Source organism: Sander lucioperca, chromosome 19 (genome assembly GCF_008315115.2).
Source record: "Sander lucioperca isolate FBNREF2018 chromosome 19, SLUC_FBN_1.2, whole genome shotgun sequence".
Classification (NCBI taxonomy): domain Eukaryota; kingdom Metazoa; phylum Chordata; class Actinopteri; order Perciformes; family Percidae; genus Sander; species Sander lucioperca.
In genome coordinates, this window is record NC_050191.1 from 178,002 (window position 1) to 432,500 (window position 254,499).

At 42.6% G+C, this 254,499-nt stretch overlaps 2 protein-coding genes, 5 long non-coding RNA genes and 18 other non-coding genes across 29 annotated transcripts; 19 read left to right on the top strand and 6 right to left on the bottom strand.

The window, feature by feature from the left end:
• The first annotated feature begins 20,642 nt into the window (after positions 1 to 20,642).
• On the top strand, positions 20,643 to 20,715 carry trnak-uuu. The gene has a single exon. It is a non-coding gene; the product is annotated as a tRNA-Lys (tRNA).
• A 674-nt stretch (positions 20,716 to 21,389) lies between these two features.
• Positions 21,390 to 21,462, top strand: trnak-uuu. The gene has a single exon. It is a non-coding gene; the product is annotated as a tRNA-Lys (tRNA).
• Positions 21,463 to 23,041: 1,579 nt separating this feature from the next.
• trnak-uuu lies at positions 23,042 to 23,114 on the top strand. Its single transcript has one exon. It is a non-coding gene; the product is annotated as a tRNA-Lys (tRNA).
• Positions 23,115 to 23,787: 673 nt separating this feature from the next.
• On the top strand, positions 23,788 to 23,860 carry trnak-uuu. Its single transcript has one exon. It is a non-coding gene; the product is annotated as a tRNA-Lys (tRNA).
• A 1,579-nt stretch (positions 23,861 to 25,439) lies between these two features.
• trnak-uuu lies at positions 25,440 to 25,512 on the top strand. Its single transcript has one exon. It is a non-coding gene; the product is annotated as a tRNA-Lys (tRNA).
• Positions 25,513 to 26,186: 674 nt separating this feature from the next.
• trnak-uuu lies at positions 26,187 to 26,259 on the top strand. The gene has a single exon. It is a non-coding gene; the product is annotated as a tRNA-Lys (tRNA).
• Positions 26,260 to 27,838: 1,579 nt separating this feature from the next.
• On the top strand, positions 27,839 to 27,911 carry trnak-uuu. The gene has a single exon. It is a non-coding gene; the product is annotated as a tRNA-Lys (tRNA).
• Positions 27,912 to 28,585: 674 nt separating this feature from the next.
• trnak-uuu lies at positions 28,586 to 28,658 on the top strand. The gene has a single exon. It is a non-coding gene; the product is annotated as a tRNA-Lys (tRNA).
• Positions 28,659 to 30,406: 1,748 nt separating this feature from the next.
• On the top strand, positions 30,407 to 30,479 carry trnak-uuu. The gene has a single exon. It is a non-coding gene; the product is annotated as a tRNA-Lys (tRNA).
• A 1,394-nt stretch (positions 30,480 to 31,873) lies between these two features.
• Positions 31,874 to 31,946, top strand: trnak-uuu. Its single transcript has one exon. It is a non-coding gene; the product is annotated as a tRNA-Lys (tRNA).
• A 1,587-nt stretch (positions 31,947 to 33,533) lies between these two features.
• Positions 33,534 to 33,606, top strand: trnak-uuu. Its single transcript has one exon. It is a non-coding gene; the product is annotated as a tRNA-Lys (tRNA).
• A 299-nt stretch (positions 33,607 to 33,905) lies between these two features.
• On the top strand, positions 33,906 to 33,978 carry trnak-uuu. The gene has a single exon. It is a non-coding gene; the product is annotated as a tRNA-Lys (tRNA).
• A 1,579-nt stretch (positions 33,979 to 35,557) lies between these two features.
• Positions 35,558 to 35,630, top strand: trnak-uuu. Its single transcript has one exon. It is a non-coding gene; the product is annotated as a tRNA-Lys (tRNA).
• A 1,608-nt stretch (positions 35,631 to 37,238) lies between these two features.
• On the top strand, positions 37,239 to 37,311 carry trnak-uuu. The gene has a single exon. It is a non-coding gene; the product is annotated as a tRNA-Lys (tRNA).
• Positions 37,312 to 38,702: 1,391 nt separating this feature from the next.
• Positions 38,703 to 38,775, top strand: trnak-uuu. Its single transcript has one exon. It is a non-coding gene; the product is annotated as a tRNA-Lys (tRNA).
• Positions 38,776 to 39,074: 299 nt separating this feature from the next.
• Positions 39,075 to 39,147, top strand: trnak-uuu. Its single transcript has one exon. It is a non-coding gene; the product is annotated as a tRNA-Lys (tRNA).
• Positions 39,148 to 39,454: 307 nt separating this feature from the next.
• trnak-uuu lies at positions 39,455 to 39,527 on the top strand. The gene has a single exon. It is a non-coding gene; the product is annotated as a tRNA-Lys (tRNA).
• A 296-nt stretch (positions 39,528 to 39,823) lies between these two features.
• On the top strand, positions 39,824 to 39,896 carry trnak-uuu. Its single transcript has one exon. It is a non-coding gene; the product is annotated as a tRNA-Lys (tRNA).
• Positions 39,897 to 43,188: 3,292 nt separating this feature from the next.
• LOC118493874 lies at positions 43,189 to 47,795 on the bottom strand. Its single transcript, XR_004895926.1, has 3 exons — positions 47,707 to 47,795; positions 47,297 to 47,573; positions 43,189 to 43,663 (listed from the first exon to the last, which is right to left on the bottom strand). It is a non-coding gene; the product is annotated as an uncharacterized LOC118493874 (long non-coding RNA).
• A 16,638-nt stretch (positions 47,796 to 64,433) lies between these two features.
• LOC116050167 lies at positions 64,434 to 65,593 on the bottom strand. The gene is made up of 2 exons (XR_004105043.1): positions 65,018 to 65,593; positions 64,434 to 64,984 (listed from the first exon to the last, which is right to left on the bottom strand). It is a non-coding gene; the product is annotated as an uncharacterized LOC116050167 (long non-coding RNA).
• Positions 65,594 to 66,646: 1,053 nt separating this feature from the next.
• Positions 66,647 to 170,169, bottom strand: kcnk10a (potassium channel, subfamily K, member 10a). Its single transcript, XM_031300187.2, has 7 exons — positions 169,726 to 170,169; positions 166,250 to 166,635; positions 133,014 to 133,131; positions 105,196 to 105,356; positions 99,938 to 100,130; positions 71,852 to 71,994; positions 66,647 to 68,194 (listed from the first exon to the last, which is right to left on the bottom strand). Exons 1-7 carry the CDS (start codon positions 169,778 to 169,780, stop codon positions 67,520 to 67,522), a joined length of 1,731 nt encoding a protein of 576 aa, XP_031156047.1. The 5' UTR covers positions 169,781 to 170,169; the 3' UTR covers positions 66,647 to 67,519.
• A 42,977-nt stretch (positions 170,170 to 213,146) lies between these two features.
• LOC116050172 lies at positions 213,147 to 217,706 on the bottom strand. Its single transcript, XR_004105047.1, has 2 exons — positions 217,561 to 217,706; positions 213,147 to 213,259 (listed from the first exon to the last, which is right to left on the bottom strand). It is a non-coding gene; the product is annotated as an uncharacterized LOC116050172 (long non-coding RNA).
• A 5,291-nt stretch (positions 217,707 to 222,997) lies between these two features.
• On the bottom strand, positions 222,998 to 241,189 carry LOC116050161. 5 transcript variants are annotated; one of them, XM_035995469.1, is made up of 7 exons: positions 240,027 to 241,189; positions 239,757 to 239,843; positions 239,318 to 239,602; positions 227,697 to 227,819; positions 225,693 to 225,806; positions 225,519 to 225,569; positions 222,998 to 223,429 (listed from the first exon to the last, which is right to left on the bottom strand). In XM_035995469.1, coding segments are annotated over exons 1-7 (765 nt in total). In that variant the 5' UTR covers positions 240,130 to 241,189; the 3' UTR covers positions 222,998 to 223,427. The 5 variants fall into 5 exon arrangements, 4 of the variants coding, with proteins under 4 accessions (XP_035851362.1, XP_035851361.1, XP_035851364.1 ...); XR_004105037.2 differs by lacking the exon at positions 240,027 to 241,189 and having other exon boundaries at positions 239,318 to 239,406; positions 239,512 to 239,838; XM_035995468.1 differs by lacking the exon at positions 222,998 to 223,429 and having other exon boundaries at positions 225,288 to 225,569.
• On the top strand, positions 224,712 to 225,648 carry LOC116050163. The gene is made up of 2 exons (XR_004105040.1): positions 224,712 to 224,808; positions 224,999 to 225,648. It is a non-coding gene; the product is annotated as an uncharacterized LOC116050163 (long non-coding RNA).
• Positions 241,190 to 247,897: 6,708 nt separating the features above from the next.
• On the bottom strand, positions 247,898 to 249,222 carry LOC118493877. Its single transcript, XR_004895929.1, has 3 exons — positions 249,191 to 249,222; positions 248,206 to 248,265; positions 247,898 to 248,112 (listed from the first exon to the last, which is right to left on the bottom strand). It is a non-coding gene; the product is annotated as an uncharacterized LOC118493877 (long non-coding RNA).
• Between the last annotated feature and the right edge of the window lie 5,277 nt (positions 249,223 to 254,499).

Below are 254,499 nucleotides of genomic sequence, written 5' to 3' on the forward strand. Positions count from 1 at the left end.
CTACAGACGTGTGGTTTTTTAGCCGTCCGGTATGTCATGTGACAGTCCTCACAATATTTGATTCGGTCGCAGGGTATGAGGCGGTGTTTCATATCGGGTTTTTTATGGTTTTCGAAGCACTGTTGAGATTTGCATATGCGCCTACAGTCTGGGCATTTAATAGTTTGATTAGGTATACAAGCAGAGTAACATACATTACAAAGCAAACTACACCTGTGCTCCAGGGCATTCTCGTAGGCCTTGTAACAACCATCGCAGACGTATGAAGCACCGAAAAAAGACGTTTTATTTACAATGAGATAATAATGCTCATCATGCAAATACAGCCAGGCTGTTTTCACATTTGGTTCGTCGTGCGTTTTGAAAATCTGTGGTTTCTTACAACCGGCACCATGATGGAATATTACAATTTTCATTTTCAAATGTTTCTGAAATCTGTCAACATCAGAGAACGAAACCTTATGTGTATTTTCAAATCCCAATTCCCCATGTAGCTGTTTTGCATAATTTATCTTTTCGCTTGGTGACAACCTGCTGTTTACATAATGTGCCAGACAGAGAGCAAAGCAGAGATTGTCATTGCCTTCGTTATTCTTGGGATTGTATAAAGCATTGCCTTTTACAGACAATATTTGATCGTAACCAACGCTTCCTAGTTTTCGACGGCGCCCAGGATTCCCACCCGACATATTACGAGCTATTGTCACAATTAATTCTAAAGCGTCATCGGTCAGTGAATTATCGTTACTTTGCATAGCTTGAGAGACCTGCTCCAGAAATGTATCTGTGTTATAGCCATCACTTGAGTTCAACATTGTTTGAATAGGGACGTCTACGGCCGGACCCCTTAACTCAACATTTAAAACACTATCCTGTGTTGCATTGTCCAAAGCCCTCTCTATTAAACCTGTTAGGGTGCTATACACCCTGTCAGGCACACTACCAATATCTGTCAAATCAATATTTCGAAGGTCGACATCTTGACGAAATTCAGCAGCATTAAAAAGGGGTATCTGTCTGGATGCTATTTCAGACGTTACCTTAGAAACACGGCCCTCCCCATGCTGTACACCCCCCTGAGGATTTTCTGAAGGTAACGACGGTGGTCGGTAAGTACTGGTGGACGGTTGAGGGCTGATATGAACATCTGCACAAGGACGATTTGATGGTTGGACACTCGCAAAACATTCTGACTGAGGATTTTCTGAAGGTAACGACGGTGGTCGACAAGTACTGGTGGACGGTTGAGGGCTGATATGAACATCTGCACAAGGACGATTTGATGGTTGGACACTCGCAAAACATTCTGACTGAGGATTTTCTGAAGGTAACGACGGTGGTCGACAAGTACTGGTGGACGGTTGAGGGCTGATATGAACATCTGCACACGGACGATTTGATGGTTGGACACTCGCAAAACATTCTGACGGCCTATTGTTGGGATATACATTTGAAGGACCATTATTTGACAACGCCGTAGCGACAAGCCTATCTGATTCTTGTGTTGTACCACTGTCGCTCTCACTATCGCTGTCGCTATCACTAGGCATAGACCGCACCCAGGCTTCGAATATTTTTGTCTGTTTCTCACGCAATCGTAAAAAATCCTGAGGATTGTGTGCTGCTCTTGTGTAATCGTCCTCACAAGGCCAGTCTAGCTCGTCATCACTACTACTAACGGCACACTCACCTATCGGTTCAGATTTTTTTTTTTTTTGGCCGGGGGAGCCATTTTGCAAATAATGTGTCGCTTTTTTTTTTTTTTTTTTTTTTAATTTATTTATTTTATATTGCACAACCTATAGACTGATTTAATGCTTTTTTCCCGTGGTCTTGTTGGCGCAATACTCAAAAAGTTCTTCACCCTGAAACAATGTGGTATGCCCAGAAACCCCTAGGGGAACACAGGGCTCCAAAAGATTGTTAGTAATATAGCTACGATCTGCTTGATTACCAAGGAATGGATCGTCACCCTCTAATATATTTACAGGAATAGTTACTGATGTGTTACCAATGGTACGATGATTATCTGACACAGTTACTGAGGGCTTGAATGAAACTATTTGTGTATGTAGGACTGGTGTGTCTGCTATATAGTCATTATCATCATCAGAACAATGTAAAGCACCTACATTATATTCAGGGACCTCCAGCAACGCTTCCTGATTGGGTTGGTGTGATGTAAGCGATGTCTCTGCTAGGCCAGGGGCTTCAGAGCGTTCTCCTACAGCTTCCTGATGGGGTTGGCAGGATGTAAGCGCTGTCTCTGGCAGGACAGGGGCTTCAGAGCCTTCTTGAGCTTCTACGGCAGTTTTTGTCTATGGGGAATAACAAACATTTTGGTTAAATAAAGACACACACACATACACACACACACTTCAAACAAAAAAAACACACACACACACACACACACACACACACACACACACACTTCAAACAAAACACAAACCTCAAACGATGTCCTTTGTAAAGGTGTAGCCCTTTGTCCACTCTCAATAGAGACACTCCGGGGGATGTATGACTCTTGGGCTCTATGTGTGAAATCCTCCTCGGGTGTCAAATGCAAAGACACCAAGTCTGAGACCGCCTTTAGTTGCTGAAACAAAAGGACAATCCTTTTTAACAATGTATACATTATATAAATATATTTTAAAATAGTAGATAAATATATTCTGTTGGATACAAGTAGGGGTTTTCTTACCTCGGCGTCAGTGGTAGAACCATTAGATACAGTGTTCAGGGAAGGCGAGGATTGAACAAAGGCAAGGCGGGGTCTTTTGGGTGGGAAGCCTTCTTGGTTTGTCTTTTCAGCCTGAAACATTACATTATCAGAAAAGCCTTTTTTTTTTAAAATACAACACACTATTTTACTGTTTTTCTTTTCAACTCACCTCAACAGCTCTCTTCTTAGCTCTCTTCTTTGGCTTACGTAGACATCCGTTTATGCTCCACGGTGGAAACTGCGTGAAATCCCCCTCCTCAGATGCCAAATGCAAAGACACCAGGTCTGAGACCGCCTTTAGTTGCTGAAACAAAGGACAATCTTTTTTAACAATGTATACATTATATAAAAATATTTTAAAATAGTAGATAAATATATTCTGTTGGATACAAGGGATTTTCTTACCTCGGCGTCAGTGGCAGAACCATTAGATACAGTGTTCAGGGAAGGCGAGGCTTGAACAAAGACAGAGAAGGGTCTTTTGGGCGGGAAGCCTTCTTGGGTTGTCTTTTCAGCCTGAAACATTGCATTACATTACATTACATTATCAGAAAAGCCTTTTTTTTTTAAAATACAACACACTATTTTACTGTTTTTCTTTTCAACTCACCGCAGCAGCTCTCTTCTTATGCTTAAGGCAGCGATCCTTCGTCCGAATCCTTTGTTCCACGGGGGGTTGTCTAGACACAGTACCTAATGATGCAAACTAGATAAAATATATGTCCCAAAATCGATTTAATTCATGAATGACTGAATGCATTAAATATCTTACAATATGCTTAAACAGAAGATAGAACAACACAGACTGGCTTTGTTAGGGAAAAAACGTGGTAACAAGCTAGCTAGCAGACCACGAGCTGTGTGCCCAGTCTCGACCGCAAAGAAATTGGTCAAGGTCTGACCGCGAGATGCGCTCCCAGAATCGGCCGTTAGAGACACACAAACAGCGCGAACGTAAGGACGCGCTAACGTCATTACGACCGCGAGATGCGCTCCCAGAATCGGCCGCTAGAGACACGTGTCGGTACACGATCCGTTCTGCCTGCACGATCCGTACTGAGCACAAGTAAAGTAGAACTGACGTAACAGCTGTTATATATGTTAGGTGTTTGTTATATATGTCAACATTTATTTTCAAGTTTTATTTTGAGGGTCTTTTAAAGTTATTACATGCTGTCTCAGCTAGCAGTTAGCCGAATTAGCTGTTAGCTAAACTAACGTTAGCTTGGCTGTCGACCGGAAGCGTGGAACAGATCGTGCAGTGTCGTAAATCCTCGTACAACCGCGCACGCGCGAACATTTTGCGCATGTGCAGAACGGATCGTGCAGGCAGAACGGATCGTGTACCGACAACACGGTCGCAGTGCGAACGTAAGGACGCGCTAACGTCATTACGTCCGCGAGATGCGCTCCCAGAATCGGCCGCTAGAGACATGGTCGCAGTGCGAACGTAAGGACGCGATAACGTCATTACGTCCGCAAGATGCGCTCCCAGAATCGGCCGCTAGAGACCCGGTCGCAGTGCGAACGTAAGGACGCGATAACGTCATTACGTCCGCGAGATGCGCTCCCAGAATCGGCCACTAGAGACACGGTAGCGCCGCGAATGTAAGGACGCGATGACGTCATTACGTCAGCGTGCACGCAAGACGTGCACGGAGGTTCGACCAATCAAAACGCTAGAAAGACATGCGCGTACCACTACACACACGTGCACGCGCATTACTGTGCAGTATATACTACTGACAAGTAGTACAAACAGGCAAATCAGCAACAATCCCATCTGAATCTGAATCCATACCACTCATTGTGCTCTGCCCCACCTCCTGCATCTTGGCCATCCTCCTCTGCTTGTCCTTCCTTAACCACCCACAGAGATGATAAGATTCAAGCCAATCTCAATTTCCCTTCTGGAGGATGGAGAGGCATATCACGTAAGAGAAAAAGGGAGGTACCCTGGACACATGTATTTGTGTGCCTCCCAGAGCCTCATGCTGTTGCTGTGCCAAATCCTGAGGCTCGTTTTTGCGAGCAGTGTGGTATAGGAAAGAAGATGATAACCTTTCTGAACAACATGGGTGATCACGCCTATCTCACAGAACATTTAAACAACACCTACCCACCACTCCGTGAAGCTGGTGGTTACACACTTGCAAAGAGTGGCAGAAGCAAGAGTCCCTATTCCGGCATCAGGATACAGTATAGAGCAGTGGTTCCCAACCTGGGGTCCGGGGACCCCTAAGGGGGGCAGCAAAGATCACAGGGGGGGCGCAAGTCTTTATCTGGTTTGAGGTTGAGGTAAAAAAAAAAATGTTAAAGAAATTATGATAATACACTAGAATATATAATGTATATAATGTATATAATGTAATGTATATTTTTGTGTGACCCTTGCTGTCATCAAGTCAGCTGCTAGCTGCTGTCATCCTCGTTTTTCCTGCCGCCACGGCATCACTATTTTATGAACGAAACATGGCGGAGATACGTAAAAGTGCTGATAACTCCTCTGTATCAAAAAAGAAAGTAAGGGAAAGTTACCTCACCTTCGGTTTTGGAGGGGGAGCTCAGCTTTTCTTAGACATAAGTAGGGGGGGCGCCAAGGAAAAAAGGTTGGGAACCACTTGTATAGAGTACCTAAGACGTTTTGTGGACATCAAGAGGGCACCTCTGTATATAATTCCATTATAGCGGGCACTTATTCTTTGTCTGCCTGTGGAGAAGGTAAGCCAATGTTGCATACATTATTTAGTAAGTTTTAAATATTATTAATTACTTGCTATATTCAATATATACAGTCTATGGTCCTTTGGTCCAAATCCTGTCGACGTGTCTTTATAGTGGAACTGACAGTCCCTTGGAAGGAAGCCATCGATGAGGCATTTGAAAGGAAATATGCAAACTTGGCTGCCGAAGCAGAGGACCGGGGCTGGTAGGTAAATGTGCGTCCAGTAGAAGTGGGCTGCAGGGGCTTTGTAGCTAGTTCCACCACAAGGCTACCAAAGGAGGTTGGAATCAGAGGACATGCTCAGCGGAAGATCTTGCAATTGGTGCCGAAAGAAGCAGTCACTGGCTGTGACTGAAGCGGAAGGAGACTGTATGGGCTGCCAAGTGACCTCATGGAGCCTCCGGTGTGACACACACCCAGGTCTGATCAGCCTCGGGTGAGGGTGTATTGTGATAAAAGACCGAAACACCCAATGAACTGACAACTGATGATGTGTCGTATTGGAGGCACCAGGCAGTCATCCCCCAATCCAACCCCACCCAAGAGGACATCTCCAACAACAGCGCTTGTGCTGAATATCAAGGGATTCTAACATCTAGTCCTAGTAAGCATACTAATGTCATAGCTTGAATTTCAGAAATCTGCTGTAATGGAGAGATGTTTGAGGTGTGAGAAGGACTTTCCCCTCTGTGACCTGGAAAGCCATCTCAGAATATGGTAATGTCCACTACGGCATATTTCACATTTTTACTAGCTAGCTACCTGTAAACTACGTCCTATTAACAAAATGTGTTCATTCTGCAAACTGAAATGTGCAGCTTCTTGTTGTGGTTTGGGACATTTCTGTTGCTGTTTCCTGTTTTTGTATATTTATTCTGTATGTTTCTGTTCCCTGTCTTGTAAATGTATCCTGTGTTGTGTATTGTGGTCTGTGTATATTTTGTTGTGTTATATTAAATCCTTAAGTTTAAACCATCTCCTGCCTGCCTGCCTCTACCTGCATGGGTGCATTGGGTCCTTTAATTCCCTACTCCGTAACAGAACGATCTAACCACCATGGACCCAGCAGAGAGGCAACTTTTTAAGGCGAAAGTGGCAGAGTTTGAGCGCACTGTAGAGAGCCTTCTGAACTCGAGATCCAGTCGGCGTGCCCCAGTTCTGGAGAGGATCTTCGAGCAACAGCAGTGGTTTAAGGAGAGACCCTGGGTGAGCCATTTTGTTCCACACCTGGACATTGTTAAGAAAAGGTTGGATAGCTTCCTCCATGGCTCACCCACTAGTGACCACTAACACCTTGGTCACAGGTGCACTGTTTGTTGCCCAGCCTGTCCCCCCGAGCCAAGCAGCTGCCCAACCTAGAGGACAGCCTAAGACTTATAGCTCCTTGTTTGAGTTTTTTGCTACGTGGCTTAAACAGACTGAGGAAGCCGAAAGAGCCAGCCTTCAAGTCGCTAGTCAGAGGCCCAGTACTCCCTCTAGCGACCCCCCGGATGCAGCCTGTTCAGCGTGCGCCCCCGTCTGCCAACAGTCCTATGAAGCAACCCGCCTGGCTGTATTCTCTGGGACCCGTGGAGGACCGGGAAAAGGACGCCAGGGCTCCCGTCGTCAGCTCCCGCTCCAACCGCTCAATGTCCCAGAGCGGCCCAGGCTGTCCAGTGTCCCCGGGCTCCCCGATGTCCCTGAGCTGCCCAGCATTCCCGAGCTGACGTGCAACCCTTCTGTTCCCGAGCTGACGTGCAACCCTTCTGTTCCCGAGCTGACGTGCAACCCTTCTGTTCCCGAGCTGACGTGCAGCTCTCCTGACCCTGGGCTGACGTGCAGCTCTCCTGACCCTGGGCTGATGTGCAGCTCTCCTGACCCTGGGCTGACGTGCAACTCTCCTGACACTGGGCTAGCTGGCAACCTCCCTGAATCCAGGCTAGCTAGCAGCCTCCCTGATCCCCGGCTGGCTTGCAGCCTCTCAAATTCCCCGCTGGCTAGCAGCCTCCCAGATTCCCCGCTAGCTAGCAGCCCCCCTGAATCCAGGCTAGCTAGCAGCCTTCCTGAGCCTCGGCTGGCCAGCAGCCTCCCTGAGTCCTGGCTAGCTAGCCGCCCCCCTGAGTCCCGGCTAGCTGGCAGCCTCCCTAGTGTCCCCGAGCTTCCTAGTGTCCCCGAATTTCCTAGCGTTCCCGCATTTCCTAGCGTTCCTGCGTTTCTTAGCGTTCCCGAGTTTTCTAGTGTTCCCAGGTTGTCCTGTGTCCCAGATCCCCGGCTGGCTAGCAGCCCTCTAGATCCCCGGCTGGCTAGCAGCCTTCCAGATCCCCGGCTGGCTAGCAGCTCTCCTGATCCTCGGCTGGCTAGTAGCCCTCCTGATTCCCGGCTGGCAAGCAGCCCTCCTTATCCCCGGCTGGCTAGCAGCCCTCCAGATCCTCGGCTGGCTAGCAGCCATCTTGATCCCCGGCTGGCTAGCAGCCCTTCAGATCCCCGGCTGGCTAGCAGCTCTCCTGATCCCCGGCTGACTAGCAGCTCTCCTGATCCCCAGCTGGCAAGCTGCCCCCCTGAATCCCGGCTGGGGTCCAGCCCCCCTGAACTGGCTATAATCGCCCCTGAGACTTTGGCGGTTTCCGGCGCCCCTGAGGCTGCCTGGGAGACTCCCCCAGTGACTTTGCTGGACTCAACCGCTTTTCTACTTCCTGCTTCTTACAGTGTAGACGCTTTGCTGCTTGCTCCTGCCTTTGCTTGCATATTTCTGCTGATAATCTTACTTTTCCTCTGAGAGAAACTATGAGCAGCGGCTCTTGGATACTTATAAATCACTGGACTATACATTTTTTGTAGACATAGTAGGCTTTTGCCATATTTCAACATTTTTCTGCATGAGCGTGGCCTACCAATAGCTCAAGCCTGTCCTAAAGTGATTGGAGCTAAAGCTAATAAGCAGCAAGATGCCTCCCTTCTCCATGGAGGACTACTACAAACTTCTTCAGAAGATTGTTATTCTGGAAACCAAAATTCAACGGTTAGAAGTAAACCTGGAAGTGAACGGATCATGTGGGAATGACACCACTTTACCATTGACCCAAAACAATGGACAGAAGCATGCCAACACACGGCTAACTAGCACCAGCAAGACTACGGACAAACAGGAGGGCTGTGGAATAAGTAACAAATCAACAAGTGGTAGTCCTCCCTGGAACTCTTTTGGTGCAAAGCCTAAGAGTAAATCCTTTTCCTGGGAAGGACGACTAACGGGCAGGGCACAGCGCCCTGAGATTTGTGATATGAACGGCTGGCCTGCATTACCATCCAGGCAGAGCGCCTCTTCTACCCCTGTACTCAGTAGGACACAGTCGTGGACAGCTGCAAAAGGGAGAATTAGCAACAAAATGCCTCCCCAACAACTGAGGGTGCAACTGGATAACAGATTTGCTCCTCTGCTGCAGGACCCTGGACATGACCTGGATTGCGTCTCATCGTCACACAGCAGGGTAAGGACTGAGAGCAATTCAAAAAGTAAAAAGTTACAGGGAAAGCTAACGACTGGGCACCAAACTCTGATTGTGGGTGACTCTGCTGTAAAAGACATAAAAAGCAGTAAAAACACCAAAATTCTCTGTTTTCCCAAAGACATGGTGTCTGACTTAGCCCAAAGAATCCCGGATATCATGGCAGCTCACCCAACTGTGAAAAACATTATACTGCATATAGGGTCACATGATGTTGTAAAGCAACAGTCTGAAGTGCTGAATCGTGACTTTATGAATCTGCTGAACACAGTCAGCTCTCTAAACGCGAAGGTGTTTATCAGTGGCCCTATACCGCCAGTCAGAATAGGAGCTGAGAGATTCAGCAGACTGTTGGCACTGAACAAATGGCTTTCAACTGCATGTACCGTCCACTCTCTGCGGTTCATTGACAATTTTAACATTTTTTGGGACCGCAGACATCTTTTTAAAGCAGATGGACTTTTCCTTAACAAGCCAGGAGTAAAGCTGTTCACCTCTAGCCTACTTTACTTTCTGCACCACACATCTGCTCCATCGGCCAAGGACACAGGACAAGATAAATCAACACAAACAAAACAAGAGGAAGACACAACAAAGTGCAGCAGTGATCCACCACAGCCCCCACCTGAGCAAAGATTTGACCATGGAGGACCTCAGAGCAGAGACGAGAAATCTCAACCCCCTTCACCCGTCCAACACTCCTCAAACCCCCTTACCAACACCGACGCCTTTGAGGATCCATCGCTCTCCCCATTCACCCTTTCCGCTGTTTCCCCCTGCCACATGTTGGGGTTCACTGACCGGATGGAGCAGCTGGTAGATGCTGGAACCAAGTTTACCCGACTACCTTCCCCCATCACTCGCCCCCAGCATCAAACTGACCCTGTTTGGACTCAACCACTGAAAGTAAAACGCCAGGCACCTCTGCCCCCTCAAGGACGGCAGCTAACTCCTTCTCAACAGACTGATAAGTATGCTTGTGTACAGAATGAAACAAGCTTTAACTGATATGTGCTGGGCCCAGGCTGCATGCCTAGTGGCACTCATGACTCTTTCCAGGACAAGCCTGGGCCCTGTGTATTCAATTCTTCGTCAATCTATGTTGTGATAGGTAATAGAAAAAGAATGGTGAATCCGCTAAGTAAGAAAAAGAAGCACTTAACTGCCAACTTAGCAAATTTAGCATCCATTCCTCGTCAGCCACAGCCTGTCCCAAAAAACGAGACAGATAATTATTTTAACACACTAACATTAGCCTTACTAAATGTCAGGTCTTTGCCGGGTAAATCATTTTTAATCAATGATTTTATTATTAAACACAATCTTGATTTTATGTTTTTAACTGAAACCTGGTTAGACCATAATAACAGTGATGCTGTTCTCATTGAGTCAGCTCCCCCTAACTTCAGTTTTATGAGTGAGAATAGAGCGAATAAGAAAGGAGGTGGAGTCGCCATTTTGTTTAATGACTCGTTCCAATGTACTCAAATAGCTTATGGAAACTTTGCTTCTTTTGAATATGTGGCTCTTCAGGTCCCCCTCTCGACCTATATTTCTAATTATTTACAGGCCACCTAAATACTGTGCATCCTTCTTTGACGACTTTAGTGGACTGCTGTCTTTAATCTGTATTAACTTTGACTGTGTAGTTATTGCTGGTGATTTCAACATTCATGTTGACAACCCCCAGGATAGAGGGACAAAAGAACTGTGTTGTATTTTTGAGAACTATGAACTGACTCAGCATGTGACGGAGCCCACACACAACAAGGGGCACACTCTGGACTTGATTATCTCGAAGGGTTTGAACATTTCCAAGGTTGTGGTGACTGATGCTGCTCTCTCTGATCATTCCCGTGTTTTCTTTAATGGCACTATCTCTGTGCAAAAAAGTGTCCAAACAAAGTTAATAAGACACTGACAACACCAGTGAAACATTCATTCAGCTTTTCTCGTCCACACCCACCCTCTCAGGGGTCTCAGTCACTGAGCTTGTAGACAATTTCAATTGTAAAATTACAAATGTTATTGATGCCATTGCTCGCATTAAGGTAAAAACGGTCTCTGATAAGAAAAGATCTCCATGGAGAAATGCCATACTGGTAAGAACAGAAAAAAGAGAGTGTCGAAAAGCAGAACGCAGGTGGCGAAAAACTAATCTCCAGGTCCACTACAACACCTTTAAAGAGAGACTTCGCATTTATAATTTGGAACTGAGGAATGCAAGGCGGTTCTTCTTCTCGGACATTATTGCCAAAAACAATAATAATTCACGTGCTTTGTTTGCTGCTGTCGATAGGTTAACAAACCCTCCAGTACCAGTAGCATCTGAACTTTTATCTACAAAGGCCTGCAATGATTTTGCCACCTTCTTCAATGACAAAATTCAGAAAATTAGACAAACAGTCAGTGCTTTCATATCGAGTACAGGGTATGTGTTGTCACAGTGTCCAGGCAAAACAGATTCCAATATGACCCAATTTCATATGATTAACCATAAAAACCTGGAGGACATTATACAACATCTGAAAACCTCCTCCTGCTGCCTTGATATTCTACCAACGGGCCTTTTCAAAAATGTTGCAAATTGTTTGGCTACAGATCTTCTACAGATTGTAAACACGTCTCTTCTCTCAGGTATCTTCCCACAGGCCCTGAAAACTGCAGTCATTAAGCCACTCTTAAAAAAGAACAATCTAGACATGTCACTAATGAGCAACTATAGGCCGATATCAAACCTTCCATTTTTAAGTAAAATCATTGAAAAAACGGTTTCTCAACAACTGAACCTTTTCTAGTCACTAAACAACAGTTTTGATGCCTTCCAGTCGGGTTTTCGACCACACCACAGCACTGAGACAGCTCTTGTTAAAGTCTTTGATGACTCCCCGTTACGACTCGCAGGACAAACGGGAACACTTTATCCGAAAGTAAGGATTCTTTCGGCCTCCCGACTGTCCCGGGACATTCGGGAAGGACGATCGGGAACACTTTCGGCCATTCGGGAAGGACAATCGCCAGGACCGTCGCCCCATTGAGTCGCGTGCCAAATGTCCGCAGAGCCCCGAGGGAGGCCAAAAACGTCCCAAACGGCAAAAGAGTTCCCAAAATCGCGCCGCCCGCCAGAGAGGGAGCCACAGGGCAGGGGTGCCGAAGTCTCCTTTCCCGGCGACTTCACCCCTGCCCCCTGGACTGCCGGCGAAGCATCGGGAGGTCTTTCCGCCCCTCGGGAACACGCGTAGAACCGCGTCGGTTTGGACGTGGCGGCACTTGGCGCGTCTGCTGAGGAAGCTAGGCCCTTGAATGTTCCCAGTGTGTCCCCTCCCCGAATGGCAATAGTGTTCCCAAATGTCCTCTGACCTTTGGGTCTTTTTAAATTTGGGACACTTGGGAACAAATCTTCCATTTGGGAAGGACAACTGGGAACACTTTGTCCATTTGGGAAGGACACTTGGGAACAGTCAACCCCCAATTAAAAACATGCCAAACGTCCTGGGTCGGGCTCGCTCCTACTTTACTTAAAAATTGGGACATTTGGGCCTCCCAGACCTCTCAGGTCGTCTGGGACAGGTCTGCTTGTTGTCCCCAGAGTCAGAACTAAACAGGGGGAAGCAGCGTTTAGTTTCTATGCTCCACATATCTGGAACAAACTCCCAGAAAACTGCAGGTCTGCCGCAACTCTCAGTTCTTTTAAATCAAGGCTGAAGACCTATCTATTTAATGTTGCCTTTCTTTAAATAACTGTTCATTTGTTATACTGAAGTTGCATTGTTGACACTGTATGACAATCTATATAAGCATATAAAGAGAAATTCCTATTTTATCTGCTTTTATATATTTAACTGTTTTAATTGCTCTTCAATGTTTCATTTCTTATACTGCACTGTAACTTTTATTCTTGTATTTTATCTGTTTTAAATTTTTTATTCTGTTTTCATGTAAAGCACTTTGAATTGCCCTGTTGCTGAAATGTGCTATACAAATAAAGCTGCCTTGCCTTGCCTTGCCTGAGACCGCCCCTGAGACCACCCCTGTGACTTTGCCGATCTTCAGTTCCTCTGAGACTCTGCCGGTCTCCGGCGCCCCTGAGACCGCCCCAAAGACTTTGCTTTTGTCCTGCCCCCCAGAGACTTTGCCTGTGTCGGTCAGACCGACTCCTGCCCCTCGTGCCCAGTCAGCGGTCAGACCGACTCCTGCCCCTCGTGCCCAGTCGGTGGTCAGGCTGACTCCTGCCCCTCGTGTTCTGTCGGCAGCCAGGCCGACTCCTGCCCCTCGTGAGTGTAATGCTCGGACAAAATATATTTTCTAAATCATTTCCCCCTAAATGCTTCTTCCTTGGTTTAGCTAGTAATTTCACTGAAATGCAAAGGTGAAGTACAACTTTTAGTGGTATAAACACTAACATATGTGAGCTTGAGAGAACTGGTACGCAAAACAATGTTGTCCGTTAATGCAATTTTAATAAATGAAATTCTTAACAGCAATTAATCGATAATTGATTAATCATAATCCTTAGGCATGGCAGCTCTTCCTGCTATGCTTCTGAGGCACTGTTGGACCATGGTTGCTGTTCTTGCTGGTGTCTGGAAAAGTGTAAGAATGGATCTGAGCTACTAAGATAAGACAAGGCATGAGTAACACAAAAAGGTAAATGGTTTATAATCAAGGGCTGCACAATCCACAGTCAAATGTTTAGCCAATGTTTGTTTTCAGGGAAAACATGAATATTTAACATAACAGTCAACTGCTTTGTCCAGGAAGATCATTGTTTTGGCGCTGTCCTCAACCAAGACCTTTCTAGCCTTGGATTATATGTATATTACATAATTTAACTTAAAATGTGTACAGTATATTTCAATTATTTGCAAACTACCATTGGTTAAGTTATGAAATCAATGTCATCACTGACAAACTGTGTGTAAGGGACTGTTAGTTTTTTTTATTTAGGGGCTACCGGAGGAGTTTTGGGATCTTTAGTCAAAATAGACTTGACCCTCCCTTCGCCAGCAATACATTTTTCTATGACCCTCCAAAATGATTGGGAAAAGAGGCATGACCCTCCCCAACAATTTATTGATGCCTTCTGTACTGGTTTGCACTTGGCAAAGATGTACAGCTAGCCACTGTTTTTTTTACAGTCATGACATACATGACTTAAAGTGATGGTTTGGAGTAATTTCACCCTAGGGTCCTTTGCACCATGACCTTGAGCCAAACAACCCCCCATAAGGTTTTTTCCCTTGTTATAACGTTGGTTGAGTTAGCGTTATCAGCTGGTTAGTTTAGTGCAGGCGCTAATGGATCCAGGTTTGTATCTCGTAAATTACCCCACTAATAATGCCCGAAATGATACCAAACTTTTACAGTAGTACGAATAGGTTATGTACTCATAAAACAATGGATTGTAAAGTTTGTAAGTACACCAGGAGTTTATTTAAATATCACTTGCCTGCTGGCTTCTGCTCTCTGCTGCTACTGCTACCGGGCAGTAAGAGTGCTTAGGGACGTCTACAAAATACAACAAAAATATGTATTAATTTAACTTATTTTTTAAAAGTAAGTGCTGTATTACAACTAGCAGGAGACAAGTTATAATTGAGGTAAGTTTGGAGACACTACCTTATTTAATCATTAAATTAATACATTTTTTTTTTGTATCTCTTTTCGGTGTTGTAATTTGTAGACGTCCCTAAGCACTCTTACTGCCCGGTAGCAGTAGCAGTAGAGAGCAGAAGCCAGCAGGCAAGTGTTATTTAAATAAACTCCTGGTGTACTTACACACTTTCCAATCCATTGTTTTGAGTACATAACCTATTTGTGTTACTGTAGAAGTTTGGTATCATTTCAGGCATTATTAGTGGGGTAATTTACAAGATACAAACCTGGATCCGTTAGCGCCTGCACTAAGCTAACCAGCTGATAACGCTAACTTGCCCAATGTTCGATCCAGGTGAAAAAAGCTTTTGGGGGGTTGTTTGGCTCGAGGTCAGTGTGCAAAGGACCGTAGGGTGAAATTACTCCAAACCATCACTTTAACCTCTGCTTTCTCATCTTACACATCACACTCCACCAAGATGGTGGCCACTTCAGTAGATTTTCTCACTATAAGTAAAAAATGAACTGCAGTTTTATTTGACAGTCAGTGTGTTCAATGAGTTTACAACACCTCAGCGGTTCTTCAGAGCTGTTCAAAACCTGTAAAAACATAACGGAAAACGGTTCTTGAATGACAGATGTGTTTGGAAAATTAAATCTGGTCAGGATAAACAATATGTATGTACTAATTCTCTTGTGTTTTAAAGTCTGGATATTTTCGGGCCTATAAAATCATTTTATTTCATCATATACTTACTGCTGTAATTTGGTAGTCGTGGCATCATGATACCGGCACGGATCCAGTGCTCCAGGGGCAGAGATGGCAGCTGCCTTTAGGTGCTCTGGGTAGGTCTGTGTTAGTTGTGTGAAACCGGTGTATGCAAATGCGGGGTGCTGTCCACCTAACACAGATAATGGGTAAATACGGGCATGATACATGCCGGGAATTGAAGCAAGACACCCGGACACCCGGTTTGTGGATTATTCCTTGAAGTTGTGTGGCCCATGGAGACAGGGTGGACAGGATAACGGGCTGCCTGCTGGGCTGTCGCTGCTCAGACCAGGGGGAGAGGTCTCGGCTCACACGGTTGGTCTCATCAGCAAGCAGGGCGTCAATTCGGAAGTTTTTCAATTTCTCCATGACGGCTTCACTCAGGAGGACTGTAGAGTCTCAAAAAGACAAACGTATTTTGCTTGGCAGATGCGCACCTGTGCCATGCGTCAGCGTGCAGACAGTGGAGCCAAACTCATATGTTCTCCTTAGCTTTTCATAAAAGGCTCAGGCTGGAAGGATCAGCACAAATTATATGTTTATGGTTCCTCACCCGACAGGTTCTGGAGTGAAACTCTTAGGTTTTTGTGCTTCCAGCTAGCGGTCCGTATTTTCGTCCTCAGCTCGTTGTGATCCATTTTGTGAATCTGTGTGCATTCACAAGAGCTTAAATAGCTCGTTGTTCACAATAGCTCTACCTGTAATCATGGGGGTAGGGTCAGGTGTGGTGCATCATGGGGATGGGGGATGGTGCGATTTTTGTTGGGTCAGACCCATCTGCTAGCGATGGGGGGCCGAGACTGAGAGCTACATGGAAAAATATGCACCAAACAAGCCACTTTGAAATGTTGTTGTTTTCATGAATAAAAATGCGGCTCTTTCTTTGGCCATCTATCAGTCACTACAGGTAGGTCTTGTTGTCTTAACCATGTAAACACAGACTGGAAGACCTATGAAAGGGATGTTAATGTAAAATGCAACATTTTAAGTAAATGTCTATAATGGCTAGAACATGTTGCATGGCTACTTTAGGAAGTGAGATCAGAATTCTAACCCCATTTGCTATCAAACAACAACAAACTTGCCTGTTGCATTATTTTGCATTATTCTTGTTCTTGTTATTAATAACAGTCCTGAGGGACTTGGAGAGATTAATGCCGTCTAGTCACAGGCAGATAAAAATTGATAGCAGACATCTCCATATCCACCATCCATTTTGCACTAACCTTCATCCTGGATTTAACATCTGCCCATTGCACATACTATATATTTCTTTGCATTCTGCACTAAACCCATTCAGCCTCCTTTCTCTTATACTAAACAGCTATTTTTAGGGCCCGAGCGCCGACAGCGGCGAAGGCCCTATTGAAACTGAAGGAATTATTAGGGCCCGAGCGCTAGAGTTTAGATTCTCGGCCCAAGCCCGAGTCCGACCCGAGCCCGACACGACCTTGTGTTGGGCTCGGGCCGTTATTTCCGCCACTATCCTCGGGCCGGGCCCGGGCCGGACCCTTGATCGAGCATTTTTTTTTTTCTTTTATCCATTACCTATTTAGTCTAATTGGGTGGGGAGAAAGCTATGCCATAATCAGAAATATTATAAATATGTATATATAAGCTATATAAAAGTAACAAATGTGTACAAAATTTAGGCTGCAGTTACAAAATGCAGTACTTCATGCGCGGAGTCTCCTCCTCTCGCACGCATCACACCAGGCCTGCTGTGCTGTATTGTGTATCTTAAGTGCAACATGGAGCTTGAAGATGTAAAGAAAAGAAAAACAGGAGAATTACCTTTGAGCAAGTGTGGAGGAAAGTCGGAGGTGTGGAAGCAGTTTAAACAAGTCGTGGGCAGTGACAACAATATGTTGGTCATCATTGTTTCTTTTTTTTACAATTCAATTCAATTAAATTTTATTTATAGTATCAAATCATAACAAGAGTTATCTCGAGACACTTTACAGACAGAGTAGGTCTAGACCACACTCTATAATTTACAAAGCCCCAACAATTCCAATAGTTCCCCCAAGAGCAAGCATTAGCAGTGGCTATTGCGACAGTGGCGAGGAAAAACGCCCTGTTAGGAAGAAACCTCGGCAGACCCAGACTCTTGGTGGGCGGTGTCTGACGGTTAGGGTTATGACGGTACGGGATGTAGCGTGGCACAGCAGAGCATGGGTGGACGCGGTGGACGCGGCAGGATGCAGCAGGACGTAGCCGGACATAGCAGGGAATCGCAGAGCATAGCAGGGTGTAGCAGGTCCATAGCGACAGCTGCACCCAAGACCCAGATCTTGGTGTCACCCTTGTCCGAGGCGATGTTCTGGGCGAAGAAGAAACATAAGGACTCCGTGGAGTAAACTCCCCAGAGCTAGGTTAGTAACAAGCACTTCTGGGACAGGATGTGCATAAAAGGAAACAAAAGAAAAGAAGAAGGAAGGAACTTCCTCAGCAGTCTAGAATTATAATAGCATAACTAGGAGAGGCACTATATTATTGATTATATGATAGGTAAATCTGATGACTGTAAAGAGAAGCAGAGAAAAGCAGGGGTGCTGTGTCTGCAGCAATACACCCTGCCCCGCTGGTCTAGGCGTTCACTGCAACTCCTCACTCCCTAACTATAAGCTTTATCAAAGAGGAGAGTTTTCAGTTTAGTCTTAAATGTAGCGACGGTGTCTGCCCCCCGAACCCAGACTGGGAGCTGGTTCCACAGGAGAGGAGCCTGGTAGCTGAAGGCTCTGCCTCCCATTCTACTTTTAGAGACTCTAGGAACCACAAGTAACTCTGCATTCTGGGAGCGTAGTGCTCTAGTGGGACAATAAGGTACTAAGAGGTCCTCAAGATATGAAGGACCATTTAGAGCTTTGTAGGTCAGAAGAAGGATTTTAAATTCAATCCTGGATTTTACAGGAAGCCAATGGAGAGAAGCTAATACAGGAGAAATATGATCTCTTTTCTTAGTTCTTGTCAGAACACGTGCTGCAGCATTCTGGATCAGCTGGAGAGTCCTAAGGGTTTTATTTGAGCATCCTGATAATAAGGAATTACAATAGTCCAGCCTGGAAGTAACGAATGCATGGACTAGTTTTTCAGCATCGTTTTGAGACAGGATGTTCCTAATTTTAGCAATGTTACGAAGGTGAAAAAAGGCTGTTCTAGAGGTTTGTTTTAGATGGGCATTGAAGGATATATCCTGATCAAAAATAACTCCTAGATTTCTGACAGTAGTACTGGAGGCCAGGGCAATACCATCCAGAGTAATTATATCTTCGGCTAATGAGGTTCGTAGGTGTTTCGGGCCCAGCACAACAACTTTGGTTTTGTTAGAGTTTAACATCAGGAAATTGTAGGCCATCCATGATTTTATATCTTTAATGCATGCTTGAAGTTTAGCTAACTGGCTGGTTTCGTCTGGCTTAATTGACAGATATAATTGGGTGTCATCCGCATAACAGTGAAAGTTAATTGAGTGTTTCCTAATAATATTGCCTAGAGGAAGCATATATAAGGTGAATAGAATTGGTCCAAGCACTGAGCCTTGAGGAACGCCATGGTTAATTTTAGCGTAATTGGAGGGTTTATTGTTAACATTAACAAATTGCGATCGATCAGAGAAGTAGAACTTAAACCAGCTTAGTGTGATTCCTTTAATGCCAACTAAATGTTCCAATCTCTGTAACAGGATGGTATGGTCAATAGTATCGAATGCAGCACTAAGATCTAATAAGACAAGTACGGAGACAAGTCCTTTGTCTGAAGCACTTAGAAGGTCGTTAGTAATTTTCACCAGTGCCGTCTCTGTGCTATGATGCTTTCTAAATCCTGACTGAAAGTCCTCAAATAAGCTATTGCTATGTAGAAAATCACATAACTGATTAGCGACTACTTTCTCAAGGATCTTGGAGAGAAAGGGAAGGTTAGATATAGGTCTGTAGTTGGCTAAGACCTCAGGATCAAGGGTGGGTTTTTTCAGTAGAGGTTTTATCACAACTACTTTAAATGACTGCGGTACATAACCTGTCAATAAAGACATATTTATCATATCTAGCAATGAAGTGTTAACCACGGGTAACGCTTCTTTAAGTAGCCTCGTTGGGATGGGGTCTAAGAGACAGGTAGATGGCTTTGCTGAAGAGACCTTTAGCATTAATTGTTGAGGGTTTATAGGATAAAAGCAATCTAAGTATATGTCAGGTCTATTCGTTCTTTCTAGCAGTCTGTCAGTTAAAGGTGACCCGTTAGAGGTTGAGGGCAAGAGGTGATGAATAGTATCTCTAATTGTTATAATTTTATCGTTAAAGAAACTCATGAAGTCGTCACTACTAAGAGCTATAGGAATAGATGGCTCAATAGAGCTGTGACTATCTGTCAGCCTGGCTACAGTGCTGAAAAGAAACCGTGGTTTGTTCTTATTTTCTTCTTTTAGTGATGAATAATAGTCTGATCTGGCCTTTCTTAGGGTCTTCCTATAGGTTTTCAGACTGTCTTGCCAATCTAAACGAGATTCTTCCAGTTTGGTGGAACGCCATTTACTTTCAAGTTTGCGCGAGATTTGTTTTAATTTGCGAGTTTGGGAGTTATACCAAGGTGCTAGTTTCCTTTGCTTCATCGTCTTCTTTTTAAGGGGAGCAACAGAGTCTAAAGTAGTCCGTAGGCAAGCCATAGCACCGTCTACGAAATTATCAATTTGAGAGGGACTAAAGTTTACATAAAGATCCTCTGTTATATTACGGCACGGTAATGAATTTACCTTTTTTTTATCTACCTCCATCTTGCCAGCACCCAAATCTCTGTGTTGATCTCCCTGCTTGGATGGCAAGACATCTGGTGGATTTTTGCTGGCGCGAGGGCTTTTGCTCAAACTACGGATTGTACTTCTGCATGAGGACACCAAGAGTATAGAAGCAACTCAAGAGGGAGTGCTACTTTATGGTACCCACCAGCAGGGAAGTTTATTGGTCTGGAGCAGTAAAAATGCATTACTGTTTTCTACGTTTTGAGCGAAAAAGAAGTCCCTGTTAAGGCGACAGCTTGATTGTGGGATATATCTGGAGTGCTCACTATCGTCATCCGTAATGCAGGTTTGCAGGACGTCCACAGTCTGCTTGTGGCCAAGATGAGTTGTGCATTTTGGCTTTTTGGCCGATTTTGGCCAATTTGGCCGATTTTCAACCAGTTTGTGCCATAACAATGGGCGTTCCCAGGCACTGTGCAAATCAGGGTTTACCCTCCTCCTATCCAGAAGACGGTGATCATGGCAAAAGCTTAATGGTCTTCACCGACTTACACTTCCATTTTGAGTCCAGGCGATTGTGTTGTCCGGAGCCCCAGCTAATTGCAGCCTGGATAGCTCAGTCGGTAGAGCATCAGACTTTTAATCTGAGGGTCCAGGGTTCAAGTCCCTGTACAGGCGAGAGGTTTGTTGTGTGATGTGTTTATTGTGATACTTATCATCTTGCATGTCTACAGGAGGTGAATATTCTGCTCATGGCTATGATGAGTTGTGCATTTGGGCAAGCCTCCGACTTTGCAGTAGCATTTGTGTTACATGCACAACTCTTTAAAAAAGATATGTTGCCCATTTTCAACCAGTTTTTTATCATAACAATGTGGGTGGTATATCTAAATGAACAATGGACAATTGTCTTCACCGACTTACTATTCCATTTGGAGTCCAGGCGATTGTTTCGTCCAGAGCCCCATCTTCTTGATTCCTGGATAGCTCAGTCGGTAGAGCATCAGACTTTTAATCTGAGGGTCCTGAGGGTCTGAGGGCCCTGTTCGGGCAACAGGTTTATTGCGTGATGTGTCTGTTGTGCTACTTATCATCATGCATGTTTACAGGAGGTGAATATTCTGCTCATGGCTATGATGAGTTGTGCATTTGGGCAAGCCTCCGACTTTGCAGTAGCATTTGTGTTACATGCACAACTCTTTAAAAAAGATATGTTGCCCATTTTCAACCAGTTTTGTATCATAACAATGTGGGTGGTATGTCTAAATGAAAAATGGACCATGGTCTTCACCGACTTACACTTGCATTTTGAGTCCAGGCGATTGTTTCGTCCAGAGCCCCAGCTTATTGAAGCCTGGATAACTCAGTTGGTAGAACATCAGCCTTTTAATCTGAGGGTCCAGGGTTCAAGTCCCTGTTGAGGCGAGAGGTTTGTTGTGTGATGTGTTTATTGTGGTACTTATCACCTTGCATGTCTACAGGAGGTGAATATTCTGCTCATGGCTATGATGAGTTGTGCATTTGGGCAAGCCTCCGACTTTGCAGTAGCATTTGTGTTACATGCACAACTCTTTAAAAAAGATATGTTGCCCATTTTCAACCAGTTTTTTATCATAACAATGTGGGTGGTATGTCTAAATGAAAAATGGACTATGGTCTTCACCGACTTACACTTCCATTTTGATTCCAGGCGATTGTTTCGTGCAGAGCCGCAGAGCCCCAGCTTATTGAAGCCTGGATAACTTAGTTGGTAGAGCAGCAGGCTTTTAATGTGAGGGTCCAGGGTTCAAGTATCTGTTGAGGCGAGAGGTTTGTTGTGTGATGTGTCTGTTGTGGTACTTACCACCTTGCATGTTTACAGGAGGTGAATATCCTGCTCATGGCTATGATGAGTTGTGCATTTGGGCAAGCCTTACACTTTCAGTCTTTGCAGTAGCATTTGTGTTACATGCTCAACTCTTTAAAAAAGATATGTTGCCCATTTTCAACCAGTTTTGTATCATAACAATGTGGGTGGTATATCTAAATGAACAATGGACAATTGTCTTCACCGACTTACTATTCCATTTGGAGTCCAGGCGATTGTTTCATCCAGAGCCCCATCTTCTTGAAGCCTGGATAGCTCAGTCGGTACAGCATCAGACTTTTAATCTGAGGGTCCTGAGGGTCTGAGGGCCCTGTTCGGGCAACAGGTTTATTGCGTGATGTGTCTGTTGTGCTACTTATCATCATGCATGTTTACAGGAGGTGCACATTCTGCTCATGGCTATGATGAGTTGTGCATTTGGGCAAGCCTTTCACTTTCAGACTTTGCAGTAGCATTTGTGTTACATGCACAACTCTTTAAAAAAGATATGTTGCCCATTTTCAACCAGGTTTGTATCATAACAATGTGGGTAGTATGTCTAAATGAACATTGGTCAATCTACCTCCATCTTGCCAGCACCCAAATCTCTGTGTTGATCTCCCTGCTTGGATGGCAAGACATCTGGTGGATTTTTGCTGGCGCGAGGGCTTTTGCTCAAACTACGGATTGTACTTCTGCATGAGGACACCAAGAGTATAGAAGCAACTCAAGAGGGAGTGCTACTTTATGGTACCCACCAGCAGGGAAGTTTATTGGTCTGGAGCAGTAAAAATGCATTACTGTTTTCTACGTTTTGAGCGAAAAAGAAGTCCCTGTTAAGGCGACAGCTTGATTGTGGGATATATCTGGAGTGCTCACTATCGTCATCCGTAATGCAGGTTTGCAGGACGTCCACAGTCTGCTTGTGGCCAAGATGAGTTGTGCATTTTGGCTTTTTGGCCGATTTTGGCCAATTTGGCCGATTTTCAACCAGTTTGTGCCATAACAATGGGCGTTCCCAGGCACTGTGCAAATCAGGGTTTACCCTCCTCCTATCCAGAAGACGGTGATCATGGCAAAAGCTTAATGGTCTTCACCGACTTACACTTCCATTTTGAGTCCAGGCGATTGTGTTGTCCGGAGCCCCAGCTAATTGCAGCCTGGATAGCTCAGTCGGTAGAGCATCAGACTTTTAATCTGAGGGTCCAGGGTTCAAGTCCCTGTACAGGCGAGAGGTTTGTTGTGTGATGTGTTTATTGTGATACTTATCATCTTGCATGTCTACAGGAGGTGAATATTCTGCTCATGGCTATGATGAGTTGTGCATTTGGGCAAGCCTCCGACTTTGCAGTAGCATTTGTGTTACATGCACAACTCTTTAAAAAAGATATGTTGCCCATTTTCAACCAGTTTTTATCATAACAATGTGGGTGGTATATCTAAATGAACAATGGACAATTGTCTTCACCGACTTACTATTCCATTTGGAATCCAGGCGATTGTTTCGTCCAGAGCCCCATCTTCTTGATTCCTGGATAGCTCAGTCGGTAGAGCATCAGACTTTTAATCTGAGGGTCCTGAGGGTCTGAGGGCCCTGTTCGGGCAACAGGTTTATTGCGTGATGTGTCTGTTGTGCTACTTATCATCATGCATGTTTACAGGAGGTGAATATTCTGCTCATGGCTATGATGAGTTGTGCATTTGGGCAAGCCTCCGACTTTGCAGTAGCATTTGTGTTACATGCACAACTCTTTAAAAAAGATATGTTGCCCATTTTCAACCAGTTTTGTATCATAACAATGTGGGTGGTATGTCTAAATGAAAAATGGACCATGGTCTTCACCGACTTACACTTGCATTTTGAGTCCAGGCGATTGTTTCGTCCAGAGCCCCAGCTTATTGAAGCCTGGATAACTCAGTTGGTAGAACATCAGCCTTTTAATCTGAGGGTCCAGGGTTCAAGTCCCTGTTGAGGCGAGAGGTTTGTTGTGTGATGTGTTTATTGTGGTACTTATCACCTTGCATGTCTACAGGAGGTGAATATTCTGCTCATGGCTATGATGAGTTGTGCATTTGGGCAAGCCTCCGACTTTGCAGTAGCATTTGTGTTACATGCACAACTCTTTAAAAAAGATATGTTGCCCATTTTCAACCAGTTTTTTATCATAACAATGTGGGTGGTATGTCTAAATGAAAAATGGACTATGGTCTTCACCGACTTACACTTCCATTTTGATTCCAGGCGATTGTTTCGTGCAGAGCCGCAGAGCCCCAGCTTATTGAAGCCTGGATAACTTAGTTGGTAGAGCAGCAGGCTTTTAATGTGAGGGTCCAGGGTTCAAGTATCTGTTGAGGCGAGAGGTTTGTTGTGTGATGTGTCTGTTGTGGTACTTACCACCTTGCATGTTTACAGGAGGTGAATATCCTGCTCATGGCTATGATGAGTTGTGCATTTGGGCAAGCCTTACACTTTCAGTCTTTGCAGTAGCATTTGTGTTACATGCTCAACTCTTTAAAAAAGATATGTTGCCCATTTTCAACCAGTTTTGTATCATAACAATGTGGGTGGTATATCTAAATGAACAATGGACAATTGTCTTCACCGACTTACTATTCCATTTGGAGTCCAGGCGATTGTTTCATCCAGAGCCCCATCTTCTTGAAGCCTGGATAGCTCAGTCGGTACAGCATCAGACTTTTAATCTGAGGGTCCTGAGGGTCTGAGGGCCCTGTTCGGGCAACAGGTTTATTGCGTGATGTGTCTGTTGTGCTACTTATCATCATGCATGTTTACAGGAGGTGCACATTCTGCTCATGGCTATGATGAGTTGTGCATTTGGGCAAGCCTTTCACTTTCAGACTTTGCAGTAGCATTTGTGTTACATGCACAACTCTTTAAAAAAGATATGTTGCCCATTTTCAACCAGGTTTGTATCATAACAATGTGGGTAGTATGTCTAAATGAACATTGGTCAATCTACCTCCATCTTGCCAGCACCCAAATCTCTGTGTTGATCTCCCTGCTTGGATGGCAAGACATCTGGTGGATTTTTGCTGGCGCGAGGGCTTTTGCTCAAACTACGGATTGTACTTCTGCATGAGGACACCAAGAGTATAGAAGCAACTCAAGAGGGAGTGCTACTTTATGGTACCCACCAGCAGGGAAGTTTATTGGTCTGGAGCAGTAAAAATGCATTACTGTTTTCTACGTTTTGAGCGAAAAAGAAGTCCCTGTTAAGGCGACAGCTTGATTGTGGGATATATCTGGAGTGCTCACTATCGTCATCCGTAATGCAGGTTTGCAGGACGTCCACAGTCTGCTTGTGGCCAAGATGAGTTGTGCATTTTGGCTTTTTGGCCGATTTTGGCCAATTTGGCCGATTTTCAACCAGTTTGTGCCATAACAATGGGCGTTCCCAGGCACTGTGCAAATCAGGGTTTACCCTCCTCCTATCCAGAAGACGGTGATCATGGCAAAAGCTTAATGGTCTTCACCGACTTACACTTCCATTTTGAGTCCAGGCGATTGTGTTGTCCGGAGCCCCAGCTAATTGCAGCCTGGATAGCTCAGTCGGTAGAGCATCAGACTTTTAATCTGAGGGTCCAGGGTTCAAGTCCCTGTACAGGCGAGAGGTTTGTTGTGTGATGTGTTTATTGTGATACTTATCATCTTGCATGTCTACAGGAGGTGAATATTCTGCTCATGGCTATGATGAGTTGTGCATTTGGGCAAGCCTCCGACTTTGCAGTAGCATTTGTGTTACATGCACAACTCTTTAAAAAAGATATGTTGCCCATTTTCAACCAGTTTTTTATCATAACAATGTGGGTGGTATATCTAAATGAACAATGGACAATTGTCTTCACCGACTTACTATTCCATTTGGAGTCCAGGCGATTGTTTCGTCCAGAGCCCCATCTTCTTGATTCCTGGATAGCTCAGTCGGTAGAGCATCAGACTTTTAATCTGAGGGTCCTGAGGGTCTGAGGGCCCTGTTCGGGCAACAGGTTTATTGCGTGATGTGTCTGTTGTGCTACTTATCATCATGCATGTTTACAGGAGGTGAATATTCTGCTCATGGCTATGATGAGTTGTGCATTTGGGCAAGCCTCCGACTTTGCAGTAGCATTTGTGTTACATGCACAACTCTTTAAAAAAGATATGTTGCCCATTTTCAACCAGTTTTGTATCATAACAATGTGGGTGGTATGTCTAAATGAAAAATGGACCATGGTCTTCACCGACTTACACTTGCATTTTGAGTCCAGGCGATTGTTTCGTCCAGAGCCCCAGCTTATTGAAGCCTGGATAACTCAGTTGGTAGAACATCAGCCTTTTAATCTGAGGGTCCAGGGTTCAAGTCCCTGTTGAGGCGACAGGTTTGTTGTGTGATGTGTTTATTGTGGTACTTATCACCTTGCATGTCTACAGGAGGTGAATATTCTGCTCATGGCTATGATGAGTTGTGCATTTGGGCAAGCCTCCGACTTTGCAGTAGCATTTGTGTTACATGCACAACTCTTTAAAAAAGATATGTTGCCCATTTTCAACCAGTTTTTTATCATAACAATGTGGGTGGTATGTCTAAATGAAAAATGGACTATGGTCTTCACCGACTTACACTTCCATTTTGATTCCAGGCGATTGTTTCGTGCAGAGCCGCAGAGCCCCAGCTTATTGAAGCCTGGATAACTTAGTTGGTAGAGCAGCAGGCTTTTAATGTGAGGGTCCAGGGTTCAAGTATCTGTTGAGGCGAGAGGTTTGTTGTGTGATGTGTCTGTTGTGGTACTTACCACCTTGCATGTTTACAGGAGGTGAATATCCTGCTCATGGCTATGATGAGTTGTGCATTTGGGCAAGCCTTACACTTTCAGTCTTTGCAGTAGCATTTGTGTTACATGCTCAACTCTTTAAAAAAGATATGTTGCCCATTTTCAACCAGTTTTGTATCATAACAATGTGGGTGGTATATCTAAATGAACAATGGACAATTGTCTTCACCGACTTACTATTCCATTTGGAGTCCAGGCGATTGTTTCATCCAGAGCCCCATCTTCTTGAAGCCTGGATAGCTCAGTCGGTACAGCATCAGACTTTTAATCTGAGGGTCCTGAGGGTCTGAGGGCCCTGTTCGGGCAACAGGTTTATTGCGTGATGTGTCTGTTGTGCTACTTATCATCATGCATGTTTACAGGAGGTGCACATTCTGCTCATGGCTATGATGAGTTGTGCATTTGGGCAAGCCTTTCACTTTCAGACTTTGCAGTAGCATTTGTGTTACATGCACAACTCTTTAAAAAAGATATGTTGCCCATTTTCAACCAGGTTTGTATCATAACAATGTGGGTAGTATGTCTAAATGAACATTGGTCAATCTACCTCCATCTTGCCAGCACCCAAATCTCTGTGTTGATCTCCCTGCTTGGATGGCAAGACATCTGGTGGATTTTTGCTGGCGCGAGGGCTTTTGCTCAAACTACGGATTGTACTTCTGCATGAGGACACCAAGAGTATAGAAGCAACTCAAGAGGGAGTGCTACTTTATGGTACCCACCAGCAGGGAAGTTTATTGGTCTGGAGCAGTAAAAATGCATTACTGTTTTCTACGTTTTGAGCGAAAAAGAAGTCCCTGTTAAGGCGACAGCTTGATTGTGGGATATATCTGGAGTGCTCACTATCGTCATCCGTAATGCAGGTTTGCAGGACGTCCACAGTCTGCTTGTGGCCAAGATGAGTTGTGCATTTTGGCTTTTTGGCCGATTTTGGCCAATTTGGCCGATTTTCAACCAGTTTGTGCCATAACAATGGGCGTTCCCAGGCACTGTGCAAATCAGGGTTTACCCTCCTCCTATCCAGAAGACGGTGATCATGGCAAAAGCTTAATGGTCTTCACCGACTTACACTTCCATTTTGAGTCCAGGCGATTGTGTTGTCCGGAGCCCCAGCTAATTGCAGCCTGGATAGCTCAGTCGGTAGAGCATCAGACTTTTAATCTGAGGGTCCAGGGTTCAAGTCCCTGTACAGGCGAGAGGTTTGTTGTGTGATGTGTTTATTGTGATACTTATCATCTTGCATGTCTACAGGAGGTGAATATTCTGCTCATGGCTATGATGAGTTGTGCATTTGGGCAAGCCTCCGACTTTGCAGTAGCATTTGTGTTACATGCACAACTCTTTAAAAAAGATATGTTGCCCATTTTCAACCAGTTTTTTATCATAACAATGTGGGTGGTATATCTAAATGAACAATGGACAATTGTCTTCACCGACTTACTATTCCATTTGGAGTCCAGGCGATTGTTTCGTCCAGAGCCCCATCTTCTTGATTCCTGGATAGCTCAGTCGGTAGAGCATCAGACTTTTAATCTGAGGGTCCTGAGGGTCTGAGGGCCCTGTTCGGGCAACAGGTTTATTGCGTGATGTGTCTGTTGTGCTACTTATCATCATGCATGTTTACAGGAGGTGAATATTCTGCTCATGGCTATGATGAGTTGTGCATTTGGGCAAGCCTCCGACTTTGCAGTAGCATTTGTGTTACATGCACAACTCTTTAAAAAAGATATGTTGCCCATTTTCAACCAGTTTTGTATCATAACAATGTGGGTGGTATGTCTAAATGAAAAATGGACCATGGTCTTCACCGACTTACACTTGCATTTTGAGTCCAGGCGATTGTTTCGTCCAGAGCCCCAGCTTATTGAAGCCTGGATAACTCAGTTGGTAGAACATCAGCCTTTTAATCTGAGGGTCCAGGGTTCAAGTCCCTGTTGAGGCGACAGGTTTGTTGTGTGATGTGTTTATTGTGGTACTTATCACCTTGCATGTCTACAGGAGGTGAATATTCTGCTCATGGCTATGATGAGTTGTGCATTTGGGCAAGCCTCCGACTTTGCAGTAGCATTTGTGTTACATGCACAACTCTTTAAAAAAGATATGTTGCCCATTTTCAACCAGTTTTTTATCATAACAATGTGGGTGGTATGTCTAAATGAAAAATGGACTATGGTCTTCACCGACTTACACTTCCATTTTGATTCCAGGCGATTGTTTCGTGCAGAGCCGCAGAGCCCCAGCTTATTGAAGCCTGGATAACTTAGTTGGTAGAGCAGCAGGCTTTTAATGTGAGGGTCCAGGGTTCAAGTATCTGTTGAGGCGAGAGGTTTGTTGTGTGATGTGTCTGTTGTGGTACTTACCACCTTGCATGTTTACAGGAGGTGAATATCCTGCTCATGGCTATGATGAGTTGTGCATTTGGGCAAGCCTTACACTTTCAGTCTTTGCAGTAGCATTTGTGTTACATGCTCAACTCTTTAAAAAAGATATGTTGCCCATTTTCAACCAGTTTTGTATCATAACAATGTGGGTGGTATATCTAAATGAACAATGGACAATTGTCTTCACCGACTTACTATTCCATTTGGAGTCCAGGCGATTGTTTCATCCAGAGCCCCATCTTCTTGAAGCCTGGATAGCTCAGTCGGTACAGCATCAGACTTTTAATCTGAGGGTCCTGAGGGTCTGAGGGCCCTGTTCGGGCAACAGGTTTATTGCGTGATGTGTCTGTTGTGCTACTTATCATCATGCATGTTTACAGGAGGTGCACATTCTGCTCATGGCTATGATGAGTTGTGCATTTGGGCAAGCCTTTCACTTTCAGACTTTGCAGTAGCATTTGTGTTACATGCACAACTCTTTAAAAAAGATATGTTGCCCATTTTCAACCAGGTTTGTATCATAACAATGTGGGTAGTATGTCTAAATGAACATTGGTCACTCTACCTCCATCTTGCCAGCACCCAAATCTCTGTGTTGATCTCCCTGCTTGGATGGCAAGACATCTGGTGGATTTTTGCTGGCGCGAGGGCTTTTGCTCAAACTACGGATTGTACTTCTGCATGAGGACACCAAGAGTATAGAAGCAACTCAAGAGGGAGTGCTGCTTTATGGTACCCACCAGCAGGGAAGTTTATTGGTCTGGAGCAGTAAAAATGCATTACTGTTTTCTACGTTTTGAGCGAAAAAGAAGTCCCTGTTAAGGCGACAGCTTGATTGTGGGATATGTCTGGAGTGCTCACTATCGTCATCCGTAATGCAGGTTTGCAGGACGTCCACAGTCTGCTTGTGGCCAAGATGAGTTGTGCATTTTGGCTTTTTGGCCGATTTTGGCCAATTTGGCCGATTTTCAACCAGTTTGTGCCATAACAATGGGCGTTCCCAGGCACTGTGCAAATCAGGGTGTACCCACCTCCTATCTAGAAGATGGTGATCATGGCAAAAGCTTAATGGTCTTCACCGACTTACACTATGATGAGTTGTGCATTTGGTCAAGCCTCCGACTTTGCAGTAGCATTTGTGTTACATGCACAACTCTTCAAAAAAGATATGTTGCCCATTTTCAACCAGTTTTGTATCATAACAATGTGGGTGGTATGTCTAAATGAAAAATGGACTATGGTCTTCACCGACTTACACTTGCATTTTGAGTCCAGGCGATTGTTTCGTCCAGAGCCCCAGCTTATTGAAGCCTGGATAGCTCAGTCGGTAGAGCATCAGACTTTTAATCTGAGGGTCCAGGGTTCAAGTCCCTGTTCAGGCGAGAGGTTTGTTGTGTGATGTGTCTCCTGTGGTACTTATCACCTTGCATGTCTACAGGAGGTGAATATTCTGCTCATGGCTATGATGAGTTGTGCATTTGGGCAAGCCTCCGACTTTGCAGTAGCATTTGTGTTACATGCACAACGCTTTAAAAAAGATATGTTGCCCATTTTCAACCAGTTTTTTATCATAACAATGTGGGTGGTATGTCTAAATGAAAAATGGACTATGGTCTTCACCGACTTACACTTCCATTTTGATTCCAGGCGATTGTTTCGTGCAGAGCCGCAGAGCCCCAGCCTATTGAAGCCTGGATAACTTAGTTGGTAGAGCAGCAGGCTTTTAATGTGAGGGTCCAGGGTTCAAGTATCTGTTGAGGCGAGAGGTTTGTTGTGTGATGTGTCTGTTGTGGTACTTACCACCTTGCATGTTTACAGGAGGTGAATATCCTGCTCATGGCTATGATGAGTTGTGCATTTGGGCAAGCCTTACACTTTCAGTCTTTGCAGTAGCATTTGTGTTACATGCTCAACTCTTTAAAAAAGATATGTTGCCCATTTTCAACCAGTTTTGTATCATAACAATGTGGGTGGTATATCTAAATGAACAATGGACAATTGTCTTCACCGACTTACTATTCCATTTGGAGTCCAGGCGATTGTTTCATCCAGAGCCCCATCTTCTTGAAGCCTGGATAGCTCAGTCGGTACAGCATCAGACTTTTAATCTGAGGGTCCTGAGGGTCTGAGGGCCCTGTTCGGGCAACAGGTTTATTGCGTGATGTGTCTGTTGTGCTACTTATCATCATGCATGTTTACAGGAGGTGCACATTCTGCTCATGGCTATGATGAGTTGTGCATTTGGGCAAGCCTTTCACTTTCAGACTTTGCAGTAGCATTTGTGTTACATGCACAACTCTTTAAAAAAGATATGTTGCCCATTTTCAACCAGGTTTGTATCATAACAATGTGGGTAGTATGTCTAAATGAACATTGGTCACTCTACCTCCATCTTGCCAGCACCCAAATCTCTGTGTTGATCTCCCTGCTTGGATGGCAAGACATCTGGTGGATTTTTGCTGGCGCGAGGGCTTTTGCTCAAACTACGGATTGTACTTCTGCATGAGGACACCAAGAGTATAGAAGCAACTCAAGAGGGAGCGCTGCTTTATGGTACCCACCAGCAGGAAAGGTGCTGCCGATTTTGGCCAATTTGGCCGATTTTCAACCAGTTTGTGCCATAACAATGGGCGTTCCCAGGCATTGTGCAAATCAGGGCCTACCCTCCTCCTATCCAGAAGACGGTGATCATGGCAAAAGCTTAATGGTCTTCACCGACTTACACTTCCATTTTGAGTCCAGGCGATTGTTTCGTCCAGAGCCCCAGCTTATTGAAGCCTGGGTAGCTCAGTCGGTAGAGCATCAGACTTTTAATCTGAGGGTCCAGGGTTCAAGTCCCTGTTCAGGCGAGAGGTTTGTTGTGTGATGTGTCTGTTTTGGTACTTATCACCTTGCATGTCTACAGGAGGTGAGTCTTCTGCTCATGGCTATGATGAGTTGTGCATTTGGGCAAGCCTTTCACTTATGGTACCCACCAGCAGGAAAGTGTATTGGTCTGGAGCAGTAAAAATGCATTACTGTTTTCTACGTTTTGAGCGAAAAAGAAGTCCCTGTTAAGGCGACAGCTTGATTGTTGGATATGTCTGGAGTGCTCTCTATCGTCATCCGTAATGCAGGTTTGCAGGACGTCCACAGTCTGCTTGTGGCCAAGATGAGTTGTGCATTTTGGCTTTTTGGCCGATTTTGGCCAATTTGGCCGATTTTCAACCAGTTTGTGCCATAACAATGGGCGTTCCCAGGCACTGTGCAAATCAGGGTCTACCCTCCTCCTATCCAGAAGACGGTGATCATGGCAAAAGGTTAATGGTCTTCACCGACTTACACTTCCATTTTGAGTCCAGGCGATTGTTTCGTCCAGAACCCCAGCTTATTGAATCCTGGATAGCTCAGTCGGTAGAGCATCAGACTTTTAATCTGAGGGTCCTGAGGGTCTGAGGGCCCTGTTCGGGCAACAGGTTTATTGCGTGATGTGTCTGTTGTGCTACTTATCATCATGCATGTTTACAGGAGGTGCACATTCTGCTCATGGCTATGATGAGTTGTGCATTTGGGCAAGCCTTACACTTTCAGACTTTGCAGTAGCATTTGTGTTACATGCACAACTCTTTAAAAAAGATATGTTGCCCATTTTCAACCAGGTTTGTATCATAACAATGTGGGTAGTATGTCTAAATGAACATTGGTCACTCTACCTCCATCTTGCCAGCAGCCAAATCTCTGTGTTGATCTCCCTGCTTGGATGGCAAGACATCTGGTGGATTTTTGCTGGCGCGAGGGCTTTTGCTCAAACTACGGATTGTACTTCTGCATGAGGACACCAAGAGTATAGAAGCAACTCAAGAGGGAGTGCTGCTTTATGGTACCCACCAGCAGGGAAGTTTATTGGTCTGGAGCAGTAAAAATGCATTACTGTTTTCTACGTTTTGAGCGAAAAAGAAGTCCCTGTTAAGGCGACAGCTTGATTGTTGGATATGTCTGGAGTGCTCACTATCGTCATCCGTAATGCAGGTTTGCAGGACGTCCACAGTCTGCTTGTGGCCAAGATGAGTTGTGCATTTTGGCTTTTTGGCCGATTTTGGCCAATTTGGCCGATTTTCAACCAGTTTGTGCCATAACAATGGGCGTTCCCAGGCACTGTGCAAATCAGGGTGTACCCACCTCCTATCTAGAAGATGGTGATCATGGCAAAAGCTTAATGGTCTTCACCGACTTACACTATGATGAGTTGTGCATTTGGTCAAGCCTCCGACTTTGCAGTAGCATTTGTGTTACATGCACAACTCTTCAAAAAAGATATGTTGCCCATTTTCAACCAGTTTTGTATCATAACAATGTGGGTGGTATGTCTAAATGAAAAATGGACTATGGTCTTCACCGACTTACACTTGCATTTTGAGTCCAGGCGATTGTTTAGTCCAGAGCCCCAGCTTATTGAAGCCTGGATAGCTCAGTCGGTAGAGCATCAGACTTTTAATCTGAGGGTCCAGGGTTCAAGTCCCTGTTCAGGCGAGAGGTTTGTTGTGTGATGTGTCTCCTGTGGTACTTATCACCTTGCATGTCTACAGGAGGTGAATATTCTGCTCATGGCTATGATGAGTTGTGCATTTGGTCAAGCCTCCGACTTTGCAGTAGCATTTGTGTTACATGCACAACTCTTCAAAAAAGATATGTTGCCCATTTTCAACCAGTTTTGTATCATAACAATGTGGGTGGTATGTCTAAATGAAAAATGGACTATGGTCTTCACCGACTTACACTTGCATTTTGAGTCCAGGCGATTGTTTCGTCCAGAGCCCCAGCTTATTGAAGCCTGGATAACTCAGTTGGTAGAGCATCAGGCTTTTAATCTGAGGGTCCAGGGTTCAAGTCCCTGTTGAGGCGAGAGGTTTGTTGTGTGATGTGTTTATTGTGGTACTTATCACCTTGCATGTCTACAGGAGGTGAATATTCTGCTCATGGCTATGATGAGTTGTGCATTTGGGCAAGCCTCCGACTTTGCAGTAGCATTTGTGTTACATGCACAACGCTTTAAAAAAGATATGTTGCCCATTTTCAACCAGTTTTTTATCATAACAATGTGGTTGGTATGTCTAAATGAAAAATGGACTATGGTCTTCACCGACTTACACTTCCATTTTGATTCCAGGCGATTGTTTCGTGCAGAGCCGCAGAGCCCCAGCTTATTGAAGCCTGGATAACTTAGTTGGTAGAGCAGCAGGCTTTTAATGTGAGGGTCCAGGGTTCAAGTATCTGTTGAGGCGAGAGGTTTGTTGTGTGATGTGTCTGTTGTGGTACTTACCACCTTGCATGTTTACAGGAGGTGAATATCCTGCTCATGGCTATGATGAGTTGTGCATTTGGGCAAGCCTTACACTTTCAGTCTTTGCAGTAGCATTTGTGTTACATGCTCAACTCTTTAAAAAAGATATGTTGCCCATTTTCAACCAGTTTTGTATCATAACAATGTGGGTGGTATATCTAAATGAACAATGGACAATTGTCTTCACCGACTTACTATTCCATTTGGAGTCCAGGCGATTGTTTCATCCAGAGCCCCATCTTCTTGAAGCCTGGATAGCTCAGTCGGTACATCATCAGACTTTTAATCTGAGGGTCCTGAGGGTCTGAGGGCCCTGTTCGGGCAACAGGTTTATTGCGTGATGTGTCTGTTGTGCTACTTATCATCATGCATGTTTACAGGAGGTGCACATTCTGCTCATGGCTATGATGAGTTGTGCATTTGGGCAAGCCTTTCACTTTCAGACTTTGCAGTAGCATTTGTGTTACATGCACAACTCTTTAAAAAAGATATGTTGCCCATTTTCAACCAGGTTTGTATCATAACAATGTGGGTAGTATGTCTAAATGAACATTGGTCAATCTACCTCCATCTTGCCAGCACCCAAATCTCTGTGTTGATCTCCCTGCTTGGATGGCAAGACATCTGGTGGATTTTTGCTGGCGCGAGGGCTTTTGCTCAAACTACGGATTGTACTTCTGCATGAGGACACCAAGAGTATAGAAGCAACTCAAGAGGGAGTGCTGCTTTATGGTACCCACCAGCAGGGAAGTTTATTGGTCTGGAGCAGTAAAAATGCATTACTGTTTTCTACGTTTTGAGCGAAAAAGAAGTCCCTGTTAAGGCGACAGCTTGATTGTGGGATATATCTGGAGTGCTCACTATCGTCATCCGTAATGCAGGTTTGCAGGACGTCCACAGTCTGCTTGTGGCCAAGATGAGTTGTGCATTTTGGCTTTTTGGCCGATTTTGGCCAATTTGGCCGATTTTCAACCAGTTTGTGCCATAACAATGGGCGTTCCCAGGCACTGTGCAAATCAGAGTTTACCCTCCTCCTATCCAGAAGACGGTGATCATGGCAAAAGCTTAATGGTCTTCACCGACTTACACTTCCATTTTGAGTCCAGGCGATTGTGTTGTCCGGAGCCCCAGCTAATTGCAGCCTGGATAGCTCAGTCGGTAGAGCATCAGACTTTTAATCTGAGGGTCCAGGGTTCAAGTCCCTGTACAGGCGAGAGGTTTGTTGTGTGATGTGTTTATTGTGATACTTATCACCTTGCATGTCTACAGCAGGTGAATATTCTGCTCATGGCTATGATGAGTTGTGCATTTGGGCAAGCCTCTGACTTTGCAGTAGCATTTGTGTTACATGCACAACTCTTTAAAAAAGATATGTTGCCCATTTTCAACCAGTTTTTTATCATAACAATGTGGGTGGTATATCTAAATGAACAATGGACAATTGTCTTCACCGACTTACTATTCCATTTGGAGTCCAGGCGATTGTTTCGTCCAGAGCCCCATCTTCTTGAAGCCTGGATAGCTCAGTCGGTAGAGCATCAGACTTTTAATCTGAGGGTCCTGAGGGTCTGAGGGCCCTGTTCGGGCAACAGGTTTATTGCGTGATGTGTCTGTTGTGCTACTTATCATCATGCATGTTTACAGGAGGTGCACATTCTGCTCATGGCTATGATGAGTTGTGCATTTGGGCAAGCCTTTCACTTATGGTACCCACCAGCAGGAAAGTGTATTGGTCTGGAGCAGTAAAAATGCATTACTGTTTTCTACGTTTTGAGCGAAAAAGAAGTCCCTGTTAAGGCGACAGCTTGATTGTTGGATATGTCTGGAGTGCTCACTATCGTCATCCGGAATGCAGGTTTGCAGGACGTCCACAGTCTGCTTGTGGCCAAGATGAGTTGTGCATTTTGGCTTTTTGGCCGATTTTGGCCAATTTGGCCGATTTTCAACCAGTTTGTGCCATAACAATGGGCGTTCCCAGGCACTGTGCAAATCAGGGTCTACCCTCCTCCTATCCAGAAGACGGTGATCATGGCAAAAGGTTAATGGTCTTCACCGACTTACACTTCCATTTTGAGTCCAGGCGATTGTTTCGTCCAGAACCCCAGCTTATTGAATCCTGGATAGCTCAGTCGGTAGAGCATCAGACTTTTAATCTGAGGGTCCTGAGGGTCTGAGGGCCCTGTTCGGGCAACAGGTTTATTGCGTGATGTGTCTGTTGTGCTACTTATCATCATGCATGTTTACAGGAGGTGCACATTCTGCTCATGGCTATGATGAGTTGTGCATTTGGGCAAGCCTTACACTTTCAGACTTTGCAGTAGCATTTGTGTTACATGCACAACTCTTTAAAAAAGATATGTTGCCCATTTTCAACCAGGTTTGTATCATAACAATGTGGGTAGTATGTCTAAATGAACATTGGTCACTCTACCTCCATCTTGCCAGCAGCCAAATCTCTGTGTTGATCTCCCTACTTGGATGTCAAGACATCTGGTGGATTTTTGCTGGCGCGAGGGCTTTTGCTCAAACTACGGATTGTACTTCTGCATGAGGACACCAAGAGTATAGAAGCAACTCAAGAGGGAGCGCTGCTTTATGGTACCCACCAGCAGGAAAGGTGCTGCCGATTTTGGCCAATTTGGCCGATTTTCAACCAGTTTGTGCCATAACAATGGGCGTTCCCAGGCATTGTGCAAATCAGGGCCTACCCTCCTCCTATCCAGAAGACGGTGATCATGGCAAAAGCTTAATGGTCTTCACCGACTTACACTTCCATTTTGAGTCCAGGCGATTGTTTCGTCCAGAGCCCCAGCTTATTGAAGCCTGGGTAGCTCAGTCGGTAGAGCATCAGACTTTTAATCTGAGGGTCCAGGGTTCAAGTCCCTGTTCAGGCGAGAGGTTTGTTGTGTGATGTGTCTGTTGTGGTACTTATCACCTTGCATGTCTACAGGAGGTGAATCTTCTGCTCATGGCTATGATGAGTTGTGCATTTGGGCAAGCCTTTCACTTATGTACCCACCAGCAGAAAGTGTATTGTCTGGAGCAGTAAAAATGCATTACTGTTTTCTACGTTTTGAGCGAAAAAGAAGTCCCTGTTAAGCGACAGCTTGATGTTGGATATGTCGGAGTGCTCACTATCGTCATCGAATGCAGGTTTGCAGACGTCCACAGTCTGCTTGGGCCAAGATGATTGTGATTTTGGCTTTTTGGCCGATTTTGGCCAATTTGGCCGATTTTCAACATTTGTGCATAACAATGGGCGTTCAGGCACTGTGCAAATCAGGGTCTACCCTCTCCTATCCAGAACGGTGATCATGGCAAAGGTAATGTCTCACGACTACATTCCATTTTGAGTCCAGGCGAGTGTTTCGTCCAGAGCCCCATCTTATTGAAGCCTGGATAGCTCAGTCGGTAGAGCATCAGACTTTTAATCTGAGGGTCCTGAGGGTCTGAGGGCCCTGTTCGGGCGACAGGTTTATTGCGTGATGTGTCTGTTGTGCTACTTATCATCATGCATGTTTACAGGAGGTGCACATTCTGCTCATGGCTATGATGAGTTGTGCATTTGGGCAAGCCTTACACTTTCAGACTTTGCAGTAGCATTTGTGTTACATGCACAACTCTTTAAAAAAGATATGTTGCCCATTTTCAACCAGGTTTGTATCATAACAATGTGGGTAGTATGTCTAAATGAACATTGGTCACTCTACCTCCATCTTGCCAGCAGCCAAATCTCTGTGTTGATCTCCCTGCTTGGATGGCAAGACATCTGGCGGATTTTTGCTGGCGCGAGGGCTTTTGCTCAAACTACGGATTGTACTTCTGCATGAGGACACCAAGAGTATAGAAGCAACTCAAGAGGGAGCGCTGCTTTATGGTACCCACCAGCAGGAAAGTGTATTGGTCTGGAGCAGTAAAAATGCATTACTGTTTTCTACGTTTTGAGCGAAAAAGAAGTCCCTGTTAAGGCGACAGCTTGATTGTGGGATATGTCTGGAGTGCTCACTATCGTCATCCGTAATGCAGGTTTGCAGGACGTCCACAGTCTGCTTGTGGCCAAGATGAGTTGTGCATTTTGGCTTTTTGGCCGATTTTGGCCAATTTGGCCGATTTTCAACCAGTTTGTGCCATAACAATGGGCGTTCCCAGGCACTGTGCAAATCAGGGTCTACCCTCCTCCTATCCAGAAGACGGTGATCATGGCAAAAGCTTAATGGTCTTCACCGACTTACACTTCCATTTTGAGTCCAGGCGATTGTTTCGTCCAGAGCCCCAGCTTATTGAAGCCTGGATAGCTCAGTCGGTAGAGCATCAGACTTTTAATCTGAGGGTCCAGGGTTCAAGTCCCTGTTCAGGCGAGAGGTTTGTTGTGTGATGTGTCTGTTGTGGTACTTATCACCTTGCATGTCTACAGGAGGTGAATCTTCTGCTCATGGCTATGATGAGTTGTGCATTTGGGCAAGCCTCCGACTTTGCAGTAGCATTTGTGTTACATGCACAACTCTTTAAAAAAGATATGTTGCCCATTTTCAACCAGTTTTGTATCATAACAATGTGGGTGGTATGTCTAAATGAAAAATGGACTATGGTCTTCACCGACTTACACTTGCATTTTGAGTCCAGGCGATTGTTTCGTCCAGAGCCCCAGCTTATTGAAACCTGGATAACTCAGTTGGTAGAGCATCAGGCTTTTAATCTGAGGGTCCAGGGTTCAAGTCCCTGTTCAAGCAAGAGGTTTGTTGTGTGATGTGTCTGTTGTGGTACTTATCACCTTCCATGTTTACAGGAGGTGAATATTCTGCTCATGGCTATGATGAGTTGTGCATTTGGGCAAGCTTTACACTTTCAGACTTTGCAGTAGCATTTGTGTTACATGCACAACTCTTTAAAAAAGATATGTTGCCCATTTTCAACCAGTTTTGTATCATAACAATGTGGCTGGTATATCTAAATGAACAACGGACAATGGTCTTCACCGACTTACACTTCCATTTGGAGTCCAGGCGATTGTTTCATCCAGAGCCCCATCTTATTGAATCCTGGATAGCTCAGTCGGTAGAGCATCAGACTTTTAATCTGAGAGTCCAGGGTTAAATTCCCTGTTCAGGTGACAGGATGATTATGGGATATGTCTGTAGTGTTCACTATCGTCATCCGTCATGCAGGTTTGCAGGATGTCCACAGTCTGCTCATGGCCATGATGAGTTGTGCATTTTGGGTATTTGGACGATTTTCAACCATTTTGTGCCATAACAATGGGTGTTCCCAGGCAATGTGCAAATCAGGGTTCTACCCTCCTCGTATCCAGAAGACGGTGGTAACGGCAAAAGCTTAATGGTCTTCACCGACTTACACTTCTATTCGGAGTCTAGGCGATTGTTTCGTCCAGAGCCCTATGTTATTAAACCCTGGGTAGCTCAGTCAGTAGAGCATCAGACTTTTAATCTGAGGGTCCAGGGTTCAAGTCCCTGTTCAAGGAACAAGTTTATTGTATGATGTGTCTGTAGCGCTCACTATCGTCATGCAGGTTTGCAGGAGTTCCACATTTTCAAAGTGATTTCTGATACAGTTCTATTTCCCTTTTGTATCAATTTCACCTTGCTCATCGAAAGTGTTCAAAGAATTCAAAGTGTTAAAATGAAGTGCTGACCTGCTTCGATGAATGAGGTTTTAAATGAGTCAGAGTCAGGAAGAGGCCTGAAGGTGATAAAGTTTTTTGAATCTTCTGTCAGGAGCATTCAAAAAATATACACAGGAAAGAACAGCTAAAATCATATGGTGTAAGAACACTTTCAAAAGATGTATGCACAACTTTAAGCATTCATATTCGTATTTTTAAACATTTGTGCGTAAATTAAGTTAGGCACGCAAAATTACGTTTTCATACACTTGAGTCAATAAAATTACAGTTGTGTTTTTATGTGAGTGTGACTCTAGTAGCTATGACTGTAAACATTCATGAGTACAACTCTGATTTCCATGACTACAAATTCTTCACTATGAACACAAATTCAAGTTTGTGGGTACGAGTAAAGAACAGTTGAAATGACGTCACTGCCGTCACAGGGCAGGTAATCGAACCTCGATTCCCTCTAACGCGCTTGCGTCAAAGGCGAAAGATGGCTAACAACAGACCTGAGGCTGCTAGCCTAGGCTCAGCATCACAGGTAAAGTAAATAACGTGTGTATTCAACATTTTTATACGATTCTGTATTTTTTTATTTTTTATTTTCCAGTTCTGAGGACATCTTGAATTGCATCCCTTGTCAAGTTGATGAGACGAACACATTTTCCATATGTGTGTCACGAACTGATGTCTACAACAGAGGCATGCAACAGTGGCAATGGCAGAAGAAGACCTCAGACTTATGGTCACATTCTTTGCCGAGGCAGGCATTGATACTGGTGCCCTTACGAAATAATTCCTCACAGGTACAGGTGTATGTCCATATTTGTTAAATCAAACACATATGTGTCAACAGGAGGCCTCTGGTGGTGCAACGAGCTCAAATGCTGATTGGATGAAAAAATTAACATTGAAGAGACCTTTTGAATTTCTTGTATTTGTTGTTTTCCAGAAATGCTGGTAGAAATAGAAAAAAGACTCTTTGTTGAAGGTCCAGATAAGAAAGGGAAGAATCCTGTTTGTCTTAACAATTTGGACTGTAACTACTTCAGGTGTGTAATTAAGTTATTTTTGCATGTTGTCTTTAAGCGTATTAATTACTTTAGTACTACTTTAGTTTATATGCTGTGTTTCAATTGTTTAATGCTTCCGTTTATTAGGATTGAAGGAGAAGTCATGGTAGCTAGTCTGGCACAAGGCGGACCTTGCCCTAACTTCATGCGTGAGTGGTGCTTCAGATATCTCTGCTCTGGTGACTCTGACAGCATTCAAGTGTCTGCCAGTGATGTCACAGATTTGGAACTGTCACAGCTAATTGTAAAGGTAAGTCCAATTTTATCAAGGTCAATAATAGTATTAACTTCATTATGACATGGATTGCACAAATCTAATGACTTGTGTGTTTGTTTGTTGACTGTAGAGCACAATGATGCAATGAGAACAACTTTCACTTAACACCATTCGACTTTCAGATAATAAACAGTGCCAGTGATGAGTGTTTGTGGATAAAAGAGACAGCATGATAAGGTATATTGTTAATATTTTTGGTTTTCATTATGGCAAGGGAGTATTGTACAACAATTTGTGACTTGATTTGGAATGTTTTCTTGTAAAGCTATGTTGTGAAACCACTTTTAAATGTCACCAAATTATAATTTAACAAAGTGCTGATGTCTAATTTTCTCTACAGTGAACGGTTTTACCACAAAAGTAGATCCTTCTGATGAAACACTTTTATATTGTCTATTAGAGCTGTTATACTTCACTCCACCATGAGACTCATCCCAATGCTCGACCAGCTCAGAAAAGGCCTGCAGGTCTATGAACTACCAAAGATCATGAAGACCCATCAATACCTTTGCCAACCACTGTTTGTTACAGGGGAAGATGATAAGGTACATTCTTGTCTCAACCACTCTTAGGCCAGACCTGATTTTGTGGTCAACTTACAGAAGTCCCTATAAATCTTGGGGCTTACAGTACCATGGGAGGTTGCCGTTGGGGAAGCATATGAATGGAAAAGCCAGAAATACACAGAGCTAGCAGCCAAAGCAGAACTGTACAGCTGGCGTACTCAGGTGCTCCCTGTTGAGGTTGGATGTGGAAGGTTTGTAGTCATTTTAACAACCAGGCTCCTCAAGGATGTGGGGATTTGTTCCAAAAAAGTGCCTGCTTTTAATTAAGCATTTATGTTTTCTGCAAGAATTACTATGTTGAATGCAGACTGAAATGTGTTTCTTTCTTCTTAAAGGTGGATGCAGTGTTCATTCTGGAGAACAGCTGCCCTGTCTTCAGTGAGATTGGTTCTGCCAAACACTGCATGGAAACAAACATCATGAACTTTTTCCAGAACTACCTTCAGGAAATTGAGGATTCTGGTGTGTTTTAGCCAATATTGAATAATATATATATAATATAATATATATATTCTTCTGCTGTCCTGCAGTAATTTTTATACAGCGCAGTGGAAATGCCTCGCTATCAATTTATATACTCCAATAAATTCACAAGGCTTAACGTTTCTTTTGCAGAATCTTGATGTAAAATGTGATATTTAATATTATGACCTCTAGAATAACACTGCTTCATGAAATTTGACAGCCATAAACTAGACAGCCGGGGCTTTTAACACCCCCTGCTCCCAACCCAAAAAGGGCCTATGCTTAACAGGTTAATCTGATTTAATTGAGGGATTGTATTAACTAATTGTATTAACTTGAAAACTAAACTAAAGGCAGCATATTTTTAATAGTTCTTTATCCAGACTCACATTTAATCTCTTTTCTTTTCTTTTATGGCCCGAGCAACAACAATATTGCTCCAGAAAGTTTGACTGTTGGACGAATCATGCGACGATCACTGGACAGGGACACAAGCCCGTTCTGGCAAGTGAAAAGAAGGACTTTGTCATAAATGTGAGATTCCACCATGACTGTGACACACATCACACTGTTTGTTTTCCTATTGTCAGCGCCTGCAGTTGTACAATCACATTTCCCTCAGCGCACCTGAAAACATTCAGTGAATTCAAAAACATTATGACACTAGCCATATGCCACGGCAAACCTTTGGCAGGGTGTAACAACTCACTCCAAGGGAAAACTACCAAGTAACTGCCATAAGTCAAAATATGCATTGCATTGTTTTATTGGCATTTTTATTTGACAACTTATTGTTTCTGTGAATAACTTTGTTATTCATTGTTACAAAACCATTGTTTTGCTGTTAGTGATGGTTCACTTCAAAACCAAAATGAATGATGAGTTAGTTTTTTACCTCACTGTTACTCCCATGTTAAAATGAACTAATGTCACAGCAAGCCTTTTGTAACTGGCAGTCTGCTTGCAAATGTTCAACTTCATTCCATTAAATCTTTTGCAAGGACTGATTATATCTTAGACGTTTCTTTGTGTCACACATAGACTTTCAATGCACTGAACCATTGATATATAAATGTCCCTGCCAAATGATTCTGACGATGCAGAGGGATTGATCATGGACTGTACAGTTTCCATAATAGCTGGAGTCAGTGGGTACTCAATTTCTGGGACTTCAACTCCATAAGGTTCTTCAGGCACAGCTTCAAACATCTCCCAGTCAGTTCCAAACAGCTCCATGTTCTGAAAATAATGTTATTTTGTATGAAATATTTAGAAATATTTGAAAACACTGCCAAGCACACATTGACCTACAAAGGCAGTGACTAAAGAAAATAAAGACTAAAAACCTAACATAAATTATGCTCAGTTGACTTGGTCTAATTGTGTGCTTACTTAAGTGAAGCAACACACTACTCCTCCGGGAACCATCACCTTATCGTGGTGGAGAGGTTTGTGTGTCCCTATGAACCTGAGGGCTGTGTTGTCTGGAGCTTTGTGCTCCTGGTAGGGTCTCCCAAGGCAAAGTGGTCTCAGGTGAGGGGCCAGACAAAGAATGGTTCAAAAAACCCTATAAAAAAACGAGGTAGAGATGGAGTGACCCTGCCCGGAGGAAGCGCGGGGCCCCTGTCTGGAGCCAGGCCCAGATGGAGGGCCCAGATGGAGGGCCCAGATGGAGGGCCCAGATGGAGGGCCCGTCAGCGAGCGCCTGGTGGCCGGGTTTGCCACAGAGCCCGGCCGGGCACAGCCCGAAAAAGCAACGTGGCACCTCTCTCTCCAACCCATGGGCCCACCCCCTGTGGGAGGAACCGCTGGGGTCGGGTGCGCTGCCACATGGGTGGCAGTGAAGGTCAGGGGCCTCGACGGGCAGCAGACGCTGGCTCTGGGGACGAGGAAACGTCACCTCTCTGTGGGGGAAGGAGCCGGAACTTGTGCGGGAGGTGGAGCGCTACCAGTTGGATCTGGTGGGGCTTACCACTAGGGGCGGGTGTGGGGATACTCACAAGCCCCCGGCTGAGCGCCGCTACGTTGGAGTATACCCCGGTGGACGAGAGGGTCGCCTCCCTATGCCTGCGGGTTGTGGGGGGGAAAACTCTGACTGTTGTTTGTGCATATGCACCAAACAAGAGTTCGGAGTATTCGGCCTTCTTGGAGACCTTGAGTGGAGTCCTGTATGGGGCTCCAGTGGGGGACTCCATAGTTCTGCTGGGGGACTTCAACGCGCACGTGGGCAATGATGGAGACACATGGAGAGGCGTGATTGGGAGGAACAGCCTCCCTGATCTAAACCAGAGTGGTTGTTTGTTGTTGGACTTCTGTGCTAGTCATGGATTATCTATAACGAACACCATGTTCGAACATAGGGATGCTCATAAGTGTACTTGGTACCAGAGCACCCTAGGCCAAAGGTCAATGATCGATTTTATAATCGTTTCATCTGATCTGAGGCCGTATGTTTTGGACACTTGGGTGAAGAGAGGGGCAGAGCTGTCAACCGATCACCATCTGGTGGAGAGTTGGGTCAGAGGGTGGGGGAAGACTCTGGACAGACCTGGTAAGCCCAAACGGGTAGTGCGGGTAAATTGGGAACGTCTGGAGGAGGCCCCTGTCCGACAGACTTTCAACTCACACCTCCGGCGGAGCTTTTCGTGCATCCCTGTGGAGGCTGGGGGCATTGAACCCGAGTGGACAATGTTCAAAGTTTCCATTGCTGAAGCTGCGGCGGGGAGCTGTGGTCTTAGGGTCTTAGGTGCCTCAAGGGGCGGTAACCCACGAACACCGTGGTGGACACCGGTGGTCAGGGAAGCCGTCCGACTGAAGAAGGAGTCTTTCCGGGATATGTTATCCCAGAGGACTCCGGAGGCAGTTGCAAGGTACCGAAGGGCCCGAAGGGCTGTAGCCTCTGCCGTGAAAGAGGCAAAGCAGCGGGTGTGGGAGAGGTTCGGAGAAGACATGGAGAAGGACTTTCGGTCGGCACCAAGGTGCTTCTGGAAAACCGTTCGCCACCTCAGGAGGGGGAAGCGGGGAACCATCCAAGCTGTGTACAGTAAGGATGGGACGCTGTTGACCTCAACTGAGGAGGTAATAGGGCGGTGGAAGGAGCACTTTGAGGAACTCCTAAATCCGACTAATACGCCCTCTATGGTAGAGGCAGAGCTGGAGGATGATGGGGGATTGTCGTCAATTTCCCTGGTGGAAGTTGCTGAGGTAGTTAAACAACTCCACAGTGGCAAAGCCCCAGGGGTTGATGAGATCCGTCCAGAAATGCTTAAAGTTCTGGGTGTGGAGGGGTTGTCTTGGTTGACACGCCTCTTCAACATTGCGTGGAAGTCGGGGACGGTGCCTAAGGAGTGGCAGACCGGGGTGGTGGTTCCCCTTTTCAAAAAGGGGGACCAGAGGGTGTGTGCTAATTATAGGGGTATGACACTTCTCAGCCTCCCCAGTAAAGTCTACTCCAAGGTGCTGGAAAGGAGGGTTCGGTCGATAGTCGAACCTCAGGTTGAAGAGGAACAATGCGGATTCCGTCCTGGTCGTGGAACAACAGACCAGATCTTTACTCTCGCAAGGATCCTGGAGGGAGCCTGGGAGTATGCTACATGTGCTTTGTGGATCTGGAGAAGGCGTATGACCGGGTCCCCCGGGAGATACTGTGGGAGGTGCTGCGGGAGTATGGGGTGAGGGGGTCCCTTCTCAGGGCCATCCAATCTCTGTACGACCAAAGCGAGAGCTGTGTCCGGGTTCTCGGCAGTAAGTCGGACTTGTTTCAGGTGAGGGTTGGCCTCCGCCAGGGCTGCGCTTTGTCACCAATCCTGTTTGTAGTATTTATGGACAGGATATCGAGGCGTAGTCGGGGTGGAGAGGGGTTGCAGTTTGGTGAGCTGGGGATCTCATCGCTGCTTTTTGCGGATGATGTCGTCCTGATGGCATCATCGGCCTGTGACCTTCAGCACTCACTGGATCGATTCGCAGCCGAGTGTGAAGCGGCTGGCATGAGGATCAGCACCTCTAAATCGGAGGCCATGGTTCTCAGCAGGAAACCGATGGAGTGCCTTCTCCAGGTAGGGAATGAGTCCTTACCCCAAGTGAAGGAGTTCAAGTACCTTGGGGTCTTGTTCGCAAGTGAGGGGACAATGGAGCGGGAGATTGGTCGGAGAATCAGCGCAGCGGGTGCGGTATTACATTCAATTTATCACACCGTTGTGACGAAAAGAGAGCTGAGCCAGAAGGCAAAGCTCTCAATCTACCGGTCAGTTTTCGTTCCTACCCTCACCTATGGTCATGAAGGCTGGGTCATGACCGAAAGAACAAGATCCAGGGTACAAGCGGCCGAAATGGGTTTCCTCAGGAGGGAGGCTGGCATCTCCCTTAGAGATAGGGTGAGAAGCTCAGTCATCCGTGAGGAGCTCGGAGTAGAGCCGCTGCTCCTTCGCGCCGAAAGGAGCCAGTTGAGTAAGGATGCCCCCTGGGCACCTCCCTAGGGAGGTGTTCCAGGCACGTCCAGCTGGGAGGAGGCCTCGGGGAAGACCCAGGACTAGGTGGAGGGATTATATCTCCAACCTGGCATGGGAACGCCTCGGGATCCCCCAGTCAGAGCTGGTTAATGTGGCTCAGGAAAGGGAAGTTTGGGGTCCCCTGCTGGAGCTGCTAGCCCCGCGACCCGATACCGGATAAGCGGACCAAGATGGATGGATGGATGAACACACTACTCTCTTACATACTTCTATATTATTATTCAATAACTTTCTTCTAGAGTTATTGACACCATTCAAAATTTCAGCTTCTTTTTATATAAATCTAAATCCACACCTTCAGGTTGAAAACTTTTTAACTGCACTTTGCCTTTAGAGATCACTTTGAGAGATAGCTTCAACAAACCTGCAAATCTTCATCTGGGTCACAAGGGTTCTGCATGTGACCCATAACCCAGAGTTGGTTAGGGGTGAGTCCACCTTCAGATTGTAAGGGATGGTTGTCCCAGCCTTCTGTGAAGGTGTGAAGGGCCTCTACCAGATGCGGAAGGAACACATAATGGGCACAAAACAGATGGATAGCATCTGTCAAATCCAACAGGCCATCTTCTTCTAGACTGTAAAGAACTTCATAGTACAGATGAGTGACACAGGTCCAGACATCTCGCCATAGGCGCTTAATCCTAGATAAGAAATAACAGGTCTTACTCAACTCAAAAGTAATCATGCATATAGTCTTACTTAAAATACTTTCCAACAATGATTTAACATTCTCACTATGAATATACTGTAGATTATGTAAATTAATATTTTAACCTTTGGTTGTGTACACTTCAGCCAGCAATGAAGCTCCCTCTTCCAGTGCCTTTAATACTGAACATGGTTTCAGCAATTGCAACATTTTCAACGCCTTCATGAAGGCGTTGAAAATGTTGCAATTGCTGAATGGGGGTAATGCTCATTTATAATTATCACAACAAAATATTCCATTGGACATTACTGAAATGATCAACAAGAGCATAGAAACAGTAGCACAAGATATCACTATTTACCTAGAAGGCCAGCCATAGTTTTCCACTGCTTTCAGGAAAAATGAAAGGGCAGTGTTTGAGCAGTTATTTGTTGCTAGTTCCAGATACAGTATCTATACAGACAAACAGAGTTTCATATAGTGAATCCTCAAATGTTTAAATATACTCACATTGTCTACTGCACACACAATAATGACTTAAGTTAAAGTATATTACCAAATGTAATGCACCAAAAATGTGCTCATTAAACGCGACTCTTGCTGTGCACTTGGATAAATGCACAATATTAAACTGCATGTAATCAACTATTGTTGCTAACATGCTCATTTGTTTATTTAATTTTTCTTCTGACGTTACCCTGGTATGACGTTAGTCCATGTATAATGTTATAGAATGGCCATCCCTGCTTGGCCTTTATTTTGATATATTTACTTTTACTTCCGGGTCATCTGACCCACCTGTCTTGTTTTTCTTAATGTCTTAATTCAAAGGAGAAATGAAAAAAGGAATTTGCAAAAACCAAAATCAGACAGTTATTTGAATTTGGTTTTCTCATTATATGTTTTGGATTAAAAAACGAAAAATGAAAAAAAAATACGGACGACCCATATGCAGTCTATCAACAGTGAATACATGAACACAAACATATACAGGAAGAATAAAGCACTATAATAAAAGTAGTAAAAAAAAGTGATGCACCTTTCTTGAGTAACCATCTATTGCTCCAAATATGACGATGATGATGAATATGAAATCAAAAGGATGAGATGGCAATGAGCAGTCTATGAAAAGAGCTGGATTAACTCAACACCATAATAATAGTAATAAGTAATAATAATAATAGGCATAAGTTAACGTTATCATTATTTTGCAAGCTAAAGCAATTACTTTGTCTGGCTCAGTTGTCATTACTGCTCTGGTTGACAGTGCTAAACATATGATAGCAGTGAAGTTTATTTCAGGTAACATTATTGCATATCTTGCAGTTCAGTGTCAATCGGCGAAACAGGTCAAGTTCTAACATCACTAACTATAACGTTACTTTCACACAGAGCACTTCTTTGGGATTATTTTTGTGTCTTTAATTCCAAGCAAAATTTCTCAAGTATCAAACAAGAAACACTAACTCAAGCAAAAAAATTGTCACCTCAAAGGTAAAACTTAAAACTTGCAAACAAAACATCTGTGCAGTCATAAACTATTGGTATTTTATTTGTTTGATTATGTCCTTTTGTTTACACTTCCCTCTGCCTCTTTCTCAATGATCAGTATTTTGCTCTCGTCAGCACGTTTGCAGTTTTGCTCCTAGCTTTCTCATTTGCGCTTCCAAAGTCTTTGTTTGCGGTTCGGACACAAAGCTCTCGTGTGGGCGGGTCTTACAGGGGTGCGTCCCCATTGGCTAATGAGTTTCAGAGTATTGTTGAGTGACAGCTCAGTGCCTGCCTGCCTGCGTGCACCTGACATTTCAGTACATCTTCTTTTATTGCACTGCTGCAAGATGGCAGATAACTGACATATTTTTGTATATTTTAACGCTGTAAATTTCAACAATATTTAGAATTAATGCATATTTTTACTATTGTCCAAACAATGTACTTTAACACACCAGGCCCTTGACAAATACTTTGCTTAGTGATCATTATTTTTTTTTAGTGATGTGCGTGGCTGATGAAGCACTGGTCCTGCTGGCTGCCCTGGACCACCTTGGCAGATTACCCAAGGGAAAAGCAGATGGATCATTTGAGTAAATTCAACATGAAGCCATATTGTACTTTACACATGTAGTGAACACTGAGGTAGGAATCTAGAAAGTGTGATCAATAATATTCCAGAAATAAGTGTTCCAGTAGTGCTTATGAAAGCCAAAAAAATGTGTGCCATGATGCCATCAGTGAGCTCAGGAGACCAGATGATCCCAGGCGTCCAGGAGTTGTGTGTGATATTCCTGCACCACCCTCAGAAGTGTTGTTGCAAACACAAGTCAGCAGAGAAATACAGCTTGCCTTAGGTGAAACTGAATATGTGAAATATATACATAACCCAATAACTCAGTATGTTTGTGTATTGTTGGTGATGAAAACTGATCCTGACCTGTGATGTACTGCAAATAATGACTGACACTGAGTTCCAGCTTCTTCTACCACCAGGGCCACAGCAAAATACGTTCAAGTATCCATTATGTATGTGAGGTTTTATATTGGACTAAAAGTAAAGCATTATAATAGTCTCAACCGTATTTCATGTATTATATACTGAACCAAACAGACAAGGGTGAATGTAAAAAAGTGTTTTAATACATTATGTGCATTTTAAAATATAATTACAGTAAAACAATGTAAACACAAATTAAATTACAGGACAGTATACTGTAGTAGGATATATCTCAGTAAAATATGATCAGTACATATTCTATCGGTCTATACCCTGGCTGTTAGAAGCCTTTGCACATGTATGTTTCCTCCACAGAGAGACTGAAGGCTCGTCTCCCTCTGCTGCGACCACGTCCTCCTGCTGCCTGATGTGAGCTGTGATAGAAAATGATAACAAAGTTCCTACCACAAATCAAATGGTAACAAATGTATTATTGATAACTGTGGCTTCTAAGCTTGGATGATTTACAATTAAAATAACTTGCTTTTAAGTAGCCATTAGCAAATGTGTAGGCTTTAAAAACATTTCCTTATGTTTGCTTATTTCCAAATGCAACAGAATAGATGTAATTAGAGTTAGGATAGCCAGTCTTTGTCATAACTAGGAAAGTACATATGAACATTCTGTCATTCTTGTTCTTGTCTTGTAATGTCATCCTCTTGGCTGTAAATGTAGCTATCATTACTGAGTTTGTTTTTATGCTATCTTTATAGTTATGTGCTTTATTATAATAAAGCACATAACTATAAAGATGAACCATGTAAATGTAGCCGTTTTTTGAATTTTATTTTGAAATTCGTACCTTTATTTTGAAAGGAGTAAAAAACCAGAAGTAGCGCCTGTTAGCTCCGTAAGCTAAACACTAAGGCACCTGTAGCGGTGATGTTACCTGCTAGTTGTTTCTTTATTTATTTATTTTTTTATTATTACTCCATTCTGCGTGGTGTTCGCTACAACTGTGTGTAAGTTGAAGAATCATATTTTTGACTATGAAGATTGCTTCTGGGGAATGACTCTGCCGTTGGTTGAGAAGCAGGCTAAAGTGGTCAGTAGTGCTCTGTATTCTTTATCAGCATTAGCTACAATTCTAAGCCATGCTATTCATGTAATATTGCAATATTTGATGTCTTTTATTTTGTTTACCTGAACTTTTAGTTCTACGGTGTTAATAAACATCTGTAAAAGGAACCGGAGTCTCGCATCCAATCAATGGGCGGCATAGTAGAACACTTCTGCATCGGTGAAGACTCCGAGCGGATGAAGACGGACTAGCTGCAGGCCACATGTGGTGAAGGAGAGGCCATCTTGTGAACTGTTCGTGTGAATCCAAGGGGCAAGCGGACAAGGCTACACAAGCAAGCACGTCGAGGAGAGTGTCTTGAAAGTAGCGCAAGTACTCGTTAGCTGCCATTAAGTTTCTAGCACACGGACATTTCATTTGTGTTTTTTCCTTAAAGCTGCAGTGGACATTTTCTCCTGCAATTGATTATCTAGTAAAACTCAAAGAAACTAAGTAGATAAGTAAATTGACCATTCTCCCAGTTGAATCTAAGATGTCTTAAGTTAATATCAAATACATACAAGTGAGTTTTCATATTTAGACTGTGCCAAGAGTTTTTACACTTTGTTAATTGCCTTTTTACTCATTTATTGAAGTGTGCTATTATGATAACGTAGTATTATGATGTGCATTATTCAAAGGTTAAGCTAAGGTAATCAAAGAGATTTATATTTACGTTTCATTTAATTTTCAACATATTTAAAACTCTCTACATTTAATATGTCACACACAAAAGAAACCACCTTTCTTCCAACTGAAGAGGTCACTCATGGAGACCTTCAAGAAGATACTGATGCAGAGCAGACTACCCTATCACAGCAAGCTGATGCTGATGAGCAAGTTGAAGATACAGTGCAGGACAAACAATCTCAGGTTGGTGCGGATGACACACAAGTGCCTCCTGGAAGTAGGAAAACTGGACGCACACAAAAGCTCACTGAAAAAGGAAAAGCTCTGTTAGATGACAAATTGAAGATCTAAATGTGAGTTTTGTAAAGATGTACAGAAGATGGAAGTATCACATTAATGGCTTAAAACGGTCCATTAAGAATAATGATGCTGATGATCTGATTGATGAGATTGTAAATGCAATCAATACCATCCAAGTTGACATTGACAGCACTTACCTCAAAATAAGAGCCATTTCAAGTCCTGAACCTGACATTCGGAGAATGAATGACACATGCCAGGCATTCACTAGGATTGCAAATACAAATGTTCAACATTTCCGCAGTGGTGATGATTCGAAAAACATATCTTGGCCTGACGCTAAGTCAGTGTTTGACAGCACAGTGTCTAGTGTTTCCTCAGCTCAAACCGCTAAGTCAAAGGCTTCTTCCAAAGTATCCAGACACTCTTCCATCCTGTCCCTGAATGCAAAACAAGCAGCAGCTGAAGTTGTGGCTACACAAGAGGTGATAAAGATAACAAATGCACAACATCAGCAGAAGGAAGAAATTCAAAGACTTGAGGTGGAAGATCAAATCTCGAAGGCTGAAAGAGAAGTTAAAGAAAGGGAAATTGAAGCAGAGAGTGCTAAAAAAAGAGCTCAGTTCATAGCAGAAAGTGCTGATAGAAAAATGAAGCTGGAAGGGAAAAGAAGAGAAGTAGAACGGCTAGAAGAACTTAAAGGGCATGTTGCAGCTCAAGCAAGACTGCAGGTTTATTCAGAATCTGTCGATTCACCACTTGCACTTAACCCTTTAATGGATCCATTTTTTTCCCTCCTATCAAGCACCAGTCTTCCAAGCTCTTCCTGCGCAACAAGCCAAGCCCAGTCAAGTCGATCACCCACATGAGGTCACAATCACCAAAAACCCTCTCCCACATCCCTCCATGTACACCTCATGTTCTGTTCCACAGCCAGCCACATTTTCTCAAGCCCCTGTAAGTCAAGTCATCACCCCAACTGCACTTCCACTCATGCAACAAGCCTCAACCACTCAAGCTCCGGCCACTCAAGCCTTTTTAACCTCTCATGAAGCTTCCAATGACCTTGTGAGAACTCTTGCTGAAGCAATCACAGCTAATCGAGTTCCAATCCCAGAACCTGAAGTTTTCAAAGGAGATCCTCTCAAGTACAATGATTGGAAGCTTTCCTTCTTTACTCTGATTGATCGCAAGAACCTGCTAACTCAAGAAAAGCTCTTCTTCCTACGCAAGTATGTTGGTGGCTCAGCCAAGAGAGCTATTGAAGGCCATTTCCTTGTAGGAACAGAAACAGCTTATCGTGCTGTCTGGGACATACTTGAAGACAGATTTGGTAATCCATTCATAGTTGCCAAGTCATACCGTGACAAGATACATACATGGCATAAAATTGGCCCCAAGGACAGTGAAAATCTTCGTGAGTTTGTTGATTTCCTGAGCAGTGTGGAATCAGCTATGCCATATGTTCAAGGTCTACAAACTCTCAACGACTGTGTGGAAAACCAAAAGATTATCGTCAAGCTCCCGGATTGGTTGAGCTCACGCTGGAATAGAGAAGCCACAATTTATCAAGATGGATACAAAATGTTCCCTGACTTTAGATACTTCGTGAGATTTCTCAGCATGGAAGCGCGAATTGAATGCAACCCCATCACATCATTATATGCAGTGAAGCCAACTGACCAAGAAAGATCAAAGCCAACAGAACGAGAACAGTCTAAGTATCAACGAAATCAAAACTTTAGTGCTAAGACTTTCACCACTAATACAAGTGAGAAGACAAGTATCACATGCATGTTTTGCAAGAAGAAAAGCCATACTCTCCATAGGTGTCGCAAGATTATGGAAAAACCAGTTGAAGAAAGAGTTAAGTTTGTACAACTGGAGAAATTATGTTTTGGCTGCCTTAGGATCGGCCATAACTCCAGAGCTTGTACATCCAGGAGTGTGTGTGACTTATGTGGAAAACGCCACCCCACTTGCCTACATCAAGATCGTGGGAAGAAAGACCAAGAACAAGGAGTAAGAATAAAACAAGAAAGGTCAAATGAAAACAAAGGAGACAAGAACCAACAGTCTGAATCGATTGAAATACAGCAAGCTACTTCTAACCGAGTTGTTCAAGAGAAGAGCAGCACTCATACTTCATCTATTGTTCCAGTCTATGTATCCAAGACAACGGAACCAGACAAGGAAGTTTTAGTGTATGCTTTACTTGATAGTCAGAGCGACACAACCTTCATCCTGAAGGATGCGGCTGTAACATTGGGTGCCAAGAAAGAGCCAGTAAAACTTAAAGTGTCCACAATAACATCAAAAACAAAAGTGGTGAATAGCCAAAGGGTGCAAGGACTACAGGTAAAAGGCATCAGCTCTGACACTAAAATCAAACTCCCAACAACCTATACCAGAGATTACATACCAGCAAACAGATCTCATATACCCACAAGCACAACTGCAAAGTCCTGGCCTCACTTAGAACATTTGGCAGATGAAATGTCTCCTGAGCTCGACTGTGAAGTGGGATTGTTAATCGGCTATAACTGTCCACAAGCCTTACTTCCCAGAGATGTCATCACGGGCAATGAAAACCAGCCATATGCGCAAAGGTCTGTGTTGGGTTGGAGCATTATCGGCTACAGCAGCACTAAAGTTGATTATGATCATGAGGATGAAATCGGTGTGAGCCACCGTATCATCATAAAGAACGTTCAGCCAGCTACCAAGCCCAATAAGCTCAAGTCTGAGGTCCATTTTGTTTGTAGAACTCAAGTCAAGGAAATTATCACTCCAGCAGATATACTCAAGGTCTTTGAGTCAGATTTTACTGAGAAGTTCAGTGAGGAAGTTCTAATATCTCAAGAAGATATTAAGTTCTTGGCGAAGCTGAAAGAAGGCATCAAGCAAAAGCCAAATGGGCATTATGAAATGCCATTGCCTTTCAAGGAAGAGAGGCCAAGTCTGCCAAACAACAAAGTGTGTGCAGAACATAGACTCAGATGTCTGGAAAAACGTCTTAAGAAAGATAATCAATATCACAAGGATTATGTGACTTTTATGGAGGACATAATAGCAAGAGGTGATGCTGAAAAGGTTCCAGAGCCAGAGGTAACCAATCAGACCACGTGGTATATCCCTCACCATGGGGTCTACCACCCCCATAAGCCAGGAAAGATTTGCGTGGTATTTGATTGCTCAGCTAAGTTTCAGAATACATCACTGAATGAGCATCTACTCACCGGACCAGACCTTACAAATACCCTTGTAGGGGTCTTGTGTCGTTTCCGCAAAGGACAAGTAGCCATCATGTGTGATGTGGAGCGGATGTTCCATCAATTTCATGTTGCACCAAGGGACCAAGACTACCTTCGATTTCTGTGGTGGGAAAGAGGCAATATGGAAGCTCCACCGTCAGTGTTCCGCATGAAGGTTCACTTGTTCGGTGCTGCATCGTCACCTGGATGCACGAACTTTGGGCTCAAACACCTGGCAGCAGAAGGAGAAGGCAAGTTTAGTGAAGCTACAGTGAGGTTTATACAGCGCAACTTTTATGTTGACGATGGATTAACAAGTTTGGACCGTGAAGAAGAAGCTATCACGCTTGTTAGAGAGGCAAGAGACCTCTGCAACACCGGTAAGCTCCACTTACACAAATTCATTACCAACAACAAGAAGGTTCTTGCCACAATCCCAAAGCAAGAACTTGCTGAAGTTGCAGCTGACCTGGACATGGCTTTGGGTGAACACAAGATGGAACGGGCTCTCGGGGTCCAATGGTGCATTAGCTCAGATAAGTTCCAGTTCAGAGTGAGGGTAAAAGAGCATCCTTTTACCAGAAGAGGAGTACTGTCAACAGTGGCCTCAATTTTTGATCCTCTTGGATTTGTGGCACCTATCATTTTGAAAGGTAAACAGATTCTACAAAGGATGTGCCAAAACAAGGTAGGATGGGATGAGCCACTTCCTGACGACATCAGGCCGCGTTGGGAAGCATGGCTCCAAGACCTCCATAATCTGTCTTCGGTAGAGATACCACGGCACTACATACCATTGAGAGCCAAGGAAGTTCAGCAGTGTGAACTTCACCATTTTTCCGATGCTAGTGTTTCTGGCTATGGAATGTGTTCTTACCTTAGGGTTGTTTCGAAGTCTGGAGAAGTCCATTGCGCTCTTGTTATGGGGAAGGCAAGGGTTGCACCGACGAAGGTAACAACAATCCCAAGGCTGGAACTCTCAGCTGCGGTCGTGGCCACAAGGACAAGTGATCTGCTAAAGAGAGAAATGGAGATCGAAGATCTACAGGAATACTTTTGGACCGATTCCAAGGTAGTCCTTGGTTACATTAATAATGATGAAAAGCGATTTCATGTATTCGTAGCCAACCGGATCCAGCAGATCAAATCGAGCACAGAACCAAGTCAGTGGCAATATGTTGCCTCAGAAAATAACCCGGCTGACCATGCCTCTCGCGGACTCATCACAAAGGAGCTTGTAAAGTCTAACTGGTTCACGGGACCTAGTTTCTTGTGGCAAAAGGACCTCCCTAAGGAAGAAGAGATTAAGGGGGGAGAACTCAATGAGGACGACCCAGAAATCAAAAGAGCACAAGTTCACACAACGAAAGCAAATGAGGAAAGGTCTCTATCAGACCGACTTCAGAAGTTTTCAGATTGGAAGAGAGTCGTAAGGGCCATAGCAAGACTTAAGCGTCTTGCAAAGGAGGTGAAAGGTCTTAAAACGAGATCCAACGAAGCTACGACACTTGAAGAAAGAATGAATGCTGAACAATTCATAATCCATGCAGTTCAAGAAGAAGCGTTCAGTGATGAAATCAAGGCTCTTATACAAAAGAAAGAGGTACAAAAGAGCAAGTCAACCGAACTGCACAAGTTGAACCCTTTCATGGATAGCCAAGATATCCTGAGGGTGGGACAAGCAACACTCCACCCCCATGTCAAAACACCCAGCTATCCTCCCCAAAGGACATCATGCGTCTCGATTGTTGATAAAGCACTACCATGAGAAGGTGAAGCATCAAGGTCGTGGAATGAACATCAATGAACTACGCTCCAGTGGGATTTGGATCCTGGGGTGTAGTAGTGAAGTGTCATCACTCATCTTCAAGTGCATTAAATGCAGAAAGCTCAGAAAGTGTAATCAAGAACAAAAAATGGCCGACCTTCCACCAGAGAGGATGGAAGCTACCCCTCCATTTACCTATAGTGGTATGGACTGCTTCGGACCATTTTATGTTAAAGATGGAAGGAAAGAACTGAAGAGATATGGGCTTCTATTCACCTGCATGTGTTCACGTGCCATCCACATTGAGGTATTGGATGACCTTTCCACTGATGCCTTCATAAATGCGTTGCGCTGTTTTATTGGCATAAGGGGCAATGTAAGTCAACTACAAAGTGATCAAGGCACAAACTTCGTGGGGGCACGCAATGAATTCCAAGAATTAATGAAAGGAATAGAGCAAGAACGTGTAAAAGAGCTAGGATGCAACTTTGTCATGAACCCACCTGCTTCCAGTCACATGGGCGGTGTCTGGGAGAGGCAGATTCGGACCGTGAGAAGTGTCTTCACATCCATCCTAGACCAGTCTGCTGGAAGATTAGACAGCTCTTCATTAAGAACATTCCTGTACGAAGTGATGGCTATAGTGAATAGTCGACCATTGACCACAGAACATCTTAATGATCCATTAGGACCTGAACCCCTAACTCCCAACCACATATTGACAATGAAATCGTCAATAATTGCACCACCACCTGGAGAGTTTGTAAGGGAATATCTCTATCTTCAGAAAAGATGGAAGAGAGTACAGTTCTTGTCCAATGAATTTTAGACCAGGTGGAGAAAGGAGTATTTGCTGAATCTGCAGCAGAGGAGCAAATGGAACAAGGACAGGAGAAATGCTAAAGTGAATGATATTGTCCTGTTGCAAGATGATGGCACACCAAGAAATCAGTGGAAGCTGGCGAAGGTAGTTGAAGTCTACCAAGGAGCTGACGGAAGAGTCAGGAAACTCAAACTGTTACTCAGTGACACAACACTAGACAGTAAAGGCACACGCTCAAATAAGCCAGTTTACTTAGAAAGGTCCATACACAAAACAGTACTATTGCTTGAGGCTGAATAAGTAGGTTAGCTCTTCAATGACATTGTTTTGTTTATATTGAAGGTGTATTTGTGTATTTACATCAATGTTTTACAGGGTTCTGTTAACAATGTTAATTTTTATTGTGAATCACACATTGTGTGATGGTGGGAGTGTAAATGTAGCCGTTTTTTGAATTTTATTTTGAAATTCGTACCTTTATTTTGAAAGGAGTAAAAAACCAGAAGTAGCGCCTGTTAGCTCCGTAAGCTACACACAGAGACTAAGGCACCTGTAGCGGTGATGTTACCTGCTAGTTGTTTCTTTATTTATTTATTTTTTATTATTACTCCATGCTGCGTGGTGTTCGCTACAACTGTGTGTAAGTTGAAGAATCATATTTTTGACTATGAAGATTGCTTCTGGGGAATGACTCTGCCGTTGGTTGAGAAGCAGGCTGAAGTGGTCAGTAGTGCTCTGTATTCTTTATCAGCATTAGCTACAATTCTAAGCCATGCTATTCATGTAATATTGCAATATTTGATGTCTTTTATTTTGTTTACCTGAACTTTTAGTTCTACGGTGTTAATAAACATCTGTAAAAGGAACCGGAGTCTCGCATCCAATCAATGGGCGGCATAAACCAGTTAAGCAGTGCTAACACTGCATATGTACTGTATGTGTCTAGATAGGAATACATTATATTCACAGCTTCTACATTGTACAACTTAACCAATATCCTAGCATTGTGTGTTATCAGAGCAATAGCAACCACAACAATTTGTAGTTAGCTGGATAATAATTTGTCATAATAGGCCATATAGTTACGTTAGTGACCTACCTGGGACAGCATCGTAGCTCTGCTCGGGTACTGCAGGTCCCACAATGTTTCATTGTTCTACAGAGAGAAGATTAATACAGCTCCATTGAGTAAGGCCTCACTAAGCCTACATTATTCCCATGGCAAATTAGCTCAGTAACATAACTACTATAAGCCAACATTACTTGGCTTGGCTAGCATTTGTTTTAGATAAGGTTAGCAGTTAGCTAAATGCTAACTTCACAGCTTTACTAGCTAGCTAGTATCTTAACACAACGAAACAACGAAACAACAAACGTCTAGTAACCATGCTTGCAACGTAGATCACAGACAATATATATGATCAATACTTACACTTTATTAATCTTATAGGAATCCGCTGTTTCTCCAAAATCTCTAACGTTGGCTGCACTGAAATGTCAGGTGCAGGCAGGCACTGAGCTGTCACTCAAAAATACTCCAAAACTCATTAGCCAATGGGGATGCACCCCTGTAAGACCCGCCCACGCGAGAGCTTTGTGTCAGAACCGCAAACAAAGACTTTACAACATTTAGCAAATGAGAAAGCTGGGAGCAAAACTGCAAACGTGCTGGAGAGAGCAAAAGACTGATCATTGAGAAAGAAGCAGAGGGAACTGTAAACAAAAGGACATAATATCAAACAAATAAAATATCAATAGTTTACGACTACACAGATGTTTTGTTTGCAAGTTTTAAGTTTTATCGTTGAGTTGACATTTTTTTGCTTGAGTTAGTGTTTTTTGTTTGATACTTGAGAAGTTTTGCTTGGAATTAAAGACACAAAAATAATCCCATACACTTCATCAATGCTAACGTCGTCTAGCACTAGAGTTAACGAGTAAATATCGTTAGGTTGCAAGCTAAAGCAATAACGTCTATGAGTTGCAGAAATGTATATCATTATAAAGTGCTATCAAAATAGTAAAATTGTATAAAAAATGTTGAATAAACACATTATTTACTTTACCTGTGATGTACAGCTAGCAGCCTCAGGTCTGTTGTTAGCCATCTTTCGCCTTTGACCCATGCGTGTTAGATGGAATCGAGGTTCGATTACCTGCCCTGTGACGGCAGTGATCATTTCAACTGTTCTTTACTCGTACCCACAAACTTGAATTTGTGTTCATAGTGAAGAATTTGTATTTGTAGAAATCAGAGTTGTACTCATGAATGTTTACAGTCATAGCTTCTAGAGTCACACTCACATAAAAACACAAATGTAATTTTATTGACTCACGTATATGAAAACGTAATTTTGCGTGCCTAAGTTAATTTACGCACAAATGTTTAAGAATACGAATATGAATGCTTAAAGTTTGCATACATCTTTTTGAAAGTGTTCTTACACCATAAAATCATGGAATATTTTTTGTGTGGGAGAGTTCACAGGTGGTGAATGTGAAACTGATCTGTCCTTTTTTCCATCCCAATAAAAGCCACTTATAGTAGATGTGAAATATAAGTACATAAGATTCAGAACCACCTCAAGGACTCAAAAATAGCGCTTCATTCCTGTGATCTTTATTTCCAAAATGCAATCACAGGCAGTAAGAAACAAAATTCCATGATAAGCATCATCCTCTGAAGCTATTGGTGGTATACAATCAACACCATAGACATTGTAATATAGTTTTGCAATGTAGCATGCGTTTTTTGTTCAATTCTTCTTGTTTTTTAAACTTTTAAATTTTTTGGTCCTTAAAAGCGCTTGTAGAACATGTAGTCCTTGCTTTTGCTCATTCATATTAGCTACAGCTAACATTGTGTGCATACAAACATAGTGAGCACTTTAACATAAGACTGGGAAGTGTACGTGGAAAAGACATTCTACTGTTTTTCGTATAGGCTTCGCCCTCTAAGAGCTGTTGCTATTGGATTTATCCCTCGCGCATGCGCAGTTGTGAAGATTTCTTTCGTGCCCTTGTGCCCCGCACAGGCCTCTCTTACATCCACAGTTACTATATATTACAGCTGTTAGAACAGAAATCTGCTCCCTATTTTTCTTCAGCGACAAACAGTTTAAGACTTCGAAGAATAGCGGTGTCCGCCTGTGTACCGATTGACGGGCCGGCTACATCCTGCCGCCAGATCTCCACCGTTCGCCGGGCTGGCACCCCGCCGGCCGCCAGCAGTTCTGCGCCCACTTACCGATGGAGAAACTGAAGTGGCAGACGATGGGAAGCGGGCGAACAGTCAGGTAAGGTAAGGATACCACCAGCGACGACACCCAGACATCCTGGAAGGGGATCTCTTTGGCGGGCAAGAGTCCGCTGACTTGGATCCCCCCAGAGATGGTTTTCTAGCCGGCACTGGCTCTCCCTCCTCCCTGTTGGGAGAACTGGAGCTCGAAACAGAAGAGGATTACGGAGCCCCGCCACTGTGGGCCAGAAGGGGAGCACCACATCAGCGGCTTTTTCCTCCGCATCAGACAGGCTCCCTGCCCACCGCTAAGGTTTTTGTTCTCAACATGTGTGAATGCTGAGTAAGCATTCTCCGAACCCGTGAAATGGACATCACCAATGTCTCGCTATGCACCGTTCACCAGGGTCCAAGGCGACATGGAAACAAAGTTCCCAGCGGTCCCGCCACTGTGGCCGAGCCTGGCCTCCATCCTGCTTCCGAAGGCAACTTTTTTCGGCTGACGGAAGCCCACACCGCCATCTCCCCGGGACCAGGTTCATTCCCGCTTCACTGACCACGGGCACCTGTGTGCCGCCTAGATGACCGCGGCACAGAACATCATCGCTCTGCTGTCTCCGCCATGGCCTTTGGCTGTCCCCCAGGGTTATATCGACATCTGCCTGCACAGGTCACAACTCCCAGCCAATAGCAGATGTGTGCTATTGGACGGTCCCATTGCCCCTGGGTTGTTTGGACCGCACCTTGGACAGCCACGAGCTACAGGTAGTGGAGGGGATGCAGAAACACACCTCCTGGAGAGCGGTGCCTTGGCCACAACAGCGGCACCAGCTGATTATGCGGATTGATGAGAGTCCTGAGTCCCCCCCCTTAACGTGCCTTGTTTTTGGTACTCTAATCCGAATACACATTTCAGTCGCTGACCCCGCCATACATCCCCAGCATATATCAGGCAGCAACCGCACTTTTGACTCTGCCTACCACGGCTTGTGAGAAACGAACAAATCAAGGTGGGGAGGGCACGATACTCAATGCTATGTAAACAGACAACACAAAGAAATGCTCGTGCCCGCTCTCGAAACGCTGTGCTGCGTGGAAAAACATGTTACCCATGATGAACACATGGATGTTAAAGCTAATCACGGCTTTACGCTTCAATTCTTACCGCCGTGGTAAAAACTATCATGCTATCTCAAGTTTAGATAACGGCTCTGACAACCTGATGTCGCAGGGGTCCCTCTCACAACGAGCGGAAATTAAATCCCACTCTTATTCAGATGCTGTGGAACAGGTTGGGAGGGCGAAAGTGGATCTGTTCGCCTCACAAGAGAATGCACAGTGCGCACTGTATTTCTCTATGAAGGCGCAAGACTGGTCTCGCTTTTCCCCTTGACTCCTCGTCTCCTGGCTCGCATTCAGGATGAGACCCTGATGGTCATTCTAGTGGCACTAGAACACACGTGCGCACCATGGTTCCCGATTCGGGGGACGTCATCATCATGACAGCTGCCATATGGCACAGGGAGCTGCTGGACTGTGCGATCTCCCACCCTGCAGTGATAAGCCAACGGCTGTTGCCATGCTCACTGTCAGTCTCACCATCCTGCTTTTCTATTAGAGAGGACGGGAGTGCGGCTACTTTACAGCCAAATCCTTCATTTATGCCGAGAGTCAAAACAAACTATTTTTGAACTATCTTACCTTGAGGGTTTCTTCCTTCCGCCTCATAACAGAGAAGCATCTCACAGAGTCTGCCCAGTGCGTGCGTTATCTCAGTATGTTTTACGCACAGCAGACATCAGGCGGAGCAGTTGTTCGTTCACTATATAATATTCACACGGCTCTTTCGAAACAGCAGCTGACTCACCGGCTGTGTGAGGTTATCACCCACGCTTTTAGTGTAAAGGGAGGGGCATCCGGGCACACTCCACGAGAGCGTTATCAGCACCCACGGCCCTCCTCAGAGGTATGACAGTGGCTGACAGTGGCTGACAGTGGCTGACATCGGCAACGGCGTCTTGGGCATCTCCATGCCTTTTTTCATCCGCTTTCATTGTGTGATGTGTCTCCATGATTCACTCTGTCTTATCCGCACGGCATGTGATATATCTATTAGATCTGGTATGCCATGTCTCCATCCTCCTGCACCAGCGTGCCTGTGAGGAATGTGCTTTGCATTAATTAATGATAATTTTAATCTTAATTATGGAGCACCTTCAGAATCCATGCGGCAGGGCCTCACAACGTGGAGATAGCAGGTTTTTAAGCAAACAATATTATTTTGTTACATTAAAAAACCTGGACAGAACAGGTTGGGAAGGCAAAAGTGGATCTGTTCGCCTCACGAGAGAATGCACAGTGTGCACTGTGGTTCTAGATGAAGGCGCGAGACTGGTCTCGCTTTTCCCCCTGTCTCCCTGACTCCTCGTCTCCTGGCTCACATTCAGGAAGAGAGCCTGATGGCCATTCTAGTGGCACTAGAACACACGAGCGCACCATGGTTCCCGACCTGGGGGGACGTCATCATCATGACAGCTGCCATATGGCAAAGGGAGCGGCTGGACTGTGCGATCTCCCACCCCGCTGTGACAAGCCAACGGCTGTTGCCCTGGTCGCTGAACGGGAGCGCTTGGAGAGGTTAGAAACCTGTACAGTCAAACTTCAAGCAGCTAGTCTATGCTATCTGCTTGGAGATTTTGATGTCACCGGTGGCATTGACTACATCAGCTCTTAACCCAATAGCAACAACTCTTAGAGGGAATAGAGAAATAGAATGATAGTTACGTATAGGCATAGCCCTCTAAGATCTAGGCCACCTGCTTCACTAACATTGGCTGAAGAAAAATGCTGATGTTGGGAGCAGATCTCTGGTCTCGCAGCTGTAATATACAGTAACTGCAGACGTAGGAGAGACCCATGCAGGGCACAAGAGCGCGAAAGAAATGTTCAAGACTGCGCAACGCGTGCGAGGGATAAACCCAATAGCAACATTTCGATGTGTTAGCTGTGGTGATTGATGCTTGCTTGTCCCAACTCAGCTCGATCTAGGCTCTAATTTCCCTTCATGACGCTACTGGTGATCCACACTTTTTGTTTTTATAGATAATTTTTGGGGCATTTTGCCTTTATTTGACAGGACAGCAGCGAGGGGTTGGTGACATGCAGCAAAGGGCCAGGTCGCTGCAGTAAGGACTGAGCCTTAGTACATGGGACACACCCTTGGTGAGTTACAAGGGTCTGTGGATATGCTTGGATCAAGTATGCCCAAAAGTACATAATACTCTCATAGTAACAGCAGTGTGCTTTATAATCTCAAACCCATCCATGACATTGGGGTTGCATGTACAGTCTGGAACAGTCCCTCCTTTTGCATTATGGCTTATCTTCTGTTCTGTTGTCATTCATTTTCATGGAGCACAGGTGCAGTCATTGTTCCCTCTCAAAGTGTGAATGCAGCACTTGTTAGACAATGTCAACAACAAACATTAGGACAACAAGCCCTGAGATAGTGTTTAAAGAGGTCATAACCTAGGTAGCATTTTTGGACATTGTACTGAGACAACAGCTTAGGTTGGGGACCATGCACATGTTCTGAATCATTTTCATTCACATTTAAATCCACATTTTTAGGAATAAAGTTTCAATAGGAAACATGAAAACCAACATGACAACAAACACATAATGAATGTGTTAAATTTAAGTCATGCTTTTGTCATGTTACTGTTCTACTCTTCCGCAACAGCTTTTTTTTGGGTGATTTGTTTTTGGTTGTTATGTTTTTTGTGTATTACTTAGTATGTTCTGATTTGAGCCAGAGTTGGAGATCAATGTGCACAGACCTCATTTAAAATACTTCCAGTCATCTCATTGACATCCATTGAATATGACACTTCATATTACAGAGTAGGAATTTGTTTTCACATCCAGCAGCGTTATATCTTCATTTTATAAAGATATTTTTTCTGCATTTCTGCTTTATTGGATAGTTATAGCTTGGAGAAAGACAGGATAGGTAGGGGAGAGAGATGGGATGACATGCAGAAAAGGTCCTGGACTCAATTGCTGCCAACATCACTACAACAAAGTCAGACAAGGCAAGAAACAATAAACACAGAGTGTCTTTAGTTAGACATTAGAGGGTAGGTATTCTGCCACACTTGCATCAGTCTTACCTCTTTAAAGGGTAATTTCAGGTTTTTTCAACATGGACCCTATTTTTCTATGTTTTTGTGTGTAAGTGACTTATAGGAACAACAATCTTTGAAATTGATCCAGTTTTAAGCATGAACGCTGTATCCCAGACCAGGCTGCAATGTAACCCTATTGAGCAAATGTGCATCGTTAATTTGGTCCACTTAAAGTGTTGTTTTTCCCGCTGACAGGCTCAGATTAGTATTCTAAGTGTCTGACAACATTATGGAAAGGATCCCTATAGAGCTAGGCCTTTTTAAAACCTCTTTAAGACCTTTCTGTTGAACCCGAAACAGCTCTGAGGTAGCTAGCGCCAAACCAGACTCCATTTAAATAAACAGTACTTTTAGCGTGTATAGAGCCAGCATATTTTTGGAAATCGGTAAACTGTGTTATGTGTTTATTTCAACCAAAACTAGAGTTGCGATGGTTGGAAAAGTAGAAGGACGACCTAAAACGGCTTTTCATAGTTTTATTTTGTTTCTGTCGACTTTGAATGAAGTGTATTTTATGATGCTAAAATTATTGTTTATTTACATGGTGGCTTTATAACGCAATTTCGTGGATGTTATGAAGTTTAAAAAAAGGATCTTACTCTTTAACAGAAAGGTCGACCTCCTTAGATATCCTTGCCATAATGTTGTCAGACACATAGAATATTAATCTGAGCCTGTCAATGGCAAAACAAATACAAGCTGCACAATTGCCCTATTAACTTATACTGTAGTCTATATCCACAACGTTACACTTACGGGATAGCTCCGTTGCCACCGGAAATTCCACGGGATGTCATTTTTTTCAGCCGGATGTCTGTTACCTTCTGCTTTCTTTGTGTTGGAATTTTGAACTCTGGTGGAATTATGAAGACTATGGTTAACTGCTCCTCATATCTCTGCAAGGTAAATCTAGACAGCTAGCTAGACTATATGTCCAATTTGAGTTTTCTGTTGCACGACTAAAACAACTTTTGAACGTACACGTTCCACCAAAATAAGTTCCTTCCCAAGGCTCTTTTGCAGCAGCAGCATGGCTCTGTCCGGTGCTTAGCGCCGTCCATGACAATTGTGATTGGTTTAACAAAATGCCAATAAACCACAGCACATTTTTCTCCCATCCCGGAATGCTGTGTGGACTAGCCAGACCTTCCGCGGCAGTGCTGTGGAGGAAGCTCTGGCAAAGCGAGACCATTTACATTGTAGCTTGTTTCGCTGCTGCCGACTGCAGCGATCTCGCTTAATACTGGACCAATGTCAAAGATTGTTGTTCCCATCAGTTTGACACAAAAACATAGGAAAAGTCCATGGGTCCATGTTGAAAAAAAACGTAGGTGCAGGTCCAGAGAGGATAACCAGTAGCTACATGTTGGTTTTACAGTAAAACACAAAATACACACTGAAAACAAAGCAATACGGTATGATAACTTAGAAAAATGTGCAGGACAGTGCACACAAGTTTTCAAAAGTGCTATCCACAAATGGGTCTGCGTTTCAACCAACAACAACACAGTGACAAAGCTTTGTGACAAATCAGCAATTTGTTTTAAAATGCAAGAGACTGAGGGAAACCCAGATCATCCACCAGCCTGTTACATGAAAGTCTTTTAGGGGCCAGATATACTCCAAAATGGATGTGAAGATGGACAATGGACAAGCAAACAGTTCTTTTGATACCACATTGGGTGTTTGCATAGGTGGATGTGTTCATACAGCATGTACAGTCTAAGAAAAGGCTATGCGGACGTAAAATGTACATTTTGTACACATTGTCTTCCTTGTGTAGTAGAGATTTGGGTGCAAGTTGAGGAGGAAGCAGAATGGACACAAAACTGTGGCAAGCATTTATGAGCTACATGCGGTTGTGTTCATTGTTGCTGTTGACATGTACGCTAACATTAAGTAGAAGATATTCAGTGAACACTATATATATGGTTTAGAATTGGTAACACGGAATATTGAGTGAACAAATACTGAGGGAACAAATTTGCTTTCCCCCATCCCTCCTCTTCTCCCTACCAGGGTCCTAACACAATGTGGGTCAATTTACTGGGCACATTGAATATGAAGACATTACAGTATATAGCACAAAGAGACGTGTTGTCCCTGCTTAAGCACACACAGGAATAAGAGATACCTAAGGCACTAATGGTGGTATCTAAAACCTCCTTTTGCATGAGTACACACTGTCTATGGGGCCATTTGAATATGCAGCTCTTTTGTTTCATGTGTTTTCTTACTTCTCTCTTTGGTTTGCTCTGGAATAAACCCATTCTGTGGCTTACAAGCATCCACAAACAGTGGGAAATCAGACAAACTAGTGTTGCACTCCTTGTCTTCATTCTCATCCTCTCTTTCATCCTTCCTTTTTCCTTCATCTGAAGTGGGTGGGCTGCAGTCAAAAGTGGGCATGCTGCAGCCGTAGGCCTCGCTGTGAGGCCGACGAGCCTCGTCTGGGATGTTCTTCTTCAGGTCCCGATTTCTGTTACGCTTGGCCAGCTTGGTGACTGAGCTCAGGCGGTTGAAAATGTTGTCCTCAGATGTGGTCTGGTGGTTAGAGCTCCGGTCACAATGCTCGGCCCCTCGCAGCCGAAGGTTGTTCAGCTTGGAGTCGATGCTCTCCTGGGAGGAAGTCTTATAGCTGTTTGTGTCTAGGCTGTTGAATATTGCACGGCGCTCTGGAGAAAGCATGTCCAGGGACACGGCACGCTGGTCCAAGCCCAGCTGCCGTCTCTCCATGCTCCGGATGGTGGCGGCTCGCTGCAACTTGTCGTGGACCTCGACACTCATACGCCGACGCGTCTCCTGGAACTCTGCTCGCACGTTTGCTTTCCATTCTGCTGCATGAGCCTTGATCCCACCAACCTTGGCCAAAGACAGTTAATAAAAATCAGTACATCAGTTTACAGTGAAAATAATAATAAAATAAGAACAATGCTGCACCACAATGATAATGTCCTTTATCAACCTTGAATCTAAATTTCATCCATAGCGGAAAAAAATTATATTACACATTATATTAGTGGTCCCCATCCTAAGGGGCCCTCCAATGAATCTTGAGATGATTGGCATGATAGGATTTCTGCAACACAAAATTATAATTTTTTTTTTCTTCTAATCTTTGCTTTTTTTCTTGCCGGATAATGTTGCCTAAATCATTCTAGTAAATTAATCTGAGACTGTTTACAGGCAGTATATATATATATATTGCTTTGTTTTAAGAAGACAGGATAAAAAAAGAGTTTCCATTAAATGACAAGCTAATTAGTCACCCTACAATATCAAATAGCATACTACAAATCCCTTTATGTTGTATTATATATGGAGGCTTTGGTTCAAAACTGGGAAAATGTAGTGTTGAAACTGTAATGATGTATTAGTATTTAAAATGTACAGTCTGTAAGCCCAACAGATCATTTAAAGCAGTATGCTTTGTAGTCAAGTACAGGCCATTCTTAAAATTCAGCTTCAGTTTCACTTATTGCATGTCCTACTGATATAGGTTGACCAGATTTCAGACACTTTGCGCGTGACCGTAGTGCTCATGAACGCACATGCTTTTTTTTAATGTGAACATGTGCCAGCCCAGGTCAGACATAGACAAAGACAGATTAGACACAATTTTGCCAACAGCATACTGCTCACAACATAATGGGGTATCTCAGTTAATATTCATGAATTGTCTTGGTATGTAGCCTACATATCTACAGTTGTGTTCAGAATAATAGCAGTGTGTTTAAAAAAGTGAATAATGCTCAAAATCCTTAGAATATCTTTTAATTCCATAATATCAATGCATTGGGAACACTGCACATTCAATTCCAAATCAAAACATGACCAAAATGTATCAAGTTTGTGTTATACCTTTACAGAAAGTGAAGAAAAAGGAATATTAGGCAGTTCAAAAAAATAGCAGTATTTGCATTTTTCTTCACAAACTCAAACATGTACTGTATGAACTGAAAAATGTCTCAAGGGTTTGCTTTACTTTGAATCACTGCACTAATATTTAGTTGCATAACCATTATTTCTGAAAACTGCTTCACATCTGTGTTGCATGGAGTCGACCAACTTCTGGCACCTGTGAACAGGTATTCCAGCCCAGGACGATTGAACTACATTCCACAATTCCTCTGCATTACTGGGTTTTGCCTCAGAAACAGCATTTTTGATGTCACCCCACAAGTTTTCTATGGGATTGAGGTCTGGGGATTGGACTAGCCACTCCATAACATCAATCTTTGCTCGCTACTGGTGTGTTTTGGGTCATTGTCTTGTTGAAAGACCTTTCTGATCCTAACAGTACTCACAGGTAACTTTAAGTCTTCTTTGATTTTCCTGGAGCTGATCATTGGTTGAGCCTTTGCCATTTTGGCTATTCTTCGATCCATTCGAATGGTAGTTGACCGTTTTTTCCCACGTCGTTCAGGCTTTGGATGCCATTTCAAGGCATTTGAAATCATTTTGGCTGAGCAGCCTATAACTTTCTGCATTTCTTTATATGTTTTCCCCTCTCCAATCAACTTTTTAATCAAAGTCCGCTGTTCCTCAGAGCAATGTCTGGAACGACCCATTTTGCTGAGTATTTCAGTGTGAAATGCACTATAACCAGCATGCACAACATTTGCTTCCTTCCTTCCTTAAATATAGGCCACAATTGACACCTAATTCTTCACAGAATCAATCACCTCACTAATTGAACACAACACTGCTATTATTTTGAACATGCCCCTTTCAATTACAGATTCAATTACACAGAATGAGTAGCATGCATGTCATGACAGGTCTGTTGGTTTTCTATGACTCTACAACACTTACTAGTAAATTATTTGCCATGTAGAAATATCACTTCTACCAAAAAATTTTATTTATGAGGTTAGTGATGTTGGACTGCTATTATTTTGAACACAACTATAAGAAATAATATTAAAAAACATTGAGTGAGTTTCGTGTGGGACCAACTTTATTTTTCAGAATTAAAGCATTCTTTTGGAAAATGCACCCACTGAACTTGAAAAGGTATTTTTCATTGCATGGCACTAAACAAATTATTTGGAACTGCTGCCACAGGCTTGAACTAAAGTTATGATAACACTTTTACAGTAAGGGTACATGAATTATGAATTCATGCATGAATTAATTCATGATTTGTGCATTACTTCATTTGTTTATATCTTATGAATCATCAGGAATTTACATGAGTTCATAGCCTCTCATTCATGACTTCATGTATGAACAACACATCAACTAAAGCATTAGGTAAGGTGGGTACATCATTATGCACAAGTTGTGTTTAAATCAGAATTTGCGCAGTGATGACCACATTTTTTTGCAGCAAAATAAATAATCATGATCATGCTTAATAAATCATAATTCATAATGGTGTGCCCACCTACCTAATGCTTTAGTTGTGTTGTTCACGTATGGTCACGAATGACAGACTATGAACACGTCAATTCCTGATGATTGATAGGATATTAAGGAATGCAGTAATACATAAATCAATAATGCATAATAATACATACATCAATTAATTCATGCATGAATTCATGATAACTCATGTAGGCTACCCTTACCGTAAAGTGTTACCAGTGTTATTCTAAACAACAACACACACACACACACACACACACACACACACAAATGTAATCTAGACCTGGCATCAGTAAGCATTGTCATTATCATGATCTCAATATGCAAATTCGGTAGGCAAGACTGGCAGACTTGTCAACAAACAGGGTTTTAGGTCTAGAGAAGTAATGTGCTGTAATCTCGAGAGACCACTGCAACATGCAAGGTGGGGGTCCTTTGACAGACAGTGACAGCTAAAGGCATCTGTAGGCTACTTTTGAGCAACCTTGTAAACTAGGCCACCATTACTTATACTGTAAGAATGGCTACACCTGTCAGTTATGTGACTCTTCTTGCGAATGGTAGCTGCCCCACAGAGTCTCCTGAAGTGATGCTGCTGTGTTGACTCTAGTAACTCTTCCTTTGCCTGTATCATTTAAATGGCAGCTTGAGACAGCAGGAAGAGGTGGAGTTAGTTACATGTAACCTTTCAACATGCTGACTTGATGTCGCATCTAGATTGCAATGCGTTCTGAAATTACAACTGCACTAACAGGTGTTTTTACGCCTCCAACATACCCAAATACAAATCAGATCGAATGTTAAGGCGTAGATAGGATTTTAATCTCAAGTGCATTCCCAGAATATTCCACCAACCAAAGATTTGCTCAGAACTGTGACTGACCTGACCATCTGTCACACGCTAGATGTCAGGCTTAATCCCAGCACTATACACCCGGTACGCCAGACTACACTGATTCTGACATTAACAGGCTAAAAGATCAATCAATTCATGAACAAAATAATTCATACATTATGTTTAATAAACATTATTTTTGGTTGTAGCCTTATTTGGTAACTGATAAATCAGTAGATCCCAAAGCTGGTCCTACCATGGCCAAGAATATAACATGAGTATCAACATCTTAATCATTCCTTATGAGAGCATACCTCTTCTTTTGTTTTTTTGGATAGCACCCTCAGCCAGTCACCAATCATGTTCAGCACTGCAGCAAAGTAGGCCAGACCACCCAGGATCCAAAACCACACTAGTGGTCTGTACCACTTCCGGTACTGAATCCTTCTGTCTCCTCCTAATTAGAAAAAAAAGACATGAATGACTGAAGAAATGTACATCACTTTGCTACTGCCAGCATGCATCTCAACCTGAACAAGGAATAAAGCTCAGACAATGAGAAATTCACAGTTGAGTTATGTTATGTTTGTTCTCACAGTCAGCGATTATATTTAAAGGTAAAGACACTGTCAACAAACACAGGCTCTATAAGTCCATTGAGGAATTCTGCTTTAAGGCGAGACACTTCAGCAAGAAAATTATTTTGTTCATATACTGGTCAATTGTTTGAGTTTGGGCTTTGAGTTTGTTTTTTAAATTCACCAAAATTTAGCATTATATGCCTAATTTGCATATTTAAACACAACATTGTCCTATGTAAGTGATCAACTGGGGAAGTTTCATGGTGATATCTAATAGATAACTTGTATTACTCTATTCACCTGTATTTATATAACATTTTATTCCCCAAACATGGCGGAAATATCCCAAATTCCCTCTGTTAAATCTTTGACTCTATCAACAAAATAGAATAAACATTTTGACAGATAGATAGATAGATAGATAGCACATTAAGTCATGTTCAGATAGACCCTATGACTTCTGGATGAACATATATAAATTTGCCATGTACTATACATTTAAGTTGTCACTCAGGTACAATTATCTGATCACTGCAGCCGAAAAAAGATTAGTTCAAATAGTTTTAATAGAAATCATCGCGTGCACACACACACACACACACACACACACACACACACACACACACACACACAAATATCATCCTAGATCCACCGGTAATGCAGAGAGAGAGAGAGAGAGAGAGAGAGAGAGAGAGTACAAAGCAGAAGACAGAGAAAAGCCACCTACTGATGTCTCTGTGTATTCAGACACTACAGTATCAACTTCAGCTGATTGGCCACTCGGCCAACAAGAGCAACAACCGCATTCCTGTGCCTAATTGGCTGTTCAAGTGTAGGGAAGGGCTCCCTTGTCCCACCCACCTTATTGGCCAGGAGCTGCACGTGGATACTCAGGCGCGCGCACGCTACTACAAACAAAGCGATAGTTGAAGAGTCGTCACCCAGCGGAGCATGGTGAGTTTAAGCTCACAGCGGAGAGTGAGAAAAAAAGGCTGAAAAGGCGACACCCAAATGCCAGATAGTAACACAAGCAACGATAACTAGTCGTTTTGGTGCCTATTCTTAACTGCCGTTGCTGCATGACGCTCACTTTTTGTTGTCTGAACTCCGTAGCTGTATCCCTTCTAGCCACTTCTAGTGGCACATCTGGGGAGTGTGTCCAGCGTCATTTCCACGCTTCCTATTCATTTCTATGGGAGCAGCTGTGCAATGCATTCTGGTAGCAACTTTGGAATAGCGCCTCTCAAAAGCTCCTGAAAATCTTTTAAACTGACCGTATTTCTCGCATAAAATGTTTTCAGAAACTATTGTTGAAAGGTGAACTATTTTCATAAAAAAAAGAGATTGTATTCAAAACTAGCCGCCATTATGGTCTGTTTTGGAAGAGGGTGTAGCCTGGTCAGTGGTCATTGAAGAGAAACTGATAACCAGTGTTGGGGAGTAATGGAATAAATGTACCGGTGTTACGTATTCAGAATACAAATTATGAGTAACTGTATTCCGTTACAGTTACAATTTAAATAGTTGGTATTTAGAATACAGTTACATTGTTGAAATCAATGGATTACATGATGATACTTCTCTGTTTCACAAGTTTATTCACTCTCTGAATAAATTAAGGCAACTCCATGCATTTCCCAGAAGCCCCAATATGAAAACAAAAAAATTAGCTATTTGCATGATCACTGATAGAGGTAGAGATGGAGCCGGAACCGGTACAACAGAGGCAGGGCAGGAATGCGTTTCTATTTTGGAAATTCAAACAGCATTTCACATTAAAGAAAGAACAGGGAGAACGAAATATAACTGTGCAGTGCAACCTCTGCTTGCCAGCAACGAACCTCCTTTCAGCGTCCAAATTACTCCACCTCCAACCTGAAGAAGCATCTTAAAGTTTTTTTTTTAGATTAGCCAAGGGTAGTCGTCTGCTGTAGTTTCACTGGTCACGTTGCTATGTTATAGTTGACGTGCGACTTTACATTCTCCTATGATTTACTAGCCCCAGAGCCGTTGAAAGACTGACTAGCCCCGTTTGACATGCTAGCTAATATTAGCTAAAATTAGCTCATGGTAGCTTAGACTGCAGTTAGATTTTTGTAGCATGCAGTTCGGGACTACAAATACAAAAATCTATCTGCTTATTCAGGTACACATTCAGCCGGTTGGAACAGAAGAACACTCCAGAATAGGCCTGTTTAGTAAGCTGTATGTGATGGGCGCATTCCTACACTTATAAAATGCAATTCAATGTGGAAGTAATACAAGTATTCAGAATACGTTACTCAGATTGAGTAACATAACGGAAAACGTTAAAAATTACATTTTTGGGCATGTATTCTGTATTCTGTAATGGAATACATTTTGAAAGTATCCTTCCCAACACTGCTGATCACTGCCGAGAGTGATGGTGACTGTGGCATGAGTGGTCAAAGCAGAGGAGAGTTTAACTTTAGCAGTGGCGATATCAAGTGAATATATAGCAGAGTTTGCAATTTTGTGCACTGCAAGCTGTAACAGAAAAAGTTAACACCCTGTCACCTGTCATGTTTTGTGTTGTGTGTTTTCTTTTGTGTGCCGCTCTCTCCAGGTGCGCATGTGGCATCCCGCAGCTGCAGCCGATCAGCGCCTATCAGGGGAGGCGTAAGTAGCTGTGGGTGCCAGTGACAGAGGGCGGGGGGCTTCCGTGGAAGCCAGCGAGAGACAGAGAGAGGAGCCAGTAGCGTACCAGAGCCAGTGGGCCGGTGGTGTTTCGATTTGTCTTTGTGTGGTAATTTTCGCCTTCCTTTTGAAGGTTGTGTTGTGTTTAGTTTGTGTAATAAATCCTTTTAGTTATCGTTGAAAGCATTTCCGTCTTTCCTTTTTTCTTCTCCCGGGTTTACTATTTAAATTGTTTGCGTCCTCCAACCCTAGACAAAGTAGGGACGTAAGTGTTTTGGGGGGCTCGTCCGGGGTCTTTTTTGGGTCAGGTTCGGTAGGTTCTGTTTTCAAGTTACGATACATTGTAATTGCACGTTTTCATTGTCTGTTATGGTAAGTTTTTCTGTTTGATATTTTCATATAGCCCTGTGTGCTGCCTCCGTGGTTTTGCTTGTGTGTGATGGTGAAACTGCTTCCTCAGTCTAGATAGGTGTTAGGAAAATAATGATTTACGTACTTGTCCTCTTATTATTATTAAACTGTTTGCATACAATAATATTATACTGATTACTCTTTGTCTCTCTGTTAAATTAAACTGTTGTGTGGATATTGTTAAGAAACCAAAACACTGCTTGCTCTCACAAGATAACATGGAACCATTGGCTATCTTGTCTAAGCACGGTGTGTTGCTGAGAAAAGAACATGTCCTCCCTGAATGAGATAAACTGGCGACATCGACTTTGTTATGACTTTGTATCACATTCCACGTTGTATTACAAAAGCTGTTGTAAGAAAGTGTTTCGTTAGTCACTTCTGTACTTATGCTGTGAGTACTGTAAGTGATTCTTTGTGTTTGCAAGTAAAAATGAACTTTGATATAACTTCAGGGTTTTGTCTATTCTTTGATAATGTAATTGTTCTAATAATTTGGTCTTTCGATGCCAGATCCCAAAAATCCTTCCCCTCCTTCCAGGCTTCGGGTCCTGAAACATTGTGCACGGGGAGTCATTTTGGTGACTCCTTGAACAACAACCTCCTGCTTGAATTGCTGTTTTCATAGAGGCCAGTACCTGCTTGGAAGGAGGAGAAGGTGACAGGATAATAAAAAAAACTAATATATTAGAAGTACTTATTCTTACTTTAAAATAGGGTTACGCCCATGTGAACACACCTATATAAAGGCACACATGCCTCGAATATCAAGCAACTTGGTATGGATAAATTACATTTGATAAATTCTGTAAAATTTGCATTGAATTTCCTGTGACAGCTTCCAGCAAGATTAGTGGCAACTATGTTAATTTGGTTGGTGTGGCAGGAAATGTTTAAAGTACATTTCACTGTTCTACGTTTGAGCACCAACAACATACTTATGAACATGCTTTTATGATTCAGTGCTGCCCAGATAATTTATTGGGAAGTGATCTCATGTAAAAATTCAAATTGGATTGATGAAAAGTTGATAAACAGCAGATTGAGAGTGCTGTTCTCAGAATTTCTTTAAAAATAACCTAGAACAATTGTGTAACTATCAGTGGAAATAGCCTGACATGGATTGGATTTGGATGAAGCCTTTAAAATGCACCCTTTACCTTTAACATAAAGGAAAGACACTGTGTGTGATAAGGTAAAAGCAAACAGCTTGCAATCAAAGATATATTTTTATCAAATAAAAAGTTTTTTTTTTGTTTTTTTTTTGTATTGGTTAATTTAACCCTGAACAACAGAGATTGTTTACAGGGTATCATTAATCTATTCATGTCTTAGAGATTCACAAACAATTGAACGGAAATCAAGTTATTACTGGTTAGAATGAATGATGTAGACTGCACAACAAGCTAATGTTAACAATTCAATTCAATTTCAATTCAATTTTATTTATAGTATCAAATCATAACAGGAGTTATCTCGAGACACTTTACAGATAGAGTAGGTATAGACCACACTCTATAGTTTACAAAGCCAATTCTAGTAATTCCCCCAAGAGCAAGTATTTAGTGTGACAGTGGCAAGGAAAAACTCCCTTTTAGGAAGAAACCTCGGTAGACCCAGGCTCTTGGTAGGCGGTACATTGCATAGTATGCTCCACTGGGAGGCCATAGTTAGGCCCCATCCCATTCAAAATTGAACAACCAAAATTATGCCACGGGTTTGCAATGTGTCCATTAGTCTGTTTAGCTATGCCTTCTAAGCGTTACACCTAAAGTGGAAAAATGCAAGTCATTAAGTTTACTATTTCCTCCAGTAAACACTGTCTTACCACCTGTTGCTTCAAGCTCTTCCAGGTAATTACACCTATTTTCGAGAGCAGGACGGGGACAAAAGTGTGCACCGACTGAGCTCGTCTTGGTGTTGACATCACTACCGACATTGGTAACTACTCAGCCTCATGGTTTGTTAATCAAAGCACCAGTAGAGCTGATGTGTGGTGGCTGTGCGGAGACAGTTCGAGAACTTAGCTTTCATGTTCAACAAGCAGCTCCCGACCCATGTTCCATACCGAGCAAGAAGGGGCACTCCTGGTGACACTTTTGATGACAGAGTGTACATTGATAATGGCAGGTGTACCCAGAGGCGTACCAGACAGTTCAAAGCACACAATCAGATTGGCGCAGGTTTGAGTCATTCCTTTTCTGGTGGGAAACAGTAAACAAAAATGATTAATTACTTGTATTGTAACAGCGTTTTGATGCGGTGACGGGCATAGCTGAACAGCTAGGTCCAACTTCTCTGATGGCCCATTCAAAGACTTCCTAAAAAGCCTGGTTTGGAAGGTGAGGCACCTTAATTTGTACTTTTCTAGTCTGTTGCAGTTGCTGCATCTCTCTTGATGACCTGTGGATGTTGTGTGGATATTGTGTAAGGTTTAGTGCTGAGATGGTTTGAAACCATGATTGAGATCAATATCTAATTAAAAATGTTTAGTATTGATGTGAATGCTTAATGATGTACATTGAGTAATGTACTGAGAAATTGCAGAATTTTTACACAATGTTATACACATATTCATATACTCATTTAATATTGTATTATTGAGGATGCAAAAGTTTTTAAAAAGGAGGGATATGTTAGGAAAATTATGATTTACATACTTTTCCTCTTGTTATTATACTGATTACTCTTTTCTCTCTCTGTTAAATTAAACTGTTGTGTGGATATTGTTAAGAAACCAAAACACTGCTTGCTCTCACAGGATAACATGGAACCATTGGCTATCTTGTCTAAGCACGGTGTGTTGCTGAGAAAAGAACATGTCCTCCCCGAATGAGATAAACTGGCAACATCGACTTTGTTATGACTATGACACATTCCACGTTGTATTACAAAAGCTGTTGTAAGAGAGTGTTTCGTTAGTCACTTCTGTACTTATGCTGTGAGTACTGTAAAGGTCCTGACACACCAACCAGACGGGCCGACCGTCGGCCGAAAAGTCAGTCGGACTGATCAGTCGGGTCCCGAGGTCCAAAAAATGCCTCAGAACACACTGAGGCGACGCCGATTTGAGCGTACGCTCGGCGTGTGCGTGAAACGTAATACGTCTCCATACCAGCAGGCGGCGCTTCTCTGTATTAGTTCTCTTAAAACATCCATGATTGTTTCCCAGAAAATGAAGAAGAAAACAACCGGAAATGACGGAACATCTCCCCGGACCTACTTAAAATCACAGAGCGCATTGTTGTCATTCATTGTTTTCATCAGAGAGTGTTGATAGTAGTCAAGAAGGATTGTGTTGTAATTACTCGCTGAACGGAAGAAAATATGATAGCTAGTACTAAGAAGAAGATACTGGTGTTGTCAGCTCTCGGGCTTCTTCTTGTGGAAGACGAAAGACGTCGCAGGCAAAAAATAAGGAGAAACCGCACCAAGTGGGTAAAGTCATGGATCTCACAGCGACAGGCTCTAGGAGCTTTCCCGAATTTGTGTCGGGAACTGGAGTGGACGAGCCAGATGATTTCAGAAATTTCGCTCGGCTCTTTCCTGCCCAGTTCCACATGTTGGAGGAACTTGTCAGACCGATTATCCAGCGGCGCAACACCAATTACCGTGACTGTATTTCTGTCGGTGAACGTCTGATGGTCACACTGCGCTTCCTGTCAACAGGTAAGCTCTTTGTTTGTTTTATTGTTTTATTTATTCTCTGTTTCAGAACCTGTACAGGAGCTACTCTGTATAATTAACCGAAATTATGTTTTTCGTTTTTAATTGCAGGCGAAAGCTTCAAGAGTCTTTCATATCAGTTTCGAATGGGTGTCTCCACAATTCGTTCGGAAATTCGTTGAAAACCTGAGACCTGAAACCTGTGACGCCATCTACCAGGTCTTAAAAGAGAAATATCTGAAGGTATGTGTGATATATACACATATGTCATTGCGCTGTACAATACGATCTGCATGCTGTTGGTATCCTACTTTGGTTGCAAACATGCATGTTGTTGGTTTTTCTGACGCAACTTTTTTTTTAACCAGATAAACAGATCAGCATTTGGTATTCACTTTTGTTATTTTTCTTGTTTTCAGTGCCCAGACACAGCACATGAGTGGCAGCAGGTATCCAGTGGATTCATGTCTCAGTGGGACTTCCCAAACTGCCTGGGTGCTCTGGATGGGAAACACATAAACATTCGCCCCCCACCAGGGACTCGATCAATGTACTACAACTACAAACACAACTTTTCAATTGTCTTGATGGCACTGGTTGACAGTTCGTACAGGTTTCTGTATGTGGATGTCGGATGTAATGGAAGGGTTTCTGATGGTGGAGTGTTTCGTGGATGCACGTTAGCAGATGCCCTGGTAAACAGAACCACCAACATCCCTGCCCCTGCACCACTTCCAGGTTCTGACCAGCTGTCTCCATACTGCATTGTTGCAGATGAGGCATTTCCGTTGAAGGACTACCTGTTGAAGCCATATGCAAACCGCAGACTCACTGTAGATCAGCGTATCTTCAACTACAGGATGTGCTCGGAGGGTTGTGGAAAATGCATTTGGGATCATGGCCAACCGCTTCCGTGTCTTGCTAACCACCATCAACATCCAAGACACTGTCACAGTGGAGTACATTGTCCTGGCTTGTTGTGCTCTGCATAACTTTCTACGGAGTAAGAGCAGCGATGTATACATGGCAGACATTGTGGACCAGGAAGGACCAGAAACAGACATTATTGAAGGGAGTTGGAGGCAAGACCCTGCCCTACAACAAGCCCCCCTGCCCCAAAACAACAATGCAGCAGCGAGGGCCAAAGAGGTCAGGGATCAACGATGCCGGTATTTCGTGTCTGATACTGGTGCAGTGCCTTTTCAATGGGGCAAGATATAGGACAGACTGTCCGTGTGAAAAGGAGGATAAGTTGTTGCGTTTCAACTGTGATTAATCAATAAAAATCATATAAATCATAACGGCCTCCTGTATCATTATCACCACAAAGTCTACACTGTATTGTCAGTCATGAAAACGTACAGACAGTGACATGCAGTTTGCATCCAACCAGAAGTGAAAAAAAAAAAAAAAAATATATATATATATATATATATATATATATATATATATATATCAGTGTTAAAAGAGCAGAATAAATATGGCTATGTAATATGAAAAATGTATGAACATGTACAGATACAGTATCTCACAAAAGTGAGTACACCCCTCACATTTTAGTAAATATTTCATATCTTTTAATGGGACAACACTGAAGAAATGACACTTTGCTACAATGTAAGGTATTAGAAGGGCTTAAAAGCTCTAAACCGCTGGCAACAAAAGTGAGTTATTTTGAGGGGACAGCACTGTTACAGTTACACTGTTATACAAGCTATACAACAGAATATATAATAGGAAAAATATATAAAAAGAATAAATATGGATATACTGAATGAACCATATTGCCAGATATGTACAGCTATGTGCAGTGTGGTAACATTATAAGAGTGGAATCATGGAATGTGTTCGCCAAGTTCCCCGTAATGTTAATGTGGTTTCTGTATGAACAGTTACATGTGAATGGAGGACCAGACGACCATGGCCATCAGTGTTCACTTCATTGAATTGAACACTTACTGGCCTCCTTCATTCAGATGCAATGTGAGCAGACTAGACGACCATGTTCAGACCATCAGTGTTCACTTCATTGAATGGAACACTGACTGGCCTCCTTCATTCAGATGCAATGTGAGCAGACTAGACGACCATGTCCAGACCAGCAGTGTTCACTTCATTGAATGGAACACTGACTGGCCTTCATTCAGATGTAATATGAGCAGTTCATGGCCTATTATAGAAGACAATAATAGTGTGAAGTTCCTTGGCATAGCTGAGTGTTTCCTAGATGTCAATCAGCTATGATCGATCTATTTGCATAACTTCAATCAGCTGTTTCTCAGTAGCAATGGAACAAAATCCAGGGGATATATTTGTGTTTCGATTTGCAATATGAACAGCTGTTCACTTTGACTTTAGCCTATAAGTTAGGTTTAGAACATGTTATCTGTTCAGACATACAGAGTGAAAAGCATTTGTAAATTTGGTATTAAAGATCCATTTAGTGTCAAAACAACACAAATTGTGTCATTTGTACAACCTACACAGACAGATGTTGTGCTAACTGTGTTAGGAGTTTTGGAAAGTTGCTACAAGTTTTTGAAAAAATTGTCAGTCGTAAAAAAATGTAATGGGTAGACTATGTTTAAATGGGGTGAGGGCGACTCACATTAAATTGACAGTAGCAAGACATTGTTGGTGAAAATGTGATGTTACAGTGGATTGTGTTTAAACACACACACGTTCCACATCATTTATATTAATGTTATTAGCATCATAAGGACAGTGGAAAAATACAGGGACATTTTCTTTTCCAAAGAGCTTTTATTGCCATAAGTACATAATATAAGTACAATGTATATAAACAGGAGTGTGACACTTCTTCACACTGTTGTCTTTTTTTTAAGGGAGTTGACGCACGGTGGCTGACACAGACAAACTGATATTGTCATTTGTGTGTGTGTCCAGGTTGTGTTCCTTGAAAAAATCAGCAATGAGGCTTTGCACTCTGTTGTTCAATTGAGGCAGGAGATGTGATGGCACCAGATTGAACTTGTCCTCTATGCTTTTGTAGGCTGCGATGCTGTCCAGTCTGCCCTCTGCAGACAGTCTGTGAAGCGCTGCCTCTATTGTGCGCATCAGGCCCATCGATGTGTCTGCCAGCAAATCGTTTTGAGTTTTCCTGCTGCGCTTTGCAGGAGGCCTTCCCAGGCTTCCAGCTGACATGCTGGTGCTGGTTGACTCAAAGCCTGGGTCCAAAAGAGTAGATTCAGCTATGGGTTCCAAAGCCATCTCATTCTGGTTGCTGTCCCAAGAATTAACAGTGCTGCTGGAACTGGTGGCAGTAGGGGCTTGTGGTTCCTAAAAAAATCACAAGAATGGATTTAACACTTATACAGTATTCATATTTTACCAATGATATATACATAATTTATGGTTCATATTTGTTTTTTGTGAGGAACAAGGAAATTAAATTATAATATCACGCACATAGAGACACACACACACACACACAGCAGGCAGGAGGACACAGTTCTTACCGTGTGAGTGAGGTTAGATACACTTTCTTTCCTTTTCGTATGTGGCTCCAGAAACTGTAACCTCCTCAGTATCCACTTCTGTCTGGGAGTCTTGTCTGTCCTACAACTTCCTGAAGGAGAGAGCTTTTGATAGCGGATAAACTGTGTTCGCAGGGACTCCCACTTCTTCTTCGTCTCTTTCTCTGAAAAGTTTACAGAGTAGAGTTATATTTAGTGATAGCATAACAACCTACACAATAACACAAAACACTCAGGTAAAGTGCATTTATCAAGATCACGTATACACAATTTCTGCTAGTGAATTCGACGGCAAAAAAACGAGCCAGGGAAATGTCCACACACATCACATGCTATTTTCGATTAATAAAAGAAAGGCACTGTTTCGACCCTGCCGTCTCTTTCCTGTCTTTCATGCATTCTGTCCTTTGTCCTAGCTACACATTGTACGAAGGTGGGATGTACACACAATTAGATAGGAGAGAAAATCTTACCGGATAAATTTAATTTTTCCGTGATCTGACGCCAGCAGTCTGTCTTCACTACTCGATTGGAATAGTTCTTTTCAGATATGTTGTACAGCGGCGGCCTCTCCTCGATCATGCAGATCAGCTCCTCCTCGAGTGCTTCGGTCCAAGTCATGATGATTCAAAATCCAATACGACAATAATAATTCAAAACGATGCGATGATAGTGAATGAGTGTAGTGCCATCGTCCGCGACCACTCTTTATCTGGTATGTTTACTATCGTCACTTCCGGTTTTCTCGTGCACTGGTTCGCTTGTCAAGAACGCGACGCTACCAATGGGCACTACTCTATATTGTCCCCCAAAAAAATGAAAACCGGCAGCTGATAGGACGAACGCGTCACGTGGGTTTTTTTTCTCCGGAAATTCACAGCCAGACTGTCATGGCGGCTTGTTCAGAATACAACCTCATATTGTACTAAAATAGTTCACCGAAACGTGTTTCTGAAAACATTTTAAGCTTGAAATAGGCCATGCAGTTTCTGAATCTGTCTTCATTTCAGATTGACAAAGGTCAGTTTAAAAGATTTTCGTCAGATTTTGAGAGGCTCATCCGCTCCCCATTTCCGGGCGAGTCCCGACTGCCCTGTCCCCGACTGAACATGTCGGGTCGGCCGAAATGAATGCCGACGGCTCCTCGGACGGCCGACGGCACGGGACACACTTAACAGACTCGAGTCACGGACCTCGCCAGACGGCCCGACGCCCGATTATCGGGCTGGTGTGTCAGCTCCTTAACTGATTTCTTGTGTTCGCAAGTAAAAATGAACTTTGATATAACTTCAGTGGTTCTGTCTATCCTTTGATAATATAAGTGTATTGTAATGTAATTCTAACAATAGGGCAGTGTCCAGCTGGCCCTAATCGGCCTTTCCTTCGGACACTAATTTATTGTTTTGCCTTTTTTGTTTTCGGAGTCAATCCTAGGCAGAGACGGCATTCTCCAAAGGGGGCTGGCGTTTCAGGGTTTCGGCTGCCTGTACGTCGCCTCGAGCCCGGCACGGCTCCAGAAGATAAAGAGGGATTAGTGTTGGTTAGGTAGGTTCTGGGGAAGTTTTGTTTTCGTGAGGCGAGGCTGGAGGCCTATTGTTTGGGCTTAATATCGAACATTAAACTTAGAGTGTTCAGCGTGATTGTGCTTGTGTTATGAGTATGATGGCTGCTTTTGAGTTAAGTACGTTTGTGTCTGACCCGACTTTAGGTAAGTTTGCGCGGAATAGGTGTCCGTTTCGCTCCGAAAAGCTGAGCTAAAGGAGTTTCTGTTTGATGGTCTCATTAACCAGGGAGTTTGCTCTTTGTCTGCACCCGTGAGCAGCACATTCTCCCAGTTCTGCTGTCAGTTTTGATGTGAGTAAGCACATTTCGCTGGTGCCTGTTTTCCGTGAGTCAGAGGTAGATGTTTACTTCGGTGCATTTGAGTGTATTGCTGCTGCTTTACAGTGACCTAAAGATGTGTGACTTACACTGCAACAAGATTGTTGCAGTGTAAGTTAGTGGGTAAGGCTCAAGAGGCCTGCTCATCTTTGTCTGTGGAGAATGGGCTTACTTATGATGAAGTTAAAAGTGCTATTTTGCAAGCATAGTTAGTGCCTGAGGCCTACAGACAGTGTTTCCGCGGTCTTAGGAAAACACTGAGCCAGTCGTATGTTGACCTTGCGCGAGAGAAAGGGATCCTTTTTGACAGGTGGTGTGCAGCGTGTAAGGCTGCCGATCTGTCCTCTTTGTGTGAGCTGATGTTGTTGGAGGAGTTTAAAAACTGCGTACCTGAGCGTACTACTGTGTATTTAAACAAACAGAAAGTTTCCACCCTGCAGCAAGCTGCCACTCTTGCTGATGAGTTTACGCTCACGCATAAGGCCGTTTTTAACAAACGTGATACTTCTCCACATGAAGTTTCCCAAGAATTGGATCCTCCGGTGTGTTACAACAGCGCTCTCTTGTGTCTAAGGTCTGAGAAACTGTGCTTCTCCTGCCGTAAGTCCGGTCACTTGGTTGCTAATTGTGACGCTTAGAAGCGGAAGCAGAAGGGGTCGTTTCAAAAACAGCCTAAGGGTGTGGGATTAATCAAAACTTCTCCCAGAGTGCAGTCCTTAGAGTCCCTAGATCCTGAAGTGCCTGATGACTGTTTTAAACCGTTCATCTTTCATGGTTTTGTGTCTCTTTCAGGAAAATCTGAGGATCAGCATCCAGTGAAAATACTGCGAGACACGGCTTGTTCGCAGTCACATCCTGTCTGACGTTCTGCAGCTAGGTCTCAGCTCAAGTGCGAGTGCAGTTGTAAGGGGCATTGAAATGGGTTTTGTGCCGGCACTGCTGTATCGGATTTATGTACAGTCTGGCCTAGTGACAGAGTTCTTCACAGTAGGCTTTCCTATTGATGGTGTTGACTTCATCATGGGGAATGATATTGCAGGGGGGGAAGTGTATCCTGTTCCTGAAGTAGTGTCCAACCCCATTCCTGAGTCGGAAAACAATGAGTTAGCCATAAATCATTCTCATGTGTTTGTAGCTAGTGTGACCACTAGAGTGCAGGGTCGTAAGCAGGCCCAAGAGGTTAACTTGTCTGACTCCTTTGTTTGCATCTGTACTTTCTGGGGAAAGTGTGCCCTCCCCCACTAACACAGAACATTTAGGGAACGTTCTGGTTCCCTAAAGGTTAGTTCGAACCAAACCAGAAACGTAGCTCCACACAACATTCCTGTTTGTTTGTTTTTGGTTGTTCTGAGTGCGGTTTAAATGTTTATTTAAACCAGCTCCATTTAAGTTTTTGAAATAGCATATAAAAGGTTTGCAGTCACTTGATTTAGATTCACTCAAAAATCATTGGTCTTATAAAATCTAAGTAAGATAAACAGCATAGCAAGAGAATATATTTATTTTTAGGCTGATATCAATTTTGCTAAAAACAATACTTTTGTGCTTGATTTAGTTTTTTAACTGTATTAGGTGAAAATACTTCAAACAAGAATCTATCAATAGAATGATTTTCACAATTAAGAAAATTCACTTCTTTCATTTCACTTCTTACAAGTGACTCCGTTCAGTGTACAAATCCAACCGTTACACCCCCACGCCAGTAGGGGGAAAACAGTGCCTCTGCTCTCAGGTGACCGATTCAAGTCCTGTCCTGACTTCAGTGTTGGATGACCTACTTTCTCTAACTGTCGGACCTATACGCGGCCTCGCAACCTCACGAAAAAGTAAGTGAAATAAGTTACAGTTTCATGATGTTGTGGTTGTAATGCAAGGGTTTGGGGTTTAACCTTAAGCCCTTTCCTCTAAGTGGGCTCCATAGCGCCCCCTAATGCCTGGAATGCCTTAACTTGGACATAGTTGCTCCGATCTTCACCAGATTTAATACCCATATTGCTCTAATCATTGCGGACATATTTCCCATTTACCTTCATTAGCTCCGCCCAACCGGAAGGCGGACATTTTTAATGTGTTTTACATTCTTTCAAACTCGTCCTAGGCCGTGATTTCAATCTTCTTGAATCTTTGCAGGTAGTATCTGTTGACCCTCATGACGACAAGTTATCCAGAGAATTTTGATAGTTGAAAAAATGTCTAATGCCTGTCTAAACAGGAAGTTGCGTTATCTTGGCAACAATTATTCCGATTGCCCCGAAACTTGACAAGGTTGTTCGTCATGGTTGGTTTAGCATCTGTGCCAAACTTGCCATCAATCGGCCTTTAGATGGCGCTGTTTTCTTTTTCTAAATTAATTAGCAAATTCGCTTTGAGTGAAACCTACTTTTTTTAACTCCTCGTAGAGTGTGAGTCCCATCTGCACAAAAATGTACAGATAGACTCGGTGGACCCTCATGACAAAAAGATATCTTGATAGCTAACACAATGCGCAAGTTACAGAGGACCAACTTCCTGTAGGGGGCTGTCGAAACAGGAAGTTGTGTATTTTACCAAGATTTTTTCCGATTGACACCAAACATGACACAGTTGTTCCGCATAGGGGCTTAACATCCATGCCAAATTTAGAGTGAATCGGCCATTAGATGGCACTGTTAGAATTTTCTTTTATTAATTAGCCACATCGCGATATATGGGAAACCCACTTTGTCTAACTCCTCATGGGCCGTGAGTCCAATCTGCACGAAAACTTGGATATAGACTCGGTGGACCCTCGTGACTAAAAGTTATCAAAAGAATTTTGATAGCTAACGCAATGCGCAAGTTATGGAGGACCAACTTCCTGTAGGTGGCTGTTGAAACAGGAACGGTTGTATCTTGGCAAGTTGTTCCGATTTACATAAAACTTAGAATGTGTGGTCTACATGTGATATTGAGCCGACCTCTATACTCTAGCCACACCCATTTACACAGACCACGCCCCCTTTCATAACTTGTGAACCGTTTAAGGTAGACTCTTGTGAATCATTGAACATTGGCAGTCGTATCAAGTCTCTCCATCCCATGGGCCCACAACCTGTGGGAGGAACCGCTGGGGTCGGGTGCGCTGCCACACGGGTGGCAGTGAAGGTCAGGGGCCTCGACGGACCAGACCCGGGCAGCAGACGCTGGCTCTGGGGACGTGGAATGTCACCTCTCTGTGGGGGAAGGAGCCGGAACTGGTGCAGGAGCGCTACCGGTTAGATCTGGTGGGGCTTACCTCTACGCACAGTCTTGGTTCTGGAACCATACTCCTGGATAGGGGTTGGACTCTTTTCTTCTCTGGAGTTGGCCAGGGTGTGAGGCGTCGGGCGGGTGTGGGGATACTCACAAGCCCCCGGCTGAGCGCCGCTACGTTGGAGTTTACCCCGGTGGACGAGAGGGTCGCCTCCCTACGCCTGCGGGTTGTGGGGGGGAAAACTCTGACTGTTGTTTGTGCATATGCACCAAACAAGAGTTCGGAGTATTCGGCCTTCTTGGAGACCTTGAGTGGAGTCCTGTATGGGGATCCAGTGGGGGACTCCATAGTTCTGCTGGGGGACTTCAACGCGCACGTGGGCAATGATGGAGACACATGGAGAGGCGTGATTGGGAGGAACGGCCTCCCTGATCTAAACCAGAGTGGTTGTTTGTTGTTGGACTTCTGTGCTAGTCATGGATTGTCTATAACGAACACCATGTTCGAACATAGGGATGCTCATAAGTGTACTTGGTACCAGAGCACCCTAGGCCAAAGGTTAATGATTGATTTTATAATCGTTTCATCTGATCTGAGGCCGTATGTTTTGGACACTCGGGTGAAGAGAGGGGCAGAGCTGTCAACCGATCACCATCTGGTGGTGAGTTGGGTCAGGGGGTGGGGGAATACTCTGGACAGACCTGGTAAGCCCAAACGGGTAGTGCGGGTAAATTGGGAACGTCTGGAGGAGATCCATGTCTGACAGACTTTCAACTCACACCTCCGGCGGAGCTTTTCGTGCATCTCTGTGGAGGCTGGGGGCATTGAACCCAAGTGGACAATGTTCAAAGTTTCCATTGCTGAAGCTGCGGTGAGGAGCTGTGGTCTTAGGGTCTTAGGTGCCTCAAGGTGGCGGTAACCCACGAACACCGTGGTGGACACGTGGACAGAAATGCTTAAAGCTCTGGGTGTGGAGGGGTTGTCTTGGTTGACACGCCTCTTCAACATTGCGTGGAAGTCTGGGACGGTGCCTAAGGAGTGGCAGACCGGGGTGGTGGTTCCCCTTTTCAAAAAGGGGGACCAGAGGGTGTGTGCCAATTATAGGGGTATCACACTTCTCAGCCTCCCTGGAAAAGTCTACTCCAAGGTGCTGGAAAGGAGGGTTCGGTCGATAGTCGAACCTCAGGTTGAAGAGGAACAATGCGGATTCCGTCCTGGTCGTGGAACAACAGACCAGATCTTTACTCTCGCAAGGATCCTGGAGGGAGCCTGGGAGTATGCCCAACATGCTACATGTGCTTTGTGGATCTGGAGAAGGCGTATGACCGGGACCCCCAGGAGATACTGTGGGAGGTGCTGCGGGAGTATGGGGTGAGGAGGTCCCTTCTCAGGGCCATCCAATCTCTGTACGACCAAAGCGAGAGCTGTGTCCGGGTTCTCGGCAGTAAGTCGGACTCGTTTCAGGTGAGAGTTGGCCTCCGCCAGGGCTGCGCTTTGTCACCAATCCTGTTTGTAGTATTTATGGACAGGATATCGAAGCGTAGTCGGGGTGGAGAGGGGTTGCAGTGCAGTGGGCTGGGGATCTCATCGCTGCTTTTTGCAGATGATGTGATCCTGATGGCATCATCGGCCTGTGACCTTCAGCACTCACTGGATCGGTTCGCAGCCGAGTGTGAAGCGGCTGGGATGAGGATCAGCACCTCTAAATCGGAGGCCATGGTTCTCAGCAGGAAACCGATGGAGTGCCTTCTCCAGGTAGGGAATGAGTCCTTACCCCAAGTGAAGGAGTTCAAGTACCTTAGAGTCTTGTTCGCAAGTGAGGGGACAATGGAGCGGGAGATTGGTCGGAGAATCGGCGCAGCGGGTACGGTATTACATTCAATTTATCGCACCGTTGTGACGAAAAGAGAGCTGAGCCAGAAGGCAAAGCTCTCAATCTACCAGTCAGTTTTCGTTCCTACCCTCACCTATGGTCATGAAGGCTGGGTCATGACCGAAAGAACGAGATCCAGGGTAGAAGCGGCCGAAATGGGTTTCCTCAGGAGGGTGGCTGGTGTCTCCCTTAGAGATAGGGTGAGAAGCTCAGTCATCCGTGAGGAGCTCGGAGTTGAGCCGCTGCTCCTTCGCGTCGAAAGGAGCCAGTTGAAGTGGTTCGGGCATCTGGTAAGGATGCCCCCTGGGAGCCTCCCTAGGGAGGTGTTCCAGGCACGTCCAGCTGGGAGGAGGCCTCCGGGAAGACCCAGGACTAGGTGGAGGGATTATATCTCCAACCAGGCCTGGGAACGCCTCGGGATCCCCCAGTCGGAGCTGGTTAATGTGGCTCGGGAAAGGGAAGTTTGGGGTCCCCTGCTGGAGCTGCTACCCCCGCGACCCGACGAAGATGGATGGATGGATCAAGTCTGGTGAAAATGTACATATTTTATGGGTTTCAAAAATGGCGTACAAAAATGGCTCGCTAGCGCCCCCTACAAAGATAAAGAAATTGAGCCCCTGCAGTATGTTTAACGTAGGCTCACAGAACTTGGTACACATATGTATCATGTCAAGCCGCACAGAAAATGTCATTGTAGACATACCCTAAACCCAACAGGAAGTCCGCCATTTTGATTTCAAAGTTCGAAATTAGTGCGATTTTGGCCATTTCCACATGTCGTATTTCAACGAACTCCTCCTAGAGATTTCATCCGAGAAAAACTTTCGTCATAGGGCGTGGCAGGGCGGCCATTTTGTGCGTTTCGCCATCAAAACAGGAAGTGGCTGTAACTTGAGTGTACATTGTCCAACTGGCTCGAAACTTTTCAGGATTCATAAGAGTCCAACCCTGAGGACAAATAAAGGCCGATATTTACTTAAAGTCATAGCGCCCCCCTAGTGGCAACAGGAAGTAGGCCTAAAAGTCAAGGTGCTATACTTTAACAAACTCCCCCTAGAGATTTTATCCGGCGGACTTCAAATTTGGTCTGTACCATCTCAACACTTTAAAGATGAAAAGTTATTAAAAGAAAAACTTTTTGTCAAACGGTGTGGGCGTGGAGTGGCAGCCATTTTGAGTGTTTAACGATAAACGAGAAAGTGGCTGTAACTACAGTGTACATTGTCATATCTATTTGAAATTCCCCACAAGAGGACATCTAGAGGCCAATATTGACTTTTGGTCATAGCGCCCCCCGCTGGCAACAGGAAATAAGCCTTATATGACAAACATCATCCGATTTACATGAAACTTATAATGTGTAGTCTACATGTGATACTGAGCCGCCCCCTATACTTTAACCACGCCCACGTACTCACGCCACGCCCCCTTTCATAACATTTTAATCGTTTTAGGTAGACCCTTGTGTGAGGTATCGTTGAACTCAGCAGAGACTTCCTTTTTCATTGGTCATGGTTTGCCACGCCCCCTTTCACAGCTAATGAACTGCATGGCGTAGAGTCTTGTGTGAGGTATCATTGAACTCAGCAGAGAGTTCCTTTTTGATTGTGATGGTTTGACCCGCCCCCTATGCGTTAGCCACGCCCCCTTTCATAACTATTGATCCGTTTGATGTAGAGTCTTGTGTGAGGTGTCAATGAACTTAGTAGAGAGTTTGTTTGTTATTGGTCATGGTTTGGCCCGCCCCCTATGTTTAAGCCACGCCCCTTTTCATAACTGGTGACTCATTTAAGGTAAAATCTTGTGTGAGGTATCGTTGAACTCAGCATAGAGTTCCCTTTTCATTGGTGACGATTTGCCCCGCCCCATATTCTTAAGCCAAGCACTTTAATAACTAAAAACACATTTATTGTACACTATTGTGAGAGGTATCATTGAACTCAACAGAGAGTTCCGTTTTCATTGGTCATGGTTTGACCCGCCTCCTATGATTTAGCCACGCCCCTTTTCATAACTGGTGACTCATTTAAGGTAAAGTCTTGTGTGAGGTATCGTTGAACTCTGCATAGAGTTCCCTTTTCATTGGTGACGATTTGCAGTGTCTGAGTGCTGTGCAAATGTACGGCTGTAAGGAGCGCCGTCCGCCAGTACCCCCGACTGCAAGAAGGCGAGGGCCCGCTCATCGCTGCTTGCAGCTTTAATTTGACTTGTAACTTTGCTTCATTTTGACTTTTACTCTAGCAGCCTCCCAGAAAAACTTCCCCGCGCTGACTGCAGCAGACACGGAGGACCCCACAGTGCTCTCCCCCCCTCACAATATCCAACAGTCCAGTGTCAAAGGTGGACTCATTCAAGTTTCTGGGCTCCATCATTTCCCAGGACCTGAAGTGGGAGTCCAACATCAACGCCATCCTTAAAAAGGCTCAGCAGAGGATGTACTTCCTACGGCAACTCTGGAAGCATGGCCTACCACAAGAACTATTGGCCATCTTCTACACTGCTGCCATCCTCCTACCTCGTCCCCTCTGGCAGGCGCTACAGATCCCTGCACACAAAAACAACCAGACACAAGAACAGCTTCTTTCCCACTGCCATCACTATCCTGAACTGATGATAAGTGGGGTCATCCCCTCTATGGCCATTCACCTACACATTACATACTTTATCATTTCAAAATGCATCTTGCACACCACATTTGCACTATTACTTTGCACTCTACTCCATGTGTCTTATTTGTATAGTTGTATTTTTTGTATATTATGTGCCTATATGTATATTGTTGTCTCTATTGTACAGTATGTGTCTATATGGCCAATAAAACTGATTCTGATTATTATCTACATTTTTTATTTTTTGGTACATGGCTGTTAAAGTTAAAATACAATGTTAAGGGAACGTTCCATAAAGGTAACTCAACGGAATACATGTACCACCGTATTCAGAATACAAATTATGAGTAACTGTATTCCGTTACAGTTACAATTTAAATAGTTGGTATTTAGAATACAGTTACATTGTTGAAATCAATGGATTACATGATGATACTTCTCTGTTTCACGAGTTTATTCACTCTCATAACTCCATGCATTTCCCAGAAGCCCCAATATGAAAACAAAAAAATGAGCTATTTGCGTGTTCACTGATAGAGGTAGAGATGGAGCCGGAACAAGCACAACAGAGCCAGGGCAGGAATGCGTTTCTATCTTGGAAATTCAAACAGCATTTCACATTAAAGAAAGAGAAGGGAGAACGAAATATAACTGTGCAGTGCAACCTCTGCTTGCCAGCAACCAACCTCCTTTCAGCGTCCAAATTACTCCACCTCCAACCTGAAGAAGCATCTTAAATTACGTTTTCTTTTTAATTAGCCAAGGGTAGTCGTCTGCTGTAGTTTTACTGGTCACCTTGCTATTTTATAGTTGACGTGCGACTTTACATTCTCCTACTTGCTGATTTACTATCCCCAGAGCCGTTGAAAGACTGACTAGCCCCGTTTGACATGTTAGCTAACCTTAGCTAAAATTAGCTCGTGGTAGCTTAGACTGCGGTTAGATTTTTGTAGTATACAGTTCGGTACTACAAATACAACTATCTATCTGCTTGTTTAGGTGCATATACAGCCAGTTGGAACAGAAGAACACACCAGAATAGGCCTGTTTAGTAAGCTGTATATATGCCGCATTCCTACACTTATAAAATGCAATTCAATGTGGAAGTAATCCAAGTATTCAGAATACTAATGGAATACGTTACAAATTACATTTTTGGGCATGTATTCTGTAACGGAATATGTTTTGAAAGTATCCTTCCCAACACTGACTGCACCCTTGCCACTTACTTGGGAGGCTCTCATTAAAGCACAAACAAATTATCCCTCGTTAGACAAGTGTTGGAAGTCAACAGCCATTCTTTGTGGAGAATGGTGTGTTGATGTGTAGGTGGGTCTCACGGTCAGGGTGGGTGGCGACCGATTCAGAGGAGGATTGGGGGGGTAGTGAAGGCAGATGTAGTGCGTTTTTGTAAAACTTGCAGTACTCGCCAGATGGTAGGTAAGCCTAATCCAGAGATGGGGACTCGAGTCTGAGACTCGGACTCGAGTCGCACTCAAGTCTGAAGTCAGCACAAACAGCTGACTTCAGACTTGACTCGGACTCGAGCTTCAAGACTCGTCAACAACCTGTTTTCATGCAATTACTGCTTTTTAAATCTAAATGTATTAATGTATTTCTGTTTTCTTTTATTGGCGCATATACGTTGGGGAAACGTATGACGAGCTACATGTCCCCTGCCCTTTGCCATAATGTGCAACGTAACGCATGCGTTATGCCTTATGTGCGCGCACTCACATATAAAAAAATGCATAGACGATGGCAACAGTCCTCCCCGGAGTTGTGCCTTTTGTCATTAGTTTTGCTTTCAATAACTTGGTAAACCGTGGCAGTAAGCTAACAGCTACATGCAAGGTGTGTGGCACCAAGATAAATGATGCCGGCATCTCCAAACGCACCCAGGCAGGTCAGTCACTTGCTAATGTGAAAGAGACGTTACATTTAGCATATATCATCACAGGTAACAAGCTAACCATCGTAAAGTGTTGTGCTAATGCTGGGAACAGGCAAATTGTATCTTTATAGTTAGTAGTTGCTCAGACATCCATGGCGCACAGGAGGCGGGACGCACGGATCCATCTCCCCATGAACAAACGCTGTGTCGAGTGGGCAAACTGATGTGATGCGTAATTGATCCCGTGGATGATTTGTAGGCTATTAAGTGGACAAGGTGTACCCGGTCCACCAAACACTGGGCCGTCTTGACTGTCTTAATTCTGCACATATTTCTGTTACTGTAGTTCTATTTACTATTTCATTATTTCATTCACGCGTGGCGCAGCGGATCCGTGTGCACTGTCACCTGCCGTGGAGACGCTGGCCTCACTAACCTCTCCTCCTCTGAGTCGGATCTCCCTCGCGCTGGACTCAGTTTCACTGAGCGTGCTAACACTTAGAAAATAAATAAATTGCATTACATCAGTGAGTTCAAACTGCTTATTGTGCGTAATTTGGACTGACACTGAGAGGCATGTTGTTCTGTAACTGGTGTGGCGCTGCCACTATTCTCTTGATTTCCACTTCGACATTAGACATTTTTTTGAGTGAAAGAGACGTTACATTTAGCATATATCGTCATAACAAGCTAACCATCGCAAAGTGTTGTGCTATGCTGGGATTGCCTGGGAACAAGCAAATTGTATCTTTATAGTTGTATTCATATGATGTGATGTGACAGATTTAGGTTAATATTTCACCAGGTCCGAGGGCTAGAGGGATGTGTTAAGTAGACCCCATAAAGTTATCCTACAACTGATTTTGATACTGTACTGTATGGATGGTAGCTACAGGACATGCTTTGAATTCATAAGATTTAACAATACAGTTCAATTCAGATGGCCAGAGACTTGAGACTGGACTAGGACTCGTGGCAAAAGACTTGAAACTTGACTTGGACTGGAGCTCAAAGACTTGAGACTCGACTTGGACTTCCAAAAAATCACTTGTGAACATCTCTGGCCTAATCAGCCTGTTGTTGTTGCTCCGCTGCGGCCTGTTCCCGCAAGTGGTGAGCCCTTTGAACACATTCTTGTCGACTGTGTGGGTCCATTGCCCAAAGCCAAGTCTGGGAATCAGTTTTCAGGTTGTGTAGTCCTGTGGTTCCTTTTGTGTGGAATGCGGAGTACCATGCAGCGACCATGCTTTTAACGCTGCCAAGTCTCTCCTCTGTTGTGCTCCTGTGCTGGCTGCAACTGACCTTGCTCGACCTTTCCAGCTTGAGGTGGATGCCAGTGCCACTGGAGCTGGTGCGGTGTTGTTGCAGGACGGTGGTGGGGATGTGTGTCATCTGTTTCTTTTCCACCAAGTTCAAACGTCATCAGCTGAACTACTCCACCATTGAGAAAGAGATTTTAGCCATGCTCCTTGCCTTACAGCACTTTGAAGTGTATGTAGGATGCAGTTAATTTCCAGTCACTGTCTACACTGACCACAACCTGCTTGTCTTTTTAGCCCAGATGTACAACAGCAATTAGCGCTTGATGCGCTGGGCACTCCCAACATCTGCATTAAACACAAGAGGGGAGCTGACAACATTGTGGCTGACGCGCTGTCCCGTAGGTGAGACAACTTTGAGGAACAAAAGTGAGATTCTGGTTGGACTGGTGGGTCAGTGATGGTGGAACGGATATGGTGAACGTGCAAATAGAGGAGGGGTTTCCTCTTATGGGAGGGGGGTGTCACGTGCCGTGTTTTGTGTTGTGTGTGTTCTTTTGTGTGCCGCTCTCTCCAGATGCGCATGTGGCGTCACTCCCGCAGCTGAAGCTGATCAGCGCCCATCAAGTAAGTAGCTGTGGGAACCAGTGACAGAAGACGGGGGGCTTCCGTGGAAGCCAGCGAGAGACAGAGAGAGGAGCCAGTAGCGTACCAGAGCCAGTGGGCCAGTGGTGTTTCGATTTGTCTTTGTGTGGTCATTTTCGCTTTCCTTTTTAAGGTTGTGTTGTCTTTAGTTTGTGTAATAAATCCTTTTAGTTATTGTTGAAAGCATTTCCGCCTTTCCTTTTTCCTTCTCCCTGGTTTATTATTTAAATTGGTTGTGTCCTCCAACCCTAGACAAAGTAGGGACGTAACAACCCGTTTTCCGGCGCGTTCGCAACACTGAACGTGAAGCACCAGAAAAACAAAACAAAGGCATAGGCTACTCGTCTACTTCAAATGGGAAAGTCTGTCATTAGCAGATTTATATATGTGCAAATTCTTTGTGGAAAAGGGTATAAGAAACAAGCCTGACACTACACTACTGATATAGCTGACTACTAACAGCTATATCAGCTGCTATAACTACTATAATAACCCTTTGTTGGCAGAAAAAGAGCCAATGCTATAAAATGCCATAAAAACGTGATCGGGGCATCTCTAGTTGTGGGAGAGGAGTGTGATGTAGTGTGTCTGGAGCACCAACTGCCTCACTCACAACAGTTTGTCAAATTCTGTTGGTTCCTTTTCTGAGTTCAATGAATAGTTACTAGTGTTTTGTGCTCATATTTAATTTAATTTAAAAAGGGTGAGCAACCTTTGCTCAGTGTATGATATGCAAATTCATTTCATTCATTTATTTATTTATTGGGCATTTTTATGCATTTAATTGATAGGACAGCTGAAGACAGATAGTGGGAGAGAGATGGAGAATGACATGCAGCAACACTCAGCAGGTTAGAATGGAAACTGCGACCGGTGGGGTAATGACTGAGCCTTACTACATGGGGCACACACTCAACCATGTGAGCTACCAGGGTGCCCTGCAAATCCACTTTAGCATACACAATATTATTAATTTCCTCGGACACTGCAAGGTAACAGGAAGAGGCGCTTCCAGAGTGGCTGGTATAAACAGTATCCACCATAATAGGCAGTGTGTTTAACAGGAGTGTTTACTGTTATGCATGTAGTCATTCCTCTCTGCCAAAAACCCCAGCATCTGTGTTCACATCACAGCAAGGTTTCAATCATTTAAAACAGGTAATGTACCGAGATGCCGGGTTTAAAGCACATGATAAGTCAGAGGGTCATGTCAATGCTGTTTGCATCGGGTAAGCATTATTTTTGAAGGACAGAAGAGATCTGTGAAACTTTTTTTCTCACGGTGACTGGTTCGGAATTTCCGTTAGAAGTACTTTCCCCAAGGAGCTTAACTTTATACGCTAACGTTACTGTACAGACTTTTAAGAGCGCAATCTTTAAAAATAAAACATCCTCAACCCTCTGCTGAATCTCATATTTGCTCGTTTTTTCTTCTTAAACTAACGTTATTGTAACTTTACATAACAGACTTTTTTTGTGGGCTCATATTTGCTCGTTTTTTTTTGTGCAAACAAAGATAACATTATAATATTGACGTTTTCATTGTCAATTTTGTAGCTTCATATTTGTAATTTTTTTTTTTTATTTGAAACTGTTCCAGGTCCCTGAGTTTGAGCCACATTTTCACCCCTTGGAGTCAGATGGTGAGAGTATCATTAACTTTTTCCATTCGTTGCATGAAGAGGACCCAGCCTTGGCCAAACACCTCATGGAGGTTCGCTGGGAGGCTACCAAGCATGAGTTTCACCATCCTGTCTCCAAGCCTGTTAGCCCTCAGCAGTCATTCACCCTGCTTCCGAGATGGAGAGTGTTCCAGACTCTTTGCCACTGGTCGACGTTTCTGAGTTGGCGCTGCTGACCGTGCTGTGCAGCGGACCAGAGCCCGTACTGTGCAGTAGCTCAGGCTCTAGTCCAGCTGACCCTTCAACTGTCCGGCCTCCAAAGGGAGTTATCCTTTGCCAGCCTGCCCGGTCTCCAGAGGGAGTCAGCCTTTGCCAGCCTGCCCGGTCTCCAGAGGGTCTTCGGCAGCCTGCCCGGTCTCCAGAGGGTCTTCGCTGGCTTGCCCTGCATCCAGAGGGTCTTCGCCGGCCTGTCTGGCCTCCCGAGGGAGTCAGCCTTGCTGGCCTGCTCGGCCTCCAGAGGGAGTCAGCCTTTGCCATCGGCCGCCAGAGGGGCTCCGCCTTCACCTTCTTGCTCGGCCGCCAGAGGGGCTCCGCCATCGCCTTCCTGCTCGGCCACTAGAGGGGCCCTGCCTTCGCCTTCCTGCTCGGCCGCCAGAGGGGTTCCACCTTTGCTGCCGGCCGCCAGAGGGGTTCCGCCATCGCCGCTGCCCTCAGTTCTCGGTTCCCGAGTCCCGCTGCCCTCAGTTCCCAAGTCCCACTGTCACCTGTTCTTGTGCTCCCATTTTTTCATCCCTTGTCCTCCCTTCTCTCTCCCTGGTTGGACTGTTCTGTTGTGAAATGTATGGAGGTCAGCCAAGGGAGTTGCAGAAGCTCAGTGATATTAGATGGGCATGTAGATCCTTGACTTGCAGGAATTTAATGGAGAGATTATCTGCTGTGCTTCGTGTTCTGCATGACATTGCAGCAGAAAATAGTGGAGAAAGATCAGTAGATGCTTAAGTTTTACTATCTCAGTTAGCAACTTGGCGATGCACAGCTGCTATCTGACACCCTCCAATCTCCTTCACTTGACCTATCTATGGCTGTGGATTTAGTAAATGCACTTAAAGACTTATTTCAGGAGTACAGAAGTGAGTCATTTGTTAACAATCTATGGAAAGATATTATAAACACTGCCACAAATTGCAGTATAGCTATTGAAAATGCAGAGAAGACATCTCAAAAAGTTAGCTCCAGACTTGGTGGGTCTATCATAACATCTACAACTGGTCAGTGCAAATGTAACACTGGTGACAAGGATAAAAAAGCACAAATTTCCTTCAAGAGGAAGTAGTCTTTCGCTTAGGAGAAATTTATGAAAGTCATTCTGAAGATCTCAGTCATTAACTCCCCCCAGGCAAAGGAAGCTTTTGCATAGAAAACAGCAAAGTGGAATGCAGAAGCTAATAATAATAATAATAATAATAATAATAATAATAACTTTTTTATAGCGCCTTTCACAAAACCCAAGGACACTTTACAGAATTACTGGGGAAACAGAGCTAAGGGAGGTTGTAGGCTGTGGTGAAAAGGTGGTGTTTGAGGAGTTTTTTAACATGTCTAGGGATGTAGCATTGCAGATATCTGCAGGGAGGGTGTTCCAGATGGATGGGCTGCAACAATGAAGGTTTTGCTCCGAAGGTACGCAGTCTGGGGTAGGGAGTGGAAAGCAGGCCAGATAGCCAGAGCCCAGCCAGTAAGGAATACATCTTCTTGGTTCTTAAACTGATCAAGAGGCAATTACGCACAACTATAACAGACGTCAAACTGAGCAACTTGTGTGTCCTTATCATTGAGGCTAGAAGAGCTAAGTTACTTGACCTATATATATATATATAAACCAAGCCTATATTATAATCAAAAAGAAACTGTAATCAAGACCCAAATGTTCAAGTCTGATAATCTTTTGACATGTGTTCAAGGTCCCATGGCATGAAAATTTCACTTTATGAGATTTTTTAACATTAATGAGTTCCCCCAGCCTGCCTTATGGTCCCCCAGTGGCTAGAAAGGGCGATAGGTGTAAACCGAGCCCTGGGTATCCTGCTCTGCCTTTGAGAAAATTAAAGCTCAGATGGGCCAATCTGGAATCTCCTCCTTATGAGGTCATAAGGACAAAGGTTACCTCCCCTTTCTCTGCTTTGCCCACCCAGAGAATTTGGCCCACCCATGAGAAAGAGAGCGACATCATGGCTTGCAAACAAGCAAAGTGGCAGTTGGTCAAGGCCACACCCCCACCCTCAACCTTGCCCCCCCCTCTCTCCTCCTCAATAGCATTTAAAGCTACAGACACAGAAATGGCGCATCCTAAGTAAAGCTCATTGTGGGACTGGCTCTAGTGGCTATAATTCTACACCAAGGCTGAATTTCGGGAAAGAGACTTCAGATACAGTATTAGGGGACCACTAAGGCCTATATAAAAGCATCCAAACAGCAGCATGTCGTAGGACCTTTCAGGTGTACTTGACTGTGATTAATAATATGTAAGAAACTAATCAAGTCATCAGGACATTTGCATTCATTAATATTTTGACTATGAATGATAAGCTCTCACCTGCAACATAGTCACCTATTCCAACTGTTGTCAGAGTGATGACAACAAAATATGTTGACTCCAGAGCTGTCCAGCCCTCAATGTGTTTGAAGATCACAGCTGGGATGGTGACGAACAAGATGCAGCCAGCCAGGATGAAGAGGAGGGTGGAGGCCACACGGATTTTAGTCTGACTGATCTGGTTGTGTTTATTCTGTGAGAGAGAGAGAGACACACACACACACACACACACACACACACACACACACACACACACACACACACACACAAAGTATTGGCAAAGTGTTAACCATAATACCTCGTTTTTGTATGTCTCGTTTTCAGCAGGGTTCTCATTGTGTTTGGACTCCTTGGTGGAACCCATATAAATAGAACGAGAGTAGAACAGACTTTGAACTGTTTGCTATGGTCATTTGATTAGTTCAAGACAAAAAGGACGATTCATATTAGTTGTTATGGTGACAGCACACGTCAGTGGGGCCGTGCATTATTTCTCATTTCACACCCACTGGTATAAGAACTCAGTTTTGGCCTACCATCCACACTAAGCCAGTGTTTCTCTTTCTAGATCTAGCAATCCTTAATTCCTCTCAGCCGCACAACAAAGCAACCGATATAGTGCACAAAAGACGCTTCTCCATGCTTCATACTACTCCAATGCTTGTTTGGCAGAAAACCTCACCTCAGTAATTCTGTGACTTCCAACAAGTTGGTTTATGCAGAATGCATTGCAACGGCAATGACAACAAAAAAATTGGCCGCCACTATGACCATCCTGTTATGTTGATTTGAATGGGATAGTCCGTATTCAAACTTTTATGGTGGCACCACACAGAGTCATTAGGAGGAATATTGACGAATCAGCCACAGTGGCTGTATTATCGCATCAGCATGACTAGTTATTGTGATGAGAAAAGAATACTCTGGTCAGGACAGAGGTGTGGACTCAAGTCACATATTTGATGATTTTAGACTCTAATCGACTCTAATCTAATCAAAAAAGTCGACTTGGACATTAACACCAACACCAATGACTTGTGACTTCACTTGCACTTTTGTTTAGGAATCGAAAACAACGTTTAGAACTTTGTATTTGACTTGGGAATTGTAAGTTTTGATTTGGGACTTGCCTGTCTTGAAGTGAGTCAGGAGGGTAAACTTGATCTAAAAGTTTATTAGTTCAACAAGGGGCAGTCACCCAGGCAGTTTGTTTCCTTTTATTTGTACCATGGGGGAAGCTATTACTATTATATTTTGGTTTCTTTTTTTTGTTTCTTAACACCAGCTGGCCAGTGAACCAAAGGTTTTTAACTAAAGTTAAACAAACTCACATGTAATTAATAATGGTGAATGAAATCATGTAATACATGCTGGTCCACCCTAAAGACTGCACACTAGTGATGGGCGGATGAATCCAAATATCGATAATATCGATACCAATGTTGGTATTGATATTGATCAATACCAGTGTAATGAGATTGATACTTTAGTTTTAGTTTCTTTCCAGTATGCACTGCGACCTAGCTGTCTGTGTCTGTGTAAGTGCCGCTGCTTTCAAGTGCCACTCCTGTCACAGTGCAGAGCAGACACACTCTGCTCCTCCTCCCCCCTCTTGTGATTTGATGTTGTACCGTCAGGTGACTTAGCGACCCCTAGCAAACCAGCAAGAAAGCAGCCAGGCACGGCGGCGGCCAGCAGCACAGACACACAAGCAGGATAGAGACAGAGCAGAAGAATGGCAGAGAGGAAGAGGAGCGCTGTGTGGCTATATTTTCAGGTCAAAAATGAAACAATGGCAAGCTGTATAATTTGTAAATATGTTGTAAGACACAACACATTTATAAGCATATGAACATTCTGTACTGGTTTTAATGTATTAATAACCCAAAGGAAAAATCACAAAACCACTCAATTCATTCAGATTTAGCAATTTGATGATGCATCCACCTAAGTTATTAAAAAGTATTGGTATTGTACCGGTATCAGCGATACTGGCCCTGTATTTACTTGGTATGGAATCGATACACCACTACTGCACACCCAAATACAAGAAAAGCAATCTACTATATGCTGTACAATAGGGCTGGGTATAGCCAATGATTTCCCAATTTAGTTTGGATATGAAAGAGATTAGACAACTGTACAAGGTTCCCTCTAAGCTGCTGCATTAACATTAACAATTGTAAGCCATCACCAAAACAGGAGAATCAATCTGTTTTAAATTTGAATTTTATGAATCGATATTGGATCATTTAAATGAAAATAGATTTAAACCGAAAAATTATTTTTTTAAACGCAGCCTACTGTCCAATGCAGTGAGGAATGTACAGACATGTTTATTGGGGAAACGAAACACCTGTTACATAAACACATCTGCGTCTCACGCCTGAGGTCAAGACTCAGCAGTTTACTTACATCTGAAAGATAAATGACACTTAATCGAGGACCACAAGATACACACTTGAAAGGCTGATAATTTACTTGCAGCACAGATTAAAGAGCTCTTCTACATAAATTAAGAGATATAATGGGAGCACGATAAATTAGATCCTAGACAATGGGAGACCTGTGTAGTAGATCAGGTTTGCGTGGCCATGGGGAAGGACACCAACTCAAGCGATGATAATTTCCCTGAAATTGTTGATCTGACTAGTCCTGACGACTCACCACAAACAGTGCGTGAGCGTCATAAAACTTTTGAAGAGACACAGTAGAATGGGAATCCGGAAGATGATCTTGGCAGATGATGACGAGACTGTAGTGTCAAATTTAATTATGTCAATAAAGAGGATGTCACACAGGTAATGTGATAAGATCAGGAACATTTTTGGGTAAGGATGTAGAAATATAAATACAGGTACATTTATTAAAACCAGACAAAAACAGAAATGTACTGCACATACTGTAGTTTTGGTTAGATTTTAATAGTAAATTGGATTATTTTGTGGGCACACAAATGATGTAACCTACAGTGCAGTGAAACACTTCTTGTACTTTATGGCTTAATCCCAAAGTGAGCCCTGAGGACTAAGGACTAAAGACTGACAGACTTAATTGATCTCAGGTGCTAAGTGAGTGAGTGTGTGAGGCCACATGGGCTCAGATAGGTAGAATGTGATTGGGACAGCACTTCACGAGATCTCATGTTACATTGGCGATGTTTAATAACAAAGATGTTGCTGACACTTGCCGGGTTTGGGAATTTTCATTTTAAGTTTGATGCTTTCCACACGGCCAAGGAACAGGAGACAGCTGCCTGATTCCAAATTTTTTCAAATTCTTGTTTTACAAGCTGGACAACAGGTTGGTCTGTGCTCCATGGTCGTGTGCATGGATGTATTAAGAGAACGGTCGTGCTGTTGTTTACCTTTGTAATTTCCGGATTTCCCTATGGTCTCCGCGGTAAACGTCACAACGCTTTGAACTGTGGGTAATTCCCTTTGGTGAAGTCTGCATCAATGCAGACTCACGGAAAGGGCTCAGTAAGTGTGTACTCAAACCCTCACGCCCTTTGAAATTCGACATTGGGACAACCCTTACGAATTTCGGACTCACCAAAGTCTGTGAGTCTGTGAGTCCAGATTTTAGGATTGGGCCAATGTAATCTTAGTTCACAGCTTCTTTATTAAGAGCTTTTGCTGCAACAATAATTGATCAACACTTAATTTCTTATGGTTCCTAAGAACCTTTTATATGACAAGAAATCAAAGGAGCAGATGAAAACTTGTGGAATTTTGCCACCGATATCAACCAAGCTATGTTTCTGTTTCATAGCTTGTTTTTGTTTTGGTCTTCATTTGATCTTTCGTCCTCATCTCTATGGAGCAGCGTTGCACATTCTCTTTTTGCATTTTTTTCTAAATAAATTGTACTGATAATTTGACAAGCGTCTCCCATCCTTCCTTCAGTTATTTTAACATCAATGGTTTCTCTGGTTTCTAGGGACGTAACATATTTGTTGGATTTCCGGGATCTGAAGGAGTTGGGAGATTAGATTGTTTATCGTTTTGGTTTTGGTTAAACCAAGCACACGTATAAGCATTTCCCGTGGCTGAAGATGCCTGTACTACGAATCAAGATCAACATGCCCTGGATTTCTTTCAGTTACTTCACCTAACCTAACAACCGCGGTCCCGCATAACCTGTGTCACAACAGTGGTTAACAACTAGTTCAATCAACCCAGGGTTTCCCAATCCAGCTGCGCGCATGTTCACATCTACCAGAGCCGCATATTTTATATAAGAAGAGCGAACTATAATTCTACATAAATATGAAGAACACAGACACGGTTTTGCCATAGACAGTAAAACACAATACAGTTGCTGCTTCCTAAAACAGGAAGGAAAGCCGGCAAAAAAATTGCTGACGCTGTAGATGCATAAATCACAACGCTTATCAATATCACTTCCCCATCAGTCAGGCACAAGATCTGACCATAAGTTCACTTGTCCTTTCCATAAACTGCTGTTGCTTTAGCATATTATTTCAGTTGCAACACTGGCAGTGGTAAGCGATCGTGAGATTGGCAACACACAGCTCAACAAGCCAACAAATAGCCTATACGTAATTCCCTCCACTGAAAATCTATATCTTTCATAAAAATACCCATCAGCGAATGTTAACGGGGTTGCGGTCTCAAAATGTTTTAAGTTTTCTGAGCGCACTTCTCTCTCTCTTTCTCTCTCTCTCTCTCCGCGCACCAAGCTCCACCTGATCTTCTAAGAACGATGACGCCGATTATCAATCGAGTATTGAGTGGTCAGTAGACGGTGCTTACACCGGTTGATCTCTAATCTCCAACATAACCTGCTCCCAACCAGGTTAGGTGTTCAGTATAAGTTACCACGGCGATTGAACCCGGTAACAACTGATCCACCGTTGTGATACACAAAACCCTGAGTTGAAGCTGAAGTTACCTCGTTAATGCCAAATCTTGCTTCGTAGTACAGGCCTCAGGTGAGTATAAGTGTGGGTGTCAATTGTCTGGTTTTAATTGCCAATCAGCAAAACAGCTTCCTCAGAAGGGTTAGGTGAGTGATCAGCTGGGCTGTTTCCGCCCTTTCTTTGAAAACTCATTATGTTGCCCTTCAAAAATGTGCTTACTGTGTCTCATTTTATTACTGGGAGTATTTTCTATTTTTCTATCTTTTCTATTACTGTCCTTATTTAAAACTATGGGCCAACATTAAAAATGTCAATTTTATAACCATATAATTTCCACTGACTCATAGATGATAGGAGTTACATTGTGACCCACCCGGAACATCTTCTCCACATTAGCGATGCTTTTGACAAATATGGTACCAAGCTGGTCACCGACGCCTGCCAGTAGGAATCCAAACAGCGGGATTCCAAATATTGCATACAGAATGCAGAAGATTTTTCCTCCCTCAGTGCTTGGGGCAATGTTACCATAACCTGTAGAAGAAAAGGAAGACAAAAAGGGGCTTTACTGTACATGATGCAAACAAAACACTGGTCAGATTTAGGGCGTTTTCACACATGAAAGTCCAAACCAAGGTCCGGACCAAGGTTCATGTTTTTGTTACATTGTATACATTTGATCCGGTAAGTTTTGGTTTAACACTGCAGTTATGTAAGCGCACTAAAGATCTATACGTGACAAAACTACGTCCTGCCGTCATCACATACGTGAGCTGCGTCTCCAGATACTTATAATTGATTGGTTTGTAGACAGGCTTCCCCGTCCTCTCGTCTCCTCTCTCTGTGTCGGAGTTTTTTCAGCTGACTGCTGCTCTCCCCTACTGCCGCAGCTCTTTTTGTTTTGTTGTGATGTTGAGAAGCAAGACACTGGAACTTTCTGGAGAATTTATTCAGAGACAAACGGAAACCTACACTGTACATTTACTACCACTTAACAAATAAACTGCTGATGTATTCTCTGCTCTGATAGCCGACAGCTGTCTGCTCTGAGCGCATTCACCGTCACTCTCACTCTCTCATGTAGCCTACACACTAAGCACCAAGCTATTCCTTAAAGGAGCTATTCCCCGGTCTTGTAACACAAGGAGAGCCTGCCAGAGCTTCTTCTATTTGGTCCGAAAGTCCGAACCATCCAAAAAATGCTTTCACACTGTAAACGAACCGGACCATGGTTCAGTTTGGTCCGGACTGAGACCACCTCTTTTGGTCGGACCAAAATTTGGTCTTTTGATCCGGACCGTGGTCCGGGGGAGGTTTCACACCTCTAATTTTGGTTCGGATCAAACTGAAAAGTCCGAAAGTCCGGACCAAATGAGGTATGTGTGAAAACGCCCTTAGTTACACATTATGCATATAAGAAATTTATATTTGATTCACTAATGTGAATAAAAGTAACATATGAACTGTTGTCCAATCAGATTTGCTGTGCTGTGAGTGTTCTAGCACTTTAAATAAAAGTGTAAAACAAGGTTAAATAATAACTTTACACCCCCTGAAAGTCTTGTTTTTGCTGACCTTCAGTTTTTTAACTTTTCCCCTTGCTGCAATGATGTAGAACTGTAGTCCAGGAGCTGGTGGCACTATTGGGTTCAACGTAGCACACTTCTGACCACAGCCAACCCCTCCCCTCACTGATGCTGGGTGTGGTCAAAGGTGAAAAAGGATTGAAACCTTGAACAAGGGTTGGACCTGAATATTTAACTAATTCAGTTTATAAGTTTGGAATTTAGGTATTTTTTCCTCAATACTGTAGAATAGAACAGAATCCTTAAAATGAATGCTTTTTATTAAACCGAAAGACATGTGTTGCAGCCATAGACTGTAAAAACAAAAAATAGTTGACATAGCAGCTGTGATGTCACCCATAGGTTTGCGGACAGCCTTGAGTGTGACAATTTGCCTGTTGGCATCTTGGGTTTTTGAAACCAGACATGAGGATTTTTGGACACGAGGGTGGAGCTTGGCTGGATGACGCGGCCAAGCCAGTGTGCTGCGCTAAGCTTAACGCTAAATAGGTAAAGCTGCCAATTTTCAACCATTCTGAAGCAACTCATCCAGTTCAAATTATATTCAGGCTCAAAGATCAGCATAATCAAGGGCACTGGCCACTTTGAGTGACAGGTGACAGGTGGCTGTAGTCACAGGAGGCTATAGCCACTAGGCTGCAGCTCTGCTAGGCATTCCCTTCACTTTAGCTAAGCTAATTCAAGTCTCTGTACTTTTTTTTTTTGGATACATTTTTTTATTGAAAAAGGCACAAGATTAACAACATTACACATCACAGATTTAGCCCTTTTTCTTTTCTTTTTTTACAGTAAGTCTCTGCACTTGACCTCCTGGTCATATTTTTGCCTTTCAGAGAATTTTTCATGCAGATATCCGACAAATATGGCTTGCTGTGTGTTTAATTGTACTAAGAGACCCTCCAAGAAGTCTGTGCTCCAGTTTTTTTGGTGAGTGAAATTCTAATATTTTATTTAACGTCATATGTAAGCATCATTAGCATGTTAACTAGCTAATTAGCCATAGACAGAAGTAACTAGCTTTAGAGCAAGATGCCCAGCTTAAAGGAGCGTATGCCAGCCACAGTTATTAACCTTAAATCGGCATTCACCAAAGTCAAAACGTGACTTAATAAAGAAGTGTTAAAATGCAGAGTGATAACTTTTGAACAAAATAGGTTGGAAAATAAAGGTCCATAACGTTAGGACACTGCTGCCTGGGAGGGTTGCCATGTCTGCGATTTTCCCACGTGTTGAATTTTTTTGTCCGCTGGTTAGGTAGACCAGACCCCCCACACACACACACACATACACACATGACGTGCCCAGCAGCCCAGCCCAGCACCAGCGCCTGCCTCTCTAGCAAAGGCAGTAAACGGACTAGTATACACTTTACAACAAAAACACAAAAACATACAAAACATAGTTTGTATATCAATGATTTGGTCTACATGTTCACGGAGCTTTATTTATTTATGAGAATATACTGTATCTAATTTCACAAGGCAAATTTAGGACTAAGGTGAAATAACTTAAGGGAAAACTCCTTTTAATGGAGGCACACTAAACAATTACGTTACTTAGTAGATAATACAATACATTTGGCAATTATGGTAAGGTGTTGGACTTCAAAAGCAGTGTAAGGGTTAGTGTAATATGTTTTGGATGGGGAATATTTTGAGTTCTGGTGTTGGGGTGGTTTTACTGGCTGTTGGACTGGTTTTGTCATACAGACCTGGCAACCCTGCAGCATGAAATGGACATTGGAGCACTTTTAGCTTCTGTACTGGAACGTATTTCCTAGTGAAACGAAATATTTGAGCGGTAAATCAAACACTTCACAGTTGATTGGGCTGCTAAAAAGTGGGCAGAGTTTAGCTCATTACTGAGGACTGTTGGCAATGGCTTGACACAAACTTCCCTCAACTGTTGTTTCTGTTAGATCAGGAGGAGGCCGAGGGATAAATAGGAAACTTTGCAAACGGCTCTGTCACTGCAGCGCTGGCAGTAATATTGCATGCAAATTAACTGCGTCTCCCTCTATTCCGCCTGCTCACCCGGCAGGGGGCCCGGATTAGCTAATCGGAAGCATTGGGAAAAGCTCTAAAAACGCATAACAGAAAAGGCAAAGGTGGCGCTGAAAAGGCAAGCACTAAAAAAAGGAAAGCTCTAAAATTGGTGGGCCAGATGTGCTAAACTGAGCAACTTTTTCATTAAACCAGCAAGAGTGAAACGCCAAATGAATAAGATGAGACGGGTAAGCCAAGCCAGTTAGGAGCAGTGCAAAACATGATACAACATTGCCTGCAAACCACCGTTCATGTTTATGAATCAAACTTTTTCTTGTAGCTCCCCAGCAGCAGCCACAAGTCCAATTTGCAGCTTACAGTGACAATGAAGAGCCAGTACCAATCCCCAGACATGACAGGGCTCGGCTCCCTGAAGGTAACCGATGGTAGTGGTTGTTGAGTTTATGGGTGGGGTCCAATATTATGAGTCTACTTTTCCTGATGGTTTGTCAAATATGGTTGTGAGAGTGGTCTGGGGTTGTCCTATGATCTTCCCACTCATCTTTATGATCCCGTTGAGGGGACATTTGTTTACCTCACTCAGGGAACCAACCCATGCCAGTATGCTAAAGGTGAGGGTGGATTGAATGAAGCAGTTGTAAAATGACTGGAGTGTTGACTTGTTAACCTGCAGCCGTCGTAGCTTCTGAAGAAAGTACAGGTGTTGTTGACATTAAAAGTTAAATTGCTTAATTGGGCTTAATTGGACTGCCTTCTGAACTCTCAAAACTCTCTGTGATCTTGTGAACTGCACTGGGCAGACGGAACATACCACTCTAAGAGGGGGGCGGAACGTACTACTTTAAGAAAGGGGGGGAGAGTCCAAGTTGTGCTGGCCTATTTAATCTTGTTGTTAGTAAATAATACTAAATATTAGGAAAAAATGCATCATGCTCCCACGTAACTCGAACCCTGTCAGGCTGTATTGGATATGACTTGAAACTACCGATTGAGAACATAAACTCATTATGAAAATATTTACTGAGGTAGTAATTCAAGTGAGATGTAGGGTCATTCTCCCATAGACTTTTATAGAAACTGACCTCTTTGCAATCAGTGTAGTCGCCCCCTGCTGCAAATTAGATAGAATGCAGGTTTAAGGCACTTCCGCATTGGTTTCACTTTTCATACCTGGAAGCTTTGTCCATTATTTTTAAAGACTATGGTCGAACATGTTTTCATTTCAGCTCAGTGTGAGAGTCTTAGCTGTGTTTACTGTTGTGTTTCTCTCATCACCATGTTCCACAGAGCGCTGGGCTTTGCACAGAGAGTGCGACGACTCGTCAGCCTGCTAACTTGTTGCCCTTGCTAACAATATTAGCTGCTCTTAGCTTGCCCTAATAGAGCTGGCTCAGGTTTGCCTTGTTATAGGTCTAGACTGCCGGGGGACTTCCTTTGACACACTGAGCTACTCTCTCCTCTCTCTTTCCATCTGTGTGCATTCATGTCCCAGTAATGCTTGTTACTAAGTCCTTGTTTTCTCAACTCGCTGTTTTCCTTGGATCAGGGTGGCACCTAAATCATGGTTGCAGCTGCCGCCGTGGTCCTGCTTGGCGCCCTGCTACGACCTGAACTGCTACAACTATTATTTCTAGTCATAGTTCCATTATCTTTATTGTTACTATAATTGCCACTGTTCATCATACCCCCAACCGGCACCGGCAGATGACGGCAGGTTTCTCCCTAAAAGGAAGTTTTTCCTCGCCACTGTTGCACTAAATGCTTGCTCTTGGAATTGTTGGGTCTTTGTAAATTATAGATTGTGGTCTAGACCTACTCTATCTGTAAATATTGAGATAACTACTTTGATTTGATACTATAATAAAATTGAAGTGAATTGAATTAAATTGCTCTGTTTCAACAATGTTAAGCTGAAAAAAACATGAATGCGTGTTTGTTGGCATTAAGCCACTAGTTAAAAGTCCACTAGCCACTGGCTAATTTATGCAGTGTAAACACTGAATCAATCTATAAGTTATTACTTAGCAGTCTGATGTGTGTAAGCTCTGTATGGTTATACTGTGGTAGCCTGGTGTCGTTTTCAGGCAATTTATTGAAGGTAACACAGTGAATATCCATGTGTATACATAGGCGTAAATCCCAGGGGATTCGGGGGGGGTCAGGACCCCACACCCCCACCCCCCATCTAAGGGTTGTGTCCCCCTAGAAATATCATTAAAAACAATGCTGTGTATTGTAAATAACAATGATGTATACTTAAAATATCTGTGTAAGTAGTAAAACAAAAGTTTAGAAACATTTTGAGTCCCCCCTCCCTTGCCTCACAGTGGTTTGGTCCACTGCCTGCTGTATGTTACCCATTTGCACTCGACTCACATCAGGTAGTGACAGGAATGTAGTCAGTAGGTGGTTCAAGGCTATTTTATTCACATTAAACATTGGATGATGTTTTTTCATTTCTCAAATAGAAATGATGCTGAGAATTATGAAACATGGGACGTGATGGTAAACTGTCCATTGTGCCAATGGATGGTATGCACATGAGGTTTGCCTTGATGTTGAGAGTGGCGTGAGAGCTGTATCTGTATTTCGGGACACATCATCAGTAGTGTACCTTTGAATCAGGGGGTGTTTCGGCCTTTCAACACTAGACACCCTCATCAAAGGTGGCCAGCTACAGGGTGATCAAACCTGAGCTTGTGTCCCATGCTCAATCATGAGAATTGCCTGGTTGTTTAAATGGCGCAGCCCACGGGACTATGCAAGGCAGGGGGCGTCCTCTTCCCTGAGTCAAGCCTAGAGCTGACCGCATACCTTGTTCACCCTCCTCTTGGAGGGTTGTGACCTGGGTTATCAAGTGGGGTATGGGGTGGGAAGATTAGTGAACGGGTCATGTTGATGCCTAGCAAGGGTCCTTCCGCTTGATCCATATCCACTGACTGCTTCTTTCGGCTGCTTCAGAGACTGATCTAATTGTAGCGCAGTTTCTTGCACTCATAGGCCTCTTCTGTTGAATTCTCCTATGGGACTATGAGCTCTATGATGTAAACATACTTCAGTGAAGGGGACCAGAGTACCAAGTCTGGCCTAAAGCTGTCCAGCTTCTGGTTTGGTAGGGGGATGGTTGAGCTTTTTCTGTCCCTCTCAGATGAAGGTTGGGGCCATGATGGAATTGGTTGCTCTCAGGGGCAAGGAGTTGGTGGTATTCCTCTTGCTCTCAAGAGCTGCTACCAGACTGTTGAGGACCTGGTTGTGCCTCCAGGTGTTGACAACCAGTCAATATGTGTTGGAGAGTCACTGGGGTTGGGCAGAGGGCACAGGTTGGGTCCTCACCATACCACTGGTGGAGGTTTTTTGGAGATGGGAGCACATCATGATGATGAAGCTGATGTTGCTTGCAAATTAGTCATGGCAAAAAAGTTTGCTATGTTAGTGTAATATAATGTAATGTTACCTAGCTTGTTTAATAGCTTGTTGGATAGAAATGCACAGCGTTGTGTGTGAACTGATATTAGGGTAATATTGAAGATCTACAGTTGTGTTTTGCTCAATATGATAAGTGGCTGATTAGTGGGATTGCTGCAGTTAAATATATATACTCTGTCCCAGACGAAACCTAATATTTATGTGGAGGACACAAGATCATTTTATAATGAAAGCTGCAAGCAGCAATGGACAGGCCCTCGCGCCTCTGCGCGTGTCGGGGTTACTGGCGGACGCCGCTCCTTGCGACCGTGCATTTGCGCAGCACTCAGACACTGGAAATCATCACCAATGAAAAGGGAACTCCCTGCCGAGTTCAACGATACCTCACACAAGACTCTAGGTCATACAGTTCATTAGCTGTGAAAAGGGGCGTGGCTAAAGCATAGGGGGCGGGTCAAACCATCACCAATTAAAAAGGAACTGTGTCTACCTTAAACGGTTCAAATGTTATGAAATGGGCGTGGCTTAAACATAGGGGGCGGGCCAAACCATCACCAACGAAGAAGGAAGTATCTGCTGAGTTCAATGATACCTCACACAAGTGTCAACCTTAAACGGTTCAAATGTTATGAAAGGGGGCGTGGTTTAAGCATAGGGGGCGGAGCAAACCACCACCAATGAAGAAGGAACTCTGCTGAGTTCAATGACACCTCACACAAATGTTATGAAAGGGGGCGTGGCCTGATTAAGTGGGAATGGTTATATATAGGGGCTGGCTCAGTATCACATGTAGACCACGCATTCTAAGTTTCATTTAAATCGGATGATGTTTGTCATATAAGACAGATTTGCTGTTGCCAGCGGGGGTCGCTATGACCAAAAGTCAATATTGGCCTGTATATGTCCTCAGGCCTGGATTGTTGTTGATTGTGTGAAATTTCAAGCAGATATGACAATGTACACTGTAGTTACAGCCACTTTCTCGTTCATCGCTAAACACTCAAAATGGCCACCATGCCACGCCCACACCGTTTGACGAAAAGTTGTTCTTTTAATAACTTTTCATCTTTAAGGTGTTGGGATGGCACAGACCAAGTTTGAAGTCCATCGGATGAAAACTCTAGGAGGAGTTCGTTAAAGTATAGCACCTTGACTTTTAGGCTTAAGAATAAGGGGCGGGTCAAACCATCACCAATGAAGAAGGAACTCTCTGCTGAGTTCAATGACACCTCACACAAGACTCTAGCTTAAATGGGTCACCAGTTATGAAAGGGGGCGTAGCTAAAGCATAGGGGGCGGGTCAAATGATGACCACTGAAAAAGGAAGTCTCTGCTGAGATCAACGATACCTCACACAAGACTCTACGTCATACAGTTCATTAGATGTGAAAAGGGGCGTGGCTAAATTATAGGGGGCGGGTCAAACCATCACCAATTAAAAAGGAAGTCTGCTGAGTTCATTGATACCTCACATAAGACTCTACCTTAAACGGGTCAGCATTTATGAAAGGGGGCGTGGCTTAAGCATAGGGGGCGGGCCAAACCATCCCCAATGAAGAAGCAACTCTCTGCTGAGTTCAATGACACCTCAAACAAGACTCTACCTTAAAAAATTCAAATGTTATGAAAGGGGGCGTGGCCTGAGTACGTGGGCGTGGTTATATTATAGGGGCCGGCTCATTATCACATGTAGACCACACATTCTAAGTTTCATGTAAATCGGATGATGTTTGTCATATAAGGCGCATTTCCTGTTGCCAGCGGGGGGGGCGCTATGACCAAAAGTCAAATATGGCCTGTAGCTGTCCTCAGGCCTGGACCCTTGTCAATCGTGAGAATTTTCGGGCAGATACGACAACGTACACTCAAGTTACAACAACTTCTTTGTTCATCGCTAAACACTCAAAATGGCTGCCACGCCACGCCCACACCATCTGACGAAAAGTTTTTCTTTTAATAACTTTTTATCTTTAAGGTGTTGGGATGATAGAGACCAAGTTTGAAGTACATTGGATGAAATCTCTAGGAGGAGTTCGTTAAAGTATAGCACCTTGACTTTTAGGCAAATCATCACCAATGAAAAGGGAACTCCCTGCCGAGTTCAACAATACCTCACACAAGACTCTAGGTCATACAGTTCATTAGCTGTGAAAAGGGGCGTGGCTAAAGCATAGGGGGCGGGTCAAACCATCACCAATTAAAAAGGAACTGTGTCTACCTTAAACGGTTCAAATGTTATGAAATGGGCGTGGCTTAAACATAGGGGGCGGGCCAAACCATCAGCAACAAAGGACGTCTCTGCTGAGTTCAATGATACCTCACACAAGGGTCAACCTTAAATCGTTCAAATGTTATGAAAGGGGGTGTGGCTTAAGCATAGGGGGCGGGCCAAACATCACCAATGAAGAAGCAACTCTCTGCTGAGTTCAATGACACCTCACACAAGACCCTACCTTAAACGGTTCAAATGTTATGAAAGGGGGCGTGGCTTAAGCATAGGGGGCGGGCCAAACGATAACCAATGAAGAAGGAACTCTCTGCTGAGTTCAATGACACCTCACACAAGACTCTACCTTAAACGGTACAAATGTTATGAAAGGGGGCGTGGCCTGAGTAAGTGGGCGTGGTTATATTATAGGGGCCGGCTCATTATCATATGTAGACCACACATTCTAAGTATCATGTAAATCGGATGATGTTTGTCATATAAGGCGCATTTCCTGTTGCCAGCGGGGGGTGCTATGACCAAAAGTCAAATATGGCCTGTAGTTGTCCTCAGGCCTGGACCCTTGTCAATCTTGAGAATTTTCGGGCAGATACGACAACGTACACTCAAGTTACAACAATTTATTTGTTCATCGCTCAACACTCAAAATGGCCGCCACGCCACGCCCACACCATCAAACGAAAAGTTTTTCTTTTAATAACTTTTCATCTTTAAGGTGTTGGGATGATAGAGACCAAGTTTGAAGTACATCGGATGAAATCTCTAGGAGGAGTTCGTTAAAGTATAGCACCTTGACTTTTAGGCCTACTTCCTGTTGCCACTAGGGGGCGCTATGACTTTAAGTAAATATCGGCCTTTATTTGTCCTCAGGGTTGGACTCTTATGAATCCTGAAAAGTTTCAAGCCAATCGGACAATGTACACTCAAGTTACACCCACTTCCTGTTTTGGCGGCGAAACTAATTAACTTTGTAGGGGGCGCTAGCGAGCCGTTTTTGCACACCTATTCCCAAAACCCTTAAAATACGTAAATTTTCACCAGACTTGATGCGACCGCCAAATTTGGTGAGTTTTTGAATATGTTAAGCCCCTCAAAAAGCCAATTCATTTGCCGAAAAAAAATAAATAAATAATTCCTTCAGTTTCAATAGGGCCTTCGCCGCTGTCGGCGCTCGGGCCCTAATAATTCCTTCAGTTTCAATAGGGCCTTCGCCGCTGTCGGCGCTCGGGCCCTAATTAAAGCTGCAAGCAGCGATGGACGGGCCCTCGCGCCTCTGCGCGCGTCGGGGTTACTGGCGGACGCTGCTCCTTGCGACCATGCATTTGCGCAACACTCAGACACCGCAAATCGTCACCACTGAGAAGGGAACTCCCCGCTGAGTTCAATGATACCTCACACAAGACTCTACGTCATACAGTTCATTAGCTGTGAAAGAGGGCGTGGTCAAAGTATAGGGGTCGGGACAAACATTTACCAATAAATAAGGAACTCTCTGCTGAGTTCATTGATACCTCACACAAGTGTCTACATCAAATGGGTCATTAGTTATAAAAGCGGGCGTGGCTAAAGCTTACGAGGCGGGCCAAACCATCACCAATGAAGAAAGAAGTCTGCTGAGTTCAATGACACCTCACACAAGACTCTACCTTAAACGGTTCAAATGTTATGAACGGGGGCGTGGCTTAAGCATAGGGGGCGGGCCAAAAGATTACCGATCAAAAACAAACTCAATGCTGAGTTCAATGATACCTCACACAAGACTCTGCCTTAAACGGTTTAAATGTTATGAAATGGGCGTGGCTTAAGCAAAAGGGGAGGGCCAAACCATCACCAATGAATAAGGAAGTCTCTGCTGAGTTCATTGATACCTCACACAAGGATCTACATCAAACGGGTCATTAGTTATAAAGGGGGCGTGGCTAAAGCATAGGGGGCGGGTCAAACCATAACCAAAGAAGAAGCAACTCTCTGATGAGTTCAATGACACCTCACACAAGACTATCTTAAACGGTTCAAATTGTATGAAAGGGGGCGTGGCCTGAGTAAGTGGGCGTGGTTAAAGTATAGGGGGCGGCTCAGTATCACATGTAGACCACACATTATCTACACAAGTTTCATGTAAATCAGATGATGTTTGTTATATAAGGCACATTTCCTGATGCCAGCGGGAGGCGCTATGACCAATAGTCAAATTCCGCCTGTAGGTGTCCTCAGGCCAGGACCCTTGTCAATCGTGAGAAATTTCGGGAAGATACGACAACGTACACTCAAGTTACAACAACTTCTTTGTTCATCGCTAAACACTCAAAATGGCCGCCATGCCACGCCCACACCGTCAGACGAAAAGTTTTTCTTTTAATAACTTTTCGTCTTTAAGGTGTTGGGATGATACAGACCAAGTTTGAAGTACATCGGATGAAATCTCTAGGAGGAGTTCGTTAAAGTATAGCACCTTGACTTTTAGGCCTACTTCCTGTAGCCACTAGGGGGCGCTATGACTTTAAGTAAATATCGGCCTTTATTTGTCCTCAGGGTTGGACTCATGAATCCTGAAAAGTTTCGAGCGAATTGGACAATGTACACTCAAGTTACAGCCACTTCCTGTTTTGGTGGCGAAACACACAAAATGGCCGCACCGCCACGGCCACCCCCTATGACGAAAGTTTTTTCTTTTAACAACTTTTCATCTTTAACTTCTTAAGATTGTACTGACCAAATTTGAAGTTGATCAGATGAAATCTCTAAGAGGAGTTCGTTAAAGTACGACATGTGGAAATGGCCAAAATCGCATTAATTTCGAACTTTCAATTCAAAATGGCGGACTTCCTGTTGGGTTTAGGAAATGGCTCCAATGACGTTTTGTGTGCGTCTTGACTTGATACACGTGTACCAAGTTTCGTGAGTCTACGTTAAACGCACTGCAGGGGCTCAATTTTTTTAACTTTGTAGGGGGCGCTAGTGAGCCATTTTTGCGCGCCTATTCCCGAAACCCTTAAAATACGTAAATTTTCACCAGACTTGATGCGACCGCCAAATTTGGTGAGTTTTTGAATATGTTAAGCCCCTCAAAAAGCCAATTAATTTGCCGGGAAAAAGAATAATAATAATTCCTTCAGTTTCAATAGGGCCTTCGCCGCTGTCGGCGCTCAGGCCCTAATTAAAGCTGCAAGCAGCGATGGACGGGCCCTCGCTCCTCGGCGCATGTCGCGGTTACCGGCGGACGCCGCTCCTTGCAACCGTGCATTTGCGCGGCACTCAGACGTCGCAAGTTGTCACCAATGAAAAGGGAACTCCGTGCAGAGTTCAACGATACCTCACACACAGATTCTACCTTAGATGGGTCAGCATTTATGAAAGGGGGCGTGGCTTAAGCATAGGGGGCGGGCCAAACCATCACCATTGAAGAAGCAACTCTCTGCTGAGTTCAATGACACCTCACACAAGACCCTACCTTAAACGGTTCAAATGTTATGAAAGGGGGCGTGGCTTAAGCATAGGGGGCGGGCCAAACCATCACCAATGAAGAAGCAACTCTCTGCTGAGTTCAATGACACCTCACACAAGACTCTTCCTTAAATGGGTCACCAGTTATAAAAAGGGGCGTGGCTAAATTATAGGGGCCGGGTCAACCCATCACCAATTAAAAAGGAAGTCTCTGCTGAGTTCAATGATACCTCAAACAAGGGTCTACCTTAATCGGTTCAAATGTTATGAAAGGGGGCGTGGCTTAAGCATAGGGGGCGGGCCAAACCATCACCAATGAAGAAGCAACTCTCTGCTGAGTTCAATGACACCTCACACAAGACTCTACCTTAAACGGTACAAATGTTATGAAAGGGGGCGTGGTCTTAGTAAGTGGGCGTGGTTATATTATAGGGGCCGGCTCATTATCACATGTAGACCACACATTCTAAGTTTCATGTAAATCGGATGATGTTTGTCATATAAGGCGCATTTCCTGTTGCCAGCGGGGGGCGCTATGACCAAAAGTCAAATATGGCCTGTAGGTGTCCTCAGGCCTGGACCCTTGTCAATCGTGAGAATTTTCGGGCAGATACGACAACGTACGCTCAAGTTACAACAATTTATTTGTTCATCGCTCAACACTCAAAATGGCCACCACGCCACGCCCACACCGTCAGACGAAAAGTTTTTCTTTTAATAACTTTTCATCTTTAAGGTGTTGGGATGATAGAGACCAAGTTTGAAGTACATCGGATGAAATCTCTAGGAGGAGTTCGTTAAAGTATAGCACCTTGTCTTTTGGGCCTACTTCCTGTTGCCACTAGGGGGCGCTATGACTTTAAGTAAATATCGGCCTTTATTTGTCCTCAGGGTTGGACTCTTATGAATCCTGAAAAGTTTCGAGCCAATCGGACAATGTACACTCGAGTTACACCCACTTCCTGTTTCGGCGGCGAAATGCACAAAATGGCCGCCCCGCCACGGCCATGCCCTATGACGAAAAGTTTTTCTTTTAACAAATTTTCATCTTTAATGTCTTAAGATGGCACAGACCGAATTTGAAGTTGATCAGATGAAATCTCTAGGAGGAGTTCGTTAAAGTACGACATGTGGAAATGGCCAAAATCGCACTAATTTCGAACTTTGAAATCAAAATGGCGGACTTCCTGTTGGGCTTAGGGTATGGCCTCAATGACGTTTTTTGTACATCTTGACATGATACATATGTGTACCAAGTTTCGTGAGTCTACGTTAAACGCTCTGCAGGGGCTCTATTTTTTTAACTTTGTAGGGGGCGCTAGCGAGCCATTTTTGCGCGCCTATTCCCGAAATCCTTAAAATATGTAAATTTTCACCAGACTTGATGCGACCGCCAAATTTGGTGAGTTTTTGAATATGTTAAGCCCCTCAAAAAGCCAATTCATTTGCCGGGAAAATAATAATAATTCCTTCAGTTTCAATAGGGCCTTCGCCGCTGTCGGCGCTCGGGCCCTAATAATTCCTTCAGTTTCAATAGGGCCTTCGCCGCTGTCGGCGCTCGGGCCCTAATAATAATTCCTTCAGTTTCAATAGGGCCTTCGCCGCTGTCGGCGCTCGGGCCCTAATAATTCCTTCAGTTTCATAAGGAATATATTCCCAATTGTCCCTGATTTTGCATTGCAAGGTAATGCCATTGGCCGAAACGTACCCCAATGGAAATATGGTCGGCGCTTTGGGACATTTGCCATACACTCGTTGATTTTTTGGGCACATTTTGGCCATTTGGGTTGCCGATTTGGGCACACTTATGCAGTTTGGGAACGCATGCACCGACCACCATTTGGGCCGTAGGAGGCGCTGTTTTTGCATCTGACGATTCGGAACGATATTGACAATTGGGTATACGTGGTAAGGGGGTGCAGGAGTGATGGCCAGTAGGGGGCAGATGTGCTTGGGACAATTGGGTACACTTTTGACACTTGGGTATAAAATTGGTATAAAATTGGTGGGAATAACTGAGTGGGGGTTGCAATGGCCTGGGGGGGGGTCTTGGGGGGAGAGGGGGGTGCATAGGACAATCGGGAACACTTTTGCCAATCGGGAACACTTTTGTCATTTGAAAGAGGTGGGGTTACAGTGGCCTGGGTGGGGGTCTTGGGAGGGGGGGGGGTCTGGTGGTGGTGGGAGAGGGGGGTGCATAGGACAATCGGGAACACTTTTGCCAATCGGGAACACTTTTGTCATTTGAAAGAGGGGGCGTTGCACTGGCCTGGGTGGGGTTCTTGGGGGTCTTGGCGGGGGGTCTGGGGGTGGTGGAAGAGGGGGGTGCATAGGACAATCGGGAACACTTTTGCCAATCGGGAACACTTTTGCCATTTGAAAGGGGTGCATAGGACAATTGGGAACACATGCCATTTGGGAAGGACAATTGATAACACTAAAACCCCCCTATGAAAACAGGCCAAGTGTCCCGGGCTTTCAAAAGTGTTGTCTGACCCCTTCTGGGGGAGCCAGTAGGGACCCTTCCAGGACCACCAAAATTTGGTCATTTATTCTCCACAGCGCCCTCGGTAACATTGAACAGGTTCCAGGCCATTATTTTACTGTTAAGTGTGGGAAACAGCATATTAGCATTGAAAATTGCTTCGTGACCTTTGACAATGGCTTCTTTGACCTTTACGTTTTACATTGTGGGACACTTGGGAACACTTCTTCCATTTGGGAAGGACACTTGGCAACACTTCTTCCATTTGGGAAGGACAATTGGGAACACTCAACCACCCTATTAAAAACAGGCCAAATGTCCTGGGTCGGGCGTTGAATCCTTTTTTTTTTTTTGTGCCCCTGGTATACTAACTTACTTCCAGGGAGAGGAAGGGAGGCCAGACCGGGGCTTAGCCTGCAATCAGGCCTCACGGTCGGACACCCTGCCCGGCTCGCACACCCCCTGATGTTCCCAAATGTCAAAAGTGTTCCCAAATGGAAAAAACCCTTATAAACCTAACAAGTACAAGTGAAAAAATTATACTTGTCATTGAAATATTGAAACAAATTTCAAGTATGTTGCATAAAAGGGGCGTGGCTACAATATTGGCTTGGTTCCAGCCCCCAGGACCTTTGCCTTGAGCATATAGGATTCCTGATGGTCTACGGTTACCACGCCCTACACGTTTAATCTATGGTTTGTGACGCCCGCTCGCGTGCAGGTTTTATGCGCGTAGCGCCGTTTTTTGAAGAAATACGGCTGTTTAAAGGTCGGACATTTGGGAACATTTCCCATTCATTTTCCCTTATAAAATCCTCCCATTCATTTGTAATTGCATTTGTCCCGCCTCCCACGCGAGCACGCTAGGTGCTAGCGACTCCAAACCAACTTGGCCCCGCCCCATTCGGGCCCGGCAACAACATATTAAAGTTTCGGAGCGCTGGCACGCTCAGAACAAAAGTTTCTCCGTTCAAAACTATATTTAAACATTGTGTTGGACGTACCGATCCTCAAGGCCATTTTTTGGGGGAATTTTGAACGGGACTTTTTTTTTTTCTAGACGCTTTGGAGCAAAAATAATTGTGCGCTTTTATAGAGGGGCCCGCTACTGTGCGAAATCTGGGGTCTCTGGGGGCTTTCCTTTATTAATTATGAATATTTATATTTTTTGAAAATGCCATGGGAAATGGAAGAAATGTTCCCAAATGTCCAGAAACCTTTTTGAGGAGCCAGTAGGGGCCCTTCCCATGGGTCCAGGTCCACCAGAAATTAGTCATCCATTATTCAGGACGCCCTCTTCAACATTGAACAGGTACCAGGCCATTATTTCAATGGTAAATGTGAAAAAAAAATTATTAACATTGAAAATGCCCTTTTGACCTTTGGCCCTTATATTTTGGGACACTTGGGAACATTTCTTCCATTTGTGAAGGACATTTGGGAACACTTCTTCCATTTGGGAAGGACATTTGGAGGGAGCCAACTCCCCTATTAAAAACAGGCCAAATGTCCCATTTTGCACTAAGGGAAAGGCCTAAAAAATGTTTCATGAAATGGAAAAAGTGTTCCCAAATGTCCAGACCCCTTCTGGGGGAGCCAGTAGGGGCCCTTCCCATGGGTCCAGGTCCACCAAAAATTAGTCATCCATTATTCAGGACGCCCTCTTCAACATTGAACAGGTTCCAGGCCATTATTTCAATGTTAAATGTGAAAAAAAAATTATTAGCATTGGAAATGGCCTTTTGACCTTTGGCCCCTTATATTTTGGGACACTTGGGAACATTTCTTCCATTTGGGAAGGACATTTGGGGGGAGCCAACCCCCTATTAAAAACAGGCCAAATGTCCTGGATCGGTGGGGCTTTCAATACTTTGTTAAATTTTTTTTGACTTTTTTTCGTGCCCCTGGTATACTAACTGACTTCCAGTAAGAGGAAGGGAGGCCAGACCGGGGCTTAGCCTGCAATCAGGCCTCGCGGTCGGACACCCTGCCCGGCTCGCACACCCCCTGATGGATGTGTGGACTCTGGCATTTTTAGGTAGGACATTTGGGAACACTTCTTCCATTTGGGGGGGAGCCAACCCCCTATTAAAAACAGGCCAAATGTCCTGGATCGGTGGGGCTTTCAATACTTTGTTAAATTTTTTTGACTTTTTTTCGTGCCCCTGGTATACTAACTGACTTCCAGTCAGAGGAAGGGAGGCCAGACCGGGGCTTAGCCTGCAATCAGGCCTCACGGTCGGACACCCTGCCCGGCTCGCTCACCCCCTGATGGATGTGTGGACTCTGGCATTTTTAGGTAGGACATTTGGGAACACTTTTGCCATTTGGGAAGGACATTTGGGAACACTCAAGCAGCCTATTAAAAACAGGCCAAATGTCCATCCTTTTCTCTCACTTTTTCAATCCAAAATCAACACCATTCATAGGTGGCGATACACCACCTTTTTCGAACTCGTCCTAGGCCGTGCGACGGATCAGCTCGAAACCTGGTAGGGAGCATCTCCAGATGGCGCAGATTGGCCTTCAGGGGGCGCTATAAGCAACCTTTATTTGTGTTGGCCAATAACTCAATGCATTTGAATGGGGAATTTGCAATTGCAATATCTCTGCCATAGTACATGCAATCAACACGAAACTTAATTTCCCACGAAGCACCCACGGAGGAAAACATAAATCGGCGCCTATGACGCCATTTGCAACAACTTGAGCACCTCCCCTGCTCCTTCAACCACCACACCTGCCTCCCCCCTCCACCCTCTCGGTCACTCTCTCATTTCTCTCTGCTGTCTCCCGCGGTCAGGGGGGTTAAGAAGTTTGTTTGTTGTAGAGCATTCTTAAAGGTTGTCCGTATACGCGTGGAGGTGAACCATTGACCGATACGTTTGCAACGGCGACGTACCACAGACGTCGCGGCTCACGCCTCTCGATGTTTAGCGACGTTTGCCTCCCCACCGCCCGGCTTCGGGTTCCGCTTTCGCGCGCTCCCCCGGGGCGTCGGGGGCGACTGGCGTGGGTGGCTTGGGCCCCGTCATAACTGCTTGCAGTTCTAGTTATTATTATTATTATTATTATTATTATTATTATTATTATTATTATTATTATTATTATTATTATTATTTTCCCGGCAAATGAATTGGCTTTTTGAGGGGCTTAACATATTCAAAAACTCACCAAATTTGGCGGTCGCATCAAGTCTGGTGAAAATTTACGTATTTTAAGGGTTTTGGGAATAGGCGCGCAAAAATGGCTCGCTAGCGCCCCCTACAATGTTAAAGAAATTGAGCCCCTGCAGTGCGTTTAACGTAGACTCACGAAACTTGGTACACATATGTATCATGTCAAGATGTACAAAAAACGTCATTGAAGCCATACCCTAAGCCCAACAGGAAGTCCGCCATTTTGATTTCAAAGTTCGAAATTAGTGCGATTTTGGCCATTTCCACATGTCGTACTTTAACGAACTCCTCCTAGAGATTTCATCCGATCAACTTCAAATTCGGTCTGTGCCATCTTAAGACATTAAAGATGAAAAGTTGTTAAAAGAAAAACTTTTCGTCATAGGGCATGGCCGTGGCGGGGCGGTCATTTTGTGTGTTTCGCCGCCGAAACAGGAAGTGGGTGTAACTCGAGTGTACATTGTCCGATTGGCTCGAAACTTTTCAGGATTCATAAGAGTCCAACCCTGAGGACAAATAAAGGCCGATATTTACTTAAAGTCATAGCGCCCCCTAGTGGCAACAGGAAGTAGGCCTAAAAGTCAAGGTGCTATACTTCAACGAACTCCTCCTAGAGATTTCATCCGATGTACTTCAAACTTGGTCTCTATCATCAACAGCTTAAAAATTAAAAGTTATTAAAAGAAAAACTTTTCGTCTGACGGTGTGGGCGTGGCGTGGCGGCCATTTTGAGTGTTGAGCGATGAACAAATAAATTGTTGTAACTTGAGTGTACGTTGTCGTATCTGCCCGAAAATTCTCACGATAGACAAGGGTCCAGGCCTGAGGACACCTAAAGGCCATATTTGACTTTTGGTCATAGCGCCCCCCGCTGGCAACAGGAAATGCGCCTTATATGACAAACATCATCCGATTTACATGAAACTTAGAATGTGTGGTCTACATGTGATAATGAGCCGGCCCCTATAATATAACCACGCCCACTTACTCAGGCCACGCCCCCTTTCATAACATTTGTACCGTTTAAGGTAGAGTCTTGTGTGAGGTGTCATTGAACTCAGCAGAGAGTTGCTTCTTCATTGGTGATGGTTTGGCCCGCCCCCTATGCTTAAGCCACGCCCCCTTTCATGAATGCTGATCCATCTAAGGTAGAGTCTTGTGTGAGGTGTCATTGAACTCAGCAGAGAGTTCCTTCTTCATTGGTGATCGTTTGGCCCGCCCCCTATGCTTAAGCCACGCCCCCTTTCATAACATTTGAACGATTTCAGGTTGACCATTGTGTGAGGTATCAATGAACTCAGCAGAGAGTTCCTTCGTCATTGGTGATGTTTTGGCCCGCCCCCTATGCTTAAGCCACGCCCCCTTTCATAACATTTGAACGATTTAAGGTTGACCATTGTGTGAGGTATCAATGAACTCAGCAGAGAGTTACTTCTTCATTGGTGATGGTTTGGCCCGCCCCCTATGTTCAAGCCACGCCCCCTTTCATAAATGCTGACCCATCTAAGGTAGAGTCTTGTGAGGTATCATTGAACGCAGCAGGGAGTTCCCTTTTCATTGGTGACGATTTGCGGTGTCTGAGTGCCGCGCAAATGCACGGTCGCAAGGAGCGGCTACCGCCGGTGACCCCGACGCGCGCAGAGGAGCGAGGGCCCATCCATCGCTGCTTGCAGCTTTAATTAATTAATTGATTCCCTTACGTTTACCAATTCATGACAGTTTGTCTAAAAATTGACTTAGTATCTACAAATAATGACTTAGTTTCTCTAAATAATGAGTTAGTTACCCTAAATAATGACTTAGTTTCTCTAAATAAAGTGTTGAAAGCAGGACATTTGGCCTGTTTTTAATATTGGTTGAGTGTTTGCAATTGCCATTCCCAAATGGCAAAAGTGTTCCCAAATGGCAAAAGTGTTCCCAATTGTCCTTCCCAAATGGCAAAAGTGTTCCCAATTGTCCTTCCCAAATGGCAAAACTGTTCCCTATTGTCCTTCCCAAGTTGCAAAAATGTTCCCAAATGTCCTAAATTCCTATAAGTTTCCCTAATTAATTAATTGATTCCCTTACGTTTACCAATTAACGACAGTTTTTCTAAAAATTGACTTAGTATCTACAAATAATGACTTAGTTTCTCTAAATAATGACTTAGTTTCTCTAAATAATGACTTAGTTACCCTAAATAATTACTTAGTTTCTCTGAATAAAGTGTTGAAAGCCCAAAGCAGCACATTTGGCCTGTTTTTAATAGGGTGGTTCCCAAATGGCAAAATTGTTCCCAATTGTCCTTCCCAAATGGCAAAAGTGTTCCCAATTGTCCTTCCCAAATGGCAAAAGTGTTCCCAATTGTCCTTCCCAAATGGCAAAATTGTTCCCTATTGTCCTTCACAAGTTGCAAAAATGTCCCCAAATGTCCTAAATTCCTATCAGTTTCCCTAATTAATTAATTGATTCCCTTACGTTTACCAATTAACGACAGTTTGTCTAAAAATTGACTTAGTATCTACAAATAATGACTTAGTTTCTCTAAATAATGAGTTAGTTACCCTAAATAATGACTTAGTTTCTCTAAATAAAGTGTTGAAAGCAGGACATTTGGCCTGTTTTTAATAGGGTAGTTGAGTGTTTGCAATTGCCATTCCCAAATGGCAAAAGTGTTCCCAATTGTCCTTCCCAAATGGCAAAAGTGTTCCCAATTGTCCTTCCCAAATGGCAAAATTGTTCCCAATTGTCCTTCCCAAGTTGCAAAAGTGTTCCCAAATGTCCAACGACAGTTTGTTTAAAAATTGACTTAGTATCTACAAAAAATGACTTAGTTTCTCTAAATAATGACTTAGTTTGTGTAAATAATGAGTTAGTTACCCTAAATAATGACTTAGTTTCTCTAAATAAAGTGTTGAAAGCCCAAAGCAGGACATTTGGTTTTTAATAGGGTGGTTGAGTGATTGCAATTGCCATTCCGAAATGGCAAAAGTGTTCCCAATTGTCCTTCCCAAATGGCAAAAGTGTTCCCAATTGTCCTTCCCAAATGGCAAACGTGTTCCCAATTGTCCTTCCCAAATGGCAAAATTGTTCCCAGTTGTCCTTCCCAAATGGAAGATTTGTTCCCAAGTGTCCCAAATTAGAAATACCCAAAGGTCAGAGGACATTTGGGAACACTTTTGCCATTTGGGGGGGACACTTGGGAACAGTCAAGTCCCCTGTTGAAAACAGTCCAAATGTTCCAATGTTTAAGTAATGTAGGAGCAAGCCCTACCCAGGACATTTGGCATGTTTTTAATAGGGGGTTGACTGTTCCTAAGTGTCCTTCCCAAATGGACAAAGTGTTCCCAGTTGTCCTTCCCAAATGGAAGATTTGTTCCCAAGCGTCCCAAATTAGAAATACCCAAAGGTCAGAGGACATTTGGGAACACTTTTGCCATTTGGGGGGGACACTTGGGAACAGTCAAGTCCCCTGTTGAAAACAGGCCAAATGTCCCAATGTGTAGGAGCGCCCAGGACATTTGGCATGTTTTTAATAGGGGGTTGACTGTTCCTAAGTGTCCTTCCCAAATGGACAAAGTGTTCCCAGTTGTCCTTCCCAAATGGAAGATTTGTTCCCAAGTGTCCCGTGTTCCCGAGCGGCGGAAAGACCTCCCAATGCTTCGCCGGCAGTCCAGGGGGCAGGGGTGATGTCGCCGGGAAAGGAGACCTCGGCACCCCTGCCCTATGGCTCCCTCCCTGGCGGGCGACGCGATTTTGGGAACACTTTTGCCATTTGGGACGTTTTTCGCCTCCCTCGGGGCTCTGCGGACATTTGGCACGCGACTCAATGGGGCGACGGTCCTGGCGATTGTCCTTCCCGAATGGCCGAAAGTGTTCCCGATCGTCCTTCCCGAATGTCATAAGTGTTCCTGTTTGTCCTTCGGCACTTCTAAAAGTGTTCCCGTTTGTCCCGAAACATTTTGGGACATTTCGGATGAGCCCGTGTTCCCTTTTGTCCAAAGTGTTCCTGATTGTCCCGCGGGGAGATAAAAAGTGCGCCACCTGGTGGCCGAAGTCGGAACAGGTCCTGAAACGGGACAAACGGGAACGTTTTGAAAAAACGATAGGTTCGGTGCTGCCCGGCCGGAGGCGGGCCGAGGGCCGAGGGCCGCGGACCCGGTCCCGGATTGAGGGCCGGGCGGGGCTCCGCTATTTTTAGGACCCCCCCCCGGCGGTGCAGCGTCCCGGGACAGTCGGGAGGCCGAAAGAATCCTTACTTTCGGATAAAGTGTTCCCGTTTGTCCTGCGAGTCGTAACGGGGATAATAATAATAATTCCTTCAGTTTCAATAGGGCCTTCGCCGCTGTCGGCGCTCGGGCCCTAATAATAATAATAATAATTCCTTCAGTTTCAATAGGGACTTCGCTGCTGTCGGCGCTCGAGCCCTAATAATTCCTTCAGTTTCAATAGGGCCTTGGCCGCTGTCGGCGCTCGGGCCCTAATTAAAGCTGCAAGCAGCGATGGACGGGCCCTCGCGCCTCTGTGCACGTCGGGGTTACCGGCGGACGCCGCTCCTTGCGACCGTACATTTGCGCGGCACTCAGACACCGCAAATCGTCAACAATGAAAAGGGAACTCCCTGCCGAGTTCAACAATACCTGACACAAGACTCTACGTCATACGGTTCATTAGCTGTGAAAAGGGGGCGTGGCTAAAGCATAGGGTCAAATCATCACCAATTATGAAGGAAGTCTCTGCTGAGTTCATTGATACCTCATATAAGACTCTAGTTAATCGGATGAAATCTCTAGGAGGAGTTTGTTAAAGTACGACATGTGGAAATGGCCAAAATCGCACTAATTTTGAACTTTGAATTCAAAATGGCGGACTTCCTGTTTGGTTTAGGGTATGGTTCTAATGAAGTTTTTTGTACGTCATGGCATGAGACATATGTGTACCAAGTTTCGTGAGTCTAAGTTAAACGCACTGCAGGGGCTAAATTTTTTTAACTTTGTAGGGGGCGCTAGAGAGCCATTATTGGGCGCCTATTCCCGAAACCCTTAAAATATGTGTGTAAATTTTATTACCGCCTATTCCCGAAACCCTTAAAATGTGTACATAAATTTTCAGCAGACTTGATGCGACCGCCAAATTTAGTGATTTTTTGAATATGTTAAGCCCCTCAAAAAGCCAATTTACTTGCAGAAAATAATATTTCCTTCAGTTCCAATAGGGCCTTCGCCGCTGATGGCGCTCGGGCCCTAAAAATAATAATAATTAAAGCTGCAAGCAGCAATGGACGGGCCCTCGCTCCTCTGCGTGCGTCAGGGTTACCGGCGTTTTCCGCTTCTTGCGACTGCATTTGCGTGGCACTCAGACACCGCAAATCGCCACCAATGAAAAGGGAACTCCCTGCCGAGTTCAACGATACCTAACACAAGACTCTACGTCATATGGTTTATTAGCTGTGAAAAGGGGCGTGGCCAATGTATAGGGGGCGGGCCAAACCTTTACCAATAAAAATGGAAGTCTCTGCTGAGTTCATTGATAACTCACATAAGACTCTACGTTAAATGGGTCACCATTTATGAAGGGGGCGTGGCTTAAGCATTGGGGAGGCGGGCCAAACTATGACCAATGAAGAAGGAACTCTCTGCTGAGTTCAATGACATCTCACACAAAAATCTACCTTAAATGGGTCACCATTTATGAAAGGGGGCGTGGCTTAAGGATTGGGGGGCGGGCCAAACTATGACCAATGAAGAAGGAACTCTCTGCTGAGTTCAATGACACCTCACAAAAGAATCAACCTTAAACGGTTCAAATGTTATGAAAGGGGGTGTGGCCTGTGTAAGTGGGCGTGGTTACAGTATAGGGGGCGGCTCAGTATCACATGTAGACCACACATTCTAAGTTTCATGTAAATCGGATGATGTTTGTCATATATGGTGCATTTCCTGTTGCCAGCGGAGGGCGCTATGACCAAAAGTCAATTTTGGCCTGTAGGTGTCCTCAGGCCAGGACCCTTGTCAATTGTGAGAAATTTCAGGCAGATACGACAACGTACACTCAAGTTACAACAACTTCTTTGTTCATCGCTAAACACTCAAAATGGCCACCACGCCACGCCCACACCGTCTGACAAAGAGTTTTTCTTTTAATAACTTTTCATCTTTAAGGTGTTGGGATGGTACAGACCAAGTTTGAAGTCCATCGGATGAAATCTCTAGGAGGAGTTCATTAAAGTATAGCACCTTGACTTTTAGGCCTACTTCCTGTTGCCACTAGGGGCGCTATGACTTTAAGTAAATATCAGCCTTTATTTGTCCTCAGGGTTGAACTCTTATGAATCCTGAAAAGTTTCGAGCCAGTTGGACAATGTACACTCGAGTTACACCCACTTCCTGTTTTGATAGTGAAACGCACAAAATGGCCGCCCCGCCACAGCCACGCTTTTTGATGTGATTATGACGAAAAGTTTTTCTTTTAACAACTTTTTCAACGTCTTAAGATGGTACAGACTGAATTTGAAGTTGATCGGATGAAATCTCTAGGAGGAGTTCGTTAAAGTACGACATGTGGAAATGGCCAAAATCGCACTTATTTTGAACTTTGAATTCAAAATGGCAGACTTCCTGTTGGGTTTAGGGTATGGTTCTAACGACGTTTTTTGTACGTCTTGACATGATACATATGTCTACCAAGTTTCGTGAGTCTACGATAAATGCACTGCAGGGGCTCAATTTTTTTTAACTTTGTAGGGGGCGCTAGAGAGCCATTATTGGGCGCCTATTCCCTTAAAATACGTACATTTTCAGCAGAATTGATGCGACCGCCAAATTTGGTGAGTTTTTGAATAGGTTAAGCCCCTCAAAAAGCCAATTTATTTGCAGAAAATAATAATTCCTTCAGTTTCAAAAGGGCCTTCACCGCTGTCGGCGCTTTGGCCCTAATAATAATAATAATTCCTTCAGTTTCAATAGGGCCTTCGCCGCTGTCGACGCTCGGGCCCTAATAATAATTCCTTCAGTTTCAAAAGGGCCTTCGCCGCTGTCGGCGCTCTGGCCCTAATTAAAGCTGCAAGCAGCGATGGACGGGCCCTCGCGCCTCTGCGCATGTCGGGGTTACTGGCGGATGCCGCTCCTTGTGACGGTGCATTTGTGCGGCACTCAGATACCGCAAATCGTCACCAATGAAAAGGGAACTCCCTGCGAAGTTCAACGATACCTCACACAAGACTCTACGTCATACAGTTCATTAGCTGTGAAAAGGGGCGTGGCTAAATTATAGGGGGCGGATCAAACCATCACCAATTAAAAAGGAAGTCTCTGCTGAGTTCATTGATACCTCACATAAGACTGTACCTTAAACGGGTCAGTATTTGTGAAAGGGGGCGTGGCTTTAGCATAGGGGGCGGGCCAAACCATCACCAATGAATAAGGAACTTTGCTGAATTTAATGATATCTCACACAAGACTCTACGTCATACAGTTCATTAGCTGTGACAGGGGGCGTGGCCAAAGCACAGGGGTCAGGGCAAACCTTTACCAATTAAAAAGCATAGGGGGGCAGAACAAACCATCACCAATGAATAAGGAACTATCTGCTGAGTTCAATGATACCTCACACAAGGGTCCACCTTAAACGTTTAAAATGTTATGAAAGGGGCGTGGCTTAAGTATAGGGGGCAGGCCAAACCATCACCAATAAAGAAGAAAGTCTCTTCTGAGTTCATTGATACTTCACATAAGACTCTACCTTAAACGGGTCACCATTTATGAAAGGGGCGTGGCTTAAGGGGGCGGGCCAAACCATCACCAATCAAAAACAAACTCTCTGCTGAGTTCAATGATACCTCACACAAGACTCTACCTTAAATGTTTCACCAGTTATGAAAGGGGCGTGGCTTAAGCATAGGGGGTGGGTCAAACCATAACCAATTAAAAAGGAACTCTCTGCTGAGTTCACTGATATCTCACACAAGGGTCTACATCAAACGGGTTATTAGTTATAAAAGGGGGCGTGGCTAAAGCATAGGGGGCGGGCCAAACCATCACCAATGAAGAAGGAACTCTCTGCTGAGTTCATTGATACCTCACACAATGGTCAACCTTAAATGGTTCAAATGTTATGAAAGGGGGTGTGGCTTAAGCATAGGGGGTGGGCCAAACCATCACCAATGAAGAAGGAACTCTCTGCTGAGTTCAATGACACCTCACACAAGAATCTACCTTAAACGGTTCAAATGTTATGAAAGGGGGCGTGGCCTGAGTAAGTGGGCGTGGTTAAATTATAGGGGTCGGCTCATTATCACATGTAGACCACACATTATAAGTTTCATGTAAATCGGATGATGTTTGTCATATAAGGCGCATTTCCTGTTGCCAGCGGGGGGCGCTATGACCAAAAGTCAATTTTGGCCTGTAGGTGTCCTCAGGCCTGGACCCTTGTCAATCGTGAGAATTTTCGGGCAGATATGACAACATAAACTCAAGTTACAACAACTTCTTTGTTCATCGCTAAACACTCAAAATGGCCGCCACTTTTTTTTTCTTTTAATAACTTTTCATCTTTAAGGTGTTGAGAAGATACAGACCACGTTTGAAGTACATCGGATGAAATCTCTAGGAGGAGTTCGTTAAAGTATAGCACCTTGACTTTTAGGCCTACTTCCTGTTGCCACTAGGGGGCTCTATGACTCTGAGTAAATATTGTCCAGTAAATGTCCTCAGAGTTGGAGTGGTATGAATCCGGAAAAGTTTCGAGCCAGTTGAACAATGTACACTCGAGTAACACCCACTTCCTGTTTCAGCGGCGAAACGCACAAAATGGTCGCCCCGCCACAGCCACGCCCTATGACGAAATTTTTTTCTTTTTACAACTTTTCATTTTTAATGTCTTAAGATGGCCTTCACCGCTGTCGGCGCTCGGGCCCTAATAATAATTCCTTCAGTTCCAATAGGGCCTTCGCCACTGTCGGCGCTCGGGCCCTAATTATAATATGATTGCATGGTGAACCTTAGACATCTGACGTTAAAGATTTGTGGTGTTGTTGCCCAGATAAAATGACAGAGAAAATTAAAACAGACATAAGTTCCTTTTTCAGTACACCAAAATGCCAAGTAAGTACAATAAGTCCTCATATCAAGACAATTTGGTAACATATTTATAAGAATGGGTGCTTATGGAAATACTAACGTCACTATGTCACAGGCAAAGGAGACAGAAAGAACTAAGGAACAGGGAGACCAGGGACAGTCAGGTGTAGAGTGTCAGGTAAGTGTGTTGAGCTTAGTTAATATCTTTGGAGGTGTGTGGCTGTCAGGGTTAGCAGATGAGCTTTACCAGTGGCTCACTAATTTAGATTATGATCAGCTATTTTAACAAGTGTACAAAAGTATTTGTATTCTTTTGTATTTTGTATTTGTATATTTGTATTTCTTTTATATGGGGACACTTTTTCAAAATAAGTCATTATGTTTTAAGGTATTTTTGTGGCTTGATTGTAAACAACTTAAAAATAAATAAATGGTTTTAAAGAAGAATATAATTGGTCAATTTAGTCAGCTTTTTCATTGAATCAAGAGAAACACTGAAAAGAAGGATAATGGTACAGTCCCCTTCAAAAATTGCTCTTCAGAAATGTTATGTTTATTGTCCCCCCCCAACCGTTAGATGAGATTTACGCCCATGTGTGTATAGTTAATGGCACTGCGCTGGCTGAGTCCTCCTAAAGTACGTCTACTTTTCTAGAGTAGACTACAGGTAAATGATTGTTGCACAACCAGCACACAATGCAATATACAGTGCATCCCCTATATTAAACTCCATAGACCTGTTCAATGTAAGCCATTGAGTCATTCCATAATCAAGGTACCTATGGTTGTGATGACAGTCCCAGCAAAGAAGAAGGCACTACCCAAATCCCAGTGGCTGGACTTGTAGGAGGTATCACCAACAGGATTCACTCCGGCATTCACAGCTTCCACAGAGTGCTGGAAGGAGAAGTAAAGACAGAGGCACATAAGAAAAATATTCGTCTCACTATTGTTGGATTCTGTCTTACTGTGATTTGGATTCAGCATCTTGCTAGAATTACCAACTAGAGCGAGGACTGTTTTCTTAATCCCGTTCCTGCCCACTCCCGGTGGATTTCTGAACATTACCACCAGTTCCCCCAGTGTGTGTGTTCTGCTCCCGCCCCTTCCCACAGTGTGTTTGTTGGGTCCTGCCCACACCGCAAAAATTTGATTTATTGTCAATAGATTGACCATTGAATTTGTGTCTTCTCCGCAGGGAAACTAGTTATTTTACTGTGTAGTAATTATAAATATGCATACTTGTCGGTAATAGGTAGCAAAATTACGTTATAGTGCATAATATTCCTACATTCATACAATTGCAATAATTAGTTACTCTAGTGCAATGAAGGCAAAGTGACATTTCACTTATTTTAGAACGTGTTGTTGGCTGTGGTTTGTTTTGATTAGGTTGTTCGCTTCCCTGTCTTTTAACTCAATCTAAGAGAGAAGACACACCAGCCCGATAATCGGCCGTCGGACCATCTGGCGAGGTTGGTGACTCGAGTCTGTTCGGTGTGTCCCGTGCCGTCGGCCGTCCGAGGAGCCGTCGGCCTTCATTTGGGCCAACCCGACATGTTCAGTCGGAAGACAGGGCAGTCAGGACTCACCCGGAAATGGGGAGCGGATGAGCCTCTCAAAATCTGATGAAAATCTTTTAAACTGACCTTTGTCAATCTGAAATGAAGACAGATTCAGAAACTGCACAGCCTATTTCTTAAAATTTTTTCAGAAACACGTTTCGGTGAACTATTTTAGTACAATATGAGATCAGAATCAGAATCAGAATCAGAATCAGAATCAGAAAGGGCTTTATTGCCAAGTACGTTGCACATACGAGGAATTTGTCATGGTGTTGTTGGAGCATGTCACACATACAAATATAAGAAGGATAAAAAGATATAAACAATATAAGTATAAACATATACACACAGTACATATTAATAACAATAAAATAAATTTAAATAAATAGTAAAATAAGTTAAACAGTAGTGAAAAGGGACGCTACAGCAGAGTAGGTACAGTGGCATGAGGAGCCAGAGGTGGGGTGTGGAGAGAGTCAGGATGGATTCCGAGCCTTGTTTAGAAGGCTAGTGGCGGAGGGGAAAAAACTGTTTATGTGGCGTGAGGTTTTGGTCCTAATGGACCTCATCCTCCTGCCAGAGGGGAGTGGCTCAAAGAGCTTGTGTCCGGGGTGGGAGGGGTCAGCCACAATCTTTCCAGCACGCTTCAGAGTCCTGGTGGCGTATAGGTCCTGGAGCGGCGGCAGATTGCAGCCAATCACCTTCTCAGCTGACCGAATGACACGCACACCTTGTCCTTGGCAGTGGCAGCAGCGTACCAGATGGTGATGGAGGATGTGAGGATGGACTCAATGATGGCTGTGTAAAAGTGCACCATCATTGTCTTTGGCAGGTTGAATTTCTTCAGCTGCCGCAGGAAGTACATCCTCTGTTGTGCTTTCTTGACGAGGGAGCTGATGTTCAGCTCCCACTTGAGGTCCTGGGAGATGGTAGTTCCCAGGAAGCGGAAAGACTCCACAGTGTCAATTGCGGAGCCACAGAGGGTGATGGGGGCAGGTGAGGCTGGGTTCTTTCTGAAGTCCACAACCATCTCCACTGTCTTTAGAGCGTTGAGCTCTAGATTGTTTTGCTTGCACCAGGTCACCAGGTGGTCAGCCTCCCACCTGTAGGCGGACTCGTCTCCATCAGAGATGAGTCCGATGAGGGAGGTGTTGTCCGCAAACTTCAGAAGCTTGACGGACTGGTGACTGGAGGTGCAGCTGTTGGTGTACAGGGAGAAGAGCAGAGGAGAAAGAACGCAGCCCTGGGGGGATCCAGTGCTGATGGTCTGTGAGTCGGAGACGTGTTTCCCCAGCTTCACATGCTGCTTCCTGTCAGACAGGAAGTCAGTGATCCACCTGCAGGTGGAGTCAGGCACACCAAGCTGGGAGAGTTTCTGCTGAAGCAGAGCCGGGATGATGGTATTGAAGGCAGAGCTGAAGTCCACAAACAGGATCCTGGCGTAGGTTCCTGCGGAGTCCAGGTGCCGGAGGATGTAGTGGAGGGCCAGGTTGACTGCATCGTCTACAGACCTATTGGCTCTGTAGGCAAACTGCAGGGGGTCCAGGAGGGGGTCGGTGAGGTCTTTGAGGTGTAAAAGCACAAGGCGCTCAAAGGACTTCATAACCACAGAGGTCAGGGCGACGGGTCTGAAGTCATTAAGTCCTGTGGTCCTTGGCTTCTTGGGGACAGGGATTATGGTTGAGGTCTTGAAGCAGGCTGGCACGTGACATGTCTCCAGTGAGATGTTAAAAATGTCTGTGAACACTGGAGACAGCTGGTCAGCGCAGTGCTTCAAGCTGGATGGGGAGACAGCATCCGGTCCAGCAGCTTTCCTGGGATTCTGTCTCCTGAACAGTCTGTTGACGTCCCTCTCGTGAATGGAGAGAGTCGTCACTGAGGTGGGAGGGGGGGTGGAGGTGGAGGGGACCTTTAAGGAGGGCATTGGTGGGGGGGCCCAGGACCCTGCTGAGGTGGGCGAGGTGGAGGTGATGCACAGTGGCTGTAGCTGTAGGGAGGTGTCGTGGGGGATGGTGTCAGGACTGTCCTTTTGTCTTTCAAATCGACAGTAGAACTCGTTCAGGTCATTGGCTAGGTGTCGGTCATTGAAGGAGTGGGGGGTTTTAGGCTTGAAGTTGGTGATCTGCCTAAGTCCTTTCCAGACAGTCGCAGAGTCATTAGCTGAGAACTGGCGTTGGAGCTTCTCAGAGTACCGATGTTTAGCCTCCTTCACTGCCTTGCTAAATTTGTACTTTGACTCTTTAAATCTGTCTTTGTCCCCACTCCTGAACGCCTCTTCCTTAGCCAGCCTTAACCTTCTGAGTTTGGCTGTGAACCAGGGTTTGTCATTGTTGTAACTCACCCTGGTGCTTGATGGAACACAGCAGTCCTCACAGAAGCTGATGTATGACGTCACAGCCTCTGTGTACTCATCCAGACTGTGGGTAGCATTCCTGAACACATCCCAGTCAGTACAATCCAAACACGACTGGAGATCCTCCACAGCTACACTGGTCCACTTCCTTAATGTCCTCGCTACAGGTTTGCAGAGCTTTAGTTTCTGCCTGTAGGCGGGGATCAGGTGGACCATGACGTGGTCAGAGTGCCCCAGTGCAGCACGGGGGACGGCGTGATAAGCATCCCTGACTGTGGTGTAACAGTGATCCAGAATGTTCTCCTCTCTGGTCGGGCATTTAATATGTTGACTATATTTAGGGAGTTCATGAGTGAGGTTCCCTTTATTAAAGTCACCAAGGACAATAACTAGGGAGTCCGGGTTGGTCCGCTCCACACACAGTATCTGGTCGGCAAGCATGCGCTGCGCGTCCTGCACGTTGGCCTGCGGTGAGATGTAAACACCGACCAGAATGAATGAATGGAACTCACGGGGTGAATAAAAAGGCTTACAGTTTATGGTGAAATACTCCAGGTCAGGAGAACAATACTGCTGGATCACTGTCACGTCGTTGCATCAACCGCTGTTGATGTAGAAACAGATTCCTCCACCTTTAGTTTTGCCGGAGAGGTCCGTGTCTCTGTCCGCTCTGAAAAGCTGGAAGCCTGCCAGCTGCAGCGCAGAGTCCGGTATTAATCCACAGAGCCACGTCTCCGTGAAGCACAAAACAGCAGATGAAGAAAAGTCCCTGTTTCCCCTCAACAGCAGTTGTAATTCCTCCACTTTGTTGGGCAGAGAGCGCACGTTAGAGAGGAATATTCCAGGTAACGGTGTGCGTGATCCTCGCTGGCGGAGACATCAGCGAGTATAGAGATCGTATTCTGAACAAGCCGCCATGACAGTCTGGCTGTGAATTTCCGGAGGAAAAAGAACCACGTGACGCGTTCATCCAATCAGCTGCCGGTTTTCATTTTCTGGGAAATAATCACACTGTTAATGGAAACAATGCAGAGCAGCGCCGCCTGCTGCTATGGAGACGTATTACGTTTCGCGCACGCGCAGAGCGTACGCTCAAGTCGGCGTCGCCTCAGTGTTCTGAGGCATTTTTTGGACCTTGGGACCCGACTGATCAGTCCGACTGCCTTTTCTGCCGACGGCCGGCCCGTCTGGTTGGTGTGTCAGGGCCCTAACAGATTTCATGTTAAAGTCCCTGTAGATTGTATCCCTCATGTCTGCTGTGTGGACTCGTCAGACCATCCTCTGCAACGCTGTGGAGGTAGATCTGGCAATTTGAGAATAGCTGTTGTTTAACTGGATGCACCGTGTGCGTTACTGATTTTCTTAGGAAACCTAGCTAGGCAAACCTAACAGTCGGTTACAGCACTTATCAGAAGCAGCACTCCTAAATCCAGGGACCCGCTGTCTATTTTTGCACCGCCCGCTCCCAGCTGCGTCATCATCTTAAATATTACTGTTAAGAAAAAAGGCACTTTTATATTAGTTACAATATGTTTATTTATTTCAGTTCTTCGGTCCTTTTGGGGATCATGGCCACCTGTGATGCCTTCATCACGTCTGCTTCACAGAACATGAACTGTAAGTATCAGTCTTAACTACTTGACTTTATACAGCAGTCTTCAAAGGAAAACAACTTACTGCCACTTATATTATGAGATATTTAGCCTTGCTCAATTTTATCTTATAGATGTGGCATTATAGTATTAAAAATAAAACTGAGCCAACCTTGTAGTAAACTTAATATTTTTTATTACCCTAAGCATTTATTAACTTTTTATTATCCTCCTATACATCACATACATCACATACATCACAGTCACAGTGTGGCTCATTCTCTCATCTAACCCATAAACCACTCCCTGCGAGAAGAGCAGCTCCAGGTGTCATCATCATCCAGGCCTCCTGGTCAGCAGCGGCAAGCTGATGCCTGTGATGAAGGAGAACCTGCAGCTTCACCTCGAGCACGCTGGTATGAAGATCATGTTTTTTTACTGAACCGAAGATGCCGGTGAAGGGCTGGTGCCAATCCGGTGAAGATCAGTGATGGGAATAACGGCGTTATAAATAATGGCGTTACTAACGGCGTTACTTTCTTTCAGTAACGAGTAATCTAATTGATTACTCTTCCCATCTAAATAACGCCGTTACCGTTACTGCCAAAAAATTAACTAGATCTCTGAGTCTGAGCTGAGAGGCTAATACTTTTTTTTACTGTTGTTCCTTGGTTAGTGGGCAGTGCACGACGCAAGCGCATACATGCTGACAATTGGCTGAGGTTGAGTAAAATGTCATGGTAAGCCAATCAGAGGTAGAGTTGGGCAGGTGTTCGAAAGCACGCATAGTCGGACACACAAGAACAACACAAGCGAGTCAGTCAACGAGAAAGAGACAGGTATGGCGTTATGAAATCAAGGAGAGGGTTAACTTTTCCTGCTACAGATTTTTCACCGTGGTCAGAAAGAACAGGGGAGACACTTTGTTTCTCTTACTATATGACTCTAGAGTCGGTACCTACTCCCCACACACACACACACACACACACACACACACACACACACACACACACACACATGCCGGCTCGACACACACACCAGCGCAGAAATATAAACATCAGGCCACTTAAATTATTTGCACTACAAAGAGTGTATATATTTGTTATTTATTTTTGGTATAGTGTTAACAAGCATAATTTAATTTTGCCCAGTTGTGGCCTGTTGAGGTGTTATTTGTATCGATCCACTATATAAACATAATCTACATACATGGCATTTGATTGGAGGCTAGTCTCACTTTGTCCCACAACAACATTAAAATAGTTTAGATTTGTTACATTGTTTTTGTTAATAATGTATTAAGTGTCCATTTCATTATAATATTCAGATTTATCATAAATAATTAAACATGCACATGTATTTTAAGTTCCATTAAAGAGGAGTAGGTGGAGGTGGGGTCACATTTGAGCATTTAAAAATGTACTTGAAAGTAACGCAATAGTTACTTTCTGAAGTAACTAGTTTTTTATTATTACATTACAATTTGTGTGTACAGACAATACATGCATGTTGTAGCTGTTAGCTGTAAACTTTAACTAATGACTTAAATCTTTCATTTTGCAGTATGGGGAAAACATAAAATACATTAAGTAACCTAAAATATGACACATGACAGCCTTGAGTCCTTTTATGTATGAAGGCATTCTAAGTCTTTTGTGGCTTTTTAACATTTCTGTGATGGTTGGAGTCCGGCTGGCTGTGAGTTTCTGTTTTTCTTGTTCCTCTGTTATGTTTTGCTGTCAGTTTGTGTTGGCTCTGCCTCTCTGTCTCTCTCTGTGTTCGCCCCTCCCCTCCTGCCTGTGACAGCCAGCTGATTGTGCACACCTGCTTGCCTCCTCACTACCACGCCTCCCGCCGTACACACCTGCCAGTCATCCACTACAATCAACCCCGGATTGACTCACCATCTTCGCTTGATCGTTGCTCCTGTCTCCTCGGTGACACATGACTCAAGCTCCTGAAAATTATCCTGGAGGACCAACCAGGCCGGTCTGCTCTGCCCCCTCCCGGTCCCCGGTCGGCCCTGGTCCCACATCGCCCTGGACTTCGTCACCGGACTGCCCAACTCCAACGGCAGTACGGTCATTCTCACCATTGTGCTTCTCACCGCCATCTTGTCATCCGGCTATCACCCCCAAACCAACGGGCAGACCGAGCGGGCTAACCAGGACCTGGAGGTGGCCCTCCGGTGTGTGGCGCACCGCAATCCCACCTCGTGGAGTTCCTACCTCCCCTGGGTCGAGTACGCCCACAACTCCCTCATCAGCGCTGCCACTGGGATGTCTCCGTTTATGTGCGCCATGGGGTTCCAGCCTCCGCTGTTCCCGTCCTTGGAGGAGGAGGTGGCAGTTCCGTCGGTCCAGACCCATCTCCGACGGTGTCGACGAGTGTGGAGGGAGGCTAGGGCTGCTCTCCAACGCACAGCCACTCGGAACAAACGCCTGGCAGACCGCCATCGCATCCCTGCTCCCTCCTACCGGCCGGGCCAGAGGGTGTGGCTCTCCTCCCGGAATCTTCCCCTTCAGTCTACCTCCAAGAAACTCGCCCCCCGGTTTGTGGGTCCCTGTCCCATAGAGTCCGTTCTGAACCCCACCACCGTCAGGTTTACGCTCCCATCACACATGAAGGTTCACCCGGTTTTCCATGTCTCCCAAGTCAAACCGGTCTCCACCAGTCCTCTCTCCGTCCCAGTGGCAGCCCCTCCCCCTCCACGCATCATCGACGGCCACCTGGCCTATACAGTGCGCCGCCTCCTGGATGTGCGTCGTAGAGGTCGGGGTTATCGGTACCTGGTGGACTGGGCCGGGTATGGTCCGGAGGAACGGTCATGGATTCCCGCCAGATTCTCGACAAAACCCTGCTGGACGACTTCTACAGGGCCCACCAAGACAAGCCTGGCGGTCCGCCCAGAGGCGTCCGTTGAGGAGGGGGTACTGTGATGGTTGGCTGTGAGTTTCTGTTTTTCTTTTTCCTCTGTTATGTTTTGCTGTCAGTTTGTGTTGGCTCTGCCTCTCTGTCTCTCTCTGTGTTCCCCCCTCCCCTCCTGCCTGTGACAGCCAGCTGATGTGCACACCTGCTCGCCTCCTCACTACCACTCCTCCCGCCGTACACACCTGCCGGTCATCAACTACAATCAAGCTCAGTATTTAAATCCCGGACTGACTCACCATCTTCGCTTGATTGTTGCTCCTGTCTCCTCGGTGACACATGACTCAAGCTCCTGAAAATTATCCTGTGTGTTTTCCTGCCTGTACTTTTTGTAATCCGTTTTCTTTCTTCTCATTTCAGTCACTACCTTCACCGTCACTCTGCCTCCAGTCAGCTGGCTTCTCCATCCAGTCCCTCCCTCGCGGTTCCCTGCTCCAGCCTGCCTCAGCTCTTGCCTCCCCACGCTTCAGTGCTTCCCCTGCGGATCTCCCAGCCCCGGTCTCCCCGTGCCCCGGTCTCTCCCGCTCTGTTCCCTGTTCCAGTCTCCACGCCCGTGCTTTTGTCCCTGGCATCCACCTTCCCACTTCCACATTCGCTTCCCCATTTTTCCCTAATAAAATAACTTTCGCTGAGCTCTGCGTTTGGGTCCGTTCTGTCCTAACTGTAACAATTTCCTCCTACTGTTGTTCTGGCTGCAGCTCTCCCATCTACCTGATGTATTTCTCAAAGTCCTCCGGTTAATTGTAGATAGCCGTTGGTCAAAAGCAGTTTGGCGGGAAAGTCCCCTGTCATGCAGTTTCTTTCTTATGCTGTCATACTGCCTTTGCTGTTTATAAACATCTGCTGATAAGTCCGGGAGAAATCTAATTCTACTGCTTTTGAACATCACCTCTTTTTTGCCCTTGCGGCTTTAAGGATGTTTTCTCTGTCTTTGTAGTTTAGGCACTTCACAATAAATGTTCTCGGAGCATTTTGGCTTTTTGGCTCAATGTGATTCGGTGGGCCCTCTCCAGAACAGGGGTGATATCTTCAGAATGTCCGCTATCCATTTCTCCATGTAAGAGCAGGGGTCGGAGCCTTCCTCTTTCTCAGGAATACCCAGTATGCGGACGTTATTGCACTGGCTTCTGCCCTCCAAGTCCTCTACTTTATTATTTAGGAGTTTTTCCACAACTTTTTGCAGCGTGTTAATCTGGTCTTCCTTGCATTCTTTAATGTTGGTTTGAACATTTATAATTGCTGTCAGTACACCATCCATCTCAGAGTGAAAATCTTGAGTCTTCAGAGTGAAGACTGTATAGCCTTAATCCATTGTGGAGGGGTTGTCCACGACTTCAACGCTTCCTTTCTCGCTGGAATTCGGTCCCGCCAGCTCGCCCTCTTCACCAGCGAGTCCTCCAGCTGTTCTATACTTGTCTTTGGTCACTTTTCTTGGCATATTAACTTGTATTACAACCACTGTTTCAATTTGTGATACTTTTACTCCAATTAGGATTATTTAAATAGCATTTTTTACAGAATTAGCAACAGAGCACAGCCGTTCACCATAACCTGAAATCCTCTGTTATATTCACTTTAAACATCAGATAAAGTGATTCTTTTCTCTAATAAATATGATGCTGAGTCATTATTAATTTTCATGTTAAACGTGGCCAGAGATTCAAATAACGAGGTAAACGTAATTCAGAGAAAACCCCATGAGCTAAAACGTTCAGATTTCCCACTGTTGTGAACGCTCTGGTTTCAACAGTTTTTTCTACTCTCGGCTCTGTGTCATGCAACACAGAGCCAGCCTTCTATGATTGGTCGCTCCAGGTAGGCAGTACTGGAGTGTTTTTTTTTTTTTTAAGCTACTGCAGTGTTAACATTGTCGCATGTAGCTACATGCTAACGGCAGTGAAAGATGTAATCTTGGCTCCCAATGTTGGTAATTTCTCCCCAATTTTGGGTCACATTACTGTTGAAACATGTCCAGCTATCTAGTATTTGGTTCAGAAGCCTTTATCTGCGATTTTTGACAGTAGAAAGTGCTGCTATTTTCTATTACTGTGCACTGCTAATGCCAGAGAAAGTAGTCTTGGCTGCCAATGTTGATAATTTCTCTTCAATTTCAGGTCACACTGCGGCTGAAACGTGTCCGGTTGTATCATATTTGGTTTATTAGCCTTTATTGGTGTTTTTTAGGGTACAAAGTCCCGGAGCCCATTTCAGAAAACTGAGTTTGTTAACCCTGAGATGAGGGAAACTCTGGGTTTTCTGTTTCAGAAAGAGAGGTAATTTAATCTCAGAGTCAGTTACTATGGTAACTGAGTCTGTGAACCTAACCTGGTCGGGAGCAGGTTTTCTTCAAGAAACCTCGGATTTCTCTCAGTCTCCTCCCTCTGACACCAGCCCAGCCTGCTGACACAGCCCTCTTTCATTTCCTCATTCATTCATTCAGTCTGTATCAGGCGCATTTTAGCGTAGTTTGTTACTGTATCTGCATGAATAAAAAAACAGGGTTGGTTTATTAACCATGTTACTATAAAAAGACTAATAAGACTAAGACTATAAAAGTTTTTTTTTTCTCAAAACATGGCATTTCCTTTTGTCGACGATCCCATTGATGAAGAAGCTGTATTAGCCTACTTCGCAGGGTGTTAAACATAGGTCGGGAGATGATATTGAGGCCCCGACACATTTTAATTTCCAGATAACTACCTATTTGAGCGGTATCGTTTTTCTTCCCAGTCTATCAGTTATGTATCCTACATAAACTTATCCTCATATCACTAACATCACCCATCATGGACATGCTCTACATCCCAGCAGATTATTTGTGTCGCATTACATTTTTTTGCAAATGGCAGGTTTCTTTACAACATTGGTGAGGCGGAGCATTTTAGTAAAGCCATTGTATAGCAAAGCACTGTCAGAAGAGTGTGACTCGCTCTGAAATGTGTTTTAAACGTTTTTGTAGTGTTCCCTGGCCACAAACCAGTAAGAGACATTAAAAAGGAGTTAAAGATATTATTGCTGTCTTCATAGTGTCAGGAAGAACGCCATTTTCAAAAAATTCAGTAACCATGGGAATAAAAAGTGGCTCGATTTGCACCCAGAAAGCCTTATAGAATTCTACAGAATATCCGTCCAAACCTGGAGTTTTTCCGGAGGGCATTGACTTGATTGCTTGTAGCACCTCCTCTGGGGTGAATGGAGCACTCAACTGCCCCTTCTCGTCCTCTGAGATAGGGGGTAGGGATACTTTTTCCAAAAATCTATGGATATCCGTTGCGGAGGGATTTTCTGACGCGTAAAGCTGTGTATAAAAATCAAGAAATGAGGACTTAATTGATTGTGTATCATATTTCAACTGGCCTGCCGCATTACGTGTACACTTTATTGTGCTTTCCGCACGTTCTTTTTTGAGTTGATAGGCTAGAAGTCTACTTGGCTTGTTACCATATTCATGATATTGCTGTCTGGTAAAGAATAGGAGTTTTTTGATATGCTCTGTTTAAATGAGATTAAGATTAGTTCTGGCTGCATTTAGTTTTCTCAAGTGTTCCTCTGTAGGAGATTGTTTATGGCATTGTTCCAAATTGATTAACTCTTCCTTAAAGATGAACTGAACTGAAAGAATAAACTTTGATAACGTGTTGGTTATGACAAATACAAATAAATTACACTAAAAATTTTAATTAAAAAAATCAATATAGCTTTTTTTAAGCAACACAAAAATTACGTTTGTTAGTATTAGAACGCTGACAATTTCGATGACGTCACTGGCATGGTAGGACCTGCGAAGGTATATAGGCTACAGTGCAGCATATTAAATACACATGAAAATGAGCAATTTTAATGGCATGTGTTACACATTTGAGCCTGTGAGGGACAGGCCTGTAGTGTCTGACTACCACCACATGGAGGACAATCTGTTTCAGGCGCCACCTTCGGATCGTTTGGGGGGAAGTGACTGGTGTGTGTGTGGGCGCTGCCGGAGCATGGACACTGCAACTGAATCCATCTGTTGGCAGAGAGGTCATTCATCCAATGGGATCGCTTGTTAAGTTAGCTGCACGCGAAATGTTAAAACCCAAATAAATAAAGTAAAAAAAAAAAGAAAAAAAAAAAAGCACGTAGGAGAGTCACCCCAGGTTGACGGATGCACGGAGGATTCACGAGTTTTGCCATTTACTTTAGGCTAGTGCAGAGTTGGCAGATTTTTTCCTTGTGGTCGTTGATGGATATTGCACAAATGGATACTGCACAGATACCTCTTATAATAGAACTAGCAGCTTTTTTCTGAGTTGAACTCCCTCTGCATCAACAATGTGCCCTGAGACATCAGCTAGCTTCAGGGTGAGTAGAAAGGGACATTGGATTCTGTTTACAGACCCGCTGTGGTTTAGTTAGCAGCTAGAAACGCATTATTATTGATCTGTGATATCATCGGAGTCATGGTTTATTTATACAGTCTATGGTCGGAGCGCTAGCTTGTGGAGTTTGACATAAGTGCTTGGATCGTTTGGTATCTAGCTTGGTTTTGTGACTCAATTTCAATGAATGCCCAGTGTGTCAGTCTCAGTTTTGTTGAACGTTATAAAGCCTACACGTCAGGCGTTATTTGTGCGTGTAAGTGAAAATGTACGTGTTTTGTGTATGTCACAACAACGTTACATCCAGCCCTTTGCCTAGTAGACTTGCTAGCATGCTGGAAAACAGCTAAACATACCTCTCTGTCCTCTGCCTGATGTGAGCATTTCAGCGCCCTGTCTCTGCGGTAGATAGCATCGGTGTTAGTGTCTTGCCGTTGGTCTATCAGTCTGCCCTGTGCTGTAGCCTGAAAAATCGATCATTGACGGAATGGCCTCAGGTTTCAGTCTGTTGGACTTAACCCTCACCAGTGACCCTGCTGAATCGAAATTACAGCTCTCTAAATAGTCTGTCGCTAAAAAATGCTCGTTACAGACTCGAAATCTAGGGGCTGTCGGAGGGCTAGCCAGTTTTAAGGCAGCTAGCCATGAGTTGAGGACTGGTTTCCTTGTCAAATGTAGCCTGTGGAAATGTATCGTAACCCCAGCTGCCTTAGCCCTATACAATTCATTACTGCAGCCAGGGGCAATACAGTATGAACCCCCCCTAGACCTGTTGGTTTCCGTTTCCTCAGCCATGTCCGTTAGCCTCAGACTGTTTACATTCCATGGCTGCTTACCATGCCACTGACGTAGCCGATTGTGGAATTCCAACATGGCGGCGCCCGTGTAACAACACTTTCAATGTACCGTTTTATCCCTTTTAACAAATTCAGCCATTTTAATCATTGTACCTTTACTCAAATTCCAGTTCAGTTCATCTTTAAGTTGTTCTGTTTGTTTAATAATAGATTTTTTTTGCAGATGTGTAAGAGATCAACAGGGGAAGACGCATTATCCTGTCTGTACTGCTCTAAGCATTTTCTAATATTATTACAAGCTTCAAAGTCTGTGAGGAGTGAGGCATTAAATCTCCATTGTTTGGTTTGATTTGTCTGCTGGGGGAGGGATAACCGCAGGTAGACTGGTGAGTGGTCTGATATAAGAATGGGCCCTATATCACATGAAACTATGGATGAGTACAGAGCCCCGGAGGTGACATGGAGGAAAAAAAAAAACGAAGGAAAAAAAACAAAAAAAAAAAAAACATGTAGGCTACTGGGGAAAAACACTAACTCAAGATCTCGAGTTTGAAACTCGAGATCTTGAGTTTGAAACTCGAGATCTTGAGTTTGTGATGGCTCAAACTCAAGATCCCTGCTGATCCAGATGGGACCGGACAAAGACACAGTGGTGATCGGGGGGATCTTCCACGTAGTCCAGGACGACCTGTACATCGATTTCGGCGGAAAGTTCCACTGCCTTAGCCGGTGGCAGGCGGACGGAGAGGAGCTATTGCGGGCAGCAGAGTCCATTGCCATCGCCTGCTTCCTGGGAGCCAAAACCGACACCACGCAGCTGGAGCCCCAGGCCGTACTGCTGGGCCCGCTGGAAGGAAGGGAAGCCCGGGAGAACCAGTACCAGGATTGAGCAGAGCGGACTCTCACAGGCTGCTGAAGTTTAAATCACAGGTTTCTTAAGGGGAGTCTGACGGACATGACCGGGGGACCGGCGCAGCAGCTAGGCGAAGCTGTGTTCCTGCCCGGGGGAGGACACGCTGCAGCCGGCCACGGAAGTCTCCACCTCCCGCTGCCATCTGGATTAGCTGGGACCGGTGCAGCAACGAGGCGAAGCTGTGTTCCTGCCCAGGGGAGGACACGCTGCCCCCGGCCGGAAATCTCTGCCTTCCGCTGACATCTGGACTGGATCACTTTGAAAGTCAAGATCTCGAGTTAGTGTTTGCCCACAGTACGTGTTTTTATTTATATATATATATATATATATATATATATAAATAATATATATATATATATATATATATATATATATATATATATATATATTTTTTTTTTTATATATATATATATTTCTTCGTTTTTTTTTCTTCTAGTTTTTTTTCTTCGTTTTCTTTTTTCTTCGAGCTTTTTTTTTTTTTTTCTCCATCACAAACTCAAGATCTCGAGTTTGAAAGTCAAGATCTCGAGTTAGTGTTTGCACTAGGGCTGAACGATTTTTGAAAATAATCTAATTGCGATTTTTTTCCCAAATATTGCGATTGCGATTCGATATTCGATTATTTTTTTAAGCTCTTTGTCTTCTGTATTATTCAACAAAGAATAATAATATAATAATGTATAGTATGAACACACAATTACACACTAGACAGTTAAATAAGTAAAAATATAGTATATAGTATATATCTATATATATACACACACACACACACACACACACACACACACATAAGTGTATTTTTTTTACAGTGCACAGAGAGGAGCTGCCTCCAGCCCCTCCCCCTCGTGAAGCTGCGTGCTGCCGTGTTCAGAGAGGCTATCGTTACGTTAGCTAGTTGCTGGTATTTGTGGGATATTTTAGTTGTTCTTGCCGTGGGATTAACTGTACTAATAAAACTGTTGAAACACCGTGGCCACGCTGCTGTGAAAGCTCCCCGAACGTCATTTATCAGAGTCTGGTTGTTACCCCTCTCAGTGGCAGCTCCTCCACTCCATATCTTTATAACGGAGCTAACCGCTAACCGGAGCTAACCGCTAATCAGAGCTAACCGTTGCCAACCGAGCCTTGAGTTCTGTGTGCCTGTATCCATTAACTGCATGTATAGACTCAAGCCCGAATAAAATCCTTCATTTTATTAAAATGGCTGTAAAAGTTTTAAACTACAACTCAGAGTTGTTTGAATGACAGAAATCAGCTCAAGGTACGGCGTAGCGTTAGCATGCTAGTTGATGCTTTCTCTGCGGAGTGCAGACTGATTTGCTCTCGCGAGTCATGTGACCAAATCGCAGCCTTTGCGATTAGGAAATCGCGTTTTAACATATCGCGATATTATCGCAAAAGCAATTAATCGTTCAGCCCTAGTTTGCACCCAGTACATGTTTTTTTTTTTTCCTCCATGTCACCTCCGGGGCTGCGTAGACAAATGAGTTTCCTGAAGGAAAGCTATGTCTACTTTTTCCTTTTTTAAGAATGTAAGAACTCTCTTCCGCTTAATTGGGTGGCCAAGGTCTCTGACATTAAACGTTATTACATTAAGTGTACTAGACATACCGAGTTTTGTTATATTGGTTTTGTATGACTATGATACAGTAAAAAGAAAAACATTATAAGACTAACAGACTAATAAAAGAAAAGATTGTAACATAGGTAGAGCATGAGGGGAGATTTTGCGGTAGAATTCCTCAGTCTCTTGTGAGGAGGAAAACATCTGGATCTTCCCGTTGTGTAGCACTCTCAGCCTGCACGGTTGGAGGTGAAATCCTTGGAAGGTCCCCATGTCAACAAACCTGTGTTGCTTTTTTAACGAAATACATGTTCAAACTCGCTGTATGTGCGCATGAGTATTTCCGCCGACCCGTTTGTGGTTGTTGCCATGGTGAATTGTAGTATCATGGCTCCATTCATGCTGCCTTTTTATTGTGGTGGTGCACGCACGTGAACCTACTCTGAGTTGATTGAACCAACTCATATCAGCTGTTCTGGAACCGAAAACTCAGAGTTTCCCATCTCAGGGTAAATCAACTCAGACATCAGGGTTAGACTCAGAGTTTGTTAAACCTCCTTCCTGAAACGGGCCCCTGGTGTATACTCCGTTGAAGCCGACTGTACAGCAACAACAACAGGAGTTAGATGCGGACTGCTGACCAATCAGAGCAGACTGGGCTTTTTCAGGAGGGGGCCTTAAAGAGACAGGCGCTCCAACAGAGCGTCTCAGACAAAGGGTGAATACAGGTGCAGCAGCTATGGGCAGAATGAGAAAAATAGTGTTTTTTGAACATTAAAGCATGTAAACATGTTCTAGTACAAACACAAAACACAAGTATGAACCTGAAAATGCTATATAATAGATCACCTTTAAGACATTTTATGTTTATTGTCCTCCCCATCTGTTAGATGAAATGTACACCCATGCCTACATCTTTCAGTCTTCTGACCATTCTCAAGATGTTTAGGCTTAAGAAAAGTCAATTGACCAAAATGCTGACAAATAATTAGGCAGTCTATGTTTGTGTTTAACTTTCTACTTGAAGATAACCAAGAAACCTACACCCAGTACCAGAGCCTGAGAGGCTATAATAACATGATAAATGACAGCTTTAAAGAATAAGCTTTTACTCTAAAGTAAATTTAGTCTGATTTTATATAACAAATGATTACCACTACACAAACAACAGTTTTAACAATTTAATACACTTAAATGAAAATATATGTTAAAGTTGTAACAGTGATTATAATAATAGAACCTATGACTAAAGTGCCATAATTTGGCAAAATCTTAATATCTTGTGAAACAAGTGATGCCTTAAAATCAGTGATGAAGTTATGACTTTCAAAGTGTTAACTGCACAGACAAGAAGTCTTGTCTCCAGTTCTGTCTTCACAGGTTGAGCATCCGCTGGTCCAGCCTGAATCACCTAGAGAGAGAAAATTACAGATATATAAATGTGGTGGGTAACCTCCTTCAAAGACTTCTTTACATGCAAACAATACAACTTAAATTACAGTGTTCAACAGGTCATAATCAAATTATTTTGGCTAAAATTAAGTAATAGGTCTGATCTAAAAATGCATGTTAGCGATACATTGCCCGTATGGCAAGTCATAAATCAGAGAGCCTGCTATCACCGGTCGTATTTTACATCCATGGCTGTCACACCGTATTGCAAAGTTGAAACTGGTGTAAGTGAAGAGTTCTATACAAGACAGCAGATGCTCCTCTTTTGGCCAGGAGTAGAGCTTCGCCCTGTTGCTTCGCCGCCGGTATGCCGCTGCTGACCGTCTATGGGCAGTCCTAACTAATGTGGTGGACCTTTATTTTCCAAGCTTACACAGTCACATTTTGTTCAAAAGTATTACCACTATAAATTTAAACACTTCTCTGGTAAGTTAAGTTTTGACTTCGGTGCAAGCTGGTTTGAAGTTTAAATAACTGTGTTTAGCATACTAGCTGCTATTAGCTGGGCGATATAAATACGTATATCTATGAGCTGGGCGTCTTAGGAGGCTAATTGCTAACTAGCTTAGAATGCTAACATATAAAATATTAGAATATAGTCTACTTAGCAAAAGAACTGGAGCGCAGATTTCTTGGAGGTTGTGTTAGTACAATTAAACAAACATCATCATATTATGTGGGATTTTTGCATGTGAAATCCTCCAAAAGGTACAAACACGACCGGGAGGTCAAGTGCAGTAACTCAAATTGGCTTACTTGAAGGACAGGAACCCAGAGTACGTTAACCTGCCAACACATCCCAGTTGGGTTGTTCACAAGCATCTTAGTGCCTTTCCTACTCAAACAGAAATGTATACAAAAGTGTGTGTTAGAGTATATATAATATATATAATATAAATAGAACAAATAAACACACTAATACTCACTGTGTCATTAACATAAAAATAAAGATTACTTATTGCTGTTTATAAAAAGAAACATAAAAGACCGTGCTCTTACCTTGAGAACTGGAAATGACATCATCAGGCAATTGAAAGCTTTCCGAAATTGGCCAAGTGATACGGTTCGATTTTCGTTCACACTGGCAGAAGACCCGTAAGTAGTAATATACATGCAGCTTTGGGGGGCAGGGGGGTAGGGGGTGCGCGCGCAGCTTTTTTTAGCGTTCTGATTGGCCGAAGAAAAAAAAAAAAAAAAAAAAATTTAAAATAAATTAAAAAAAACAAAAAAAAAAAACAAATTGAAATTGTTTGTTGTCCCCCCTGAGCGGAAGGTAAGTATGTGCGAACCAGAGCCGTGACTGCATGGAGTGGTCTGTTACAGTGTGGTGAAGTTTTAAAATCCTGTATTCCTAAAAGGGAGTCTGGCGCGGGGGTTAGCATATAGCTACCACCCCAGTCTGTATTGACGTTTCGCCGTCTGAATGCGTGATGACGTCGTCAACGGGTCCGCAACGGTGTGACGTGTTGGAGTTTATTTAGATACAGGTGTTAAAATGCAGGTGTTAGACCAATGGTTAGGGTTAAAAAGTTATGGGCCCCCTATTACTGTATGACGGTCATAGAGGAGGGGTATGTAGGGGCTATGTCTAGGCATGTCTGGTCACTTTTTTTTACCTACTGTTTTTAGCTAGCTAGCTAGCTTGTCAGTTCGGCTTGCCACCTTCGATCATCTCAAACAGCTCAACGGTGCCTTTTTACTTTCAAATCCTTTGAGGAAAAAGCAAGAGGAAAAAACGTCCTACAGTCATGTCTACAAAAGGTGAGTAATTTAAAAAAAATATATATATATATATTATGTTTAAGCCTATTCTAAGATATTTCATTCACATCATTCATGAATTAAAACGTTTTGTGGAATATATGTTTATCTAGCTAGTTTGCACCACTAGGGCCTTCCCCAAAGATCAGGAGCAAACCTGCTTGGGACGATGACGATGATTTTCAACAAGGTAAAATATATATATATATAGATATAGATATTGACAAGACATTGTTGTATAATGTGATGTTAAGTCAATGCTTGGTCTTTCATGTATTCCTTTTGTTCTGTTTGTATGTAGGGAGACCTGTATTACAGAATATAAGCCATCTCCTAAACAAATCCGGTGGTTAATAAGAAAAAGAAATCGAGCTGAAAACCCCAAGAAAGCTGAAATTGGGTAATTATCTACAAAAAATGTTTATGTGCTTTTTATTATTTATTTTTATGCAGGGGTTTTAGCTAACTAATGTCTATATGTTATCTTTTTGTTTAGGTTGCCTTTACCTCTACAAAAGCGAAGGTGCAGTGAGCTGGTTTCAATAGACCCCAGCATTGAAATCCCAGGGCCCCAACAGACCTGTGAACCACAGCAGCTATTTGAGGACAGTGGCATACCCAAACCAAAGCGGCTTCACCGAATAAGGAAGACCCTTATCGTGGTGAGTTGAAAAAAGAGCAATTAAACTGTGTATGTAATATTTAAAAGATGTTATTTTCTCACAAAGTGTGTGTGTGTGTGTGTGTGTGTGTGTGTGTGTGTGTGTATGTGTCTCAGAAATCTCAGGCAAACCTCCCTCTCAAACCCTCATGTTCGACCGTTGCTTGTGACGAGGTAGCAACCGAGGACCTTAATTATGCTCTAGAGGTACCAAGCTTTGTGTCTATCTGCATATACTATACTAATGAGCTAAACATATCTATCTATATATTAAAACTGTTTCCCTATATGCTTTCAGACACTGAATGCCGTTGCAGAGTTGCAGAGAGTGCATCCAGTGGCGGAGGAGTCATTCACGCAATCACTGGCTGTGTTAGACTTCCCCGAGAGGGCCGGTGATGAGCAGCGACAAGGAGGGGGGGTTTTACAACGTGGAGGCGTGGCAGATTTCCAGGACACGGCTGTGTCAACGGGACCCCCAGTCATAATTGCCCCAATACAAGGCCAATTTCAAAGTGGAGCAGAAGAGGTGAGTACCTGATAGTGTGTTTTATGGGTCTGTAGCATTCTTCACAATAACCCCCCATCAAATGTTTGAAGATGGGGTGTAGCCTTGCATTTATGATAGACTGTATGCAGGGGGCTCAAATGTTTGAAGGTGGGGGTGTAGCCCTGCATTTATGATAGTCTGTATGCAGGGGTGGGCAAATGTTTGAAGGGGTGTGTGTGTGTGTGTGTGTGTGTGTGTGTGTGTGTGTGTGTGTGTGTGTGTGATTATTTAACCAAATGTGTTTTATTATCCCATAGGACACCCTTGAAGGAGAAAGCAAAGAATCATCAGAGACAGACCACACATTGATTTCACCTAATGAGGAGCCCCACCAGTGTCGTGGGAATGAAGGTGAATGTGACTGCATGTGTTTTCTTTCAGACACACCCATCAACCAGAGAACAGGAGTTTCCTATAATCACACCGTGTATGGAGCAGACAAGGTGTGCCCCAGGGCTCATGAAACAGCAAATGTATCTGTAAATACAGACGACATTGATGAAGCATTTGAATGTGGACAAATATTGGATTGTTTTAGTGCTAGCAATAGTTTTGAAACATCTAACTCCATAAACCGGCCTGACGAGATAACATTATTACAAGGGGAGGCACTCTACGAATTCTGTGCCGAAACTATACGTCGACACACTGCGTTAGATGTGCTACACGATCAAGTAGAATCCAAAGTTGATAATTTACAAAAAATAATCAGTAGTCTGGTGAATACAGTGGGAGCCTTGCAGACCACTAATACAAAGTTGTGTGACCTAGTTACCACCTTTGTGTGAAATGCAAAGGTATAACTCTCAATGCACAGAATGCCCAAATTGTCACACACCAGTCATTAATAGGGTTGGTACAATCATTTGTGACCAATCAGTAGGCCACCGCCCATCTGTCCACAACTGCAGACACTATAACACGGGACAAAAAGCAGTTTCATCTCAAAAACGCTACAGTGACCAAAAAGTTACAAGTCGTTTACAGTAAACGACGCGTACTCCGTGACTACACCACCCTGCCTTATGGCTACTAATAATAATAACCAGCTGATTGTAGGATTTGATGGCCGGCTCCAACATCCATTCAGCGCCGTTATTAGTGGACCCTCAAACTGCGGAAAAACATATTTTGTCAAAGATATTATTTAAAATTCATCAACAGTAATATCACACAAGATCGATAACATCGTATACATTTATTCGTGCTGGCAACCCCTGTATGACCAGTTGCTTAAAACAGTGAATATAAATTTTGTGGAAGGTATCCCTGAGTCACTTTGTGATGACACCCTGCTCCCCCCTACTAAGAATAATCTGCTAGTAATTGATAACCTTATGAACCAGGCCAGCGGTAATTTAGAGGTACAGAATGTTTTTACAAAGTATGTTCACCACAGAAACCTTAGCTGTATATAACTGGTGCAGAATCTGTTTATTCAAGGCAAGGCCAGTCGTACAATCAGTTTGAACACAAACTACATGATATTATTTAAAAATCCTCGAGATCGAATTCAGATGAGTTTAATAGGCCGTCAGATGTTCCCAGGAAATAATAAATTTTTTCTAGAAGCGTTTAACGATGCCACAAGTTCGGTTCTATAATCTATCAAGATTATAAATCCAAAACTCCAGATAATTTACGACTCAGAACAGCTGTGATATCGACACAACAGGTTGTATATGTCCCAAGAAAGCAAAGGGTTTAATAATGTCAATCCGTATGCAACGTAATTTCACACTGCTTGACCTTCTTCATAAGGCAGCACCCCAAGCTAGGTGCTAGCTATAGTGAAGAATGCTAGCCCAGATTTTATTAATGCACTTTGCGAAATAGCGCTGAACGTATTAAGAGGCAATATACCACTGTCTACCACTCAGTACAGGTTGCTGAAAAAGAAGAGGAAGGTTATCAGACTAATTGCGGATAAAAAAGTCAAACATTTAAAAAAAAAAAAAAACAATTACTCAAACCGGTGGTTTTCTGTTACCTCTATTGGGGGCTGCAATCCCCTTCATCGCTAGTCTCATCAATAGGAACTAGCATGGAACACACGCAGAAAATGTTTCTGGTGCCACAGCAACAATTAGCAGCATTACAGCAGCATCAATCCTCAGACACACAAAACGCCTCTTTGCGGCAGTCTGTCCAAAATGAGTTGGACCGGGCCATGAGTGTTATATTGAGTCAGCCTGACATTAACGTATATGAAAAAGCCAAAAAATATTCAATCGTTTTGCAAAAGTATCTAACCATGGTAAAACAGGGCGAACGTGAGAAAAATGTAATTACACTATCCCTACCCAGCGATGCATCAAAGGATGAAGCCTCAAATGTTGAGTCACATGACGCTATCGCAGAAGACGATGTGATGAGATCAGAAGTATTGGCTCATATGCCTCCTAGGAATAAACGCAATGCCGAATACATAATCACCTCTCTAGCCCGTAATAATGATAAGATCTCGTGGACAAATAGTGGGGAAATCGTTGTTGAAGATAAGACTGTGACAGGAAGTCATCTGTACGATCTACTGAAAAGCGTAACAACCCACAATAATGTTTCAGACCGTTTGAGGCCTAATGGGTGGACTGTTTTTTTAAAGACATTAGCACACTTAAACATACCTCTATCTGTAATTCCAAACACCGCTGTGCGTCGTGCTATTGCTGGATTTAAAGCAGGGGCCACTGTGACTCCTAATAGACCTCACACAGTGACTGATACACGCTCACCACTCATGTTCACACCTAGGTCTGTACGTACTGTCACACCCCTTAGACATCCTTCATTGACAGGCACAAGCTCACCGCTCACCCCTAGATCAGGGCGTATAGCTTCACCCATGGTCAGTACACGGTGGGCTAGTTTTTGATTTTTATCGGCAAAGTTGCCCAAAGACCTTTTAATGATTGTATTTTCTATTTTTCTATTTTACATATCGGTTGTTTTTTATTTTAATGCTAAATTATACAATATTTTCCTATTGATTGTGGCTGTAACACAGGAGAATGTTTCTACTTACTGTGTACACCTAAAATGCAGGCTAGTTTTTTATCATCAAAAAGTTGCCCTAGGCATTTAATGATTGTATTTTCTATTTTCTATTTTTACATATTGATTGTTTTTATTTGTTAATGCTAAGTTTTGCATTATTTTCCTATTGACTGTGGTTGTGACACACTCAATGTTTTACTGTGAAAAGCCTAAAAAAGACATTATTGAATGTGTAACTGTGACAATATTACAATGACAATTATACGGGCTGCGAAACCCCCTCTATTGCAGATAGAGTTTTGGCTAAAATGGATACATCCGTTTTACTGATTATGAATACATGTAGTTTTTGCAAATCATGTAAGACCTCGTTACATTGCTTTTCTTTGACATACAGACTCACCACATCTATAAGCATAGTGTACATAACCAGTATATGATATACTTTCAGCATCTTGAAATTGTGTGTGATGTTAGTTATGACTGTACAAAAGGTGTCTGCAACACTCTAACGAGTTATTAGTATTGATAACAACATTTGTATCAACTCATCCCAAGGAGGTCTGCTATACTGTCTTCTAACAAGATCCATCACTTTCTCCAGCCTACACACCTCGAGGCTATTGGCCCTACATATACTCTGGTACTTTTTAACATCATTCACATTGTTGGCTATGGCTTGATTTACAATACAGGATAAACAAACTATCATATATCGCTCGCTGCTATGGTTATACATTACACGTAAACAATTCCCCATATCTACACTACGTTACTTTTTTCTCTCATATAAATCTCTCCAGTAGTCTCCAATCTCGCGAATTTCAGCAACTTTGACGACGTCCTCGCCAATCATAGTATCATACATTTCTCGTATTCTGACTGTGACATCTTCCACAGATTTCAACTCATACAAGACAGTTTCTGCTACACCACGGATTCTTGCACCATCAGCCCAGAGCTGTTTCATAGCCAGAAAGCTCTGTACGACAGGGATAAATTTATCCGTTAACAGTCTTTTCATAATTTGTTGAAAATGTCTTACGTAGAAGCCCTCGGGTATACTACCCAAACACTCGTGTTGTTTCTGACTAGGATGGTTGATCTGACAACCTGGACACACCTCCTCCCAATATTTGTAAAGTACTACATTGAGCAGATGTAGAGACACTGTTTTAACACTGTCTATAAACAATGTTGACACCATTCCATCCGATTGATCATCCCCCACAATGTCTGTGCAAACATGTCCATCTGGCAGTTGTAAGCCATCAGACGATTTGGGGAAAAACACCTGTCCAAAGGGGTGTGGGGGAAGTGGCGGTGAGCAGATCAATAGAGCAGGGGGCAAAGGGGGGGACATCTGTGGTGGTGCCAGGAAGCGCTCAGGGGTTATATATGATGATGATGATGAGGATGACAAGAGTGATTGCGGAGATCCGGTGACAGTCAGCGGTGCAAATATGCTGTGTTGGCTCGGAGGCGTCCCTGGTGATACACAGCTCCACTCCATACATTCTAGAGAAGGAAAAAAAAATCCACACATTACAGTCCCAGTAAAAACACACTAACAAAATAAAAAGCTTTTTTAACTATTTTGAAATTAAATAGCACATATAAATAGACCCACCGTTTTACTAGTCTTTGTGTCTGACGATTTTAGGTCTATAAAGTGGTCGTGGGAGGGGCAGAGAGGGTTGTCCGCCGTCATCAAAGATCAACTTTTTTCTTATGGTCTCATGAGACCTCCTTATTTGGGCTCTTCTGATGATATAATCAACCGTATCAAACTGCTTCTTCAGAATCTCCCAGTCACACCATTGTATAAAGAAGCCGTTTTTAAACCACTTGTTGCATTCAGCATTAGAAACAGGATATGGCTTTAACAACCATTCTTCACGACCTCTGGCTGCAACAACTTTCTCTTTTTCCTCGCATACACTTAGGAAGATAAAATCCTCAGCAGATCTTGTGAAACGGTCTGCTTCCACATGGTAGATTTTGCTTGCTCTGCTGCTATCCCACTGGGACACATACACCATCTCAGGAAATCCAGGGTTGTCCAGATCCTTACAGACAACATCCCTAAAAAGCTTCCAGTCTTTCACCGAGATTGTACACTCTGTTTTAGCGTTGCTAGGTAACTCCGCAACAACACTAGTGTACACAGCTAATGTCACATAGCCCTCACTGTATCGAATGGAGTAGAAATATCCATTGACACCATCACATTCCATATCAGCTGTACACGACTCTATCATGCTGGGTGTAAAGATCTCTGGCTGGGCTCTCTTTTTCTGAGGTGCCCTACTCAAAGCAAAAGGGGTATCTATAATATCAACACCTTCTCCCGTATTAGATGATCCCTTTCGGGATGCACGATTCAGTTCAAATGTACTGGGTCTCAGTTCAAATGTACTGGGTCTCAATTCAAATGTACTGGTAGAGCGTGTATCAAGCGTACCTTCTTCACCAGATGATCCAGTTTGGTGTCCAAATAGGCGTGTAGACATGGCTGTAAGACGTTTTTTCCTCTTGCTTTTTCCTCAAAGGATTTGAAAGTAAAAAGGCACCGTTGAGCTGTTTGAGATGATCGAAGGTGGCAAGCCGAACTGACAAGCTAGCTAGCTCGCTGAAAACAGTAGGTAAAAAAAGTGACCAGACATGCCTAGACATAGCCCCTACATACCCCTCCTCTATGACCGTCATACAGTAATAGGGGGCCCATAACTTTTTAACCCTAACCCAACACCTGCATTTTAACACCTGTATCTAAATAAACTCCAAGACATCACACCGTTGCAGACCCGTTGACGATGTCATCACGCATTCAGACGGCGAAACGTCAATACAAACTGGGGTGGTAGCTATATGCTAACCCCCGCGCCAGACTCCCTTTTAGGAATACAGGATTTTAAAACTTCACCACACTGTAACAGACCACTCCATGCAGTCACGGCTCTGGTTCGCACATACTTACCTTCCGCTCAGGGGGGACAACAAACCGGGGTATATCGATTTCATTTATTTCAACTTTTTTTTTATTTTTTTTTTTTTTTATTTATTTATTTATTTATTTTTTTTCGGCCAATCAGAACGCTAGAAAAAGCTGCGCGCGCACCCCCTACCCCCCTGCCCCCCAAAGCTGCATGTATATTACTACTCCCGTAGAATTGACAAACAAATGCCTTTTTGATTCACAGATAAAAACTGGATTCACAAATGTCCATTTAAAAGTTGCAAATGTTAGGAAGATGTTCACAAATGCTTTATTTGTAAATTAGTGTAAGATTACACACTTACAGACAAATTGTTCACACAAACTTAATGAGACAAATGAGAAAAATCACAGTAACTCATAATGTCCTGTAGAAAGTCAGTGTTGGGGACCTCACCACATCGGTGAACAAAGGACAGGACTGAATGTAGACCAAAAGGTTTAACATTAGCAGCCTTTGTAAATTAAAAACGCTTAATTAAAGAACAGCGCCAAAACCACATCAGGCCTTGCAAATCTCACCAGTGCAAGATTTGGTTTGAATTCATATCTTGATTTCCCATTGGACGAGACCGCAGATTTTTATAAGAACTGGGTAGGGAGCTGCTGATCAACCTTGCAGATTTTCTTTTTTTTTTCTTTTTTCAGTGGCCACTATTTTGTATATTGCAATAAAAGTCCCCAGTGGCCCAAAAAGCATTTCCCCCATTCCCACCATTATAAAAGGGATGACTGTAAAACTGTTGCAAACAAGGTCGATTAACACTCCTTCTATTATGAATTTTTAATCCATGAAGTTTTTATATTTGTAAAACTGTTCTCGAGCAGTTACAGGGTTTCTGCAGGTTTTACCAAGTCACGTTTAAGACTTTTTAAGACCATTATGAATTAAATTTAAGACCTGTATCACGACATTAAAAACAAAACAAAAAAACGGCAGATGTCAGAGTTGGGAAACATCTGAAACAATTCTCTGATTTCCTCATTCGCATCATAGGACTGGTGTCTAGTCACCCTGTGGAGGACTCAGAGTAGGGTTGGACATCGTTTGGGTTTTTTTCTGATACCGGTCCTAAAACAATTAAACTTATAAAATGGTGTTGGTGCCTTAACGGTGTCTGAATCGATACTTTAAAATAAAGAAGAGCACGGCTTGTGTATTGCTAAGGCCATATGGTCAAAAAAAAATTATTAAGAATGTAATAACAATGACTTATAACAAAACTTAGTTTACTAGTCAATTGCAGTTATACGACAAAAAGAAGCACCAGTAAATGACAAAAGGGAATTTTACATTGAACATTGAATGCACCACTAACTTACCAACTTGAACATACCATTAAGGTAAGTTAAGTGTTGTTTCTCCGATAACTCTGAGTCTTTAACTGCAGGCTGTTGGATGTTCCAGTGTTGGAATCATTTCCAGTGAAAAACTCCCACACTTTAACGTTACACTGTTTAGCTTTCAGTATTTAACCATATTTAAGCAGCTAGTAGCTAACGTCAGGCTAACGTTACCTGCTGCAAAGTGAAATAATAACTAGCTTCACATGCAGCGATGCTTCTGTTGTCTCTGATGTCTGTTTTAGAGCACCAGAGAGCAGCGAAGGTACAGTTGTGTTCAAAATAATAACAGTCCAACATCACTAACATCATAACTCAAATTTTGTGGTAGAAGTGATATTTCTACATGGCAAATAATTTACTAGTAAGTGTTGTAGAGTCATAGAAAACCAACAGACCCAACAGTCATGACATGCATGCTGCTCATTCTGTGTAATTGAATCTGTAATTGAAAGGGGCATGTTCAAAATAATAGCAGTGTTGTGTTCAATCAGTGAGGTGATTGATTCTGTGAAGAAACAGGTGTCAATTATGGCCCATATTTAAGGCAGGAAGGAAGCAAATGTTGTGCATGCTGGTTATAGTGCATTTCACACTGAAATACTCAGCAAAATGGGTCGTTCCAGACATTGCTCTGAGGAACAGCGGACTTTGATTAAAAAGTTGATTGGAGAGGGGAAAACATAAAAAAGTGCATAAAATTATAGGCTGCTCAGCCAAAATGATTTCAAACGCCTTGAAATGGCATCCAAAGCATCAACGACGTGAGGAAAAAACGGTCAACTACCATTTGAATGGATCGAAGAATAGCCAAAATGGCAAAGGCTCAACCAATGATCAGCTCCAGGAAAATCAAAGACGACTTAAAGTTACCTGTGAGTACTGTTACGGACTGTGAGTACTGTTATCAGAAGAAGGCTATGTGAAACAAAGCTATCAGTTAGAAGCCCCCGCAAAGTCCCATTGCTGAAAAAAAGACATGTACTGAATAGGTTGAAATTTGCCAAAGGACACATTGACTGGCTAAAGGAGAAATGGCGCAACATTCTGTGGACTGATGAGAGCAAAATTGTTCTTTTTGGGTCTAGGGGCCGCAAACAGTTTGTCCGACGACCTCCATGCACTGAATTCAAGCCACAGTATACTGTGAAGACAGTAAAGCATGGTGGTGCAAAAATCATGTTATGGAGATGTTTCTCATACTGTGGTGTTGGGCCTATTTATCGCATACCAGGGATCTGGATCAGTTTCAATACATCAAAATACTTGAAGAGGTCATGTTGCCTTATGCTGAAGACGAAATGCCTTTGAAATGGGTCTTTCAACAAGACAATGACCCAAAACACACCAGTAAGCGAGCAAAGTCTTGGTTCCAGATGAACAAGATTGATGTTATGGAGTGGCCAGCCCAATCCCCAGACCTCAATCCCATAGAAAACTTGTGGGGTGACATCAAAAATGCTGTTTCTGAGGTAAAACCCAGTAATGCAGAGGAATTGTGCAACACAGATGTGAAGCAGTTCTCAGAAATAATGGTTATGCAACTAAATATTAGTGCAGTGATTCAAAGTAAAGCAAACCCTTGAGACATTTTTCACTTCATACAGTAAATGTTTGAGTTTGTTAAGAAAAATTTTTTTTTGAACAGCCTAACATTACTTTTTCTTCACTTTCTGTAAAGGTATAACACAAACTTGATCGATTTTGGTCATGTTTTGATTTGGAATTGAATATGCAGTGTTCCCAATGCAATGCTATTATGGAATTAAAAGCTATTATAAGGATTTTGAGCATTATTCACTTTTTTAAATCACACTGCTATTATTTTGAACACAACTGTATTTCAGTGGCAACGAAATCTGTGTTGCTATTCGGCCCGGTAGATACATATCGGTGGCACCGGGTTTCGGTACCCAACCCAGAGCGCCTCCGTTCTGTTGGCTCTGATCCAAAAGCAACATGGAGGTCACTTACGGGAGTTGCAAAGCTGCTCTGTGGGTCTCGCATAGGCAGTGTGGAGGTACTGCTGGGACTGGAGCCGCCAGATACTCAGCAGAACTGGCTGATAGCTGTTGATTGGCTTATGCCTATACCGCCAGTATAGACTGTATAATTATACATGTATTTGTATCTCTATGCTCACCTTTGGTATGTTAAATAGTAGAATGTGATCACACATTCCATCATACAAAACTCCACATTGCGGAACATTAACCATGCATACATATGGCATAATGTTATTTATGATTCACCATATGGCCACTTTTAATGAGTAACGTAAACGGTTTGTGGCATAAGCACTGTCTGTGGGAATAAGCCACGACGGTAGCGAGGCTAACAATAGCCATGTTCGCTCATGTTAGCTTTAATACTTTGGAAACATCTGCAAGGATAAACTTACTTAACAGTTTGTCACTGACCGTTGCCTAACGTTACCACGTTCACAAGCACGGTGTGCCGGTGGAACACAACTGGCACCGCCAGTGGATCGGTTTATCCCTCTGTCACAGTGGCATATGCCATCAGCCACCGGCACATGCTGCTGTAATGAGCGGCATGTGCCACCAGGGGATCATTATGTACCACAGTAGCTATGTTTCCATCCACACGTTTTTATCCGAATTAAGTGATATCGAATGAAAAATGCCTTATGGAAACAGTAACATTCCATTGAATTTCATGAATATCGACTCAAATGAAATACGTTCGGTCTCATCGGATTTTATCTTGATCAATATACGGTTTATGCGATAAACGCTGATGGTTTCCATCCATCGTTATTTGCTGAATAAATAATGAATTGCGATTAAGTTTTAGGTCATTTTATGGTTGCAACCCGCCACAAAACAAAGAAGAAGAAGTTTTAGTTAATTTTCGCCCAGTATTTCCGCTCTGTTTGCATACATGGCGGGTGTCAACAAAGACAGATGGAAGTGGACGAACAAGGAGACGCACTACCGGGAGTGCCGACACAAATGTCCCTTATGATGCAACGATCGTCTACCACAGCCTGTAGTACGATTGATGGCCAGCCCTTTCTATTGACTAAATCCCTGTAGCTTTGCACTATTACAACTTGTGCAATATTGATCATTTGTTGGTAGATGGCATGATCCATTTTGTCTAGCAAAACTTTGTTCGCAAAAGTTAGCTTGAATGTTGTGCGATTCAGTGCGAAAATGAATGAAAACACCTTAAGATGTCTAAAATCAATTCGATATACCAATTTAGGCCGTGACGTCATTACGCACAGGTTTTTATTCGCTTTAAAGCCGTTGGATGGAAACACACTTTCACCAGCTTTATTCGCATGAGTTTTTTTACCGAACTTCAGATAATTCGATTGACAAGTGGATGGAAACTTAGCTAGTGGCTGACCAGATCAGCCACTTTTCGATCTCTGCACTACTGCGGAAAAAAACACCACGGAATAAAAAAACAGTATTAAGCGCTGCAAGAGCATTTCAATGAGCATTAAAGGTATGGTTACATGGACGTAGGGAAATTAAGGGCTGTTTAAAATTAATTTAAGACCTAAACACAATATTTCAGCAAATTAAAACCTTTTTAAGGCCTTAAATTGATTTTGAAATTTAAGACTTTTTAAGCTCCCGCAGAAACCCTGCGTCTCAATGTCATCTCAATGTTTTATTAATTTATTGAACAAAATAAGGCACATGGTAGGTCATGGTCTGAGCAGACCAAGATTTCATTTCTGTTCTTGTACACGACTTTCACTTATCATTTGTTATGTTAGAGCGCCATCTACTGGCTATAACGAGTATTGAAATGTACTTTTGGGTGCATACTTCCTGTTTATTGTTCAGACACATGAGAGAAGTCAACGTGAAAGGTTGTTCGTTTTGCTGTCTCTGGACAAGTTGTCTTTTTCACTTGCTTAATAATTATTTCTTACCCACATGAAGGCAATGCCCATAAAGTATAAATTGTTCTAGCCTACTTAAATATGTGTTTGAACAGAAGTATGGGAAATGTATAAGCTATGTTTAAGCTAAGGAATCCTTTTGTTCTTTGTAATGGCGATAATTGCTACATGTGTGTGGCTAGCAAATGTGTTTTATAGCTTATAAGATGAGACAAATGGACTGAAAATAGTTTTATTTGTAGTCACAGTTTTACAGCATAAATAAGGAAAGGAGAAAAGGAATGAAGATTTCTTGCATCAACGTTCTTTGCTCGTCCTAGCCTGGTGGTTGTAAACTTGCTGGATAGCTGAGTAGCTCTACACTCAGTGAGGCCAGTATATGGTATATCCAAGAGAATACTGATTACAACAGAAAAAAAAAACGTGCGAGCAATATCAATAACAAACTAGACCTGCACACAGGTATGAATGGGGTCCAAGTCCCCCTGGAGCAAAGTTGCACCCAGTGACCCTTGGAGGCCATGTAAGTAAGACCTGCACAAACATTTGGTTAAAATTGAGCCTGCAGTGCATCAAAATGCTTTATGTAAATAGTATTGTAACCAACTACTGCAAATTCTCGCTTAATAAATCTCCAATGTTCATGGAAATAAATGAATTTTGTTTTCATGGTAGTGAGGTAAATTTCAGATTGTTATGTAAGCTATTGCAGTCAATGGGAATAGAGCATCTTTAAACATCAGTGTTGTCAATTATTGAGCAATCAATCTTTGTAAAAAAATAAATTGCTGGGGATCTCTATGTTATCTTGATGAAGTAAAAAAAATGTAAGAATTTTGCCTGGATAACTGAATATTTGACACTAGTTTTAAATCTTTCTTCTCAAGCAACCCTGGTGATTGTCATAGTATTCTAATTCATAGTTTCTCACTTGTCAGTTAGCTCACCGAGATCATGACTTGCCCTTGATGTCTGAGGATGTGAGTTTGAGACCCAGTCAAATATATATATATATATATATATATATATATATAGTTTTAGTGTTTAGTTAGCTAACGCTAGATTGCTATTCCACCAAGCTTCCATGCTACATACTAAGTTGGACAGAGTTGTCCCTCATCTGGCGATAGCAACCCTGCTTTCCCCGTTCTGTTGGCTCAGAGTTCCACAGCCGAAGTCCACAGGTACAAATTAGTTTTGCACCAAATGTATCGCCAAAAATGTTGCAAAAGTCGAGGCACGCAGTTTCGCCACTTCGTGATGCGAGAGAGCACATATTTGAAGTTGCAGTGACAGATTTGAGAGAATGTAATCACTTTTTGGTTTTGGTTGTGATGGAAAATAAAAAAAAGTATACGAGTAAATGTTAGTGCATTACAAGTTTGCAGCTGTCATTGTGTTCATGTAAATATCAATCTACACATTTTTTAATATTTTTTTTGTGACTTCACATTCAGAATACAGGTGTGTGAACATTTTCTACGAGTACAAATTTCAATTTACTTAATTTTCAATTTAAGTTCAGATTTTTTTTTACAAGCTCTCATGTGTTTTTTTTCTTTGTGTGACTTCAAATTCAGATCACATGTGTGCAAATTTTAACATACAAGTTCAGATTTTTTTTTCTGCAAGTTCTCACATCGTATTCTACAAGCTCTCACATTTTGCACCATATTTACCTTCATAGCCTGGCCCCTTCCCCACTTTCTACCCCTCTAGTTTGCAGCACCCTTGCTTGGACCAATCCCATCTTTGAATTCTGCCTTCATTTTGATCTCAACTACACACCTGTACAGTTTTGTGACTACCTTTAGCATGGTTAACCTAGCCTTGTGAAAATCTGTCTGCAGACTGACCAACAGAAACATATAACACATGGCATAGTATTCTAATTAGATTCTGTGGAAATTTTCCGCTACAGTATGTGTCTTCAGGACCACAATATGCCATGATGACATGCATGCACGCATGCACGCATGCACGCACGCACGCACGCACGCACGCACGCACACACACACACACACACACACACACACACACACACACACACAGACTTATGCAACATCAACGAGTTTTAAGGATGTAAGGGAGTCATAGAGAGACTACACTTCTGTTTATGTACAGCTCAGTGTGGTTTGTATCCAATTCCAGGGTAGCTGCCAGAGTGTGGAGTGTGTTCGGAGCTTGAATGGAGTCAGACCGATATAGGCTCAGGTTTCAGTAGACATGAGCCCCCACTGGGGACCACATCCAGGGCTGAGGAAAGGCTGCGGTATCAACCAACTGCTCCTCTTACCTTGATGAGAGCCTCCAGCTCATCTGGGGACACACATGGGTGTTTCTGCAGGAAGGCTGCCTTCTCTGCTGTGATGGTGATCTTCTGGTTATTTTCAAAGGGCTGCTCCAGCGCCTGGAACAGTAAGCCCCCTGCTACCAGGTAGGCTACCACCACCACAAACACTGCCAGCACTGTCTTCAGCTTCATCATGGTGAAGGTGGCTGAGCCATCAGCCACCGCCTCCATGCTGGCCACCATGCTAGGGGGGCGGGAGGAGACAGAGAGCCGCTGCAGAGAGCAGCCCATCGGGTTCTGCATGGTGGCCACGCTGGCATGCACAAGGCTGGACTGAAGCATGCCTGGCTGCACCTTCTTGGGGGGGACCAGGTTGGTCTGGACTTCCACTGAAACAAAGAAAAAATTAACTGTGTGACATGTGCTACAACATCTTAAGTGTTTCACTGTACAATACAGGGTTGCACATGGAAAAATAAATGTCTTCCTAAATTCCTTTTAAGCTACACAACAAAAAAACAACACCAGTAGTTTGTCAGCTTAACCACAATCCTGAGAAACTTGATGTTATCATTTGTTGTGGGTGGCTTGTGGCTCGGAGGTAGAGTGGTCAACCCTTAAGCACAAGGTTGGGATAAATGCAGGAATTCAATTTCACTACATTGTACTGTGTATCTGACGAATTAAGAATACCTTTTCCTTTAACACTCGAGTCTAGGGATTCCAGAGATGATTTTTTCACGAGTCCGGATGTATGTGCACATTTTGGTGAGTTTTGAGCATCTTAAGCCCCTCAAAAATGTGATTCATTTGACAGAATAATAATAGTATCCTACTCAGGTCAGGGTCAATGACTGTTTATTGCCTGACCATAAAGAGATTAGTTTAGCGTTTAATAATTATTGTGTCGCAGCTGGTCACCTTTTTGAGAATGGGGGATTAGATTAAATTAAATTCAATTCAATTTTATTTATAGTATCAAATCATAACAGGAGTTATCTCGAGACACTTTACAGATAGAGTAGGTCTAGACCACACTCTATAGTTTACAAAGCCCCAACAATTCTAGTAATTCCCCCAAGAGCAAGATCCCTTTCCAATTGATGACAATGTATTCTCTGTTTCTTGCAGCCCTGCATTTACCCTAGAGCCTGTCTCCTCAAGTGTAGTTAAAGATGCTCTACTTACCATCAATCCCAGGAAGTGTACTGGAGAGGGCAATTTGGATCCCTATTTCTTACCCTCTCAGTCCATATTATCTCAGAGCAAATATATTATATATTATTTACATTTTTCAATTTCCTCTGGTGTAGTTCCCAGAATTTGGAAATTCCCTACATAAGGGAGGGGACACAAACAATCTTAACAACTGTAGACCAATATCGAAACTGTGTTGCTTGGTCCTGGAATCTCTGATAAATTCAGTCAGGTTTTAGAGTCGGGCACAGTACTGCAACTGCTGTTACTCTGGTCATAAATGACATTGTATCAGCTGGTGCCCGTTTCAATTATTATTAGGGTGAGGCTATTTGCACCCCTGGTACAATTAGCAGTGTATGCTATTCGTACCCTGGTGCAATTAGAAGTGCTATTCATACCCTGGTGCAATTAGAAATGAATACTATTCGTACCCCGCCGGTGCACACAGCAATGTGTTCTATTAAAACCCCATCTGGTACAAATATCAATGTATGCTATTTGCACCCCTGTGCATTTACAGTACCTTGGCATATATTTACACACAGTTATCCATACTACTCATGTATTACACCTTTTTGGAATATTATCGCCCTGACATTCTTACCCTAACCATAACCAATCCCACTCCTCTTACCTAAACCTAACCAACCCAAACCAGAGCAGGCATATTCATGAGTCTTCCCTACCACCCTGCAAAAAAAATTTCGCGTTCGCGGGCCCTAACTTGCGCAATTGCATGCAAATGATCCAATCCAAAATGAAAAAAATAAGATCGCCTCACGGGGAAATCAAACTCCGGACCCCAAGACCAAAGGTCAGTGTTCTAACCACTTACCTAGCAGTTCTTACAGGCAGTTGTACAACTGTTTACCACTTGGTGTCTTCAAGCCTCGGTTGCTAGGTAACCATACTGTATACAAAAAATAGGTACTAACTAACAAACTGACGGTTGTATGCTGAAGACAGAAAGCGCAACTGTAGTATGCATTTTCCGCTAGAAATTCAATTGTTATAAACTTTGGAGACAAAACTTTCCTAATATGCCAGTTTCTGCAGTCATGGAAGATGAACGTCCGCCATGATTTCGGTGCACGCAAGCAACGTGTTTTTGTTGTTACGTCACAGGGTGTGAATAGCTCAGCAAATAGACACTCCATTATCATTATTGTGCCCTACCCACATAAAACAAATATAAATATAAAACAGCAGAAAAAACAAGGGTTCCTGTTGGCTTGCATCAATGGTATATTTTCATTATTATGTGCACTTTCAGCTTCATAAAAAGGCAGCTCAACATAGAAATAATCCAACCTAGGCCTACTCCTTGATTAAAACTGATACAATTATACAGTATTTTGCTTTGGAATGAGCGTCCCCCTTCTTAGACGGCAACTACTCTGCTTAATTGAATAGCACAGTATGTATCTATCAGTTGTCTGAGCTAACCATTGACAGTCTATGGAGCTGACAACAGCTCAAACATTCCACTCAAATTAACAAACAAAGCAATGAAAGTAAGGTGTCTGACTAAAACTAAAATTTTGGGATCCTTGCTATTTCAGCACCGTGATATCTTTCATTCAGCACAACTGGGGGATCAATATAACCTAAATGTAGTATAGTATAGCTGACAGTGGTAGTAGCCTTTGAGCAGCACAGTGAATTCATATTTTTCTCAGTCTATATTAACTAGTAAATTATTTTTGCCTGAATGCGTGCACACTTGGTCCATTTTCCTAACATCTAAATCACCTGTATGGACTGGGTAAACATGTGCTGAAGTGACACATGCAGGATTTGGAGGTAATGTTTTAACCAGACCCTATGGACATCTCTCCACTGCATTGTAATATTGCGTTGAAGTTTTTGTTAAATGACAGTGCCTGTTAACATTTTCCTGCAACCCCCTCCTGTGTTTTGAGCACACAATCAATACGTGGCTGCAGTAGCCTATTCTCCCATAGTAACGTTCAGCATGCAGCATCATGCCATATTTCCATATTTCTCTGGAAAGACAATTTGTGGTGAGCATTAATCTTTCATTGGCAAACCTAATGGAGCTGCCAGGTAGAAACAATCACATTGGAGGCAGACCAGGTTAAGGTTATAACACTGTATAAATAAACAGTTTCACAGACTGCAGCATTTCTAGATGATTATGAATTCTTACCAAATTCAGATAATATAATCGCGAAATGCAGATTGGATAGTAATATATTGCCTAAAGACTCGCTGCAATCTTTACAAAAATAATATCATAGATTAATTAACAGTCTAACCTGGTGGAGGGGTCATGTTCCCTGGCTTTCTTGGATTCTCAGTCGGAAATTTCATCTTGATTCTCCTAGCTCTTGGTACTGCTTTAGGGGAATTTAAATGGCATTAATCTTTCAGAGTCCTTTCGGTAGATTCCGTCGACATCATACGAGGGAGGACAGAGAAAGGCAAAGAGTGAAAACACATTATCCGTAGCGTGTGCTACTGCTGTAGTGGCAGAGAGACTGGCTGGATGCAGAGGCGCACACCCACTGCTCGCCGCATCACCGTCCGCATTGTGTAGTAGCCTAGTTAACACCGTGGGCGCCCGCAGCAGGAGACGATGCATTGAATAATCTAACGTTCACATTGTGCGAGATTTTCTTATATTAGGCCTATGTTTTTACGTCATGATGCAAAGGAACAGCGACTCTGCACTGCACGTTGTCGGTATCCACCTTTTGTCTGACGCAAAACTGCTTCTGATGCCCTTTGGTTATGTCTCCACGCCGCGGCGCATCGGCGTGCCTGGCGGCTGCGTAGCCTACTACACGATACGACGTTTACAGAAAGATAACAGTTGGCCTTAAGGAGAAGAGGGAGCAAAGGATGGAGTGTGGAAACTAAATTGAATACTAATAGCAAGAAAAGCTGGTTTTAATGTTCATATGGGCACCTGACTATTGTTTTAGGACAAACTTCAACGAATGTAGGCTATATATTTATTATTCCTCAAAGTTGTCACTGAAGTCAAATTAGACCGTTGTTTCTCTGCCTGAGGGTTGTAACAGACACTTAATGCACTTGTTTCAGCCCCCCACCCCCCAAGTTAAAATAAAATAAAACAAGGTAATCCCCCTCTTTCTCCTTTCTTGACCGCCTGGATTGTGATATGACTGCTTCACTGTAAATACAGTTTCTGTCCTTGGTTGTTTGATACCAGCTGAGCTTCAGCTGACAAAAGACCAACAAATCTGGATAGGATGTATTTAATTTCAGCACTGTGGACAGCTTTTCTGAATCAATGTCTAACAGTGTTGTGTTTGTCTGTGGTTGAGGATTCAATAATACAATTGACAAATTCTTTACTAATTGATGAGAGGTGGGGTTTGTGTAAATTGTGAACATATCCTGTTAAGCATTTTCATATTTATCAAGATCATAAAGAAACAGTATACACAAGAAATATAGGTTATTAATGTAAACATACTTACTATCCATTTTCTGTCTATATCCATATGGTCTCACCAAGTATAAAGCTGCAGTAAGCAGCAGCAAAACAGGCTACAATGTAAGTTATTGGGCAATTGCGCACCTTCAATTTACATTCACTAAAAGTGCTGTTTTACCACTGACATTCTCAGATTATTATTGTTGTTGTTAAGTGTCTGACAACATAAGGAGGTCGACCTTTTCAGCCTGGTCTCACCGAATTCCGTGAAATGATCACAAACTGTTGACACTGTTAAAACAGTTGTTGGGGCATAGTCTAAATATTAGTCTCGTTATTCTTACTCCAAGCTTCTTCCCTTGTGAACACCTCTGCTCTTCACTCTTCACACACTATGCTCCGATCTGCACACTACTGTTTACCTTTTCCTGCTACAACTGAATTCCCACGGGACTTCAGTGTGAGACTACAGCTAGCCTTCTCTAACGCTATCACTGTGCAAGCCACAGACATCATTTGGACCGTTTCCATGTAGTTACATAGTCACTGATATGGTCATAACCACTACAGTGCTCAATTACCTATTTTTGAGGGGGAAATAAACTACAATTTTTCGCCACAAAGTCATGACCTGTCCTCTGGAGTAGAGTTTAGATTCTCTGCCCAAGCCCGAACTGAACCGGACCCGACCCGACCATCGCAGCGCAGTTTACATGTTTCGTCCTTGTTGCATTATTCATTAAGATAATTCTAAACAGATTTCTGTAGTTCAAACAACTCGGAATTGTAGTTGAGAACGTCAGTTATAAAAAATTGTCGGGTTGAAATTGGGCTCATAATTACAGTTGATGTGTCGGGCCGGGCCGGGCTCGGACGCAATGTGCACGGGCTCGGGTAGGGTCGGGCTTGATTTTTTGGGCCCGATCTAAGCTCTACTCTGGAGGACGTCCACCAGACCACCGGGCGCTCGGTGGATTGTTGTCGGCCGCGGCAGGCGATGAAGGCAGGGAGAAAGCAGAAGCAAGGATGCCGGTCGGGCCTGCTAGCCCGCTAAGGGAACTACTACACAGATCGCCACTGCCAAGACTCCTACTCACCAACGCTAGATCGATCGCACACAAAATGGCTGCGTGATGATTATCACCGAAGCCTGGCTGAATTCACACTCATCCCAGACGGCAGCTAGCAGGGCGAGCTAGCTACTGGCAGGATGTCTGAGTTGAAAACGCATCTTGTTGTCACGTAAGGGCCCATGTTGCACAGACATTTTAATTGCATTTTGTGTCTGTTAAGAGGCACAAAGGCACTCTTTAGAATATGCCCCTACAACTGCCGTTTTAGCTAACTGGGAGCTCTGGGCATTAGCTGCAGCAACTCCAGTTTGCTAGGACCGATTCTGGTCGTTTTTTTTTTCTATCGACAGTACTCGCATATTTATAGCAATCAAGATTAACGTAAAAATTGGCCAGAGTTCTCCTTTAAGGGGCCGTGTTCATATTACGGAATTCTTCTGTGGGCCCATCAGGGAATTTTCGGCGATCCGTGTTAATTTCACGGAATTCTTCTGTGGGCCCATCACGGAATTTTTGGTGATTCCGTGAAACTGCCACAGATTTTGAGTTAAGGGGCCGTGTTCATTTCACGGAATTCTGTGAGATCAGGTTGACCTTTTTGTTAAAGAGTATGATCCTTTTTGTTCCACGTGAAAGTCCCCGAAATCGTTATTGCCAAACCCACCAGACTCTTTTCAAATAAGCATTCATTTTAATCATTGCAAAACTCATTCAAAGTCGACAGAAACACAATTAAAACTTTGTTCTTTTTTCCATTGTTCCACCAATCACCACTCTGGTTTGGTTGAAACTAGGGCTGTCAAAATTAACATGAGAATAACAAGTTAACACAAATTCCTTTTAATGCCACTAATTATTTTGACGTGTAATTAATGCATGCATTTTCTGTGATTTGGGCTTCAGGCCACTCTGTAATTTGTGAAATCAGGAAACGATGCAGCACAGCTGCACTCACCGGAGATGACTTGTTACATTCAGGTCAATATACTAATCTGTTGTTGCTTGATTGTCTTAGGTTGCCATATTATGTTTCAGCATATTTTTTGAGCATACAGTACCTTTGAGGTTATTCTGGAAAATATCCTAGACAGTATTTGTCATTGTGTTTTATTAATAGACATTGGCATAAAGAAAGCATATTTGTCTGCTCCCATGTTAATAAGAGAATTACAGTAAATATTCCTTTTAAATTACATTTAGAACAGATACAAAAATTTACAATTAACTTGCGATTAATTAATTTACTATGGACAATCATGCAATGGAGTCTGGTGAGTTGGGCGATGGTGATTTCAGGGCTGTTTCTGGTTGAACAAAAATGATTTTACTCTGTAACAAAAAGGTTTATCTCTGTAGAGGTTCCTTTCCATAATGTTGTCAACACTTAGAATATTTATCTGAGCATATCAGTGGCAAAATCAAGCACTTTTAGTGAACGTAAATTAAAGGTGCACAAATGGCCAGAATGGTTACATTGCAGTCTGTATCGCGGTTGCCGACTGCAGCGGTCTTGCTCAATACTGGACTTGCAAAAAATATTGTTCCCATTAGTTACCAGAACAAAAACAAGGGGAAATAGGTTCCAGTTTGAAAAATACAAACGTAACCCTTTAACAACACAATACAAGTTTTGTTAATAATAGCATGTCCAAATAAAAATACCAATGAATGTTAACTGTTTTCTACATTGTAGTTCTATATTTCGAAGATTCAACAAAATATGGATTTATTGTACTGGAAATCCAAAGTTAAAGTAGGCTAGTAGCCACATGTGGTAAAACTTGTCAGGGCACTGTCCAAGGTGCTGATCTCTCTGTCTCTCTCTTTTCTCCTTCTGCTGGTCACTCTCTTTATCCTCCACCCACAACAGCTGCAGCTAAAGTTCTTGGGACAACTTAACTAAAAAGTTCTGTCAGTCCATTATCTTTGTTTCCACCACAGTCCTGTGGTCCTGTATTGACCTTTGAAGTTTAGGCAAATTGGTCCGCTGTGGTTTGAAAAAGCAACATGATGGGATGAGGGCTGCAGGTGAACACAGTCAGCCTGTAGTTAAGTATGCCCGCCTGTTTCATTTAAAAAACAATGAAAAAAATAAACCTTGGGTTTTGTCTTACTACAACCACATTTACTGCTGCGAATTAACAGTGGAGGGGTCACAAGGGTAGTGAGGGATCCCAGGAGAAAGTCACCCGTGAACACAGACACACACACACAGTGAACACAGCAAAAAAAAAAGCAAACGGGGTAGACGGTACAGCAAACAGGAAGGGGATACCACTACCAGGACACCAGCACCTTCGGGTCTCAGCAACTTCTTCTTGTTCTTTTGTCCCCTTGTGTTACACAAGGGGACAAAAGAACAAACTCAATTAAGGGGATTCACTCATAATCCAAAATAAACATAAGAAAACAAGAGAATCAGCCAACAGGCTTATATTCAAACACAAATCAGAGAATAAATTGAACAGAAAATTAAACAAGAAAAAGAAAAGGAAATACTCAAAGGGCAAAAAGTAACATAAAGCCACTTAAAACAAGAAACCAATAGGAAAGAAAATACTAATTATGCCAATGGACAACCAATAATAATTTAACCAAATAACTCAAATTTGTAAGAAAAATAAATGTCCACAAGTGGAAAACAGAACAAACAAAATATTAAACCTGGAACCAGCGTTGGACAGGCCCTCGCTCCTCTGCGCACGTCGGGGTTACTGGCGGACGGCGAGCCACGCGACCCTGCATTTGCACAACTGTCACACAGCACGCACAGTGGAGTGTGCGCCGTTTGAGATGGTGTATTGCAAAAGTTGTACCAAGTGTATGGGGCAGGGATAACCGTCATCAATGAAAAAGGAACTCTCTGCAGAGTTCAATGACACCTCACACAAGAATCTACGATAAACGGGTCACCAGTTATGAAAGGGGGCGTGGTTTATGCATAGGGGGCGGGCCAAACCATCTCCAATGAAAAGGGCTGGCAACAGGAAATCCTGAAAACCTCACACAACACTCTACCATAAACGTTTTAAAAGTTATGAAAGTAGGCGTGGCCTGTGTACATGGGCGTGGTTAAAATATAGGGAGCAGCTCAGTATCACATTTAGACCACACATTATAAGTTTCATGTAAATTGGATGATGTTTGTCATATAAGGCTGATTTCCTGTTGCCAGCAGGGGGCGCTATGACCAAAAGTCAATATTGGCCTGTAGATGTCCTCAGGCCTGGACTCTTGATGATCATGGGAAATTTCAAGCAGAATGGACAATGTACACAAGCCCATAGCCCCCCACTCCATCAACAACCGACGCCTAGCCAACGACCTTAACGAGTTCTACTGTCGCTTTGTTAGACAATGGGACAGTCCTGTAACCATCCCCCTCAACACCTCCCAACAAAGGGTCTGCCCTGAAACCATCCTCCCAACAGCTCCAGCTACAGTGCATCACCTCCCCCATCACCTCCCCACCCACCTCAGTGACGACTCTTTCTATCAATGAGAAAGACGTCAACAAACTATTCAGGAGACAGAACCCCAGGAAAGCTGCTGGACCGGATGCTGTCTCCTCATCCAGCTTGAAGCACTGCGCTGACCAGCTGTCTCCAGTGTTCACAGACATTTTCAACACCTCGCTGAAGACATGTCACATGCTAGCCTGCTTCAAGTCCTCAACCATCATCCCTGTTCCCAAGAAGCCAAGGACCACAGGACTTAACGACTTCAGACCCGTCGCCCTGACCTCTGTGGTTATGAAGTCCTTTGAGCACCTTGTGCTTTCACACCTCAAAGACATCACCGACCGGCCTACAGAGCCAATAGGTCTGTAGATGCAGTAAACCTGGCCCTCCACTACATACTCCAGCACCTGGACTCCGCAGGAACCTACGCCAGGATCCTGTGGATTTCAGCTCTGCCTTTAATACCATCATCCCGGCTCTGCTACAGGAGAAACTCTCCCAGCTTTGTGTGCCTGACTCCACCTGTAGGTGGATCACTGACTTCCTGACTGACAGGAAGCAGCATGTGAAGCTGGGGAAAGACATCTCCGACTCACAGACCATCAGCACCGGATCCCCCCAGGGCTGTGTTCTTTCTCCTCTGCAACTGTTGGTGTACAGGGAGAACCCTGTACACCAACAGTTGCACCTCCAGTCACCAGTCCGTCAAGCTTCTGAAGTCTCCCTCATCGGACTCATCTCTGATGGTGACGAGTCTGCCTACAGGTCGGCGGCTGACCACCTGGTGAAGTGGTGCAAGCTAAACAACCTAGAGCTCAACGCTCTAAAGAAGGAGATGGTTGTGAACTTCAGGAAGAATTCAGCCCCACCTGCCCCCATCACCCTCTGTGACTCCACAATTGACACTGTGGAGTCTTTCCGCTTCCTGGGAACTTTTATCTTAGGACCTCAAGTGGGAGCTGAACATCAGCTCCCTCGTCAAGAAAGCACAACAGAGGATGTACTTCCTGTGGCAGCTAAAGAAATTCAACCTGCCAAAGTGAATGATGTGTAAAAACACAGCCATCATCGAGTCCATCCTCACATCCTCCATCACCATCTGGTACGCTGCTAGCACAGCCAAGGACAAGGGCAGACTGCAGCGTGTCATTCGGTCAGCTGAGAAGTTGATTGGCTGCAATCTGCCGCTGCTCCAAGACCTTTACGCCACCAGGACTCTGAAGCGTGCTGGAAAGATTGTGGCTGACCCTTCCCACCCCAGCAACAAACTCTTTGAGTCACTCCCCTCTGGCAGGAGGCTGAGGTCCATCAGGACCAAAACCACACACCACAAGAACAGTTTTTTCCCCTCCGCCACTAGCCTTATCAACAAGGCCCGGAACCCACCCTGACTCTCTCCACACTCCACTTCTGGCTCTACATGCCACTATACTCTATCTGATCTGCAAGATTTTAAGTTTGTTTTTAAGGCCTTAAACAGCCTGGCCCCGGAGTATTTGTCCGAGATCTTAACCCTGCGTGAGCACAACCGGTCCTTGCGGTCCTCAAATCAGCTAGTTTTAGAAGTCCCAAGGTCAAAGTACAAACATTGGGGTGATCAGGCTTTTGCAGTTGCTGCCCCGAGACTCTGGAACAAATTACCCCCTGAAATTCGGACGACTACAGATGTAGCACTTTTTAGGTCTAAACAAAAACTAGAAAGGCTTTTAATACATAGTAGTGGTGTGACAATTTCCTTCTCCTATTTATATGCAACCTCTTCTGACTTTATTGTTTCTATGTGTCATTCTTTTTATTGTATATGTTACATGATGTGTGTTTTAGTCTTGATTCTGATGTTAAGCACTTTGGATACCTGTTGGTTACTGTAAAGTGCTATATAAATAAATGTTGATTGATTGATATATATATATATATATATTTTGTTCTGTTTAACCTCTTATTTTAGAGAATGTGTGACATGCACCTACAACACCAAAACAAATTCCTTGTATGTGTAAAAAACGTACTTGGCAATAAAGCTTTTCTGATTCTGATCGCTAAACACTCAAAATGGCCACCATGCCACGGCAACACCGTTTGAGGAAAAGTTTTTCTTTTAATAACTTTTCATCTTTAAGGTATTGAGATGGCACACACCAAATTTGAAGTCCATCGGATGAAATCTGTAGGAGGAGTTCGTTAAAGTATAGCACCTTGACCTTTAGGTCTACTTCCTGTTGCCACTAGGGGGTGCTATGACTTTGAGTCAATATCGGCCTATAGATGTCGTCAGGGTTGGACTCTTATAAATCCTGAAAGGTTTTGAGCCAATTGGACAATATACACTCAAGTTACACCCACTTCCTGTTTCAATGGCCGCCCCACCACGGCCAGGCCCTATGACGAAAAGTTTTTCTTTTAATAACTTGTCATCTCTAAGGTCTTAAGACAGACCAAATTTGAAATCGATCGGATGAAATCTCTAGGAGGAGTTCGTTAAAGTACGACATGTGGAAATGGCCAAAATCACACTAATTTCTAACTTTCAATTAAAAATGGCGGACTTCCTGTTGGGTTTAGGGTATGGCTCCAATGACATTTTTTGTACGTCTTGGCAGGCTTCATATGTGTACCACATTTTGTTAGTCTACGTTAAACGTACTGCAGGGGCTCAATTTTTTGTAGGGTGTGCTAGCGAGCCATTTTTGTGTGCCTATTCCTGAAACCGTTAAACCCATTTTCACCAGGCTTGATGCGACCGCCAATTTTGGTGAGTTTTTGAGTATGTTAAGCCCCTCAAAAAGGCGATTCATTTGCTGGATGAAGAATTCCTTCAGTTTCAATAGGGCCTTCACTGCTGTCGGCACTCGGGCCCTAATTAAAGCTGCAAGCAGCGTTGGCTGGGCCCTCGCACCTCCTTGCGCATCGGGGTTACTGGCGGACGCCGCTCCATGCGCCCGTGTATTTGCACGAACTTCAGACATTGCAAACCATCACCAATGAAAAAGGAACTCTCTGCTGAGTTCAATGATACCTCACACAATAGTCTACGTCAAACGGGTCATAAGTTATGAAAGGGGCGTGGCTTAAACATAGGGGGCTGGCCAAACCATGTCCAATGACAAAAGTACTCTCTACTGAGTTCAATGATACCTCACACAATAGTCTACATCAAACGGGTCATAAGTTATAAAGGGGGCGTGGCTAAAGCATAGGGGGGCGGGTCAAACCATCACCAATCAAAAAGGAACTCTGCTGAGTTCAATGATACCTCACACAAGACTCTACCTTAAACAGTTAAAAAGCCATAAAGGGGGTGTGGCCTGAGTACATGGGCATGGTTAAAGTATAGGGGCTGGCTTAGTATCACAAGTATACCACACATTATAAGTTTCATGTAAATCGGATGATGTTTGTCATATAAGAAGTGGCACTTTTCAGAGGTGGAGATTGAAACCCTGATATCTCAGGTTCATTTGCACTAACGTGTGTACTATTTGGCAGCCTGAATACTGGTATTAAAGGCTGTAGAAAGAATGTGGAACGGAAAGAGATCACTGATGCAGTCAACAGTGTTGCCGTAGTAAATCGGACTCCAGCTGAAGTTTATTTAATGTATACGTCCTTGACATATGTATGCTATAGTCCTAATAGTAATATACAGGCTTATATTGAAATCTCTTAGGCCTACACCAACCTATATTTAAATAAACACACAGTAGTGGAGTTTATGCAGTGTCTTTTATTTTACTCGTGTTTTTTTCATGAGTCAGAGCCAGGCAACAGCTGTGAGGGAGAGCCCCCGTGCTGAACCACCACCCCGACCCTGTCTCCTGACAGCAGAGGGGCTGGAAAAACAAGCCAAAATTTGGCAATGGCAGAAATAAATCGTTCACTTGTGGCCATTAACACTTTAAAAGAGAAACGAACACCTGAAGAATAAATAACAATGTTGTGCATCGTCATGTTTCCTGTATTGAGTATCATTGCCAAACATAACACTATACCTTTTAAAAGTGAGGAATAATATCCTGTCTCCTTCGTATGTGCTGGACACTGGTCTCTGGGCATCGGGTCATCTGGCTCCATCACTACATTTATGGCACCCTGTTTTCCTGTGCGATGTTGTGCAGAACCCCACAGGCTAAAACAATGTTGCAGACTTAGGGTCCTTCCCCCCACCGCTGATGCAAGACAGAGCCATCTGCCCTTAATCAATCCGATGGAGCCCTCCACCGTGGCCCGTGTGCGTATGTGTGCACTGTTGTACCGGCGCATAGAGGTCTTCTAAAAGAGCCAGATCTGCCATTGCTGATAAGTGATCAACTGATAACTTCTCCTTCTCCTGTTAAACTGATTATATGCTGCACCACAAGTCCACACTGACTCAAAAACTTGCGTACACGAGTTCAGACCAGACGTGAGATTTTATCGCAGACTACACTCACGTTCAAATTGATAAATGCCTTGCATTGCATAGGAATCGGCGTATGCCCGTCCTACGCCTGTTTTAGGTTGTACGCACGTTTAATAAATGAGGGCCATTATGTGCCTAATTTTGGCAATGTTACACGGTGAAAAAAGGCTTTTCTTGAGATTTGTTTTAAGTGGGCGTTAAAGGATATATCCTGATCAAAAATAACTCCCAAGATTTCTGACAGGTGCTGGAGGCCACGGCAATGCCATCCAGAGTAGCTATCAAGTCATTATTTTGTTCATCACCTCCATACACTCTGGGGGGAATGTTTGAGCACACAGTGCTTCTTGGTGCAAGATGCAATGAATCGTAAGCAGCTTCTGATGACTTCTGTATTAAAATCACAAACCACTTCTGTGTCCCTCTCATGCTAGGTGCCCGATCTGTAGCCATTGATATCATGTGGCTAGTGGTCTTTGCAGAGAGGGGCGAGGAGAATAGATTTTTGGATATTTTAATGAATGACTTAGATGTACTCCCCATCCGTGAATGGCTTTCCACGCCTTACTATCTCCTGAGCTGCAACAAAATTAGCAGCACTTGTGGAGTTTGAAGATTTGATCCAATTCTTAAATGTAGATTTGCTCTGCTTTGGGGTGCCTGGTTAGCTCACCTAGTAGAGTGTGAGCCCCATGTACAAAGGCTCAGTCCTTGTTGCAGCGGCCACAGGTTCAACTCCAACCTGTGGTCCTTTGCTGCATGTGATAATCTTAAAAAAAAAAGATTTGCTCTGCTTTTCGCAGCAGTTAAGAAATCGCTCTCTTTCTCTTATCCCGTGTGATGGCTGGGTTCAGTAATAAACTAGTTCTGTCAGGTCCATAACGTCAAGAACAACACAGACAATAAAAGCTTTAAGAATTTATTGAATAAATTATGAATTAAATTTGGCGATATGGTTCTGTTCAGAGGAGTCCCCTGACCTTTCATGAGCACCATGAAAAAGCAGTGAATCAGGGGACAGCAGCAGCATTAGGAGACGCTCACACAGTTTAATACTGGGAGAGCTAAACTATTCCCCCATATGAACAGAGCAGCAACAATGACATAGAAGCAAATGCCACGTTATACACGACAAGGTGGAGCAGGGGAGGAGGTGGGTAGCAAAAAGCGAGCAGCAAGCATTTGGAGCAAACTAAAGCAGCAGTAGGAACAAGCTAAAGTAGCAGCATTTAGGAGCAGCTAATGCAGCAAGCAGAAGGAGCTAACTGAATCAGCTTAAGTAGCGCGCCCTGTTGAGTGTAGCCATTTAGCAGCGAGGGGAGTGACCAGCTGATGCGCTAATGCAGATCAGCTGCTGCAACTTAGCTGATGCAGATCAGCTGATGAGACCATGTTGTTGACCAATAGCGGTTAGCAACGTCTTGACTACCTAGCCTGCCAGAACTGACGCTCAATTCAAACAAAGGTGTATGAACTTTTTATTGAAAAAATGACAACATAATTTAGAAAGAAATAACTATTTACATATAAAACAAACCAAATAAGATGATACAGATGAAGTGTAGCCTTGTAGCAAAATCACCTGTGTGTGTTTAGAAGCTTTCATTTTCTTTTATTTGTGTTTGACGTGGAACCACAAAAAAAGCCACGTCATGTCAACCACCCAAGTATACTGTACAGAGTGCCGTGACTCATTTCTAAAGACTTTCATGTTGTTTCTCTGTTCCCTGTCTACCGACAGAAAAACTGCATCTTGAATGCTCAGATGTGCCACCTGGTGGTTGTTGGTGCAAGCTGCAGCTACGGCAGCTACTACTGGATAAATTGTTTAGTTAGTTAAATAATACATCTTGCCAAGATTTCCTCCACTGATTTTGTCTCTACCACGGGCTGTGGCAGATGACTCCATTGGGTCATCAGTACAACATTTGCATGCAGCTGCAGTTCAGTTCAGTCACTTTATTAGTCACTTTATTATCCAAAATGGGAAACTTGATATGCAGTCAGGAGTGAAAGATAAAAAGAAACACATTCAAGCAACATACAAATAGAGGCAACAATACAAGACATGAGTACAAAAAAGGTTTCCTGTATGTAATACACACAACACAATTTATCACCACTGGAACAAGCACTAAAAACAAAACAAAGTACTACATTACATGTGCAAATTAAGCTGAGTTATTGCACATGGGACAAAGGAGTTTTTACCCCTGTTGGTCTTGAACTGGGGTACTCTAAATCTGCGACCTGAGGGGAGTATTTTCAAACTGTTAAGAGATTCAGCTAAATCTTTGTTGCTATCATAGCCTGCAATACAAACTTGCTTGTTCAGTATTATTATGCTGGCCCGTTATTTTCCTCATTCCATGCCACGCTTCCTTCAAATTGTTGCTGCTTAAATTTTCCTCTAGCTTATTTTTATATTGTAACTTGGCCCTCTTAATCTGCAGTCTGACCTCTCTCCTTGCTTCCTTTTTTTCTGTCTCATCACCTTTAAGAAAGGCCTTTTGTTTTCTGTTTAACGCATTTTTCAGAGATTTAGTGACCCATGGCTTGTTATTCGGGTACACCTTAACATTCTTTTTAGGAATAACAGTATCCTCACAAAAGGTAATATAACTGCATACAGTGTCAGTTAGTTCATCAATATCTTTGGCAGAGTCCTCAAACACAGTCCAATCAGTACAATCAAAGCATCCCTGTAATTTAGAAACAGAATCTTCATTCCAGACCTTGACTTCTTTTGTCTTCACCTTCTCCCTCTTGAGCATTGGCTTGTACACAGGGGTGAGATAGATGGTGCTGTGGTCAGACGAACCTAATGGGGGTCTAGAATAAGCTTTATATGCTCCTTTTATAGAAGAGAGCTGCGTCGCCACCATTTTGGACTGAACAAAGGGCTTGCATTACTGTAACATGTACTCTAAACTGCTAGTAAGCAACAGCCATGGCAGTCATTTAATTTAAATGTTTTTTACTCCCCTTTTTACAGCGTGTAGCCATACTAGTGACAATACTACTACTTTTTTATTATAATAAAATCTGATCTTTCTACAGCCAGGATTATGCTGTGAAAGATAATTGAAAAACAAATGGATAAGGTTTCAGAAACAAGTGTAGTACTTTGCTTTTATTTTTATTTCTTTTAAAATGTTCCTTATACACCAAACACCAAGGCAAATTATTTAAACCTTATGATTCAAAATATATATATATATATATTATTATCTATATATCTATATATATATTTGCATAGAGAAAAATTATTTAAGCAGCGGTGCGGGTTCGAATCCGACCTGCTGCCCTTTACTGCGTGTCATCCCCCATCTCTCTTCCCCTTTCATGTCTATCCACTGTCACTTGTAAGTGAAGAAGCTATATATTAACTGAAAGACCCCAATAATCATAAATAGCCTATATACATTAAAATAATCATTAAAGCTTGATGCTCAAATTCAAAGTTGATAAATGTTTGGGTGTGGAATTTTTAATGTTAAGATGCCGGCCATTGTATCTGCCCAGAAAGTAACACTTACATTACAACTGCATTTCATTGTGCAACCCTGTGTTGCACTTTTTTTATGGTATTGGCTGTTGGTGTTCCACCTTTCAACTTCAAGTTTATGTCACACATGGTAAACGTTGTGAATTCAAGCAAAAATACTTGGTTAGGTTTAAGAAAAAGGTCATGGTTTGGGTTAAAATAAGTATGTTGGTTCAACCCGTTTTCATTCACAGCTCATCAAATACTGACGCTTGGTCAGTGGCTCTCAGTCTCAGATACCAATGCAAAAATCACCCTTTAGCATCTGTATTGAACGCACCAGGCATAGCAGTAGCTTGACCACGGTGCTGTAAGATGACGTAGTATTAAGAGAGACAACGGTAGCAAGTAGTATAAAAGACCGAAAATTCGCATAAGGAGGTAGGTTTGGGTGGTGGATGGGTCAAACAACACAGGACTTTCACCCAGCAGACTGGGGTTTGTGTCACTTTCTTGTGTCACTGAAACATACATTTTGTAACCCCACCCATGATCTTTTTCTAAACCTAACTGTCCCGTTCTTGTGCCACGTCAGTTTAACATATACGTCAAAAACTGACGCCGACCCAGAGCGTCACAAATTTACGGCAACAGGCGTACTTAAGCACGTCTAAAAATGGCACCAAAGAGCTAGACGCTAAAGGAGACTTTTTCATCAGTAACAAATGCCAAAGGCCCCTGACCAAGCGTCGCTTTTTGACGCGCTGGGAATAAGAATGTGTCGGTTTGTTACGTAACTTATTCCCCCAACCCCCTTGTAAATGAAGCCTATACATATTCACACCTTATGCATGCAACTGCAAGTGAAGTTTGCATGTACAGTTTGGCCTCAGACACCCAAATTGTATCTTAGTCCTTCTTAGAGACATTTCTCCCTCCCACACATTCCTACAGTCGAAGCTGGTGACAAGTTTAATTCTTGACTGAGAATGGACCCAAAAGCAGCAGCAGGCCTTACAGTTTTTATCAATCGCTTTGGCACAATCGACAAATGACTACTAATGTGACAAAGGACGACCTCCTTAGGCAGGTTAAACTGTCTGCTTGAGAATCAGCCAATCAAGAGCAACACTTCGTTGCCAATTGAAGAAGAAGGCTTAAGTTTCAGTTTCGGGAAAGTTTGGAAGAGAGCGCTGGTGTTGAAAGACTGTGCAGTTTATAAATTTTATAAATAAATAAATAATAATATAATATAATAAATACATTTTTGCAGGGGAACAACGGTACGGTTTCTGTCTGAGAGATATGTTATTAGACAACAGAATGTGGTGGAATGATACCTGTGTTCTGCCAACTTTTGTTGTGCAAACATCCATGTTCATTTGGAGTTGATTACAAAAATATTTCTTCCCAGCCTCATCCAGATGTGCAACCTGGATGACAGCATCCAGGTTAGCATTCACAGAATCCATTGAGGAAAAACCTTGCACTGCTTTAATAGGAGGAACAGCAGAGTAGATAGTAGATTGGCCCACTTCTGTGTTTTTCATGTGAATACTGGCCATTCACATCCTTAGTCTTTGACTGACCAGCTCACAGAGAAGAGAGAGATCACATGATCTCTGGTTTGTCTCTCATCTGAACACTGGCCAATCACATCCTACTATGGCCCACTTTCATCCAACCATAGAGAGAGCACATTTAGGTCCCACCCACACTGGCAGTGTGGCAAAAATAACTCCAACAAGTGCCGGTAGCTAGCTAAAACATGAGATTTAATCATGATTTTAGCACCCCTGTCTACCAGAGAGGACAAGTTAGCTGTTAGTAAGCTAATGTTAGTTATGTATTAGCAAGCTAAGGCACCTGCAAACATAGTACTATAGCTTTCTGATTTATCAACATTTCACAATAACACAAGTGTTAGCTACATACTGTGTACAAAATACAGCTTTATCTTAACTTACAGACTTATCACTTGTTAATTAACGTTATACAAGACATCTTGATGACAGCCACGCTCCACCCTAAACCTTTAGCCATCTTGCCATTAAGAGCCAGGCAGCCTTTTTGACTCAGTGAGTACATTATCTTAATCTCTTACTTAGCCTACCACTCAGCTAAGTCAGAGTATTAGGGGCTGGTATGCAGGGTACAACCTTAACTTTTTGTCCACCAGCTAAATGGTTAGTGAATGTTAAAATGTTTGGGGTTTTTTTGGCTGGTGAGACAAGCAAATCTACCAGCCACTTGCATATTTTACCAGCATTTGGCTAGTAGATGGTGCTAATTTTTAACCCTGCTCATATGTTCATGTGTTGAAGGGGACTGCAAGGACGGTTGGTGTCCATCCGATTGTGGTGGGCCGGTCTAGGTCTCAAAAGTCCAGGGCTGACTTTTTACCCCAGTCCAGCCCTGAACGGGTGTTGCTTTGCAAGCCTTACGTATCTCAATTTGAAATATTGTATGTTGTTCTTACTCTGTGTAACATTGTTTATTTTAAGGAGGATTTCTGCAGCTCATAATTATTATGTTCAGCTGAATTTAGCATGTTGTGTATTGTTGCAGTTAATGTGCAGCAAATTCATCTTTGAATAGGGATATAGTGTATATACTGTATCTCTGTTTCAGAACCACACACATAAACCTTTACTCCAATAAAACACTTAAAAGGAAGATCTTGTTTGCATTCTAATCGATGCCCCCTGGTGGCCACAACTTTTCAAAAACCAGCCATAATATACAGTCCTTCCCAGTCACCAAAACAATTAAACTTTGTCAAACTATATGACTATTTGTATGAACATTAGGTCAGTTGTTCACATGACTATAGTCATTTGTCATTGCTTTGGCACAACATGCATTGAGTAAGCCTTGCAGATCAAAATAGTTTGCATTCATTTGCTATTGAATCATATTATTCTCAAATGCAATTACACATTGTGTAAATCCCTACATGCAAAATAGCCCAACCAACAATCACAATAACCTGTCACATCTATATTAGATATATAATACGCATGTGGTTTTGTTGTAAAAAATTTCAGATGAATAGACTTAGGCTAGATGTGGAACAATTCAATTTCCTCACAATTTAGAGCAACCAAACTCCAACAGGTGACAGGTGAGGATATCACAGCAGTTTGTTGTAGGGGGGGCTACATCATGCCAAAATATGTTTCCCTCATTGCATTGCAAAGGAAGGATATCAGGTGTGATGTCAATAAAATGTTGTGGCCAGACAGAGAGGAGAGATTGGATGACCCTTGAGGTTGATACATTTGCAGCAAATTTTTTTCTTGCACATATTGTCAATATTTCTTGATAATTTTGCTGTTGTATATCTTTTTCTTTCTGTTCAAGCTTCCTTTGTGTGTATGTGGTTGACTGGTGTGTACATACATTGAGCAAGTATAGTGTGTGCCTTGGCTGACATCAATACTATTCAGCAGCCTAAATATACAATGTTAGCAACTGGACAATATTACAGAGGGTAACTATCACACTTTCAGAGTACACTGTCTTTTGACAAGATGTCTTTGCATTTTGACTGTCTTGGTCTTAGCAATAATAAAGCAACATTTTGTTTTGATGGCATTGATTTATTCATTTATGGATTTATGTACATTTGAAACAGGAGTTAATTATTTTGATTGAGTAATCACCTTTTGCAGGTCACATAGAGTGATGTGCTGAATGTACCATGTGGTGTGAGGATTGTACTTGTACTGAAAAACTGTAACATTAGTATTGGTAATTATCCATCATGTCCAGTAGATGGTGATGTTTAGCTGTATAGCCAGGAAATGTTGGTTACCAGTTTAGCCAGCAGGGAGCATATCCAGCCTATAGGGGAGCTGCAGTCAAACAGTACACCCGTCCCATTAAGATGCAAGGCAGAAGTCAGGTTGTGATTGCACAAAATGTATGCCCAGCTCTGTGCCAGAGGCTGCAAAACAATTATGAGCTTTTAAGTATGTTTCTTTGAGCCAATGACATTTACTGCTCTTTTCTTTAACAGTATGATTGACCAGTCAAAAATCAATTATTACTATCTATCTATGGTATTTATACAGTTTATAGTGATGTCATCCTATCAAATTGTCTAAAGTGAACTGCTGTGTCCGTAAATGAGAAATGATACAACATGATGTAACTGTGTCTAATAAAGCTATATGGGCCAACTTAGATTTAGTGTTGCATAAAAAATTACAGCTTCATATTTTACCTGGTTGATCTTTGATTTAAACACTGTGAATAATGTAAGACTTATACTTGAAATATTTTTCCTACCGAGGATAAAAGAGAATATCTCAGGATAGTCGGGTTAAAGGTTTATATATACACCTTGATGTGGCACAATAGTGGTCAGTTAGCCAAAGTCTTTGTTCTGTAAAACAATTAAACTCAGAATTAATAATTAAAGGAGACATAATGAGCTAGCTGGCTTCTGTCCACAATGCCCAAGGGAATGCAAAAATGCATACATACACAAACCAAACACACACACACACACACACACACACACACACACACACACACACACACACACACTTCAATGCTTTGAATGGTTAATGACCAACCAAGTCTTTGGTGACAGGACAGAGCAGGGCCCAACATTAATGAAGGAAGAGGACTTAGTATTTTTGTGTTTTTTATTTGCTTGTAATTCATATTATTAGAAATGGACTGGAGGAAACATATGAGAAGGCTAATATAAAGCAATGATATAAGGACACAGAGATAATGAATCATTCTTTATGTGGACTGCATTTCTGGCAGACATGCAGCAATAACACTCATTTCTTCATTGGGTTGGTTTAACGCCTTGAACAAAAGCAAAACCATAAAGTTAGCAAATTAGTGTGAATTATACATAAAGTCTTCTCTTCATGAAATATGTGAAGATGATAACTGGAGCCATCTCACCCTCTAGCCATTTTTTGCAGGATACATGCAATTAAACCATATTATGACCTCAATTATTTTGACCATGTGAATTACACTTATATTCATGCATATATCTGATTAATTTGCTTTTTGCATTTGTCAACCGATCCTAAATAAAAAAAGGCCCCACGTTTCAAGTTAAATTGACATTACAACTGTAAGAAATCCAGTTAAAATTAAATATTTTCCACAAGACCAGAACATTAAACTGAGACAACATCAGATAAAGCATAACACATCTACAGTGTTGTATCCTCTGTTTGCCATAATTAGTGATAGAAACACAGTTTGAAAGTTATAATCCTTAAGATTGTAATTATATAAAACCAGATTCAGTAGCATCGTTAGTGTGTAATGTTTTGCTGTGCCCAGGTATCAATACAAATTTTAGTTTAACAAATTTTAACAACCCAGTATTCCATAAATTACATTTATTTCATACAAATGTGCAACACAATTTATCTCTAATGCCAACGTTCAGTGTCAGTGCAGGAAGTACTTTGTCATATGTAAAAAGGCGGATCTTTCCCAAACATTTTAGTCTAGTTTTGTTCTTGTTGCTGTTGTTTTTGCCTTACCTTAACCACAATCTTTCCCTACATCTGCAACATTGTCTAATATCAACATCCTTGTCTGGCAATAAGGTTGCATTTTCAGCAGAACACCAGAAACCACAAGCACACCGCCATATCGACAGAAATTTTAAGATTCATAACTTTCACAGCAACATCAAACACTGATGAAAAACTGATACATTTACAGTTATTTTAGCTAAACTTATAACAAATCATAGTCTCTTTGAATAGTGGGAATCATCAAAGAATGCCATGCATGAATGCTTTCAAGGGAGACTAAACTACACATGTTTGCATGGAATCAGATCAGGCCATTATGCTGCCACTTTATGTAATCTGTGTGGTTGTGAAGTCACTATTATTCCTCAGTTCTGTGAGTGTTTCTGTAGCTCCTGATAGGTGAGAGCGATGAAAAGGCGGCGCTGCCTGTGATCTTTTGTTCAGGTGGCTCCAAAATCTCAGACCTCTGGCCCAGCATCAGGTGTGGTTAGTGATAGGTAGGCCAGTGACTCATGGGGTTTTGTGGTAAGCAGCGCTGCTATGCCCTGGGTAAACCCTGTGGGTTTGTTGTGGTAACCGGCCAAGGTTTGTCGAAGTCTTTGATCATAGCAGGACTACAAGTGTGTAAGTGTGTGTCAATGTGTGTGACTCTTGTCCAATTTATAGGATGTGAAGTTATATTTAATCAATTAGACAGGTAATTTTTCCTACCACCATGTACTAGATAAGGCTTTTGAATGAATATGAGGTAATATTCTCACCCAGTGATGCAGATTGGATGGTGCTCCTGTGCTTTCTGTGGCTGACTGCTACAGGGTGATTAATGTGTTCATTTCCCATTATTAAAGACTAGAGCAGTGCTGCAGGCTACAGATATAGGGCCTCGTCATAAATCTTAGCCAAATGAACAGTCAAATAATCGCTCATCGGAAATGAAATCTGGGCTCATTAATACTGAAGCCCAGACTGGGGGAAGAGTACAAACACACACACACAAACACACACACACACACACACACACACACACACACACACACACACACACACACACACACACACACACACACACAGGGTTGGGCATCTCATTCTAATGCAGCCACACACCCGCATGAATACACACACATACAGATGCACACAGAATGAGGACTTGAGGGGGCTCTGGTCTGGTCTGCCACCTTTGACGGACATTCAACAATGACAGGCTAATCATTAGAGGAGAACACACAGGCTCAATGTGGGTCTTCGCCCATGTCTAAGCTTCCACACAGTGAGCAGTGACCCATAGGTGCAAGACAAAGCAATCACAGCCTCTGACTTGAGCAGTAAATAATAACCTCTGCAACGTTTGACTTTTCACGTCCTTTGACTCCTTTCACAGGCTTTATCAAGGATCTTTACTGGTGTATATTTTGCTCATATTGGAGAAATTAGTTTATTTTTTCTGTTTTGTCTGATAAATAGAAGCCTATAGGTGACTTAATTAAAATGATAATATAAATGTGAAAATGTAATTCCACAATAGCATTATCATTTTCCACAAATGTAGGTTTTTTGAGTAAAAAAATTAATAAAAATGCAATAATCCTATTTTTATTTATCTACCGGCAGCTTTGGCAGTAAGATGTAATTGCAGGCACGCCTCTGGGATCTCAACTCCCAGAGACCCTTTCCAAAACAAAGTATCGATTGAATGAATATCCTTTCATAAACGGGTATTAAAAAACCAAATAGAAATGGTTGTTTGATTTTCATTTTAAAATACAAAATTATAAATTGAAATCACACACTGATTTCCCTTACTCGCCACTTGCCATCATACGCGCAATGCGTAGAGGAGGATCTGGCACCCTGGATAGTTGCGATTACACTTGGTGTAGACCAAAGACTGTCAAGTTTAGCCCCTCATTGGCCAGGCTCATAGAGCCATGTGCTCTGTGTGAGGATGGAAAATCTCGTCCAACCCCATCGGATGCGCTCTGGCCAGACAGGAACTAAAACAGAGAACACTGAGCGTTCTCCTCTGACGCAAAGAGGTCTATCTCCGCGCGGCCGTATTTTCCCCATATTTGAGCCACCACATCGCTGTGGAGTTTGTAGCGAGGGTCGCCCCTCTATAAAAGATCCATACCCCGGTTTCAATACGCCCGGAACATGCATGGCTTTCAGTGATAACAGGCGAGAGCTGCTCCACATAATCATTCTGTGTGCCAAAATGACGTGAACACAGCCCCCTTTGTCTGTTGATATTCGTCAAAACACAGGCTCTCTCCCCTTGCACCTGAGATTGCAATATGCTGTTAAATCGACTGGCCTGATGTGCCGCAAGTGGGTCATGGTGCCACCTTGTGGCGTCATGGGAGGCTGACCAGCCACTATCTGATTTTTATTGTTTTCATATTTTTTATTGAAAACTGTGGCTGTGCACTCGGCTCTGTGCCTGGTTGCAGGCCGGGAATAACATTCTTTAATGGGTTTATTGAGAGGGAAGGACACAGGTGCATTTGGGCACTGGCATGTGCATGTATGAGTCCACTGCGGCTCCACTGAGCTCTCTGCAGGACTTGCCTTCCTCATCTCCGTCACGTTTGCAGTTACGTTATAGCTGCACTGAAACGTCAGGGGGCCGGCAGGCACTGAGCTGTCACTCAAACTAACTGAAAATGAATTAGCCAATGGGGACGCACCCCTGTAAGACCCGCCCACGCAAAATGTTTGTGTCAGATCGCAAACAAAGACTTTGGAAGCGCAAACGAGAAAGCTGGGAGCAAAACTGCAAATGTGACGGAGAGAGCAAAAGACTGATCATTGAGAAAGAAGCAGGGAACTGTAAACAAAAGGACATAATATCAAACAAATAAAAGATCAATAGTTTACGACTACACAAATGTATTGTTTGCAAGTTTTAAGTTTTACCTTTGAGGTGACAATTTTTTTGCTTGAGTTAGTGTTTTTTGTTTGATACTTGAGAAGTTTTGCTTGCAATTAAAGTCATAAAATGTGCAAAAAATGCATGTTGGAAAAACCATTTTCTTCTATATCAGCCCAGTCCAACACCAACCCTCCCTGGACAGCGTTTTTGGTGGAGAGTGGGTTGCTCCATGCCCTTATCCATGATGAGGTTAAGGTAAGGTTCCAACATAGGTTAGGCTCTGGTAACCAGCTAATGTGGTGATTAGCTGTCGTAGCTACTGTTGGAGACAGCCCAGCTACCAGACTCAGATGGCTTCGCAGCGTTTTAGGTAGTGTTCGGTGACTGAGTGTTTAGCTCACTCTAGGAACTGCTATGCTAGCCCATTAGCTACACCTGCCATCCGAGAGCTTCTAGGAGCAAGAAGAGGTTTTGTACTGAGAAGCATACCTTACGTCAAGCTTTTATAGTAGGAGGAGTCCCTCCTTCGAGAGCAGACGTCACATTTGTCGGCCAGTCAGGACTGGCGTAGTGTAATATAGCTTCTAGGGGAAAGCGCAGGGAGCGTGTCCCATAGAGAGATACCGAAACGAATGTTGAAAGAGAACTTTGGGTTTGGAAATTGGAGCAGGTTGGACAGAATTAGATATTGGATATTAATAAACTGTGAATTAAACTAAACAACTGCACAATAAAGGTTGAGGAAAAAAAGTGCGGCCATAACGCTGGCTCTTCCGTGTCTGCCCTTCACAATAAAAGCCCCGCTTAAATTTACTCAGAGCATTTTACTAAGAGGAAACTCAATAAAAAGGCAGTTCTACCCTTCACAATAAAAGCCCAGCTTAAGTTCACTCAGTGCTTTTCGCTGAGAAGATAACTCAATCAAAAGGCATTTTTGCCGACACTAGATATCAAACAAAAGTCAGACACTATATTGTAATAAGTTGCTGTGAGCTGTAAATTAACCACATCTTAGCACACAGCAGAGGATAACGTCATCTCAGAGCTGAAGGGCAAAGTCTTCCTCCTCCTCACTCAGACTCACCCTCTATGCTCACCCTGGGTCCGGGTGTTTAAGTGTGCTGCTAACTTATAATACTAATAACATCACGTTGGCAAAATACCCCCCCGAATCAAATCCATACTTCACGTTTACTGACAAGCCACTAAGCCTGTTTGAAAATTAACACTTCTGCTGAGGTGTTAAATTCATTGACGATAAAAATGACGAGACAAGACAGCTGACTGTGGCGATATCAAAAATGTGATATCGTTGACGAAAAATAATAAAATGTAGTTAAACAAAAACTCTTTATTTTCATTGCCTTCCATCTTTTCTTCCACCCCCTCCCTCTCTGTCTCAAGCAACACACACTTACATTCCAGAGCCGGCTGACTGAGAGTCAGTCTCTGTACGTTACTCGATCCGGTTCTGGTGGATGATTAACGCTGATTTTTGCTGATTGGCTCTCATAACGGACCATATTGGGTGGCGCATGGCCACCGCCATTAGGCAAATGTCTGTGATTACTTGAAATTTTAATTGTGATATTTTGTGACTAAAATCTGAATGTGCAACATTCTCTGTCAGGCAAATGTAGTAGTACAATGTTTTCCTCTGAAGTAGAAGTACACAGTAAGTCAGTAGGCTATACAGTGTGGTTGCATATTAAGTACTTGGGGTCCTTCCGTAATTTTGGGGTACAATGGTTCTGGAGAAAGCTACAAGCAATGCAATACCACAGCCCGTTCCAAACAGGCACATCTTGAATGTGCACTGTACTAGTTTGTTTAAACTTCACAAAAAATAAAGAAATGCATTGAATTACATGCTCATTTCTAGTTTATAAACAACATGATGTGACAATTGAATAAATTAATGCAAAAATGCAAAGGACAATGTACATGGCAGGTTTATTTTTAGCTGTGCTAATAAAGAATTCTGTATTGAAATCTTATTTTTAATTTAAGCCTTGGTAAATACAAGGAAACATAACAGACAGACTATACACATGTGACTTTGGTTTTTTAGGGGTGTAGAAAGATTATGTAGTCTAATGATTAATAGCATGCAGATGATTGATTATCAGAAAGATTCATGGTGTGTACAAGCTGCATAAGTTGAGAGATTTATAAGTAAACTTTGATTTATGGTTTATAGATGATGAAGGCTACCTTTATTCAAAGCGTACTGACCTAAAACTGCGAGAGGTATGCACATGTACTGTAGGTGAAAGAAGGACCAGGGTACTGCTACAAATTGGGACCAGGGAGGACTGTGTAAAGAGAGGCTGCAGGGAGAGTCTCAGGAAAATGAGCTGATGTGGTGCTGACTTTGACAAATCATGATGGGAGATATAGTGCCACAATTTTACAAGTGTCTGTGTAGATGGCAAGTTTAGTTATCTAAACCCCTGTCTAGCATGCTCTTAGGCATCGTCTTGAACACTTATAGCATCCACTGGGAAGAGGTCAAAGGTCATCAACCAGGAGTGAATGGAGGTCTGAATGATCAAGGAGGACATTATCATCTGATACCAGAAACCATCTTCAAAAGAGACAGGTGTTAACATTTCATCGACTCGGTGAGGGATATCTCATGTGCTGAGAACTCGGATTGTGGCAACATCACTAAAACAAAGTCTGATGGGTCATGAAACACGAGCAGTCACCTGATCAGGCAGGTTGGAAACAAACTCCATAACAACACAAATGCAGATCCTGAAGGACGATTTATCATAATAAATATTACAATACACAGCCCAATAATGATGAATCATACTTTTTTCACACCTTTTCACCTCTTTTTTGTTTTTATTTAATTATGAGGACAATGCACATTAATCAACCTTTCTGTAAATGTGCCAGTGTTAGCCAGCCAGCTAAAACTGTAGTCCTAGTTACCTAGCATGCATGTCTTTATGGTAGGAGGAAGCCGGAGCACGCAGAGAAAACCCACACAAACAAAGGGAGAACATGTAGTCTGCACACAGAAAGGCCCTGCCTGTGCCCGCGGATCGAACTCTACCCAGGTATCAAACTCTGCATTGCCGACTTGCTGTGAGCCACCACTCTTCTCTTTCCTATCTGTCTGACTACCCAATAAACACTGGAGATTTCAATACAACACTTTAATAAAGGGACTTTAATAAAGTATCTATCCACAGCACTTAAAGAAAACTCACTTTTAAATATATCCATGGTATTGAAAGGAGATTTAATTCTTGCATGTTTTGTTTTGTTGTGCATGATCAAAAAACATCCCCCTCTATGCTTTTTTCCCAAATCGCACCCTGGGAACACGACTTACAGATCATCCCCAGTGCCGACTTCTGGAACCAAATCTGCCAAAACATCTTCCACCAAAACAAACGTATCTCATTCAATACAAGATTCTTCATAAAGAGGCTGCAATAATTGGGCTAGATTTATTAAAGATCCCAGGTAACAGCCTTTTCTTCCTGTTGAGATCAGAAAGAAGGTAGGCCAGCACTGAGGCTGAAGAGGAGCTTCTACCCTCTGGCCACCAGGATCCTAAATGAGGACGCTGCTGACCCCTCTGAGGCTGGGTTTTCACCACTGACACTGTTATGTTAGTGGTTCACTGTTATTCACTGTAAGTGTCCAGGTGCTAATTCAGGGCAAAATTTCCAAGGACAAACAAAACCTCCGGATGCGATTACAAAAAAAGATTTTAAAAATTAAAATAAAGCTGCATGAATGATGAAAACAGACAATAATTGGAATAGTGTGGTATCTCTTTCGGACATATTGCATGTATTGTTTATAATACTTCATAGATATTGTTTTTTTCTTCTGTATGTTGCAACACACTTATTGTATTTTTATATTTTATTGTTCTCTGTGATAACTGTGTTCACTTGCTTCTGGCAGCTGAAGCCATGGGTTAAAAGTCACCTGCGCAGTCACAGGATGTGCACACAGACGTAAGTACACACACGTACACACACACACACACACACACACACACACCAATCCTCCTTACACTTAATTAAACACACACATCAATGAATAAAACCCTTCATGTATTTACATGAAGGGGCAGCTGGGTGGAGGTGTCTATCTAGACATCTATGCATACTTGCATGCTACTACACACTCTTTCTCTCATAGGAACCCACTCTCCCCCAACACACACACACACACCTCCACCCAGGTCTCTGCTGGCCTCCTTTCTCAGCCAGTCCTGACAATGCGAATGATTCTCACTGGGGCACAGGATGACAGGTGACAGAGTCAGGGAATTTGAAGGGTGAGGAGTGAGAGAGAGTGTGTGTGTGTGTGTGTGTGTGTGTGTGTGTGTGTGTGTGTGTGTGTGTGAGGGGTAGAAGAGGAGGTCAGGATGGTGGTGCACAAGACCCTTCTCTGGTCATGTGTCTGGAGAGATGCACTATTCCCGGCTCAATGGTAATTTATTACATTTAGGACAGGACCTGACACCCTGAATCAGCCTCCATTCAGATCACATTGGTGGTGGGAGGATGTGTGCAGAGAACAGGAGGGAGAGGGAGGTGAACACAAAGGAGGAGAAAGCAGAGAGAGGAGGAAACAGAAACAAAATGGAAATTATATGCGATGAGGAGAAATGTAGCCTGGGGCATTGTGCATGTTTTGCCTGTTTCCTTATAGTTAGTGTATTTATAATTCAAATATATGCCTTTAATAATTCACAGACAGGGCATATCAAAGGAAAGTGTAAGATATTTCTGATTAAAAAAAGAACATGCTGGAAATATTCAACTTTTTAAGCAAATGCTTCAGTGTGAATAACTAAGAAACAGAGAAAGCTAATAAGGACAAAGGACACTCCAACTGGACTGAAAAGGTCTATGTGGATAATTTGAATATTTTAATTTGAATGTAATTCCATTACATATTTATATTTTTCTTTTAATTAATTAGCCTAAATGCTTATTTAGAGTAGTACGTAGGCTCTACACAGAGCCTTTACAGTGTTGGGGTCTGCGCCACCACGATGTGAAGTTTCATTTTTGGGGAGGTGCATGTCAGGCTACGGTGTAGGGCACGGTGTGGGGTCCGTATCTACGCATGCCTACGAATTGCCATAGGTTTGTACCTATGGCAATTCACACAGAACCACAAATCAGGCTGACGTATGAGAACAATTCCAAAATATTTCATATAACTTGGTAGCATTCATTCTGAAATAGTAGAACCATTATGGATGGCATGGGAATGTATGTGTATGCAGTAGGCAATACTATACACAATGCTTTGCCTATAATATTGCTTTAATGTTCCTATATTCATGTCAGTTCTGTATTTCCACTGCATGTTGTTTTGGGTTAAAATCACTTCACTGCACTTTGATGTCTTTAAAGGATAAGTATTTTACTATATTTGGTTTACTGTCAACTAATCCCATAAAAAGACCAAACTACAAAAAGTGAGTAAACTACATTGTTAAATATCAAGTCTTTACTTCACCTGCATCAATCATGGACTGTCAATCATGACTAAATCCAATCCCCTTTCCAAGATTATATAACACCACCCTTCAGGCCTGTGGCACTCTTTTCCCTCCAAACCACACCACACCAGGCAGCACAAAGAAAGGATTGATATTGCAGAAGTCAATCCTGTTCAAAGTAAAGAGAGAAAGAGAAAATGAAATGCAGATTGTGGCTGCAGTGCAGATTGTGGATGCATTAATGATGTAATTCAAGATGAGTTTCCTAATTTGTTTTCGATTGTTTAATGCCATTCAGATCTGACATTTTCTTTAAATATTCATTTGTTAAGACAAAATCATCCATCTGTCATCCATCATCCACCTGCAACCAGTGTAAACCATTTCTCTGCCTTGAGGACAATAAAATGTTGGAACGGCACTACTGGATCCTGTGTTTAAATGTACACACCACATAAGATGTTCAGTGAGCCAACGCCATCAGCACTTAAGAGTTTTTTTCATCTAAATGAAATAATTCATTCAAATCAGCAAAGTGATTTGTGATTTCCACATATGACCATAGAATTAAAGTAGTTTCAATTAATATTTTTTAACTGCAGCACAACCCACAGAGCAAATGCAATCAATTTTTACAGAGTTGTTCAGTGTCCATATTTGCATATTGATTTGGTTGCTAGAAACATTTGGTTGTCAATTATGCTAAAACAGTTGGGAACACCAAAAAATAAATAGGTAAGTTGTTTTGGGCACATTCGAATATGATTAGTCTATATCAACGACGTTTCATTTACGGGATAATTCCGTTTCCGCCGGAACCTAGATGTGATGACGTGAGAGCTAGTGTTTCTCCGTTGGCCATTGCTCTTTTGAAATGAGAAGGCGCTGACAGTCTTCTGTTGCTTGTGTGCTTTAACAGACTGCACTCTGACTGGAATATGATCCACTAGGTGTTTTCTGCTGGATGAAGGTCCCTTAATAGGCATGGAAGATAGTGTGTAGCACATAGGAATAACTTTGACACATTAACATTTCAAATACATTTTTAAGGCATTGATCAACATATTATCTTCTTTTCTTTCTCCTGATGTAGTTTGCCTAGTTGCTCCAGGCAAAAACTTGACGTCCAGCCGCATCAATGAGATGTAATCAAAAGATTTTCCGTCTCTTCTACAAATGCTTTGTATCGCTGGCTCCAGATATGCTTTCTAAAACAACGTGTGATAATTGTAAACACTGTACATTTGGTGAGTGTAGGATTTTCCTGTTTGTCATGGAGAAGTTCCAACTTCATGTTAAAAAAGAATACCATAGAGTGGCTACTTGGCTCAATGTCCACTACTTCTCAAAAGAAGCTTTCTTTCCATTAGGAATAAGTATGCAAAATATGTTGCAACTCATGTTGCTTGTGTTATTGCTTTGTCATAGCAAGAAAAAAATGTTGAAAAAAAACATGTTGTCTATGTGTATCTGTACTGTAATTAATATTTTCTAAACTATACCTAACCACTTTTGTTTTTATGTTTTTCTTGATTTGATTTGCATTGGTTGTTATGGTTTTGTACATTTTCTGTTTTTTTTGTATAATTATTCTGTATATTTCTGTTCCCTGTTGTGTCGTTGTATCTTGTGTCAAGTCTCTGTGTTTAGTTTATTTCATGTTTCCTGTCTGTTGTTCCTGTTTCCTGTTTTATTTTGATAGTCTGTTTTCTGTCTTGTCTTGTCTAGCTTTACTTTGTGTTTTCCCGCTTGTGTGATTGTCTGATGTGCTCCACCTGTTCCCCAGCCCTGGTGTCACCTGTCTTGCGTTTACTCGTTACCCTGTGTATTTAGTCTTTGTGTTCCCCTTGTCCTGTGTCAGATCATTGTATGTGTATGTTAGCGTTTGTGTCAGTTTGCGGCCGTGCCCTGCCACCCTGCGTGTGTTCATGTCCTTCCCTGCTTCCTTTTGTGAGTTTTTCTGAGTTATTTTGTTCCTGTGGTTTTTCCAGCCTCTGTGCTGTGATTTTTAGTTGCAATAAATTCCTGAACTCAAGCTGTCTCCTGCCTGCCTGCCTGCTCTCTGCCTTTGGGTCCTCAACTTCCAAGAACCTAACATTGGTAGCTGACCAGTTAGTGAGAAAGCAAGCTAACATTAGCCAGCAGCTAAAACCACAATATCACAATATATTTCACATGTCAATGTCACTTTTTGGATGTTTTCAACACTGGGGCGAAAGGGATGTGTTGTAACATTTTTGCAATCTTAACTAGTCATTTTGGTGCCTAAACCACCTTTAGTCAGGTACATTTTACTGTAAAGACAGCTAAACTTGAAGGGGGGAGAAATTCGGCAGGGAGGACATTTCCGGCACAAACACTGGTAACGTTATCGGAAACATAACGGTGCTGTTCTGACGCGGGTGCCTGCGGTCTGATATGGTCGGTTTCCCGACGGTTCATTAAACTGCTGTTAGCGTCAGTAGCCCCCGGCGCTGGACGGGTTTGGATTGCTGTAATGATAGTGGCTGGCTGCTAGCTGGCTGGGGGCTAACGATGACGATATGTCCCGGGGCAGTCTCTCAGCGCCGGGGGAGTGAGGCAGACAGACCGGGGTGTGCTAGCTGGCTAAATTAGCATTAGATTAGTCATCTATCTATACAGCTAACGTTACTGGTGAACTTATTCATGGGTTAGCCCAGTGCTGTTAACCGTGGTCAAAACAATCATATTAAAAATAACTTCATAAGCATGTTGAACGATGTTGTAACCCTATACTGTATTGTTACCCACCAAGCATTAGCATTAATGTTAGCTACTTGTCAACCAGCACATAACGATCCAGTTTAACGTAACGTTAAACTGGATCGATCGATATTGAAATGTATCAATAAATAAGGTCTCTGCTGTATTACTGTGTTGCAAAGTGGCATGTAATCAATGATAAAATGATGCCGTGTGGCAGAAAAAAAGCACTATTACGGTTACTGAGTACAACTCTTTCTGTGACATTGTATGATTTACAATTACTCTCGAACGTATCATCTAGGTTCCCGTGTTTTAAAAGAAATTAGAGAAATTAGTCACAGGTTATATGACGCCACTGACAGGCAACTAAACGAAACGTCCTGTGTCATTAAAATAAAATTATAGATTTCTCTGGGTTTGAAAATTGTTGGAAACATTTGGGAAAGCGTAAGTACACATCTCAACAAAATATATAACATAGATGTAGTCGTTTTTAGACATTTTAATACGGAAATGTTGTATATTGTATCTTTAAAGCACTACAGCCCTCAGTCAGAGCCCATAAGCCAGCCTCTTGCCTGTTGCCCTTCCACACATGCTCAATCAGCCCCAGGTGATTACTTTTGCCATTGTTTCTATATGATTTGTTATTACCATGTATCCAGTCATATTTACTATGATCACTGCTACTATACAAAAAGCAAGAGCTCAGTGGTTTAATTTTCTCCACCATTTCTCTTCCATGTGTCTTAACCATAGACCGTGCATCCTGTTAAAGCACAAAAGCAACAAAAACGGCACCAAAAAACCATGCACCAGAGTCCTCAACCTGCAATCTGCCACCATTCCACAACAGCTTTTTCAGCTCCAGGTGACAACTGTTTGATTATTATAACTTCGTCAGTAACACTATACAAATATGCAATATCTCCAATTTCTTCTCAATGTTACATGTTTTCTAGATGCAAGACTGGTTCATCGGGATCAATGTCCATGTTTGCCAGTACAAACAGCTGAAGAGATGGTCATTGGTGTTTGTCAGGTACATTTCTTTTAAGGACACACATTCTGAATGTTTGCATATACATATGGTTGTTGACCTTAACATGTGTTTTTCCTTCCTACATTAAATGTTTACATTAAGTGTAACACTTATTTGAAATTAAATCACATAACATTGTTAAAATTATGTTTACAGAGCGCTGTCGTTCCTGTGGCATGAGCTGCCATTCAAGGTGATACTTCACCTTACACACAGAGTGACAAGACAAGTAGGAGGGTCTAGCTAGTCCACACAGCATTCCGGGATGAAATTAGCTGTCTGGATTTACCCTGCAGGGATGTGAGGAGCAGTTAACCATAGTGCTCATAAATCCACCAGAGTTTAAAATTCCAACACAAAGAATGCGGAAGGTACCGGACATCCGGCCAAAATAAGTGAAATCCGGCGGAATTTCCGGCGGCGATGGAGCAATCCCGGAAGTGGAACGTCGTGGATATAGACTAGGAGTGTGGTATTGGCAGATTTTTGGATGTAGTGCATTGTTTCTCAAACATTTTCAGACCAAAAAGAAAATTCATGGACGAGCTAACTGCCAAAATATCCCCCAAAACAATAGGCCTCCTACTTCAACAGTATATAAATTACAGCCAAATTAAATGTTAAATGTTTTTACAAATAGCTCACTTATTGTCTCTGTTGCCATTTTAATGAGGATGAATGGTGCTGCGTATGCTGAGACCAATGGGAAGCAATGTCTGTCTTAAGCCTTCAATCCAGCCTGTCAGTTGAGAGTAACTGTAAACTTTAATCCTCTGTAATTCCTTCCAATGTCACACTGATCATTTGTGACCAAAATTGAAGGCAATAACGTAAAACAGTCTGCTTCATTGCTCAAGTCAAGTTCAACAACACAGAAAAAATAGCCAGTACAAATATTCATGTTTAAATTTAAATATTAGTTTATTAAGGACTGTTTTATATTTCACATGGCTACTTCTGTAGGTGCAAAACATAATACCCAGCTTAAAAGTGGCAATCCCAATTAGGCTGATGGTAACTACCTATATGAACTTGATAACATAAATTTAAGAAATTGCCTCATTGAAAACCTTTAAAAAATCACCAGCACATTACAGAATGGTGTGGAATACTATAGGACAAGACAAAGTAAAATCAACTCCCTTCTATTGAGAACAGCAATTTAAAGATGCATTTCACATTCTCAAACCAATATGAGTTAGAATATTTTGGCTATTCTTAATTGTGCTGATTCCACAATTATCAACTTTTCTTGGCAAATGGAAAATTATAGTGTCAGTGAACTAATAAATGTGATGTATTCTATTACATTAGATTCATCTATAATGTTAGAGACACCAACATTCCTTTGGTGCTATCTTACAATGAAAGTCATTTTGAAAATTGGATTCCGGTATCTGACAAAGATTTTAAACAAACAGTAGTTTGTAGAGGCATTTAACCAAGATAACGTTCCTATATTTGAAGGACATCTTGAACTTTAATGACAATAATTGTGATGGTTGGGACATTTCTGTTGCCTGGTTTTGTACATTTATGTTGCCTGTATTGTGATTTCTGTATGTTTTCTGTTTTTGTATATTTTATTCTGTATATTTCTGCCCGTTTTGTAGGTTTCCTGTTTTGTAGATGTTCTCTGGTTTTGTATATTCCTGTTATTTCTGTTCCTTATTCTCCTGTTCATTGTGTTTGTTTATTCCGTTTTAGCTGTGCTCTTGTTTGTATTGTGCATTCCTGTTCTGTTTCCTGTTTTATTTTGACAGTCTGTGTTCAATCTTGTCTTGTCTAGTTTTGCTTTCCATGTTTTCCCGCCTTGGTTGATTGTCCTGCCCCGCCCTGATGTGTTTCACCTGTTGTATCACCTGTCCCTCATTTGTTCATTACCTCATGTATTTAACCCCTGTGTTCCCTTTGTCTCTTGTTAGATCATTTTGTATCCGTTTGTGTCCGTGCCCTGCCAACCTGCGTGTGTTAGTGTGTGAGTTTCTGTGTCAGCTCTCGTCTGTTTCTGTTTGTTCCTGGTTTTTTGTATGCCTTTTGTCTTCATTTTTTGAATTGGTTTTTGCCTGCTGGTACTCCCAGGACTCCCTTGGTTTATTTTTTGTGTTTCTCAAATAAATCCTCAACGGCAACTTTTTTCTGTCTGCCTGCCTCTCTCTGCGTTTGGGTCCTTTAATCCCCTACACGTAACAAATAATATCAAAACCAATTCCCCTACAACTAAAAGAGGCCTAAACATAAAAGAATTTTCACTACACAATACAAGTTTATTCAAGAAAAGACGAGGGGCCACACAAAAGATCTTTTGGATCATTCTACTGAAGCTATGCAGAATGTGTGCAAGATCTGTCAAGCAGTTTAGAAATTTGCTAATAAACATTCTTACGGATTCTTATGCCTAATAATATGTGATTATTAAAATTATCAGCATTAGATAACTTTTCACATTACTCAGTCACAGCAGGTAAAATTCCACAGGGACAGTGCAAACCCAGCCCCCTATATTTGCATCTCTATTCACATGCCGATTTGTTTCAATATTGCGGAAGGACCTAAGTCACACTGGACAACGCTCATGGTAAACCAGATAAAATGCCATGCAGGTTCAAGCATAATTAATATGTAGAAAAGCTTTGCATTTTGGAGGTTGAACGCAACTCTGAATGTCGATGTCTGTGCTCCACACACAGCAGAGCAGAGAGAGGTGTTGTGTGTTACGACATACAGTGCATGTACTAAACTGGGAATGATACAGACAAGATTAGTAATGGCCAGAGATGTGGACTTGAGACTTGGTGACTTGGACTCAAGTCAACTTGAGTCACCGTTTTGATGACTTGCAACTTGACTTGACAATGCCTGTGCATTGTCTGATTTAGGTATGTGTTTAACATCTTTACTGTGATTGGATGTAAAAATTGTTGCTCTGAATGCAACCAATAACTTGACTTATTTATTTTTTGAAATGTGTTACTGTTGACCCCCTCTCCCCGCACCCTTAACATGTACTCCCAAGAAAGTGAATGCGGGAGACAAGGAGAAGAAGCTCCGGCTGTCTGGGAGATGTCAGCCAAATCGTTGTACTGTAATACACTGTAATACAATTTGGCTCCCTAAACCATGAGGGATTTATTTGCAAAACAACACCTAAAAGAAAACACAGCAGTGTGTTAATTTTGAAATGTAACGCTGACTAAGACACCACCTCAATTTTTTATCTGCACTTATAAAGAAAGCATACAGTAAGGTAAGCTAAGTGCAAGTGATGCTAGCGAAGCTAGCTAGCTAATGTTATCAATTCTTTCAGATCAATTTGAGGAGTGCCTATGGTTAGCATTTTCTACATTTTATTGTGTCATGTAGTGTAGGACTCACACTGGTCTAGTCTTGGTCTTGACTCGGTCTTGCCTTGCCTTGGTCTTGACTTGGTCTCAACCCCTCAAAGTCTTGGTCTTGTCTCGATACACTCTGGTCTTGGTCCGAATCATGATTGGACGACTCAAAAAGTTCTACAGCAGGGTCATCGACTACATTTTTCCAAGGGCCAGAATTTTTCTAAGCAAACTGTTATGGGTTTGGCTTGTTGTTCTGTGTTTTGTTTTATTGTGGTTTTCTGTTTTGTATTTTTGCAGTTTCCTGTTTTTATTTTGACGGTCTGGTTTTCTGTCTTGTCTTGCTTCCTGTGTTTTCCCGCCCTTGTGATTGCCCTAATGTGTTTCACCTGTTTCCCAGCCTTGTGTCACCTGTCTTCCCTTACGAAAAAGAAGTTTATTCAAGTGTGCTATTAGTATACAAATTTTAAACTAAGAATAAGAGAGTATGCTTTCAGTCTACTTTTTATACATTTAACAGATATATACTTAACAAAATTATACTTAGGTATACTTGGCTTATACTAACAAGTATACAGAAAAGTACAAGTATATTTGGCCTATACTTGTACTTAAATCTTTTGATCAAGATACACTAAAGAAAAGTATTCTTTCCTAATACAGAACATTTAAGTATACTTGGCTTGTAGATGTGCTTACTCTTGTAGTAGAGTAGCCTATTAAATACTTTTCAGACATATATGCTATTTGCTACATATTTATGGTAACAAGTCAGCTTTGGGGGTGGAATAACTTGGACTAAATAGTGGATAACCTGATCTTTTATGCAAAGTGTTATTGACCCACACAGAAACGGATAAATATTTGGCTGATAATGATTTTTTCAGGCTGCTATTATAAGCCATTACCAGATCATTATATACACACAGTACATACAGTATATGTAGTTAATTAAAAATCTCATCACAAAACATCAAGTAGCAAGTCTCTTTATGCAATATGTAAATCATCGGCTACAACACTGTATTTCTGAGATGACTCATGACTCTTTTAGTCCCGTTCAAGTGTCACGTACAATTTGTCAACTGTGCTGACAACAACACATTTCATCATTATCATATCAGGCCAGATGGCACTGAAGTTTCCAGTCTTCCTAACATCATGTATGAAAGTACTCTGTACATTTATTTGTGAATCTTTACATAAAGGCCTGCTAGATTGATCAAGTACCTCAACTAAAACACAGCAATGTTTGGTACATGCACAATATGCAGGGCTTTGATGTGCACACCTTTGTTTAAAAATTACTAAATCATTAATTACACACAATGTTCCGTCTTTCAAGCACACAGCACTGTTGTATCTTTTCTTCAGTCTGTCATATTTCTGACTGTGATACAAAACCCCATCAACCAAGAAACGACTGTACGACCAGAAGCAGTTACTTAGATTTCCACATAACTTTGCAATGGCAACACTATATGAAGTTGTTATATTTTCTTGCAAAGGGGGATGCCCAAAACCCATGACACGTTCATTTAGTATTTCACATTTTTCTGTTCTTCGCTTATTTAAATAAAGTTCTTCAACAAATGACTGAACCTTTGCACTTTTAATAGTATGCTTTGCCTTTTCTGGCAATTCTCTCCACAAAAGAAATTTTCTAACTATTTGTGAAGGGACATACTGTGTTCCATGAAAATACTTCAATAGAGTGCCCATATTGGATTCAAAAGCAAAGGTTGACGTTGCCCATAATGGCCCCCAGTGTTTAACACTTTGTGTGATGTGCGTGAGCAAGTGTATGTTGAAAGTCATGTGGTCTTTCCCGTACAGTCTTTGAAATTCAATGACAAAAAGAGCCAGTTCTGACATAATTATGCTTCTGGTCTTGATCTTATCCTGCAGTAACGTATATATGCCAAACACCAATAGAAACAAATGATTCCAAAATCTGCCAGGGAGTATTCCTTTCAATACAGCATAGAAGAGGAGAAATGCTCGCCACTCTGAAGCTTTCCAGAACTTCCTTTCACTCACTGACCTTGGTGTCCTAGTTATCTCAACAGGAGGTTTTATTGTTACAAGTCACGAATCAACCTCTTCAATTTGTTTGCCAATGTACCAGGGCGCTTCACTGTTCACTGAATCAAGACACAACGTAGTCAGTTGACGAGTGACTCCAAGGCACACATTGTGTTGGCATTCAGGAATGAAACCATTTATTATTTGGAAGTGACTAAGCTTCATTAATGGAGATGGCCCTTTGACTCCAAACACTGGCTCATTTACTGAAGCTGACATTGCATGACTAAAATGATCTCTCTCATTTCGAAGTGGGGGTTCAGGCCGATCGTATGGATAGGATTTACCACCTTTGTGATAACAAAAGTCGCATCCATAAAAGCCATTAAACTGCTTTGTGTTACGAAGCAATGGACGAGCCATTGAATCCGAGCTACAAACCAGCACAAACACTTTAGAAACATGACAGTTTCCCTATACATCTCGCCAGTCAATACCTATAGTCTCTAATAATGAGGCTTCTTTAACAAATGGTGTTAGTAATGTTAACATGGATGGTTTATTTGGCCCAAACCATAACGCTGACATCAAAATGTGCTTTTTCCTCACTTCTGGTTCCAGTTCAATTACCTGACCTGAATTGGCCAAATGCTGCATTTTGAACTTTTAAACACTGGTGCGCCATCACAATTCCAAATTAGCGTCAAGTCATCTTTTCCAAGAACTCCACTGTCACTTAACTTTTGATACTCTTCACCAGACTGTATGTCAGAGAGAACCCCAAACGTTCTAGTTTTTTCATTAAGACTGACACCATGTTCTTGCAGAAGTTGCTTAATCTGTGCATACAGGGGCAACACAAGAAAATAGAAGCCATTCTTTAGGTTTGCATTGGCATCAAATACTGTGTTGCAAGAGTCACATTGAGAGGGACACTCTGTGCTAATGCCAAAGTATTTTAAACAGCTTTCACAATAAAAGTGAATTTCAAATTTAGATGAACTTCCAAATTCTTTGTGGAAAAGGTAATGTGAAGATGAGATCAGACCAGGAAACATTATGTTAAACATTTCCAGTAAGTGAGTAAGTGCTTTGCCAGTTAAATTATGCCGTAACAGATAGGACATCACCATCAATACACTTTCTCCTTTTGAAAGAGGTGCACCAGGATACAAGGGCTCATCACCAGTATCTGCTCTATCTTCACACAGAGAGAGAGAGAGAGAGTTCAGCATTTTGTCTTATTTTAGCAAATGTAATTTTCTAGAAATTCTTGATGTAGATTACAACGAAATTGATAAAACATTTGTATCATTTCCGACAGAGCTGCAAACCCGAAAGAATAGTTACCATTGTGTGTACCTATGTGTTCAACTTTTGTAGAGTCTAATTACCCAGGTATGACAAGATATGAGTCCTAATGGTGGCGAAATATAGTTACAAATATCTCTGTCTGCCGACCAATAGGGAGACAGCAAGTCCATAGCTATTTTATATTGTCTACAAATGCACTCATGGGCTATTTTTACATGAGCTATTACACTAACTACTAACACCATGTCATTGGACCATTTACTACATACCACAGAAAAGTCAGATGTATTTTCTTCGATAGTATTGCCCTCCATCAAGTCTTCACTGTCCACATCTTTTTCATCTTCACTCCTAGCAGCATCAAGCATGTTCACTATGGAATTTGATAGGTCTTCCTCATTCTAAAGATTAACAAGGGAAAAAGATGACTTGAAACAATATCAATGAATCAAAAGGGTAGGCATTTATTTAACGAAAAGTAAAAACGGTGTGATGTATATTTGCATACCTCTTCAATGTCAGTACCCAACAGGTTAGTTGTGGAAGAGATTTCATTGTCCACTTCATCATCTTCGTCTTCACTGTCGGAAGCAAAACTCATGTCATCTTCTGTATTTATTCGGTCATCCTCGCTTATATTCTAAAGGTTATCAAGAAAAAGAGAAGAAAAAGAATCATTTATTTGTGCAGCCCTGCCACTGGCTTGGTGCATGTTGGGACAACGCAAGTAGTGGGAGAATGGAGTTGGGGTGGCACCAGATGAAAAGTCATAGGGTCAGCACAGTCGACAGGGTTCATCCTCTGAGAAGCATGAATGTGTTGACCAAATTTGTAATTGGCCCTGCATATTTTGACATTTGTTGGAGCAATAAATTGGAAGGAAATACATTATAACAATGCCAGTGGGACTAAAACTGTAATTGTGTATTTACCTCTTGAATATCAGTGTCCAACAGTTTAGTTGTGGCAAAGTTTTCATTGTCCACTTCATCCTCACTGTTGGATGTATGACTCATGTCATCTCCTGTGTTTATGCAGTCATCATTATTGTCATTCTAAAGGTTAACAAGGGAAAAAAACATGAAGGGTAAAATGTCAAAGAAATTTGATTAGAACTTTAATTATAAATTAATACTTTTCGTCATTTACCAAGTAAACATATTAAACATTTGCTGGTTATATCTTTACAATTACTAAGAACTATTTGCTTTACCTCCTTTCCTATCAATAGAAAATAAATTAAAAAAGTAAAATCTTTTTTCTGGCTGCTGATCTGATTCAGGAAGCTAGGCAGACGTTTAGGCACTGGGAACTTGTGATGGGCATTTGTCATTACTTATAACATTGGAATTATTAACGTTAACACTGTCAAGGAGGGTTCGGTCGATAGTCGAACCTCAGGTTGAAGAGGAACAATGCGGATTCCGTCCTGGTCGTGGAACAACGGACCAGATCTTTACTCTCGCAAGGATCCTGGAGGGAGCCTGGGAGTATGCCCAACCGGTCTACATGTGCTTTGTGGATCTGGAGAAGGCGTATGACCGGGTCCCCCGGGAGATACTGTGGGAGGTGCTGCGGGAGTATGGGGTGAGGGGGTCCCTTCTCAGGGCCATCCAATCTCTATACGACCAAAGCGAGAGCTGTGTCCGGGTTCTCGGCAGTAAGTCGGACTCGTTTCAGGTGAGAGTTGGCCTCCGCCAGGGCTGTGCTTTGTCACCAATCCTGTTTGTAGTATTTATGGACAGGATATCGAGGCGTAGTCGGGGTGGAGAGGGGTTGCAGTTTGGTGAGCTGGGGATCTCACCGCTGCTTTTTGCGGATGATGTGGTCCTGATGGCATCGTCGGCCTGTGACCTTCAGCACTCACTGGATCGGTTCGCAGCCGAGTGTGAAGCAGCTGGGATGGACCTCTAAATCTGAGGCCATGGTTCTCAGCAGGAAACCGATGGAGTGCCTTCTCCAGGTAGGGAATGAGTCTTTACCCCAAGTGAAGGAGTTCAAGTACCTTGGGGTATTGTTCGCGAGTGAGGGGACAATGGAGCGGGAGATTGGTCGGAGAATCATCCATTGTGACGAAAAGAGAGCTGAGCCAGAAGGCAAAGCTCTCAATCTACTGGTCAGTTTTCGTTCCTACCCTCACCTATGGTCATGAAGGCTGGGTCATGACCGAAAGAACGAGATCCAGGGTACAAGCGGCCGAAATGGGTTTCCTCAGGAGGGTGGCTGGCGTCTCCCTTAGAGATAGGGTGAGAAGCTCAGTCATCCGTGAGGAGCTCAGAGTAGAGTCGCTGCTCCTTCGCGTCGAAAGGAGCCAGTTGAGGTGGTTCGGGCATCTGGTAAGGATGCCCCCTGGGCGCCTCCCTAGAGAGGTGTTCCAGGCACGTCCAGCTGGGAGGAGGCCTCGGGGAAGACCCAGGACTAGGTGGAGGGATTATATCTCCAACCCGGCCTGGGAACGCCTCGGGATCCCCCAGTCGGAGCTGGTTAATGTGGCTCGGGAAAGGGAAGTTTGGGGTCCCCTGCTGGAGCTGCTACCCCCGCGACCCGTTACCGGATAAGCGGAAGAAGATGGATGGATGGATGGACTGTCAACACTGACAATGACAATAACTATTAGTTGCAGTGTCATCCCTCATACTGACCACATTTAGCAAACTGTCATCACCATCTTCATTATTTGCATTTGAACTGCCATCTTCTTGGCTCTGCATTTAAAGAGAGAGAGATACAGAGACATTTTAGTCATATAGCTAGCTATCTGTAGACACTTCATTGTGATACATACAAAATAAAGCCTCATGTGATAAGTTATCCTTAAGCAGTTTCTGATAGAGTAACGATAAGATAACGTAACGATATTAAGTTACGTTACACCTGTGCTGTGTAAATTAATCTGACTTTGAACAGAAATAAAAGCGTTACCAAAGTTACTTACTTTTGCATTCCATCTAAACTTCGTTCTCCTTGGAATTGCTTCTGTGCCGCGCAAGTATCTTTTGTAAGGTCCTTGACGTTTTGTCATTACTTCGCACGTTGCACACAACTGCTGTCAACGTCAAACTGGACAGAGACGTAGCCCGCTCAAAGACTAACATTAAATTACACACTCATAGACAGTAAACTGTGCAAACTTAATGTGGAGCTCGCTGCCAAAGATGCGGCCGTTGTGCACATGCGCGACTCACATCTCCCGCTTGCCGAATCCCAAAATGCTTTTCGATGCAGTCGCGCTCATAGACTGCGCTCCTCTCGCGATAGTACGCCGTGCGATCCGTTTGCGCCACAGAGCTGTGGTTCACGCGCATCTCACCTATGATCTCACCTCATCTCAATGGTTCAGCACCTTTGATCTCACCTAGCAGTCACCGGTTGCAAAAACAAACGTAGCTAGCTATTTGTCAGTGTTTACACTATTTATCCATCACAATGGCATTTGCCATATATTATTTCAAGGACAAGACCGTGGAAGTTGGAAAAATTGATTGGATGAGTATTGAAGACCAGCAAAAATCTTCAAAAATGATCACACAGTGCCCCAGACTCGAGGATGTAGATGGGTGGATTAATGTAAAGTGGAACAAAGGCAGAAAAAAGAAAGATGGTCCTGCCTTTTTTCCTGCTAAGGTGTTAATGTTTGGTGGTAAGTACGCTAACGTTAGCAGTTGACTTAATGTTAATCTGTCACCTAGCTAGCTAGCTTCATTGTTAGCTTCAATTATTAGCATAACTTGGTCTGTTCTGTGTTTTTGGGAGCTAGCTAGCTAGCTAATAATTTTAAATATTGGGTATTTCAACAGTAAGTTGCCAATAAGCTGTCTGTTAGGTCAGTGTATATTTTGGTCATTCGATTCATTTCATAAACAGGTATTAAAAAACAAAAAACGAATGGTTATTTGATTTTTGTTTTAAAATACAAAATTTGAAATTGAAATACAAGGCGTTTTTTTTTTCCTTTTCATGGTCAAAAGGGAATGTGCAAATTTAAAACATGCTTCGATTTTCATTTTCTATTTCATATAACAAAAAACGTTTTTTTGTTTTTTAATACCTGTTAATGAAATGAAAATCAAATGACCAAAACATACACTGACCCTGTTAGGGAGAGCTCAGAGATCCTACATAGCCCAATGAGCTAGTCGGCATTTTCATTTGCTCAGTGTACACAAACCTTTTCACACAGACAACTACAGTGACCTCTGCAAGAAGAGGGAGGAATTCATAAAGGGTGAAGACATCTGGAACCAAACACTCAAGAGGAAGACAAAGCCAAACAGTAGGTGGATGAAGAATGTGGAACACGATGAAAGGCCAACAAAACAGGTAATTCACTTACTCATTATTGATGTGCAGAAAACTGATACTGAAAAGCAAAACCTTCCTTCCCAATGTCCTGACCTCACTTGATGTCTTCATCGAAAAACAATTGATAAGGAATTATTTTAATAATTAACATAAATGCTGAATTTGTTTAAAATTTGCCTAACTTCATATTTGTAACAAGTTGTCCATTCATTCCAATAAAGAGTATGGGAGAATTGTGCCACATTTAAATGTAATCAGGGTTTTTACATCACTAATTAAAAGTAATGCCATTTTCACTGTTATGATTGCTTTATAACAGTATTCAACAGGGGGTCCGTGACCCCTAGGGGGTCCTCAGAGTAAGTGCAGGGGGGCCGTCAAATTATGTCTAAAATGTTTTAGAAAGTTTCTTTTTTTTAAAATTCAAATATGTCTGAAAATATACAATAATATGAATCCAACCTATTATTAGGAAAGATAAGTTGGCCTATTTGAAAAAAACATTTAATTTACACATACGGACAACCGGCGCAACGTCATAGAATGTCTCTGAACAGATTCACGTCCACTTTTAGGGGAAAACAATCCCGCATTCCCCATAGACGACAACAGCGTAACGACAGAGGAACTGTAAATCGCTCTAAACTTTTACTTTAACAAACCGTTTTGAATTAATAACTATGCCGAAAGGTTGCTGAGTAGTTTGTTGCACCAACAATACATCCAAAAACCCGGTCTTCGACTCCTCTTGCCATGTCCTAAAATAGATCCTGATACATGGGCTTTGGCTACAGGCTATAGACCAGACCGGTACCGCCGAGGCTCCTTATGAGAGGGAAGAATCGCGCTGTCACATCAGGAGAAAAACAGCTGTTGTGTAGCGGGTTAATCAAGACTTTCACACTGATATTGAGGCTCATAAGAAACGTGAATATTGTGAGTCAGTGTGGTAAATGATGCTGGTGACAGTTACTACTGATGGATAGCTAGCTGTTAGCTTTAGTGGGAAGCTGCAAGCTAACAGTTTAGCAGCATCAGACTGTCGTCTCCAACTAAATCTCAGCTTATAGATCCAACAGTTTATTAATAACAGGTTGATTATTTACAGACGACACTCAGCCTAACAATAGTGATTTAATCAGCTATGTATTTCTACATTTAGCAGTATGCGGCCACCGTGTTGGGTCATTGATCTACTGATACAGGGGAAGACAGGGGACATGACAGCGATCAACCTTAGTTCATTAAGGTATCGTGAATGCTCAGGTTCAGGCAAGGTCACAAAATAAACATTAGACATGTGTATAAAACAAACCATCTGTTTAACAAGAAAGACAACCTGTTGTGATGGCGGAAGGTAGAGGACCCAAACGCAGAGAGAGAGAGGCAGGCAGGAGCAGTGTAGAAACTCAAAGATTTATTTTCTCAAAAAACAAAAACCAATCAAGGAGTCCTGTGAGCTGCAGGCAAAAACTAATACCAGGGAGAAAAAAGGAGAGACTGACGCAGACACACACACACTGGACGTCGAGGGCACTCAGGCGGCCAGGCAGGACGTCGAGGGCAGCGCCCCTCTGGGGGCCTTGCAGGTCGGCCGAGGCGGAGCCCCTTGGGAGGCTGCGCAGGTGAAGGGGCAGCTGGGCCGGAGTCAGGCGGCGGGTCATCTGGACTGGAGTCAGGCGACGGGTCAGCTGGACTGGAGTCAGGTGGCGGGTCAGCTGGGCCGGAGTCTGGCGACGGGTCAGCTGGGCCGGGGTCAGGTGACGGGTCAGCTGGGCCGGGGTCAGACGACGGGTCAGCTGGGCCGGAGTCAGGCGACGGGTCAGCTGGGCCGGAGTCAGGCGACGGGTCAGCTGGGCCGGAGTCAGGCGGCCAGGCAACCGGGGCAGAGGTTGACTGGGGTGCCAACAGGGCACGAGGGGCAGGAGTGGGCCTGACCGCCGACAGGGCACGAGGGGCAGGAGTGGGCCTGACCGCCGACAGGGCACGAGGGGCAGGAGTCGGCCTGACCGCCGACAGGGCACGAGTCGGCCTGACCGCCGACAGGGCACGAGGGGCAGGAGTGGGCCTGACCGCCGACAGGGCACGAGGGGCAGGAGTCGGCCTGACCACCGACAGGGCACGAGGGGCAGGAGTCGGCCTGACCGCCGACAGGGCACGAGGGGCAGGAGTCGGCCTGACCACCACGGGCAAAGTCTCAGGGGGCAGAACAAAGGCAAAGTCCTAGGGGTGGTCTCAAGGGCGGTCTCAGGGGCGGTCACAGGGGTGCCGGGGACCGGCAAGGTCTCAGGGGCGGTCTCAGGGGCGGCTATAGCCAGTTCAGAGGGGCTGGACACCAGCCAGGATTCAGGAGGGTGGCTAGCCAGCCGAGGACTAGGGAGGCTGCTAGCTAACCTGGATTCAGGGAGGCTGCTAGCCAGCCGGGGATCAGGAAAGCTGCTAGTCAGCCAGGGATCAAGGATAAAGGACCGCCTAGGGACACTAGGAAACTCGGGAACTCTAGGAAACTCGGGGACACTAGGAAACTCTAGGAAACTCTCGGGAACGCTAGGAAGCTCGGGGACACTAGGAAGCTCGGGGAAGCTGGGCAGTGCTGGGACACTGGGCAGCTTGGGGACACTAGGAAGCTCGGGGACACTAGGAAACTCGGGGACACTAGAAAGCTCGGGGACGCTGGGCAGTGCTGGGACACTGGGCAGCTTGGGGACACTAGGAAACTCGGGGACACTGGGCAGCTTGGGGACACTAGGAAGCTCGGGGACACTAGAAAGCTCGGGGACGCTGGGCAGTGCTGGGACACTGGGCAGCTTGGGGACACTAGGAAGCTCGGGGACACTGGGCAGTGCTGGGACACTGGGCAGCTTGGGGACACTAGGAAGCTCGGGGACACTAGGCAGTGCTGGGACACTGGGCAGTGCTGGGACACTGGGCAGCTTGGGGACACTAGGAAGCTCGGGGACACTAGGAAGCTCGGGGATGCTGGGCAGTGCTGGGACACTGGGCAGCTTGGGGACACTAGGAAGCTCGGGGACACTGGGCAGTGCTGGGACACTGGGCAGCTTGGGGACACTAGGAAGCTCGGGGACACTAGGCAGTGCTGGGACACTGGGCAGTGCTGGGACACTGGGCAGCTTGGGGACACTAGGAAGGCTGCTAGCAAGCCTGGAGTCAGGGGGGTTACTAGGTGGCCAGGATTCCGGGAGGTTGCTAGCTAGCTGGGGCTCTGAGAGGCTGCTAGCCAGCCTAAATTCAGGGGGGCGGCTAGCTAACCTGGGATCTGGGAGAGTGCTAGCTAGCCTGGACTCAGGGGGGTTGCTAACTAGCCTGGTCTCAGAGGGGCTGCTAACTAGCCGGGGCTCAGGAAGGCTACTAGCTAGCCGGGACTCAGAGAGGCTGCTAGCCAGCCGGGGATCAAGAAGGCTGCTAGCTAGCCTAGATTCAGGGGAGCTGCCAGCTAGCTGGGGCTCAGGGAAGTTGCTAGCTAGCCGGGGCTCAGGAAGGCTGCTACCTAGCCTGGATTCAGGGGAGATGCTAGCTAGCAGGGAACCAGGGGGGTTGCTAGCTAGCTGGGGCTCAGGGAGGTTGCTAACTAGCCGGGGCTCGGGAAGGCTGTTAGCTAGCCTGGATTCAAGAGGGCTGCTAGCTAGCCGGGGCTCGGGAAGGCTACTAGCTAGCCTGGATTCAGGGGGTTTGCTAGCTAGCCTGGATTTAGGGAGGTTGCTAGCTAACCGAGGCTCAGGGAGGTTGCTAGCTAGCCCGGATTCAAGGAGGTTGCTAGCTAGCAGGGAAGTTGAGAGGCTGCTAGCTAGCCGGGAATCAGGAAGACTGCTAGCTAGCCTGGATTCTGGGGAAATGCTAGCTAGCATGGGCTCAGGGGGATCGCTAGCTAGCAGGGGCTCAGGGGAATCGCTAGCTAGCAGGGGCTCAGGGGGATCGCTAGCTAGCCGGGGCTCAGGGAGGTTGCTACCTAGCTGGGGCTCGGAAAGGCTACTAGCTAGCCTGGATTCAGGGGGGTTGCTAGCTAGCCTGGATTTAGGGAGGTTGCTAGCTAACCGAGGCTCAGGGAGGTTGCTAGCTAGCCCGGATTCAAGGAGGTTGCTAGCTAGCGGGGAAGTTGAGAGGCTGCTAGCTAGCCGGGAATCAGGAAGACTGCTAGCTAGCAGGGGCTCAGGGGGATCGCTAGCTAGCAGGGACTCAGGGGGATCGCTAGCTAGCAGGGACTCAGGGGGATCGCTAGCTAGCAGGGACTCAGGGGGATCGCTAGCTAGCAGGGACTCAGGGGGATCGCTAGCTAGCCGGGGCTCAGGGAGGTTGCTAGCCAGCTCGGATTCAGGTGGGCTGCTAACTAGCTCGGGGTCAGAGGAGCTGCACGCCAGCTCGGGGTCAGGGGAGCTGCACGCCAGCTCGGGGTCAGTGGAGCTGCACGCCAGCTCGGAGTCAGGGGAGCTGCACGCCAGCTCGGGGTCAGAGGGGCTGTACGCCAGCTTGGGGTCAGAGGAGCTGCACGCCAGCTCGGAGTCAGAGGAGTTGCACGCCAGCTCGGAGTCAGAGGAGCTGCACGCCAGCTCGGAGTCAGGAGAGCTGCACGCCAGCCCAGGAACAGAAGGGTTGCACGTCAGCTCGGGAACAGGAGGGTAGCACGTCAGCTCGGGAACAGAAGAGATGCACGTCAGCTCAGGGACACTAGGGAACGAGGACTCTGGGGTGAGGAGCGAGGCGTTGTGACGGGAGCCATGTTTTCCTCTTCCCCGTCTGCGACCTCCGCGGGTCCCAGAGAAAACCGCCAGGCGGGTACCCTCATAGGACGGCTGGTGGTTGGGGGCATACGCTGACTGGGTAGGAAGCAGGCTGGTGGGTGAGTCACTGGAGGTGGCTTGAAAAAAGTGATTAAGCCAGTGCTTAATCGCCTCCAACTGGGGAACAAAGTGACTCACCCACGGTCTCTCCGACAACCACTGCTGCTGGATGGTGAGCTTCTTCAGAAGAGGAGGGTGCTGGTCCGGCGCAGAGCAACGCAGACACTGCACGGTCCAGCCAAACTCCAAAACCTTCTTTTTAAGGAGAAGCTTCTCCGCTGGGTCCATGGCTGGTCAGATCGTTCTCTTGTGATGGCGGAAGGTAGAGGACCCAAACGCAGAGAGAGAGAGGCAGGCAGGAGCAGTGTAGAAACTCAAAGATTTATTTTCTCAAAAAACAAAAACCAATCAAGGAGTCCTGTGAGCTGCAGGCAAAAACTAATACCAGGGAGAAAAAAGGAGAGACTGACGCAGACACACACACACACTGACACGGGGGAATACAAAAACGATCTGACAAGAGACAAAGGGAACACAGGGGTTAAATACATGAGGTAATGAACAAATGAGGGACAGGTGACATGACAGGTGAAACACATCAGGGTGGGGCAGGACAATCAACAAAGGCTGGAACACAAAAGGTAAAACTAGACATGACGGGACAGAAAACAGACTATCAAAATAAAACAGGAAACAGGAACACTAACAAAAACCTGAAATCACAACTAAACACAGAAACTTGACAACACAGAACACAGAACACAGGAATCATACACAATAAAACAATAAAGGCAACAGAAATGAACAAACTGGTAACAGAAATATCCCAAAACCATAACACAACCACACACATTTGTCAAAATTATGATCCAAACACACGTCAAATTGCATTGACTTCTATGGGATCGTCTGTTTTCTATCCCCCAAAAGGGGGCACGGCCTTGAGTTTTAGCGAAGTACCCGTATGTGCCGGTTATGCGTATTGCAGATAAGCTTATTATAGGTAAAGTAGCCACTATGGTAGCCAGAGTTAAGCTTAAGGATTCACTATGCCTTCCACATGTATGTTTAACATTAAAACATGATGTAAATAATATATATCTATTCATTTTCATCCAGTCCAACTCAATTTTATATCTCTCTGTGGTACAGTTGATTCTTGTAACAACTAAATAGTTTTTAGAATCAATGTTATTGCACATCCATGCTGAAATGATGAAATTGTCATTTTGACAGCAAAAGAGCAAAAAGGCAATCTGTACCTCAAAAGAGACAGCAGACCAAATGATTGAAGACCTGAAGAAGGAGCTGATGGCAAAGCAAGCGTCTTTAGAGGTAAATTATTGGAGTTTAAGTGGGTAATTTGATTTTAATAGCTTGTATGTGACCTTTGCTGCTACAGAGGATGCACACTATTTCATCCTGTATTTTATGTGTTTTTTATCATTGTGTTTTTGTGTAGTCAACTTCCGAAAAGGAGGAGTCATCAGATGAGGACCTCCTGCCCAGGAACTGGAGTAAAGCGCAGCTGCAAATAAAGGAACTTAAAAGAGAGAACAAGAGGCTGAAAAAAGGCAATGTCGAAGAGATACTAGATGCCATGAGAGGTAATTTTATGAATTTCATCTGCCCTCGTGTCGACAAGATCACAAAATGCAGAGAAAATAAAGCAACATCAATTTTTTAAAGGAAGAGTAGACCCAAAATGAAAATAATTAAATGTTTTTTCTATTTCCCTTCTGATTACTGTCTCCCTTCACCCTAATCTAATGGAGTTGAATGGGTATGTGTTTGTGGAGTTCAAAGCAACCAAAGAATACCAGCCCAGTAGAGACAGTTAGCCAGTGCTGACTGGTGTCCTTCATTCCATGGTATCCATTGTATTTGGGTGACAAAAGAAAGTGAATGTAGCGTAAATATCCAAACCGTACCAAATCACACTGAAACTATCTGGACTGATAAGTTGCAGTACAAAAAAAGTGAAAAAAAATCTTTTCCCACTGAAAGTCAGAGCCTAAGAATTGCTGTTCTCTGTCCATTCAACACTTAACTTCAAGAGATCATATCTTGAAATATAATTTAAAGATTACCAGTAAAGACAGAAAATACCTTCATGCTGCCTAGAGGGTGAACCCTGACAATATACCCCCAGCATCCACCAAGCCAGCAGGGCAGCAATGACGAAGGGTTACTTTGCTTTTTTATTTTGGGTGAACTAGTCCTTTAAGGACTTATAGGTTCCATAAACAAATCTAGCAGTTCCTTACCTTTTGAATTTTTTTCTATTGAGATTTGATTTCCAGGTCAGACTTTGAGTTTTAAAAATGTCATCATGTAAACTGGAAGATTTCCTTGGGTCATTGAATAGTATTAGTGAGTGCCTTGGAAAAGGCCACAAATGGCACTAAATTGTGAAAAATTGGTCTTAAATTACAAAAATTAAATATAATTAGGTGGCATTAAAAGAGTCTTAACATGTCTTATATTTAGCTTACTGAAACCTGCAGACATGTTGTTTTTTTTCTTTTATAGTGATTATTGTGATGATTGGAGTTTGTCTCAACATGCAGTCATGACACTTAAAGCTTTTGCACCCTGGTCTTTTAATCATTTATATCTTCATTCTCTTAAAAGAGCTTCCGGGAGTAGTAACAAAGTTGAAAGAAGTACTTGAAAAAGTCACATATCAGACATCAACTTCTGCATCCACTTGGTCAACACCCACAACATCTCTAGACTCAGCAGCTTCTGCATGTCTTTCTCCTGAAGTGGTGTCTGATGATATGGTAACCACCTCTCATGCATAGATATGTTACAGTCCATGTGGGAATATGTTGATTATATTAATATTAATGATGTATGATTATATGATTTCCCAGTAAATCTGTAACCAACTTGGCAGTGACTATACACAAATCTTCATGTTCAACTGTGTAGTGAATGTGCATATTAACTTATTATTATGTATATTGCCTAACCAAACAGGAAATCAGGGAGGCATTCCCACATTTCGTAATGGAAAGGTTCATGTGGATGGAGATACTTACAGAGCAGCGTGGCACAGTAGCACCCTCATTAATCGTTTCATTGGGAAATGTGGGAATGCCTCCAAGATTTCCTGTCTGGTCGGGGAATAATAACTTAGTTAATGTGCATATTGCACAGTTGATGAATAGGTAGATTTCCCAGGGAATGTGCATGATTATATTTTCATAACTTTGTTCTGTAACAACAATGTATGACCAAACGCAAACTAACTGATCACTCAATTATTTTGCAGGTGTCTCTTGTGCCAGGCTCTGATGTCAAAGTCCCTAGACAAAAGCTTAACTGTCTGCGGACTGCAAATTCATCGGTCTACATCGGGGACCTTGCTGTGCTTGTCTATGGCAGGGGAAACACTGTCTAATTCAAGTTTGACGGGGAGACAATCAGGGGCACACAAAGATGTGGAATCAAAGCCACAACTCGATAACACAAAACTTGAAGCTATAGTTGGTGAGTGCATTTAATTTAAGGGAAATTCATTGAAAAATAAATTCCTACACATTACTCACTTATACAGTTCTTTTTACAAAATTACTGCAGTGTTCCATGTTGGAGGTAATGGTGGTTGAGTTCAATTATTGTTACCTCCAACATTGAACAAAAATGGAACTTCCAAACATAATGTAAAACTATAATCTCTAAAAGTCGAATATGGGATCATCAATTCAGATTTGTGAATGTTGCAAAAAATAAAATATCACACTCCTACATGCTGTTTTGACTTTTTTATTGCGTTTATTCTGGATGTTGAATTTTGGGTGATAGAAAAAATAAGATAAAGTAATGTTTTGTTTGTGTGTGTGTGTGTGTTTTAACCTACAGGCCATGCTCTGTCGAAGTTTCCTAACATCAGCATACATGATGTGAGACGCATCATAAGAAAAAAATGCAACAACGAAAGTTATGCCAAGCAAGCCACTGCAAAGAAGACCATATGAAAAGAACTTTGAGTTTTGTGGTTCCTCTGCCATTTAACAGGGCAGAAAATAGAGGTGTACAACCTGTTTGTAGGTAGCCTGTGACCCTAAAGATTATGTTCACACTGTTTGCTGTGTTTTGTTTGAACCGGGATGACATCTAAAACAGTATTTGTTTGAAATTTTTGATTTATAAAGAAAACAATTATTTTCAATCCGGAGTATGTCTTGTGAGTATGTATATGTGTAGTCCAGTAGTGTACATGTGAGTTAACGTCAAGTCTACTTAAAGTACATTTAAAGGTATATTTCAAGTATAAAAACTAATACCTAAATAGAAACCTAGTAGTATACTTTGAAGTGCAAACAAATACATACATGGTAAACTATAAGTATGATGTTAAGTTCACTTTAAAAAAAACTTACAAGTATACTTGCAGTATAAAAACTATTAAACCAGCAGTTTACTGAGAGTATACTTAGAAGTGTACTTTCATAAACTAAAAAGTAGGCTAGAAGTATATAACTAGTAAACTAGCAGTATCTATACTGTTCACTATACTACTGTATACTATCTATAAGTTCACTTGTAGTATAGTTGTAGTACAAAATAAAAGTTAAATATAAACTATTTATGTACTCAAACTTTACTACTTATACACTTAAAGTGTAAAAGTACTAAAAAGTGGGCCAATTTAGTCCCAAGAAGTATTAAAGTAGTACACTTATAAGTATACCACTAGTGCATTGATATTAGTATACTTACTATGTAAAGTATACTTGGGAAATATACTTGCACTTAAGTTTACTTAATAAAATGAACTTGAAGTATACTTTTTTTTGGTAAGGGTTGTGTTTCCTCGTTACCCTATGTATTTAGTCTTTGTCTTCCCCTTGTCCTGTGTCAGATCATTTTGTGTCCTGTCGTGGTGTGTAAGTCTAAGTGTGTGTTCGTCTCCTGTCTGTATTCCTTTGTGATTGCCCCTGTCCGTGTTTTTGCTCCAGTCTCTGAGTTTTGTGTTAGTCTTCCCTGCTTTCTCTGTGCTCAGTTTTGTTATTTAGCTCTGTTTTCCCTTTTTGCATTTTGGACTACCTCAGTTTATACTCCTTGTGTTGTTTCTTGCATTTTCGCTATTTTTGTACCCTGGATTTTTGTGTTGGAATTAAATCTTCACATCAAAACTATTGGTTTTCTGCCTCTGCATTTTGGGTCCGCATTTTTCTCCAGCTGTTGTGAATTCCTCAGCCTACAGAGACTGTGTAGGTTACAGTGGGTGTAGTCACGGCAACGTTAGTTACGTACGCTACGTAAGTTACGTAAGAAATCGCTCAAGTTTCTTTTTCTTACAACAGTTGCTTGTTCAGAAGTCACCGACGATATAAGTTTGTACTCTTTATATTTAGTTATTTTGGCAGCAGATGAAGCTATTCCTCAGTTGTTTCAGTCTGAAATGAGTACTGAATACTAACCGTTTTTACCCTGTGATGTGAAGCTGCTAGCTAGTTTTGCTAGCTTGCTAATTTTATGTGCTAGCTTGCTTTATCTTAGTGTGATACGTTTTTGGGGCTTTAATCATTACTCTGCTGGAGAGAATGTTCATTTTACTTTTACATTGTGATAGAAATTGTACGTTTTATTTCAGCATTTGTTACTATAAGTGATTACTAACCCACTGTTATGTCAGATATTACCCAGGTAGCAAACAGACGTTGGGCCAACATTGGGCCAACGTTGGGTGCTGACGTTGGCCCAACGTAATTTTGTCCGTTGGGCCAACGTTGGGCCAACCATGTCATTAGATGGCAAGCAGACCTTCTGCCAACTTAAAAACCACTAAAACAACGTTGGGCCAACCATGTCATTTGACAGCCAGCAGACCTTCTGCCAACCTAAAAAAATACCTTACCAACCTTTTGCCAACTTAAAAACCACTAAAACAACATAGGGCCAACGTTGGGCCAACCATGTCATTAGATGGCAAGCAGACCTTCTGCCAACTTAAAAACCACTAAAACAACGTTGGGCCAACCATGTCATTTGACAGCCAGCAGACCTTCTGCCAACCTAAAAAAATTACCTTACCAACCTTTTGCCAACTTAATGTTGGGTCAACCATTTTTTTTAGACTGTCAGCAGATCTAACAAATTTAAAAATATTGCCTATTTTAACCATCTGCCAACTTCATAAATAGTAAATCTGCAAACTTAAACTTATATAGGTTTTACCAACCTTACCCTCAAATTTTAAGATTGTGACATGGCCTACTCATTGTTGATTTGCATTAAGAGACGACAGGCACAACAGACAAACTGAATTGGTTATAAAAATAAACCTATTTATTGGTAACAGCATTAACTTACTAACTTACTTATTATTAGCAGTTCACAACGTGTTGTGGTGCTGTTGTTGGAAAAACTCGAGCAGATAATAGATAAATAACACTCAGAAAACTCAGGATGTGAGCCGATTGACAAAATAGTTGAAAAAAAACGACACAAAGGCAGCGGAAAAAATGCTAAGATAAGTAAAAAATAAAGTCAAAGAAATCAACAAGGAAACCAAAAAGTGACAAAAAAGGCGGCAAAGAAAATGCAGAAGAAGGCCAAAAAAACCCCGCTGAAAACTGAGAAAATGTGAAGATTCTCTTCCGTATTCTGCAGTATTTTGCCGATTTGAAGCAAATTAGATTGTGTGTGGCTCTGATGATGAAGACGGAGCGGAGGAGCAGAAGTAGCAGCATATTCTCCTGTAAAAAAACAACAAACATAATGTAATTTCTACAGTTACCACAAAATGCCCATTAAAATACCATAATTTTCTTTTCCGGTTCATTACTGTAATATGCATTGCATTATGGGTATTAACATTTTGATTTACAGTGATTTACTGTATGTTTTTTTTTTTAGTTTGAGACCTAAGCTAAAGATTGTGTAACTCAAAGAATATGGTGTTAGGAGTTGAGTGTATAGCTACCATGGTTTATGGGGGAAAAGTAAAATGTATTTATTTCCCTAGCCGCTTAACTTGAAATTTGACTGATCGTTAAACAAGTGATTAAAGGACTCTTTTATATGGCTTTAAGTTTTTCTTGACAACATAATGTTGTTGTTAGCTATCTAGCTATCTATTATGTGATTTACTTGTAATACATCTGTGTTATTCTAACAATATAAGAGTTACCTACATCATACTGGTTCCCTGCATACTAATGCATGGCATTTTTTTAATCTTGTTGTTATTGTGTTTTATAATGCATGCACTTAAAAATATTAATTTTAATTATTTCATATGTATAATAACAACCAGTGTAAAAAAAAGCCATAGTAACACTTGCGCTCTCTTCTGAGATGATTGACCAATCAGTGACGAGAGTCATCGCTTTGATCTCCTGCCAATCAGACAGGAGAAGGCACAGACTGCAGCAGCTGTAAAACGGACTTTTCTTCATCTTTTCTTTCCCGTTTTCGGACTTGTTGAAGTGATGTGTGTAGCCCAGAACGTAAGTTTAAACTATTCAGTAGTTTGCTAAACTGTCATGGGTTTTACTGCTCGTTATCTGTGTAAATGTTAAAACTACGTTTATTCATATTTCAATAAGCTACTATGTGGATTCGGAAGTTTCGTCCGTGTTACGACATGACATTTATTTGGAGAGAGATATAGATATAATATTGCTGTTGCTGTGTTTCTTATTGCATAGCTGATAGATGTGCACATTTTTTTAATATTATTTGTGCAGCCATGTGTTAATATTCAGGTTGTGTTAGGGCAATTTGCTAGTAACGTGCAATAACCAATAAACGGGCTAGCGCTGTGGAGCCACGTGCTTAGTTATTAAAAGTGTATTACACTGTTTGCGCAGTCAAGGATATGTGTGCTGTAATAGACTAGACTGGCTTATCCTTAGTTTGTTACTGAGCAATATGTTAAAATGTAACATGTATCTATGTTAATTATTACTGAGAAATTAATGTAATTCTTAGTATTGTTGTTATATGCTGGTGGCAATAAGATTTAGTTTGGTAAATAATGTTCATAGTAAGTATTATTTCAGAACGACATCCAACTTCAAAGTGAAAAGCATCTCACCCTCTCACCGAATTTGAGTGGAAGACATCAAACTAGGTAAGCATTTTCTTGTGTGATGTAATATAGTTCACACATCAGAAAAATGATTACACAGTACAATGAACAGTGCAGCTACGTACCCTGCCTGCTCCAAAGAAAATGTATACTGTCATATTCTATGTTTTTACACAAGTTGTTAGTCTGTTAACAGTTTAGATGAGATAAACTCATGACCATTTCTCTCCAGTACGGACCACCCCACAAGAGCATAAATACTCTTGTCTGGATTGGAGGCTCCCAGCAGATGTGGATCAGCAAGCAGGAGTACCATGGGTCCGGCCCCTCCATCATCCTTCACAAATGCTTCTAAACAAGACTGTTCCTCTTATCTCTCCCGAACCAAATGCCCAACAACTTCAGCTCTGTGCTAAACAACCACACCACATTTTTCATAAAAGTTACAGTACAATAAAACTGCGGTAAGGGCATCATACTGTAAAAAAACATGTACACTTATGGTACTCTAATGGGGTAGTTACACTCCGCATATCTACAATAACAAGTCTAACAGTGTATTTCATGGTACATTTTGAATTTGATGCCAGCAAGACATTTTCAAAAAATGTTTGGACATGTTGGGGTAGCAAATTTTGTATACATCTTCATGCAGTGAAGATAAGGCTATATGCCTAGTGAAGATGAAATACACCTCTGTTTAATGGTGGGTTAGACAGAAGAAGAAAAAACAATCATTGGAAGACACTTACATTCACTTTCACAGCTGCTGGAATCTGCATGAGGGGGAGGCATCTGCTTTTCTGTGTTAAAGAAAAAAAATTAACAAAATGTAAATTACTTTAAACTACAACCATTTGCAAAGGTATTTGATCAGCCTTAAAAAAACATCACCATTACTTGGCCTTACCAAAGGCCTTGTGTACCTTTTTCTGTTGCTCCTTTTTTTCTTCCTCCATTTCGGTCTCCACTATACTTCAGCCAGGTTTTTATTTTTTCCTCTGCTTCCACCACTTTTGCTCCTTGTTTTTTGGCTGCATCTGTCAGCATGAAATTAAAGAAAATAAAACAAAGAAAGGGTTAGGCGACAGATCATCTGAGGTGTATTTTGTAGAGTTCTGTATGATTAGTTGATTAATTGGCATTCTTCCATTGTATTTCATTCAACATTATGTGAGACTATAAGGGGTTGTTTCCTCTTTTGCTATTTCAAAGTTATGTCTAAGTTTTGAATGTTTGAATGTTTTTTAAAACATATCGCCTATGACAACTTTTGCCAGCAAGAGCGTAGAAAAGGGGCTCTTCTGTCCTCTCCCTTGCCAATTAAAATTGTTGGCCAACTCATTGGTTATTAATTCCCTCATCATTCTGTGGACAATGTGTTTGGCAGATGTTCCACCCAAGCTGGTAAGATATTTTGTCTATGAAAACAAATCATGTGTTAAGCAGCAGTAAATCAGGTCTAGGTCTCTATATATGTTAATATTATTTTAAGTGAAGTTACAGAACATCATTAGAATTTACCAGAGAACGTTGTGTGTCTCTGTTTGACAGCCTATCCTCCAGATCTTTTATGGCCGTCATGCTCCTTAATGGAAACTGAAACTCCTCTGTTACAACTTCAGCTGCATTCTCTCTTCTCAGTATGGCCTGAAGGAGGAGCGTATTCTGCCTGACTTGACCCTTGATCTCTTCCAGCATCTGGTAGAGCCGGAGTTCTCTTTCTGAATCAGACAAACATAAGATGCAACATTTATGCATTATAACTATACAGAATTGAACGTATAAAGAGAGAGACTGTGTCGCTTCTTTTGTTGTCTTTATCATAACATAACTTTTCCAGCCTTTTGTTGAATCCATCCCAGCTTTTCTTTGAGACGTGTTGCTGGTATTAAATTCAAAATGTGCTTACATTTCCCATAAAATAGTAAAATTTGACATTTTCAACATTTGATATGTTGTCTATGTCCTTTTTTCAGCTAAATATGGGTTTACAAGAGTTTTTATTTTGCATTTTACATAACATCCCAAGTTTTTTTTAAATTGTGGTTGTAAAAAGGGTTTATCATTTGAAAATAGTAAAACTTAGCCAGGCGAAGTTGGTTTTATTCTCCTTTTTGGTTACATTCATTTTAGAGATGCACCGATTACAACTTTCTAGGCCGATTCCGATTTTCTTTGAGTTAGGCCAGCCGATACCGATTTTAGCCGATTCCGATTTCATTTTTTCTAACCACTTTACAGCTCACACAAATATTTATTTTCTATCTTTTCTTTAATAGAACATGTTTTGAACAGATAATGGATCACTATAAAATAGAACTATATAAATTACTCCTGGTGTGGGAAATTAACACACATCTAAAGTGCAATGTTGGAACCATTTCCTTCTTTTCACATCCAATATCAACTAAAGAAATGTGATTTAGGTTTTTGGTGTCGTCTCTCCACGCCCTACTTTTTCCTTGCAGGTGTTGCATATTGCAAACTTGTTATCTTTTGCACACACGCTGAAGAATTCCCAAACAGCTGACATGTTGCAGGTTAATTCACGAGGTTCCCTACGTGTGCGAGAATAGCGCGGACACGCGCTTCACACCGCGAGCGGGTACGCGCCACACACGGCGGAAAAGTTGAGAGAAAGGAAAAAGAGACTTTGCTGGCATCCATGTGTGCGTGCGTCCTTGAGAAGTGTAACTCGTATAACTTATGTTGTCAGTTAATTGGAGCGTTGACCGGCATGAAATCACCATATGTCAGACTGACGTGAAAACCGGCCAATTCCGGTCACCGGCCGGTCTATCGGTGCATCTCTAATTCATTTTATTTTTGTTCCTTGAACAGTTTCTAATCCATGTTATAGACTAAAAAGGTAATTGCTAAAAACTCCAAGTAAACTATTGTAAAAGGTTTGGAATAGTTCTACGTACCATCATGTCTTGGTTCAGGGACTGTCACAGCAGGTGCTGATGGTGCAAATGGTGGTATGGCTGGCAAGGTCAGGCTTTTGGCTCCATTACTGCAGAATTTTTTTTTTGGTCTTTCCATTGTCTCTGCATATGGAACAGTAAGAAACAGAATCAGTACAATGTACAATCCATTGCCAAACATCACAACATTTACTTCTGTGGTATCTGACTATTTACCATTGTGATCTAAGTTTTTGGTATAAGGAGGATGCATGAACTCTACACTACATGCACTGAGAACATCTGGAAAGTGTTAACATGAGTAGGGGTCCCCCCAAGACAGAAAAGACCTTTTTTGGAGTTGTGCCAGATAACAGGCATTGATTGGCTAAGTTCTGTGTCGAACCATGTACTCACACATATCACGCCCTATGTTGATACAATGCATAGGATATATACGTTGCTCACACAAAGGAAAGGCAGAGCGACAGAATTTGAAGATTGGGCTGGTCGTCTCTCCAGATATCCATGGGTCTGTTAAATTGATGCTGAATCTTTGCTTGTAATAAACCTTTTTATAATCAAGATCAGTGTCTACGAAGTTCCTTCTCCATACAACGACAGCAGTGCTGCAACTGAAATATACCACAAATTCTTGGCGTCACGAACTTTGGCCTTGACGGCCCCAGGCGCATCGCTTGCGGGGCTTCGGTGTGCGACTTCTGCTTCAAAGGCCGGCTGACTAGGGTGAGTGTTCCTCACATTTTTTGGGGTGGCAGTCGTTCATGGGGGCCGCGTGTGTGTGTGTGTGATGGGCCGCATTGTAATGTTTGAAACCTGTGTGTGCAGCTGCTGTGCTGTGTGTGTTGTTGTGTGGGCTGGAACTTTGTTGTAAATTTTTTGCGTTGGGGTATATTAAAAAAAAAAAAATGGGGGGAGTGAGATAAGCCTTAGTGTGGGCGTAATGAGGGAAGACAGAGAAATAAAAGGAATAAGAGGAGAAAATTAAGCAAAGGCTTAAGGGAGTTAAAGACATAGAGAAAAGAAAAAAGTAAGGAATTAAGGAATATTCACATAGATAATGTGAAAAGATTTTAAGGAATAGGCGAATTGGATTAAAGAAAAAAAAAAAAAACAGTTGATAACCCTGGCCAGGGCAATTTGGCTTAAACAACGTAAAGAAAGAAAAAGGAAACAAGAGAAAATAAAAACAAGAAGTAATAAGGAGAAGATAAAAGGCAATAAGAGAAAATAAAAGAATACAGAAAAGAACAGGAACGATAAAGAGAAACCAACAAAAACAAAGAATAAAGGATAACGCCGTTAATCTGACATAAAAAGCCCTTTGAAAAAAGGCGATCACAGGATGGGCCGTAGTCTTAAACTTTTATTAGATGAAAAGTTTGAGCCAGTTCGGAGAACTGAGGTGTAGACTAACAGTTCAATGATAGGTTTGCCAATCGATTCATTGTTGACGAATAATGTTCGGGGCGGGCCTGCTATTGGACGTCTATGCCTAAGGTAGCAAAATAACAAAAAAAAAAAAAAGACAAAAAAAAAAACAAAACGGCGGAAAGCAAGCTCTTTTTAGGAATTACATGCATGAATGATGTCGACTTTTGTGTGTATGAGAGAGGGTGTGTGTGAACAGCGGTGTGTGTGTGTGTGTGTGTGTGTGTGTGTGTGTGAACAGTGGTGTTTCTGCTGTATGTGATAGGCTGTGTATGCGTGATAAGGATATCCTATATTAGATATATATGTTTAGTTTAATAAGGAAAGATATTCTGTTTATTATGGTTAAAATATGAGTCTCTTTTTCAAGAGAACGTTTTCAAATGTGTTAAAATGTATGAGCCTTTTTTGGGTGGACTTTGTTAAATAGGTAAAAGACATAAATTGATATGAGCCCCTATAGGAGGACTTTTGTGTAAACGATCTAGCCTATGAGTCTTCTTCGAAGGAGAACGTTTTCAAAAATTGCTAAAAACTTATGAGCCCCCTTCGAAGGACGTGAAAATAGACTAGACTATAGTAAAATTAGGAAGCTTAATAAGTAGGATCTGTGTTCTATGTGTTGTGTTGGTTTGTTCATTTTGTCCCGGGATGTTGTTATTTTATAAATGTGGTCTGGTGAAGGAAAAACGGAGAGACAGCTGGTCTGTTTGCTGAGAGCGTTAAGTTTTCTTTGACTTTTTGTGATTGTTTAACTTGTTTTGTGGTAGTGTATTGTTGTTTGCAATATCTGCCGTTTAGAAACGGGTAAGATTATGGGATTCTATGTCGAAGTGGACTTGAATTAGTCTTTAGTTATTTTCCTTGGTCAAGTTGTGTGCTTCAATGCTGTGGAGCTCTGCTCCCAACAGAATCACACTGGTGTATGAACTGCGCATGTCTAGGAATTTTAGGAATTCAAGTCTTCACAGAAAGTTTAAGCCACTCCTCGCCTGCACTTGAGTACAGAGATGGAGTAGCGAAAGGAGAAAGGGGGGTTGAATGCAGCCTAGTAAAATTAAAGTGGCAATTGCTTAATTATGAAATTATCTGATTGAGATCTATTAAATTTATAGATAAGAGTTATGCTGATCGATAAAAAAAAGGGAAATATTATTGCAATGATTAAAACGGTTTTTGAGTTAAGTAGATTGATTATTCATAAATCTGTTAATTATTCTTTACCATCTTATTAACTGGTGCTGTATTAACGCATCCTTCACGAGTGATGTAGCTTATTTCATTTTTACTCTTATTTTTATTACTGTTATGCACCTTTGAGTGGTGCTAGGAGATGGTTAGGTCTGTGTTGCTTAGCTGTGTTTTGATGTTTGCATGGTTTCATATACTGAATGTGGATGCTATTTGGTGTGTAGCTATGCTAATGTTTTACTGTTTCCTGTAATTTTACATGGCTAACGGGGAAAGAGTTTGTGTTGTAATGATCTGCATGGTGTCTTGCTGATTTCTAACTGCATAGTCTAACCTGTGTTAATGTTTTGCAATCTTTTGCTGTTTTGGTTTAAAAATCGGGAAAAAGGACTATAGTTGAAAGTAGCTGGTTAACACTGATATTTACAGAAATGTAGAATAATGTGTATTGTCCTTTATAAATAGGAATATGAATGAGACTAATTATGATTTTTAATCTAGAGTCTTTAAATTAGTATTTCATAACAATTGTGATTACTTAAATAAATTAACACTTACATTTTATGGTGAATGATCTGGTGAGATAAAAAGATTAAGAATTGTTGTTTGTTTCTTTCCTTTTTCCTCCTGTGGGGTGAGAAACGAGAAGAAGGGGAGAGAGACAGAGAGGAGGTGCTGGCCGGTGCGTCACACGACAACGTGGGCAGTCCTGGATCTGATTTGATCAAAAGGCCAGTAACTGTTTTATCCACAAACTCTTAACAAATACCTGCATCCTGATATATATGTGTATGCTCATTTACAGTTATCATTGCTGATGCATATTTGGGTTGCTTTTTCTTATGGGATATTGTAGCTACATTACTCTACAGAAGATATTACATCTGTCTGTATAAGTTTATGCATAAGATATTCCATATTGTGACAATTTGACAAGAGACTTGGCAACAGACTGATCAATTAATGCATTCGAGAATTATACATGGGAATTTTCCATGTGTATGGGTTGCTTTGTTTGGAGCTACGTTGGACATTCAGTGTTGAGATTATTTGGTAAATTAAGGCCATTGAGGGTTTATTGGGTTATTGATTTACTACATAGTAGTGTGGGATCTTTTTAGTTACATAGGATTGAACTTTCTCTTCTTTATCGGACATCTGTTCTTCTTTTTGATTACCTGAGTAATTGAATACTATTGTGTTGGTGCTGTAGTATTGCTGAGTAATAAGTGTTTTTTGGATTGCTTTGAAGTTGGCTGGTTCCTTTACCTTTCTATATTGGATGTGGGACACCCGCCGTTTATCAAGATAAATAGACAAGTAAAAATCAAAATAAAATAAAAATAAATAAAAGGAAGGAGGGTAAAGATAAGCTCTGTAGTCTAAAGTATTCTTAGTTTAACAATTGGTAGTTTTTATATACAACTAATAATTTACAATAAAGGAATACAGAAGAGTTGCTACGATGTGGAAAAAAGACAGGAGAAAGGGCATTAACAATCAGAAAATAATCACTCCGGTTGATGTAGTACAAAAGAACAATCCTTTAGTTAATGATATCGCTAAGTTGTCAGGAAAATGGCACAAACGCTGGCCGGATATTGAACAGCCATGGCCAGTAGAGGGGACTCTTAACCCAGATGTTATTAAAATAATCCAAGTGCTTGTGTCTACGTACAAGGCAGATCAAAAGAAGGGGAAAAAAGGCGAAAAACGTAGAATAAGGAGACAAAAAGAGTTGGGTACGCTTAAATTGTTTGAGAATGAGGGACAGAAACTGATGAAGGCTACAAAAGATAAAAGAGACCAAAGTGTAGAGGAAATGGCAAAAAAGGAGAAAATAACAGAAAAATTAATGGCAGAAGCTAATACACCTTTCTCGCATACGGAATCAGTGAAAAGACCTCCACCTTATGAGGAGGAAGCGGAGTTTAAGGACATATCCCCAGCTTCCAGTGATCAGTCAGAAGGGTGACTACTGCATCAGAGATGAAGAGGACCTAATAATAGAGATAGGACAAGCAGAAACGACTATAAAAATGACTCCAAACTCCAAAAGTAAGAAGAAATTGAAACATCTGGAAACCAAGGGCAGAGTGAGGTTTAGCCAGACAAAGGATGATGACGATGGTGATCAGAGTGAAGAAGAGGAGATCATGGGAGGATATGTCCCTGCAATCAGAAGGGTGCTGGCTAGAGCGGAAAGGAGAGGAGAAGAAAAATGGAAGAAACAACAAGCTATAAGAGATCAGACCTCTGACGAAAGTGAAAATGGAGACGAGAGTGATGGAGAAGAGGAGATCAGAGGAGCTACGGGATCATGTTCTACTACAGCTGAGTTAGAAGAAGTTGAAAGAGATATGGATCGATGTGAGCTATACTTGGAGAGATCTACTAAACTAGAAGACATAAAAGAACTGGAAAAGCAACTTGAGAAGCTGAAGACAAGGAGGGAAGAATTGCGGAAGAAAGGATCCCGAAAAGTGGAGAAGAAATATACATTGCGCTCAAGAAAGGGAAAGGTAAGCGAGAAGATGCTGCCGGTGTTCATTCGAGGACAGAATTTGGAGTACAAGCCCTTGCAGAACACTGATATGTCAGACATTCTTGATAAGTTGCCTACTCTTCAAGAGGGAGCACATCCTTGGATTGCAAAGTTGGAAGAAATGTCGACAGGAACACAGTTTGCCATAGGAGATATCAAGAGACTTTTGGCTAATCTTGTTGGGATTCCAGCTATGGGAGAAATCTTCCGGAGAGCAGGACTCAATCGATATGTGGGGACTTCTGTATATGATCCTGAGTTGTTTGCCGCAAGTAGAGGTCGTCTGTGGAGAGCGCTGAGAGATGAGTATCCAACAAATGTGAATCCAGACAATATCTTGATTGAGCCATTGGGACAAGAAGAAAATCCAAGAGCGTATGTCTCAAGAGCCCACCAAGTGTGGAGAAATATTACAGGAAATGATCCAGAGGTGAGTCAACTGGAAAAGTCAGTTTTGCGAACCAAAATACAGAAGGGATTGCCTGTTCCGGTAAGAAGCAAATTGGCGGAAGTAGTGGGACTTGGAAGTATGACAACAAGTGTGTATACAGATCAAATAGCCCATCAGGTGGAGTTATATAGGAAAAAGGAACATGAGCAGAAAGAACAGGACCGAGAGACTCTTAGAAAACTCAATCAAATACAACTGGTGGACAATAAGAGGAAGGAGAAGAAGCAGGCCGTGGTTTTGCAAAACCAGTGCCCACAGAATCAACAATCACCGCCACAACTTCAGTCAAGCCAATTCCAACCCCAGATGCCTCAACCACCATTCGTGGTTCCAGTGGTTTCATATGCACAGCCAGTTTCTGGACAGACACAGAACTGGAGAGGAAGAGCAAGAGGACGAGGGGGTGTAGGAAGAGGAAGAGGAGGAAGATATAACCCATACTCTCAACAATCCTCAGAAGTGTGTTACAGTTGTGGACAGGATGGACACTTTGCCCGTGATTGTAATAAATCAAGAGGAAATTTCAGAGGAAACTACAGAGGAGATTACAGGGGCCAGACGAGGCCATATGGAGGACCGGTTAACCCTTACAAGGGTCCGGAACCAGGATTCTAGAGGTGCCCAGAAGATCCGAAAGGGGGGTGTCAGCTGGTAGCATTAGGGCCGGAAAGAGATCCAACGATTAAGGTGAAAGTAAATAACCGTCCTTTGGAAGTGATGGTGGATAGTGGAGCTGCGTTCACCTGTATTCGGCCTGAAGATGCTATACATCTCCCCATGTCCAATCAACTGATTCGGACAATCGGGTTTGAGGGAGTGAAACAGCTGATTCCTCTAACGGAACCAATTGAGCTCTGCTATAAAAATCAGAAAACTACAATACCCATATTGGTATCAGAACATACACCAATTGCATTGTTGGGAAGAGATGCTTTGTGTAGATTGAACTGCACAATAAAATGCACACCAGACGGCTGTTTGGTGGAAGTACCCAAAGAAATTGCTCACCAATTATTGATGACAATGGAGACCGAAGCTTCTTCAGTCTTCTGGATTGGAAATCTCAGTGCAGATTTTTTGGAACCAGCTAAATTGTGGGAAAAATTTATTGTTGCAAACATGCCAGATGCGAGGCTTCCGGAATATCCATTTCATTGTACGCTCAAGTATTTCAAGAATGCTGCCCAATCAAACTCAGAGGAATGGTTGAATCATCAACCAAAGAAAGTCCAACTTAGTTTAAGTTGCATAATTTTAGGACCACAAGGAGCAGCTATGAAGATAAACACAGATGATTATCTGGATAAAGAATTTGAGATTGAGAAGAGTGTGCCACATGTCACCTTGTTGATTTCTGAAGAATATGAGCAGAAGCATATAGGAGAAATGATGACAGAAGCAGAGAAAGCTGTTTTTAGACCTACAGGAGAGAATCTGGCAATTTGGAGGAGTGAAGATCAGCAATTTCTCAAAATCATGATTTCAGCTCAAGGACAAGGACAGCCACAAGCTGTACGGATGACACATGAATCTATCTGCAGTGCCAAGAAGGATTCAGACACCCTGAAAGAGGAGATGATGCAACAGGTGCCAGAGTGTCTGTGGTCTCAACATAGTACTGATATTGGACGTGTAAAGTCAGCCCAACCAGTTAAGGTTGAACTTCGACCAGGAGCTAGACCTCCGTGGAAAAGTCAGTATCCGTTGAAAGATGAAGCTATCCAAGGGATTGAACCACAAATTGAAGGACTATTCAAATAAGATCAAAATATTGCAAAGTACCGTAATACAATATGTCGATGACATTATTGTCTGTGCACCAAATGAGGATGTATGCCATCAAGATTCGATCAAATTGCTACAGATATTGGCAGAAAATGGCCATAAGATTTCACAGAAAAAGTTGCAATATTGCCAAGAAAAGGTGGTTTATTTGGGTCAGAACATAATGCATGGACATAGAAGCATCGCTGATAGTCAATTGGAGGCAATTCGCAAAGCTCCAAAGCCTAGGACTGTCAGAGAGATGTTGACATTTCTTGGTATTGCTGGTTACTCTTCGGCTTGGGTTGAGAATTATGCTAGCTTGACGGGACCCTTGAGGGCTATGGTTAAGGATATTGGAAGTAACCAACTTCATGGTAACCTTGCATGGACACAGGAAGGCCTTTTGGCATTTGAAACAATCAAACAAAGGTTACAAGAGGCACCAGCACTTACACTTCCAGACTATTCTAAGAATTTCTTGCTGTATGTGTCTACTTCTATGGGAGGTAAATATGCATGTGCAGTTCTTTGTCAGCCGACAGGTACCGGGATGAACCCTCAACCTATTTCTTACTATTCTACTGCTTATTCAGACGTAGAATTAGGGTTACCACCGTGTTATAGAGCAATGGTAGGAGTCTCTTTAATGTATGATAAAGCATCATCAGTCACGATGGGTTATCCAATAACAATTCTTACCCATCATAGCCTCAGAAATCTTCTGAACTATGGAAAATATACATTGACTATGCCTAGGCTTAGAGACTATCATAGGCTTTTAGAGCAGGAAGATGTCACCCTGGCAAGGTGTGCCACGGTGAATCCAGCTGAGAATTTGCCAACCCCAGAGGATGGTGAACAACATGATTGTGTCCAGGAAGCAGAGAAATATTCGAGGCTTAGATCAGACTTACAAGCCCTTCCATTACGTGAGGCAGACCTGGAGTATTGGACTGATGGGTCATGTTATCGTGTGGGAGATAAATTGAGTGCTGGCTATGCAGTAGTAAAAGCACAAGGAACTGGATTTGTTGTTGAAAAGGCTGAAGTAATACCACAGCCTGCGTCGGCGCAACTTGCAGAACTTGTAGGGTTAACAGAAGCGTGTTTGTTAGCAGAAAGAAAGCGAGTGACGATATACACTGATTCTGCATATGCCCATAACGTATGTCATTTGTTTGGATCAGTGTGGAAAGGACGAGGATTTAAGAAAACGGATGGTTCTCCGATACAACATCATACGCAAATAATGAAACTGTTGCATGCCATGATGAAACCTAAAGAAATAGCAATAGCTAAGTGTGCAGCTCATAAAACAGATGTGTCAAAAGTTACAAAAGGGAATAAAGCTGCTGATGAAGCTGCAAAAGCAATTACAGGAGCTGACAAATTGGGTAAGGTTTTTCTGGTCACTCATGGAGTAGACCTAGAAGACAACATTACGCTTAAAGATGTGATTTTGATGCAGGAAGCTGCACCAACAATTGATAAACAGTTATGGCTAGACCGAGGTGCAGTCAAAGATTCTACTGGTCTTTGGAGAAATCATGAAGGGTTGATAGTAGCACCGCTAGACCTGCTGGGTCTGATGATCCAGGAGGCACATGGTTTAGCGCATGTTGCAAGGGGGGAAGTTAGGAGAAAGATCACAAAGGAATATGGTTTTTGGGCACCATATTTGCTAGAACAGATTGATCACATCATAGGCAGATGTACAATTTGTTTGAAAAATAATGTTCGCCGAGGTGTGACTGTTCTTCCAGGTTACATTCCAACCCCAAGAGGTCCTATGCGTGAGCTGGTTATTGACTATGTCGATATGATCAAACCAGTTGAAGGTAAAAGATACATGCTAGTTGTTGTGGATAGATTTTCACGATGGCCGGAGGCCTGCCCAACCAAGCGGAAAGATGCTCAGTCAGTTGCCAAGTTTTTGTGTAGAGAGGTGATAAGCAGGTGGGGACTTCCTGATCGAATATCCTCAGACAATGGGAAAGAGTTCGTGGATAAGACAGTGAAATTGATTTTTCAAAAATTGGGAATTAAACAACGTCTTGGAGCAGTTTATCATCCACAAAGCCAAGGGATTTGCGAAAAAATGAATGGTGTTTTGAAAAATCGTATTGTCAAGATTTGCCAACATACAGGGCTGAACTGGATAGCCGCATTACCTTTAGCCTTGATGGTGTGTCGCTCAAGTGAGTTGCGTGATTTACGTATGACACCCCATGAATTGGTCACAGGAAGACGGATGCCTACGCCTTGTTTGCGAACAAGCGGAAAAGGTCCAAGTTTGGCTTTTTTGGAAGATGAAATGAGAGCATATGTTACATATATGGCTAATTTCCATAAAAGAATATCCACATATGTTTCTGACAGGCAAAGAAAAGAAGAGGTGCAGGAGAAGCTCGATGAGCAAAAAAGGAGTACAGTGCAACCTGGGGACAAGGTGTTCGTGAAGGTATTTAGAAGGAAATGGTATAACGAACGCCGTGAAGGACCATTTGAGGTTGTTCGCAGTACGGGAACAGCCGTTCAGGTTAAAGGGTCTCCAACGTGGTATCATTTATCGAATTGTGTTAAAGCTCCCAGGGAAGAAACACCACGGCTAGGGAATCAAGATGTTGAGGGCTCAAAAGAGCCAGAAGAAAGTAGGGAAGAACAGCCAGCAGAAAGAGAGATTGTCCATAATGTGGACAATGCTGATGATCATGTGTATACTTTTGAGGATGCCAGACATGACACAGCAATTGATGGACAGGAAAGGAGATTTGGGGATATTGAGTTTCAATATGTCCCAGAAACAGCAGGGACTATCCCAGTGGAAGGTGAAACCACAGAGGTTGCCGAGGGCTGTAACTCAGTTACAGGAGAAGCCGGTGATTCAGTTAGACGAAATAGCCCAAGACCAGTCAGGAAAAAAGTCAAACCAAGACGCTACGAAGATTAGAGTCGAAGTATCTCTAGGAAAGCCAGCTCAGCTTCCATGCCAGTGTATGAGAGGGAATAGCGGTGAAGGAGAATTTAGAGTTCGGTGGGAAAACAGTCATGGTGGAGTTTTAGACCTGTTAGGAACAATGACATCAAGAAAGTATGCGTTATTAAATGATAAGAGAAGATTGAAAATTGAAGGGGATTGTAGTCTTTATGTGTATAATTCCCAACGGGAGGATCAAGGTGATTATAAGTGTATTTTTTATGATCCACAGTTTGAAAGCGATGGAATAGAGTCGGGACTCAGAGTTAATGTGGTGACGCTGGTAGTAAAAGATGGGAACAAAAGCATGGGGGTCCAAGTTGTTGAAGAAACAAAAGAATCAACAACACTGATATCAACACTTCAGCCTAACATTAGAACAATGAGTGGTAATTCAACTCTTTTAGCATTGGTAGTTGCTAAAGGTATAAATGAATCAAAGTTGACTACAGTGGCGCCTCGGATGACTTCGCAAATGCCAACTGTATTGAAGATTGTGATGAAAGTCAAGTTGGGAACAACAACTGTTCTTCCTTGTAAATGTGGGAGATGGAACAATGGTGGTAATAATCTTCCCGAGTGGAGAAATAATCGTGGTGAGGTTGTATTATTACGTGGACCAGAAGTGGATGGTATATCTTATAGTCAAAGGAAGTATTCTTTGTTCAATGATATGAAATGGTGGAAAGTTTCGGGCGATTGTTCACTTGTTTTGTTTAATACCACATGGGAAGATCTAGGGGAATATGTGTGTACTTATTCAGAGCCAGAGTTTAAAACAGTTCCATTACAAAATTATTGGATAGCAAGTCGTGTGTCTCATAAAGTGACACTTGTGACGGAAGATTTAAAGTCTGTTGAAATTTCTACAGTCACTAAAGGAGTACAGGAACCATATACTACAGTAATTACTCCAAGAGTGAATAATACACAGAGGACGTTTGTCAATTTGCTTTTGGAAACAATTGAAAGTGTTAATACCTCAACTAAAGCAATAAATTTGGTGGTAACTTCGAAAGAAATGAATGCTTCCATCCAGAGTTTCGCCGCGATCTTATACAACAGGAAAGTGACTATTGTTCAAAAGTTCCTTTCAACATATCGTCCCCTTGGAATTATTATTCTATCTACATTCTATCTACAACTCTAGGGACGATATTCCCAAATCTTTCATTTGGATTTAAGGAATCTGTGGTGACCATTATGGGGAAATGATTCCTCAAGGATTAGTGGTCACCACTGAATGTTTTCGACTGTACCTGTGTGGAGCCTGCTTGCTGAGGCCTGCACTGGAGGTCTTCCTGAGGCTGTATCAGATGTAAATCCATTTACATATTTTGACGATGGTCTGTTGGACACATTAAGTGTAATCAATTTTTTAAAAGCGCAGTGAAGACTAGTTGCAAATAAGCAGTAGGCTATAAAAGGAGAACAGAGAACATAGGAAACATACACTCTTTTCCGTACACTGTCCTCATCTGTAGACTCCAAACTGTTGCCTTTACAAAACTTCACCAGCTTTCTTCTGGCTTTTTCATAGGAATCTAAATATAGAAACAAACATCACTAAGCCTATTATCTGAACATTTCAAAAGAACTGCTTGTCTAGGCATAATTCACAAGGAGCATCTTTAATTTTGAGCAATAGATTTGAATAGTTATTTCTCTATATTTCTTAATACTTCCTCAATAACTTACCATACTCAGCCACCCATTCAGTTTCATATTGGTCCCATTCTTCATCAGGAGTTTCATTTTTTTCAACCGCTTTTCTACATCTTGTACCCAGGGTTCCAAATTAGCACCATCTACTAGCCAAATGCTGGTAAAATATGCAAGTGGCTGGTAGATTTGCTACACTCACCAGCCAAAAAACAATGGTACTCTATTGAGTCGCTGGTGAAATTTGAACATTGAATAGCCATTCGGCTGGTGGACGAAAAAGTTAATTTTGAACCCTGCTTGTACCGTTATATGGGGGCCAAAAGGAAACTTTTTTGTCGATGCTCAGCCAGTCACTTGGTATCACCTCTGTCTCATTCTTTTCAGTAAAAACAACTATTGAATACATCTTTAAAAAATAAAAAATATCTAGTGTTACAAACTATATACATTTACTGAAGCTCTATTAAATTTCCCTCACAGTGGAAATCTATCTAAACTAAAACATTTACTAGTCTTATTATTACTATTCTTTGATTGGTAAGTACTGTACATTTGTCATATGCAGAAAGGGGGGGGGGGGGAATCAAGCAGTATGCAGTAAAGGATATTCCACAAACCCATCCTTATACTGTAAAAGAAGGACTTTTGAAACAGTCTGTGTAGGAACAATAGTCAATGACTGCCCGGGTTGTTTCACAAAGGATATATCAAGACTTGATGAATAAATGGGATAGGTGAAAAAAGATGACTTGTTTTGGAATTTAAGACAGACTAGATGCGATGCTATCTTGTCTTTTAAAATATTTTTCACTATATAAATATCTCCATTGAACAGAATATAGTTGTCTCCCTCTGATAAACTAATTAAAGTTCCACCATTTACATATTGCTTATACTGTGTAAACTGCTGAGATGTCACATTGTATGGAAAAGGCCCATTCTTATGTTCCTGGTAAAAACCATCCTTGCACACCCTTTTTTTAGTTCTGACACTTGCTTTTTCTGACAATCTCCTGATGATCTGTTGAAGGGGCTGGGTAGGGGTCCTAATCATTTTTTTTAATGTGTAGAGGAAGTTCTCAAATGGGAAAGCTGAGAAATTATGCAGCACACCAAACTGCCTTGCATCATTGGCAAGATGTGTCAGCCTGTGTATGTTATACACAACGTAATTACCATAAACAGATTGAAAATGCTCGACAAATGTGATCAGTAACTTTTCAGCAAAATCACAGTCCTGGAGGCACAGTGAGGGCAGCATAAAATTCGAATGGCTACATGCAGAAGCATAAAATTGTGGTATAGAACATTCGGCAGATGGTCTTTCAGTGCCACTGGACCAGTGTACAGGAGAAAAGTTCTGAACTCTGTTGCTTTCCACCTATCTACTTCAACAAGTGATCTCCCTTTCCGTGCAAACTCTCTGGGGACTGTCATGGCAAAGGACATAAGAGCTGCAGAAATTAGGCCAAAAGCAAAAAGCCCTCGCACTTGCGTCGCAAACAAAATTTGAAATTTTAATATCTACACATTTGCCAATTACATCCACACCCTCTAATTTAAGCTTTCCATATTCATTCATAAATGTTTCCAGGAACAGACATTCTCTGGTTTTTTAGATCCAAGATATAAAGCGATGACGAATGGTTGCTTTGTTTTGTCTTCCTCTACCAGGCCTAGAATGGGCCAGAACTGCTGATTGCTGCTTTTGAACAAAGGTAGTCCATCAATATTCACTTGTAAATTAATGGCCTTTGGGAGAGGGTCTATCTGGTTTAACACATGCCTAATGCCTTTCTCAACTCCAAAATAATGCATGGTGCCACCAGCAATCTGCTGGACCTCATAAGTAGTTGGAGTACCTAAAAGAGTGCGGGCATCCTTCGGGAGATATGGATGATATTTTCTCAGGATGCCCAAGAGCCCATTTAGGTGGCATTGTGGTATTTGGCTGTCTGTCTATTGCCCAACCTCTGAGCTCTTCCCCAAGACACTCTGCAGACTCAAATTCGTCATCACTTGAGTCAGTTTCTGTCAGAGCATCTGACCAAAATTCATCAATCACATTATCGTCAACATTAAACTCAGTCTCTAACTCGTCTGATTCATAGGACATGGGCCAATCAGATGCAGCATCTGACCACACATCATCAGCGGGGGCGTTTTTTGCCAGACATATATTTACGCGGCTGCGTCAGATTCAGCATTGACGTTAACCTCACTAAGGATATTGTAAGCCCTCCGCTTTGCCTGACGTTTAAGTGGTCTGTCTGAATAAATGTTGTTTGCAGACATAGTGTGTACGTATCACTGTAAGTATGCTACCAAACAAATAACTAACGTTATTAACGTAAACCTAACGATTTCGATTCCGTTTAATCTAGCTATCATATGCCTACGAAAGCTACAATGTCCATAGTTTACCTAGCTATAGCTATAGCTCGATAGCTAGCTAACGTTAACTGTTAGCTAGAAGCTAGCAGGCTAAAGGTAGATGCTGGCTGTCGCTATATTGAATGTAAATTATGCTGGCGAAATTATAAGGCGACATTTACATCAGATTGCTAACGTGAAGCCATATAACAGAGCCTTACTAGATAACAGATTGATTACATAACAAAACAATATATTGAATCGAGCAGATTACCTTGGACTGGCTGGGCTAACGTTAACGGCTGAAGTGAAGGCTAACGGTTAGAAGATAACGGAAAATAACGGCATACAATTCTATATCACGCACTCACCGTTCTCTTGTAAGAATGAGCTCGCGCTCATCCTTAGGTCCGATGCATCCATACGTTTAGATGGTATTCATGTTGTGTAAGTAATATAGCGAGGACAGGGTATGATACCCATAAAATACTGTGTTTACATAAATAAACGGTACGTTGTTTACATACAGTGTTTTGCATGTTAAACGGACCTGCTGCTGGGAGAGGTTTGTTTAGATGACTTGTTAGACAACTAAAACAATGATTAACAATGTAAATGTTTCTGAAATGTATTGTATGAAACACGTAAGCTAAAAGTAAGTGTCTGTGTTGGTGACTTGTCTGTCAACACACTGGGCGCTAATATGAGGCTGCTGTCTGTAGCACAGCTTTTTTTTCGACAAGGGATTAGCCCAGGAAAATTAATTTAAGACCAGATGTAACGTTTTTACAGCAGACTGTAATAACTGTGTGTCACAGCACTTTATGAAAGATCCTGGATTTAAAACACATATAATGCATGTTATTATATTTTGCACATTATGCAATGGTTTGCACGTTTAATCTTTGTTTTGTATGTTATTACTTATACTGTATTTATACAGTAAACTTGTTTTGCATAAACTTTAATAAAGTACTTAAAAAAAAAGGAAAGATTGAACCTGTTAACTCATTTTACCCACTTATGCTACATATTCAGTTTAACACAAAATGTGAATGTAGAGGTAATTATTATTATATTATTTTATGTATTATTTTATTTATTTTGTCATATGATGTCCTGTCATTTCTTTGTAATCTTTAATAAATACATTGTTCTGATTTCACACATTTGATGCATTGTATTGCTTGGATAAAAACGAGCCAGACAAATACTCTTTTCTCCATGTTTACTGGGAAGAATGATAAAACATGAAATGCTGCATTCAATATATATATATATATATATATATATTTATTTTTTTTTTTTTTTTTTTTTGAGGGAAGTGGAGTTCGGCCATTGCAGCTGACCATACCAACGTTGTATTTCTGTCAGGTAGGTTAGGCCATCGCACCTGACCATACCAACGTTGGCCCAACGTTGTATTACTGTCGTATAGGTTGAGCCAACGTAACCAACCAATATTGACGTTGGCCCAACGTCTGTTTGCTACCTGGGTAGTAGTTATAACAGCTGTTACATTAATGTACCTTTTTGGGGTTTATTTCAGAAACTTCTTTCATACATGCAACAATGTACAGCTTGTGACTGCCTGTAAAGCACTACTGCACTGTAAAAAAAAAAAAAAATTGCACTTACCGTCAAATTACAGTAAAAAAACCTTACATTATTTTACAAAAAAATTCTTTTTTTAAATACAGAAATTTCCTGTAAATATTTTCTGTATTTTTACAGTCTAACTATTGTAGAATTAAAACAAATTCTTGTTATAAAACATTTCTAGAATGTTAAACAACTGTATAAATCTTTATCAAAACTAAGAAATATTGCAGAAATACCTTAAAATTACATAATTTAAATGAAAACTGCTGTTTTCATACGGTTTTCTTTGGTAAATTCACAAGATTATTCAATCCATCCACAAGAACTCCCTGTTAAAGTACAGATTCCTGGATGTAAAACACATAAAAATTATGTAAAATGACTTTCAAATACCCTCCTTTAGGCATTTATTTTATGATTATCCAATCTATTTACGGTAAATTCCTGTTTAATACTGTTTTTTTACTGTACAAAAAAGAGAAGATAATGGGATAATACCTTCCAGAAACATTGTAATAATAGTCATTACTTTATATGAGAGTATTTACAAGCAACTCTCCAATATATCTACATACTTTTACCATTAATGTATGTTGTTTACTTTAAATAAACATTCATTTATAGTTATAAAAGGCAACTCTCCAATATATTTACATACCTTTATCATTAATATACGAGGTTTACTTTATATATACAAGCAAATATCCAATATATACACATAGTTTTACCATTATTGTATGGGTGTTCACTTTATATAAACATTATTTGCCCGTAATAACAAGCAACTATCCAATATATCTACAGACTGTAGCTCATTATTGTATGGGGGCTTACTTTATATAAACTGTTCTTTATAGTAATTACAAACAACTATCCAATATATATATATATATATATATATATATATATATATATATATATATATATATATATATATATATATATATATATACTTTTACCATTATTGTACGGGGTTTACTTTATATAAACATAGTTTTATAGTAATTTAGAAGCAACTCTCCAATATATCTACATACCTTTACTATTAACATATGAGGTTACTTTATATAAACATTGTTTTATAGTAACTTAAAAGCAAATATCTGGTATATCTACAGACTTTTCCTCATTGAAGTAGGGGGTTTACTTTATATAAACATTATTTGACAGTAATAACAAGCAACTCTCCATTATATGTACATACATGTTTATTTTATATAAACTTCATTTGACAGTAATAACAAGCAACACCAATATATCTACAGACTTTTCTTATAAGTGCATGGGATTTACTTCATAAACATTATTTGACAGTAATTACTATTACTAACCAATATCCTCATTAGTAAATGGGGTTTTGAATGTACAAAAACCAAAAGGGCTATGTAAAAGTGCAATTGCATCAACTACTTTTACACGCAATAAATATATAATTTTTTCTGCTGACATTTTACAGCATTGTCCAATCCATTCACTGAAGATCCCTATTTGAGATGTATGAGATTTTAAGATGTATCATAACCAGAAAGTATTATAGAATGACCATTTACTGCATGCTTTACAAAGAAATGCACTATTTAAACAGTGCTATCCTTAAAGTTCACATATGAATAAACTTATGGGAGCAAAAACTGTCTGGTACATTGAATTATAGCAAAAGGGGAACTATGGGCAATTTGGGAATTCATACATGTGTGTTAAAAATGTCAGTGAACATGAACAACTCTCTCCAAAATCTAAAAACTCAAATTTGTGATGTCATCTGATATAATGTCTGGAGCTTTTCCAAAAACAATGAATTGAGAAATATTTTAAAGATGACACTGAGATCACCCAGGGGGATGTTCAGAGGTAACGGGTAGAGTTTCTGTTTCAGAAATAAAATGTTAACATAGAATAAACCTCATTTGGTTTTGTTTTTATTCTACAAAATTAGTTTCACATTCATTGTCTATGAAGCAGCTTAGTAACCTGATGACATCATAGTTTGAGTCTTACATTTCTGGTTTGTGGCTTCGCCAGAGAGTAGCTCTTAATCAAAAATATCAGAGGTGAGATTAAAGACCATTGCACACCAGGGACGATTATTTCGCATGTCAATATATTTTTTCGAACTGTTGTTTTTGTCACAAGTAGTGTTTACTTATGAGGATCACCAAACAACAACACGGAGGCTGCTGTCCCAACTACAGACTGTACGTCAGCAAAGTTTATTACTCCTTTCAACCTTTACAATGGCAGCGTATGCCAGAAACATTCTTTCCGTTTTTACCTTTCACAATAAGCCCGAGATATATGCTACACTGTTTTGCAGAGGGAATTCAATTGAGTATTAACTGTATACTCAATTAGAGTTAGAGGAAACTCAATAAATAGCTTACAGTAGCTTAGAGTTACAGCTTTTCCTGGGACGTATCCGAAGCTAGCCCCCGTCCCTCCACTCAGCAGCCTGGAAACCAGACAGGACACCTTTTGGTGCTTTTGAGGAGCTGCTGCATTTATTTGTTGTCAAACTGCAGAATCTAGCTGCTGTACAATCACTTCATATCTTCACCACTAAACGTTAACTCTCCTCTGCTTCGACTGCTCTCTCTTTCTCGTCCGCTCACACCACATCTTCCGTCACTTTCTCGCTCTCTTCAGCATCTGTCCTACTGACATTGTAGATGAGCTGGCGTGTATATCCAAACCTTTTATTGAAAACTGTCACAAATTTGCATCGCTGCCGGTGTGAATAGTTTTGATGTGAAATATTCACAGGCGATTATTTTGCATATTGGCGTCGCTTATTCGCCACGCCCCCAGTGTGTAACGGTCTTAAGTCACACATGTGCAAGTCACAAATCTTAACCTTCACTGTCTTGAACAAGTCCCAAGTCACTGTGTTTAGACTCAAGTAAGGCTGTATCAACAAAAAGGGGTGTAACAATGTTACAAATCCAAATCCGGTTTGTTTTATTTACAAGCACAGATCAGGTAAAGCAACCGTTAACAATGCAGGGGTCCATTTCAGGAAGGAGGTTTAACAAACTCTGAGTGTAACCCTGATATCTGAGTTGATTTACCCTGAGATGGAAACTCTGAGTTTTCAGTTTCAGGCAGCATGAATGGAGCCATGATACTACGATTCACCATGGTAACAACCACAAACAAACTGGTGGGCAGAAATACTGCACATACAGCGAGTTTGAACATGTATTTAGTTAAAAAAGCAACACAGCGGCTGCTTTAAAAGAGAGAATTTGCGTGGGAGAAAATTGCAGCTAGAGTAAATGCGTTAGTTCCAATATAGTGTATATCATATTTAATCATACGTATAATATTACTGGTGAAATGGTATTGAACCTATAATCTATAAAAGTCCTAGGCCTACTAATCCCATTCTGAGGCTGCAGCACCATCATCAACAGAACTATAATTCATAATCTTATATTTCAAAGGGTTTACATCATTCACCTGCAATACTGTGGAACTCTTTTTTAATGGCTCTTACTGGTTTGTGTCCAGGGAACACTACACAAACGTTTAAAAAACGTTTCAGAGCAAGTTCCACTCTTCTGACAGCGCTTTGCTACAGTAGCTTTACCAATATGCTCCGCATCACCAATGTTGTAAAGAAAACTGTTGTTTGCAAAAAAATGTAATGTGACACAAACAATCTGCTGGGATGTAGAGCATGTCCACGATGGGTGACGTTAGTGATATGAGGATGATAAGGTTATGTAAGCTACATAACTGATAGACTGGGAAGAAAAAAACGGTACCGCTCAAATAGGTATTTATCTGGAAATTAAAATGCGTCGGGGCCTCAATATCATCTCCTGACGTATGTTTAACTCCCTGCAAAGTAATACAGCTTCTACATCACCGGGATCGTCGACAAAAGGACATTGCATGTTTTGAGAAAAAAAAACGTTTTATAATCTGCCTAACATGGTTAATAAACCAACCCTGTTTTTTTTATTCATGCCGATAACAAACTGCGCTAAAATGCGCCTGATACAGACTGCAATTATGAATGATGAAATGAAAGAGAGCTGTGTCAGAGGGAGGAGATTGAAAGAAGAAAACCTGTTCCCGACTAGGTTAGGTTCACAGAGTCCGAGGTTAGGTTACCTCTCTTTCTGAAACGGAAAACCCAGAATTACCCTCATCTCAGGGTTAACAAAAGTTTTCACTAAACCTGCTTTCTGAAATGGACCTGTCATTCGGTACCTCCATTAGCTGTATGTGGGTTTGTGAACTCCTTTGCTGCCTCCTTCTTAGCCTCTGCTGGGCTCCCTCTTGCTCTGGGCTATCCTTTTCTCAGCCATCTGATGCACGAGTCTTCAACTTCACCCAGGCTATTCAGACCGTAAAGCAGGTTCTCAGGCTGGCTGTGGGAGAGCTGTCTGGTCTGTTGATCCTTGTCAAACTGAACACAGAATGAGAGCCATAACATGGGTGAGAAAGATGTGGTAAGGTACAGATGATAACGTGTGATACTGTAGGGTGAACATCTATTTACTTTAGCTTTCTTTATCTTCTTGATCTTCTTATCTTGGTATCCTCCTTTCTTCCATCTTGCCTAAACAAGGATTAAAGAATTAGGGTGAGATTTGAACATTACTGTAACAGTAGTATACATAGATTTATTTGTGGAGGCTTGCCAGCATTGACCACCAGGTATTTATTTATTTTGATTTGCAGCAAAAATTAAACTTAAAATACATATTTAATTACAGACTGAGTGCAATTGTCTGGAGGAAGAAACAGTTATAAATAGAGCAGGTAGCCTATATCTTATTTCTGAGTTTGTTCAATTCCCTGTCCATTTATTTTTATGTGGAAAGCGAGAATGGAAATATTCTCTCTGGAAAGACAGAATGGTAATGTTAAGTTGGACACACTGAATCATGAGTGAAAATAACGATCACGTTCAAATTAAGATGTTGTGGTCCACAAAGCAGACGCTCCGTTTAATGTCAAGTTGTAACTTGTTGTTGTTACAACGTGTGGTTCACTGTTCATAAAGTAGAACCAACGTAAAGTTAGTCAGCTGAGATAGCTTATGTAAACTTGAGGCATAACCTAGCTAGGTGGTAACGTTAAACGGCGGGTTACCGGTTAGTTAACAGTAATGTTAACTACTAGCGTTAGGAGCAACGGAGCGTTATAACGTTTCTTTAATTACTAGTATTAGCTAGTACCCAGCTAATCAAGCTGACCTGCTAAACTGTCTAACTGTCTAGTTAACTGTTATATATTTAGCTAGCTAGCTAAAATTACGATTGGTGCATGGTTCACATTCAAGGCTAACGTTACATAAGGACAGTCTTAATGTAACGTTAGCTAACGCCAGACACACTTTGATAAGGCACATAAACGGCAAATGCTAACGTTATCCCTGCTGACATTTTAAAATTGTGAAACGTATGCAAGTGTTATCTTAACTCGTGTCCAGTTGATATCTCGTGAGGAAACTGCATGTACATAAAAAGAAATTACTTTACCTTAAGTGAAAGCTGAATGTGAATCATCGTGGAGAAGTCCTGACTCCTGCGTTACATTATTATCCACACTGTCTCTGCGTCGAGATGAGTTTGACGTTAGCACAGCCCCCCATGAAGTCAAACAATATCATTGGTCAAGATCGTCTCTGCCCGGCATGATTCATCCAATGATTGTGCAACATTCAATTATTTGAATCTGCGCGCACTTTCCTGAAGCACATAGCCTAGACTAAAGAGACCATTTCTGTTTACATTTCTGTTTTTTCAACCATTTTAAGGTCTTACATCGCTTCACGCCCTGATTATCAATGTTCACATTGATGCTAGAAGCCTTGGTTGAACTGTTGAGCCCTACCATCCCTTCCCAGTCTTTCACACATTGCATGTATTGCTAAATTGAAAAAAAATATATTGCACACCAATGTAAAGCTTTATTCATATTGTGTCCTCCCTGTCTTTATTCACCGTATATTACCTCAGCCCATGAAAAACTCTTTGTTCCCTTTGACCTGTAGAAAGTGGGGAGAGGCAAAATGATTTGAGGGAGCAGTAGACTGCACAATGACCTTGCATTTTGTTGAACACTGTGACTCACTTTGGGTCTTAATATTAAGAAAAATTGTTTTAACAACAATTTTAACTTCATAAGGAAAAGAACGTGTATGCTACATATTCTATTTGAAGTACACCAAAATACATTACACCAAATACATTAAAAAGAGGTCTGTCCCACATGCATATTAGTTTCTGACTGTGGGGAATTGGGAAAAACAGTAAAAACGTCCCCAAATTTCTGAATTGCTTATTTTCATAACATTCACTGAGCCTTGCCTAAAACAGTTTGGAGTTTGTATTGGAAGACTCCAACGTTTTTAAAGTGGATTAACAGCCTTTTATGAAAAGCCTACTCCTTCAGTTTTGAAATGAAATCACAGATAATTTCTCAAATAAGCATAATGTTGCAGATGTCCATACTGTTTGTCGGTAGGCATGACTTTCATAGGAGGGGACACACTTTCCTATCAACGCAGGGTTGAATTAAACTGTATGAGGGTTGGAACTAGCGGAACAAGTTAGGTTAGGTGGTGTGCAAGTTAGGCAAGCAGGTACATACTGTATTTGAGGTACTGGTGTGCATTAATATTGATTTTCCACCCCTTATAAAAGTGTAGCATAGCTGTGGCACAGGCAATCCATTTAACTTATTAATGTTACACCTTAATGAAACACACATTGCCCAATATGTGCATCAATACATGTGTAACCATTGCAAGTCAATGGAAATTGTAGTGTAATTTCAGAGGCAGGGGTGGTCAGATCACCGAGGTCTTGGTGAGGCATTTAAGGTACCGGACATGCATGAATATTCATTCTACCCCACATAAGTATAATATAATTACATTGATCCAACTATAATTGAGAACAATTGCTTGTGGGTTTTTGCTGTGGAGTTGTTGAGTCCATGCAGTGAGGGTTCATGTCAGCCTCATTCAATGCATTAAACGGGTATGGCTGGTCCTACCTGTCTCAGTACCTCTGTTAACCCCTCTTCAAATAACTGCAAAGCTAAATACAAGTCCTACTCTATTGCTAGAATTTAGTAGACTTGCATTAAGAGACACTGGCCAGGATGAAGTTAGACAGCGATTAAAACACTAACACACAGTATGAGACCACATTGAATAAGCTAAAATGGACCCTACATTATACCAATATTTACCCTCTGAAGAGTCTCTGATGCATATATTGTATAGTTAATTGTAAATATTGTCAAATATTTTTACAAAGTAAACACACAGTACATTAATGGGATAAGTCTGTAGATATATTGAATAGTTGCTTTTAATCACTATAAAGTATTGTTTGTATGAAGTAAACCTGATATATTAATGATTAAAGTACAGTATATTAGATAGTTTCTTTTTAACACTATACAATATTGTTTATATAAAGTAAACCCTTATACATTTATGTGGAAAAGCCTGTAGACATAATGAAGAGTTGATTGTAACGTTTATATAAAGTAATGACTATAAAATAATGGTTCTGCAAGTTATTATCACATATTGTTTTTTGTACAGTAGAAAACCAGTATTAAACAGGAATTTACTGTAAATTGATTGGATAATCATGTAAAATAAATGCCTAAAGCTTTTAAGATATACTATTAATGGGCTGTCAAATAGGGTAATTTTACATTAATTTGACATGTAAATAACTATAAATGAATGTTTATTTAAAGTAAACAACATACATTAATGGTAAAAGTATGTAGATATATTGGAGAGTTGCTTGTAAATACTCTCAAATATTGTTTATATAAAGTAATGACTATCATTACAATGTTTCTGGAAGGTATTATCCCATTATCTTCTCTTTTTTGTACAGTAAAAACACAGTATTAAACAGGAATTTACCATAAATAGATTGGATAATCATAAAATAAATGCCTAAAGGAGGGTATTTGAAAGTCATTTTACATAATTTTTATGTGTTTTACATCCAGGAATCTGTACTTTAACAGGGAGTTCTTGTGGATGGATTGAATAATCTTGTGAATTTACCAAAGAAAACCGTATGAAAACAGCAGTTGTCATTTAAATTATGTAATTTTAAGGTATTTTGCAATATTTTTCAGTGTTTGTACAGATTTATACATGTTTAACATTCTAAATATGTTTTTTGATTACAATTCTTTTTAAATCTACAGTAGTTGGACTGTGAAAATACAGAAAATGTACAGTAGATATCTGTATTTTAAAAATAAATTCGTTGTAGAATAACATAAGGTTTTTTACTGTCATTTCACAGTAAGTGTTTGGCAACTTTTGCTGCCAGACTTTTTACCGTTTTTTCACGATTGTTTTTTAACGTTTCTTTACATTAAATTTAAGGTTTAACAGTAAAAAACCAGAAAGAGGCCTCAATTTTACACACCGTAAAATAATGTTTTTTTTTTGTCTTTTTACATAAAATTCAATGTAATTTAACTTTCAAGACTGTTAAGCAATGGAATTATCCTGTTAAACAAATATTATCTCATTATATCAATTTACAGACTAAAACCTTAATTTAATGGGGTTTTTTTTAAATAAAAGTATTTTTCTGTATTTTTCTGGCATTAACACTTAATGTAGAAAAAACGGAAAAAATCCGTAAAATTATACAGTGAATTCCAGTGAAATAACTTTTTTTTTTTACAGTGTGAGTAAAAAGTTGAACTCCACCTGGTGACTCGTGCTCTTTGATAGGAGCCCTGAAGCGGCCAATACACACCCTATCCAGCATTTACAGGGTTAAATCCCAACACCAGCCTTCCATAACAGAATGATCTGACCACTATGGACCCAGCAGAGTCATTTGAGGACGAACTGTTTGACCTAACATGTAGGCTTATTTGTGCTGTTGGGGAGTGGAGATTTGCTAAAGGTTGGGAGGCTAAGGAGGCAGTTCTTAAGTCTGGAGTGGATTCAGGACTTCTTGGAGACTCCTGGCTCTGAGCTATCACCCCAACATGCTAGCAGGCCATCTTCTTTTAAGCCTGCTAGCAGTCAGCAACCCCTGATGCCAGTTGGCACCCAGCCTGCAACATGGTCTGTGAGTTTTCCAGAACTGCCCAGTGTCCCCGCGCTGCCCAGTGTCCCCGCACTGCCCAGTGTCCCCGAGCTTACTAGTGTCCTTGAGCCTTTTAGTGTCCCCGAGCTTTCTAGTGTCCCCAGGCTGTCCTGTGTCCCCGAGCTATCCAGTGTCTCAGAGTCCCGGCTGTGTAGCAGCCCCCCAGAGTCCCGGCTATGTAGCAGCCCCCCAGAGTCCCGGCTGTGTAGCAGCCCCCCTGATCCCCGGCTGGCTTGCAGCCTCTCCGATTCCCGGTTAGCTAGCAGCCACCCTGATCCCTGGCTGGCTAGCAGCTGCCCTGATCCTGGGCTGGCTAGCAGCCTCTCCGAACCCCGGCGGGCTAGCAGCCGCTCTGAACCTCGGCTGGCTAGCAGCCTCCCTGGACCCCGGCTGATGTCCAGCCGCCCTGAACCGGCTATGACCGCTCTTCAAGAGACGTTCAGTCGCCCAGAGTCTTCAATGACCGCTCTTCTAGAGTCTTCCAGTCGTCCAGAGTCTTCCATGACCACTCTTCTAGAGTCTTCCAGTCATCCAGAGTCTTCCATGACCGCTCTTCTAGAGTCTTCCAGTCGTCCAGAGTCTGCGATGATCGCTCTTCTAGAGTCTTCCAGTCGTCCAGAGTCTACGTCGACCGACCTCCCAGAGTCTACGTCGACCGACCTCCCAGAGTCTTCGTCGACCGACCTCCCAGAGTCTACGCTGACCGGAGAACCAGAGTACTGGCTGACCGGCGCTCGAGAGACTCTGCCTTTGTTCAGCGTCCCAAAGACTTTGCCTTTGTCCTGCCCCCAGACACTTTGCTGGTTTCCGGCATCCCAGTGACTGTGCTGCTCCTCGGTGCCCCAGAGACTTTGCCAGTGCCCAGCTTCCCAGAGACTCCTACCCCCCGTTTTGTCGGCGGTCCGGCCGACTCCTGCTCCCCGTGTTTTGTCGGTGGTTCGGCCGACTCCTGCTCTTTGCCGACAGTCAGACCTACGACGGCCGCCTCAGAGTCTTCGACGTCCTGCTTGGCCACCTGAGGGGCTCTACCTTCGCCGACCTGTTTGGCCGCCTGAGAGGCTTCGCCTTCGCCACCGGCCGCCTCAGAGTCCTCGACGTCCTGCTCGGCCGCCTGAGGGTCTCTACCTTCGCCAACCTGTTCGGCTGCCTGAGGGGCTTTGCCTTCGCCACCAGCCTCCTGAGGATCTTCGCTGTCCTGCACGACCACCCTAGGGGTTCTCCTTCGCTGCTGTCCACAGCCCTGGACCCCAGGCCTAGCTGGCTGCAGCACCTAGGTGCCCAGGCCCCTCTGTCCTCAGTTCTCTAGCCCCGTTTGACTCTTGTGCCTTCCCTCGCCCCTCAGGGGTTGATTTATTTTGACTGTTTGGGTCCTCGGTTTTCTGCCTCTGCATTTTGGGTCGCAATTTTCTCCAGCCTTCCATAACAGAAACACTCCGGGGGCCAGACTTTCAAATAAAGAAAATAAAATGTATTTATTCCCAATATGCCTATTCTTGTTCAATATTTTCACTTTCTTACTGAATTAATGCTATATTTTTTACATGTATTAGTGTGAGCAAACTCCTAAAAAAACATGGAAACCCCATAATGATAACTGGCTCCTTAACTAGAAAATGATATCAGACTAGGAGGCAGTTCACTGATGAGTGATAGTATTACATATTGCACCTTTAACTGACAGCTAGTGTCCCCTC

What these genes read in the sequence shown, in the direction of transcription:
- LOC116050161 (XM_035995467.1), bottom strand. Translation starts at nt 240,129, where the DNA reads ATGTATTCAATAGTTGTTTTTACTGAAAAGAATGAGACAGAGGTGATA. An exon ending in CTTTTGGCCCCCATATAACG is followed by an intron (nt 239,844 to 240,026) that starts GTACAAGCAGGG and finishes TTGGAACCCTGG; the next exon opens with GTACAAGATGTAGAAAAGCG. An exon ending in CCCTGAACCAAGACATGATG is followed by an intron (nt 226,491 to 227,696) that starts GTACGTAGAACT and finishes TGTCTGATTCAG; the next exon opens with AAAGAGAACTCCGGCTCTAC.
- kcnk10a (XM_031300187.2), bottom strand. Translation starts at nt 169,780, where the DNA reads ATGAAATTTCCGACTGAGAATCCAAGAAAGCCAGGGAACATGACCCCT. An exon ending in GAACATGACCCCTCCACCAG is followed by an intron (nt 166,636 to 169,725) that starts GTTAGACTGTTA and finishes TCTTTGTTTCAG; the next exon opens with TGGAAGTCCAGACCAACCTG. An exon ending in AGCTGGAGGCTCTCATCAAG is followed by an intron (nt 133,132 to 166,249) that starts GTAAGAGGAGCA and finishes TTCTCCTTCCAG; the next exon opens with CACTCTGTGGAAGCTGTGAA.